The following is a 228,773-nucleotide window of genomic DNA, read 5'->3' on the forward strand; positions in this document are numbered from 1 at the left end:
ACATGCATTTTATGTCTGCGATGTGCACAAAATTCTTACATTAGACTGTATTCAGAATTGACTTTTAATGTCAGATTGTGGGGGGAAAAAAAAGATTTCCATCTATGCTGAAAATGTCTTGTAAAATTTGAAGAAGAAAGGAAGAAAGGTACGTCCTCTCTCCAACATTTTGTTCCACTTATGCACTGTGATGAATGATAGCAGTAAATAATTAAATACTACATAATTAAATACAACTTATCTACTAAAGTGTTATATATTGTAATCAATTTTAAAAGTGCTAAATATATGGTTAATTCAGATTTTTGTGCTAAATTGAAGCAGGACTGTTGGTGTCATAATAAGAGACATATTCATATTCAAGAGACAGTAATTAATAGTACTGGGGTGAGATTAATATGGCTATGCAAAGCTATCCACTCTAATCCCCTGTAAGGCACTGCTCTGACAGGCATGTGCACACTAATGTATATACTGTAATTCCTGAAAAGCTTTCTTTATTGTAAGGATTAAACTGACATACAGATGTTTAGTACTATAGTAAAATGTAACTATGATGATGTTTTCAGGTGATGCTGTATTTTCAGGTGCTGAAGCAGGTGATTGCTCTCCTGTGTTTAGGAGGGTGAGGGTTTATTGCAGATGCTGATGCAGCCTGAGAGCAGGGTGGGAGATCATCATGTGAAAATGCCAGCAGACAGCATGGACTCTAGCTCGAACAGCACTTGTGGCAGGAGGAAAGGCCACTGTCACCACAACTAGCCCACTAAGCCATTCTCACTGTCATTGCTACTGAGAGGTATGCAAACACACACAAACACACACACTGAGTAAAGCAGCCATACTTTAATACGCCACACACATCACAGTGCATAAGTGAGCTGAAGGACATGGAGTGACTGATTGCAAGGATGTTCCTTCCTTTGTCATATTTTAGATGAGAGGAAATTTTAGACATTTTCAGTGTAGATGGAAGACTGAGATGGAATGTAAAAGAAAAGTGACTCAGGGTTTTTATCACTGTAGCGTCAATATAAATTCTATTCTAAATTAAAGGTAATGTGTGTTTTGCAGGTTCTCCACGGTTCCCTCTGGTTTCTCGTTTGCTTCCTTAATGGTGCATTGACAAATTAAAAACACTTTCCTATGATACATTAAGAAACCACACAAGGAAACATGTAAATTTGTGCCTAGCATGGTTGCTTCAGTTCAGTATAGACAAAATCATCATCCCTCATTGTCAGAACTACTCTATTTTAGAACTACTTATTCTATTCTACACTTCTTGTTGTTATTTTGTTGTTTGTCTTTTGACTGCGACTACTTTGTGTTAGGGATGGGGGCAGTGTGTGTGGAGGTGGCTAGTGAGGCTAATCCAGACCTGGGCACACAACTTCTATGTCAGGGATTTTATCCTGCGATTAAATGTCCAGAATTCTGCAATCTGCAAAGCCAGCTCATGTGGAAGTGGTTAAGCTGCTTGACATGTCTGGTATAGATCCAGGTCCAGGCCTCACTGGTGCAGAGTAATGTGTTGAGACCAACCAAACAGTAGATCTTTAACATGAGACATGCTGCCCAGGTGGGTGAAGCTGTCAACTGCCTTGAAATATTTCCCACTTGACTGTAATATGTAGCTTCTGGGATGGATTGCCAAGTTTTCTGGATCTGTACAAATCCAGTGGGTTTATGGAATTAAATCAGAAATCAACATCTTTCTTCATTTTGTTTAGAAACAGCAAGAGGTTGTAAAATGATGTGTGAAATCCCTCCCTTCACTGAGACTGCTATTAGTAAACTAATGACTATAAATGAACCTGGAGGGTCTCTTATGAATGTTTGTAATTATTTTGGGGTGGTGGGGTGGGGGTGAGGGGATAGAGGGGACCTGCAATGAGTTAGAGGCAAAAAAAAAAAAAAAGACACACTGGAACAATTTATTTAAAATATATAGCCATGATTTAACCAGGTGTAATGATCAATTGAGCAGCAATATCATAAAATTGTCTAGAAGTAATCTATTAATTACATTTAATGTACTGAGAATGTGAAAGAGGCTTTCTCACCTTTTTTGTTAGTGTCAAAAAGTACATTTCATACACATTTGCTAAGCAAACTTTTTACAATTAGATTAAGGAGAGTTCTACAAACTCTTGGGTCTAGATTACAGAAGTAAAAAAAAAGATAAAGGCTCAGAAAGGCAATAGAAAAGTACTTGCACTCCAAAACCACATTAGCTGTTGGACAGGAGGATCTGCCAGCAGCAACTCAGCAGCCTGGGTCTAAGCCTATCCTCAATAATTAAACCCTGGGGGAAATCTTCTATACTGCAGCATCATAACAGCTGCTTATTTTAGGAAGGCAAGAGCAATATATTCCAGCATTTGAGCACATGAGGATGTTGACACATTTTCCTTATAAATATATATTAAACATGGATATGATTCATATTTAACAGGATGGGTGTAAGAATATATTCTAGTTCTAGACGTGACTATGGTGTCATGATGTGGCTCAACAAAATGGCCCTAAATGACAGATTAAATGACTGGTTCATTAGCAAGAGAAAGAGCATCAGTAACCATGGTGGGTGTGATTAACTATGCTAGAAAACATGTTATGAAAAAAAGAGAAAGTGAGGTCTTCTTTTGTGTTAGGCATGTAGGATGCAGGCCAGGCCAATGGCAATACCCGCATCTCATCATTTATTCACCAACACAGCTAGCTGAGACAATCCTGCCTTCTCCCACCTCAACATTTCTCCTGTGCTAGCCATATCTCATTTCTAATAGCCATCCGGTCGCCTTACAGTGTCACACTGGTCATTTTATCCCCATCAGCAGTGCTATAATGGCTATCAATTATTGCTGCGTTGTGGTTAAATGAATAATTGGATGCGATGCACAGATGTGAAATTTAACACATGCACCATGTCATTTAATAATAAAGCAACACAGATGATTGGATTCTGCTTTATTATAGGCTTTCCTAAAATATAATTAGAAATCTGTTAATAAACAAGTCACCAGATTATTGCTAGTGTTTACGTATTCATGCAGTCTTCAAAACGTGTTCTTCTCTTGAATTCAGAGTGTTTTGTAAGATCAATGATACATCATAACTCTTCTATAAGCAAGCTTTTAACCTCACTATAGATGGTTACACAATGGCAAATATGGTTAGATCATTAAGCTGTCAGTCTGAGCTTAAATTGTGAAGGTTGTGTTCCTATTCAGTGATTCAGTGGCCTCCTGGCCCTGGATGTTTATAATCCTGTTCAATCTTATCAACTTAACAATAATGCCCTTAAATAGTTGTTTGGACATTGATTTAGTAGGATGTTGAACAAGACAGCTATACTATCCAGTAATGACCTGCCGCCAGATAAGCAGTACTATCAGGGCTGAGATCTTAGCTAGCCTCATTCTCATCAAGGACAGAGGGAGCACACACTCTTGAGAATACACCAGGGTCATGGACCAGAAAGTCACCTGATCTGAAAATCTTGTTCCCTTTTATGGCTTAAATTTAAACACTAAGATAAATACGATGTTATGAAGACATGATGTTAGCTTTATCAAGCCTTCATGATGCATGGAATAACATGACAGAGAATTAGTCTAAGGCATTATGACTTCTGAATTAGTCACTGTGTATGTCTGTAGGTGCATTCATATGTTCGGATGACATTGTGTTACCATGTAGCACAAATGTAAGGACCATGTAAATGTCAAAATACTGAATCAATCTCTCTCTCTCTCTCTCTCTCTCTCCCCACCCCTTCTTGCCATAAACAATAATGGCTTTAAAAAATGTAAATGATTGTGTAGGTTTCTAATGAAGATATGAACTGATGGAAATAGAAAAATAGAATTTAAACCCTAGATTTTGGAAAGAATACAAATACGAAACTTAATGTGACCAAAACTACTAGGATAGAAAAATAAACAAATCATGTTTTGTGATAAATTTTGAATCGGTTATAAGTGGAATTCAGTTTTCCTTTCACAGTCTAAAATATGTCAATTTGGCAGCATTCTACCTTATATAGTTTCATGCAAAAAAAAAAATTCTGTTGTATCTGTTTAAATAGTAGTGTGCATTATATATTTTTTAGTATAATATGTTTTTGAATACATTTCTCAATATATTCTCAACATTATACTTGCCTTTTATTTTGCTAGGTCTTTTCTGCTGCATAACAACAAGCCTGCACCAGGCGACTGAGGAATTACACAGAAATGAGAATTTCGTTGCCTTATTGTTTCTCAGGAAAGAATAATGACTAAACCCAGTGGTTTATATTAAAGAATCTGGAAGTCAGTGTAGCCCCCTTGTGTCATAAATCAATCTAAATATTGGATTAAACAAAGAAACGGTACAGAAAATAAGTGAAAAATGGCAAGCATGCTAGATGATGTGAGTAGAATTTTAAAAGCATTTGGATAAAATAGTTCCTTTAATTAGGAAGTTCATTCAGTAGTAATGTAACTAGGAAATTAGACATGTGTAGAGTCTCAGGCCTGTGAGGAAGACACACTCCAGGAAAGTCATATGAACAAAGCTCTAGGAGTGTGTGCCAATGTGAGTTAGGTTCATTGAATTAAAGCCAGGAGACATCCCAGTGCAAGGTGACTAAGGCCAGCTACAGCTATGCTGCAGTCTGATTCAGTCACGGCTGAGCTTTTCCAAAAAGGCACAGAATCCTGGGGCCATTGGGACAGCATGATGAAGACAGGGACAGAGATGTGTCATAGCATCTGGGCATTGCGTCCTTCTTAAACTCCATCACGATGACCTTAACCCATTCCTTCAGTTCTAAAGACCAAAGATCCCATAAAGTTGACTGAAGTATCAACATGTTCCTGTGTGCTAATTTAGCGAGGTGTGATCATTCAGTCTGTGATTAGGAATGAATGGATTCTCAGCAGTGAAATCTGAGTCAACTTATACTGTAGTAGTAGGTATGAAAATTCAGAGCAGAAATTCATACATGCTTGTATATATAGGAGAAGGATTAGTTAATGTTTATACTATGGCACTGTTGAGATTCTGAGCATGCATTTTAATACAGGAAGGAATCAAGGATGGATCAGTTCGAGGTTTGAGATAAATCTGGAGTGCTGGGTTACACCATTAAAATGCACTCAGTAGAATTAAGGAAAGAAGACATTTTCTATGTATAAGGTTCTATATCGAAGATATTCTTGTGCTTCTTCAATATACCACTACGATACAGTACACTACAATGGAGTGATTATTTTAATATGTGTACTGTATAATTGCTCTGCTGAAAATCATTCAAATAAGTGATGCAATAATAAAAAATAATAATGCAAGTGTATAATAGTAATTAAACCTGAAACAATGAGTCTTAGTAAAAACCTTGGACAAAATAAACCCCTAAAAATAAATGAACATTCTAAGACTAATGCACATATGAGAAGTCATAGTAAATATTTTCTTATATATATATTCTTATATATAAAATAAGCAAGTGACTTATGCAGTAATGTATTAAATATTTATTCAGTGTGTAATACATATGCAGATCTGTAGATGAATTCCCTTAAATCGTTTTAACGTGCGGCTTCAGTGAGCAAGGACATCCATTTATCAAATCGATTTGTCATTCTGATTATAATCATTGTCCTTTTCCTCAATTTGACATTTATGCATTTGAATTTATAGGTCGCATATTAGTCTGATATGGAAATATTCATTTTTGTCTCAGACTCTGCATACTTACATCGGTATCCATGTGACACTGCATAAAACATCAAAATAAATATGCTACTTGCGCGAGAAGATGGAAATTGTGTCTATTAAATGTTGATTTCTACAACTAACTATTCTACTACTCTATAAGTGAAATCTGATCATATGTCACACATTCAGTTCTTAAAGAGAATGATATGAGCTTTAGTGTATTTTGCAGCAACACTTAATTACACCTCTTAATGATGCATTCACTCTAATCAAACCTCATTTTACAATTGTGCAACTCTGTACCAGATTACTACTTAAACATAATAGTGATGCTTATTGCCTTATTTTGTGTCTTGATCAAGGAAATATAAATCATCGTGCTTTATTATGTGGGTGTTGTGTCCCATTGTCTTTGAGGAAGCCTTGTCTCAGGCAACCTATCAGATTAGTAGGTCTTAGATTATATGGATTTAAATGCTTTCACAAGATGAATCTCTCTTCAACAGTCACTGACTGTAGCCAACCCTGGATATCTAGTGTACAGTTACATGTTCCTCACTGAGCTGTGTCTCCTCCCTGACCTTGAGCGATCAATGCCTTGGTGTGCGGCAGCAGGGCGGAAGCTCATAAATAAGAATGAAGCATGGCCCCAAGGGCTCTAGAGGAGTGGCAGTGTGAGACTAAGCTCAGACACACAGCCCAACTCCTCACCCACCTGGAGATTAATTACAACCCCTGCCACATTACCATCTGATCCTTTAGCCGCTTTGCTCCCATGCAACCCCCCGGCCACCCCCCAAAGTCTTCATTTTCTTATTTGCTTCTCCATCACTGTTCTCCTCAGAGACATGGTGGATAAAAGGCCATTTTGGCAGGGAGCGAGGGAAATATAATTCTCCCTTTCCCTTCTATAGCAGGTCTCAGCGTGGGGGTTTATAAAGGCAAATGTCAGTAAGGAGGTGTTTAATTTTACCTCAGATAAATAATTTTAGAGTGATTGTGGTTATTTGTGTTGTGAAAGTACGCCTCCATTTGACCATTAGCGGTCTGATGGCCATGCCGAGCAAATTCCATCATTTGCCATCAATTCCCCTAAAGCTAGTAGAATCATTAGATATCACTCGACACAACTGAAGGCAAGGAAAAGCATTAAAGCTGCCAAAGGCTGTACGTTAATATGTAATGACGCTTAATGTCTTTGGAGTATGGTTAGATATCAGTCTCCCAGTGGTTTTCAGTAAAGAGATTTATAAACATGTTCATTGGCTGCCTGTCTGTGTGCATGCTGCAGAGGAAGAGGGCGCAAGGCACAGGGTTGCTATAAAACACCAAGCAGATGGAGCTGTAAAACAGGGAGCCGCCATGGTGCAGTGACATGCCAGGTAACCTTGTAATAAAGTGCGACGGGATGACAGTCAAATGGCAGAACATCCATCTCCCTGTTTAATAATGAGCAGCAGTGCAGATTGCAGTGGAGACTGAGAGCAGATCAGGGTATGTTGTATCTCTAATGGCGCTGACCCCGACTGAGACCAGTACGAATAAGTGCACTGCTGTGGTTTTGTGGCATACAGAGGGAAAATATCAAACCTCTATAGAACCTTTCTGTCAGGAATATGACTCAAGGGTCAGAGAAAAACCACAAGACCTGTTTGCTTTACTTCTGCATTTCCTTTCCTTTTCTATGGAAATCACATAGAGAACAGAGATGTGAAAACATATCAAGCCACAACAGTATACAAAGTAAAAGCCACTGGGATATAGAGATATCTACAAAGTGTGCAGTGATGCACAAAGTAAGAATATATGGTTTCTGTTACCAAGACCTCTCTGTTCCTCACAGGGACATGCTTGGAAAACCATTTTTCTTTGTAGTGCTTCAAGTGTGAAGCTTCCAGCTGTGATGGAGGTTTGAATGTGCAGGGTTATTTTGGTGTGCTAGATGTCCTTCAAAATATAATCAGTCAAGGAAAATGTGTCATATTCTTCTTTATCATAGTAGTTGCAGGTCTTCTGAGTCAGTATTCAGGGACCATCATTAATGCATTGATGATAAATGTATACAGTTTGTAAAAATGGAAATATCTGCTTATGATGGTTTAGTAAATTATTAAAAAAGAAAATTCCAGAATATCATGTCTATGTCAAACTAGAGCAAATTGAAGTGTCTGGATTAGTATTTGTTATATATTATTAACATGATAGAGTATTAACATTGGATTAGTTAGCACTGGATTAAGAGAAGAAGAAAATAGCCTGTCAAACATCACCACAAGTCAGAACTCAAGTCAGATATATAATCCAGTACATCAAACTAATAATGGTGTCATTCGAAAGCTGCTATATGTGTTTTTGTCAGCTTGTAATTTGAGGTGGCTGTTTTATATGGGATCTGTGCAACGCTTGAGTGTGAATAAACTTTGTCTTTCCTGTCAAAGGAATTGAAAAAAACAAAAAAAAAACCCCTGATATAACCCCACAACAACAGCAAGTCTCTCATTCAGTGTGAGTTTCTGTACAAATTCTTTAGCCCGAGGCACTGAGGCTCTCTTCAGTATTTTACACATATTTGTCTTAAACTGCAGTAAATCCTCTGAAGTACCATATTGAGATTTTAGCTTGACACTTCCTACATTTTTTATACTTTACTGTCAACAGAGTATAAAAAGAGTGCATTCTCTTGGAAGTTTTTGCTTGTGTGCGTGTGTCATACCATCACTTCCTTAACACATAAAAACCCAGCATACTGTTTCTGTTCAGTTCCTGTTAATTATCTTTATATATATTAGTCAGCAGCTGTGTGCAGTTATGAGAGGGAATACAAGTCTTGAAGGAATTTAAAGTATTCTATTTGTATGAGGAAGCTGCGAGAAGCTCACTTCAATTCACATTCATACTTTTCTATGATTCATTCTACTTGGACTGGGAGCAAGGGAATGGTTGTTGAGTGCAGTGAGGATTGCCACTTCTTTGTTTTCTGTTTTTTTTCTTCCCGCACTGCAGTGGAAGGAGAGCATCATGTTCTTTCTGGGCATATTGATCTGGCTAAAGCTGCCATACCTGAAATAGCAAAGCAACACACACACTGCTGATTAGACATAGAGGAACTGTAGGGCTCAGAGCAACAGGAGTGCTCATAGATGTGATACCTCTCCCATGCCCTCACACAGTGGAGTACCTGAAGAGATGAATGAGCACTGCCACATACACCGGCTTTTTATTCTTTATAACAAAAGACAAAAAAAGCCTTACTGCAATGCCCTGTGATGTTCCCAATTCCAATTTTTGGCACTGTATGACTTAAATCTTTGTCTTAAGACGATGAAGCTACTTGTTTGGGTGCCGGCTGTGGCAGAGCAGTGCTTTATTAATGAAGTGTTGGATGCTGAAAAAAGCCTGAAGTGACAAAGCCAAGTGGCTATGTTATCCTCCTGCTAGAGCCGAGGAGCATGGTCTGGTGTCTGTCTAATCCTGCCCTCCCTCTTTCTAAATCATTCACTCGTTTTCATGTCTCCTAAAACCGCTGGCCTACTTCCTCTGGAAACAATGCAAATCCTATAATCCACATAGTATCATCATGGTATGATTAAATTGGGAGAATGAGCTGTACTTTAAGGAATAGGCTGTCTGAGCAGGGCAGGAGAGGACATGGCCATTTTTTTTTTCTTTTCCTTTTTTATTTTACGTGTTGTAAAGAATATTAAAGGGAATAAATGGCACATCATCCAGAATATTCATTGCAACAGTCTACATGGATGTTGTAACACCTACCTGAAACGTACTCTGTGTTGAAGTCCTCTTGCCATCAGTACATGCCACTTGGCTTGCTAGTCATGCTTATAGACTGTTTTACTCAAAATTTAAGTGACTGTGTATATTAGCTTGGTTAGCCTTTGCTCCAGCACATCCATTTCTACCCCAGTGAATTACTAATAGAAACTAGCACAAACACACAAATGAACAAAGTCAAATTTGCATTAATATGAAATGAAACCTGTTCTACTAAAGTTTTTGAATACAGTAAACTTTTGCATACAGTGAATATAAAAAGTCTACACACCCATGAAATAGTTGGTTTTTGGTTTTGTGATGTAATCATCAGACCATATCACATTCTGGAACATGGTTTCAGGTGATCTAGGTAGGCTTGCATGTTTAAACATCTGTCCAGCCACCCTAGCCCATAGCCCAGACATGTGAAGAATAAGAATGCTTGTAGTCCAGAGTGACCAGCACTTGCCAGATATTCCTGCACCTCCTTGGTAAGTTTTCTTCTTGTCCTTTCAGCAATTTTCGAGGGACATTATTCTTCTGTAAACCTCTCCTGATTGATACCTTTAGACAGTGACAACCTGTACATGCTTTGTAAGCTCTTTGAGGACCATAGCTCCAGCAGTTGGATGAAATAAAAAAGCTGCTTTTTATTTGGGATTATTCAATGAATTGCTTCATTGATGACAGATGATTGCTGCTTTTCAACTACAGTTTGTGATTGTAGGTTAATTCTAAGCACAGTCACATTGTAAAAATATTTGAAAATATTTGACAAAAGCGAGTATATAATACAGACTATACACCTCATGGTTCACACTTTCCATTAACATTTCCATTTTGTCATATAAGTAAGGCCAAAAGCCAAAGGCCTTTCTCATCAGAACCTATTACAATAATCAGAACTTATTGCATTTCACGAACACTTTCCTGGTCATATCGAGAACTTAAGACATTATTAGGTTTATATTCTTACTGCAAATTTATACTTATCCTTATCTCCTGCTGTGTTTACCCCAAAATACATCAAAGAATGAATAAAAATAGAAGCCTAACCAATTATTCAACCAACCTGGACTAAAGAAAGAATGTGGCACATAATATATTAGTGGAAAGAATCTGTCCACATGCTGTACATAAATTTACATTCAAAATCCACATTGTTCATAAGTTCCCTTCTTCTGCTTTAGCTGTTATGCTCTGATGTTTTAGCTGCTGCCACTTGGTCTTATAGTCACATTGCTACTGCTATATTCGGAGAAACATGGAAATCACTGAGTTTGTGGAAGCTGGATTATATGGAGATTTATTCACTACTTTTATTTATTCAATACTTTTCACTACTTTGTGCCCAAACTCTGCCTAGAAATGTGCACTTATTTAACTGCTTGTTTATGCTGCCATTGCACTATATCAAGCTTTCTATTTATGATTCTGTATATATGAAAGCAAATGATTAGCAGAACTGTCAAAATCTATGGAATTGAACTGCATGATGAGTTAAAACATGCACTCACTGCTCAGTTCATTAGTAATGACTGCACTTTCATAGAACTGCATGTAAGCGTTCCTATTAAAGTGGCCAGTGAGTGAAGGAAAACACCATACACGTTTTACCTTTTGCAGCATTGTTTCTAAAATCCTCGCTTTAAAACTCTTCTTACTTAATAAAAGTGTGTATCATATTTCTGCTGAACACAGCATAGTCTTTACATCTGTATGGATTAATAGCATTAACCACTTTCCCTCCTGCCATATTGGTAAATAATCAGAATGTTGGAACTAGGTAGGTGTATGTGATTTGATTTAATCCAGCATAGTGCTAGAGTAGCATATTTCAGCTGTAAATGTGTGTGTCAGTGTGTGTGTCAGGATTTTGAAGCTTCAGCCCTTTGAAAGATATGCGTCATGGTGAATGCTTTGTATTAAACAGGTGGAAGCATAGCATAGTGTCAGAGAATCATATCTGAATGTGTGTGGGTGGTGTTAAGATCATCCAGCTCTCTGACTCTCTCCCAGGTGATGATGTGCATCTTAAAGGATTTTCGCACGTCAGCAGATTTTTTATGGAATCACCCTTTTCATGCAAACATTTCATGTCAGGAATAGATGTAAAGTGTGTATTCAGTGCTGTCGCAATACTAACGTCTAAACCTCTAGCATCAGCAGCATCAGCAGGATTACCTCCTACAGCCTGCATCCTGTCTGTTAGCCTACACTCCCCAAATCGGCACATCAGCACTCATCCGGCTCTAAAGTGGCCAAGAGGTGCTTCTATAGAATGAACAGTCCTGTAGTGTTGTTTAAGCTCATCTCAAATCAAAGCAAAGTAACACAAAGATGCCATTCCTTCTATTATATATTAGTCCATATATACCATAATATATCAAAATAAACAATAGAGAAACTATGAGTCTGAAGTTTAGTAGTCTGGGCATGTGCAGTGTATGATGGTTTTTAAGTTTGTGCACTATAATAGAGTATAATGAGCTTTCAGGACAGATGTTTTTATTTTTTGGGGTTGGGAGTTTTTGAGGCTGTGTTACTTTAATTGCTGTGTCTGGGTGGGCGGGGAGCGGGGTGCTGGTGCTGGCTGATGAGATCCTCCCCCCATAGTAAATCTTGCAGACAGTATGCAGCTCATTAGTGTAGCTCATTACAGTTGGGAAACACATTAGTCCTGGGTTTTTGCTTGCAAGAATGTGCCTTTAATTATTGCAGCCATTATGGAGCCTCTTTCCTTGCGCACAGGCTTTGCTCATGGTGTGTTTCACAGTAGCAATGAAAATGAAAATGAATTAGATTGAATACATTTTATTTAAAGATGCTGACTCGAACGCAGAGGTGTTTGGGATCCTCTGTCGGCTCTTTGCTGAGAGTGCTAGTGCAGGTCAGAGCAAGTACCGGAACACTGTGCAGTGTTTGTGTGTTTCATAGAACCTTCTGCACTGCAGTGTTGGGGTGTATTATACATCACCTACGCATCCTGTCCAGATCTGCCCTAGGGATTTGGCTACTTGTCTTCAGCCCTGTTTCATTTTCTCCATACTTTTATCTTCTCCAAGACTGGTAGAAGGATGAACACAATCCTTTAAAGCACTCAGGATGGCAATTTCTAATGGCAAGGCATGTGAAAGAATGACAGCCTGAGCAAATTAGGGAGAATTGCAACACTGACACATGTTGGAGACCAGTACGATTCTGTATATCACCTTGCATCTAAGCTACTTTGTTCTCTTTTTAAGCCCCTGTTTTCTTTATGTAAAGCACTCTGTTCTTTGTTTGTACTGTATCTGCCCAGTACCTGAGCAGCCTTATGAAACCTGTTCTTATAAATAAATCAATCTGTCCTTACTTTTTTTCTAAATCTTAACATCCTGAAGTCACTCAAGTATCTCAGCATCATCAGTTGAATCTATTTATGGGACTGATAAAGGAGGATAAAATTGAACGCTGCTGTTCCTCTTTTTTTGGAGTTTGATGGGGTTTTTTCGGACCTCTCTCAATACATATTACATATGCTGGAGTTTTAATGTGAGAAGATTTCAGCAGCAGGGAAATTAATTAAAGGCATTATGAGAGCATGAATTTCCCCTACAGCTGTCAAGCCCACAGAGACCTGATCCTGTCACACTATGTTTTCCTTTTAATTAATTTCACTTTAATTGACTAACACAATGACTTTTGCTCCATATTAACTGATTCTGAACCAATATCACTTCTTAATTTGTAGACTGTTACATAACTTGCACTATATGGCCAAAGGTTTGTGGACACCTGACCATCACACCCATGTGTGGTTCTTTCCCCCAAACTGTTGTCACACAGTCAGAAGCACATAACTGATTAAGATGTCTTTGGCTACAGTTTCCTGCATGAGCAAGGTCCATGAAGGATGAATTCAAGTGTCCTGCACAGACCTGACCTCACCCCCTGAGTAAGACTTTCCTCTGTCTTTGTGGAAAGTGGTTTGTTCTGTAGGCTTAAATATAGTATTGTGGCTGATGATTGGTAATCTATAACTAGGTGCCATCAGCAATGACACTTGTGATGTATGCAAAATCAGTTGTACAAGGTTATTTGAGAACCCGTTATATTACACAGATCTTCTCATGAAAGATTTATTTTATGCACATTAAACCATAACATATTTATTTTATGAACAACTATTTAGATATTAGACGCATTACTCAAATGTGTCTGGCTGTATATTGGAGCCCTGTTTTTTTTCCCCCTGAACTTTCCAGCCACAGAATACAGTAGGTCCAAGATGATATTATTTATATAGTTACTTGTTTTTAGAGTTATTAGTTTGGATAAAACCCATTTAATTCAAGTAGCCTCCAACCAGACATCACCACATAAATTCAGTAATAAATATAATAATGTAATAATAATATAATAATAATGTCCCCCTGGCTATGAACACAATGACTATGCTTCATGAATTCCTACAAGTCTCCACCGCTTGAGAACCACTGAGTTATAGTAACTCAGTGAATATGATAAATATATATATAATGTCACTACAAGGGTATAGCAGCTTTGCACGCCAGCTAGCCTCCAGCTCAACTAGCAAAAAGTATGATGAAAAATAAATGGCTTCACCAATGATGTATAATCTTTTAAACACATTGTTTACGTCCAGTTACAGGTTTTTCATGTGTATAGAAACAAATGACTCTATTACTTCCTTGCTGAATCAGCCAGGGTTTTTCCACTGTTGTTCATGAACTTTTCACCAACTGAAATCCTTTAGCCATAGATCAGCTGTGAAATAAATGTCTGCTGTAAAATGCCCCAAACTCAAAACTGACATTTTGCTGCAATGCAAAAATTCAGAACACAATAAGTTTACATACATTTTTTACTGATATATATTATCAGTTCCCTTAAGTACCTATTAACAAGAGAAAAAGGAGAGAAATGGCATACAGAAAGAACCGGGCGATAAATGACACCGCTCTTTCCCATAACCAAAGTGAAAGCAAGTCGCTAGATAACCCAAACAAACACAGATCGTAATTTTATACCTTCTACAGAATATTAGAAGGGCATTAGCTGAGAATAGAGAAAGGGTGTGCTATGACTTTATCAGTGTCTGTGCAGTTGGATTTAATGCAGCTATGAAATTCAACGGTGTGAATAGTCTGGACTACAGTAATATATGATAGGGCTTAGCCTGCCATGTTTATGTGCATGTGGGTGATTGCTACTATAAGAAGCAGCTTTCCACACATGATGAGTACCTTCTGTCAGACACAACAGGATGAGACTGCCATCCCTGAACTCATAGATACAAGGCGATAAATCGTACCTCTTCCAGCTATTTTCTTTTCCATCCGCTTATTGATCTCAGATTTTCATCAGGCAGAGGTTGAGAGGAATCCCAAGCAGAATCCCAGTTAGTACATAAATTTCTGCACATGTCTAGCCAGGGTCATAATTCAGATGTACTCAGCTCCTCTAGGTTCTAGCCTTCCAGCAGTAAAGCATCCTGCTGATCTATAAATCCAGCAGCATGATGTGATGGATGGAATTTAATGGTGTTAATAATGCTGGACTAACCACTTAATCACCTTGTGCAGCTTATGCAATCTTCCACCTCACTCCCTTAGAAAACACAGCTCCATGCTCCATCAACTTAACCCGCACCTTTGTGAAATGATGACTACATTTATCTGTATCTGCTTAAAGACTAACTTCTATTAGGAACAAAAAAAAGCATGAGCATTGATATTACAGTTGGGTAAAATAAACCCTAATGCTGTGATCTTTGCAGCTTAGTACAGAGATATATGGACATAACTTATCTTTTGACACAGTTGAGTTTGTAAATTTCGTGCGTTCAAGTTCTGTGTGTTGATTTCGAATGTAATTAGATAGCCAAGTCCCTTTGCAGCGCTGACATATGGAACACCTAGAAGAGTTGCTTACTGAAGAAAATGTCATCCCTCATAGCCTATTATGTAAAGTGAACATGCTGAACTGACATGTATTATGCATAAGAAAAAAAGGTTATTGTCATGTTACCCTGTGCAGGGAGCTCAGTGATTTGATAAAACCATCATCCAGTTCTCTGTAGTATAAACAGACAGTTTAATGCTTTCTAATGGACATCACATTATCCACCCCCCCCTGAGAGGCAGGCAGGTAGCAGCCCATCATAGATAAGGGCAGAAACACACTCGAAAGCGGCGTTTGTGCATTAAACAATAGCCTTCAGCTTTATTTCAGCTTGATTCAGTATCTGAGACTAATCCGTGTAGACAAATCTGCAAGAGAGAATCACAGATCACAGAGGTGTGAGTTGTGAAAATCATCTCCTGGCTTCACTATGAAATCGTAATAAGTTTCTAATTAACCCACAGCCACTGGCAATGAGAAACTAATCATTGCCACAGTATCACTCCGGATAAACTGTTGAAAACAATCTATAATAACTGGCCAAGCATTCCATGCATTGTAAATACGAGACTTGCTCAAACATATAACATATAACTCACTAACAGGCCAGATATGTACCAAATTTGCGAATAACATTATCTAATGCATGTTTAAGGCAAATATTTTATCACAGACAATGTGATATGGATATCTGTGGAAATAATCTCTTAAAATTCAAATATACTTTTGCATGAAGACGTGCTGTCATTTATAAACATGCAACTTATTAAAGATATACTTTACTCCAAGCTTTGTTATGTCTTCACATTTTATGCATTTATTATATGCCTTAATCCATTTTGTCACTCATTTATATTACTTGAACCTTCCTTTACAACTCCATGCTCAATTAAATAGACAATAATACAACTGGTCCCTCTTTAGAAAGCCTTTTATGTATATATATATATATATAATCATATTAAACATATTAAAGCACATGTGCAACATGTTACTAGACACTTGATTGGATCAGTGTAACTTAGTGAATAATAAATACCTACTGCAGTGATGCTTTACTCATACTCTTATGTCTGATGTGAGCTGATTTAGTGCTTTACTTCCTCTAGGTACAATACAGTAAGAGGATAAGTGCTGTATTAGTGCAGATAAAGCACTTCTGTAGTTTGAGCACATGATGTTTTAACTCTTTAAACACAGGCGGCTTTAATTTCATGCAGACGCAAGCACAATTTGCTGACATGCCATCATGCCATGAATGTGCTACGAATTTTGTTGAGTCAAATGTTCCCACTCATTCCCAGTTGCTGCAGATGTATACAGTCCCTTTTCAAAAATATTGGAACAGCAAGGCAGATTCATTTGTGTTTGTTATACACTAAGAAAATTTGGGTTTAAGCTCAAAAGAATGAAAATGAGACAAGAGTCCAGAATTCCAGCTTTTTTTATTTATTTATTTATTTCAGCAGTGTTCCTCACCACACCTGATGTGATATATTCATTTGAACCCCACATCATAAAAATTCCAAGAATATATTTGCTAAACTCTACATCTGAATTCCTTATTTTCATACTTGCATTATGATAATAAAAAATAATGCCCAGAGAGTGTTTATTTCAGCAGCTTTTCTGATTGGTTGTACTTACTGTACAGTTGTGTGTGTACCACACAACAGAGAGTATATACACCGTATATAAGTAAGCGGTGTGGGAGTGTCTCTCATTGTATACAAGCATGAATTGTGTGAGTAAGAAAGGTGTGTTGCGCCCTTTAGTAGAAGCCTCTCCGTGGGATTTACTGACAGTGTGACAAGTATGCTGATCTGCAAACAGTCCCATGATAAATGCACACATCATTTAGGACACAAGGGATTCATCTCTCACCTACAGCATGCTGGAACATTTCAATTCACATGTCAGCAGATACCTGAGGGAGGCTGCACTTAAACACATGCACTCATACACATGATAAATACAGTATTCTGTATTTTTAGTAGATAATCCATGACCTAATCAGAGATGATTACTATAACAAGATTTGTTTTGTTGCCATTTCTGAATGTGTCATTGTGCATCCCATCAGCTGGCACATCAGCTCTCTCTCTCTCTCTCTGAAGCTCCAGTCCCGAGAGGTCAGCCTGATGGTAACCTGAACCTTTCGCTTTATAAATACATTGACATTGTGCTGTGGGAACTGCAGAGGTCAGGAGTTTTGAGCATGCTTTTTGCTTTCACAAGTGACAGGTAATACTCCACCAGGACACTGGTTCCATCCGACACACCTTTGGATGTAGATGACGGTGCGTTGTGTGGTAGTGTAACACTCAGGTCAGCTTTTTAAAGGCACTGGCAGGTGCAGTATTCACAGTGAAAGTACCAGAGCATGTCCTCCTGTCTCCTCTCCTCTCCTCTCTTCTCATTTTTTCAGGGCTTCAATCCCAAGAGAGCTGACTTTGGAGGACAGGATGTAGACAAAGTGTCTTATATACCCTCTAAGGACCTTCCTCATCTATTGTAAATTAACATTAACCCCATTAGTTGCTGGTCTGTGCTTCTTTAGTCAGAACTGGATAATACTAATCAAGGGTCATGTATGTTCCAGATAATAAAACGGACCAGAGAGCAGCTCTGTCTTCATCCTTATCTATGTCTCCTGCCTTTACAGCCTAAGTTGTATCATAGTGAAAGGGGGAAGAGTGAAGGTCAGCATTCCTCATTAACAGCCAATGAATTCTTAATAAGCCTATACCAAATGGCTCCAGAGTAATGGCTGCATCTTTCACTTGGAATGCGAGGCAGAAATTGCATGAGCTTGCAAAAAAAGGAAAGAAAAAAAGCCCCTGTACATCAGACCAGTGGTAATATCAGCCACATTTCCCTTGCTGATGCTTTGTGTTCAGTGGTGTATTGCTATGTGTCTTTGTACGAAACAAGGGACAATATCATTAAGGACAGCTTTCATGTTTAATCTCACCAAATAAATACTATCAGCATCCACATTTTCAATATCCCTTATACCCGCAGCAGAATGTGATCTTGTGTGTTTGTGTGTGCATGAATACAGATTTGAGTATGATATAAAAACATCACAAGGCTCACATGGTACTGGATCTTTTTAAGTATGAGTTAATTAAAACAAACTAGAAGACAAAAAATAGATATGAATAAGAATTGAAAAATGATTGGATGTTTACTTTCATAATCAGATACCTGTGCAAAGCAAATGCAGCTGCTATTTCATATATCTACTAATGATTTTATGTTTTTATGTATATGATTTATGTTTCGTTAAGAAACATGGCTTCTTCATTTTTTTCTCAACTCACTTCAGTTTACAATACTTTAAAAGCCTGTAAACCTTTCCTAAACCCAATATCCCAAGCTTCTATGGAGTCTTTGAATCTGCAAGGTTCATAATTTGTGTGTCTTTGTTTTGATAAATATTATTCTTTATATATATATATATAAAAAAAAAATACATTCTCTATTTCAGGTGCAGGGAATATTATTATTGGTATTATTGGAAATTTTAATGTAGTGATTTATTTAACTTTTAATTTTAATCATAAATCAGTTCTTAGAACGTAGAATTTTATTGTTACTATGAATTTACCACAACACTGCTTCATATTGTGTATGCTATTGTACCCCAAAGGATTTTTGAGAATTTTTAAAAAATTAGAATTTAGAGCTTATTTCACCATGCAACCTTTATAAATATCTAACAGATGGGAACTACTCCTTTAATTTGTGTTTAAAGGAATTTTTATACCATTAAACTATTAAAGGGAAGTCTGATAGCCTTAGCGGAAATAAGATCAGCCTGGACCATTGGCTCTCAAAACTGCCTTTTCTTCACTCATGTTTATTAAATGCACATTAATAATGAGGTCCTGGGATGGCTAAACCCTTATTTAAAGGCACAAAGCCTGTGAAGCTGTGCTTATGCTGAAGATTCCCATTTGAATCCATCTGTGATTATTTGTTTTGCTATTGCGTCAGCGAGAGGGTCATAACTTGTAAGACGTGAAATTGCAATAGCAAATGGATTTGGCTTTTCCATTTGAAAGTTCCCGTAAAAGAACTGCAAACTGTGATATGAGTTTTGCATTTTCATTTCAATCAGGTTGCAATGTATGCATAATTTATGTGTCAACAAACAGTAAACCCAATAGAAAAGAGAAGTTTGGAATTGGTTTTGAAAATGGTCAGAAAAATATTACCGTTATGAGTAATGTGAATCTTGGAACATAAAATATTCCAGATAATGAACATTTATTTTCTTTCTTATTAACTATTGCAAAATTCTAACTTCTGATTATTTCCAATTTGAAAAGAAAAAAATCAAAGATTGTCCCAGAAAATGTGGGATTATCCCAGAAAATCCCAGAATGTGGCCTCAGACCCTACTGTAGATGATGATGTTTGTGTCCAGACTCATCTCCCTAACTTAGTGTACACAGTTTATCAGTTAACTTTGATGTCAGGTGACAGACCAGACTCTGATGTGCCATTCTCTGTCCAAGAGTGTCATGAGAATTGGCTGAGCACAGCATGATGGCAAATTACAGGACAACTCCAACACAGAGACTGACATGGCTCAGTGTGTATGCATGTGTGTTTAATCATCTGGTTGATGTATACCTTTGGACTCATTCTCCTGCGGTTGGGTGATTTATATGTTGATGTTGGAGGATGGATCTGTGCATGCAGCTGTGTGTGTGTGTGTGTAGTCACTGTTTTGTCTTAGGCGCATCCTGGTAACGTGACTATACACCCAGGCAATGCTGAACACACAATCAGCCTCCATTCATAAAGAATAAGCAAAATGAATGTAATATGTCTCAGTACTTCAGCTACTCCTACCAGATGGCATGCTTTAACATTTGCTCAGAAAATCAGTGCTATGTGTGAACAGTCAATGGAACTCATGTTGTTGTCCTCTCTTCATAGTTCAGCAGGTGGATGGAACAGTAGCTAGAATAAAAGAAGATCCTCATTTGTATGCAGGGTTCAGTTTGAGGTGAATGTGGTAGGTGGTGCCAGTATGAAAGGAAGGCTTCTGATTGGTCCGAGGTGAGGCTGAACGGAGCAGGAGAATGATTGATGTCAGGTCCTGGGGATTTAACTCTTATGGTGAACAGTGTTAGATTAAAGTGTTTATTTGTTCAGGCAGCTAGAAATGAGAACAGCGTGGTTTAGGATGACATTGTCTCATTCTCCTTGTGTAACCCAGACACATGCTACAGCACATGCTGATTTATTTCTTCCAGACAGCCATGAGGATGACACTAGTTTTCTGTAGTCAGAAATTCATTAATAATTGAAGTGTCTGTACATTTTGTCCTTCAAGAAAATGGCCAAAAATGTTATTTCAGTTTAATTCTTACATCTAGCACAGTCTTTAAAATAATATGGTTTCTCTCAAAATGTTTTTCGTAAATTAATCTTTCAGTCTCTCCCTCTCTCTCTCTCTCTCTCTCTCTCTCTCTCGCTCTCTCTCTCTACAGTATCTATCTATCTGTCTGTCTGTCTGCCTGGGCATCTATCTATCTATCTATCTATCTATCTATCTATCTATCTATCTATCTATCTATCTATCTATCTATCTATCTATCTATCTATCTATCTATCTATCTATCAGTGATCTATCTGTCTATACACATCCATCTGTGTCCACCTGCTGTATCTATCTAACACCTATATGTCTGCTGTCTATCTGTCTTTCAACAAAAGAATAAAAATGAATGGTGTTAAAACAGTTTTAGGTTACCATTTAGGAATAAGATAGCTGGTTTCGTTTATTGCTGTTTTTTCTTGGCTTTAAAAACACTCCACACTCTAGCAGGCACAATTTACTGATTGAGTACAAAATGTTTCACAGCTCCTGTGGTCAAAAATGTTATGTGTCAACTCTGTATTTATGACTGACCCGCTGTGTGACTGAGTATCGTCCTTCATCTCGGTGCACATCCTCACCCACACACACGAGCTCTCTGACAGTGTGGACAGTGCTGATGAGACGGAGCACACGGTGGAGTTTAGAGAAGCTCGGGGTGTGATGGTGAGATGCTTGCAGGACAGTGATGCTGGTCTGGCTTTGATTCCCTTCCTTATTATGCATCCCCACTCTCTCATGCTGTCAGCCTCAAAGGCGCCTGCAGCGCCATAGCAACTGGCCTGAATGAGGCAAAACACAGTGTTGACTGGCAGTGGAACACAGCTGGACCACACTGAAATGGCCATCTGACTCATCCTGCATTGTTTAATCACTACAGACCAGCAGTGTGTTTGTGGATGGAGGATTCTGGGTGTGGGATCGTGTAAAACAATAGATGATGCATTTTGGCTACCATGATGGGGTGATGTTCAGAATAAAATGAAGTATTTGTAATGGGGTGTTTGTGTGTGTGTATGTGTGTGTGTGTGTGTGTGTGTGCGTGTCCATGGCTGATAATAACAGCATCCACTCTTTACAATTTGCACTTCTGAGACATTTATGCTGCACATCACTTCCTCTTCCAATTTTCACAAGCAGGCAGAGAGTGAAAGCATATGCAGCCAAACACCCTTCATATGTATCCTGTTCATCACTTTTCATTAGGAAATGTGCCATGAAGCATGTACAGTTAACTTATTTACTGAGACTGAGATTTTTAATGCTTAAAGTTTAATGCTGCTTTTGCTCTTGGTATGAACACGTGATGTATAAATGTGCTGCACATGAATGTTTAAAGAGAAAACGCTACACCTCTGTGCAAGGTCAGCAAACAGGAAGGAGGAAAAGGTCAATTGTGTGTATGTGTGTGTGCATGGAATGGTTGTGTAATTGATCATGGTTGTGGATGGACTCATGAATAAAGCAACTCTTCAGCATTTCCACTTGTCTCTGTTAAAATGGCAGCATGCTAGCGCTCAGGAGTTTGTTCTTAAACATGCCTTTATACACTAGGGAGCTATACATACTCAAGGTGTCTCTGTGCATTTATTTTTATCCCTGTGAGATACAGGAATAAAGAATTTTCAGTGGAAGATATATCATTGAAATATTCTGCATGGCTGTGCCATAATCACACATGCACTGGGAATAAAGGTGGAAACCTATTAATGTACTGAATCTGCGATATTTACCTCCATTGTGAAATTACTGCTGGTGCTGTGGCCATAGAGGAGTAGTTACTAATCTTTGGAGTTAAATCAGATTCACCATGAATGATCCTTAAAAAACAGATCCATAAAATTTAATGTTAAACTTTTCACAGCTACAAATAGACATATAGAAGATGCTCTGTGCTTTACTGGCATGTTTAGGGTTTGACTCCTCACAGCACACATTCGTGAAGGCTTATAGCTCCACCTCCAGTGATAATGTCTTTTAGAGAAATACAGCATAATTACAATACTGTCTTATTCTCCATGGTCTGGATGAACAAGCCGGGAAAAATGTGTTCCTACCCCTTCCGTGAAACTGCATTCTGGGATAGGGATCAAATTATCTGAGACAACAATCCACTAATGTGATACTTACACCATAAACAACAAGAGAAACTATAAATAACTAAAACACTACTCAAACAGGGTTGGAAAATGGATACGAGGATAATGTTAGCTAGGGATTATTATGAAAAACTTTTAAGGAAAAGCGTGAGGATAGTCATAATACTGAAGCAATTGATTCTAATTGAAAATATTATTTATAGGATTTCACTTTTCAGTCAGACAGGTGGACTTTTTTAATCCTTAATTTTATTACTTATTACTTTTTTTGTTGGTCCATCCATTATGAGCAGCTTGTATTTCCAAATGCTATAAACAATATAATTCTAGATATTATTTAAATAGTAAATCTTTAATTCAAGCACTATGGATTCAGGTTCTGGTGAATTTGATTTAACTCCATACTAATCAGCACAGAGATTAACCACAGCAAAAGCTTTGATTCTATTTTTAGCTCAGCTGAGAATGTCGTCTGACTCTAAAGTACCCTGCTTAAGCCATCAGACCAAGTGGGTCATGTCCCCGCTTTACCCCCTGCCCCCGCCCTGAAGCGCCCCACCCACACACACACATGCACACACAAACCCTTAGGTTTAATTATGTGCAGTATGAATGAGGATTGCTGTTTTGAGTAAATGTATTTTGTGGAATATTCAATTTATATCTACATAGTGTCATAGTTTATTCTGGCATTTTGTCCTGGATGTCAGTGGATCTTGTATAGCCAGTGGTCATCCCAAGGTGACATTGATTGGGCTCATTAAAAAATTATCCTCTGGTCTTTAGAACATTTTATCAAAAACAATAATAATTGTTTTTCATTGTCTTGTTCTTAGACATTAGGAGGTAGTATTTTCCCTGCAACTACTCACTTATGTAAGCTGGATGTGTATGAGATCATTTATATCAGGAGAAGCATGTTGTCATGCTTTCTTGATGATCTGACACATTCATTCATCCACTGATGGATGAAGCTGCACACTAGTGCAGTTACTGCACCCTTGATTTATTTGTCTGTACAGAATCTGAGCCAAAGTGCATGACAGAAGCTGTATCAGTCTGCTTTGCTTCCTTAGAACTGGCTCCAGAGTAACTGCGTGTCATGGTGCCACAGTGGTCATCTGCATGCATGTGATGCAGACAGTCTGAGATTGACAGACGTGGCTGAGGGCGTGTGAAGCTCAGTGAGGTCCTGGCACTTGTGCAATGAGGAGAGAGCTTCAAAGTATATCAGTCTCAGCTCTGAGACGAGCCCTACCCCAGAGCTACAGCAAGTCTTCCCATCACTGATCAACACAAGACGCAATCAAATGTCTAGTCAAGGGTCTTTACTGGGTCGCCTGCACATTTCTATGGATTTGCATGTCTTTCAATATGCAGCTGAGATTGTTTTGTTTTTTTCCATGACAATTTTTTTTGCCCATTCTGGCTGGTCTCAGCCAATTAACTGTGCTACATAAAGTTCTTAGATCGCAGACAATTCTGGGCCAAATTCATTGAGTTTCTCCCAAATGTAAGCAGACACATTGGACGTTTTCAGTTGGATTTGGAATCTGTGATTAAAATAGACCAGATGCTAATATAGCTTGTGGACTAAAGGTGGCCTAGGTGTGAGCTCTGTTTTAAGTTATGATCTCATTGAAGCTGTATTGGGAAAAGATCCTGATATTCAGATTTGGGTGGGATGCACATCATTTCACTGTGGTCTGTGGGCCAGAAGTGGTAATTGTGGAACAAAATGGTGCTACTGGTAATTTCAATTCAATTGAATTCAGTTAAATTCAAACATTTTCCATCATTGGATAAACATAGGGAAATTAGAAAAAGTACAATTAGAAATCTCAAAAATCACCTGAGTATGGATTACACACTTGAAAAAAATGCTTAGATATTAAAACCATATAAATAATTAGAAACACTCTGTGTATTACATGCAGCTTTTATTTTTTCTTTTATATGTCTTTCCAAATATCCAGAACAAGCTGCATTTCTGCAGTGCTACAGCCCTGCCTATGACAGTTTAACAGCTTGAATCTGCAAAAAATATTTACCCAAAAAATAATACATAACATGTTTGGTTTGCTTTGGGATCATTCAGTGTTGAACTGCTTTCTCACTGCAATGAAACTGTGCTAGAGTTTGCCTAGAACTGGACTGAGACCATCTCGCTCAGATGGTGTGATTGCTGTGTTCTCATTTGCCTAAGAACCTGGATATATGCAGAGTAAAGAAGATTTAGAAGCATCAAACTCACACTCATATGCTAAAAAGATCTGTAATTTAATTTTTTCTCTACAGATTAGTTTCGAGCAAGCACTTAATGCATGATATAATTACCCCATACAGGGCCTGAGTTGATGTGCAGACTGATATGAAGTGCTATTAAAACTTTCATTCTGACAAACCAGTTGGATTGCACTTGAATACACACTTAGCTCAGTTCTGTTTCTATGTTTATCACACTGAAGATTATATCTCGATTAGAGTGAAGGCCAGTGCTCGTAAACAGTGGTGATTTGACTGGTTAATGGATGGGTAAACCACTGGGAGAATTATGTGTCAGCAGTGGTGAGGCTAAAACAAAGCTCTATCCATCACTGTGCTCACCGAGGCTTCAATAATTGAGCTGCGATAAATGGGCCATGTTTTTCGAGCAAGAAAAATGAAGGAATGCTAGCCAAAGCAGAGAAGTAGAAATCCAATACTCTGGAGTAAACCCGAAGAATTCTCTCTTTTTCTGTGTGTTTCACGCTGGGCCATGATGCTAGCAGAGGACTGGGTTTCTTGTTCACTATACATGTTTAAAAACCTAGATGCATCAAATTTAAAGTATAATTATTTAGCCTAGATAAAAGTTGCTAATGGCTTAATCAATGAAAATCAATTGTATGGTACTGGTTTATGGTGTTTGTATCAGATAACAACAATTAGACCTTAGTGGTTTAAATTAATACTGGATTATTATTATAGAGCTGGTGATTTAGCACTGTGTGTGATACCTCATGCTCTGCATTCCTCTGCATTCCACATTAGCAGCCAACGCTGGCGCTTACGACTTCAGTGAGGGCTTTTCCCTTGTGTGTTGATGCAAACCTGCTGTTTGGAGGAGGCACTGATAGAAAGCTCTGCTGCAGTTACAGATACACAGGGACTGGAGAGAAGGGAGGAGGAGTGTAACGGGGCGGGCCTGCGGTACAAAACTGGAGCAATGAGATGAGTGTAGAAAAGTGAGACCCTGCAGATGATAGTGAAGCGAGAAGTGAGCCAGCTGGAGATGGCAGAGCAATATATACAGGGAATGTTTGCTGTATTACAATTAATCCATTCTCCTCCTTTCTGTAGTTCTAGCCTCTATTTGTTTCCAACTTAGGCTACAGTTTTATCATCTTGATCCCCTCCTAACACACCACTCTCTGCAGTATTACTGGCAGCCAGAACACCACAGAAGCCAAGCTGAGGTGGAGTCTCTCCACAAGAGTGTGTGCCGCAGTCATTTCAGGTACATCCAGCACTCTGCCGCAGAATCCACTGCATATGGAAGCCGGTGCCACACCCCTCTGCGTCCTTACTTATCTTTATGTGATTCATAAGTATGCATTCCTGTGGCATAACTCATGACTTTCAATTCTGTCCTAAACTACATATTAATGAGTCAGTACATAGAAAATGCTACCCAGAAATCTGACCATGTAAATCATCTCTTAAATCTAATACATTTCTGCAAGCAAAGGCATGCAGACAGCGTGGATATGACAAACAGAACCATTTCTATTGTAAGATATTTTGCAAAGATACAGAGACAGAAAGTGGGATTATGGTGTGGATCATATCCATAGATATCAGAAATGCAGCTGCACCACAGTGACCTTGTCTTTCCTGCTGGGAAAAAGAAGGCCAAATGAAAAGAAGCTCAGATTCTTTGAGGCAGTGTGTGTGTGTGGTCACACAGTCTTTTGTGTGGTTTTTGAGGTGAAAATTTTGCAAAAATGCCTCAACAAGCTGTTAGACTGTCTGATGGATACTCTCAACTGTCTATTACAGGGTTGCTCAAAAATGTACTAGACTGTAGCATATAGCAAAAGTTAATTGTAATTGCCTCTCAACTTAATTTTGATGTTTGTCATAATTAATGTCCAGTCCCACCAAAATCTGTGGTCACAAGCAACTAATTTTGATTTTCTCCAAGTAAATTCCATAATATTTTAATAATTGTAATAATATTATATTTAATAATATTATAATAATTGTTTGAATGCCATACTTTACGCTCAAGAATTCAACATTTATTCATTCATTCATTCATTCATTCATCTATCTATTTATCTATCTATTTACTTATGTTTGTTTTGTTTTTTTGTTTTGTTATGTTTTAATGACATAAAAGAATTTACATGACTGAGTTTAGATATTTTTATTGTCACTAATATTTGCATGCATAATGTGGTGCCAATTATTTACAAGAAGAGACACACTTTGGGCAGACACCAGTATCATTAACATTTATCTACATATTGAAAAGCTTTCATTGCCAATTCCACTGGTTTTGAGCAGCTGGTCAGGAGACTGATTAACTACAGGGCTCTCAGCATGACAGATAATACACACTGTGGGATGTTACCAATATATTGTCCAGTCCATTTCCTAAAACAGCATCTTTTATTGTTAGCTTACTTTAAGGATTATTGCAGAAATTTTCTATTATTTCTTTTTTTTTTGTCATTTTCCTGAGTCTGATCTGAAATGGATTAATACTAAGGATTTTGCAGTGATTTGTGTGTGTTTAATTTCCCTGAAGATATGCTTCCCCTCTGAGACAGACACACGCAGATAGAATTATTCATGAAGTCCATTTAATTGAATTTCTACTGTTACCATTTGTAAAGGATATATTTTTTATGGTGCATGAAAATTCACGAGATGTGCTGTGCTGATGTGTTAATTACAAAACTCTTCATTATATTCTTTACTCTAATTTTTGCGCTTTAATTGCCGTAGGCAGCGTGAGCTTGAAAAGCAGTCTTAAATTAAGTTCAATGAGGCTTGTGCTGTTGAGCATACCAAGTGTGGTATTAAGGATGGATGATTATAGTGGATATGTCCTCACATGCCTTTAAAAGCATTATTCAGCCCATGAAGCAAATGCAGGTTCATTGTCATGGCTGTCAGAAATTCATCTGTTGGCCAAATCTCATTTCCATATTTGTAGAGGGATTTTAGGTGGAAGATGCGTTCAGCAGAAGAAATAATATTGGGTTTTTTAGTAGAGAGAGGCAGCTAAGGCCTGCAGCATGCGAAAAAGAAATGAATAAATGTTCATTTGCTTTAATTTTATGCAGAAGGACAATCTGCCTGCTTAAAATATTCCTCTGCAGTGTGGGTGGGGTCGAGAGTTCAGCTCATGGGAAAGATGCTGAATATTCAGGGCTGTAAATGTATATAAAAATCAATTTACCTAAAATCCTAAAAAATATGTATACATCCAGCTACTATATCACATTACTCCTGTTTTCAGATAAATTCTTGTTTTGGATTTCCCACTAATAACATTATTGGTGGGAGCACATGCGTTTTTGAAATAAAAAAAGTTTCTCGTTATCTGGGCATCTGTTCCCACATCACATTAATGCTGTGGAATTGTGCCATGCTCAGTGTCTACTGACTACTAATCTTTCACACTGGCTTGTTTAATACTCATGGGTTTTGCAGTCTAGCAGTCTGGTTTAGAATCTCTGATTTAGACTTCCTGTTCACCTGATATGCGAGTGGTCTGCTGAGTGTACCAGTGCGACTGTGGGATGATGGAGGAGAGGGACGAGGTTCACAGCTGAGCTCTCTTTTGATGGAGATAAAAATAATTAGAGAGGCATAAAGGAGGGTGCTCTGAGACGTGCTGAAAAGGACACAGCCCCTTTGCTGTGGAGGTTGTCCTCATCTCCTCTGATGTTTTTACGCCTGCCACTGCAACTCTGTCAGAACAATATCACATAGTCTTAATTCAGCTGATGGACTTTTAATCTCATGTATACAAATCAGGTTGCATGAGACAAAAAAGTCCTCCAGATCTTTTCATACTTTTCTTGTCCTGTACAACTTTCATTTAATTATTCGGTTGTCCCTGAAGAGGAACTCTTAAAATCTTATGATAGGGTGTTGACAGAGTTCCTTTTAGAATCAATTTAAAAGCCCAAGAACCCGTAACTATCTAATAAACCCTTAACAAACATCTGAAGAACAAATTGTACAAGCAAATACAAAATATGGGGAAACATTAGCATTAACTTCACCAAAGATTTAAAACAAAAAAGTTTTATCATTCGGGGATATTGTTTTAGACTTTTATTCGACGTCTGTCTATTCTGGAAAGTGAAGACTACCTTTGCTTGAATAATCTACTATGATATCCTATAATTCCTAAAATCCCAAATACACACTTTCAATCCAAATTCTCCATTTTTGCATGAGTTTTGATTTGAGAGTTTTAGGCAGAGAATTCAATCAGTCAAATGTAATATAATGGCAAAACTTGGTGCCAAACACTTTTATTATTTAGTATTAGAGTCCCTGGGAAATCTATATGCAGCATGATTAGTCGGTGAAGACTAAACAATACCATAGAGCAGTGAAAAAACTATTTATTCCTCTTAATTAAGTCAGTATTAAGGCTTAAGATGGTTAAGATGTACATGCAGCTGTTTAGTACTGCAGAGTTTTACAGCCTTTACACTGATCAAAATGGTTGCAGAGTTACAGTATTTATTCCACAGCAAAATATTTTTTTAAATTATTATTTTCCAGGATTGGGTGATCAGGGCAGTGTATTGGTTTATAGTAAAATGCTGGAAACTGTAGTGTGTGGTGGGATATCTGGTAGAAGTGCTGTTGTGCTCTTTATAGTGACTTTTTTAGGTGATCACATGCAAGTTTACATTCAAGTAAAATGCTTAGTAAAGTAGTAATTTAGTGCTAGAGGTGGTTTTAGCTCCGTGGTTGAGAAGGCTGCATGGTTGGCTGCTCCCATTGCTCAGATAAATCTTATCTAAATTGTGAGTTGCTTCAGATGAAGTTTGCATTTGGCAAATATATCACATTATATTTTTTAACATTTACAGTATATTATTGGAAACCTAATAATATAAAGGTACAGGTACCTGTAAATATATTATAGTACTTTACTGGTAACTCCTCCACACTCTGTCTGATTATTACAAGGTGGGATTGATAATTTCATATAAAATGAATTCCACCCCTTAGCAAATAGTGAAGAATGACAAGAATCCACACAGGATGTTTGTATATACAACCGTTATTTAAACCTTCTAACTAAATGTAAGCAAGTCTCATTAAGTACTCACCTCTGAGCAGTATGACTACTCCTGTCTCTGTTTCACTTTTTGCCCTGAATGCTTATACCACATCTCTGATACCAAGCAACGGTAACTGAAGTGAATTTGTGGTGAAGTGAATCTCTAGTGTGTAGCATAGAAAATTGACAGTGAGAAGTCAGGACTGTGGCAGGACTTCTCAAATCTGTGTAGAAAAGGAGAAAGAGACAGCTAGAGACAGGAAAAGAGCAGGAGAGAGGAGTCTAACAGATCAACATGGTGGAATAAGAATGCAGCAAAGCCAAAATAAACTTGTTCATGTATGTAGTTAGGTATGCGTTCTTATACTACTACTACTACTACTACTACTACTACTACTACTACTACTACTACTACTACTACTACTACTAATAATAATAATAATAATAATAATAATAATAATAATAATAATAATAATAATGTACCAGTGAATGTTTTGGTTAACTTTACAGTGAATATGAACATCTGGGTTTTAATGCCCAAGCCATATCTAGACACACACACACACACACACACACACACATTACTGCAGAAGACATTTTAACTGGAGTATATATTAATAAAGACATGGCATATAAACTTTCTGATTTCAGGATATTTGAAGCTGTTTTCTCTTCTTTCCTTTCTTCTTGCCATTTCCTCAAACCCTCCTTTCTTCCTCTATCATTTTGGGAGATACTTTCACTACATTGTGTTCAACTTTTTTTTTTTCTTTTACTGCATTATTTTTCTCTGGAACAACGATCTATATGTGATATGTGGTTGAGATACTAGACTGTATATGCAATTGTTATATTGTTAAATCATATGCCTTTGTTACTTGCAAATAATTATCTTTGTCTAAAAGTCTAAGTAGTGAAAGTCTAAAATAGAGAGAGAGAGAGAGAAAGAGATGAAGAGCAATGAGGCTGAATAGTTGCAGCTCCAGCCCTGCTGCAGTCTACTACAAATGTGTAACATTTCTGTTTCCCCAGAGGAAAGTTGGGCAGGCAAGAATTAATCTTTGTGTGGAAGAAAAACATAATTAAAAAGAGTGGCCTGGCTGAGGCAATTGGAGAATAGCTGGCATTCGTATATACCACAACTGCTTAGCTGATGTAGAATATGTCGGTCCTATAGGGCAAAGACAATTGATCTTCCTTCTGCACAAATGCTTTCCTCATAAATTGTGTAGAAGCTGTGTGATAGAGATGGGTGGACTGATGGCAGATGAATCACATGTTAATGGAATGGAATGGAATCCAGTAAACAGGCAGAGATAATTCTGTCCCCTGAGACAACCCTAGGCTTCATGCTCAAGTTTTGTATCAGATACTTACTGCAGGGTGCAAGGACCCTTACAGCATTATTATTTTCCCCATCCCCCATCCTGGGATGCAGTGATTGTGGCAGATATATGGCTACGGTGAGACAGCTGGGTTCTGGGTTCATGTCCCTTGATGCCTGGCATTGATTGACAATGTGTCCACGTCCTTGGAGATTAATTAGGAGAGTCAGGGCAGGTTGTAGGCATATTTCACAGGAAACAGGGGCAGTGCATCACCTATAATGACCTGGTAGGTCATCACACTGCTGATGAATGTGGAGTATAGAAGACAAATTAATATATAAATATAAGAATTGGGTAATCAAGTAGATCATCCAAAACTAACCCAAACCTACTGCATATCTATACACAAAAACTGTACTTCTAAACTTCGACCCATGTGTGGATACAGAGGAACTCCACTTTGCTTTGGCACTTGTGTTTCTGCAGCTGTTACTTTCCACATGTGACAAAAAAAAAGCCCCAGCCTAAATCCATTTGGAACATGTGTAGCATGAGGAAAATTCCTAAACCACCCTTTATCCAATAACCTTTTAATTTTCATTCCCTCTTTCTATGCAAAATCTAGCATTAGTGTTTCCTAATATAATAAGTTTAAAAAAATCCTTCTACATGACCTCACCACTGGACAGTCCTTACACATAACTATCGTAACTGGTTTACATGTAAACTTTGGTCTTTTAAAGCAATCCAGGATGTGGCTGGTGTAAAACTTAAGACCTCTAGATTTCTATTTGTGATTAGCATCACGCAGAAAAATGTTAAGGTTTATCCACAACACGGCTCAGAAAACATCTATGTTAAATAAATAAATAAATAAATAAATAAATAAATAAAACCCTGAAGGTTTACAATAAATAACAGAGTAAGAGTGAATCAGGGTGAATTAACTTCTTTCCAAACCAAACATTTTAACCAGTATACAGTGTGTAAGGATTTCTTAAAGACAAATGTCAGAAAAACGTCATAGGATGTAACCTGTGAAGCTTATTGAGATAATATGATGCACTGTCAGAATATAAAGGTTACTAAATGCTACCATTACTTGTCACTTGAGTGGTACCATCAAGGTTATACAGAATGTTTTTAGCATTAGTGTGTAGCGTTTACCAAGAAAGGGGCATGTTGTGAAAATGTTAAGCTTTACTCTAAAAGGTATAAACGTCCAGTTATGTACATTAGATCTTTATTTAAAAGTGCACATGTCCAGGAAAAACATATATATTAAAGGTACAAATAAAAAAGAATACAAACCCTAGTGACAAGGTACTTTTTTAAGGTCTGTTACACACACATACACACACACACACACACACACACACACAAACAGACCCAAGTGAGAGTGAGAATATGTTAGATCAAAAACCTGAGAGCCCCATCTGGGAGGTGTGATTTAATCAGTTAGCTAGCGAACCTCGCAAGAACCAGGCAATTTACACAATGATGCCATGCACAAATTAGGAGAGAAAAGCACAAAGACTGTCCTCTTCTTCAGAAGCATCATGTTAAGCAAAATGAGCATCATGTTTGGATTTTTTTAAAATAGCAAAGCTCTATTCTGAGATGTTTCTCTTGCAATTGGTGTACAGATCACATCAATCGAGAAGTGGATGTGGTAAGCCCAGTATGTTGTGGACTGTTTTACTGGTTCTCTCCTGTGTGTGTCTGGTGTTGATTATACTGCAACCTCTCTGAGTGTCAGTGCTGTGCTGGTGGATAATTAAATCTCCCTGGTGTGCTCCACTTCCCTCCACCCCCCTGTTCTGCTGGGTTGGCCGTAATCCTGTCGGACAGGGAGCACCTTTGTTGCTGATTAAGGTTTGTCGTCGAGCGATTTTTATTGGCTGCCCAATGGTGCGTAGCATATACATTTATCAAGAACAATTGGCTAGCTAGCCAAGGGTGTCCACCCCTCCTGCTAACTGGAATAACAGAGAGAGAGAGAGAGAGAGAGAGAGAGAGACAGAGAGAGAGAGAGAGAGAGAGAGGATGAGGATGAGGTGGGAATACGACTGGCACAAGCAAGCAAAATATTATAGATGGTATCAAAGGAAGTAATTGAATTAAATGCATTTTGTCAGGCTCTGGAGCACAAGCGATCTAAGTGTGGGCTGCCTGCTTGACATTAGTTTCAGTGTAATGTCTTAATAACATGGTTCTGTGTAACTAGAGCTCTCAATTATACAGTGTTGTGTTCACATCTACAAGCATATCTAGCTGGATTGGATTTCAGTGATGCGTAGTGGCAGAGCTCTTTATAGTTTTAAAGTATATACACTGAGCAGCTGGTGGTAAACTGCACAAGTATTTACTCCCATACCTATGGAAAGAGTGGAAAAAGTTCTTTTATTGGAATAAATTTATCAAAATAAAATCAGGATTTTATGTATTCTCCCAGATATGTAAATTTTATATATATATATATATATATAAACCTTTGTTTACTGTAGAAAAAGAAATAAGAAATTGTTGGTTACAAAATCATGATGGAATTTTATTTTTTCTAGCTCCTCACTAGAAGAGGCTTTTGTGTGGCTGCAGTAATGAAGAATAATCAAAGAGGGGGCAGAGAGAGAGAGAGAGAGAGAGAGACAGAGACAGAGAGAGAGAGAGAGACAGAGAGACAGAGAGAGAGAATGAGTTTTTTTGTTTTTTTATTACTATGGTGCAGGTTAGGTAGGCAGTTTAGGTGAACTGAAATGACATTGCCTTAATTTCATATGAAACACTTTTCCTGTTGATGCATGTAACTTCCTTTTTAGAGGACATCTGGACAAAAATGATGAAGAAATGAGGTCACAAAATCTGTAGAATCCTGAGCTTTATTTTTTTTTTTACCGATGATAAACATACTGCAGTACTGTGCTTAGCAGATGCTGAATTTTGTCATGTGTGCCATATGTAATTTTTCATAATGCTTTCATGGTGTGACTAAACTGTAAGCAGACTCATTTTTATAACATCTGACTTCATCTGTGAATCAAAAAGAGCATTCAGCATTTTCTCCTGGCCGTATGGTTCCTTTCACTGCAGTCCTCCGAAGACGTAGATTTAAGCTTCGCCTGCTTCTGTGCATGTGCCTTCTTTTGAAATGAAAAGTTTATTCAAGGACAGATTTACAGTTTTAGCTGTATGCTTTCATGGGGCTTATTGTGTTTAAGATTTTTCAAAGATACATGAGCTTCATGTTCATGCTTTTAAAAAATTGTAAGATCTTAAAATGTCACTGTGACTGTCTTTAAGGTGGAACATCAGTTGTCCTTATAGCGTTTATTTAACGTTATCTGTGAAGTGATTAATAACCATAAACATTAATATTAATACTAATTCATAAATACCGAAACGTAAATATGTATCTGTACTCTTAATGTCTCCACTTATATTGCAGTAATATTTGACAAAAGAGCAAATGTGTATTGCTTGGAAATCTGCTACTACATGACATCCTTTTCTGCAGTTCTCTAAACAAAAATGAAAAGGGTTGAATATCAGTGTGCATGATTGTGACTTCACCATAGACTAGAAAATCCATTTCAGTTCTATTACAATGTAAATAGAATTTCAAAGTCATTGATGTAGCTGGATATATTATATATTTTTATGTTTATGATTATATTAAAGAAATCTTATATAACTGTATCATAATGCACAGTGTTTTCAGATGAGGAATGACCTTCAATGTTGCTCCAGCTGCATTTCAGGGCTTTAAAAAAAAAAAGGTAATTTTTTCAACACTCTGCCAGCCTTAAGCCTCAACATCTCATTTCAGCATGTATTATAATAATGAAAAGAACTACAATTTAGCTGTGTTGATTTAGATTAATGTGTTGATTAAGACTAGATTCATGATCGTTTCAAATATGTGGCATTGATGGACAATATTAAACATTGACTACAAATGATCCTTTAGCAGGAAGAAAGCCTTAATATGGGCATATAAAAAGGCACTTATATGTGAGCTATTATATTATTTGTATTCTTTTTGGAAACATCGACTATAACTATGCAATAAACTACTGCCATTATGTTTTAAGAATAATTTATAGTAAATGAGTAAATAAGAAGATTGTTAAGTCCACACATTTATATAAGGGTGTGGTTTTCCATAGGTATAAAAAGACTGAAGAATCGAAGCTGTGATAAATCAATAGATTGATTCTATTGATGGGTACCACATTTCTAGCATGGGTACCACATGCTCCTGTTTGCTCATCAATTCCTATTCTAAATGGGGTTCCTTTAATTTACATATTTCCACTCTGTTTTCTGCACCTAGAAAATCTAAGTAAAACTGCTTTTTGGAAAAGATCATCTTTTAAGAGGTTTATATATTATATGTATTATATGTTTTCTGAATGCCATGAACACAATTCGGTGTCTCAGTATGGATGCAGATAAACAGGGTAGCGTAATGCTATATAGATGTAGGCAGAAAGAATATTGCCGCAATCTTACCACATGCAGACACACAAAGGGAGGGAAGGGAGAGAGAGGAAAAAAGCAGAGGGAGGGAGCTAGAGAGCGAGAGGGGGGGGGGTAGAAATGCTGAGATATTTAGATATTTTCACATTCAGCAGGGAAGGTTTTTTATTAAAGCTTTTTTTTTTTCGTTTGGATTGCATACACAATCACAATGTGCTCAGTTCAGTGACATCTCGGTTTAGAGGTGTGTGGACTCCCATGACAGTTTATCAGTAAAGTCTGTGTGTATCTCACTGATTCAAGATAAATGCAGTCTTGGAATGTTGGTCATAGGACAGAAAGGGGAGGAGAGAAAAAGGCTGAGTGTTGCATTGCACTGTCCGGCCGACCAGGCACGTTACACTTTTCTTCCCTGTAGCATTGTTTATGAGTTTAGGAGTTAGTTACTGAGCTTCGGAAACCTGAAACATCTCTTCGGAGTTGAAGATTGATGTGAGAGTTACCAGCTCCTCCATCTTCAGTCTTGCATTGCAGGGTCATTATGGCAGATGCTGCAGTGAGCGAGTCCCTAGATCATCCTTGATGCTCAGATCCCACACTGCGGTCAAACTTTTTTCTTAACATTTCTATTTTCTCCTGACCTTCAGGAAGAGCGAATATCTGTAGACGCTACATTGCACTATTTCGTCCGCAACAAATAAAGACAGGAACAGAAAAAGGGGGAAAAGACCAACTCCCAAGCAATAGCAGCGGAGACCCCGCAATTCCTCGACAACATCCTAATGCTCTCTAATATGCTTTCTTAAACATGCAGCTCTTTACTTGACCTTAGAATTCAAAGGGTATAAAAAGTCCTGATAACTGGAAAATACTGTGTGAAATTTTGGATAGACTCAATCAAAATATTTCCCAGGTCACAGTTACGAAGCGCATTCAGAATAGATGGAAACAAACATTATTTAAATATATGAAATCCCTAACATTACTGACAAGGATGAGATTTCAGTCAAATCAGTTTTCATACCTCATACTGACACTTAATGCAGCACATTTCGTTCTTAGTGCCTGAGATAGACGCATGCCAGGTCACAGAGAGATGCAGAGAAAGCCTCAGGGCTCCAGACGGCTGTGGTGTAAATTTATTTCACTTGTTTGCTCTGATGAAAATATTTTTTCTCCTTATTTTCCTGGGTTACACAGACAGCTGATAGGTGGAAAAAATGTAGCACCAGAGGAAGTTCTCATTGTCCATATTTTGATTTTCCGTTATATAATATATAATTTCTTATAAAATATGTGTGCTATCATTTTGATCACTTATTATGGCGAATAAAGAGATTACTGTGTACAAAAAAGACCAGCACTTTGTTTATTTCTCGGTCATTTTTCGGTTTCCAGTTAAAAGAGAAAAATGCCGAATATCTATATATTTATATATATTTTTTTTTTTTTCATTAATTCACAACAAATAGAGTTCAAGCAAACCTGGGCGGTGTTTAGCAATTCGAGCAAGGAATCCGCTTTCATAATGTCAATAATAATAATTATTATTATTAGAGATTTTTTTATATATATATATATGTATGTATACATATGCATCTTATGTACAAGTATGGCACTTAATTACACGAAAAAATAAATAACACTTGACAAATAAAAGCCGTGGTCGTTTTGGTGGGTTTAAAATTAAGGTAAGCGTTTGCAGCAAATCCACTAAAGCTCTGGAATGGTTACATACATTAAGGTCAGCGGTGCAACACAGGCAACAAAACAGAAAATGTGTTTTATATATTCTATGAACTTTTTCCTAAGTCGTCCCACAGATTATTCGATCTCATTTTATAGGCTGAATGTGGATTCAGTCAACTGCTGTGCGTTGTACCTATAGCTAAAATGTAAGTGAGAGAAAAAGCCGATGGAAAATCGCTTAAAAACACCGTTAACGGCACAATGAGAGACGTGCGTGGCCCGGGTTTTATCGTTATTTAGTGCAAAACGCATTTACTCTCTTCAAGTACCTACAACTAAGCGGCCCACATGAGAGTAAATGCGCGGTGTACTCTGTCCTTGTGCTCCAAACGGCACGGAGAAAAGTCGCATCAGCGCAAACGTGTCAGCCATCCTCCACGCCGTCCTTAAAGGACTAGAAAACAGAAAGAAATTACCCACTCCTTTAACTGATGACACGTTATAGCGGCGAGCAGAGTCGTCCATCTCGTCCATGTGTGCTGGATACTTGGATATACTGAACTACACGTATGCAGAGTCACTGGATTGAGTGCGGCCGAAATTCGGCACGCTCAGGCGGGGCAGGTCCTTGTTTCTGATCTCGTAGATGGACTTTCTTCGGGCCTGAACTCCTCTTACGGCCGTTTTGATTTTCCTCCAGCCCAGATGATTGAGCTCGGCCAGATTAAGTATCACGCAGAAGCCGCTGACAGCAAACATGAACACCAGGAAGACCGTTTTCTCTGTGGGCCTTGACACGTAGCACTCGACCTCCTTAATGCACGGGTACCGGTCACACTCGTACACGGCGGGCACATTGAATCCGTACAAGAAGTACTGGCCCACTAGGAAGCCGATTTCCAGGGCGTTTCTGAAAACCACCTGGATGATGTAAAACCTGGAGATGCCCTCCTGGCGCCTCATTTTGGACTTGCCAGGCCGCAAACTTGCGTTGGGCATTTCTTTAACCTCCAAGCAGTCGGGTTCGGCCTCTTTATTGGAGTTCTCAGCGTTCTGCAGAACTCCGTTCCCGATGGTGTTCTTTATCTTTTTGCTGTCCTCCCGCTTCAGTGAGTCCTGGTCCTTATCCACGGTGAGATAGACGGTGGAGTAGCGGCGGTCCTTCTGTTTTGCAGACTGATGAACCGAGTAGGTGATGAAGCAAAGACTCGGGGTGCAGACCATGATGATTTGAAACACCCAGTATCTTATGTGTGAGATTGGGAAGGCCTTGTCGTAGCACGCTTGGTTACAGCCCGGCTGTAACGCGTTACACACGAACATTGTTTGCTCGTCGTCGTAAACTGTCTCTCCAACTATGGCTACGATTAGAATCCGGAAGATCACCACCACTGTTAATAGGATCCTAAAGTATACAAGCAAATAAAGAAACAGAACATGACTAAGCGTCTGACCTTAATGCTTCATTTAAAATTATGGTTATTTCTGACGATATAAAAATGATCTGAAAAAGCAAACGGGAGCATGAGGGCTGGGAGCTGTCCAGTGCTGAAAGCCAAGCGCGTTGCCTGCTGTGCGCCTAAAATTCACCGCTCAGGTGGTTAGGATGGAGTTTCTTTTTTTTTAATTCACTAAAATGCTATATAAATATTGTATAGTTTGTGCATTAAAGGTGTTATTTGGAACAAAATTATATTGATGTTTTTATTGTAAAAGAAGTAAAGTAGGCTGTAGCGCCCTTCTTTGCGCACGCCCAGTAAATGATGTACACTTATTAAACCAGCTCCAAAAACCTAGTTTAAATGAAATGATACTCATTCTCATCGACAAATATAGATGGTTTTTTGACTTACCTTCCTATCATAGTAGAGTGCTGCTGGACAGCAGCCTCTAGGAGCCTCTCGAGTATGGTCCATTCCCCCATTTCTGTTCATTCGGAGACGAGAGCGCACAACACTTCGCACTCAATCCGCGGGAAAACCCCACTTGCCTATTTCCTTTTTATTGTCCAATGGGCCCGATTTTATCTGCCGAAAACATTGATCACGGTCCTTGTTCCTGCGCCGTGGCCAGTTGCTATGCCAGGGGATCACCGGGCGATCCTACTTTTACTTGTCTTCCAGTCCGAAGTGCTGATTAATATATGAGCCCTCCTATTTTCGATCCTCAGATCAAGTTGATAGGTCGCGCGGTGTGTGACTGGTGGGAGGTTGGATTTAATGCCTCGCCTGTGCTAATCTCCCTTAAGTAGTTCTTCCTGCGTCACGGGGCGCACAGGTCTGCGAAAAGCTGTCCAAATACAAGACAATTCTTATTAGCAATAATTGTGTAGATGATGGACCGCAGGAATGGTGACTCGCGTTGAGCTTTGCAGAAGCACCGAGTAGAAGAACAGAGTTTTGCACAGTGGTGCTGAAACTAAATAGAGTCAAGGATGCAGAGGGGGTGGCCAGTGAACTGTTATTGGCTTAAACACAGGATGTGTCCTATTTTTTTCCTCTAAGTCATACTTGTTGCTATCACAGCCACGAGCGCCTTCCTTGAGGAATTCCCCGTCCTCTTGGATTGTACTTCTCTAAGCTGTTATTTTTTGTTTGCACTGCGACCATTTCTAACGCTTTTTAAGAAGCTACCGCGAGCGGCTCAACGCGAGGAGCTCTGAGACTCTAATCGCTTTATCGCCGTGCTGTGGATAAAAATAGGAACGTCATCTCCGGCCCCGCCCTTTGTTTCACCCTCAAATCCTGCACGATCACACCCAAATGTATTTACACGGCACTGTAATAAGATGCAGATAAACCTTGTATCAGAAAATCCTTTTAAAGATTGGTTTGAAGATATCTTGCCCATGATGTGCACATGCATGTTACACCCAAATAATAAGGCTACTAAACTGAATCTAGCCTTGTCGCTGGAATGGTGCTCTCGAAGGTACACATTTTTATTCTTTGAATATAATTCTTTTACCCATAAATGTGTATGTAGTTTACCTTTAACGCTTTACACTAAAACGAATTACAATCCATTTATGCACCTTATTATGCACTGGCATGCGTTTCCAGATGAAAGGTAAAAAAAGGTGTACTCTCAAGGGTGCCACCTCACTGATAAGAGAAAGACTTTAGTACACATTTGTCTAAGAAAAATGGAATGTTTATCTTAATGTTCATTAGAGAAGCCTTATAGGGTAGATAATCTGTGATTTCGTTTTGTGCCCATCTTCATTAGATCATACGGTATGCAAACATCACTGACTACACTCAGGATATGATTTAATAGAAAATACTTCTGTGTGAATCTGTTAACAGGACAGTAGGACTGTGAATGAAGACAGCTGTTTAATGGAAATTGTTTTTCCAAAATAAAAAGAATGAGATACATAATTCATTATATGACTGTATGTCTGGTATGTTTTGGTACAACCTTCCAGTGAACTCTCCGCAAGTTAGAACAGTTGTTTATTTATGAAATGTATAAAATACATATATTCATATACTCCTTGTTGGAGTAGCCCATGATGTGCCACAGGCTCCTCCATAACCCTGCAGGTTTCATTACAAACACATAATAAATCGAGATCATTGTTTAATACGGAGCCTGTACCTATAAATCCCATATAACATGAAACAGCATTTGTGTCTATAAATAATGCATTCTTGGGTAATTGTGAAGGTGACTGAGTGTTGCAGTGGAGATTTTCAATGCAACAATGCTTAAAAGCACTTTCTGTGGACAATGGAGGGTCCAGCCTCATCATATTCCTCTTTACTTATCCACATCTGCTGGAAGGTGGAGAGGGAGGCCAAGATGGAGCCTCCAATCCAAACAGAATACTTACGCTCAGGAGGAGCAATTATCTAAAACATACAGGAAAGTCAAATGTATAAAATCTATATATAATAGAATAGAATAGAATAGAATAGAATAGAATAGAAATTACCTTAATTTTCATTGTGCTAGGAGCGAGGGCTGTAATTTCCTTCTGCATGCGGTCAGCAATACCAGGATACATGGTGGTGCCACCAGAGAGGACATTGTTGGCATACAGATCCTTACGGATGTCAATATCACATTTCATAATGCTGTTGTATGTTGTTTCATGAATTCCAGCAGACTCCATACCTACAGCAATAAACAGTGAGCAATTTAGTGATTCTGAAAAAAAGAAAGCATCAGTGACCCAAGACCAGTGGGTTTTAGGCAAACAGCAATACAACCCGAAGCATATAACAGTTAAAATTCCTTACATTCTTAGGTGTGAATTTTATATTCAGTACATGTCTGATTTGAGCACTGGACCTGGCAGTGTGCTACAATATACAAATTACATACACACTTCTAGGAGCTAATTATTATCAGCAAGTCTGAGCAGAAAAATTGTGATCCAGAAAAATGTCAATCATTCTCAGATGCAATAGTTCCAGGCAATTTATATGATTACATGTCTTACCATTAGATAAAAATAACAGCAAGAAACCTGTTTCAAATATTTGGTGGCATAACTTTAAAATTGGATATATGAACCCATTGTACCTATAAAAGAAGGCTGGAAGAGAGTCTCAGGACAGCGGAACCTTTCATTTCCAATGGTGATCACCTGTCCATCAGGCAGCTCATAGCTCTTTTCCAAAGAGGAGGAGGAGGCAGCTGTAGCCATCTCATTCTCAAAGTCCAGTGCCACATAGCATAGCTTCTCCTTAATGTCCCGCACAATCTCACGTTCAGCTGCAGAATACATTGATATTTGTCGTCTCATCATGCAAAATCTGGATATTTTAAAAAGTAAGACCTGATGCAGAGATTCTTGACATAATGTGTACCTGTCGTTACAAAGGAGTAGCCACGCTCAGTGAGAATTTTCATAAGGTAGTCTGTGAGGTCCCGACCAGCCAGATCCAGTCTCATGATGGCATGAGGAAGAGCATAACCCTCATAAATGGGCACATTGTGGGTCACACCATCACCCGAGTCAAGCACGATACCTAGAAGAGCAAGTATTTTATGCACATATGCTTAGTTGAGGGCACTGTAACGGCTACGATAACTCATTCTGACCCAAATCTAACCTGTTGTACGGCCCGAAGCGTAGAGCGAGAGCACAGCTTGGATAGCCACGTACATGGCAGGCACATTAAAGGTCTCAAACATGATCTGTGTCATCTTCTCTCGGTTGGCCTTGGGGTTGAGAGGAGCCTCAGTCAGTAGGGTCGGGTGCTCCTCAGGTGCCACACGCAGCTCGTTGTAAAATGTGTGGTGCCAGATCTTTTCCATATCATCCCAGTTGGTGATGATGCCATGCTCAATGGGGTACTTCAGAGTCAGGATGCCTCTCTTACTCTGAGCCTCATCACCCACATAGGAATCTTTTTGGCCCATACCCACCATTACGCCCTAGAAAGTGATAGAATGATTCAGCTCATGCTAATTCATATAACCCTGGGCTGTCAGCTAGTATAACAATAAACTCAGCAAAGTGAATTAATGCAGTAGTGACAACAATACACTAAACTGAGACGTGATAAGTCACATAAATCTCAAGATTTTACACCAAAATGGCTTGCATTTCTGCATTGAAAAAAAAATGCTGGTTAACACAGTTTGGGTCAATTTAGAAGCCAAGCACTGCCATCAGTATAGACTGACCCGGACTGGACTGTTTTAATGTGCCAAGGTTGGGTTAGGATGCTGAACCAGCATGCATGGTGGATTTTTTTTACACCCAACTTGAGGGTAAAATGACTAAATCTGTTGTGCACTAGTTACAGTGTGTGTGTGTGTGTGTGTGTGTGTGACGATATCATTTGTGTACATTTTGCAATCGTGAGTAACAAATAACAAAACCATAATTAAAATGAACTTGATTGCAGCTGATAATCCGAGACAATGTTACAGAGAAAACCTGAGGCAGTTTTTAGCTTGCCAGAAGTAACATTAATAAATATTAAGTGCTAATGTGAACTGTAAATGCAATCTAATCTAATTTTTTTTACATTTTCTAACAAAACATACAAAATGTTCTTATCAGTTACAGTAAGCCAACTCCAGGCATGTTCTTTTCTTGTGCATTATTGCTAACATTTGCTAGCCAAACTACATGTTGAAATTAAATGATAAATTCCGATAAATGACCAAAAAAACCATGACTTTCTTGCAGTTACGGAAGTTAAAATCACTGGAAACGTTTTTCTTTGCTGGGGGATTCTCTGTTCTGACAGGCTCATGGAAAGTTCTAGAAAATGACTCTTAGACCCAAGGCGCTTGTTCTCTTTCAGGTCCGCATGCTACAGTGTAACTACACATTATCAACCTGACTCAAGTGAAACTCAGCTGTAAAAATAACTAAGCAATTTTTAAGTTTGTGGTATGTTACTAACATAACTGTGTGAGACACACATCTAAAATTGATTGCCTGTGAACAAGTTTTATAACAATAATGAGAACAAAAATGAAGAAAAACTTTACCTGATGACGTGGACGACCGACGATGGACGGGAACACCGCTCTCGGTGCGTCATCTCCGGCGAAACCGCCTTTCACCAGGCCGGAGCCGTTATCACACACAAGAGCTGTAGTCTCCTCATCATCACACATGTTGGACAGTCTAGCATGGTCAGAATCATTCATTTAATCTAAGACTTAAACTCGGTTAGATACATGACTCCATGATACATGACTCCATGTTAATGACTCCATGAATCAAAACTTTTCCATTCAAATAAAATACATAATTATGGAAAAACACTGTAGCAGTGAATCTTTTTGCTTGTATTGAATTACTTTTTCTAACCAGTTACTGTCAGTGAGTCAGGATACTACTCCACTTAACATTATTTATGTTAGTTTTAGGGTTTGTACATACTGTTGGTTTGTTAGTTTGTTTTGATAGAACTGACGGTAAAGACACACAGATGATTAAGCAAGTGTGTACTGCGCATGTACACTCACCAGATCGGCTCAGGCAGAGGGGCTGTGGGTGGGAGAGTGAAGGCTCTTCTTTATACTGGTCAGTGGGACGAGCTTCTTGGCCAATTGTCCTTATTTGGTCGACACTTGTGGCTTCAGAAGGTCACACTATGAATGGGATGGGGATGGGAGAAACACTTGTGTCCCTTTTATGGCAAGCTGTGTTAACTCCATCTGCATGTGTGGTCCAAAACAACAAAAGGGGCTCAGCCTATTGTCTGGCCACTTCAATAACACACTTATTTGTTGCGGCTTGTGTTGTCCAAGATTATTATAAGTCAATGATGTTGGGCTATTTATCACTTTATTTGCTTCAAATATCTTTGTTCGAATTTAATATTAGCATAACTAACATAAGTATATATAAGTGGTCTGCATAATTATAATTGTTGAAACTATAGGGCTGTACAGTAGTTATGTCATATCTAAAGTGCTTTTTTTCTGTATAAACTTGAGACAATACTAATTTATAGAAAGGAACACCCTTTTTGTAGTATGTAGAGAAATGCTATACCTAGTGGTATAAAGGGTTCAACTGTGTGTCATTAGGGGGAAAAGAAGATAGAACCATTAGTTATCAGGAAGTCAGGAATCCGAGTTAAAATATTTTATTTTGCATTTTGGTAGACACCCTTATCCAGAGCAACTTACATTCATCTCATTTTTTTAATACATCTGTGCAATTAAGGGTTGAGGGCATTGCTTAGGGGCCGAGAAGTGGTGGACCTAAACAATGACCTCAACCTTCCAATCAGTAGTCCAACACTAACCACGGAGCTACCCTTCAAACCTTTTGCTTTCTGTGTGTTATGTGTGGTCAACATATTAATGTTACCTATTGTGTAACCTTTAATGGTTGATTACTGGAAGCTGCTGACCCATATCTGCATGATAATATGTATTGCTCTGCTGTCACATGATTGGCTGATTATCTAATTGCATGGAGGTTTAGGTTTTCTTAATAAAGTACTCAGTGAGTGTTTCTATGTGTATATGTAGTGCGATCACTAGGAATCTTCTAGGCACAGCAGTTTAAATATGAATGTTATATGGCAATGTACACTTAGTTCCACTGTGTCCTGTCCTGTGGGTTTTCTCCAGGGCACCATGCAGGCAATGATTAACATCCTCTTATATAATATGTCGAGACAGTATGTAATGTAAACACTCTTTGCTTATACGTATATTATATAAATATAATAGCAGTGTACCATTTCTATTTGAAATCGTGTACACAGGAAGTAAATCCCATTTGAAGTCAGTTTGTTGACTCATGTATGTACTTACACTACTGTCTGGTGCTGCAGTTAGTCCTGAGATTCCCTGAGCCAGCAGTACAGGAGAGTCCACTCCCTGTCCAGTGTGTGAGAGCCAAATTAGAAAAGCGGTATGAGGTTAATTGGATGCTCAGCATTCCGTATCCTCTCTGCAAATCCCCCACATATCAGCTCAGCAAGACAGGCGGCCCTGTTTCCTCTCCCCATCTCACACTGAAATAGAATATTTCCAGCCCAGGTCCAATCTCAGCCCATGCCACACATGCATCCTCCATGTCCCACTGTGTCCTCTCGGTCATGCCTACCCACTGCCAGTTTTGCTTTACAGTCAGGGAAATGGAAAGAGAACTAGCACAAGCCTGAAACTAAACTAGCCAGTATGGATCTTTTCATGAAACATCTTTTTGAAAATATTTGCGCCAGAACGTGTATAATAATCAGGTTTTTCACTCTCATAAATATTGCATTTGAAATGATGTGAAACAGCTATATATTTTCCTCAGAGATTAGAGCTTACTGTGTCATTTCAAAGAATTATTGTCACTCGGACCATCAGTCAATAGTGAGGAAAATGAGGTTAAACAGCACTTTGGAATGATCATGAAATATTCATGAATCAAAACAAATGGTTTCATCTACAAATGTCAAGTGGTGCTCATATTTGTTGCTTCATATTCACCAATATCCTGGATACGTCAGAATGGGGATTTGGAAGCTGGGAAGCTGTAGATGTTTTTAAGATAGATGGCAAAAATGCGTCTGTCATAACAATGCGTGGTCTTTTCTTTTTAATAAATTGAGTTCAAACATATTAAACCAAAAATAAATATACTATGCATGCAAAGCATTGTTAGCAAACTTAGTTTCATTGTGCATACACTCCTGTGAGTACATCTCTACTAAAGTAATTCTGGAGAATTTATGAAAGGATTTAGATTAGATTAGATTAGATTAGATTAGATTAGGGGTAGGTCAATCGGGATTGGGTTGTCTTCTCTTTTTGAGCACATTCAGGAATCACCAAGAAATTTGTTGATGGTATACACAGCACTTACATATATATGACTGGTATGAATCTAAATTCACTTACTACTTTAGTTTAAGGGCATTTAATAAATTAAATTTATTCACATTGGAATGATGCTTTATAATAGATCAATGCAACTTCTATGAAATTTCACAGAATAATCAAATATTGCTTTCTAAAATATTTATGCAATGCTTAGCATATCTTATTAAAACCCAAATTTTGATACCACTCATGTTTATAGTCATGTAATAAAAATTAGATTAAATTAAATTAAAATATCCTGTGAGATCCTGATGCCCTCTCACTGAGCAGCTTTCTACCCTCAGCCTCTAGGGGGTGTGTGTGTGTACACTTAGCAAGACTCACATTCTTCCATAGTACCTCCAATAAGAGTAACATAAGTAGCACAGGAAATATTTAAAATGCTCTTTAGTCTGGAACCATTAAGATAAAACACATTTGGCCTAACAGGCTTTCCATCATAAACTGCTTTACAGCTGAACCTGAGGTTTTAAAGTGAGATAATGTTCCACCTTCCCTACTACTTTTTGTAAATTTAAATCCTCCGAATGGTGAAAAATGACACTTTATAAAGACTCATGTTTGTCAGAAACTTTTATGAAAACTAAAAAAAAAAAAAATCACATTTCTCAGTTTGGGATGAGATTCATGTCATATGAGTTAGGGGTAACAAGAAACCTCAGCAAATCCTGAGGTATATATCTGGTAGTTGTGCTTAAATTCAACAGAAGCTTGTAGAGGAAAGAAACAATCCTCTAGGGTTTTTTTTTTCTAGGGCTCTTAAATTACTTGAAAACTTTCCGAAAAGAAATCCCTATAGATTTCTACATATACATCTTATCTTTACAGGTTCTTTACAATTTGTTGAGCAACAAAAATGGCTTAAAATTATATTTGCTTTTGACACACACTTAAATGAAACAAACAATCTAGTTAAGTTCTGCAATTACACGTCATAATTAATCACAGTATAATATCAATTTGCTGGGCCTTTAAACAATTGTAATCATATTCTGAAAAACGAAGGCGAGTAAGAACGCTCCATCCTCAGCACAAAGGTGTGCCATGTCTTATGTTCTGGGCGCACGTCCTGCCCAGGTTGGCTCCTGCCAATAGGAGATCTGTTAGGCGGTCCAAGCCGAGGCAGGCGGTCAGGGGGGCGAAGAGACCGTACAGCCCTCCAAGGAAGATACTGAGAGGCCAACCAATCAATAGCAGCACGATCAGCCACAATACTGACCACAAACAGGAGTTTGCCATCCTAGACAGTAGAGAGCAGGAAGGTTATTATACATGTATGTGCTGATAAACATTACAGTGTAACATTCCATTTAATATTGGATTTCCCTGGTTATTTTCGATCAGCATGTACGTTGGGAATCCTATTAAGGGTCCAGTGGATTGTTTACTGAATTTTCTGAATTGTCTCCACTCAGAGATGACACTATTAGTGTCCAAAATTGGAATAACTCGCACAGCTAACTCCTTGCTTTATGCTCATTTACATATTATGACATGACATTTTGAATTGTGTTGAATGTTTCAAGCCATTTGTCCTGTTTTTCCTCTTTCACCCAAGAAAATATAAAGTGTGCCTTTTGGAATGGAAGAGAAGAGCAGAGTGAGTTAGTCCATAGTAATGTATAGTGCCTTGTGACTTGTCAAAACCTAAACGACTAGCAAACCATAAGACAACTGGCTAATACTTTAGTGACGTAGGCCATAGTCTATAATGTGTATAACAAACATTTTGAAGGTATCTGGATAAATCAGGGAAAATAAACAGAGAAATATGATCCTACTTCTCCTTTGTAACTGTGCAGATGATTAAAATGCTTTGATTACAAGGGGCTCATAACACTTTGTAACAAGACCTGAATTATTATGCTTACAGAAGCTGCTGTTCAACATGTTCCTTCAGTACCCTGGTTTAAGGATGTTGTATAGATCCAACAACACACACTAGCACAATAGCCTTCAAATAGAAGGCTGGATTAAATATAGGTTTTTCTGTGGTTTTCTCCATCACAAGCACAATAATTATATGTCCACAGCTTGGCTGGGTTATTAATATTACAGTCACTGTGCTGCCTAAGCCCTATGTGGGGGAAGAGAGCATGCATGCAGTGTTCATAATCAAATTGTGCATCAACATTGCCTGAGGGTGGTAAGACTTAGTTTTGTCCCCCTCTTCCATTCATTCATTTTTCTTCCACTTTTCCTTGTGAGGAAACAGTGGCAACAGACCCATCCCTGACCACACATTCCAACTCCTCCTAGACATTTCAAAGCCACATGATTGAAATAATCTCTCCACTACATCCAGTGGGACATGCCTCATACTGTCCCACTAACGCCCAAACCACCTTAATCAATGTCAATGTCGATTCCGAGTATGCAGAAGCTCAGAAACTCGACGGAGGAACCTAATTTCCACCATATGTATGTGTGACCTCATTTTGTCCGTCACTACTCAAAGCTCATGCCCATAGGTGTGGATAGGGAACAGGGAGCTTCATCCACAACCTGCTGCTTCACCAACACAGCCTGGTACAATGAATGTAAAACCACTCTCTTTTCCATTACTTGTGGATTCAAAAGTAAAGCAAAAAAAAAAAAACAAACAAACCAAAAAAACCTCTGACCTTTCCAAAGCACAAATGCTGTAGTGAGTAACACTGATTGAATAAACAGAATGTGGTTATCAGCTGACGTGTTGTGACATCTTGTTTTGTCAGCAGAAGTGATGTAAAAGGCGGTACTCATGCTTCTCAGTCATATGCATTGGTTAAAGAACCTCCACCCAAAAATCCACCATGTAAGGTAGATCATAAATCTATAAAATTATTAAAAGACAGCATTCATGGGTGCACTTCATGTTGTGCAAGCCTCAGTGACCTTTCATTGTAATAAACTGGCAGTATATACTCTACATACCTGACTACATTTTAACCTGCTATATGTAAATGTTAAACACTTTCAGAAAAAAAGAAATAAAGGTAATTAAGGAAAAAAATATATATAATACAAACCTCTTTGAAGGTCTTTCTCAGGTTAGAACAGTTCTCCCCTAAGAGGATTCCTTAAGTCTCTGGAGGAAAAGTACTTCCTGCAAGTGAAAGAGTGAACCCTGTCTCACCGTCTCTGCTTACAAATGATTAACTGACTGTGTGTCTGAACACTGGGAACAAATTCCGTCTGCTTAACACTAATTTCTAGAAAGCAGTGGACATGAACTTGGGGAGGAGTGAAAAGAAATGTGTACTGCATTGCGAAGGAGGAAGACATTTAAGGGAAGTTGTGCAAAGCATGCATTTATGCACAACCATATTAACGGCAAAAAAAAGTTCTAAATATACAACAAGTGGAAGTTTACAAAGAGAAGTGAGTTGCATGTGTGAGGATTCAATAAAAACACTGGGAAAAACTTTTCAGTACCAGACTCTCTCTCTCTCTCTCACACACACACCCACACATGACTTTCTGTAGATTTAATTTCTTTAATTTTTTATTACAAAATGATGTTCATTTGTTACAAATGTTTCCTTACAAAAGGCAATTATTTTTCAAGAAACCAAATCAAGGTGAAAAGTGAAGTAAAAAAGGAAAAAAATAAAAATGAACCACACCCTGGTGGATGGTGCAGTGGACCCTGGCCAACAGAGGTGTGGAGTACGGGTGGATTTGCCTTAGGGCTCGTCCTCCTCACTGTCCCCGCTGTCACTGTCTCTACCCGGGTGTTCAGGCATTTTAGCACGTTCCTCTGTATGCTCCTCTTCCGCACCGGACTCCTGCTCCATCTTCATCTCAGACTCTTCCTGCTCAGCCTTATCTCCAGTCACATCTTCCTTGTTCTCTCCTTCAGTCTGACTATCTTTTTGCTCTTCTTCTTCTTCTTCCCTCATATTCACGTCAGACTCTTCCTCTCTCGTCACCTGCTGAGGGGGTGGGAGGATCTGCTGCTGTTGCTGCACAAAGACAAAGACAAAGGGAAGGAAGTGCATCGCTATTTAGACGTTTTCTGAATACTGTAAATGAATCTAGTGCTACAGAAACGACTGTAGAAGCTCTGCTTATCTAAATAAAGGTTGCCCAGATTTTCCTCATGGTTACCCAGAGAACACTAGTGTGTATTACTATTCATAGGTATTGAGATCATTTGTAGTTTAGTGCTTTGTAAAGTGTGTCAGGCACTTACACTGCTCTCAGATCATTTGCCAAATATACTGGATTACACTCTTCATTTTGTGGATGTATTCACACATGAACATCTGTCCAACATCCACTTTTCCAAATGTGACCATATGTCACTGTTTAAATACTTTTTCAGCTGTGGACAAATAATATATATATATATTTGCCTGGAAAACTATGCTGGTAGCCTATATAATATACAAGGGTAGAGCTAGCTAGCTATAACCTTAAGTGTATTAATGCAGACTAAGAAAATAGTTCTGAACCTTAGGGTTGCATCGTTACATAACCCTACTTACTCCTTAATCTCAGATGTGGAGTGGATTTTTACCAACCATGATACATACTTCTGTGCATCATTGACTGATACATTGACTTGAACTTGACTATTTATAAAAAATTAAATCCTAGATTATTATTATTAATATTTAATTAGCCCTCATTCAATTTGGAGGTCATCTTAAGCCCATTTTACACCAAACCAACATGTCCAACATACTACTGGTATTAATAAACTGTGACCTTTTTACACCACAGTGATTTTTTTTGTTTTTAACTAGAAACATGACAAAATACAACATTTTTGACAATAATCTGTCTAACATTTCAGTCTGTAGTCTGCCATAAGAGCGCACACTCTAGTGCCAGTTAAAGTCCAAATTCTGTGCAAGAATTTCATCAGTGTTTCCACATACTAGTATGTTCCTGATTTATTTCCTGAAATAAATAAAAATCATTCAGCATCATGGAGAGTTGTGATGTCTGTCCTGGCTAGTGATTTGTCCACACTGCTATTTAAATTGTCTAATAAAATGTTATTTAAAGGCAAATTATCATATTTGGATGTTTAAGATGGAAATATGTGTGCTGATTTAGGAAAAAAGCAACAAGTTTATAATAATCTGAACATTACTATGGTCGTTTTTATCTTATATTTATATAACTGCTCCTCACTCTGCCTCTGCTGATGCATGTCTCTCTCTGCTTCTGGTGTAAAATGGCTTTAACAGGCCACATTTACTAACAGCAACAGCTCTAAACCTGACATTTTGCTCTGGTGTGGGAGTTCGAGAGCAGAGCTTGAGCTCACTCCACAATTTAGCTCAGCAGGTCTTCATTAGCAGCAATTTATCTCTCATTCAAAACACTGCATTCACGCTCGCTACTTACGTTTCAGCATGCAGAACTAAACCGAGTCTATTACAGCTGAAGTACTATTCAACTAAAAAGAAAGCAAATGGCTTTATGATGAATAGTGTGTGTGCAAAAGAAAAAGAGCTTACCTGTCTGTACTGCTGGGTTCTCTGTATCATATGCATGTACATATTGTAGGCCAGGTTGGCCATTTCAGGCATGTCCTTTATTACCTGAGCAGGCCCGGTGGACCGTTCCTCAGTCTGTAAGGAAAGACGAAGACAGAGATAGAATTTAATTTCCTCTGACATTATTGTCCAAGTGTCTTCAGCACTGTATGAACTACTTTCTGTCTATGCAGACTACTGGGCAGGACCAGACGTCTACTGCATCCATTCGAGCCACACAGGAAAAATGAATATTCTGTAAAAAAGCCAAGTGCCCTCGGAATTGTAGCGTCTGCTATTCAGCACGGCAATTTATTAACAAAATGACATGCATTTTTTGGAGGCCGCTAAAGTACATTTATGAATAATTCAAAAACTTTAGACATCTCTACACATTCATCATGAAGGTACAGAAAAACAGCATGGACATCTTTCTAAATGATTTTAGTACGCATAAATAATTTGTGTCTGCTGCATTATTGCACTATAGGTCTCGTAGAACTGACCAACTAAACTTCTGTTTAAGAGAAGTGAACAGGCTGTGTGAGGGGGTGTGTGTGTGTGTGTGTGTGTGTGTGTAGAAGACCGCCACACCCATTGCTACAGTAAATCTAAAAATTCTTATTGAAATTGCTAAGTCTATTATCATGGTGTTGATTAAATGCAACAAAATGGTTTTGTATCAAGATTCTCCCCTGACTAATTAACTATTACTATATTTTTCTATACTTGAACTTCTTTTGTTTCAGGAACACAATACAAATATCTTGATGTGCTCACACTGACCAGGCAGCGGTCATGCCTGCCGTTACAACAGCGGCCTTTCTAAGAGCCTATACTTTTAGGCTACACATTTCATTCAATATTGTGGTTGGGTAAATAGTCTGGTGAAATTTACATGTCAGTTCAATGTATTGTTTTGCATTTTAAACCAAACAGATTGTCATAAAGCAGCTTAACAGAAACTCAGGTGTAGATTTAGATCCCTGATAAGCGAGCCAGATGTGACAATGTAATGGAGATGACAAGAGGAAGAAAACTTTAGATAAACCAGACTCAAAAGGGAACTTGTCTGATTCAGTAGAGACTTGTCTGAACAGTACTCAAAGGGTGTTCATTATGAGTGTATTGTGTATACAGCCCATGATTACAGCATTGGATTTTAGTGCAAGGCTAAAATAATTCTTTGGTTATGTTGTGCTAGACTGATTAACTGGCCTTGGACGACTTGACAGCTTGACTGTCATCATAAATCTTTCTACGTGTGTACTCACGGAGTTGTAGTACTCTTGAGGTCGAATGTGCAGTTGCAGCGGCCGCGCAGTCAGCTGATTGAAGGCAGGCGTCAGCTCGAAGCAGTTCTGGAAAAGGGAGACTCGAGCAAAGATGTAGAGGCCCAGCCTGGCTCTGGACATAGCTACCACTAAACGGCGCACATCTCTGCAGACACAAGGTAAAGATGGTTGAACCAGAAGAAAAAATGCAACATACAGAACTAACAGTGAGGAGGAACAAGAGAAAAGGCACACAATTACAGGATTAGATGCATTTAATAGTAGGTAGTTAGCCCTTCCTGATAAGAGCAAGCTCAATAAAAGATGTTTTACAGGCTGGAGTGCAAGTCCTCATTAATGAAACCAATCAGGTTCAATTGGAAAAAGGCTGATAAGGCATCCGGTGGTGCAATGAGTCAGACTGCAAGCCTTTTATCACACACTGCTCTTTTCTTTAGTACCGACTTCAGTTCTGCATCTCCTCACACACACACACATACTGTACACACACAAGCAGGAATGTAGCGACTGGGAGAAAATGCAATATTATCTTCGAATGTTGTCTGCATATGAGACAATGTGAGGAGAGGAGACAGGGATCACAAACAGGGATCAACTACGGAAATAGTGTCCATAAAAAAAATAAATAAATCAATTGGGCTGTAATCTCATGCAGTTCACTAATCAGCATCACAGTTGCAAATGTTATCAATGAAAGGATGAATGGAAGAATCTGATATAGATGTAAAAGATTAACATTAAGATGTGTGTGCGCATGTCTTTAGATGACTGGAAGAAATATCAAGAATGAATTAGAACTTTCCACATAAAAGCCTCAAGCCAAACGTAGAACCTTTTATTCGTTCAAGTTGAGGAAAGGGGTCTTTCACATGGCTGCAGGTCCCATCAGTCTAAAAAGAATGAACTACCTCAGACTTTAAAAGTATCAGAGGAAAAAGTAGTGCTGAGAGGACTGACAGTAAACGGTTTTGCTTCAGCTCGGCATGTTTCTGGAGACGATTATAGTCTTCTAGTGCTTTTAAGGACATTAAGCTAGCAGAGCACAGATACAGAGCCATAACTTATTCATTAGGCTAAAACTCCATTTCCAGGCTGCAGGTTCAGTGTGCTGTGCTGAGCATGTCTCAGTGCTCAGAGTAAACACACCATAAGACAGTAATAATTCTTCCACTGAAAAAAAAAAATGCCGTGGCGCTTTTTAAATACTTCAGATGTTTATTAAATATGCAGCACATTAACATAGGAGTCACAAGTATTAAATTGCTGAATGTAAATCATAAGGCTTTTCTGTCACACACACACACACAAAGCAGCATTTATATCCAGTGCTTACAAGGCTGTGAAGCCTTCCACTGCTTGATATTTTGCCAATCATTCAGTACTTGTTCCTTATAGTCATTCTGTTCATATCAGCCCCCATAACACTTCTGACTCTGCATGGGGTAACAAGTGTAAGAAGGATCAACATATTTTTTTCCCTGCTGGAATGGGGGATAGGTGGGTGAGGAGGGTCAACATGGCAGCATTAAAACTCAGCAATTGTGTACAAAACCAAAATGCTTACCTCAAATGTCCTACAGCTTTGGTGCGCACCAGCGAGAGGATGATGTAGTCATTCTGCTGACCCTGAAACCTGTCCACTGTTGTTACCTACAAAAGAACATCCCAATTTTTTTTAAAGGCAGTCTGCTGTTCCTGCTTACCTGATTTTTCTTATTTGCTATATAGGATATATATGTGCATAAAGACACACCTAAACAGAATGAAGTAGGCAAAAACCTTAGATGCCTTAGACTGTTATTTATCTGCATGCACACCCGAGTTTTCCTGATCGGCTTTTCGACACGATCAGGAAAACATGTTTAGGGAAATGAAGGAAACAGAAAAGAACCCAAGCAGGTAAACTAATCCTCTTTTTTAAAAAAAAACCCTAAAAAATGCACATTTAAAAAACAATTCTGTACATAAATTTGTAAAGTAATGCTGCAAGCTGCTATACTGCACAGATACTATTACACACACACAACTGAGTGAAGAGAGAGAAGCTGCTGCAGGCTGATAAAATCATTGCAGGTTATCAGAGCGCAGTTGTCCTGGGTGCTTCTGTCTGATCAGGGCATGATAAACAGAAAAAAATGAGACCCCGCTAAAGTGCTCCCTGACAAATGGGCAGCACTTTTAAATAAATCTCAGGCTTGAACTATTTCCAGACATCCAGTCCACCGAGACAATCTACTGCTGGGGCCTTTTGGTTGACAAAGGAAGAGGAAAAAAATAAAAAATAAATGGAGGGGGGGCATCTATTTACAGCTCGGTGTTGCTATACAGAACAGGTGCAGCACCGCAAGCAACAATATGCCATGTTACAATAGCAAGAAGCAGTGAGATCTGTAGGTTTAGACAGGCCATTTCAGCTCCGTCTACAAACGTTCCCTCAGATGCCCTGCTTTTCTGAACCATCAACACAGATCTTGGCTGAGGCAGCCATGCCCTACCCCTGAGGACCAGCCTTCAGAAACATGATGGACTAGATATGCCATGCGGTTTTGTCCAAAATGCTTTGCCCTGCTTTTCTCCAGCTGGTACAGCATGGCAGGGCATTTTATTATTTGCCTTCCACACACTGTGGATTATATTCTGCTCAAGGGCATGGGGAATCCATGCCTAACCTCAAACTTAAGCCAGTGCACGGTAGGTCAAAGTGCAAATCCTCTGAGCCTCAGCTCAATCAAAACCTGCTGATGAGTAAAGGTGCTCCTGAAAGAGTCCATGAGAGCAGAACATACTGATAATACAAGCTTCTTCCTCTCATTAGCACCCTCAGCCTGGGATTGGAGCAGGTGATGCCTCTCAGCAGATGGTCACTGAAGTAAAAGATTTATTGGTGGGTCTCCAGCAGCGACAAAGTCTGCTTTGGCCTGTCAAATTTGCGATGTGCAAACCTAAATGAGACTCATTAAATGTTCTGTTTTAGCAAACTCTGATTTAGCAGCACCTGCAAATGTGTCCTATTCCACCCGAATACGTGTCTGTTTTCATGACCATATAAGATTCACACTTGCTTTATTGGTGATTGGTGTCCGTGTGGCTGAACTCAGAATCTATTTCACACTGCATCCACATTACCGCAATTTTTCATCAAAAGGCATCTTAACAATTTAAGAGCTTGAGTGATCATGGGAAAAGCACAGAAGATTTTAATATAAACAATCCTCCCAGCGGTAAGCAGCTGAAAGCCTTATACATATTTCTCCACACTCATGCATATGTAAATGTGGTGATGTTTTTCTTTGAAGCTGCACATAGTTTGTGCTTCTCTTTTCTCTAGAGCTTGTCTAGAGTCTAATAATAATAAAATCTGCTTTGCAAAATTATGTGTGTTTGCTACTTCCTTTCTTCTTGTCACTAATTAGGGCACTTGCAGCAGACTCCTGAAATGACATTTGTTTTGTTTTAGCAGTTCTGACACATTGTCAGTAGCGTTATGGCCAGATGCAGGCCCGGGTGACTGTTCTGCAGTTCAGCACATTCTCGTCGCTGCTCTATTTCTCTCCCTGTCACCTAAATGAATAAACCTGCATCTCCTGGAACTTGAAAGAGGTACAATCTTCCATGTACTGCTCTATCTTCACAGGCTTCCTGTTAAATACAGGACTGATTTTAGTTTTTTAAGCACTGCATTAATGTAAACTTCATACTTATAACCTCTGCAATCCCCGGGCTCATTCTTTGTGAATAACTCCTGTGATAACGCCCTCCTGAATAATGGTGTAATTGAGAGCACATGGTAATGTTATTTAGGATAGAGACACATGCCCTGCCTATTTGTCTGTCTCGCTCTCTGTCTCTCTCTCACACACACACACACACACACACACACACACTTCTGAAAGATATTTAGACAAACACTGAACTCTATATTCTCTCTATAGATGAACACCTATATTGGAACATTGAAAGACGCGTTCCATTCTTCTGTTTCCCTAAAAATGACCGTCATGCTATCTGATGTATGCATGCAAAGTATATAAGCATTCGGCAGAGACAAATGTATGTGAAAGATTGTGATTACTTTGCTGGGCTGGCCGAAGAAGGGGTTGTTGGCACACCGCTGGTTGATGACGTCTCGGATTAAGTGCTTCTGACCATTGTATGTAGTGAGGATGCTGATGCGCTCTGCTGGGTAACCCAACAGCCGCATGTACATGTACAGAGCCACCGAGTATTCTGCCTCAGCAAGGTTCTACACACAGAAAAGAAACAACGTGTTAAACACAATAGAAAATATGACAAACTGCATGAGAAACTTGCAGAGCTTTAGATACAGATGTGAGGAAAGAGTCACATTAACCTGTGGTAGTATAATGATATAAACCAAGAACAATCGTTAAACATGCACACTGTGATGTCAGTGGCAAACATAAGGTTGCTTACATGGTGGAATTATAATATGTATTATTATGTATGTATCATAAATATAAACAAATCTGGCTTTACAAATCCATGACTTTTATTCACGCACTCCGTTTTAATTTGCCAGTATGTTCATACCTGGAAACTGATTATCACTTTATAAAGCCTGTTACATATGTGCCCTTGACAAAGCTTGATGTCAGAAAGTCTTTAGCTGTTGTATAACAGTACTGTCTCTCTCACGCCTTTGGTTTTCGCTCTGCATGTGTTCACATGCAAGGTGATCTACAGAACTGTGTACTGATTGGTGCTGCTCCATGAAGCAGCGCCTATTATATTGTATTGTACTGTCTGTCATGCAATGCTTGCACTTTATGTTGTATTGTGTTAGTGTACTACCACAGCACTGTGGTTCTGTAGAAACGATGTTTCTTTTCACGGTGTACTGCATCGGCTAGATATGGTTTAAATGACATTAAAAGCTTCATTACTTGAATTGAGGAAAAATCATTTCATCATCATGATTTTATTACTTTTCGAATCAAAGGCAACTGTATGTGGCTAGACACAGTCAGAAATCATATACGTACTGTGCGTGTATGTGGGGTGTAAGTGAATGAATGAGTGAGTAAGAAAATGATGGATTATGCTTTTTAATGTTCAATGACCTGCTGCTGAGCCATGCATTGAAATATAATCATCCATTGACAAAGCAGAGTGACAAAAAAGACTAATAAGTCTCAGTGGTGGTGAATTTCACTCTCGTTCTCCCCCCCCCCCCCCCCTCACACAAGGATCATCTGGCCTCTCAATCGTGAACAGCTGCAAACAACGCCACAATTTCAATAATGCGGAACATCTGAATAAGGCGAGCGAGCAGTAACGCTATTTTTAGAAGACTGAAATACTTCATTAAAAACAGATTCAATAAAAGGACCACAGGGCAGCAATTAAAACTTCACAAAACTAGAAATAAATAGGTTATGGAATCCTGTCACAGCCTCTCTACAACCCTAAAGCCCTGAAAATGCCAACTCCCAAACACCAGTGTATTATAGATGCGTTTCCTTTACAAACACACTTTAGATATACGTGTAGATAGGAACCTACACACTAATCACCATAAAGCGACAGATAGAGGCTTACACAGATAATCTTTGATGCACTTGAAGATAAGTGGAAAAACAATCTTTCATTAATTGTCATATGAGTCTTAAACCGTGTTTCTGTACACATCGGTCAGACAATGGTACGAGAGCCACCGAAATCCATTTCCTTTTTTTTTGCACAACAAAATTACAGTGAATGCTGTGGTCATTTTTTCTTTGTGCACAAGCACAGTTGTTTCCCCAATGCTTATTTCAGCTCCAGAGCATTCACAAGCCCATATGTACAACAAAAAACACACACTGACACTCAAAGACAAGAACTCTTGTGGTTGTATACAAATGTGATCTAATGTGCTGCAAGTGAAGAAGCCTCAGTAACCATGGCAACAGCATAGCTTCAAACCGACGGCTCAGTGTGAGTGCAGTTTGAGGACAGACATGTCACTGAGAGAGAATCTTATAACACAAGTGGCATCATCTACGCACTAAAGCATTCAGTAGACACAGCAAACCAACCCACAGACACAAACCACATACACAGTGGCTACACACTCACTCTGAATAATAGCTCCAACCTCATTAACATTAACCTCAACAACCCTGTAACCAAGCAGACTCACCAATTAGCTAGCCACAGGAAAAAAAAAAATCAATATTTCACATTATTGTTGGTTAAATGGAGTCATAAGCCTTGTTTAAAAAGTGACATTTACAAGCATAGGAGTCTCCTACTGCACCCGACGTGCTAAATCTAGAGCCACTGAGGGTGAATGAGATGGAACATTAGTGTAAAAGTACTTTGACTAATGAGGTGTAACTAATGTACATTAGAATAGCGGCTGGCTCGTTGGCACAACGCTGCTGTGGTCGGAGCTCCACGGAGGCCTGATGGACGTTTGTTCAGCTGCTACAGGGACTGACTGTGCAAACACTAGCTTCGTTATTGCTCCTCAAGTGATCCCTGCCCGATTTTACAGCTGCTTGAATGTGTATACTCCATATTTGGAACAAAAGAGAACTCTCAGAATGAAACTTGTGTGACAATCATGCCACATGTATCAAGCGATTACCACTTTTCACGTGAGAACAATGAAAACCTTCATCAAACGCAGAGATGTACAAAAAAAAAAACAAAAAAAAGAGAAGTAAGACAGTGTCTCATGGGAGCAATTCACCTCACAGGCCATAGCAGCTTTCAGAGTTGTGTTAACTGGGTATTGATTAATCATAATTAAACATAACCCTATAATGAATCATGTATAATTGCTCCATGTTAATAGAAATCGGTGTGTGATGTAAACAGAGACCACCACTGACCTGGTAGAAGTAAGGATTGGGTTCAGACTCCCCGATTCCATTGAAATCCTCCACATTGATGAGCTGGAAGTCGTAGGCGAAACCTGGGTTGGGGGCCTGGAACTCAGGCTGACTCTGAACATGAGGAAGGTTCCCAAGCTGCTTATAGCGCCAGTTGTACAGATTACACAGACTGCAATAAATGAACAGAACAATTTCATTAACATTAAGGGACAACACAAATGTTGACAAATACATGGAGATGTTCAAAGAGCTAGATTATGAGGAAGGAGCTGTAACACATGCTCTTTTAATTGGTGAAAAAGAAGCAGACCTGGCACGAGCTCGGCCCTGAGCATCCAGATCCACTGTGGGCACTCCTAATCTCACAAAGCGTGTGAACAGAGATTGCTCCATGTTGGAGTATTTCTGGAAGGCCATATTCTTAATGACAGGAGGAAGCTGGTGATGATCACCAATCATGATCCAGCGCTTCAGACGACTGTAGCCATCCTCTGGATTCTGTTACAAAAAGAAACAGAAAAGAGAATGTTGGCTCCTGATGCTTAAGCTTGAAGGCATCTAATACCATGATACCACATTTACAGCAACTAAACATACAATCCAACTGTATTAAATGCTTCAGACAGGGGTGTCCAGTGTTATCCTCAAAGGGCTGCTGTGGCTGCAGGTTTTCATTCTAATCAACCATGACCACACGTGAGTCCACCCATTTAATTAGATGAACTTTAAATAGACTCAGGTGTTGCACCCACACTGACCCTTTCCAGATAAGATCGGACACCACTGCTTTAAAGCCAGATTAACACAACAGTTCTGAAAACACACTGTGCAATAGACGTGACGCCTTGACGTGATCCTTCTCCAACACCTGACTTAATAATTAACAGATATTAGAGACAGATGAATCAGGAAACCACTCAATGTCATCAAGAACAACAATCCTTAAACAGACGCTTTAAACCAACCCTTTTACTGTAATGTGCAACATTAAACTGAATCTTGTGGTCTCATGAGTATTCAGTCGGTGCAGGGACAGGTGGCAGGGTGGAGAGTACTGCCTTGTTGTGACAACACCTAGCAGTGTGGGTGAGTGTTAATGCTTTATACGTGCTGCTTTCCAACAAACAAAGCCCCCTCCAAGGGTAGTCACATGCTCCAGCAATACACCCAAAATCAACATCCTTACTGAGCAGCAACAGTGTTACAGGCTGACTCACATTTCAAACCCCTGTCAATGGCACATCTGTGTTTACTCACTGCTTTGCTACTCTGGGCTGATTTAGTAACCTTAAAATAAACTGGCTGAGTCCTTTATGGCACATGCAAGAGTGGAGCACAGAGGTCTGTTCTTATAGGGATTACAGCTGTAATAAAGGACTTGGCAGTGCAAAAGCTCTTAACTGGGAGTTAAACTCAGGAGTCAAGCATTATCCAATCAACGATCAAGAGGCAATGCAGGAAAAATTAGCAGAGGGCACATTCATCAAGAGGGAACTTAGCGAAACCATGCAAGAGACCTAACAGAAAATCAGATTTATAGCTATGTTGAGTTATGGCTAACAATACTGTCTGCGATAAAGTGAGAGAGACTGAAGGCTGAACATAGGAGAAGGTTATACCTGCAGTAGGAGTGGAATGAAAGTTTCAATCTCCAGGATCTGAGCTGCTTCTTCCATCAGGATGTTGTCATACTGGAACAAAGGAACATGCCATCAAACGTCATATATATAAATCTCTGACAGCCATGATATGGAACGAAAAATTTCCAGCTAAACTTAATCTGTGGATTCGAGATCTTATGCATTATTTCGCAGTTAGGGGAAAAAAAGATATCTTTATGTATTGATGTTTTGATGCTATTAGAAAATACAGACTCTCTTGCAACATGTTTTAACTTGTATAACTTTTATGACTTGTGTATATTTTGTGTTATATCTGTAAATTATTCATTATCACTATATTTGCCATCCATCGTTTTCGTATAATTAAGCTGTTTTGTATTTTCTATTTAAATTTTAACAATGACACAGAGTGGGGACAGATTTTTTTTTTTTGTCATATGGAACTACATAAATAATGCAGTGAATTTTCCACAAATTATGTGGAACCTGTTTTTAAAATGAAAACACCCTTCAACCCAGAAAACATCCATTCATTTCAATATAAGATCCGCATGACTGAAGTCGACATGGTGAGGGAGACCTTTAATCCAAGTTCAAATCTTCAAAGTGTGACCAGATACCAGAGTTATCATTGTGTGTGAAGAGTTACCTTGAAGCCCAGCTCCACCAGGTCATGGCGTTTGAGAGCGGCGTGCGTACAGGTCATGGCAATGATTTTAGCCTCTTTCACCAGCAGGTATTTTGATCTGTCCAGTCCACTGCGCAGCAGCTCAAAGGCCCTGAATTCCTGTACAAAAACCCACAATTCAGTCAGAACTAAAGTTTCTCGCATCTAAAACTACATAAGGATTGAGTGTGAGATATCATTAGATCTGCTGTTTATAATAGGCAGGTGCTGGCTGTTGGATATAATTTTATTTTGTTCAAAAGAATTTTGGCTTGCAGCTAATTTTTGAGATTTTTCTGGTAATACTGAGCTGCCATCACAAATTATAAGCAAACCTATGATCTATAGCCAGATGCTACACAAGCAGTTGCGACTGAGACCACTGCATCATAAATGTTTGATGTGTTACTATTTTCAGTTTAATATTAAACTGATAAAATCATGCAATATTAACGAGGATAATTTTAACCCTGGCCCATCACTAGAGGACAAACAGCAGCCGAGCTGCTTCCTGTGCTGATGCTGGAATGTGAGAAACAACATGAGACAAGCTCCGGACCAGCCCTGCTGCAGCGTGTTTTTGAAATACAAGAGTCAGACATTTATTACAGTCATGTCTTGTTGTCAGCATCTGCCTTATCAAAGACAGATAACATAACTGGCAGTGTGGACTCGCTTATTCTTCTCTGATAGAAAAGCACATCTAGAAGGAAAAAAAAACAAAAAAAACAAGCTTCTCACAAAAAAAAACATGTCAGTACAGTGCTTTGGTATCAGCTCGGGGAAATGAACACATGCAGAGGCAGAGATATTACTTCAAACCAATAAATCGGTTATTGCTTTTTTGAGGCCAGTGCTCCCATAAGAGAGTAATGCTTTTGTTATCTCTGTATAAATTCAGGCCTGTCCCTGATGGTTGAGATTGCAAGAGAACAACATATGAAAAGGGATACGCAGTGGGTAGGTGGGGATGGGAATGGCGATGGGGATAATGCTGTTCATCAGCAGACAAGAAAACTGGGCAACAGTAGGTATCACGCTAAAGAAATTTATCACATTAAAAGGGAGAGGGAAAGTCATGAAGGACTGATGGAGGGTATATGTTACAGAAATGTCACCATTCTTGTCCGTGTCAACTGTCTAGAGCGTAGTCCACCCTAACTAGAAGGAATATTTGAAATGATTACATTTTCATTTTAGACACAGTAGTTTTTGTAGTCAGCTTCTCAAGCTTACCCATTCCCAGTGAATTTAATTACTCTCAACTTAATTCAAACTAATTCATTTTGCTTCCCTTATGAATACTTCACAGACAATTTCTAACCGTTGTATGGAGACTTTCTGTCAACACTTGAAGTCACACTGAACTACGGTGCACAACTCCCCCACACACTTACTTCCAGTTGGGTGAAGATCTTGCGGATGTGACGGTAGCAGCCTTCTGCTATGTCCATGTCCTCCTGGTAGCTCTGTCCCTTAAAGACAGGCTGGGGTGCATTTGAGAAGTACTTATGGAAAGGGAAGTGTGCAGCTACGTCCTGTACACCCACCTCCCTGCTCTGTTTGGGCCTGACCTTGCTTATGTATTCCTCCCAACGTGACATAACCTGCAAAGAAAGGACAAAAAAAAGAGAAAGAAAGAGAGAGAGAGAGTGTATTTGTTTGTGAGCTGTATCACAGCCTCTGGCATTTACACACACTATTTACACATCACTGCTAAATAAGCAGAAGTCATGCTACCTTGATTAATTAGTAGCATGTATGTCTGATTGTCGTAACATGTATGTCTGACCGCAGGTTTTAGCATTGTTTAGCTCATAGCATCATTGTTATTGATATATGTATCGCATATCAGCTGATCTAAGCACCGAGAACTGAAAGACGGGAGAACACAAATTCAGTGAAAACTGAGGAGGAAAGGATCAAAAATAAATAAGCAAATAAAAGCTCTGTTTAAAGGACACAAGCATGCTGACACTGACTTCATGGATTTAAATGTCTGAAACCTGATGAGGCACATATACAGGGTTCTATAGAGACTGTATTTGCTACATTTTCTCATCCTCTCAATCCCGCATCCCTCTTTGTGCATCTCACCACGTCATTCCCTGCTAAACCTGCTTTTTTATGTTTTCGTCCATGTTGGGTCTGATTTTCACCAGCCTCTCCATAGCACTGCGTGTTGGCTTTGTTTTCTGCCCAGCAAGGAGTGACTATTTTGGGTTGTGCTGCTGATTCAAACTGAAAAGAAGGTTTGTCACTTTCTTTTTATGTTTCTGCATGCAGTCCAATTAAACAGGCACAAAGGCAGATTTGTTTTCTCTGAGTGGATGCCAATCAGTAGGGAGCATCAAGGTCTTTAGAGGTGAAGGTACCTGATAAAGGTAAAAATGGCCGGCCGTTTCACAGGTATAGGACACATCGCCCGGGACACCGAGACTCTCCTGCAAGCGAGCCACTTCTCTGAGTAGCTCCAGCCTTCGAGCCAGCACATAGTTCACTCTTCCATACCTGAGGTGAAAAACAGTATAATGTCAGAGCTCTGATGAACAGATAGTAGCACTGATAATCAGAAGGAGTTACTGAGTAATCGTCGACATGAAGACAATGAAATCAAACGACAGCTAGGAATAATCTCCTGTCTACGCACAACAATGCAGAGCAAACACCTAAAGTGCTAGTGTTTTCTTTAGGGGATCACTGATGCTTTGTAGCAGCTTAAAGGAAATGCCAATAATTTGAAGTACGACAAAACTAAAGCCACGATGTGATCTCACAGCCTGTGGACATACTGACTCTTTTATTAATCATTCAGCCTCCTCAGTACAGCTCATGGTATGACACACATCAGAGCTCACCAGAAAAACACTCCATTTATCAAACAAGTCATTCAAGTAAGCAATTGTGTGATGGTGAATTATAACGCATGGAACATTAACTTTAGGGACAAAAGTCAAAAAAGGACATTAGTAAATGGGGGAAAGTGATTTGAAAAGCTAGGCTAACACGATTACTAGGTAACACCAGGACAAGCCATGTAATCAAGGATCATGTTAATGTAATGTAGGTATTATTAGAGATCACCAAGCTTCTAAGCACATGGTTTATTAATGCATAACTACATGCATCACACTGCCTTAATTTCATGTAAAAAGTAATTTCCTGTAGTTAAATGTGGCCTGAACATTGGGAAAATGCTAATTCTGGTTATATTTTAATAATGTTAAAACAGTGAGCTTTTTATTGTTATTTGGCAATGTTTTTATAGTGCGTTAAGTTTCCATCTTTGCATTTACAAGGGCTTTTCATTTTTCATGATCTGTACTGCTGATTCAATTCCTTGCCTTCGCCTTCCTCTTGCCATTGGGTTGGAAACTCGGCGGAATATGAATGCTGTTATCCCTCGTCGTCTGCGTCTGTCTGGCTCTCACGCAATCTGCATAATGCAATCGTGCCTATCCAGAAGCAGATGCAGTCTCATTTATCATTACGGATCTTGCACCAACAGGCCCCTTTGCTTTCCATTACCATGCCAATATTCCAAATCTCAATCTTGCTTTAGTGGATGATCTCACCTGGATACTGTAGACTTGTTCCAAAGAGCTAGTACTGTAATGATAAAGGTCCTGTTCTGTGCTTATCCCAGGACAATACACTCTTACTAAATCCCCTTTCACACACACACACACAATACTGGCATAGTTTGTGGTATACGATTGTAGAAGAGTAATACAGTAATAACTGTATCCACTATCTGGGTTTCTCAGAAGAAGATAGGTTTCTTTTTGACTCCTCTCAGGTTTTCATCTCAAACAGTTCTTTCTTGATGCTGGCTTGCTCATTAGGGATCTAAACCTTTATACGGATTTCTATAAAGCTGATTTGTGACAATGACTTAAAAAAGGGCTATACAAGTGAAATGAATCAGCAAGGATCATATCCTCTGATGCAATAATAGTTCAAGTGCATTCTGACAACAAACAGAGAAATGGAAGAATAAATCAGCTCATGAAAAGTGCCCATACTGAGTATCTGTTTATTAGGTATATGATGCTACGGGTCAGATAACATCTGCAAAATCTGACTTTGAACTGAGGTGAAATTGTGCAAAACGTTGTGCACCAAATATTAATCATCCTACTGTGGAGTAACACAATGGCACAATCTGTATTGTTCTCCAAATATCAATATTAGGATTTAAACCACGGGCCAAACCAAAAGCCTCTTTTTTCTTTGTTTAACATGACAGTTATCCTAATTGTGCTTGAATACACTTGGGAAACCGCCAGCAACAGCAGTCATATGTCCCACAGGGTCATATCTGCATGTGCATCGTTTTTCTGTATTCAATGAACACCTTCAGACTCAATTATATGCCTTGTGAACATTTCTAGTGAGCCTTTGAACAACAAAAAAAAGGAAAACAAATGGTGCATCATCTATATAGCTTGCTTTCTACATGTATTTGTGAACAAGTATCTCCTCTATATATTTATGTTCTGCTCACATCCACCCACCTAGAATTAGATATACCAAAGCTGTCACATGGAACAAGGACTGCGTTGTTCAAGTTATTCAAATGAGTGACAGCAGGAGTCTGGGTTGTGTAAAAAACAGCACAGACCCCACTCAAGGCACTAATTAGGAGCTCTAATAACAACATCAAACACTCCACAAAGGGCTGCTGCCTTCATCAGGGGAGCAAAAATGAAGACAAACATAGTAGTGGGGAGACAAGGTGGTGCTGAGTGGTATCTAAGTTTATAAGCTTTGATGTGTTGTTTGGCCAGCTGGGGTTCAATATCCTGCCTCCTCATCTCACCTGCTGAAATCCTTCTCAGTCTCCAGCTCCTCCTCTCCGTGACCCAGACGCAGGAGGTGCCGCTCGTCGATGTCCAGGGCCATGATCTTCTCAAACAGTTGGTTCAGTGCCTGGGTGGGAGAAAACACAAATACACACACAAGCTAGCTTTAGTACGGTGCAATTTCAGTGAACATAATTTAGTATAATTAAATATAAGTGAAGAGCCCCTAGTGGAAAAACACATATTCTGTATCATGAAGTGTACAGAAGTGGACAAAATCAAATACAGATTACTGGGATTGCTTGAAAGGTTTCAGTTGGTTTCAGTAGATTTCAGTAGGTTGCTTGAAAGGTTTCAGACTTTCAGAATGGCCACAAACACAAAGCCTCAGATATATATAAATATTCCAGGATCAGACGGGTATTTCAGGCCATGGAATGATCATTTTTCCACAGCTGCCATTTTAAATCCAATCATGTGATGATTATAACTAAATGATGCTAAGCCCCTGGAGGCAGAGGCAGAGCTTTACCTGATTGGAGTGAGTCACGATTAGAGTCCTTTGCTCTGGGAAGTTGTGGTAAATATTGGAGATGATCTGTACGGCTACATCTGTTTTGCCTGTACCCGGGGGACCTACAACCTATAGAGAATTGGTTTCAAATAAAATACAAAAAAAGAAAGAAAGAAAAAAATATAGTTAAAGAAGAACAAATATAGAACAGAGCACAGATGTTATTTACATTTATACTTCTGGCATTTGGCAGATACCCTTATCCAGAGTGACTTACATTTTATACAACTGAGCAATTGAGGGTTAAGGGCCTTGCTGAAGGGCCCAGCAGTGGCAGCTCGATGGACCCGATGGACCTTAACCACTAAGCTACCACTTCTGCATGTTATCTAGCTTGAAAAAAGTAGTTCATGAAGAACTGCAACTATTATTAGACTAATGACCTCTTACTAAAAGAGACGGTGCATATGCAAGGTTATATAGTCTGACTAATGCACAGAGGAAATACCGTCCTTAATTACACGTAACCCTTAATTCCAGGGGAAATCGGGGTATAAATGAGAACAGTATAAAGAGAGAGCTTTGCAGCCTGGATAAGCCTTTATAGCAGTGTTACAGAATAAAACACAGACTGAATGTTACATTCAGACATCAGGCATGTCTATCCCGCATGCATCATGCCTAATTTTACGACTGTCACATTACAGCAGCCTAAGTCATGTGGTACTGAAAGCTGATACATATCAGATATGCATCAATGTGACCTCGGTCTAAACAGTCAGATCGGAATTCATGCAACTCCGAGAGAGGAAGCAGAAACACAGCTTAAATTTCACCTCTACAAACTCATGATTGGCTGTGAATTTACACACATCCTCCATAAAAAGCTAGTGTCAAAAACAACAGCTTCAGGTTAGTGATTCCTAGTGGAGCCTCCATTTTGCTTGTTTACTTTTGGATAGATCTGCTGGACAGATTGCATGAAGGGCATATCACAAGTTTGATCCGTATAGACCAAATGATAAAAACAATTTCAGTAGGAAAACATAAACTGAGCACTTGTTGTCTTCCATTGTGAACAATAAGATAGTGATATCATCATGTAGACTGCTGAAACAACTTCATCACAATACATCAACATGCAGAACATATTAAAATACACCTGACAGTTTCATTTTATATGATGCTCGATGTCCTGATTGTAACTGCAGCATAGATTCACGCAAAAAGCATTAACCAAAAACAAAATTGTGTATGCTTCCTCATGGCCCCTGTAAACATAGCTTACATAAAATACACAATGTAATACAGGGTAGGGGAACCCAAGGCCTGTTGCTTGGCTGTTAAATGAGCCCACGCATGCCAGCAGATTGTCGAGGTGGAGAGAGACAGGCATGCAGGATGACTTGGTTTATAACCCTATCGATAGCCTTCCTGCCATATTCACTTCCAGCCAACTGCACAATAAATAACAGCCAACAGTTCCTGCCAACAACCAATCAGCAGTTTGAGAAGGCCTCTCAATCAGCATCCTGTTCAGACACTCTGAAGCCAGCAAGGACAACATGGCTCATTTACTGAAGTCCTCTCACAGCCATTATTCACTTCACCCTCATTCCGCCCACATTTACATGGATGATAAGAATATCGACGAGAAATTGCCTCGAGAATGATGCAAGCTAAATAGACATGGAAATAAACATACTACAATTAACTTAACATTAATTCTGCATGAACGAGCCGAGACAGGAAGTGACTAAAAAGAAGAGTAAAATAAAGGTAAGGTTTTGCTCTTACCATGGTGAGGCCTGGCTGCATGCCTGCACGAATAGCCTCAATCTGAGTCGGGGTAAATGGGATGTTGTTCCTGTGGAAATACACAACACAAGAATCAGGAGGCGTCTTAAGCTAATACTTGCTTGGGTTGCTTTGATTTTCTATTTCAATTTCAAAGAAGAGCTGGGAGGAGTTGTGTAATATCGATATTGCATGAAGAAGAGGACCATTTTAATTCCTTTGATGAGTGAAGATTAGGGGGCAAATAAAAAGCTCTTGACATTTTGTATGTAGCTGGTGTTGCTGAGGGTACAAATGATGGAGGGTAAAAAGGGTCAGTGTACTTTACAAAATAAAACCAAACTACACAAATGTTAGTTTTAACAAACAGCTTGCATACTAGATCTTTCTATTTAACATGTGATGATATGCATCCAAGATTTATGTTGCTTGAACAGCCTACGTCTGAGGACAGTTGATCTCTCACCGTTTGGGTTGGTTGTAGGGATAGGGGCCACGGTTTGGAATCACATGGGGCTCCACTAACAGTGTGTTATCTTCCTCAGTTTTCTCATCTTCCTCATCTGCTTTTCGCTTCTTCCCCTTCACATTCTGTACGGGGAACTTGATTCTGAGCAGAAGCAAAGGTACAGATTTTATTTCAATTTTGGAATTCGAAACTGAACCTGAAGTCAAAATCTTTGGAGAGACACTTTAAGGGATATAGAAATCACACAGAGTTCTTGAAGAGCTAAGCGGTCAGATCGTAGCAGAGAGAATGTGTTCCTGACCTGAATGGAGGGACCTGTTTGGCTGGGTCTTCCTCGGTGACCTTCACTGTGTAACCAGGGAAACAGGACTTAAGATGATCAATAGACAGGAAGGTGTCATTGAAGTCCAGGGACGAGATCTGATTGGGCATTTTGGAATAATGGGCACTCCCAGGGTCACCATATCCCAGGATGATGTCATGCAGCCAATCAGGGACAACGCACTCAGTGTTCATCAAGTGGCGTATAGTCTCTAGCACAGCCTGCAAAGGTGAAAATTTAATTAAGTGACGACCAAGAGTCTTAAATAAAAGACATTTATAGGCTATGAATGGAAACAAAAAAGAAATAAAAGCAATTAATACAATTTATTTATTAATTTATTTAACAGTGAGTTATTGAAGTGAAGCTGGACTAAACCTGAGTGACTAACCTTGAAGTTGTTCTCCTTGGGTTTGCGTCTCATGATGATGTTGAAAGTCTCATAGGGATCCTCAGCACCATTCTGGATGCTGTTGGTCATATCCTGTTGGTACTGATTTGGGTCCAGCCACACACGGAACGTTCTCGTGTCACCCCTTAGTTTGGGCTTCGGATCAGGACCTTGAGTCAAACACAGAAGATTCACTGAAGGTGCACTAATCATACCCATATGTACAACTCTTTTCAACGCCGGTCCCCACTTTGAGGCTATAACACCCTTGACTCTTTTGCAAAAAGTTTTCCAATAGATTTTGGAGTGTGGCTAGAGGAATTTGTGCCCATTCAACCACAAGGGCATTAGTGAGGTTTGGCACTGCTGTAAGGTGAAAAGGCCTGTAGTGCAGTCGCTGTTCCAATCTATCCAAAAAGTGCTCAGTGGGGTTGAATTCAGGGCTCTGTGCAGGACACTCAAGTTCTTCCACAATAACCTTGGCAAATCATGTTTTTTATGGACCTTGTTTTGTACACAGGAGAAATGTCAAGAGGATTTGAGCCTTAATTCCAGTGAAGGGAAATCTTAAAGCTACAGCACACAGAGACATACTAGACAATTGTGTGCTTCCAACTTTCGGGGAACAAATCTGGGGAAGGCCCACACATAGGCGTGATAGTCAGGTGTCTAAATACTTTTGGCCATATGATGTAAATCACATAGAATGCAGACATTTCTCAGCCAGAGATATACCCCAAAACAAATGAAATTCAAATACAGTACATAAAATAAATATATTTTACATAAAGACAGACATACACCTGAAAGCAGTGTGTTATTTTATGCATATACACTATATTGCCAAAAGTATTCGCTCACCTGCCTTGACTCGCATATGAACTTTAGTGACATCCCATTCCTAATCCATAGGGTTCAATATGACGTCGGTCCACCCTTTGCAGCTATAACAGCTTCAACTCTTCTGGGAAGGCTGTCCACAAGGTTTAGGAGTGTGTTTATGGGAATTTTTGACCATTCTTCCAGAAGCGCATTTGTGAGGTCACACACTGATGTTGGACGAGAAGGCCTGGCTCTCAGTCTCCGCTCTAATTCATCCCAAAGGTGTTCTATCAGGTTGAGGTCAGGACTCTGTGCAGGCCAGTCAAGTTCATCCACACCAGACTCTGTCATCCATGTCTTTATGGACCTTGCTTTGTGCACTGGTGCACAGTCATGTTGGAAGAGGAAGGGGCCAGTTCCAAACTGTTCCCACAAAGTTGGGAGCATGGAATTGTCCAAAATGTCTTGGTATGCTGAAGCATTCAGAGTTCCTTTCACTGGAACTAAGGGGCCAAGCCCAACTCCTGAAAAACAACCCCACACCATAATCCCCCCTCCACCAAACTTTACACTTGGCACAATGCAGTCAGACAAGTACCGTTCTCCTGGCAACCGCCAAACCCAGACTCGTCCATCAGATTGCCAGATGGAGAAGCGCGATTCGTCACTCCAGAGAACGCGTCTCCACTGCTCTAGAGTCCAGTGGCGGCGTGCTTTACACCACTGCATCCGACGCTTTGCATTGCACTTGGTGATGTATGGCTTGGATGCAGCTGCTCGGCCATGGAAACCCATTCCATGAAGCTCTCTGTGCACTGTTCTTGAGCTAATCTGAAGGCCACATGAAGTTTGGAGGTCTGTAGCGATTGACTCTACAGAAAGTTGGCGACCTCTTTGCACTATGCGCCTCAGCATCCGCTGACCCCGCTCCGTCAGTTTACGTGGCCTACGACTTCGTGGCTGAGTTGCTGTCGTTCCCAAACACTTCCACGTTCTTATACAGCTGACAGTTGACTGTGGAATATTTAGGAGCGAGGAAATTTCACGACTGGATTTGTTGCACAGGTGGCATCCTATCACAGTTCCACGCTGGAATTCACTGAGCTCCTGAGAGCGACCCATTCTTTCACAAATGTTTGTAAAAACAGTCTGCATGCCTAGGTGCTTGATTTTATACACCTGTGGCCATGGAAGTGATTGGAACACCTGATTCTGATTATTTGGATGGGTGAGCGAATACTTTTGGCAATATAGTGTACCTTCAGCGAAATTTCATTTCACTACAGTGCCATCTTTCACCCAATCCAATCTAATGCATTTTCACCTCTATATTGCTGCCAACATGGTTATAAAAGTGGCTTTGGTTGATAATAAGGGGCAAAAAAAAAAAATCACAGCAGAGGCAAGATTAAACTTACCTTCCTCAATGACCCGGCCTTTATCATCCAGCATGCCTTGCACCTCACAGCCCCTCACATACACCAGGCCGGTCTGCTCCCTAAAGGGCTGGCGCCGGTCAAAGCGTGTACCGTAGGGCAGCGTGGGCCGCACCGTGATCAGAAAACAAACATCGTGCTTACGCAAACCTGAAGAGAAATAGAGAGGGTGCGGGGAAGAAAAGAACATGGAGAAGAAACGGCTCTGTCAGCACACACTGGTCTTTTATACATGGGGTCTGTAATTATACAACCTCACTGTCACTGTTCCTACCTCTTACACAAAGAGGAAGAGAGAACAGATTCGTTAAGGGAAATGTAAAAGAGCTGGGACTATGCTATAGCACACCTAGCAAAAGGGAATCACACTAAGATTATTTTTAACACACTGCAGCAGTTCTTATAATACAGATTTAGAGCTATATTATTTTAGGAAATGAGGGCTACAAGTCTGATTTATATTCATATTACATTTATTCATTCATGCAAATACCTATCAGATGGTCCCTGAAAAGCATTTGCATACTAATTCATGTCTATGGGACGTCTATCCTGTACTTAATAACCATCACACCCCCAACTTCACATACTGCATTAATTGACATGATACCTTTATTGGCTGTTCACACATCACAAACTATACAAGCCTCATTAATGTATAAGCATCATAAACAAAGCATGACTAACACTACAAACAAATAAAAAATAGATGAGGTTTTGGATGAGAACTGAGTGAAAGGCTACAGAATTAATCTGGATTAATTCATTTCAAATGCACATTCTGAAACCATGTGGAGGCTCATGTCATGATTTGGAGCAGAAACATTTAGTGTCGGCATTATTACAGCAATGAAAAGCCTGTCAAGGGCATAACAACTCGCTAACTTCTATGAGTGTTATTCTATAACGCTGCTGTCTCATTTGAACTGGGTACTTCCAAGATTAAGGATTGCAAGATCTAAGTGTTTTTCAGCTGGTATAAGTTTGTGTTCCCATCATTTGCATATAATGTCAAAAGAAGATCTAAATAAATAATAACATAAGCCTTTCAGGATTTGTACTTTCCATTAATAAACCATTACATCTGTTTAAAAAGTAGATCTGATGGATTATTAAGATGAATGAAAATGTACGTAATAAGAGAGCAGACAAACCTTCCCACTCAGATTTGATGTGGTTTTGCACATTGAGGTTCAGAGTGACATCAGCACGGACTCGAGCGGGCCAGTTCTCTCCGATGTTAGGCTTTGCCACTTCAACGATGGAGAAGGACAAAATGGTCTGTGCCATTCTGGCCCATCCACCAAACACTACGCCGCCATATTCTGACTGCCTACAACATATACAAAGCAGTCTTACTGAGCATTCCATGAAGAACTACGTAACCAGCATGAAAATGTCGGTAGTTAATTACCATGGCTTCATTCGCAACACAACGTCTTCTATGTCCTGTCTGATCTCGTACGTAGACTCCAGACGGAAGAGGTTGAAGTTTCTCAGCAGGTAATCGTGAAGAGTGAGGAACTGTAGATTGAGCTTTGGCAGAGCTAAGCAACCTGTACAACAATCACAGGAGATTTAGTATTCTTCATGCTTCACATTTCATTGTGCTTTATAAACATAGCAAAGAAAAATGTAAACCTTCGCCAGAGTAGTACTCGGTGGGGACGATGTTCTCATCCCAGACAATCTTCTCGGTTGGATAAAGAGGCATCTGGTTAAGTTGCTCAATCTGTGAAATTCTCCGCTCATGACGCGACACCTGTGTATGCAAGAGAGCAAGAGAGAGGGAGAGAAAGAAATTGGGTTAATTAAAGACCTGAGCTCAGAAATCCGGTAATGTGTTGATCCTCTCTACATGCAGACGAATGAAATTTACAACTGTGGAGAATTAGGTCAGAGCACAACATTACATCAGGTTTATTATCAGCCTTGACTCTAGACATGGCATTTCTGCAAAGGCGCCAGATGTCCCAGAACAATACATCGCATAATATCAGATCCTGTTCAGACTTGGTATTAAGACCATTCAAAGGTGATCCAATCACAAGAGAACGGCAGAGACGGCTAGCTTTTCCCGACTGGTATGTTCACGTGTCTGAAATACGTTTTCAGTGAGCACTTGTTATTCCAGGGGTATGCACACTGTGCCAAAAACAACCAGCGGTTGCATAAAAACCAGCCTCCAAAACACTAATACCAAAAGCTCCAAACAAACTGCATTGTGCTCAATAGCTATTAGCATCACACTTCCCTGATCTATAACAACATTTACTTTAATACTACCATCCGATAGCTGAATGTAAACCGCCAAACTCAAAATATACCCTTTATTAACAATTCATTCTAACCCAAAACAGTGCAAACAGTGTATATACACAGTATATAAAGTTAACGAAGGGATATTAACAACATGCCGTTTCTTTAGGTGTTGAAATGGTCCACTATTATTACTTATATAGGCATAAATAAAGAATAGTGAATGAAATAAATAATCACTAATCAGCATACATTTCTACATTAACGACCAAAACTCTGGCAAAACGGCAAGACGACATGTACATGAGAGGAGACTTTGCACAGCCAGTGTGCCTGCTTTAAAATATTACAGCATACAGCTCAAGTGTGTGAAAAACTTGTGGACCTAACAACACTGGTACCTGGTACTCTTTTGATGTTAATGACACAATGGTGTTCTTTATACACATGCAAGAGCTGAGAGTAATGAGATCACAAGATGCATTTGACCCCTTTCACACCTGTATTCTAGTGTCATCCACTCGTGATCTGTTCACCCAAGGAAGATGTTAATAACCGTCAAGTACGGCTGTTCAGTGTGACCGTTTTAGATTGATGTCTGACCTACAACTAAAAACCATTAAGACGTGACCTAAAAGGAAAATGCATGCCAGAACAATGAAGGTCCTGCTCCTCAGTCTGGTGACGCATGAAAATAAACATTCACCTGGGTGACACTAATTTCTATGGTAATTCAGGGATGGTACGTTCTGTCTCAGACAGAAAGGTGCACTGTGTACGTGTCTTCCCCACCTAGACTGGGGAGGGAAAAAAAAAACTTGTGTGAAGAGAAGTGAGAAATATGGAAGTGTGAAGCTGTCTGCTGAGTGTCATCTAAGGCATCAGGCATCTGCATTTCTCATCTGTATTCTGTGCTAAAAATGCAAACAGCTGCAGCAAGTGTAAGAACGCTCTAAATGACAACCTAATACTGATAAACCCATACAGGCAGCAGGGTCCAGGTTTAACCTAAAATAGCTGTGTGGAATTAGCACTTGACAAAGTGTATATATATGTTTGCTGTGTTAATACTTGCAACTTTTTCCTGCATTGAAACACTTGGAAAGCTATGCAGCAAACAACCAATTACTGATTTTTACAGTCTGCGCCTCAAACTTTATATACAATGAAATGAATCAATATCTCTGAGAATAATGTGTAGGAAGATCCTTTCGAAGCTTAATGATCTACTTTATCACATGCTTGACCTGCAATATAGACATAACAAAGGCCTCTTCTTTGAGATTTGTATTGCCTGGGGCAACAGAGGCCACTTAAACTAGTGGACGGACATCAGCTCCAACAATACAGCGAGTTAATTATGGCAAAGTGTCTCCTGAACCTCTGGAGGACAGCTGGAGAGCGCAATTATGGCCAAAGCAGGAAAGAGGTGCTGTGCTGACGACCGCAGTGAAAACAGCTTCTTACGCAAGTGTGTGACGAGCTGGAGAGGAAGTTTATGGGGCAATCAGAAAAGGCCTGAGAGAAACATCCAGTCATTTTCAGGCACTCTCCACACACAGCACTTAATGGCTAATTCATCCAAGAACTCTAATTGAATTTCGAAAATGAAGAGGCAAAAAAGGGAGCTTAATCTGCATCTCAAGGTCAACATCAATTAATTTCAGCATGCACATTAAAAAAATGAAAAACAAAACTTTCATACTATTATGAAGACTGTGATGTCGCCAATTTATGTCTATTTTGAAATGTGATTAGTTAATTAAAACTATGTTAAATAAAATGATTTCAAACCTACCAGGAGCTCTAAAAGCATCTCTTTGTCATAGGAGGTGTTTTTTCCTTCTGGAAGCTCAGGTAAAAGGCACAGGTATGATGCCACCTGGTGAAGGGTATTGGGACTGCAGGAAATCAGAGAGAAGAGAAGCAACTTGAAGAGTCAAATCGGTGTACAATCTTCCATAAGCACTGTGACATTTGCAAGATCAACGAAAGAGAAACTTTCTCAAATTTGGAGAATTAAGCTGAAACTGTCTCATAAGCTTTTCTACCTTATTAGCAGTAATTACTAAACAGGGCAACAGTACAAAAGTTTGGTAAACATGTATAGCATTTAAACTGGGAAATAGTTGAATAATTGCTTTGGCCATCTTGTGATCAATAAAAATCTAAATTATTTTTAAAATAATGAGAAGAAAAGGTATAGTATAGATAACGTTGTGCTTAGCTGGATCTTTTCCACCAAAGGAACATCTCAGCATCTTTTTTTCTCTGTCACCTGCTCACACACACACACTGGTAAGAGACAGCAGGCTTTACAGTGTGGCAGTGTTATTATGGTCTGACAAACGCAGCTGTTTAAAGAGTTTATTGTCAGGCTCTCACAAATCGATTAAATTAATGAGGCACAGCTTCCCATCTAGTTGCAATGAGCCTGTGCTCAATGACCCGGGTCCTGTCACTTAGCAAGCCGGTAAACAGTTGTTAATCTCGATGCAACATGGCTGTTTAACTCTCTGATCAAATACAATAGAGGGACAGGAGCAAGGTGGCTGACGTAAACTTCCACAGGTTTCTCCCGGATAAAAATATTAGACATAATAGCTTACACTGACTATAAATGATAAAGTATGAAGTCGGGGTTAGTCCTATAGGCTTTACAAATCTGTCTTAGGAGGAGCCCAAAGAGTTTTGGACACGTTTACATGGAAGCCAAGGATGCTTGGGTACTCTAGCATGGCAGTGTGCTCGAAAACCTTCTCATCCAAATGAATTTCTGAGAGCCAGTCATCTATGAGTCACCAGACGAATACCTTTCATCCTGAATGGCACCCAAGAGCTCAGCGAAAGTCAGAAAGAAAGGATATTTGTATGCTGTGTGTACGGGTCTGCGTGCTTCAGCAGAATTTGCATTTTTATGAGCCGCATGTTCAGAGCACGGATATCTAGAATCGATTGTATGACCCCTGTCTTTTTAGGGAATTACAAAAAAAAATGTAATGAATGAAAGTAAGAAGCTACACAAAATCTCATTAGACCTTGTTCTCTTGTCCATCAGCAGGAATATTACAGCTTAAAAGAAACACGCTCACTTGTCCTGAGCCAGTGAAAACAATATTCCCATAAACCTAGGTGGAGTGACAGTGAATTGCACTCTGTCGTTCTCAACACCCGCTCTGACTAACAACTAAGGACACTAGCCAAAAGCTTGATTGCTTTCTCACAGCTTTTGTTTAATACTGGGTGAATACATTTTTGGAGGCAGATGTAAACAGATGTACCTCTGGAGGAATCCTCGCCTACAGTGAAGGAAAGATTTAACACCACTAAAGCTAGAATCAGACAAGTGAATCAAGCTGTTAGCTCATGGACTGTTAAAAACAGTACATGGCTGCTCGGGGTCTAGCTAAACAGTCTGAGGGAGAACATTCTAACTAAACCAAGATGAGGTATTTGAATGAAGTGATAAAGGTGGATTGGTGTACTGACTAACAGTAACTACTAACCAAACTTTTCTTACCTGAGGTGACCAAAATGTTTGGTGAGTGACTCCCGAGTGTCCACGGCTGCTACATTAGAGAGAGCAAAATCCTGCAGCTCAGGAAAGTGTGCGAAAGCAGCTCTCTGTGAAAGAATCATGCATGATATAACATTTATATGTATTTAAAACAGCATGAGCTAGCAGTAATTAACTACACTGAACAACCCCTGAAATCTAGTCCTGAATCAGAGACCAGAACACTGACTGATGTTTGTTTGAAGCAGGTACAGGGAGAATAATCTATCAAAGCCCAGGTTATGCAAAACACCTTCTTTAATATTGCTAATTAAAATTAGAACCATTAAACCAGCTTTTAAGCATAAGGCTGGGTTTGAATAAAGTCCCTCTCTGTATGTGTTAATAAGATTTTAGAAAGACACATGATATTGCATTTTCTATTGACCAGCCATAGCATTATGACCACCTGCCTAATATTGTGTTGGTCCACCTTTGGCTGCCAAAATAGCCCTGACCTCTCGAGGCATGGACTCCATTAGATCCCTGAAGGTGTGCTGTATCATCTGGCACCAAGATGTTAGCAGCAGATCACACACGCCCCAGGCCATCCACATGATGTAAAAGAAAACGTGATTCATCAGACCAGGCCACCTACTTCCATTGCTCCGTGGTCCAGTTCTGATGCTCACCTGCCCATTGTTGGCACTTTTGGCGGTGCACAGGGGTCAGCATGGGCACCCTGACTGGTCTGTGGCTATGCAGTCCCATACGAAACTGTGATTCACTTTGTATTCTGACACCATTCTGTCAGAAACAGCATTAACTTCTTCAGCAATTTGAGCAACAGTAGCTCGCCTGTTGGATCGGATCACACGGGCCAGCCTTTGCTTTCCACATGCATCAATGAGCCTTGGCCCACTAACAGGTGCCATGATGAGGAGATAATCAGTATTATTCATGGCACCTGTCAGTGGTCATAATGTTATGGCTGATCAGTGTATGTAGGTACATGTAACCCTCAAATCCCACCAAGCTTATTTGAGATGATTTACAGTGTTCTCAAACCGGGACCTTTTTCATTTTAAAATAATGTAGACAGGTCTGTCTGGTAGATATTTTGTGAAAATAAGTGCATTATTTACCTGCAATGAAGTTATCCGGTCATAGTGAAGAGTGGTCATCTCTTTCTCTGTGAGAGCGTTGCCGGTCTGGTCGTTGATCTCAAAGCCTGTGTAGAACTTCAACATGTCCAGCAGCTACATGAAAGCAAACAGCATTATAGCAGAGCTGACCAGTTCTTCCTAAAACTATAGCATGAACTCTGAACAACTGAGGCACTAATAATCACTGCCTCAATGACAAAACTAAGATATTTGCACAATATGTGGATTGTACTGTAAGTACATACAAACTCTACTTATGCAAAAAAGTTTCCACCTGGCAGAAAAGGTGACCTTCTTTCTCTTGCTGTGCGAGACTGGACAGGTGGCAGCTGACCACCAGGTGAGAATCATCCAGCACAGTGTTGAACCAACGGCGTGTTGGGAGAAGAGCCTGCCAAAAATAATGGAGATTTAGATCCTCTTGAAAAACCCCTCAAAACTCTCAAAGCATATTTGCACTTCAAAAAGGAGATAAGAACATTACAAGCTACAGTGTACTTGTACATATAAACACACACTCAGATATGACTTATATGTAAAATATGTAGTAATAATAATAATAAATATTGGTAAAATATGTAAAATATGATATTACTTGAGAATTATGATATTTAACTCAAATTAGTTCACATCCATCACTGTGCAGCAGGGTCTATTTAACAAGTTTATATTTTATTATCAGACTTCTCAAACTCCAGTCATAGAAAGTTACAGTACACACAGTACACACTCCAGCCTGTTCGTCATCAGCTATCACCTTGAACCAGATGTGCTAGAGCACGATGTGCAGCACTCTAATCCCATAGGATTTATGTTTAAGAGCCTTGGTTTTGGGCCGAGATTGAAACGGAGCAAAGTGAAGGCAGAGCTCTAGAGGTAATATCACAGATATTCACAAATTCTAAACAACGTGCTAGAAAAGTGACGCAAAATAATGAGAAATACACAGCAAGTTCCTCTGGAATTTCCGCATCGGGACGTAACAGTGATCCGAGGTCATGCTTTAAAACAAACAAATCAAACAACTAACTAAATACAGTGGAACCTCGGCATAGGGATTTAATTTGCTCTGGAGGGGAGTTCTTAAGGCAAAAAATTTGTATTGAAAAACGATAAGAAATAATGTGAATGCAGATAATCCGTTCTAGCCACCCAAAAATATTACCAATAATACTAATTTCCAAAGGTCCTCACAGGAAGTCGTACCACAAAGCTTGGGCTAAAAATAGAACTCCGCCAATCGCAAACGCATGCTGAAGGCATTGGTATCGTTAGTCGACTCTTTCTAAACAGCTTTCACTGACAAAAAAATAAATAAATAAAAATTCTTAAACTTGCTTCGGTTGGCTTTCTTCACTGGCGCAAACAAGTTTTGAACGGCTCCCTTAGCTGGCATTCGGTTCGGTTTGTTCGGATGGCGAAAATTCTTTGTGTGCTGATGCAAATTTCTTGCAAGGTTCGAATTCTTAGGGCGAAACTTCATAAGGGAGGGCATTCATATGCTGAGGTTCCACTGTAAATAAATGACAACTAACTGAATAAATAAATTTACTAAATATTTGACAGACACCCTTATCTAGACTGACATTTATTTCATTTTACACAGGTGAGCATTTGAAGTCTATGGGCCTTCAGCAAGTTCCCAGCAGTAGCAGCTTGTTTTTGGCTGGGATTCAAGCTACAACTGATACACTACACATTATCTTTATAATCACTGCAAGGAACATAAAATGAGGTTTTTAAGTAACTAAACAAGAACTTGAACCTGATTTGCTTTTCTGCTGTATGCACCTTTCCCATTGTAGTGACCACACCCTTGTAACATATGACAGCAAACGTGGAAGAAGCTGCAGCTGTGTTGTTTTGTAATGTTTTAAAATTGTTTAATATGTTCAACGTTAATGTAGTTTTTAAACCAGCTGCACACACAATGTATATTTCCATACCTTTAGCATTTTGGCAACTGCATTGCATTTTGCTGTATATTTGAGTGACAAACATAATTGTTCCACACTTACACAGAGAGAGAATGAGATTTAATACTCATTAATTAGATAAAAAATCGAAGCTGTTCCTTTTAAACTGTAAATAGATGGGAATCTGGGTCAGATGGGTCAATTCAACAAGCTTACCAGTTCCTGTATCCAACAAATCATTCATCATGCATGTAATATCATACTTAAATAGCAATAGCATCAATAAAGCTTCTACAGCTTCAGCAGTCTGTTACCATGACAACCATCATACCTCCAAGTCAATCATGAGCTCGATGAATCTCTCGCAGTAGTGCACCTTCTCCATGGAGATTAGACCTATAACAGAAAATGGGGGAAAGAAAAAAAAAAAAAAAAAAGAGTCAGGGCGTATAAATAACACAATGTGGACGTTGGGAGAGCCCTGAAGACACAGACAAGTGTATCCCACAGCCAGCAACTCCATAAAGAGCAGAGAGACAGCGACTGACAGGAAGGATTAAGAGTGTGTATGCATGCACTGAGCAGAGCAGTGTGTCTCCATCTTGCATACCACACTGTCTGTCCTGTGGTGTCAACATGAATTAGGCAGCCAGAGAGAGCCAGCTGCACCACCTGCATCACAGAAGGGTCAGAGAATGGGAGAAAGATTTGAGGGGGATGTAAAGAAGCTCCACTCTAAAGCAATGATGAAATCAGAGGAGCCACAATGTAGAAACCAGACAGTCAGTTACAGATGGATGGTTATCATAATACTTAAATGAGAAACATGTTGTTGTTGTTGTTGTTCTTTTGGCTGCTCTCTGTTCGGGGTTGCCACAGCGGATCGTTTGGTCCGCATGTTTTGATTTGCCACAGGTTTTACGCCGCATGCCCTTCCTGACGCAACCCTTCCATTTAATCCGGGCTTGGAACCCGGCACTGAGAGTTAACTCCCTGCCCGGGAATCAAACCGGGGCCACGGCAATGAGAGTTTGGGTTTCTGCTGCTGGGGGAGTACTTACATAAGAAGCAATATTAACCCAAATTTGAATATCTGTTAAATTCAAAACTGGTTAAATATATAATACACCACTAGGAACCAGATCATGGGACTGGGCCACACAATGGGGAATTTACTTGTCCAATAGGCTAAGCAATGAACAAATCCTTTATTTGCTCCTGAATTCACATCACGGGTTGCCTGCGGACTGAAACAGAGTTTGCTGTGGAAAAGGAGGCAGTAACAGAATCACAACACTAACCTGATGATGGGATGGAAGTCAGCACGCTGAGAAACTTCTTTATGAGTGTAGAGAGAAAGGTCCGTTCCCTTTTGGCTCTGCCAAAGAAAAGTTTGTAATGAGTGTGATGAGCACTGCATTTCACTAGAACTTTACATGTGTTCATTGATAGAAGACAAGGTCAAATGAAGCTAAGACTTTGATTAGGATAAATCTAAGACGATGAGAGGAGTTTCGTACTGTTCAGCATCCTTCGACTCCATTTTCTCATAGTTCTTCTTTATGAGATTCCAGAACTTCTGCAGTTTGGGGACTTTTTTCAGTTCATGTTGGAGTCGTGACTGTAAAATATTATTTTAAGTAAAAATATTGAAGACATCATCGGAATAAAAGCACTACAAGTGAGTAACAATGATCATCACATTGAATAATGGGTATTTATACACTGATATTTATTTGGCCAAACTGTGTGTGTGTGTGTATACACATCATTATATATAGAAGAGCAGTTTATTTACAGTAGATAATGTTCAGTTCTGCTATAAAAGCATGGACTATGGGTCATTGAATGCTTAATGATGTTGAACACACTGCTATTTCTATCAGGATCATGAGTGTGCTGCTGCAGTGCTCACCGGCAGGAGGCACATCCACATGGGCAGAGAAATGAGCTGCTGCACCTGTTCTCGGATTATATCTACCTCCTGAGACAAGAAATACACCCATCAGGATTGGACAAAAGCAAAAATAGAAATATTCCCAATGTTAAAAGCTCATAGGATCATTACAGCTCTCAAAAGCTTCATTACAAATTACGATGGCTTGATAGTCACTATTATGTTAAAGCACAACACTGCCACCTAGTGGAAAAATAAGTCATTTTAACAAAGGACTGTACTGTACTGTAGGTCGTTACATGATTTTAAATAGGGATAAAAACAAACCAGACTGTTGAAGCAGTGATCAAGAAAGAGCAGCAGAACCGTTTGTTCCCGGAGCGACAGGCAGAGCTCTTCTCCGCTTAGACAGGCCTCCATTACACACTTAAAAAAGTAGGGGAAGTGAGTGGGCTCCTTTTTAAAAACCTGACAAGAGAGAAAGATGGAATGAAGCTGAACTGTGCAACAAAACTGCTTACATTAATCTCTTCATAGACTAGTAACAAAATTCTGACATTGAGAGTCTGAAGAATTGAACCAGAACAACCGACTAAGATTGCTAGTCATGGCTTTATAATAACTCTTCTACTGGAAAACAGTGGAAAACCATCAAGGCTGTACAACTACTGATCCCATAAAATTAATATTATATTAATATTAATGAATCATAATTTCTTAAAAATTGGTGTTGTTGGGAGTGTTTTGTAATTAGAGTATTTATAGTTTTGCGTACTACCACCACCATTTTTTATATTGTATCATTCTAACGGTTATTCCTTTTCACTTGTTTTATTCTATCTCGCTTGTTACAGAATTTCTATTCTATCACATTAAAATTTGGAAAAATATTTGAATTAAAAGGCAAACAGCCGAAATAATGCAAAATATGGAGAAGAATGTGGAAAGTCAAGGGGTTCAGGCTCCTGGAGACATTCCAGTGTCCTGATGGACTGATTAAATGAGCTGAGCTAGTCTGCTGCATCACTAGTCAGTTCACAAGTTAGCTAAGCATCCTCCACTAAACACCAAAAACTGCAACCCTATAAACCATCTTGCTCTCTCAGATACACTGCATCTACACAGCTAACCTGAAACGATTTCCTTCTGCATACACTACTCCTCATCCCTAAACAAACACAGTGCACATGATACTGCGGGAGATACCATCATGTGCTGTTATTCCAGTTTCCATGGTAACAGCAGCAGTGGGTTTGGCTTTAAGGATTGTGGCTTATAGTGTACCTCTCTATCATTTCAGCAATTAAACATGATTTAAAAACATAAATAAAGTTATGTTTAGTTAGGCCAACACCTTCTACAGAAGCATATACCATCATTTATCATCTTGTAGCTCATGGCGGCATTTTTACCTTCACATTCAGACTATTTAACCTGATATGCATTTAAGTCTAAAGTCTATTATTAGACACTCACCTCCCAAGCAGGAACATTTTCTCTGAACTTCTCATTAACAATACAGCAGATGGACATCAGATAGCTATTACTGGACACCTCCGGGCTGTAGTTTACCCACAAGTAATTCTCAAGGTACTGGCTAGAAAACAAACACATAATGAAAGGCATGAATAAAATATGAGCTCATTAAACAAAGGCAGGTACGCAGTTCGAAGTAACAAGGAAAAGGCAAATCTCAATCTACTTAACCTACCTAAATTCCAGCAACATGATTTTTCTGATTGCAAATCTGAAGGACAAAGAAGAGGCACGGTTTCAATTAAGTCCAAAAACAGAAACAACATAATTAATGCAAATTCATTGTTGCAGACTTACTTTGATTTGAGAATCTCATTTTGATAGACGTCTTCAACAACCTGAAGAAGAAAGCGTAATAATATATAAAGGTGATTATATAAAAAATAGTATAGAAATAGTTACACATGATCACGAGCATCATTATGAGTAATGCCTGCACTACTGAGCTATGAAAAGTTTAAGATGTGCACACGGGAACAACAGGCAGACATGGAGCATTTCAGCTTCATATACCATTTCTATCAGAAATCGATTCACATTAATCTGTAATGAGTGACAAGATGGTGCAAGATTCCTTTTACGTAAATCATACCTTAGAATCGAACGGTAGTTTATTCTTTGCGTGAGGAGCCCAATATTTATTTGAGAGCTAAAAAAGAGAAACAAGAAACAAACTATACATGTGAATACACAATCTACTGCAAAATGGAGGACACAGAAAATCAGTTCCATCATTACATCCAGATCAAACACTGACTTACAGAAGGCATGTAATAAACAGCACTCATGCTTTCTCATCAGAAAATAAAAAGCCTTTACGATCAGTTTCTTAAACAGAATTAGACGGTTTGTTCCATGACTGCTTCCACATTACCAATGTTTCATACAAGCTGAGAAGTGTACGATGTTAGTCAACTGCACAAATAGAACTATGCTAGGTTGTTGTTGCCTTTTGGCTACTCACTGTTTTTGGGCACCACAACGTTCATGATAAACCAATTTGATTGTGACACAGGTTTTACGCCAGATGCTGTTCCAGATGCAACCCATATCATTTTATCTGGGCTTGGAACCAACAGTGAGAGGGAATGTGTTGGTTCCCTGCATCAGGACCACCAGGGATAGAAACAGGACTTTAGGTAAGGTCCTTTTACACATTACACTATGTAACAAATTTTTACTCTTTTCTTGTTCTTGGGAAATAAGTGTTATTTCCCCATTCTTTGTAACCCAAATAAAGAGAAAAAACCCGTCTTAGCCATTAAAGTTTGGGTTAGTTTTGGGCAGTTAAATTAGTAAAATAGACTGATTTTGAGGTTTTCGTTCTCTTAAAAGCCCAAACCCAAACTTAAAGGGGCTTAATGGCTATTTTTTATCATTTCCCATCAAAAGTAATTGGAAAATGTCATTCACTACCCAGGAACAAAAACTGTGTTACATAGCGTTATTAAAACGTTACTGCATTCATATCACTTTTGAGACTTTTTTTTTAATCCTATCCACTTGCAAGTTATTTTTGCTGTCCTTTAAAGCTAAATAAAATCATTGCACTGAGGTATATTGAATGATCAGTGTTGTGCAATAGAGTGTGTTCTGTGCAGCAGGTTGCACTTCATGTTCTGATGTCATTCAGCTCACAAGACACTAGATATTGCATCCCACATCTGAGGAGCGACACGGGGCTCTGTTGTTCCATGCTGCGTGGTCTCTCAGCTCCACAAATCATCAATCTCAACTGAGCCACCAGGTCGTTTACATGAGCGCATCTTAAGAATGGCTCCTTCCTTAAATAAGGCTGTATAGTACAAAGATTCGGTACATTTACTGCAGTGTGTTAATTTTAGCAATTACGAGTGTAGGCTAGGAAAAGCTCTGAAGCTTGAAATGCATTTTGTAGCTGATGTGGGGCTGTTAAATGAAATGCGATTTGGTGTAATCAGTGATCGGTTTGTGCTTTAACTATGGAAAAAACTATTACTTTAAATACATTTTTAAATCACTGGTCAACTAGTATAAATGAAGGGTCATGCAGCCCCTACTCAGTTCAGCACTGATGCTGACATACTGGCATCGGACATGTGTGTGGTGTGGATGTAGTATAGTTATAGTATTATAGTGATATAGTTACAGTATTCACACACAATCTACAGTCTCTAACTATAACCACAAAGTGGCTAATTAACTGGGCAATAATTTAGCATTTAGAGGTTGGGCTGTTGCTAATTCAGTTGAATAAATGAGGTAAACATACAGTACAATGCTCTGGATGAGCATCACACACACACTGCCATGCTGGTGTCACTGCTCTGCAAGAATCCAAATAATATTTGGTCAGGAAAAGATGGTCCTGTGTTTGTCCTTTTCCACTTATGAAAATCACCTCATTGTGTGACTGCTTCTAAACATAATCCAGTGGTCAGGGGCCTTCAATTTGGTGTAGTAGCTTAGTGGTTAATGTGTTGGACTACTGATTGGGAGGTTATGAGTATAAATCCCAGGTCTACCAGGCTTCTACTGCTGGGCCCCTAAGCAAGGCCCTTAACCCTGAATTGCTCAGTTGTATAAAATGAGATAAAATGTAAGTCGTTCTGGATAAGGGCATCTGCCAACTGTAAATCTCATTAACCATAATGTTGTTTGTCTGCACTGTCTTGTCTTGTCTTCCTGTGCACTTCTGTTGTATGTCTAGTTCTTAAAGACTGCACCTTAAGTATAGTTTAATTTCTTTTATCTCTATCATAGCTCTATGTTTGTCTGTGTCACTGTACTTTGTCTGTGTTATGTGTAGCACCTTTGGTCTAGGAGGAACGTTGTTTCACTTCACTGTGTACTGTATCTGCTATATATGGTTGAAGTGATAATAAAGCTTCTTTGACTTTATCTCGTTCATTAGTTCTGTTAACCGTCTTGTTTTTGTCAAAGAACATAAGGATTGGAGTGTGGAAGATTGGAGCTATGTTCTGTGGTTGGACGAGTCAAAGTTCAACATGCTTGCATGGGATGGTGTCAGGTATGGTTGTAGGAGCATTTCAATACCAAATGCATGCATGGCACCATTAATGACAGCAGGGGGAAACATAATGGTTTGGAGATGCATGTCTGAGACAGGTGTTGGAAAGATCTACAAAGTTGCTGGCACTTCATACTTTCACATTTTGCAGAACATAATGTTGTCAAGTTTGGAGATCTTGGGAGATGATCTCAGACACACGGCAAGTGCAACAAAGGTGTTCCTTGCTGTCCAGCAGCTTGAATTCCTCAGGTGGCCTCCTCAGTCCCCTGACCTTGAATCCTACTGAAAAGCTTTGGGAAATTCTAAACCTGAATCGTGATAAGTCACACTCGTCATCCAATGAAGCTCAGCTTTGGGAAGAATGAGTGGAAGATTGGCAAAAAATTACACACAACACACACACAAAACTCACTGAGTTTTTGACTGGCTGCACAGAGAACTTGACTGGCTGCACAGAGTCCTGACCTCAACACGACAGAACACCTTTGGGATGAATTAGAGCGGAGACTTTGAGCCTTTCCAAAACTGGGACGTCTGCCTTTATATGCACATGACTTCGCAGCTATAACAGCGTCAACTCCGCTGGGAAGGCTTTCCACAAAGTTTAGGAGTGTGTTTATGGGAAATTTTGACCATTCCTCTAGAAGTGCATTTGCGCTGACGTTGGATGAGAAGGTCTGGCTCTCAGTCTTCACTCTAACTCATCCAAAAGGTGTTCTATGGTGTTGAGGTCAGGACTCTCTGCAGACCAGTCATGTTCCTCCACACCAAACTCGCTCATCCATGAACCTTGCTTTGTCCACTGGTGTGCAGTCATGTTGGAACAGGAAGGGGTCGTCCCCAAACTGTTCCCACAAAGTTAGGAGCGTGAAATTGTCCAAAATGTCTTGGTATGTTGAAGCATTAGGAGTTCCTTTCACTGGAACTAAGGGGTCAAACCCAACCCCTGAATCTAATGATTTGGAGGGGTGTCCCAAAGCTTTTGGCAATATAGTGTATATAACAGATGAGCAACAGTCAACAATTATTTAACTGCTACCCACTACTAACATCACCCACATGTTGGTGCACTTAATAAAAGTCCTGAATATCAGCTGTGTGACAAATCACGTCAATAAATAATAAAGAAATAAGCCGAGCTTTTTGGGTCACGTGGTCCAATTGATCCAATCAGATTAGAGAATTCTGGCGCACTATCAGTGATGGAGAGTAAATCCTCACCTGTGTAACATATTCAGCGTTAATCTGATCCACTGATGGCGCCGCCGTCTTCTTCACCCGCGCGTCCTTCTCCATCACTTCACCACTAATCCAACAACCTGAGGACATTTATTCAGTTCATTTACCAGCCACAACACTATCCACTTACAAAAAAGTGCACATATAAGCTCAATGCAGGACTTCAATAAGTAGTACACCGGCTCACTCCAGCTATCATTAGCTAGCAATGTTTGAATGGAATAAAGCAGACGCTAGCTTGGTTTCTCAAAGCTAATAGCTGTAATACCTATTAATAAATTACATTCAAATTTAAACTTCTGCCTTTTAATGTAACCTTTAGTTTATTAAAACTTTTAGTTGCCAAATACCTGTTTTACCAAGACGTCATTAATACGTTGTTAGCTCGTGGGCTAACATGTGTGAGCAAACAACTGCAGTAAAGCTTTCGGCGGTACGGTAGTCGTATGTCGTCAAAATAAAAGTCACATAATACGGCAACATAGAGAATAATAATAATAATAATAATAATAGAATGTTTTTGTAAGGTAAAATTGTACATTTATGGTAAAATGTATATACCCAGAAAAAATGAAAAAACAAAAAAACTTTTCACTGAGAACTTGCACTTCCTCTTCTTGTTTAGCTTTGTAGTGTTCTTAGACCATTACAGCACACTAGCGACATCTGCTGGTCAAATAATGGCAACACGAAATAATACGGGCTACGCGTTTACTGTGTATGTAAACCAGTTGGCCCTTGTCTCTGCCTGTCTGTCTGTCTGTCTGTCTGTCTGTCTGTCTGTCTGTCTGTCTGTCTATCTATCTATCTATCTATCTATCTATCTATCTATCTATCTATCTATCTATCTATCTATCTATCTATCTATCTATCTATCTATCTATCTATCTATCTATCTATCTATCTATCTATCTATCTATCTATCATTAGTCCTGACCTCAACCCGATAGAACATCTTTGGGATGAATTAGAGCAGAGACTGTGAGCCAGACCTTCTAATCCAACATCAGTGCCTGACTTCACAAATGTACTTCTAGAGGAATGGTCAAAAATTCCCATAAACACACTCCTAAACCTTGTGGAAAGCCTTCCCAGAAGAGCTGAATCAGTTAGCTGCAAAGGGCGGGCCAACTCCATATTAAAATCGTGTGCATGTAAAGGCAGACTTCCCAGTTTTGCCCTGGCTCTCAGTCTCCGCTCTAATTCATCACAAAGGTGTTCTATCGGGTTCAGGTCAGGACTCAACTCAAATCAATGATTTAGAGGGGTGTCCCAAAACATTTGGCAATATAATGTCTATTGTAATTTCACTTTGAATATCTGTATATTCTTATCTTTGAATAACTTATCTCTGAATTCTGAATTCTTATCTCTGAATATCTTTGAATAACAGTACCTGCATTTCATAAACTCTGCTGCAGCTGATGTTCGTTTCCTTAGCCTCTCTGTTGCCCCCCTCAAAGTTAGAGACCATTTACATTTTGGTGGACGAGCTTCTTTGTGGAATTGCATTTTGAAAGAATGGATTTAAATGTATACTGATTGACAGCTGAACCATTGAAACCCTGATATTTTTTTCAGAAGATTGTCCCAGACTTGATTTAACACTCTTCCCGATGCTATGTGTTTAGGTATATTTCTTTAACAAAACTCCAGGGCCTTCCAGGAACCAATTTATATTGAGTTGAGTTCAGTGACACTTTCATTGCACACAGATAGACTCCATTTAATAGCAGCTCATCCACAGGGACACAGCCACAGCATTTCTATCAGACCCTCAGCAAATATTAACCTTCATAAAGTAGTGACTCATTTTAAATTGTTCTGAAATGCCAATTACGTCACCGAAGGAAAAAAGTTAGTTGAAGCTGATTTGCTCACATTTTTAGGTCTTATGCAATCACTCACCTTTTATAGAGTTATTATTCCACCATTGGTCAAAAATGGGAATGTAAACAAGCTCTAATAGACATCCATTTGGGAGGAAATTTTTCCTGCACTCTGCTCCTTTTTTAGTGGAGGAGAGGGGGATGCAACAGTTAAGGGCTTGGTTGCCAGATTGGGGTAGTTTAAAAATACTCCCCCGCTTCCAATGTCTTGTTTTGTAGCATATAGAACAATTAGAATTAAAAATGATACATTTCTTTACAACGGCAGAGTGTAAGCATAGATGTACAGAACCATTGTATGATATATTGCAAAGATTGGAAGGGGAAAGTTTGTGACTGTGGAGTGACATTATGGAGTGGATAGCTGTTTGTATTTCAGAAATACTTTTTATTGAGCAAAGTATGAAGAAAACATCTCCATATCTTGATTTCTTTCTAATTTTGCTGAAGGTATTGTCAATGCTGGATGACTGTATCTGACCAATTCTCTACTGTGTATTATGGGCTTACTCTAAATAAAAAAGAAGGAAAAAAAAAAGCTCTATATAGCAGCCTACAGCGAGTCAAGAGTGATAACCTTAAAGCCTAAATTTGTTTGAGGATTAGTGTCTGTATTAATGGCCACCAAAACCTTTATGGTCACAAGCTTTAGCCGACTTCATCCAACTAATTGTTGTGACTTCTGATGGCAACTGGTGGCACCAAAAGTTATTTTAAACTAACTAATGGAAACATGACAGACACAAGCCCCAAATCTTTGAAGAAGAAGACGACGAAGAAGGCTTTATTTGTCACATATACACCGATCGGGTATTACATTATGACCATCTGCCTAATAACAGTGTTGTTGGATCGGACCACACGGCCTTCTATTTGCTCCCCACGTACATCAGTGAGCCTTGGCCGCCCATGACCCTGTCCTTGGACCACTTTTAATAGATACTGACCACTGCAGACCGGGAACACCCCACAAGAGCTGCAGATTTGGAGATGCTCTGATCCAGTCGTCTAGCCATCACAATTTGGCCCTTTGTCAAACTCGCTCAAATCCTTACTCTTGTCCATTTTCCCTTTTTCTAACACATCAACTTTGAGGACAAAAGGTTCCCTTGCTGCCTAATATATCCCACCCACTAACAGGTGCCATGATGAGGAGATAATCAGTGTTACTCACTTCACCTGTCAGTGCTCATAATGTTATGCCTGACCGGTGTACATTAAAGCACAGAGACAGTCTCTTCTTCGCATATCCCAGCTTGTTAGGAAGTTGGGGTCAGGGTCATGATACAGTAAACCCTGGAGCAGAGAGAGTTAAGGACCTTGTTCAAGGGCCCAAAAGCAGCAGTTTGGCAGTGCTGGGGCTTGAGCCTCAACCTACTGATCAGTAACCTTAAACTCCTGAGCCACCACTTCCCCCTTTTCAGCTGCTAAAAGGAAGACAAATCTGACAGACACCTACTTCAAATGTCATGCACATGCTCATAAGGAGGATCTCTTAAAATGAATACGGAGGCCTCACACGTGGCTCCGTAGTGGGTGGCTCCGCAGATCACCTCCATGTACACTTTCAGGATAGATGGAGACTGTCAATAATTCACAGAACTCACATCTGAGAACATAAACTCAAAGAGCACTTTATTAGGAACACCTGTACATTGACTCATTTATGTAGTTATCTAATGAGCCAATGGCATGGCAGCAGTGCAGTGCCTAAAAGCATGCAGCAGCTTCAGGTAATGTTCACATCACCTATTAGCGGAAATTGTAATCTCTATGATTTTTACTGTGGCATGATTGCTGGTACCAGATGGCAGGTTTGAGTATTTCTATATCTGCTGGGATTTTCACACACAACACTGTCTAGAGTTTCTTGGAATGATGCAATAAAGAAAGAAATCATCCAGTGAGCATCAGACCTGTGGCTGGAAACACCTTGTTGATGAGAGAGGGCAGAGGAGAATAAGCAGACTGGCTACAGTAACTCAGATAAGCATTCTGTACAATTGTGGTGAGAAGGAAAGCATTTCAGAATGCAGAACAATGATCCTTGAGCTACAAAAGACAATAGTCTGACAGACAAGAACAGGAAGCTGAGGCTGCAGTGCTCATAGACTCACCAAAACTGGACAAAAAAGTAGCCTGGTCTGATGAATCTCGATTTCTGCTGAGGCTCACAGATGGAAGGGTCCGAATGAATCAGCATGAATCCATGGACCCAACCTGCTTTATAATCATGTGGAGAAGGTTCTCTTGGCAAACTTGGGGCCTGTTAATGCCAATCAATCATCGCTTGAATGCCACAGTCTATTTGAATATTGTTGCTGACCATGTGCGTCCACGATTTTTCCCTTCTTCTAATGGCTACTTCCAGCATGATAATGCACCGTGTCACCAAACAAAAGTCGTCTCAAACTGGTTTCATGAACATGACCATGAGTTCGGTGCTCTCCAGTGGTCTTTCCAGTCAGAATCCAGTAGAACACCTCTTGGATGTACTAGAACAGGAAATTCCCAGTTTGAAAGTGCACCTGCAAAATCTGCAGGAATTACGTGATGCAATCATATCCACGTCTCAAAGGAATGTTTTCAACAACATGAAGAATTGAGGGTGCTTCGAGAGCAAAGGGAGGACCTATAGTGTCAGTATAATGTTCCTAATAAAATTTTAAACTACTCAGTTGGGGTTTGGTTGGGGATTTGCGCCGATGCACAACACCCGCAGACACAGGTGGCCTACTTGGGGAAGCCAAATCTCTGTGTCCATATGGGACAGCAGATCTGCTAAGGGAGGAAGCTGCCAGGGTGCTCAGACAAGCAGAGAAAGCAGCAGTGGAAAGAAAGGTAACCATCTCCAGGTCACACATACACAAGCTTTGTGGCCTAGTTGCTGAATCCTGCATAAAGGGGGGGAAAGATCAGCAGAAGATATAAACAGTTGGTGAGGCCAGTCATGGACCAGAGAACCCTTACCATGAAGTCTGTTCAGCTCTGACAGGAGAACCACAATCAGTGTTGCGTTAACTTGGCCACGAGACCTGATCCGTGATCATGAAGATGGAAAAGTTCTTAAAGTATATTGTATAAAACCGTATTCCGTATAGTGGATTGTATTCACCAGTAACAAATACGATCTATTACAGCCACACGAGGGCACCATACACCACTTAATACACCAATCTGCATACCCCCACCATCATCTATTCTAACTATCATCTATTAAAGGTGAGATTCCAAGGCTAGTGTTTTTTTCCCCCTATATTCCTATTCCATAATGAGGAAAGCCTACTGACGGATCTGTCTTATTATATCTTCCACCATCATTTCAACTGTGTAGTAATTGTGGATCATTATTTACCGTTGGCAAAATAATATTCATCACCAAAACAAATATTTGCATGTATTTACATTTGTTAAAAAAAAAAAGAAAGAAAAAGAAATAAAACGAATCAGTTGCAAAGAAAGGCAATAATCTCATGTGTAGGCAGATGATGTGCTGACAGAATAATAGGGATGAGACAGCAGATGTGCCATCTCTGCTCGTGTCTCACTGACTGACAGCCGGTTATTGTAGTTCTGGGTGGCACTGGACTATGCAAATTGTGGTAGATGTTGTTGACACTGAATGTGCAGGAGACACACTTTTAGAGCTTTACGTTACAACATCTGCCCCAAAATGTGCAACTGAAGAAAAGCAAGAAAGTCATACAGAACGTATGTATATGCAATCACCGTACATCCAATTCCATCTGCCTATCAATAACAGAATAACACTATTAGTGTGTGATTTTGTAGCGTAATGGATAATAGTTTGCTTTCTTGCCCAATGAATTCACCTGCTCAGATGTTAACAACAACTTTATTGTTAACTTAAATAGAAAACGTATAGAAAAGATCGATAGGTGCTAACGGGTGGCCATCTCAGGCAGGAAGAATAGCTGACCAATTGAGCACATCAATATATTTTCTGATGTTTGTGTGTGTGTGTGTGTGTGTGTGTGTGTGAGTGAAATGCAATTCAGGAGAAATTGATAATCGCTCTGTTTCATCACACAAAACAGAAGTGAGTATAGAAGAGCTAACCCTACAACCCTCTTCTATTAATCGCACCTTAAGAATCAATAGGGGCATAAAGAGATTTAATGTCTTTGGTTGCTTGCCTCTGATTGCCCATTACACAATAATAACACCTTCCTGACGTGAGGTATATAAAACAAACAATTCCCTCATTCACAAACAGAAACAGGCTGGAAATGAGAGAGAGAGAGAGAGAGAGACACAGTTGGCCACAAAGTCCTCACAATGACCCCCCCTCATACCAGTGACAGCTGCTGTTGGGCCCCAGTACAGGACACACTAGATTACTGGAACAAGCCATTACAACCAACACACACCCTGAGCATGTTCTGCTTCCGTGTACACATACACATTTACTGTGATTAGCTTAATGTTTGCTGGTGACCACCAACAGTCCAAGAATGCATAACTTTCACAAAAAAAATAGTTTTAACACACTTTGACACCTGAATTTAAGAAAACCAAAACAGCCTTACGTCATTTAAACGCATTTATCTTGCCTAATCGATTTCCCTGCAAATACTGTGGTAAGAACAGTCAGTCTGCTTTAAGATGTCTAAAACCTTGCTAGCTAAGTGTGATTTCATCATACGATGAGTGTCATGCTTTGATCAAGTTGTTGGATAGCTACTTGCCATAGGATAAACCTAATCAACTCGGTAATCAGATACCGTCTGTCAAAACGTCTGCCAGGTTCCTGCACCACAGGATGAAGGAAATCTTTCTATTCGATTTTTCTCTCTTTTCACTTTTCCCGATAATCAGACTTTAAAACGGTTTACAAAGAACTTTACTTTTTTATTTTTTTGCGGTTGAGATACATGCAAAAGAGATACAAAAGTTCAGTTCAGGAAACCTCTGTGTTTAGAACTGTATATAGTATGAAATGTGAAGCGTTTTCCCAGACCGCCACACAAACACAGATTGTTATTCAGTTCATTACTTACACTTTCAGGAACCATATCCACACCAACACCAACTCTTCCAGGTTTCTCTCCTCTAGGGTTTCTTTCTTTGTGTGTGTGTGTGTGTAAGATTCCTAATCTCTGTAGAGATCCCTTCAACTCAATCTTGTGAACTATATTAAAAACATAACCTACCACAATTACTGCTTGCACATTAATCATGCATATCAACAACTGGCTTTATTTTCATGTATAGACACGGTCTTACGGAAAAAAAACACCTATCTATTCCCAGCAATGTTGCCGACAGAGCAGAGCAGAACAGAGTGTATGGAACAGAGCTGGAGAGATGTGGATAAGGTAGAAGGTTATCCCTTATGCTGTGCAATCTTAAAAATAGGATAAGATCCATACGGTACAGGATGCTACTGTTTAGTCTTGGATTTCTTGAAGCTAAGCACTTTGCATAGTTATTCCACACAGTCTTGGTCCTCTCGTGATGTGTGTTAGTGAGTGCATATGTATTTTAAGGTGTTTAGTCAGTTTATATTAGAATAAATGGCCTGTGAGTAGTAAGACAAAGCTGTTTAACTGGACTTGGCGGATTAACTATGAAATGTCTTGGAGTTTATAAACCAGTCGTTTACCACTGGATGCTGGTGAGCTACTACCCCTACTACCAGTCCAGCTTGTGGTCATTGTCCTCCACTATGTGCTGAGCCAGCAGGAAAGGTGAAGAAGAGTGCGGTCCGGCAGCTCCAGCACAGGAACCAGCACCAGCGCCGGCCTTTTCGCACCCAGTCTGCTCTCTAAGCAACTCCGCAGCCCTGTAACACACAAACACACACACAAAACAAAGATTTAGCATGTCAACCCAAAATGCTCCTATTCAAATTCCACTCACCTCAGGGACAGGCATGGTCAAACAATAGCTGTCCCATTGGGGCTGCCCTCGAAAGGCAGGCTGCATTTAACCCTTCGACCGGGAAGCCCTAACAGTCCAAGATCATCACAGACTGTAACTAAGCTCCACACACTAGGACCCACAGACAATGTCTTCCATCTAATTCTTTTCTACATGTACTTTCTCAGATAAGTGATACAACTTCTTCAATATTACAGATGAACAGATTATACAATTTTATTCATAAGATTCTGTTCATACTACATGGCTATATATATAAACAGCCATCAGCCATTAATATTAATCTTCATTAACCGCTCTACATATTATAAATAAATTCAGCTGAAATACTAATACTTCCTTTTACTAATTAAAATTTTTTTACTGTTGGAAAGATAAAAGCCGATATTCTGTTGATTTTCTCCCCAAAGCTCCAGATTTTCTCCCCGTAGCTCCAGAGAGTTATTACTGAACCTTGGACCTAATAGTGCAAACTGCTTGAAGTGCTAATAGAGGCTCATTGTGGCAGAAATAATTGTGAAACATTGTGATTGACAGGACAGCTAAAATAACAGACTGGGCTTAGTTAAAAAATATCTTCCCAGATATTATTTTACTGCAAATTAAAATCGGATACATTTCTTCAAACAAAGGCAAAGTGTAAACACAGACAGTGTATCTATGATGTACAGAAATATTTCTACTGTAAGATATATTGCAAAGATTGGAAGAAGGAAAGAGAGATTATGAGGTGAATAATGTCTGTACATCAGAAATATGTTTTCACCACAATGATCCTGTTTCCCATACAAATTCTCCAGGAAGAAGACAAATGTGTCTCTCTTTTTGCAGTTCCTGATTTATTTTGGAATAGTTTCAAGTGCTTGGTGTGGTTTTTCAGATGTAATTGGGTTGGAAATTTCGCTGAAACCTGGCAATCTTGGTTGTGAAGACGGAGATGGGAATACATCTGCTGTGTCGACCACAGTTGAATAAATGTACATATAAAGTTGTTTAAAATGAGCTGCTGGACTGTACACTGGCTGGCTGTCAGCTCGAAGCTGCTTATTACAGGGTTACTCTAAAAATTCATTACATAGGAGCCTATAGCTTGTCAAATGTCCCACCAAAATCTATGACCCGAATGACTGAAAGCCCACATTCATCTCCCAAACTCTCACCCTCATCCAGTGGGTATTTACAACTTCAGTCTGATTACAAACTAGACTTCTAAGTGACCTCATACCATGAGGCGACAGGATGGCAATGCATATTCATGAAGTATACTTAAGTTAAATAGCTGAATGACACCATAATGTGAATAATGACCTAGACATCCAGAGGTCCTGTGACAAATGGGGGACATTGAAAGGGAAATTGAAACAGAAAGGTGAAAGCTCTTTTCAACACCACTTGATAAGCATTCTGCTCTTTCATTAAGAACAAAAGCAATGTGTCAAGCAAAGACTCAAAGAGCCCACACTGGGTAATTAACTCATATGCGCTGTGATTAAAAACAATACAGGTGACCGGGGGATTTTTTTTTTGTTTCTACGTTTGAGTGGAAAAAGTACTTTCTTATCTAAGCATGTGGTACACCCTGGGAAGTTGATTCCTTGTGAGATCAACAGTAGATTGCACCATGAACCAGGGACATCACATATACACTAATATCCACAAAAGAGTTGTGTTTGTGCCTCTTTTTTTCCCCCGACTAAAATTAGCCATTTAGTGGAACAGACAACGTGATATGCCGGGGGAAAAAAAAAGAAGAAGAAGAAGAAGAAGAAGAAGAACAGAACACCACACTTTTACTTGTATCAGTTCATTCTGTTCAATGCACTGGGATCCCAGTCGTCTCCTTTAGCCCTTAATTACCCTCTCCAGAGCCATTACACGCATCAGCACAGCCACCACATTAGCAGAGGAATAGGAGCCTAAGGCTTCTCGCGCGGGACAAAAAAAAAAAAAAAACCCTATAAGAATTCTCTTAAATCACTGCATGTTTTTTTTTTCTTACACCAATGAGTGCAAGCTCAATAACGGCAGTGAAACTGAATATTTTATTTTTTAAAATGCAACGCTGATCTTCAGTAAAATATAAAAACACAGATGGCACAGAAAGACACTGAGACTCTTTTTTTTGTGTGGAAATGCCAGCTCTGGTGGGCCTAAAGGGCTTCTAGTGGGGTTTAGCTGTGCTACAGTGCACTTCAAACTGTTTCAAATGAAGTGGTAAACGGCCGTGCAATTAGCAAGCATCGGCTCATGAAAATTGTTTAGATTGAGGTGAGTGATCATTGTGGCTGGAAGGACGAGCAATCAGCAGCTAAGCTGTATTTACGGGGTGAGAGCTGGAGCAAAGTTAAAGCTTGTGCTTAACAGAATAGAAGATTTACTTGTTCTACTTCAATCACCATAAAAGAAAGGGGCAGGTAATCGACAGCAAGGTGTGATATGTATAAGGGCGTGTTTTGTTGTTTAATTGCATTTGAATTACCAAATATTAATATAAGAAACTAAACATGCATAGATCACAATTGTACACTTAAATAAAATACAGTGTGAATATGAGTGCTGCATAGCACATAGGACTGATACTACTCTCACATGTAGTAGAGCCATCTCTCGAAACTAAAATAACTAAACAACTAAAATCTGTGACATCACATTTTTGGTTTACAAAGGTCAACCTAAATAAACAATGAAGACAGTTACCTTTTAATTCTTAACCCTTAATGAATTGTTAAAGGCTATGAATAATTAAAACTATAAGTGGTGGTTATGGTTTGTTTCGTACTAGCGCTTCCTGTCACCGCTAGCACACTGGACTCTGAACAGATGAGACACATCTGGTTTAAGTTTGACATGGGGAGAATTAAACACATGCTTCTTTGTCCATTTGGTTTTCATGGTCAACCAAACCAAACAAGGAATATAAAATGGAAAAAAAAAAAATTGTGAAAACTCTAGCTTGACTTAATGCCTCTTGCCCTGTAGCTAGTCTCTGGTCTGATTAGTTATCTTCCAATTAAATAATCTATAATAATAAAAGCATGCAATTGGATAAGCAGAAGCCAAGCTGGTTCACAGCCAGTGTTTTTCCTCATATGTTTATTTGCAGTACTCAGTCTGCGAAAATACTTAGCTGGATCTGCATCTGGACTGTAAGCCATTATAAAAGTTATGAAATAGAATTACAGACATAATGACAACATGCTTTATGATCTGTATTCATGAAATTAGTATCCTGTTCCCAATGAATCCTCGCACCAATGTTCAGACTGTGGCCACTAGCATAGATCTGATGTATCACATGGAGCCTTACACCCCGCATCACTGGTTAAAAGACACGTTTATTTACCCGCTCAGGATTTCTTACACGGGGGCTCTGACCCGTGAAGCAGGCCCGTGGCTCTCTTCTAGGGCATGAGTGTCTACAATGCAAAGAGAACTGATTCCACTTCAATGACAGGTTAATAGATGCATTCAAACATACGCTAGAGAGCAATATCCTGTATAAACATGATGATGAAGGTCACTGCCAATGAAAATGTCTATGAAGCCTTTCAGTCATTCAGGTCATTTATCTGTCTAATAGTACTAACTCAAGGTGACTTGACTTGTATAATCTTGAAAATATTTTGTATGGAACGTGCACAAGTGAATGTCTTTAATATCATCTTGACTGAACTTACAAAACCTAAACCCAGTGCCAGGTAATGATGCAATGTCAGTAGTGATGTCATACCAGTGAAGACTGTTCATGAAAATCTGTGTCTTTGTCCAAAATGCTATACAGTGGAACCTCGGCATACGAATGCCCTCCTTTACAAGGAATGATGCTGATCACTACGTGATGTAGTGATGTCATACCAGTGAAGACCAGCTTAAGAATTGAAATTTTGCAAGAAATTTGCATCGCCATACAAAGCATTTTCAGCATACGAACGAACCGAACCGAATGGCGGTTAAGTTGCTTGTACGTCTGGGAGCCGTTGAAAACTTGTTAGCGTCAGTGGAAAGCCAAGCGAAGCCAAGCGAAGTGAGTTCACGGATGTTACGAATGTTATGAAAGCTGTTTTGAGTCAACCCACGTTACCTTCGGCATGCATTCAAAAGCTATGTGATTTTTCATGTGTTTTTTGGTCACATGGGTGGTCTGTTCTATTTTTATCCCAAGCTTGATGGCACGACTTCCTGTGAGGACCTTTGACATGGAATGCTTGGCTTGGGTCAGTTCTTTGTAAGCAGCCATACAGTTTACCTACGCTAATATTTTTGAAAGGATTATCTGCATTTACATTTACGTAATACAAATTTTTTCGCCTCAAGAACTCGCCTCCAGAACGAATTCAATTCGTATTCCGAGGTTCCACTGTACTTTACCACCGGCCACTTTAAAAGAAACACCTGTACATTAATTATATAATCCAATCAGCCAATCATGTGGCAGCAAAGCATTGCATAAAATCATGCAGATAGTAGTCAAGAGCTTCTGTTAATGCTAATAACAAACATCAACAAACAAACTAAAGCTCTTGGCCTGTATTTGTACAGTTTCCACATAATTTGTTGATTGATTATTTGCATGAATGAGCATGTATTCCTTTTAAAGTGACCAGTGAATGCATGCCTTCCAGCTAAATGCAGATGGTTATATAAGAACACTAAACATCTGGGGGTGGGGGTGGGGGCACAAAAAACAAAACACACTCAGACAAGTCTGTTCTTATTTCTATTCATCATCTGTGACCATAATTTTCTTTCCCACAATAATAAGTTACAGTTAGGCATAAACGTGACAGTAAAATCTCAGCTTTGGCTTAGGTTCAAAACTCTGATTGTTTCCAAGAGAATCCAACAACTGTGCCAAATTGATGAATGTTGTTGTTGTTCTTTTCTAGGGAACACAAGAGCACTTTTGGGAGGTGAGAAAACATTTATTCTAAAGAAACATCCAGGAAGAGGATGAGAGGTGCAAAATAAATGTGAGTTGTTTTGACATAAGACCTTAGACACAATATTGTACAACTGTACAATGCACAGTGAAATGCATTTTAGTAATTTAGCTGTTCTTTCCTTGTTATTTAAAATAGCACATGATCCAGCACGTTAGGTTTATTTATTTATTTATACTGTGCACCAACCGTTACTGCAACTACAGCACTAAACTGAGGTCATGGAATTAAGTTGGTTATTCGCTCCACGGTTAACCCTGTGATCTGAAATTCAGGGCTCTGTAAGTTATGAATATGCCTCATATAGCTGCCGTATATATTGCATTTATGTGAATCACAGTGTGAAAGAAAAGACTTTCAAAGTACGTGCTATCTTAATTTGGCTGAATATTTATCATTTAAAATAGTGATTTACATATCTGCTGCATAGAGAGAGTACGCTTACCTGCAGAGAGCTCAGTGGCTAACTTATTGCTGTCCTTGTAGAAGATTCTGGTGCATAAAGGAGACAGTGTCTTCTCCATCTGCTCTAGAGCTTGTTGGAAGGAGGTGCTCACAGCCCCCAGGATGCCCTCTGTGCCCATGTACTCTGGTGTTGTGCATGACTCATGCAGGGACACACTCAGGGACAGAGTGGCATAAAGGAGGGTACTGGACTGCAGCACCTGCCAGTGGACAGAACCTCCTGGGATCTCAGAGGTCATCTGACAGGAAGTCCTCTCTGCAGGCTCGTCCTGCACGGCAATGACATGAAGTTCCACTGCTGCTCCTCTGGGCAAAGAGGGCATCACGGAAACAACCAGAAGGGGGCATTGAATCTCTTCTACTCCATAACATACGTCCTGCAACACAACATACACTGAGTAAGTGAACTGTTTGTGTGTGTGTGTGTAAACTATATAAAAGGTTTGCTTAAAGACCATGATAAAATCAGTATGTCAATCATACCAGGGTGATGCCTGAATATGCTCGCGCCTGTTTTCTTAACATTAAGCATCCACACTGAAAATCTTCTCCATTTTTAACAAGACGTCCTAGACATGCAAGGGTCCTTGTACACCACCTCGTCACACACACCTCTATTAGAAACCTGCCGTGATGGCTTTAAATGTTGTAATCTGTAGAGTTAAAATCTCCTTTCTCTCGTCTGGGTGTGGGCCATTATCGCCCCCGAAACGTCTTCTGCCTGCGCTCGCTACAATGTACCTCTCAAATAACACTGCGGCCGCCTCATCTGCTAATGGGGGAGAAATGAGCGTTTTATAAAACAGTCATTTCGTCTGGAGTCGATAGGGCAAAAACACTTAACCCCCTTTTCAATTTGCCGGATCAATTTTCATCCACTTACACCCCACTCCGTGAGTGCAGAATAATGACGGGTTACATACACTTTATTTTGAAATTCACTCAAAAACCTAAGAGAAAAGTCTTTGACAGGAGCAAGAGCAGCATTTTGAAACCATTTCAGATGCCCCCCAATATGATCCAATCCTCCGTCTGCATGAATGCAGCACTTATCTCGAGATTAAACTTTAGCAAAGGCCTAATTGTGTATCGGCAGCAAATCAACAACAAATCGCTCTGAGTGCATGACAACAAATAAATGCTAGAAGTGTGTGAGCATGTGCGAGTGTGTGTGCGTGTATGTGTGACTGAGGTGCTTTGGTTAACTCGGATGATGTGTCGGCTCTGGGCGCTGTGACGGTGTATATGTATTGTTTGTGTGTTGATAAATGTTAGGCGAGCGCTTTACGTGACTGGCTGGAGGGGTCGAGCTCGGCACTTGTCAATAGTCATTGAGTGGAGAGGGAGGGCTGAGGGTGGATGGAGGCGTTAGATGTTGGAGTGAGGCCTTGTTCACCCAGGCTTAAAGGCCAGCCCTCAGGCCCTCGCTATGCATCCTCCACCAGCTACGCCCTCACAGGTCACTACCTTCGAACACTCTAAACTTTCAGACTCTGACTTGTCTCAGGCTGTTAAATCATTGCTCCCTGTTCCCTCGCCTCCTCTTTATTTTATTATTTTTCCTCTCCACCTCTCTGTTAGACGGGAGCCTGGCTTTTTTTAGACGGCAATGCGAAAACGCTCGGCCGCCTAACACTTGTGCTTGATGACAAAACATTTATTAGATTAATCCAATAAAATAAAAAAAGGTGACAAAAGTTGATATATGGCACGTCTGAGAGCTCAGGGACGGCATGAGCGCAAGGGGCCCTTTTAATGCACTCTGTCTATTAGTTCATTACAGCTTTCCTCTCCCGCTTGTTTACTCTCTCCGGATTTCTTTCTTTAGCGTGCGCGATCGTTTTCAGGACTCTGTGATCAGAGTGGCCCTTTTTGCCTTTGTGTTTGTTTTTCCCCATTGCTTCTTCTTGTACGCCTTCTCTCTTGCTCTCTTTGCTCCTAGAGCGTGAAGTGTGTTTGAGACTGAGTGGAGGAGGGAGAGGCGTGCGAGTGGAACAATAAACACCATCATAAGGAATTGGTGTAAAGCCGTTGAACAGCGGGGAGCTGATGGGGGCTGGATGCTTAGGCAGTTCCCCTACATTTCCTGCCCAGCGGGAGGCCTTCGTCGAGTGGACTCAGTAGCTGCAGTTTGTATAATATTCCCTCCCGCTCACTTCCCTCAGAACTGGTCACTTGCTTAATACTGAGCCGCTGTCTCAGTAGTGAATAAGCCTTGAAATACACAGATAAAACAATTCCAAGTAATAGAAGCACAACAAAAAATAAAAACATGAAGCCAACACAAGAGCTGAAATCAGGCCGACATTTTAAAACATTTTTTAGTTTTATCCTTAAATCTGTAAACTATCATAGTATTTACAAGTTCAGTTCATATAAAAAAACAAATCGGTATATCCCACACTCATACACACTTCAGTATTGCAACACACACACACACAGATCAACTTCACCATGCTCCCAATTAACCCTGTGAGCTTTCTCATCCACCTGATTAGAGAAATTATGAACGCACCGCAACTACATGGCTGTCTGCGGTGACTAGAAGCGCACGTTGTCATGTTTCTATTAAAGACTCTTCCACTTGGATCACTCGGAGCGCCGTAAACTGCGCTGGAGGTGAATGCGATAACTGTTTTGTGCCGAATCCATACAGGAAAAAAAAAAGAAGACGAAGACTCGATAGTGTCACATGAGTGCACTGAATTTTCTAACAGAAGTAAAACATCTCCTTTGTGCTTACCCATCCAAACAAACAAGACAGGACATCTGGTATGTAAACAATTGTTAGTGATCAATCCAAACCAGTCACAGCACAGTAATGATCGGTTGTGCCTGAACGATGGTATTGAAAGGAAAAAAAAAACACACCACAGAGCATCAGAAAAGGTGTGATTTCGGTGTCTAACGGTGTCATTACTAAAGCATGTCTTTAAAAAAAAAAAAAAAAAGGTCAGATTGAAAAACATCTGCACTCGTGACATCTGTCAGCGTCATATCATTCGACTGTATTCTTAGATATAGCACTAGCTGATAAATAAATATGCAAAATTAATTCATTCTGTTGGAATTCACCTTGCGTAAAGAGTGTAATTAAAAGTTGCTGCTTACAAAATATATATTTGATAGCTTGGTTTTATTTTTGTCTCTTTTAAAAGCTTATTTCAATGTCCACTGAAAGTCTTCCTACCTACCTTTACATTTACAACCTAATCTACTTCAGGAAAAAAAAACATTACAGGCAAACTTGAAAGAATTTCCAACAATTTTGACTTTGATTATCAGCATCATCCCACATTAGCATCAGCATCTCATCACAGCTCTTAAACACTAGCCTCTTCACTCATTCGATTGCTGTTCAATGATCACGGCCAACATCGGTAGGGAAATAATCGCTGATTCATTCAGTCTTGTTCTGCTGACAGTTTATTAGGGTATTTAAACCTGTTAAAACCTTGTAAGTGCTTTTTGGCGAAGCAAGCGAGAGTGTAAGAGACAATTTGAGAGTCCACTGTGTGGAAAAATCTGACTAAATAAAGATTTAGAGGTGTTTAGACAAACTGAGTGTATTCTCTGGTGCTGTGGTTAAACTGGCTTGTTACCCAGTGATCTTTGCAGCAGATCAGTGAGGCAAGGTTAGAATAAATAAAAAAACATTTCCATGCCCTTTTGGTAAAATATACTGACAATTTCTTAAAGCACGGTCGGCAGAAAAACTCCGATATGGTTCCATTTAATACAATTCCGAATGTTTTCCATAAATTTAGCAATAGCAACACTGATGGGTTTTCCCAAACCGCCACATGTTGTAGTTTAACACTCGCCAAGTTCACACAAACCTTTCACACATCTAATATAACCTTCACTGCTGGCACTGGAACAAACACTGTATCACAAGTGAAAAACACCGCAAACTGTCGTGCCATTTTTGCATTAATGATCATTTCTATCCCAAGAGAATTGACTAGAGAATGGCTAAACAGTAGACAGGTGGCTGATTGAACACCTTAGATGGCTCACTTGATGTCCCACTAACTCAAAGTCTCTTCCTGTCAATCCTCCTTTCCACTGAGCTACCTGATGGGACGTGCCTCTTTCCCCTCAGCACTCAGGCCTGTCATCGTTTCAAACTTGTGCGTTGAGGTCAGCACGGAGGCCAGGAGAGGGCTAAACGTGGTGACAGTGCATCCTTTATTTAAAGCTCTCTTTCCTGCTCCCTCAGCTCCACTGATTACCAGAGGAGGAGCAGCCGAGAGCGCGAGCCTGCAGCCTTTATTAGCCATGTGGAGGTGGAGATCGCAGAGGGAGCAGGCAGGGGGGGGCTGGGGGTGGGGGAGATAAGCTGCTCTGAGGTTTCAGCGACGCTCCAAAAAAGGGACTGGGGATTAAGCAGGCTCTAAGGAAGACATCTGTCTTGGAGCCAGACTCTGTATTATCAAAGACGTCAGCGTTTCCCACAGCATCAACTTTTCATGAGCGTTCATTCTGGTAAATATGAGCAACTTCTGCCTCCTTTTCCAGCGGGGTGGCACAGAGGGATGGTGAATTCCATCAGAGAGATATATTTAACCATTTTACTCCACAATAAAGTGTGTGAAGGCTTAAGCATTTCTGATTTATAATATGATCTGTGGTTGCCAGTTTATTAGGTACAGCAAATGCTGGTGTGCTTTATACACTCACTATACTAAAGCTGAAAACAGTCCACTAATCAAATAACATCTGGACTGTAGTGGACCTGTGGTGGTCTATTAAATAATGGAAACATATACAAAGTGTACCTTATAAATTGGTCAGTGAGTGTAGACACCTGCTCTATCAATTACACTCCTAATTGTTTTTAACCTTCTGTGGTAAGTAACCAAAAAATACTATTATACTGGACAACTTAACTAAACTCAGCTAATTGGTAGATAGCTTGTATTGATTCTTGTGCATTAAATCACAAGGTTCATTAAATGTCTGACCAATCAGAAAGTGCGCTAAAAATCTTTGTTTCCGAAACACACATCATGATCCTCTGGATAAGACGTGCGATACCGTTATGCATATTCCCGCTATAAATACGTTTGATATTATGTAAAATTATGATTCCCTTAACGAACATTATTTACTCGATTAGTTAACATGAAACTACTTAAATTGGCAAACGCACACGATTCTTCTTAAACTCCTACCAGTGAAGACGTATGTAATTACTTTCTATGACAGCTGTACCCATGTTTGATGCACATGAATCGTTGAGTGCTTTGACTGATTGCACATTTTGATGTCACATAATGCGTCTAAGCCCAGATCTGTAAACAAAAACTGTTCATTTTGAAAAATTGCAAGCTCCTCTGAAGATCGTGGAGTTTGCATGATTTTGCATTCATTTCTGCAATAGCAAAATTGTGAAATCCTGGCAAGATTGATTAATACACCACAAGTTATGTTAACACATGCATTAATTTATGTTTCTTTAAAATACATGCATTAACGTTTGGCCTATAACTAAAAATAAGTCCAAATAAATGAGCAAAACATTAATTATAACACATTCCTCATTATTGATAACTTTGCTGGACTCGAGTGTAAATACTGGAGCTTGTTTTTCAGCCTCATTTCCCAAATTTAACAAACAACCACAAACATGTTAATGAAGGTGTTGGTTCTCTTTGGTCACTGTCATTGTGCACAGCATCCCATGACTATAGCTAATTATTTTTAAACCAAAATCACATCCATGAAGAGTTATAGTATTAAATAAATATTACTGAAGACCAATTAACAAGTTTAAATGATAGCAATTGTTTTGAAAAATGTTTCATGACTCATTGAGGGAACTGCAATAAAATGAGTGGATAATAAGAATGATCAATTAGAATGAGTGGAGAAATGTCACGTTGAGTAAACATCACCCTACAGGGCATGGCTAATGATGCTCACCTGGTCTTGAGGGTCCTGTATCTTATCTTGCCACACCTTCCTGACAGCTGGTATGTGTGTAAGGTCTGTGACATAGCAGTGTGCCTGCAGTGTGTGTCCCAATGTGAGACTAGCACTCATGGCACGCAGCACTTTCTCCATGTGGCTGTAACACAGCTGGGCCTGGGAGCCTGGGCCCGCCCTCAGCAGCTGCATGGTGCAGGGGACCAGAGCGATCTGACCTGCACAGAACACGGCCTCATCCACCTACAACACACACCATTTGCAAAATCACTCAGCTTATGGAACATCTACTTAATACAACATTTACACACAATACAAGAATCCATTAGATAAAGCAAACCAAAGGAGACCTGTCTGAGGCTTAGTATCATCTACTAGTTTCATGAAAAAGTGGTTTCACAAGTTAAAGAAAATATAAGTGCACTGTTATTGTGTATTCTTGTGTTGAACAAAGATAACAAAATTTTCCACCTGGATAATCATTTTTTTCCCCTGAACTGTTTATAGTTCTGTATTATACCACACTTCTGATTAATTCTATAATCTGTATATATTGTGCATTTTGTGTATCTGTCCTGTACTGTTTCCTATTGTCTGTTTCCACTGTCTTTTTGTCTTGCACTGTTTGTACCAGGTTGCACTTTATGTAGCTAGGACAACTTACTTTCTGTCCTTAGCTCTGTGGTGTTTTGTAGCTCTATGTTATGATGTTTTTATGTAGCACCAGGGTCCTGGAGAAACGTCTCATTTCACTCTGTACTGCGTCAGCTAGATATGGTTAAAATGACAATAAAGCTTCTTGACATGACTTTTGAGGTGACTTCCAGCAAGATTTATACTAATATGATAAATCAGTTTTATGTTCTATAGTAACTTGCACATGGACCTGTATGGCAGTTCCTCCACACAAACAGAATTAAAAACAACTGTTGTTACGGTGATGGTGTAAAGAGACATTTTTGAATGGACATTCTGATGTCAGTACTTTAAAACCATCAGAGGTAAAGCTGTAAGTTTTCAGATATGGGATATGAGGATAGAAGAGTTTGCCTAATATTGTGGATGTTCCCCCTGTTCTGCCAAAACAGCGCTGAACCACTGAGGCATGGACTCCACATGACCTCTGAAGGTGTGCTGTGGTATCTGGCACCAAGACATTAACAGCAAATACTTTAAGTCCTGTAAGTTGTGAGGTGGGGCCTCCATGGATCAGACTTGTTTGTTCAGGATATTCCACAGATGCAAATGGCAGGGTGTATTATCCTGCTGTAAGGGGCCACAGCTATTAGGGAATACTGTTGGCATGAAGCGCAGTCCTTGATTTGCAGCAATGTTTAGGTAGGTGATGTCTGTCAAAGCGACATCCACTTAAATGCCAGAACCCAAGGTTTCCCAGCAGTACATTGGCAGAACATCACACAGCATTCTTCCCATAGTGCATCCCGGTGCCATCTCTTCCCTGGGTAAGTGACGCACATGCACTTGGACAAACACATGATATAAAAGGAAATGTGATTCATCAGACCAGGTCACCTTCTTCCAGTGCTCTGTGGTCCAGTTCTGATTGCCCATTGTAGGTGCTTTCGGCTGTGGTCAGGGGTCAGCATGGGCACTCTGATCACTCAGTGGTTATGCAGTCCCATACACAACAAGCTGTAATGCACTGTGTGCTCTGACACCTTTCTATTATAGCCAACATTAACACATCACTGAGCCTTTAGGTATCCATGACCATGTTGCTGGTTCACGGGTTGTTCATCCTTGTACCACTTTTGGTAAGTACTAACCATTGCATACTGGGAACATCACACAAGAACTGCTGTTTGGAGATGCTCTGACCCAGTCGTCTAGCCATCTCAAATCGGCCCTTATTAAACTCACTCAGATTCTTACACTGGCTCACACATCCACTTTGAGAACTAACTGTTCACTTGCTGCCTATTTTATCACTTTATAGGTGCCACAATAACAAGATAATTGATATTATTCAGTGGTTTTAATGGTATGGCTGATTGGTGTTTGCCGTCTTACTAAACCAATTACTTTCTAACCACATCTGAACCTTTTAGAGCTGAAGTGTTTCAGATTAAACCTGAATGCTAAAAAAAGAAATAAGAATACAACGCATTGGTAAAAAAAGTGTGTTGGAATAGCACAACATCAATTACCACGTCACACCCTGAATGCTACTTTAACACCAATAATTCACGTTTCACACCATCAAAACATCAGCCTATCTGTGTGTACACTTGATAAACGCAATTAGAAGAACGATAATTAGCCAAGAAGCCGAGGGAAACTTCGACAAAGGAAGTTCCTTGGATCAGTAATCCTGGCTGTAAAAATCCATCTGATCAATGCTATCAGGTATGCAAGACCAGTGGGGAGGTCAGGTCCTGAGAGACATATAGGATGAACAAATGAAACTCAGGCCTGAGCATAATGGTCAGAGTAAATAGCTGTAGGTGACACAGTGTTAATTGGAGCTTGGGGAAAGTATTTATCAGCATGTGGGAGTGCGAAGAGAATGGTGACCTCTGAAGGGATCATAGAAGACCAAATCAATTGATGCATCTGGTGAAACAAGGTCTTTAGCCGATTAGCATAGGTGCATGGGTGCATTGCATTTCCAAAACAGATTACTAGCCTAAATCCAGGGATCCTGTATTAGTAAAAGCTTAGACACCCCATTCATTTGGTTTAGAATACGACATGTTAAATAATAAAGTAAATATTTCTCAGGTACAGAGAAGTCTAAGAAACATTAAATCTAAATTTTAAAGTCAGTCATAACGTCGTATGTAACTTAACCTTTCAGCTGTCTGTTGCAAATGCTACTGTTAACAAGTGGGTGCGTGTAATAAAATCAAAGGTGGAAATCTAATTTGAAAACAACAGATCAACAAAAAAAGTGCTGTGCCAGAGGGGGGAAATAGTCACATCAATTTCCATAGAGTGAAATGGGTTTCCCAAGATTCCTAGCTCCTGGGTTCACCTGTCAACTTTGATGAATCTTCAGCATCTGCCTCTGCTGCTCCAAATTACCGAGGCAGTGCTGGAGACGGGGTTGGGAGGGGGAGAGCGGTGGTGGTGGTGGTGCTGGAGAGGGCACAGCACTGCTTACGAGCGGCAGGATCAATCATCGGATCATTTACCTGCGAGCATTATTTGGCAAAACCGCGAGAGCAATAGATCTACACCAGCGTAACCTAGAAGCACGTCACAGAGACATCAAGAACAAATCGTCATTGGCATTCCATTTATGAGCCATCAAGTGGAATCAGATGGCACAGAGTGCTGGATCAGTTTGGACATGCAGTGAGGAGCTTTCAGCAGAACCGGCGCTCGGAAGAATTTCCGGGATTGTGTTTGGAAAAAAACCCCTGTTATTTGTTGATTTGAATATCAAAAGAAGGTTAGAGCAAGACTTCTTGACTGTTCGAAAAACAAAAACCCTCCCATAGGTTTGCAGGCAGGTGTGTAATGATCAATTATTAAGGGCCTAAGCTCAGGTTACTCCGGGCTGAGCGGGTGGGGCACGGCTTTTTAGAACCAACCTGCGAGTGAGAAAGAGTGAGAGAACAAGCGGGAATACTATTTACATAAAATTAACAGTTCAAAAGAATGAGTTCACACACCAATCAAACTTGTTAATTGACTGCCAATGGTGTGTCGCTGGATATACAACACAACTACATTATTCATCTTCCCCGTTGACAAGAAAGACAGTCCAATTTGCATTGGCGTCCAAAACCTGATCAGCAGTCACAACGGCCCATGCATTTTTAATAGAGCACGGGGAGGCTATTAATATTCATAGGGGTCAAACAATTGCATATTTCATTTAACTTTCTATAACCACCGGTGGTTTTCAAAATGATCAACTTCTGATGCGTTGGACCACATGGTGCTGAAAGAATGGGAAGGATTTAAGTAGTTGAAGCTCTGAGCACTAAAGTAATCAGGCTGCATTTACAAGTATAATTTTCTCCCCTTGTCTGAAAGTTTGCGCACTTAACTGATGCTTTCTGTATTTGCAATACTGACACTATTATCTAAAAATCATGGTTGCAAATGCATCAAGCAACTCAATGAAGCAACAGCAATCATTTACCCCGTGCTTGAGAGTAATTCCCCATCCTGGTGCACGCTGGCCTCTTTAGCATTAATCAAATGGGTGGTTTGGCTTCATGCTTTATCGACCTTTATTCCTTGGCTTGAACACCATCACTTCTCATAATGCCAATGACATGTCAAAAGGTCAGGCAGCCCCAAGGTCTCTGTTGGGATGCAGGCAGTAACACATATGTAAATGTTCTCTCGGAGGCAGCACCCAGACCTCGCGTGACATCTCCCAGCACTCCACCACACTCAGAGCATTTTAATTGTTGGCTCCTGAAATCTCCGAGGCACAACAACTTTACATATTTGTGTTTGCGGCATGTGAAAAGGCAGCGGAGGTGACCTTAAAGATTTTGCTGAGCGTGTTGATTTTGGCAGACAACAGCCTGGACCATACTGGCTAAAGTGACCTGCTATTGATGATCAGTCAACTTACTCTCTCAAGCCAAGGGCACGGTGAGGAAAAAACACATCAGTGCACTGTAAGATATGCTAATGGTTTCATTTTGCCACTGAAACCTCATGCATAATTAAACCCAAGCAACAGGGGCATAAAACTGTGTGCACACTGACTGACCACTCCAAAGCATGTGATACTGCCGTATTAGGAACGTAACCCGATACGAATACGTTACACAGATGTGCTGTAAACGAACAGAAATACAGATACGAATAGGGGATGAACTATTTGTTCACATGGTGTCTGGTTGAGACAGGAGAGGTGTGCATTGGGACAGCGCTACAAAAAAGGAGGCTTTTACAGTCTGATATGAAGCTCACTGTACAAACAAAGCCTGTATTCATGAACCTGCGGTGCTCTGTGATGCATTTACAGCACCCTTAGTAGCTTAGAGTTACAATGGTGTAAATTGTATATTAACAGAAAATATTATTTTTCACACACCATGCTGAGTGTACATAGTATTTATTCCTGGTGCAGAGTGGTAGGTGTTTGGTCTTACAGCTTTACTCACACCACCTTTGGGTTTAAATCAGAATACAGATAGAGATAAGTGTCAAACAGACAGAGATACAGCGACATTATGTTACACAGCTTGTGTGAGCTTTTCAATGGCAAGGAGAGGACAAGAAGTTAAAATGCAGTTCGATCAGAGAGCTGAAATCCTCTGCATCTTGATTAGTCCATCTCGACTAGTGTCTATCTGCTCCTTCAGTAGTAATGCATTCAAACTGAATCCTGTTTAAAGATGGGAAATGAGCACTGATGGGCTCATGGTGAGTTATGCCCTTAGGAAATCTGCATCCTCCGACACCTAATTTTAAACAAATACAAAACAGTCGAGGTTCAAACTCTTCTTTTTGAACCTGCATCTGAAAACAATCCAAGCTTCCTTTAAAAGTCTTCTCTTGTTCTGTTCTGTTATTTCCTGTGTAGCTTGTGCTCTCCAGCAAGCATAACCCGTATATGCTCAACTGTCACACAATATCAGTGTTAAACAACAACATAAATAACAGCGCAAAATGCACAAAGAGTGGCCGCCACGAGGAACGTCGTTTCCTGATATATATATATATATATATATATATTTTTTAATATCGGGATAAAGCAACTGCAAATGTAGTGGTGTGATAAAAATACACTTATGTGAAATTTAGGAAGGAGATGTGAGGTATGATTGTAGACGAGCTGGTAGTCTGAGAAAGCTGGGGCGTTTGTGATGACACTGGCCTCTTTTTCTCTGCTCGCTGCATGTAGTTGTAAATACCCAGCTTCCCCGGCTGTCTGACCTCGACATGCCCACTTCCAGAGATGCCAGCTCGGATAAGTAACACTGTCATGTCGGTTTTTGTCAACTTTATGCTGATTGCTCTCCTTTATCTATGGGCTGTTTGGAGTATAACAAGGTCAGATGAAGAAGATAAAGCTTATTTGACACATCTTATACAAGAGCGATGTTTTCGTCTCGTTTTATTCTACGTGATCTACGTTTTCTTCTAGTTTAGGTATATTAACATTATCATTCATGTAAAAATTGCTGGTCTAACTCCACAGCTAATAAAAATTTTAAAATAAAAAAGATTAGTCAATAAAAATGGATAACAAGACAACCTCTGAGGCAGTGTGTCTGAGTGAGAACGAGGGCATGTTTCCTTTTTGTGTTAAGGCAAAACGCTGCCATCGAACTGTCTCGACCTCTGCGTTTTTGACAAATTGGTTGTGAGGCTTTTACGACTGATGCACAGATCGCAAAAATCATTTCTGCCAAGATTCCTCTATGACCTGCCCGTGGGACATGACACGCTCCTCAATGCGCCGCTCTATCAAACCTGATCTTTCCAGGACAATGCAAATGATGACAAATTCCATCATCCTGCATTATGCGCTTTGCCTCTAATCTCCCTAATTCAAGAGTGCGGGGAGGGTTCTGCACTATCAGCTGAGGGGCATGTTGTCTGACTGAATGATGCTGAAGCAGCAGCGTTTAGCCCCTTGTTCAGACACAAACTCGCTGGCTCATCTCCAGTTAAATTATTCAAAGAAATAAATGGTCAGTGTAATATTGTAATCATGAAGTCGGTGAAAGAAAAAAAAAAATGTCGTTTCTCTCTAGTGTCTAGTGTAAAGGGAACTCTGCAGGACAGAACTGACTCTAAAATGCTGGCGCAGGCTTTTTTTTTTTTTTACACTCTCATGAAGACAGGAATTTAAATATCTACACCATGAGTAATGGTCACGCGGTCCATCAACCTGACCAGTGGACGTTCCCAGCACCATGAGGAAATCCTTTAGTGCACTCAAGGTTCCTTAGAACGCACTGCTCACAGCATGAGGACGACCTCAACAATATTACAAGCAAACACAATGGAAGTCAGGGAAACGATATAAAACACATAGATGTTCCCTTTGAAGCAGCCTGCAGTTCTGCATCATTTCAATAGATGGCAGTATGGCTGCATGAAAGCGAGGCACAAGCTTCCTGCACGTGTTCTCTCTCTCTCTCTCTCTCTCTCTCTCTCTCTCCTTCTCAACAGATCCCAGATCACTTAAACCTTTACAAAACGTTTTTTTGCCTACATAAAATCATTACTGCACAAATTAATATTTACTCATAATAAAAGTAATCTGGTCACTGAGGGTGATGATCTAATCTTTATTGGTTTCATATTAACAGTTCCTGCTGACTTTTGCGATGCTTCGTAAATCAGCAACTTTCCTGGGTTCAATAACTCTGGATACTGCTTTATTTAAAATTCATGGACATGCATAAAGTTGTGTCTGGCTTGTACACTGATTTTAAAAAAAATAATTTGCCTCATTATATATAATACCCCCCCCCCCCTATATTTTTTATTTCTCCAATATAACAATTCAAATCCTGTGTTCTGTCATTTTTTTATTGGTAATTATACATTAATTACCTATTTAGTTATTACATATGGCTGAATATATATGGCTCAGTACATTTAAAGTTTATTTGGCAGAATGTCAACAGTGACGTTCCTATCGCCCGGAACTTATATGAATAATAAATGTCTGTAAAATTTAACGTTGTGCTCCTTAAAACGAGACATTGTCTATTACTCATCCACAACACTTTTATATCTGTAGAATGGGCCGAAATGACAATGGATAATGAAAAATGAATGGCCGAGGTTCAAAGTTACAACTCAAACGAAGCCCTCAATGAGAAATTAATGACAACACGAGTGGCCAAAAGTAAATGGAACATAAATGTTAATATCATTGAGCCATCAGTTTTAGCTACTGCCATTAAAAACTAACATCTCCTTAATAAATTAAGACAAAACTGCAATGCTCGGCCACTGTTGCATGAAGACCCAATGATCATGTTTCACTGAAGGCACTTACTGTCAGCCGCCACATAAAGGAATGGTGAGATTACAGCGTTTAAAGGAGCAGAGAAAATGGCCTAAAAATAGATTGCAAAGATAAAAGAGTCAAACGGCAACGGTACGAGACAAATTTTCTAATTCCAAAAAGCACTATGGAGACCAATCCACCTGTGTTTTGACCATTCACTAGAGTAACCTTTCATGTCTCACCATATTTGTCCAACACTGAACTCGAGCCTCTCTCTGGTGGTGCGTCTGCGTGTCTCTCGCCCATGTGTTCTGTCAGCTTCTCATCACTGGACACAAGCAGTGACGTACGGGGAAAGATGTCCTCGTTTCCATAGTAATAGGATGGTCATAGGAGTCCTCTTTTGAATGGCGATCAGACTGGACAGTGCATGCTGCTTTTTGTGTATGTTAAAATCCATCCATTCACCCATAAACCTATCCATCCTTTCATCAGTCCATTCACCTATCCACCCACCCATGCATTTATCATTCCATCCATCCATCCATCCACCAATCTATTCATTGATCCATCCACCCATCCTTCCTTCCATACATCCATCCACTCATCCATCCATCCATCCATCCATCCACCCACCCACCAATCTATTCATAGATCCATCCACCCATCCTTCCTTCCATCCATCCATCCATCCATCCATCCAACCTGAATGTGAATATTCTCTGTTTAAATCACGTCTTCAAAATTGCGCTTGTCTCCAGAAACCCTGAATATGAAAATTTGTCACTGGCCTGTGATGGGTGGAACCTGTTTTGCAGTGGCACTGCCATGCATCTCGCTTTAGATGTGTGTTACCGCCGTGTGACAGTCCTCCGAGACCTGTCAACCGAACGGAAGTGTAAACACATTCATCCACATTAAAGCCTCCATTACTGCCACGGAATTTTAAATGCACAAATCAATCTGTCTGTGTATATTCCGAGCCGAGGCTTTTTACTGATGAAAACAGTATTTAGAGTAGTACAGCGCCAAGGGGGAGTGGAGAGGGAATAAGCTTGAGGGAGCACACCTGAAAGGAAAACGTCCTCTTTGCCAGGTTCAGGGGTTGCTGATGGTCACTGTCCTGACACACTCCAACGTGTGTGTATGTGTATGTATGCGTGTGTGTGTGTGTGTGGGCATGAACCAAGATAGTCAAGCACCCATAATACATGAAGAGGTGCTCAGAGGCAATTAGGCTCAGTTGTCAAGGCAGTTCCATTAATGAAGGTGTGTACGGCAAGAGCAGGCGATCTTCTCTGACAGGTTCGGTCCTTCCTGTGTCCATGCCTGTTACAAGCTAATACCAGCCCTATCGATGGCGTGTGTCGGAAGCTAATGCACGTAACACGGTTTATGATTCCACACGACTGCTGCTGTTGAGCTTCACCTTCAACGGTGTCACAGAAGTGCATAAATAATTACCCGTCCTCTCGTAATCCAGTCCACTGCCCTGCTACAAAACATACCAGGATCCACAGACTAACACGTCGTCAAAACCTGGTTCAGCATGTTAATAGATTTTCACACATTAAAGGTGCAGTCAGTTTTCCCATTAGTTTGCTATAGCTACCTATATATATATATATATATATATATATATATATATATATATATATATATACATATACATATATATATATATATATATATATATATATATATATATATATATATATATATATATATATATATATATATATATATATATATATATATATATATATATATATATATATATATATAAACAAATACAACTCCTCCATTCTGTGCTCTTTCAAAAGCCACGCCCAAACAGCACATGACCAGGCTAGAATGCCTGAAAGCGAAAGAAAAAAAACTTTCTGGATTGACAGGTAACATGATTGACACCTAAAGAGAGCAGCTCAGTGATTGATTGGATGTTTTTGGTCCTGGGGCGTTGAACAGACTGAAGATTTATCTCTAAGCAGGAAATTTACTAAAGCGGTTGGAATGCAAGGAATAATGCAACCTGTGCTCTAACTTCACTGATCTTATATTTAATCTGCTCACAATTAAAAAAAAAAAGAAACTACATTTAGTGTCTGTGTCTGCATTCATTTTTTTCTGACAAAATAAAAAAATAAAACAAAGGAACAAACAAACAAATAAATAAATAAATAATAATAATATGCTAAAAGGCCTCATACTGCTTAATTTTGTATCATGTTAGATTCACTGTAGGGCTAAACTGAAATTAATATATATAATCTATATTTATATTTAACCCAAATTTATTTCTGCACATTTTTTAAATATTTTATAAAAGCAGAATAAATGGCGAATAGCTCAATAATAGATTGGAGGAAAGATTAAAAAAAAATAATAAAAATTAAAAGTCCTTCTTTTCATTTTGAAATGGAAAATAAACAAATGCAATCTACACACACAGTGTAGGGTTAAATCCAGGGGAATAAGTATGATCCTCTGATCCCAGTGCAGGGAGAAACAGATCAGACATCGTCGTCAGGATGCGTGGAACGAAGACAAGAGCAGATTCAGTGCTGTCGTGGAGCATACACAACTCTCCATCTGAGTGGATCAGCCAGGCTCAGGTGAGTCAGTGTGCTCAAGCACGGTGGTCAAGTTAATGGGAGTCTGGATCCAGGCCCAGGGCCAGGAAATGGGGCGGTGTTGGGTGTGTATTTCCATTCCTTAGGCTACTGTCCCACTGCATTCCACTCAGTTACAACTTCTTAAAGTGTCAGTGAGCATGAGTGACGAGCTCAGCTGTATTTTAAGGTGAAGGGTGACTAAGGTATATGAACATGATGCGCTTCCCATCCAGGTGATGAGTAAGGGGACATTTGTGAATGACGACGTTCTTCGACTGTCAAAACACAGACCTCTCCCGTTCAGTCTAAACTAACAACGTGGAAAGAGAAGAGCTACAATAGCTACAATAGCTAGTGATGAAATACATGTATACAGGTGAGACAAGAGTAGGTCTAGCTTTTGTATACGCTGCAGTAAATCTGCAAAAAAATAAAAAGGAAAGAAAGAAAGAAAGAAAGCTCATATTTCCTCAACCCAACAACACCACAACTGTTTCCTCCTCCTCCTTTTTCCAGTGATGGCTTGTTCTTTTTATCTGAGCTGATAGCATCCTTGCGTTGTTTCGTCTTGATCGCTGAAGAGCCATCCTACTGTTCTAGCCTCCAGCAGTTCATATTATTGGTGCATTATTTCACGCATGCCTGCCTCTTTTATCAACTGCTTCTGAAGTAATGTTAATAGACTAGAAAATTGAGACATTTATGAAGTATAGGCCGTGTTTATGAAAAAATCTATAAAATCTGACAGGGATGAGGTGAGATAAAAGCACTGTTTTAATAGATTATGTCTACGGGAGATCGTCAGGGGCTGATGAGCACCTCCTCTGGGATTGCTCGCTTTTATGGGATTAATTTTGTTGTATTAAAAATGAAGGTAAATGTCTTAATTAATCTGTACACACCACACTTCTGTGTTCGAACCCTCCGGACCTGGTGAGGCTTTTAGATGTCTTGTTGTTTGGAAAATCTCTTTGTGGATGTGCTTCGAGTATGTGTGGAAGGGACAAACTGGAGTATTCCCACTGAAGATTACCCGAAACCCTTAGATAAGATCTCTGCACTGCTGGTCTCACGGGTTTTCACATTGCCGTTACACAAAGTGATTGTACACGAGCCCTTAGCACGGCTTTGTTCACCCTGTTCTCTGTAAATGGAGATAGATTTCATCATCCCAGACCGCTTTATTCATTTCTACCATACAGGAGATTTTTCTAGATGTTGTACGTTTTCATGGCTGCTGAACATGACCCCTGATCTTCCTAACAAGCAGGTCAGACAGCCCACCTCATTGTTTTAATATGTTTAACCCCCATAAGGAGATTATTCAAATTGTATCACCGCAGAGGCCACTTCCTCCCTTTGACACTAATTGCGGACGTCAGATCCACTGTTCCCAACTGTGCAGCGGTCCACTTTGACACTTTCCAAAATCCAATGCAAATCCAATTGTTGGTCCACATGAGGTTTGCGTGGAATAAGCTGTCACTCCTAATGGAGAAAGAGAGCACACGTATTCCCCAAACAGGGACTAGCGCAGCTACGTCTCCTCCTAGACTTTAAATTGGATTAGTAAATAGAATTTCAAGGGTTCAGTCCCTTGGTATGGCATTCATCATGATTTTCACTCTGCTACGTTTCAGCAGCTGCACCTTCAGCACAAACCTGCTTTTGTTTGGGCTTCTGTTGATAGGATGCTGAAGAAAATTTGAATCCGTAGATTGAGTTCATGATGAGGTTCTAGAGAACATCAAGCAATATAAAGGTGTGCCTCAGTGGGCAATTTGGGACTCATGCTGTTAACTAAGACTTTGGTTAATGAAGGGTCAACTTGAACCATCTGTCAACATGCAAGCTTAATCGTGTGTTATGAGGGAAAATTGATTTTTTCCCCCCTTTATTTTCCCACAGAAATATCCTGCTTTTGCACTGTTGATCAAGCAGCCCTACATAATACTACATAAGTGTTGATTCATATTCGTAAACTCCCTGATCACGTGTGAAATTTGTAGCCGTATCATCTCATGTATACACGTCTAAAATAAAACATGTTACGTATTCCTTACATATGAATAAAATTAGCCAAGAATTTTCAACTGCTTCATTACTGACTCGTCAACAAAACATTCTCATCTACTATAAACCGAGTTATGAACCACTAGCTGGAAGCACTGACCTCTGAGTTCTATCTCCGAGCAGAACGATGACGATAATAAAATCGTGTTATGCACTCAAAATCTCTCATTAACATTATCGTCACTATTATGCAAAACCTGACCTGAAACGAGAACCTAATCAACAGAATAACTGATAGCAAAAAGCATAAACAAACAGCTGATTTTTTTTTTTCTTCTCCGCCTCAGAGTTGTCGCCTAAATGATCTCAAAACATATTGAGAGCCTAGAGCGATTGAAAATAACAATATAAAGGTTAACTGATTCCCTAAATCAAAGCTGATAAGAATCTGTCACACGGCCAAACATGACTGTACTCCTAGCGATCAGAATAAAGGTTCGGCACAAAATATATCTAGGGTTTGAACAGTCTCTCTCTTAGGAATCTCCAGCATGAGGCTTAACATTCAGAAGAATACTAGTCCTAACTCATAATGATCTCCGCGACAGAGGACAGTGCCGTGGACATTCATAATAAAGCCAATTAGTGCAAACTCTTAATATCCTTTTTTTTTTTTTAAAATAATGCAATTAAAAAAAGTCTTGCTTTTGGCTGACGAAATATCTTAACATGACAGAACAATGGAGAAAATATGACATTTTCCGGGAAATAATTGCAACGCTGAAAAGCACTCAAGCTAAGCTAAGCTATTCTCCTCTCCTTTAAATGGGATTTAACAATTAATCACTAATTATTTCTGGGCAGAGGAGGAGGGCTGCGAGTGCAATTCCCTCAGCGACTCTGCAGCATAAAAGCTGTCTGTAAAAAAACCGTGCTTGCACCATCAGCACCAAAACACTCTTTCTCATTAAGACTGCGACGTGGGGGGCATCGCATCTGCATGGGCACAGCGAGGGGGTAATTGTATCAATATGGGAAACTGTCTACTGCATTAGGACATTGTTAATATAGTTTTCCAATTTAGCAAATGTAACACGGAGCATCGGATGTTACCCGCGACGGGGTGCAGAATGCACATTTACCCATGATTGAGCTGTTGAATCGCTCGATTATGCTAGCTGTCCGTGATCGCGTGAACAGAAATGAATAGATGAGAAAGACAAGACATTGACTTCTGCAGTGATTACAGACTTCCACACACTGATCAATTTTGTTTATATGAAATGGGTAAAGATTTACAGTAACAGAGCCCAAACCTACTGATAACATCGGTGTCCTTCTTGTGTGGCTTTATTATGCGCCAACACTGACCGTGTCATTAGTGTGTGTGAGAAACCGGATCTGGTTGTGGGGGAGAAAGTGGTGCACATGTTCTCACTCATGGGAGAATGTTGAAGAGAGATGAAGGCTGTGGCGATGAGATGGACACTTGTGTTGTTGACAGTAACTTGACAAGTTTAATCCTGTTCCCTGAATGGGTAAACACTAGTGCCAGCCATGCGTGCAACCACACTAACACTTCCTGCATCAGCCTTTGGAGTTCCATTAACTATTTGGTTTTGCATGCAAGGGCAAGGTCAAATAAAGCCTAACACACAATATGGCAAAGCTCATATTAGACAACAAATGTAGCGCACACACACAGACGCACAGGAAAATGAACACAAACAGTTTGGGACTAAATAGGCTTTATAAATATATTTTATATTTTCCTCAAGTTCTTATATTTTGTGATATTTTACCCAACTGTGTCTTTATTCTGCTTTGTCCGTATCTGTATTCTGGCTTCTAGCTGAAAGTGGGCATGGCCTAAAGAAATGATTTCCAGGTCTGGCTGAAAAAGAAGTCATTTCCCATTCACAAAATATGTAACAACAAATTAATTACAGTGCCCATGTGATTTCCCCCCGTTTTGATCACCTGCCAATTCCCATCCCAGAGCCAGCGCTCCCCATCACACAACAGCTACCAACTGGAGTAATTCCACTTACATGAGCTCACAGACACCCACGACTGCCTAGAGTCGCTTTGATTGACCACAGGGAGAGAGTAATGCTATCCCTCCCACCCAGCGAGCAGAGCCCATGTTGATGCCTAGACTCCCGGCTACAGACGGCTGGCATAAGGATACGAGCTCATAATCTCATGATGATGATGATGAGGGGAATGCTTTCCTGTTGTGCTACTCGATGACTGACTTGAAATATTGATAAGATTTTCTAGTCTGATATTTCATTAAATAATACAGGAATAAAGAAAAAAAAAAAGAAAGTTTATTTAAATAATTAAATAATGTTTTCGAAGAGCACAGAGATCACTCAGAACGATGGCACCGATCAAAACAAGCTAAGAGTTGAAGCAGCAGAGCAGATCAAACTTTCCTGTCATTGCACTCTATCTACAGCCTGAAGACTTGTGGACAACATAGTGCATAGAAGATGAAGGCTAGAGGAAATCTGCTGTTCAACTTGGGTCAACCAGCAGACTGAAAAAAAAAAACTAAGTGCACATCCTATTTGTATCTATATTTGTATGAATCAAGAACACATCTGTTCACATCTGTTCAATCCAAATAATGTATTCATTATTCAGATTTAGTTACCTCCCTATCTTAAGTGCATCATTAGGGCAATATATATACGGTATAACTAGTTTAAGTAGCTCATGAGGAGATTAATGAACATGCAGAGTGTTACCTGCACAGCCTGGCTGTAGGGCCCGATGTTAGCCGGTGCCCAGTGAGATATGCTTTGCACATGCAGGGTGTCTCTGCGCTGGAAGCTGTCTTCTTCAGGAGCCGTGGACCAGTTGTGAAGCAGCACATCCATCTGCAAGAGATGACCCATGGGCAACCGAGCCTGCACACACACCCTGCAGAAGGGATGAATCGGACAGGCTGGGTGAATGGACAGATAGACATTTGGAAGTGAAATATAGTATGCAAAATGTTTACACCAGCATTAATAACATGCATAAGAAGTGAAATTGGCTTTACCTGGCTGGAGGACTGTGGCTGAAGAAAAGGCGGTACACTGCGTTCACTTTCCCAAAATCCTCCATGTTTCTCACATATAAGTGAACCAGCACGATGTGCTTCAATTGCCACCCGTTCTTCTGTAATTCACCTGCCAACAAACACACGTCCTAATAACTCAACATTCATTCACCGTCAGTAATTAGTGCACGGAAACACTGGACACGGGGCTGGGATTGAATGCCAGTCCATAGTGCACCTTGCACATCCATATCCACACACTTATTTCACACCCTGGGCAATTTAGAGTCGCCAGTCCAATAATAAGCATGTGTTTGGATGGTAGGAAAAACCGGACAAGCCTTGGGAAGCCCACATGGACATGAGGAGAACATGCAGACCACTAATCTGAGCTCAGAAAGGAATCGGTGGCCATGAAGCTGTGAGGCGGCGACACTACCGGTTGTGCCCCAACGCTGCCACCATACGGAGAAATGTTAGATTTGTGCTGCAAATAATAATCATTGCATGTCCAAATCTGATTTAATTCATATAAAACATAGGAGGTGAGAAGAAAAAAAATATATATTGAGATCTAAAATATTGATTTTTGTTGCACAATAGTACAGAGAGGAAGGCTGTAACTGGGTCTTGAGGCAAGGCCTAGATCGCTGTAATAATTTCATAGAGCATCCAGTTTGTTTTCCCTTTGCAGCCCCTCTCTGTACTTCACACAGAGAGCTCACACAAAGACAGTCATTAAATATTAACCTGTTTAATATTGTCTCAATACTGTGAAGGCTGTTTGGAATGTACGACGATAAACATTAAATATGCTTTTCATGTTATGCCTCTCTTAGGGAAAAATGTTTTCTTTTCTTTTTTTTTGTATGAAAGCCTGCACTTTAAAAGTTCTGCAGGCAAAAAAAAAAAATAAAAATCCAAGCACTCTTTGCCCGTATGTGTGAGCATGTGTGTGTGTGTGTGTGTGTGTGTGTGTGTTTTGAAGCGGCGGTTTCATTCTTTCAGTTTAATTTGAAGTGTCTGTCCTCGTTTGGCGAATTCGCGATCGTTGTACAGTGATGGACAGGGTCCCTGACACACGCTGTGCTCGCACCCTCGCTTAAAAGGCATGAGTGAATAAAAAGCAGCCACTTATGGCCAGACGCACCTCTTAAAAGTGCATTTTGCTAACACAACAAGGGGAAAAATGTATGAAAGTGACTTTGGAACAAAGGATTATTTGCTGTCTGCACTGTGAAATTGTTTCGAGTCGGGTTGAGCTTTAAAACCAAAAAAAAAAAAAAAAAAGCTAGAAACTCCAGCAACATGCCCAGAAGCAGAAAATACTCTGTCTTTTTGCCTTCATTTATTCTCCACTTCACCTCTGCTAAGACAAATCCCAACCCCTCTGCTCCTGATGCTACTCCAACAGTGCCAGGCTGGATTTACTGAGAAAGGAGCGTGCTTGCTTGTGCCATGTTGATACTAAAACAGAGAGTGATTGTACGCTGAAGCCTAAAAACCCCACACTAGGCCATCTTTCATGACTTTTGGATCCGTGAGCCGGAAGCTAGTTACCTTGCAGCACAGTGAAGGCATGCTGGGTCTGGCTCTGGATATCTGTGTGCTCAGAGGAATGGCCGCTGATTCCAGAGATCCACTGATAACCTGAAGAACTTCTGGCTGAGCTCATAAACTGACAATCTGCAAAAAAAAATACATAAATTAACAAAACATCCATGGGTAGAGCTATCATTTGAAACCAATTCTGACAGAAAAATATTTAATACAATCACACAATGTGGAAGATGAATATTTAGCTGACTTTCATGTGCCAGACCCCGAGTTCTTCAAACTTGCATCCATAGTGTGTTTACCCTGAATGATATCATCTCTTACACCACTTTGCTGCTGAATTCTCAAATCTGATTGGTCAGGAGGTCTTGATTATTTTTCTATAACAGCGTCTCTGACTGTAGTGCCAGCTGTAACACAGCTGTTTTATCCAGAAAGGATCGGCTCGGATGCAGGTTTTCATTCCAACCAAGCAGAAGCCACACCCGAGTCGACTGAAAGCCGAGATCAGCTGAACAGGTGGAATCATGTGTGGCTTCTGTGTGAGTGGAATGAAAACCTGCACCTATAAAGAGCCTTTGTGGATCAGACTGGACACCACTGTTGTACCTAATCTAAGACTTGTAAGAAAAAAGATATAATCGTTGATATGTTAATGAGACGTTAATTTAACAGTCTTATATATATTTAGTATATATAAGGTCTATAAGATTTCCATGAGAGTCTTTGTGTTTTCTGGTTTCTCTGTATGTCGTCTTATTACAGTCCATCCTGGAGTATTTTATGACTCGACTTTGCTGCAGCTTTATCAAAATTTGTCATGCAACTTGATTTTTTTGTGCTTTTGCTGAAATTGCAAGCACAAGAATCTAGCGAAAACACATATCTAATTACTTCCTGTGATATCTGTACTCATGTTCCACACGGAAATTGAAGAGAAGGTCTGTTGCGATGAATCAGCAGAAAGTCATTCATTTAGAATTTTTTGAAAAAGATGCAAGCTCCTGTGAATAGCACAGAGATTGCTTGATTTTGTGTTCACATATGGGATCACAAGTCAGGAAATCCTGGATAGACTCTTATTAAATGCAAGAGAGAGGAAAAAGCTAGGCTATATAGAGGGAACGACTGTTTATAGCTGCTATAACATAAGTTATAACAGGAACTAACTTGTCTCATTGATGTTCCACAACATGATTTAACTATAAACAGTTTGTTTCGTATTCCGATAAATAAAAATTGTATGACAAATTGATGTGGTATACATGAAAGAAAAGAAAAAAAGATCATGATGGGGCATGCTGTTCTGGGAAAATAATCAGCATTTATTATCACATATACATTACTGCACAGTGAAATTCTTTTTTTTTGCATATCCCTTCCTTGGAGGGTTGGGGTCAGAGGTCAGGGTCACCCCTGGAGCATGGGGATTGGGGGCATTGCTCAACAATGGTAGCGTGGCAATGCTGGGGCTTGAACCACGACCAACAACCCAGAGCCTTAACCACTTGAGCCTCCACTGATTACAGTGTTATGAATGCAGCCCAACATGAAGCACATTGTTGATCATTTTCCCAGACCAGCATGCAGCATTGTGTTTCAATTTGTCAGTGATTACATTTTATTATTTCACTTATGTCTCAGTACTACGAATAATTAATATAAAACATATACTTACAGCCTTATGGCTGTTTTTAAACTCAATAATCACTTAAACTACTCGACTATATGTTTAATTAATTATCTGTTATCTTGTCAAAGGATGAGACAGTCATCAAAGAATATTTCTGCAGATCCAATTACTATTTCCTCTGAAGTGTTGTGACATCTATGTGCGATTGGGAGAAACTGATACACCTCTGTGTCCGTGACATGTTTATTAATAAGACTTTCTTTGTAAGTGAGTTTTACGTTTTTTCGCTCTCGGTACAAAAAAAAAAAAAAAACGTGAGGAAAGTTGTGTCTATGGTAACCGTACATGTTGTACTGATCGTGCGGCTAGAGACGAGGCTGAAAAAATGCAGGAGTGCATCCTATTAATGAATTAGACTAATGAGTTACAAATCCTGGATAAATACTAACAGACTAATTCATTTCAAGACATTATCCTCTAAGGGAACCTGCAGTGAAACCCCTGGTAAAATATATTCCGGCTTCCGGATCGAACCTATGATTAGTGTGATTAAGATTTGAGACTGTATTATTCACGGAACACTGAATAACATAGTCAAGAAAAGATGTGCAGTTCAGATAATCATAAAACACTTGTTATATGGAAAAGCAAAGAAATAACTGTAATGAAACATGATGCACATTAAACCAGATCCGAACCCGTGTCTGTACCCTGAAGCACATGACACACACAACATGCACACGTCTCAGAGTGACAGCTAAGGTCACCGTTTGATGCAAATTCTTCCTGTACGTCTTGGGTTTTATCAGCACAGGCCGTCTCCTCAGTCATCATGTCAATGGCACTCTGGCAAGGACAGCTAGTGAGGGGCAGTGCGCTCTCTGTGGAGCCCTGAAACACAGACCAAATAGGAATAAATCAGGCAGAAAGCAGGCAAACACACCTAACCTCCAAGCCTATGTAATTAGTTTTTCAATAACCCTGCATGTGCGCTGTGTGTGTCACTCTTTTTTTTTTTTTTTTTTTTGATGTGCCAAGACACAAATAACCGGAAGGTGAATGAACATGAATCTGGAATATGAAAAACATGCTTAAAAAATGAGCTTATTCAGGAGGAATAGGTGACAGCTTGCTCTTTTGATGCCTTAAATGCACTTCAGCTGTCACTCGAAAGCTCTGACTTGTGCTGGAGAAAAAAAAAAGAAAAGAAATCCACTTACTTTCAGACATCAGCATTCTTTTCTTTTAGACTGCAAACAAGAGGAGAAAACGTTCGACCCTCCCTTTGTGTAATGCTTGACGAAAGTCTACTAAACGTAGAGCAATAAATATTTCATCTCTCTGTAATCCCCTGCTGTCACCTGCAGTTGGCCATATGATAATCGAATTAATTGTACTCCAGCCTCTCTGAGCCGCTGAGAGCTGCAGAGAAGAGCTTGACTAGTATTAACCGAGGGCACACGCTGCACCCCCCCCCAGCATCCTTCCTCCTCCTCCTCCTCCTCCCGGGCCGCTGTTCTTTCCTCCAGAGCGCGGTGTCAGTGTGAATCTGTCAGGCTGATGCAGAGTGTTTCCGACTCTTCTGGACCCGGCCTGCAATCTCCCAGCTCTACGCTGCAGGAGCCACCCTTGAAGGCTAGCTTTTTTTTCTTTTTTTTTAAAATCTGAAACTAGCCTCCAAGATTTCCCTTCTCAATCCCTACAACCCTCAAAAACACAAAAAGCCTCAGGGCTGGCGTTTTGTCACCCCGTGACCTAATACACACACACACACACTCTCTCTTTCTCTCACTTTTATACACTTGAATATGAAATTCACACCTGTCATATATTTAGGAATTCCAAAATAAAATAATAAAAAAACACACACACACACACTGAAGCCCCAGACAGTGTTATTCCATAACGCTATTTTGAGACAATCGATCTCACCATGGAGTATCGCTGCTAATCAGGTCAGCTCCCTATAGAGGGCTTTATGGAGTGTGTAACACGACTAAACTCACTTGTTTACACCACCTACAGTCCCTGGAGCAGGACATGAGACAGGATGGCAAAAGAAAGCACAAGCCTGGATTTAGTTTTTGGATAATCCTTAGTGCTTTTGTTTGCTGGAAAGCTTTATAACCCTTAAACTTTATAACCCTCCATCAGTTCCAGCCTGAGCATCATGCAAAGAATAAAACACAAAGTGCTGCACTGTTACAGCAAAATAATCAATGATGCACTGGCGGTACACTATGGCTGATTATTCTTCTCAAAATAGTTTTTATAATCTTTATTTATGAAAGAACGACACATCGTACATTTTTATCCATTTACATTTCATCCACATGGTGTGCAGGACAAAACAAAAAATCAAAAAGATTATTTTTTTTTTTTGTATATTAAATTCATCTTAAAGCATGTTGCTTTCGTTAAGAGTACATATAGAATTGCAATATTATATTTAAATTATATTTAATATATTATCATATTTATTTTAATATTCTATAATATCATATTAAAATTAATATTTTATATAATATTCACTATTCCTGTTTCTAGTGTATGGGACATGAAGATCCAAGGAATATTTAGCTTTCATATTTAAGGAAAATTATTACGTTTCTCGTCAAAACCTGATTTTATATTTTTATATTAAACTTCATTTAAATTAGTTTCTAATGGCTAGGGTGAATGATGTAGAGTGAGTGTTATCAATTCATGTAGTATTAATGTAAACAGGTTACATTGTGAAATCTCAGGAGGATCTTGGCTCTGACAGGAAATATAAGTGTGGTGTGGGTTCGAGTCTCAGCTCAGGTGTAGGATTTTATTCACTGCTTTGAATCAGATCGAGTTGGATGTACAAAAACTAATTTCACTCAGATCACATGGACCTGATGGACGCATTTGAATTAAGTACAACCAACACTAAACACTCAAACATCGAGTAAGAAAATCAAACCACAAATCGGAAATCCCCAAATCCACCAAGATACCGCTGCAGAAACTGTTCCATGTTACGGTTCTATGTGTACGTCCTATTTCCTCTCTGCCTCGCTTAGCTTCCTTATAACAGCAAGCTAGATGTAGCCACTGAGCTTTCACAGGCCCATGTCAGTGTCTTCATCTGAGCAGACGTGTGTGTTGCACCAGTCTAATTTTAGGCTGCAGTGAATATTGCATATGTCAAAGTAGGCAGTTTCAGAGACATGGAAGAGAAGGCATGAAAGAAAAATAAAAGCGCATGTGCCACTGGAGTTAGTTCTCATTAGTGCCTCAAAGTCATTCCCTCTTTTCTACCTGGATGGCTTTGAACATCATCCCACACGGGTGGATTTTTAACAGGTTTCCTGCAGGTTTAAAAGTAAAACAACATGCAAATATGATTACTGTAATGCTTACATTATCTTCAAAAGGAAAAATATTAAGGCGTAAGTAAAATAATAGATTTTAGAAAGAAAAGTTTTCGTTATCTGAAAACTAAACATCTGACACGATTGAGCAGAATGTGTATTTGTATATATTGTACTAACTCTATACTTAAATTCCAATTCCAAGGGCCTCACACTCACATCTAACTATATAGACATTAGGAGCATTATTTAAACATACACTACCGCTCAAAAGTTTGGGATCACTTGCATATTTCAGCTTGATTTCAGCTACGGAGGAAGACTCCATCAAGCCAATCCATCTTGTGGGAGATGCTCCAGGAAGCATGGGGTGAAATCACATCAGATTATCTAGAAAAATTGACAGCTAGAATGCCCAGGCTGTAACTGCTGCAAAAGGTGTGGGGTTTTTTTCATGAAGGCAAAGTTTGAAGAAAAACATTCATCATTTCCATCAAAATCATTATTTCTAACTCTGACATTTCAGCATGTCCTGTTCTTTTGCTATATTTTCTATTCAGACTAATTTTGTGTGTGTTTCCTTGGAAAACAATACAAATTTTTGAGTGATCCCAAACTTTTGAGCGGTAGTGTATATACAATAAGATTTGGGCTCTTTATTGAAGCCAAAGAGTTTTTATTCCAGATATCTTTGAATCTTTTAATCCATAAAGCTTTAAGGCAATGCACATTGTTAAAAGATCTATTACAAATAAAACTGAATTGAATTTAAATTTTCTTGCAAAAGAACCAAAAATCCAGGACGATAGAATTTATTTCTCCGATACGTCAAACCTTAACCCCTGCAAAGCTCTACGGTACAGAACAACACCCTTGACACCGCCCTTATCTAACCTGAAGCACACAGACTGTACACTCTTCAGCCTTATTTTATGTATTTGTCATGTAGAGTATTGTACTGTCTGTTTGCACTGTCTGTTGTCTTGTACTGTTTGCACAAGGTTGTACACATGCACTTTCTGCGTATAGGTTTATTTTACTTTTCAGCACTTAGTTCTGTGTCGTTGTATGTAGTTCTGTGTCGTTGTATGTAGTTCTGTGTCTTTAGAAGAAGAAGAAAAAGAAGAACTGAAGCCTTTATTATCGCCACACATGCATTACAGCACAGTGGAATTCTTTTCTTCGCGTATACCAGCTGAGGAAGTTGAGGTCAGAGCACAGGGGCAGCTATGATACAGCACCCCTGGAGGAGGAAGGGTTAAAGGCCTTGCTCAATTGCCCTACAGTGGAGCTTGGTGGTTCTGGGGCTTGAACCCTGATCCTCCGATCAACGACCCAGAGCCTTAACCACTTGAAAAAACCACTGCCCCAAACAGCACAGAATACTACAAAATGCATGTAGCACCAGGGGTTCCTAGAGGAACGGTATTACATTTCAGTATGTACTGCATCAGCTATGTTTGGTCCAAATGACAATAAAAAGCATTCTTGATTGACTTCTGATTCGACTCCTAGGTAGAAGGAGCTGCATCCACCACATGAGTTTTGGATTTTTTGGGTGAAGATGTTTTAGATGAAATCCAAGTGCCCAGTCAAATAGACTATTGAAAGAAAATTTGCTGTATGGATCCTACTTTAAGGAAATTCTCATGTAAGGCATCACTCACTGTAGTTTTGTCTTCTGTGTGCATCTGTGTAAATCTCAGGTATGCGACTGGGGCAAAGGCGTCGTTTGAATGGATAATCGTCTCCACTGCATCACTGCAAGAACATAAACATTATCACAAAGCTGAATACACATTTTTTGTAATTTAAAGCCGTGTGTGTGTGTGTGTGTGACTCACATGACTATCCTTTTCTTGAATAGGGGACAGTCAGTGGTGAAGGTCTCATACTCGCCGCCTTCGCCACAGATATGCACGCCGTACTTCTTCGAAAGCTGTTTAAAACAAATCGTACAATAAAACCACATTATCTCAGGACTTCAAATGACAAAATCAACAAGGATTAAAAAAAATACTGATAAAAATCAATGTGAAGTGAGTGTGACCAGCGCATGGCATCCAGATAAAGGGATGATAAACATCATTTGTGGACGGTTATGTAAATATCTTTTTGTGTGTGTGTGTGTGTGTGTAAAGGCGCTGACCTGATGCAGATAGGGTTCCATCTCAGCCAGAGTCTTTGCTAAATGTGTTCCAGGATCCAGACCTGCCAACATATAAATCACAGACAAAGCACAGTGATTGAAAATGACAGCAAGAAAACGCTTGCGTTGACTCTGTCTGTCTCTCACTCTCCCAGCTTCTCTCTACAACACTCTCTCATACACAAAGCACACATACACACACACACACACACACACACACACACACACACAACTTGGCTCCAGCTACTATTTATTTGACTTTGCAAATTGTGTACACAGATCTCTCTGGGTAAGGTTAACGGCTTTCAATCTCGCTGAGAAGTGCATTTGCTGCCTGGTTCCACTGAGAGCCTAATCGGGGAGAGATCCTGTTTATTTGTATTCCCCCCCTTTAAATATGGCACAGGCAAATGAGTCAGGGATCACACATGTGCTCAATAAACAGCAGAATAGCAGAGAGAGAGAGAGAGAGAGAGAGAGAGAGAGTGAGAGAGAATGATCAATGCATGGAGCGACTGAAATACCTCTGAAATGAAATCATGACTGTTCCATGTTCATCTATTGTGCAGTTTCATCAGCGGCTCTTTATCCAGCAGGCCCATAAAGCATCTGAGTGTTAACTTGATGCTGTTGTGTTAAATTAGAACCATAATAATCTGTTCTTAAAACTGAGATGTTCTGTCCAGCTCATGTGCTCAGCGTGCAACCATCCTGCCTGGTTCTCATCTCCCTTTTGTTGTAAACAAGTCGTCCGGACTGATAAACAAACACATGTGCGCTTCACGCCAGTATCTACTGCCCGGGAAAGCGCAAGCCAGCTACAGCACTTCCATCAAAGCACAAACAGATATCTGACATCTATACACACAAACACACACACACCACAGAGACACAAAGACACACAGAACACACACATACACACCGTGAACACACTCCACAGACACACACACACACACACACACAATGACACCCTAAGACACACACACAAAATGTTTCGTCTTGTCCTTACAACTTACAAAGAAAGCTTAGCATACGTATAGTACACTTTTGCCTCTGACACCTTGTGTTTCATTTAGCAATCTTTTAGTAAAACTGGGTGTAAATATTTTCATAGGCCACACCAAACTAGAAAACAGATTTTGAACTCCACTATAAAGGTTGCATTCCATCAGAGTAAACTGAAGTGCAGAGAGAGAAAAAGATGACGATAATGACGATAATGATGATGATGCCTCCTTGCTGTGAGATCAGACTCAGACTCTACGCTCTGGGGGGAAATGCTTGCATTAGGCAGGGTACTACCAAAGTCGAAACTTCTAGCACTCTGCAGCGCTGCAGGAAAACCAGCAGAGCGCCAACAGGGGAAAAGGAGCAGGGTCCTCTAACGTACCCCTGAGGCACTCCGCTCGTAATTAGTATGAGAATATCTAATCTCCTCTTCCTCTCTCATCTTAACCCCGCACAAAGGTAATAAGGGGAACACCATTAAAATTCAATAACCTTTTTAATTAGACATGCCCTTTTAACAAGTTTTGATGATTGGCTTCATTTTGCTACGCGGGGTGGCTTTTTTTAATATGTTCATTAGGATCGTTCCCTTAAATAAAACATGATGCGAGATTCACTGATATTCACTGCTACTAATGTGATTTAAAAGCCACTTAAATACGGGGTGAAGTAATTGACAGTAATGCAGTTGAACAGATAACACAACCACCATGATTTTCCCAAGAGGGGTCCAATTCCCAATATCCTCACCCAGTAGTCTTAAACTCAACTAATTTTCCACTTTTTTATTTTATTTTTTTTTCACAGCGTTTATCTGTTAACACAACCTCCTGCATGATGCCATCAAGCTAACTGTAATTTGCTCAACAGCTGCAAATCGCTTTATGTTCATGAAGTCTAATGCTGAGTTCATGCCAAAGTGAGAACTGGGGAGCTCTGGGGACTTTTCTGCTAAGAAACAATAATTTGAACAATTATCCAAACCAGTACCTTCCATTTAAAAAGCCAGACTTTTTCAAAAGACTTCTTTGTTTGTGAATGTTGTGATCTCATCACCCATGGTACAAAGCATGAACAAGAAACAGTTCACTTCTGTGCTATAAAAAACGCACTATAACGGCACACCCATCGCACTTAACAGTATCGTATTCATATTCAGTTTATTCTTATCAACATTTCAGTCACTGTACTAACGTGCCATACTTTCCCATATTTTACCTTGTGCAGATTCCCACTTTATTATACAGCGGATTTCATTTCTTTATTATTCTCTTTACATTTGATCTTATTTTATTTTCAATTCAATTTTAATACTCTTTTGAATCATGACATTATCTCGATTTTACATAAAAAGCATTTCACTCCATGTCATAAATAAAATTCCAATTTGATTTGATTAAAAATAGTACTGCTTTAAGAATTTAACAAAGACCTGCGATTGTGATTAACGGTACATAAAAAACACAAGAACAGTCGGATCAGCATTAAGTTACGTATCGGCAATTACAAAAACGGTTACAGCAAAGCTGATCAGTGAATAAAAAACAGGCAAGAAGTCCAAGTTCTAAACCAACTGGACTCCTGTAGCAGATCCTCGGCCACTGCTTCCCCAATCACATGCATTTACGACAGTAATTTAGCTGAAGACAGCTCACCAGACCAAACGTTAGCTACATGAGGAGACATGGGTACAGAAAGAGAAGGATTTCACAGACTTTATTTACCCTCTCTCTCCTAAACCACTTATTCACAGGAGGGTTGTTTTTTACTGTTGTGGCCAAAATGCTTGATTTTGTGCGGCTTGTTTTTGTAAAATGCTTGCGAAGGACTCTTCTATTAAACTTCCACCAGTGAATAGACATTCTGTGATAGCTGTACTCATGAATGTAAGAGGGCTGAATGTCTGTTATGATGATGTCAACAGGCTCAAATCTGTGTCATTTTCCAAAACCCCAAGCTCCTTTGAATATCGCTTGATTTTGTGTTCATTTCTTGCGACTTACTGGAGGGACTGGCAGATTAGCAGAGCGATGTCTCAAACTCGAGAATGTGTTCGAGAATGCTAAAGTGTTTCCTGGTGTAAAATTCAAATCAGCTGTGAATCCATGTCCATGGCGCTAATCATAACTTGTATCATGAACTGTCAGTCTGAAACAAACCACAACTTAATGATTACTGTTCAAACGTGTAAAGGTGGATGTTGTCATTGTTCAGTCATGTAATCAGTTATATGGACCTTTATCATGTTGCCATTTAGGGATTTTAGCCGTGTACCATTGTTTCAAGGTGAGCATCTAGTTGCGGCAGTTCTTAGATCTCAAGGAGGGCAAGAACTGACCAACACAAAAAGTTTTAAAAAATAAAAAATTCTGACCGAGTGCTGTATCGTTAAAGTTCACTGAACACAACATAACTGCCAATCGGAGAAAGTCAGGCTAATGTGCTCGGTGATCTACTGTATACATCTCCATTCTCCTGTTCCTTTCATGTGAGGTTCGCACTGCTTTGCTCTTTCTCCTCTGTACCTGTTATTACCTGACCTGAAGCCAATTACCTCAGCCCATTATGCCACATTAAACGCAAATAAGCCCACTTCAATTCATCTGCCAGCAGCGCAGCCTCGGTGCACTTCAGACAGACAGCACTCCAGTGAAACCCAAAAGAAACGGCCTGGCTCTAAAAGGCTTTCAGCCAGGAGCCTATAAAACAGCAATTAAAGTCAGTGAACTTTCAAACCAGCATATTGAGCTGCACTGAAATGGACTCTAAAGCGTCGCTGTTTGCAGAACTCTAGTGAAAGAGGTTCCAATTTGACTTTTATGGTGCGAATTTGAGTGTAGACAATAGTAGGTTGTAGCAAATGGAATTTAGGAAGGGGAAAAAAAAAGATTTAACATTGATGGCAGCACTCAAGGTTACATTTAGCTTCACTTTCCAGACTTACAAACATTAAATATCACTATTCATTTGCATTGGATACTAATTTATAAGAAAACATAAAGAATATAGATAGAAATACTAGAGACTACAAATGAACCCTGTTGCAAAATAAAATAAAATAACAAATGTAATAAAATAAATAGTAAAATAAAATAAAATAAAATAAAATAAAATATTTCCAAAAGAAGAATAAAGAATAAAGAAGTCCAGGCTTAGGTCCACAGCAATAATTTCTATCACTTCAGATCATTTTCTTATTTTCTTGGATTGCAAACAAATACACACAGCTATAATTAACCCTCTTCACAAAGGCCCTTCTTTGGCGACATTTTTTTAATTGAATCTAAATCTGCTAAGAATCTGCTCCGCTGCTATAGTGCACCAAATGAAAGCCTGCGAGATTCCAGATAGCGTCGGAGCGGTGAGTATCAGCCTCACGCAGATCTGTAGGCTGACAGCTCAGATTTAATCCCTACTTTCAGAGAGAAAAGCAAGGAAAATTGGATTCATGATGTGTAACACTTTAGCTTTTTAAATGTGTTTTTAAAAAAAATTGGAGCTGAGCTTGTTCATTCTTAGTATAATGCTCTCAAAGACTAGTGAAAACAATAACTCTTTATCATCAGCCCATCTCATAAAGAGAGAGAGAGAGAGAGAGAGACTGACTAGGTAAGAGGGGAGACAGCAGGTAGAGACACAAGATGAAGATTAAGGTATATCTGAAAATTTGCCCGAGCTCTTATCTGAAATTCAAAGGCTCTTCGCAGAATCACAGACACATAATGACTACAATTCCGACACATCAAGGATATAATCTTTTTTTATCCAATGAATGAAATAAAGAACACGCATGCAATTATAACCTCATCTGATGCTTATCTTGCTGAACTAAAAGGACGTAATCCCTGCTGGTTAAGTCTAATTCAAACCTCTAAAAAAACACTGAAAACATAGAGCAAACAGTAACAATAAAAGTGGTGCATTTAGAAATTAAAGCTTGCAGCTTAAAATCCAAAATCTGTCTGAATGCAGATTCTTAGCTCAGAAAGGCTATACGGCAATTTCCAAAAGATTACCGGACAAGTCCGGCTAGTGACTAATCCCCCGCTTCTGTTGTGGCACTGAGCTGAGAATCTTAGCAGGACCTGCGGCTGGTTTGACCCAGGTCAAGGTTAACTTGAACAACCTGAGGGCGCACTTCTCCATTTACTGTCATTTTGCTCAGCTAATGCTACTTTAATTGTTCCCATCACTGCTTTTTACTGTTGCTTGTCCCACAAACGTCAACAGCAAATTATGATCCTTTTCTTCAGAGTAATTTGGCTGGATCCACTCACACATCAATGACAGTGTGAAAGTCCTCTCGCTGATTAGAAAGCGGCTGGCATCAGCTTTTAGGAAGCTCTGCGCTCCCAGAAAGACGCTTTTCCTTTGCTGTGGTCGTACCAGAACCAGGGAACTGTAGTGTGTATTTTTTAATCTGTAAAGGCATTTTAATTACGTAAACATACACTATACACACATTTTTGTGTAAAAGATACTATATATTGCCAAAAGTATGCGAACACTGGGCCATCACACCCATATGTGGTTCTTCTCTAAACTGCTGCCATATAGTTGGAAAGCACAAAATTGTATAGGGATGCGTCTCAATCACCTCCTTAGCTCAGTAGTCAGAGCCCTGATCAGAGAGTCAGACATTTTAAGGTGCACTGGAATGTTCGCTCTCTAAAAAATCATCCCAGAATTCACTGCAAAAAAACAGGGAGGGCAAATTTTCCACTACTGGAAAAAATGGCGGACGAATTCTTAGACAGCTTCGTTTACAATTAAGTAGCTTGTTATTTTAGCTCTCAAATGATTACTTACATGAACAATATATATATATTTACCTTACTTGCCATTCTATATATGATTTGTTTGAGTGTAATGACATTTAAGGTGCTTAATGATTTAAAAAAATTCACTAGCTAGCCTATGATCCTGCTTGAAGTATCATGACAGAAATGCATGATATAAGCTTAGTGGTTAAGGTGTTGGACTGATCAGAAGGTTTGAACCCCAGGTCCGCCAAGCTGCCACTGCTGGGCCCCTGAGCAAGGCCCTTAACCCTCAGTTGCTCAGTAATGCAAATAAGATAAATTTTAAGTTGCTCTGGATAAGGGTGTCTGCCAAATGCTGTAAATGTAAATAAAACCTATATGTTTGGGTTGACTGATGAGGAAATTAGAATGTCACCAGTCATCAGTGCCCCAACTTGTGTACATGATATACTGTAGCATTAAGATTTCTCTCCATTGGAGCTAAGAGACCCAAACCTCTCCAAGCACGATAATGTCCCTGGGTACAAAAAGTGAGCTCCATGCAAACAAGGTTTGCCGAGGATGGACTGGAAGAGCTGAAGTGTCCTGAGCCCTGACCTCAACTCCACTGAACACTTTATGGATGAACAAGAACACAGACTGTATCCTAGACCTGCACCTAATGCTCTTGTAGCTGAACGAGCAAACTCTCCAAAATCTAGAAAGAACCCTTCCCAAAAGAGTGCAGGTTACTATAAACACAAAGGGTGGACTAGATCTGAAATAGGACGTCCAGCGATAACACATGGGTTTGATAGTGTGTCCACAAACTTTTGGTCCCTTGATGGTACCACCACAGCCATCTGGAAAGCTACAGAGTGGTATGTGTAGTGTAGAGTGTACCTCAGTTTTATTTTAGGTCTCAAGTATATAATCATTTTCTAATATAAGTTGATAGGCTGAAATGTGTTTTGTTCTGCGCTAACTGTTTAATAAAAAAAAATAAAAAAAATCAATGCAGCATCAATTGAGATCATGTCAAAATCAGGAGGCAGAAAAAAAAGTGAAGGGAAATCTTTCTCTTGCACACAGCCAATTAACTACCAGAGACAACGCAGCATCTGGGAATCTTCACCTCCACAAACCTAGCAATTAACTAATTACATGATGGGTTTGATGCTGCCAGTTTGTCAAGCCAATTACCGGCGTTTTTTTTTCAAGCACGGGGACTGTGAGTGAAAATGTACGAAGGCCGCCCAGGTTATCTGCATGGCTGCGGATAAAAAGCACTGATGAGGCTTTGACGCACTGACAGGTTTCCTGATCGCATGCTGACGACGCGTGTGGGCAGCTGTCTCAGAAAGACGGCGTATCAGCCGAGTCTGTCTTCCTACAGCACGCCAACGCCTCTTCTTAATTTGTGTTATGACTTGCACGTAACCTGCGTCCACCGGCTGCTTTCACAGACAAGCCTCCGGTCGACATCGGCGTCGAGCGCATAGCTGGCGTTTGTCATGTCACATCCCACCCTCACTCCTGAAACGAGAAAGGAGGATTCTTTATTTCTACCTGTGGTCTGGGCGCACTGCAGAAACGCCTTTCTGTCACCTGATATCCGCACACAACACGCCTAGCTGCTTCAGCACGCTCTGTTGAAGGCTACAATTATAGCAGCAGGGCCTGATGGCCCCGCGGCACTGTGAGACCATTCCACTCTCTCTCATTTGTAATTACAGACGCCCAGAGGCCAGGTGAGGAGTCAGCGCTGAAAACATCTCACTCATCTACCTGTAGTCGACGTGAGAACTCACACAAAGTCAGTTCTGCTAGTTTTCCTTTCTAATTATGAGCTTCCAGAAATGCAGGGAATCTGCTTTTAGGAGCCTGTTTTGTCAGAGAGTGAGGTGAGGAGGGCATGTGTGTGGCTTGGGGCAGAATTGGAAAGCTTCTCGTGTTGGGTGATTTCGACATTCCCGCAAACACACACACTCACGCACGCACACACACACATACACATACTCACAAAGAGCCTTTGTGCTCAGGAGCAAAACCAAAACAATCTCATCAGCATAATTACCCCTCTTCTGCTCCTACTTTGAGTTCACGCCGGAAGGTTGAAACACGGCACAGTGCCATCACACATATCAAAGCACAGAGTTATCCACTTTAACAGATGTAAAAAAAAAAAAAAGGCTCTCAAAGCACTAGAATGGAACAAAACGGATCCACCTCGGAGAACTTGGGAGAGGGATTAGGGACAGGTGAATGCCATTCTTTACTCTTAACAGTAAACAGGCATTAGATCTCTGCTACATATATACATAAAAACCTACCTGAGCTGAAGAAAAGCTCTGAATAGTGTCCTCTTTCTTACAGCTAGTCTTTTGTCACAAATTTTAAATGTGGATCCTGTAGGTCAAGAACAAATTAAATATCTGATTTAGGGGGAAAAAAAAAAAGATTGACAATCTGCTTGTTTGCCTTTTCAATTTGTGACTAACTGACAACAGACTCATAAGAGCACATAAATACTGTTGTGATCGTGATTTATGGCTACAAGTAGCTCAAAAATAAAAGAACTATTTGCAACCTAATTATCATCCATCATTTCCCCTGTCAAGCGATACACATAATACCCTCAAACCAAGAACTAGCCGCAACAGAAAAGTTTTTTTTCTCTCTCTCTCTCTCTCTCTCTCTCTCACACCAGTTCTGAGCAAGCAACCTGATATGGATCTGGCCTAAAGGCAGAGCATGGAGCAAGAGAACAGGTGACAAGACACTAACCTCGCCTCCATCACCCTGTCATTTAACGGCTTAAATGAGACATACAAGATTTTAATCTGATCTACACGCCCTGCGAGCTCTGAGGTATGCACCAACTCTTCTCAAGAAAAAAAAAAAAAAAAAGAAGCACACACCTCAGCTTCCAAACAATAAAGAAGCGTGAAATTACTAAGGGCTTTCATTAATGTGCAAGCACTCATCTATGATCATGCATCAACTGCCAAGAATTCGCGTCTTATCTCCTCCCATTGTGTTTCACTTCACTGCTTTGCTCCCTGGCTAACACGTCAACGCTTCTGCTGAGCTCTGATTGATTATTTGAGCAGACTCAGGACCGGCTCCACACTTCTACAGCCCTGCAGTTTGAATCTGGAACTCATCACCCACCGTACGCCGCCACCTTGATGACGAAGGCCTGAAGGCCAGAGGAGATCATCTCACTGAGCAGATCAGCTTGCTCACGGCGCCACAAATACGCCAGAGGCTGGAGTTGCAACCTGGAGCACCTGCATCACGACAGAAACAGAAACAGAAAACAACAGGGAGACAAACAGAGAGAGAGAGAGGGAGAGGGAGAGAGAGAGAGAGAGAGAGAAAAAAAAAAACAACAACAAAGAATAATCAGTGGAGACAGGACGGCGGAGACAGAAAAGTGAGCTGTATTCAGGGAGGAACCTATGACAAACTAAACTACTTCAAAGGCGATTAGCACTTTTTCTTCACCCGGGCAGCGCGCCACTGCCATGCTCATGTAGCACATACGCGGACGCCCCTTGAATGGCAGCGAGGCCTGAGTGAGAGTTAAGAGTGCAATTAGAACGACACAGCCGCCCTCATGGCGTCCTTCCTCTCAGGAATGGAGACAGGTTAGGTAACCTGAGCTCACAGCTACAGAGCTGTCTGTTTACCCTGAGGAAGTAAGCGCAGAAACAATGGCTGACTGACAGAACTATGAGCTGATACAAAGAGAGAGAGCGCACGCGAGAGAGAGAGAGAGAGAGAGAGAGAGAGAGAGAGGAAGGGAGGTAGAAGAAGAGAGAATAAGAGTGAGAGAGAGAGAGAGACAGTGGGGGGGGTGAGACCGAGGGGGGGAGTGAGAGAGAGAGAGAGAGAGAGAGAGAGAGAGAGAGAGAGAACAGAGTGACAGGTCTTGCTGTGGTTGTAAGGTAAAGCTAGGAGACATGTATGTTGAGGCTGATTATCATGCAGAGGTGATCTCTCATCAGATTTCACATGCAGAGTCATTTGCTTAATTCACTAATGTGAGTCCACATGATGCTGCAGGTTCAAGAGCGAAAAGGGTGAAATAAGATGCGGTTTACTTACACATTTTCCACTCGAACTCTCTGGTAGTCAGACAGAATGGCTCCTACTGATACGGCTTCGACACCCTCCTTTTCCTGAGCAGCAAACACACACAGGAAAAATACTGCATATTTAAAGGAGGCATACATGATAGCAGTTATATCTGTGGTGTTTGGCAGACTCTCAGATCCAGAGGGACTGACGCTTAGTCGTCGACTTGGGATCATTTTTAAAATATTTAATATTTATTCTTTTTTTGTTGCTGAACAAAAATGGGACTGAATAAAAATCCCACATATACTACTGTACTTTATTTCCTACTCTTTGGGTAACATGGATACGTCCAGCAACAAGGCAATAATTCAAAACACAATCACCAGAGGATTCTTGGGCCAAGAACAAAAACAGTAAGCAGTAAAAGGTTGTGCAAAAAGGTGCAGTATAGAATCAGAGGTCTGTACAGTCTGAGAATTCTACAGTATCTGCTCTATGAAATACAGAGTTAGTCCAGATCTATCAAGTAATAACTGTTTATAAGCAAGACAAAGGTTGTTATAAAGATGTTATAAGAGAATGTTTGTATCACATTCAGACACAGAGATGCAATTTGACCTTTGTTATTTTTGACAATGAAGAAACATATAGGTTAATTTAAAGGGAAAAGGTTTTGCACTTAACAACAACCAAATAAAAAAATCCCAAACTCTAAAGATTAAAGAAAAATTCTTTGCTTAAGAAGGCAAAACAGTTTCATTACACCCAGTTTATGGGAGACAAAGGCAAATTGTAATGCTACCGCTAATGCACAAAGGTATCTGAATGCATGAAAATAATAAATCTGTTAAGTAAAAATGAATACTATTAAAATTTAGGTTAATATGGATGCCTTTCTGTTCCTTTCGGGCTCTGATAATGACTGCAGTATTCACAGACGCTACACACTGAACCGGCTGTCAATCACAAAAGCAGGAAGTATGACATCAAAAGCAGACAGTAGCAATAGAGGTAAAGCAATATTTACTCTCCTTCCTTTGCACAATGATACCCGGTTTTAAACCAGAGATAACAGAGCTCAATAGCAGGTCTCTTCCTCTGTCAGATAGGCAGGAGGGATGTTTATATATGGAAGGGGTAGCGGGGTTTTCCTGACTCCGTTCACGTCCCCTGCAGGGTGGGGAGACTCGGCCTACGTCCTGTCCTCTCAGAGCTGCAGTGTTCTTATCAACAGTCTGAAAGAAGCACTGACCCTCAGCAGAAAGCCGGCCTTCTGCGTTGCTTCCACTAAACGTTACACACCGGCAATGCAAGGAGTATTCTGAGCGGTGACCGTCTTCCCCAAACGCCCTTTCCCCTTAGTGCTGCCTGTAACGGACAACGCGTCAGCTCTCTGCTGCTGTACACGGCTGGAGCTTGGAGGATTTAAGCCATGGAGACAGCAGCTGCATTCCTATAGAAGCCTAGACTCTGCGCTAGTGCGCAATTAACATTTCCACAATGATTAAACGTTTTATTCGAGCCGGACCATAAATTCTGAGCCACCACACACTCCGGCGGGACGATGAGATTTCCACCGAGCGCCGAGATGAGTTCATTTTCAGCTGCAAAAAGAGGACAGTTTACAGGAACATCGAGGCACACACAAACACAAACACACACACACACATACACACACACACCACCCCGCAGCTTCATTAGGACATTACATGTGCTGTAATTAGAATGGGGGGCAGCCCCACGCGCAGGGATGCACAAGTTGGCAGTAAATTACCTTGTAGCCATTATCAATTTCCCAGGCTACTGGTGCTTAAGATAACCCTCCCCTCTCCCTGTGGTCCTTCCTGCAATTTTTCTCTGCCTGATAAACATGCTGATTAAAAAGAGCAACGTGTAAACCTTTGATACTTTTTTAAATGAAATCCATGCCCTGCCCGAGGCTGACGCTTGCCTTCCACACAAACACGCCAGCTAATCAGATAAAGAATATATATGTATGCTTGTGTATGTGTGTGTCAGGGACATGGAGACATTACAGCCTCGGGCCTGGCTACAACACGGGCAAGTGAATGTTTGGCGAGATCCACGGGTTTACAGACACGCACTCCTAATAGGCAGTATTTTAAGCCATGAAAAAATAAAAGAGTACTGTCTATCTAGTAGTGATGAGGAGTGGATTCATATATTTCAACGCCTTACACAGTAACAGAGAGTAAAATTTACAGGTCAGGGAGTGAGCAGTGCTAAACTTAATATATATAATAAAAGGGCACTTCTGGGTGAAGCACTGGATTTGGGACACAGCAAACTGTAACCGTACTGTAAGGCAGCAAGGTTACGACTCTTAAAGTCATACTGATGTATTCCAGTGGGAAAGTAGCAATGATTTATGTCAGTGTGGGCTCACGATGGATGTAATGTTCCCATTTTTAACCAAAAAAGACCCGATTTCATTCCCTTCCTGTACATAGTTCAAATGATGAAACCCTACTGTATACTGGCACACAGTCAAAAGTGATTAACAAGCAAAAAGTTTCCCACCGAGACCAAAAAAAGCTTTACAGGGAATGCAGATGAGCCCGCGTTAAGGACTAGCAATCACAACTGCCACAAACACACAAACACCATGTGACCTGTGAGATTTCGGATATTCACTAGAAAGTGGATATGAATAGAAATTGAATATCGCTTGATAACAATAGCGCTTCTCTGCTCGCTCCTGAAACGTTCTCACACCCATTTCTTTCCACTCTTGAGTTCGAAGAGACCTAGACCATTTATAAACAAACCAGAGTATGATGGAGCTCGAGCAAGAGGTTATTTTTGGAGACCTCTTTGTTTTCATCCCGTCCGAATCATCGCTGCGAGACTGACAAGAATGAAGGAGGCTAGGGTTACTTATTTTACCATAACGGCGCACAATCTCAGCCTCTTAAATTTCACAAATTTTACACATACTTTCCCGACCGTTATGGAGGAAAGACGGAGGAACTGCAGTGCGCGAGCATAAATCAGCCTGGATTGATACTGCAGAAGCGTTCTCTGTATTCATGGCACTGTTCGAACATAAACTTTGATTCCCTACAGTTGGAAATCTCGATCGACCTATATTATTTTTGACAGTATAAGTTCTACAGAAGAAGAAAAAAAGGGGGAAAAAAAAAATGATGTCAGACTCCTAAAAGCTATTACAGCATCTAATCACAGTGTTTAAATTTAGTTCTGGCCAGTGCGTCGTTTCTTTTCCCCTGTCCCTATATTACCATAGCGCAGCACAGCTACTCTATAATGAAGTGGCAGGAACTAGCACTCTAAAGCAAGCCATCCTTTAATCTTTCGTCCTCTCTTCTCTCCAGCTCATTTTTCAAGCTTTGGGCAGGAGAAGCAGAAATGAAGCATTGCAGCTGGGAGCAGCGGAGCTCTGAGGCCCAGAGCCCTGTCAATGAAGCTCCTTAGCCCCTAACACTCATTAACACGACTCGCTAATTGTCAAATTCATTAAATCAAAGCCCCAAACGTCTTTCATAAAAATGAACGCACTGAGCTGGATGATAAAGATGTTAAGTGATTAAAGCTTGCACGTGTTCCAAAAAGAGAAATAATTACCCAAAGCAATGAGGGAAAAGTGACAATTTACACGCAGGCCAATTTGTTGCGCAGGATTTATAGGCTATACAAGCCGACGTGGGAGCAACACATTTTTACCCAGACTTGTTAATCTGAAATTATTCAAGTAATAAAATGATTATTTTACACAACATTTCAATCAGAAATGTTTATTACACCTATTTAACCAATTGAGGGATAAATCATGATAATTACATTTTACCATTTTGAATAAACAGGAATCTTATTCACATTGTACTTAATAAACTTCTAATAAATATTTATAAACCTCTAAATCACAATGAGTATCATTTGTTTTTAAATACTCAATATAAACCCAATTTACACTCAAATAAATGATGCTAATGATGCAGCACGCAAATAAGCAGTTCAAATGTAAGAACGAGGAACTTAATGATGTAACACACTATAAACACTCATATCTAACATCAGCCATTCAGACAATGTTATCTAAAGCCTGGAGCCAAACTACAAGATTTCTAGCATCTTAGCCTTTGGATATATCAAAAACTCCACATATGATGGCAGATTTCACAGATTTGTGAGAATTACAGAGAATGATACAGGAGGTCATTCGTACCCTTTGCAGTAACACTGTATAATAGTCCACCTGTGTGTGACAGGTCATAACACTCTCACACTGCACTACAACCATTAACACTGTTTTCTAGACTCTCAAGGTACTTCATATTCTTTATCTACTGCCAGTTTGCACGTGTACTGTAAATACTGATATAAATATGGTTAAATTCACAACTGTGTTTCATATCTGCATTGCTACATATAATTTAACGTATCGTATTCTATATTTAAGGTTTTCTTAGTCTTATAATTTTCAATTTTATATTTTCGTGTGTGTGTGTGTGTGTGTTGTATCTTGTAACTGACTATGCCACTGTAACACAAGAATTTCCCTCATCTATCTATCTATCTATCTATCTATCTATCTATCTATCTATCTATCTATCTATCTATCTATCTATCTATCTATCTATCTATCTATCTATCGTCATCAAACATTCTTACTAAACTACACTGAGCTACTAGTTCCTCAAGTTCCTCAAGTACTAGTTGATAATACAGTATCAACATTTACAATATTTACTGTCCAGTGTCACCCAAATGAAGATGGGTTCCCTTTCCTAGCCTGAGCCTCTCAAAGTTTCTTCCTCATATCATCTCCGGGAGTTTTTCCTTTACACCATCGCCTCAGGCTTGCTCCTTAAGGATAAAGTAGTAACTTAAGTATAAATTTTATAATTTTTTCCTATGCTTCTATACTTCTGTAAAGCGGCTTTGAGACAATATCCATTCTTCCGAACAAAAATAATAAACAAATAAACACTTTCGCTCACAATTATTCTTGAATAATATTGAATGAGTCCAAAAATATTGAATATATATTGAATCAGGAGGTCAGGACTAGAGAACGATTTGTGAGTAGGATTAAGGATTAAGATTCGATTTTCTACGCTCCATATCACCAGATAATCTTGGAAGATTTCAATTAAGACTAGGCTAAAATTGGGTCAGCGTTTATGACTGGCCTCAAAACCGTCCTGATTATCCCCCAGTAGCCTAGACATAGGAACATAAGCCAAACTAATGGTCGTGATTAATAAAATATCTGCAACAACTCGAATTAATACCAAGAAACATTCAGACCCAGTCAGCCTCACTTAGCAAACTAGATCAAAAAATTTTGCCATTGGGGTGAGTAAACCGCCAGAATATAAATACATAAATAGCTTTTTAAATAAAACATAACCCCAGCCCACCACACCACCCCATTCTCCTAAACACCCAGAATTTCTATTGCTAAATCTCATTAATTTCTAAATATCACTGATTTCTAAATATCACCGATTGATCTCAAGTTGTTTTTAATGGTTTGATTTTATTTCTCACTACAGTTTTTTGTTATTTATAACATTTGGAAAGTAGCACCATTTCTGTTATCGGGGATAGTAACATGCCTTTTCCTCTGGGTCTCTGAGAAATGATGTTTTCCCCTCGTGTAAACTTGCAACACCACAGGTATGTCTATGCTAGGTTAGGACCCTAAAGCAGAGGAATGTTCTTGAAGATTATAAAATTGGTGGTTATAGTGACCTCAATATTATCCAAAACACCCAGAATAATGTATTTTTAGTTTTATACAGCCTGGGGTCGAACTGACCCCAAGGAACACTGACACCACAAAATGTGTACAGGACACTGAAAATATGATATGATCATAATAATAATGATAATAATAATAATATTAATAATAATGATAATTTTATGTTTACCTGGTAAACTCTATTAAATTAGGAAAAGTCTTTAAATACACAGCAAAAATAAAAATCAAACATATTTAGAGTTTAAATTGAATTAAATTGACCCCAAGGATAATAAGAGGGTTATGGAATTTGCTATTCATGTAAATCTGTTAAATTCAGCTCCTTCTTATGTTTCTAAGCGAGTTCATTTACACCCCAAGACGACTAATTAATATAAACCTCTACTGACCGGCTTCAAATCATATAATCTGTAAAGAGTTACTCCACTTTTATATACAGATTGCACTGTCGAGCTTAAACAGCTCGTGTATTTCAAACACACATACAAATGTAATGATTTTGAGAATTAAAACTCTATAAATTATTTTATATTAAATGCATTAACTAAAGAAATATTACATTTGAAGGAAAAAAAGCAATTCATCATAAGTCCATAAATTAAGACAAATAAGTCATTCAATTAAGAAGAAACTCAACTTTTTTTTCTCATTTGGCTTTGGTTTTGGACCTTTTTAATAGCAGATTTTTTATTTGCATATAAAATTGCATAAAATATTATTTAAAAAAAAAAAATAAATAAATAATAATAATAATAATTGCAAATCCAGTAAAAATGTTTTAGTTCAGTTTAGCTTGTGCAAACCCTTACAAACAACTCCACACCAAGCCTAATTAATTGAAAATAATTATTAATATTAACAACAAGCAAAAACTGTTGTAATAATAATATTTGTCCATAAATGTTATACTTTTAAGCTAGTCCTTCTCTATACCGTGATCGTTCACTAATTAACAGTAGGTCTGCTTCTACCGTTTCTAAATATATTGAATCACGGCAGATTATCAAATATCGAATCGTTGCTTAATAAATCAAAATCGTATCGTGTGGACAGCTGTAGATTGTCATGTACACTCAGCCAGGCTTAAGCTCCACGTAGCATCCTGTTAATGCTGTTACACACACTGCCCCTTTCACTGAGCATGACTAGGCAGGAAGAAGCAGGAAATTAATTAAAGTGCCTTGAATGACAGTATGCTCAAGGGCACATAAGACCATCATACTCTCACCGTGCCTCACACACACACACACACACTTTAACCCCACCCTCTTCTGTATCCACTGCATCCATCAATGAATGAGTAGGCGAGACATGGTTTTAATGGGTCCTTCCATTATATCAGCTCAGGCCGTGTGTGTAATGGGATTGGTTCCCTGCGTGCACAGAACCGCCTGGATAGAAGGACCTCTGTGACAATACATGTAAGGTCAAACAAATTGTGTTTCATAAAATTTCCCAAACACCTTCAGGGCCTGACACACACGCGCACACACACACACACATACTCTTAATACAGCAGTGCTGTCTGAAGTACACAGAGAGGCATTGTTGGATGCATGAGGACCCTCTTGTTTTTTTTTTTCCCCAATGCCCTTTACTTAACAGGACTGAATCCTCCCATGACAAGGTGACACACTACAGCACAGACTACACAAGCTGAGAATCATGGGTCAGTGTTCAGGGTCAAATACCAACTATGAATGACTTTTAGTAAAGATCCTACAGTTAAAAAGTCACACTGGTATTCTACTGGTCTACACCAGCCAGTATTAGACCGATTGTGCGGCAGACAAGGTCAAAATCCAACGCTTTTACCACAGGGCTTGCAATAATACATTTCAAACCTGTAAGTAATTGTGCACTCGTTATGTAAGCACCTAATAAATTAGTAAAGTAGCCCTGAAATTCTATGGATCCCTGGTGGGGCTGTTGCTTGTCTGCCTCATTAAGCAGTTATTTAAAATGACACTGAATGAGTTTGTACAGGAATGGTGGCAGGCAGACCCAAGCAAAGCCACATGTGTCAACTATTGCAACTATTCTAGTGAGATTAGACACACACAAAAAGTACATACTTTTTCAGACCATTTGCAGCTCTTGCTTATGTTTAACAAGACAATGCTAACATGAACCTGCCACATCTGTACAAGATTATAGAGAATATTAAATTTAATGCTTTTTTTTTTTTCCTAGAATCTCAAATGGTTTTAAATTGAGGCATATATCGCACTGCGTAGGTCGTAACCTCTTATAAACACACAGCGGAACCCAAAAGTCTCAGACCGGTGGAAATCTCCATCAGTGAAAAATCAGGAGATAGACGTCATATCCATTTTCCTGGTTATACAACTGCACCTTTTAACCACTTTTTGTAGACAGATAAAGAAAGGAAATTATTTATGATCACACTTTCCCGGTGTCACCCAGATGAGGATGGTTTCCCTATTCAGTCTGGATCCTCTCAAGGTTTCTTCCTAATGTTGTTTCAGGAAATTTTCCCTCACCAACGTCACCTCTGGTTTGCTCATTAGGGATGCATTTGAAAATGTAAAATTTATTTCCCGAATTTATATATATATATATATATATATATATATATATATATATATATATATATATATATATATATATATATGTGTGTATATCTGTTAAGCTTTGTCAAAATGTCTGTTAAAATACACTTTTTCGAGACAAATTAGATCATCACCGTCATCTTCAGTGAAAAACAGAATCTTCGAAAATATTTCTTAATACGTCCCTCTTTAATGACAGTGTGCACTCCAGCTGGCATGGACTCCACAAGTTTGTGTAAAACCTGATGATCCATGTTAGCTCAAATCCATTAGGGTGCCGTCTGAACATGTGCTGCAGTGGAAGAGATGAAACTCAAGAAAAATCTGACCTTTTGTCCAAATGTTAATGACATACTTATAATATTACATTTAAATAGTGACCTACAAATAGTACAGATTCTTGAATATGGAACAGAGAAGATATTAAACATTTCTTGTCTTTTTATTTTACTTTTTTTCCCTGAACTGTAAAACCTTTGTTCCAGGTTTATTTATCATTTATTATTTTTTTAATTTTTAAATGGAAAAAAAAAAAAAAAAAATATATATATATATATATATATATATATATATATATATATATATATATATATACATATATATATATATTTATTTCTATATTTTTATCTAATTATATATATATATATATATATATATATATATATATATATATATATATAAATAAATAATATATATATATTTATATATATATATATAAAATCATTTTCGTAATTAATTATTTCTTTCCTAAATATATAATATAATTTAATTTCACTAAGTAAATTAAATATTAGATGCTTTTTTTTTTCTTCTTTCTCGACTACAAATGGCCATCACTAGTGACCATATCACACCTTTATTCCACACTTGTGTTTATTTCTCGTCAATGATATTGCGGTCCCATATATTAAGATGCTCTTTTCCTGGTGAAATCACTGTAAAATGTCTGTACACTTCCCCAGTGATGTGCACATCTCAGATTGAAGTCACTATTACACAAGCCAGGCAGGTTCTGTGTGTTATGGAATGTGATATACAGCAATAGCTTACACTGACCATTGTGTTCTAGCCATAACAGTTTACTTTGTGGTCGCGCAAGCCACAAAACAATGATGACCTCTCTGAGAAAGTTACAGCACTGTGGGAGGAACAGAGGAACCTTTCAACACCTTACATCGCACAAAACTGTTGCTTCCCTCCTTTTTTTTTTTTTCTTTTTTAGAAATGAAGACATGTGAGCTGAGAGGTCTGAGGTCTCCTAGCCTGCAGTGCACACATGAGGCTAGCCGTGATTCATTTACACTGACAGGGCCGTTTTCACAGATAGGCTCGAGCATAAATATGCCATGCCGCACAGCTGGAAAATGTAGAAAATCATCAGGGTTAAAAAGTGTAGAGATTAACGTTTCACGAGTTTCCTCTTAAATGTATATTATTACGTAAACACGGGGCAGACGTGAGGTGGGTTGAACCTGTGCATGGCCAAAGCAAGCACAAAGCCAGGGTTTCACCGTGCTCCCGTAGCCGGGAAAAAAAAAAGTATTTCCAGACTAACATGCATGGAAAAGTGTGAGCTGAGGGAATGGAGTCCTATAGCAACAAATGCTTTCATAGTTCAGAAGTGAGTTATCTGGACTTCTCTATTAAATGCTAACGGTCGTTAGATAACATCTCCTCAGAAAGAGAAAAATAATCATCCCATGTCCTGACATGACTTAAAGCAAAGTCATAAACAAGTAGGAACCGGCATGTATCTTTCTCACACTTCTTACAGAGGAAGAATATGAAAATGAATCCATCTCTGTCTGAACACTCACCACAACAATACTGCTTAACTTTGGTCTGGCCAAATGCTTTCCTGATTAATACTCATCACTCATTATACCGAAGGGAAGAAAAAAAAAAACAGCACAAAGATCCATCTTCAGAATCCCTGTCAACAGCTCCGGCAGCTCAGAAGTCTTCCTCCCCCCCTTCTCTTCTTAAGCAGACAGAAAAAAAAGCAAGGCCTCAGGTTTGACACACTGTCCAGACTCCAGACTCTGTTTTTGTAAGGCTGCTTATGGCTTCAGCAGCAGGAGGTGTAGGGTCTGCCACAAATATTTCTCCCAGGGAATGCTTTCCAAAACAAAACACTGAAAGTCATCAGTGCCTTTTTCTTTCTTTTTTTTTTGGGCAGGAGAAGTCGGTGGGAGCTGATTGAGAGCTATCGCTCACACTCCATGTGAGGAGAGAAGAGCAGATCGAGCCAAGAACTAATGAAGGAAGCGAATGTCTCTGTGATCTGAAGCTCTCGGAGCTTCACAGCCTCTTTATTTCTGCCTTAGTAAAACTATGCTGTTGTTGGACGGGCTCCAGGTCTGAGCGTTTTATTGGTAAGCCCACATTCCCGCAAAGTGCACTGGCTGCTCTTGCTATGTGCACTCAAACTTGTTTATCTATGTTTCAATAATTACACAAAACTCGAGATTTTTTTTTTTCATAACGTGAAGAGAGCCTCTGAGGGCAATTTCTATTAACTCAAAATTCAACGATATTTCGGAAGGTCTTTCAGATTACTTTATCCCGACTTCCACATTTCCCCTGCATATTGATTGTAGTGTATCAGCCTGAAAGCTGCAGTGGCTCAATCACAATCGCCTAATGGTGCAAAAAAAAAAAAAAAAAAAAAAAGTCTAAACCTGGCTTACAGAGATCTGATGCAAATAACTCCGAGCTATGTCTACAACTCATCTTAATAGCCGAGCGCAACTGATAAAAAGGGGCTAAAAAAAATCTGTTTCAACAGTGTTCAAGCGGTGTTGGCTGCTCATGCCGTCAGCAAACCGAGATAAGGCCTATCTCTCTCCATCATCACTAAACAAGATTGAGCAGAAAAATACAAATTACAAAGGCTGTAGGCAAAGCTCTTTATCTACTGTTTGGGGGAGTTTGATCATGGCTAAGGAAATGGCTCTGTGTGTCGAACAGATCCTGTCCCACCACTTCCACTTGGGTATGAAACAATGCGAGCGGCTACTATCTGAGCCACACCGCTATCCTTCCGCATGTGGAAAACAAGCAGAAACCTCACCCATTCCTAACACTACAGAAACAACTCTGTCTGTTGAAACATGATAAATTCAGAAAACAACAGCATGCGCAGGAGATGATGGCTATAAACGCATGTTCATATCGTGGGAGGATCTGGGCTTTACTCTGCTTCACAGGCTGTCCGATTGACACATATCCATTCATTCGTTTTCATTTACGTATTACGGATCGCATTTTATTCAGCTTTTAAACAGCTTGTTTTTGTATCCAATGCATCCTCCTTAACAGGTCCTCCTTTTTGTTTCGAGCTCAGCACCATTTCAGCAATAATGTGACAGTAATCACAAAGAGTTTAGATTTGGATTTTTTCCACACTAGCGCACAGCACACGGGACACCTCGGTGCAGGCGTACAATCGATCAGCGTGGCTCAACAGCTCGCTGGCCTGCGGCCTCACAGCGGGAGAGCTCCACCAGCGCCAACCTTCTGAAGGCTCCGGATAAAAGTTAGCCCCTAGCGCCGAGGCCCAGACACGAACAGACGAGTAAAAGGAGGAAAAACAAACGCGTGTTTTGGGTCGGCCTGATGGACCCTGCTCTCAGGAGGCCCAGTGCTCGTCTGATGATGTCGATAATGGAGGCCGCTCGGGCCCAGGAGTGCACTTAAACACCAGGATTAGCTCAGCCAAAACGCCTGTGTTTTTAATACACACAGACGGAAGGAAGTGTTCGCCTACAAAGCGACGGAGCGCTGCTCTTCTGTGGCTTTTCATGACAGGTCAGATGGTGGAGGGGGAAGAGGAACAGAAAAAAGACACAGGTACATCCTGGCTCTGGAAATCAACTAGCAAAATAATCATCCTCTTTTCTTAAAAAACAAAAAAAGAAATATGGCCGAGAGAGGGATATGAATTTTCTAGAATGTCTAGTAGTATGAGTCTAAATCAGATTTATAGAAGTCAAAATGGAGACCAAGTCATTAATTCATGTTTTACATAGAAGACAGCGAGCACGCTAAACCACACATAAACCACAAAGTTCCAGGCTTTTTTTTTTAATTTTTTATAGAATTAAATAACTTAAAATGCTGGAGCTGACATGGAGTACGTTTCACTGCATTTTTTGTACCTAAAAACATGTTGAACGGCCTTGACGTGACATGAACCTACAAAAAAAAATATCCTTTACCTTTTATTGGCAAACCGCAAAAACGTATGCTATTATATATCAAAGATCAACATGTTCTTTATCCCACCATGTTATTTGTAGCCTCACTTAAATCCCTGGAAGTGCTGAGGGTGAAATGTTCAACCTGATTAAAATCCTAAAGAGTTTCCAGCACCAGTATGTGATATACCAAGTTAAAGCGGTAAGCGATGCTAACAAATCATATGACAGAGAACCTCTGACCTGACCTTTGACCTACAGATACACACACACACACACACACACACACACAGGCATGAGGATGTGCACACACAAGCAGAGGATTTGGGATGGCCACATGTAATGTTGTGAAGCTCCTGCAGTGATGTGTTGACTTTTGATCACTGGGAAGAAACTTTATTCACTCTTACGGTATCAATATCGCTGCTTCTCAAAAAAAAAAAAAAAAAACGTTAAACATCATCTTTTATTTCCGTTCTTGTATCTCCTGCTCGAGAGTTTTTAATCCTTTTACGAGGATCACGAGGCACGGTGGACGTTTAATTCGGCCGCTGATTTATTAGACACGCACTTAAAGCAAAGAGTACATCAATCTTGGGCATATCCCTGAAATCAGCGCGCACATAAAGAAATGAAAGATCTCTCCACTGACAAAACTGTTATCTCTCTGTCTAAAAGCTAGGTTCAGAGATCAGGCTCGTCGGTGCACGGCCCGGCTGCGTGGTGTCTCTCAGATTACACACATCAAAAGCCTGAGAGCCACCGAGAGGAGGAGGGACGAGAGCAAGGCCACATTGTCACCACACGATTAACATCACTGCTGAAAAAGATGCTGCCCCCCCCCATTAACAATACTGCCAAAGAAAATGATACCTTCTTTTGATTTCTGAAAAGGACAAGCAATTCTTTAGGAAAAAAGGAGGGGGGAAAATAAAAGAGCAACGCTGCATGTAGCGCGGGTCGGACGCAGCTATAGGTGGCACTGTTGCATCACAGTTCACGCGAGTCTTCCTCACACACTTCACCCACTACACCGAGCGAAAGGGGTGTTTCAGTACACCACCTAAAAATATTCTTTCATCTATGTTCAAGTGTCATTTCCCCAAAAGATTTTAATAACATCTAATTATTTCAAACTGCTAGGATGGATCTTTCAAAATATCACACTTCCCAAACAGAACACATTTTTGATGCTAAAACTGCTCTTTTCCTGGGAGAGTGATTCAACAGTTAATTATCGTAGAGGCTGGGGTTTTTTTTTTTGTTTTTTTTTTCATCCCCTCTGCCACAAATCAAACTCCAACTCGCGAACGCTGAGTGGAAAACATCTTGAAATGCAGCACACAGGCAAACATAGTGGGAGCAAACTCACTGATGTTAAACGAGCGTACATAAAACTAAAGTAACTCGTTTGTACGTGAAAAAAAATTATTTTTTGGTAGTCCATCTGACCGTCTTAGTTTGGATATAAGGAGAGGGTGATATAATCCAACCTCACACCTTATTAACAGGGAAGCGAAGTTTTGTGTTGTGTCTTATAGTGAAAGTGAAATTGCTCTACAGCAACTGATAGAACTCGCTATGAGAAAGACAATTTCCTATTTTCTTTCCTTCAACTATTTGTCTTGAAATAAAAATCCTAAACAGAACGGGTGAACAGAGACTCGTGTGTTGTTCCTCTAAACGCAGAGAGGAAATTAGTGTTTATCATATGCAGGCAGAAGTCCACAGATCATCCAAAGTGTGGAAAAAGTATAAAGACGACAGGTCGAATGGCCCTCAGTGGCCTAAAAACAACAACAACAACAACCACCTGTGGGACATCCAGTAATGAGATGGGTTAGAAGCATGCTGGAAGAATACTATGGTGGCTCACACTGACCAAAATAATGCAGAACTCAGCTAAAAACAGCAACGGTGAAAAACATAGACCTTCTGTGGAGTGTTAAAGCAAAAAAAAAAAAAAAAGCCCGAGAGGGGAAAAAAGGAAGATGTGGCCCTGAGGCAGGATCATGAGCTCTGGCCTTTGCGTTCTGGTCATGTCCAATGAGAGAGTGACGGTGAACGAACATGTTTGCCCAAAAACGTACAGAAAGAGCATTTCCCCTTCCTGTTTACATCGTGTCAGGCCGTCTATCCCCCTATTCCAAAATAACAAGCGGTAAAAATTTGATGGCGCTCAGGTTGAAGGCGCACTAAAGGCGCAGGATGATCTGCAGTGTCCAGTGCAGGTAGGAGAGGATGTTCACTCTGTCAGGAAGAGAACTTTTTAACTCTGATTAACTCTCTCATGGCCGAAAGAAGCATGGTGAAGTGAACAAAGTACATCAGGCAAGAGACCTGACAGACATCTCATAACACAACCTGGTCATGTCATATTAGACCCTCAAAATTAATATCCTCTAACTCCACATGAAGAAAAAAAAATTCTCCATTCCACAACATCCTTATCTAAGTATGATTTCTGTGAAAAACTATATATATATATATATATATATATATATATATATATAAATTATATTATATATTTTTTAAATTCTTCTGTCGAACCACAATTCAAAAGCAGTGTCTGATTTTCATTAGTCAATTTCCTGTAAAATTTTATTTATTATTACTTTTGTCAGTTTCAAGTTATTTCACTAACCATTGTGGGTTTTTCTTTCTTTAATGGAAGGGTACCAACAATTTTGTCCGTGTGTGTGTGTGTGTGTGTATATATATATATATATATATATATATATATATATATATATATATATATATATATAAGGACACTGTCGCATGGTTGGACATGCAATGACATGCCATGCATAGCACCAGGTGTGTTAAAACGAGTTCATCATGTGTGTGAGGTGAGAGAGACAACTCCATGTGTGCACAAAGTAATGGAATGAATCATATAGAAATGTTCTGTAAATAAAGTTACATTATTTTGCTAAAAACTTTTTCCATATGTATAGAGACTTTGGGGATATCATGTGCATTTCACATCAAATTTTGCATAAATCTACACTCTGTACACCCACCGAAAGCACTGTGGCCTCCATGATACTTTAATGGAGCTACCAGGACTCCTACTTCCTATAACCGGCTGTTCAGCCAAACTAGGAATCAGGGGAGAAGGGTCTTGATACAAGAGGTGACCAAAAACCTGATGGTCAATCATTTGTGGAGCTGGGCGAAAACTTTGCTGCAACGCTCTGATCTGGGCAGTATGGCAGAGTGGCCAGATGGAAGCCTCTCCTCTGTGAGGAGGCAGATGAAAGCCTGCTTGGAATTTGCAAACAAGCAGCTAAAGGACGAGATCCTCTGGTCTGATGAAACAAAGACTGAACTGTTTGGCCTCGATTCCAAGCGTCATGTCTGAATGAAACCAAGCACTGCTCATCACCTGTGCAATACCATCCCCTTGCTGAAGCATAGTGTTAGTAGCATCATGTTATGGGGGTGGGGATGGAGCTTTTAGCAGAAAGAACTGGGCACTGGTCAGGGTAGAAGAAAAGCTAAACACAGCAAAATACAGAGATATCCCTCTTGTTGCAGAGCACTCAAGACCTCAGACTAGGCTTGACAGGATAATGACTCTAAGCACAAAGCCAAAACAATGTAAGAGTGGCTTAGGGACAGTTCTGTGAATGTTCTTGAGACGCCAAGCCAGAGCCCAGATTTGAAAAAAAACATTACTAGAGATATTTGAAAACGGCTGTCCACCGACGGTCCTAACAGAGCTTGAGAGGATCTGTAGAGAAGGACGGCAGAAAATCCACAAATCCAGGTGTGCAAACCTGTTGCATTGTACACAAATAGAGCTGAGGCTGTAGTCGCTGCCAAAAGAGCTTCAACTAAGCAATGAGTTAGGGGTCTGAATACATACACTACTAACAAAACGTTAAGGATATTTGGCTTTTGGGTAAAATTTATGGAAAATGTAAAAAGGTTCATGCTACAGTGATATTATATCATGAAAGTAGGGCATTTAAGTAGAAGCATGCAATGGTGATTTCCTCATCTCAAACAATTTATTGAAACAAAATCCAACAACAGTGGTGGGTATACCACAACAAAAAATGTCAATGTCTCAATAATTTGTCATGTGCCCTTGACCATCAATTACACCTTGACAGCGACGTCTCATGCTGTTCATGAGTCGACTTATTGTCTGCTGAGGCATGGTATTCCACTCTTCTTGAAGGGTGGCCCTCAGGTCATTGAGGTTCTGGGGTGCAGGGTTACGAGCCTCTACATGGCGACTCAGATGTCTGATGCATAGCGCTCTCCTTGACGTCTCCAACATTGTTGGCGGCCATCATTTCTGCACAACGTAATCGACTTTCATCAGAGAACAGCATTGAGGCCCACTGGTCCCTCGTCCAGCGTAAATGCTCCCTGGCCTGGTGGTGTGGTCAGGTACCCTTGCAGGTCGTCTAGCACGCAGACCACGCTGATGTAATGATTTCGAATGGTCTGACGAAACACTTGGGTGTCTCTCACCTCCCTTAAATGTGCCTGGAGTTGAGTGGCATTCATCATCCGGTTCCGCAGGGCACTGTTCACAATGAAGCGGTCATCAACGTGGGATGTGGACAAAGGACGTCCACTTCTATGCCTTTCTGTGACTCTTCCAGTCTCTCTGTATCTCTGTCACAACCTGCTGATGACACTCTGTGACACTCTAAGCTCAGTGGCCACTTCCCTTTGAGAACATCCTGTTTGAAGCCTCGCAATGGTGAGGTACTGTTGATCAATAGTGTCGTCTTGGTCTCATGATGTCAAAATGTGAACAGCATGATGAAGAGCACTGTTTAAATACCAATTCTAATTGAACCAGAAAATTTATTGGTCGATTCATGGATCAAACACCAGTTGTGAATTTTGCCGTTAAGCACCTTGTTAGAGAACAGCAAGTTATGCAAAAAGTACTGAAACACTGAACAGTTGGACATGTGCATTCAAAAGTGTAGAGAAGGTCAAATTAAGTTCACCTGTAAAGGTTATAGTGCATTTTAGGTGCATCCTGAAATTTCACCCGAAAGCCGAATATCCTTAACTTTTTGTGAGTAGTGTGTGTATATATACACACGTCACACCACAGATTTGTACCTAAGCCAGTAATCAGGTCATTCATTAAGAGACTGTTATGCTGCATTACAAGAAAACTATTGTCAACTTTTGTCAGAACTAGATCCTGGAACGTTAATGCAAGTGTGGTTAAATAATGAATTATGACAGAGCTTTGTCTTTGACTTAGCTGATATAAACTTTCTCAATGAAATTAAATAAAAAGTTACATTCATGCAGCAGATAGCTGATGAAACCATATTCAGTACATTGTCCTGGAGGCAGATTCTGCAAGTCACCACAGCTGAAGACTCAAATCAAATGACCGGACTTGTGTAACCACAATCACAATGTTCATAACTTAGGACAAAAATACTTGTCGTGCTTCAACATGCTGTTCACACATCAGTAACCTGAGACCTGCCTTATTTTAACATGCATGTACTTGACAGGGTTGTCTCTTGAGCCTAAAGAAAAAAAAATCATGTCATAGAGAACAGGACTTTCTCTATTGTTAATTATTAAGTGCTGTGTATTAGCAGCCACTTTATTAGGAACACCTGCATCAGCCACTAATGCAATGCATAAAATCATGCCGATACAGGGTATAAGCTTAATAAGTTAATGTTCACATCAGACTATAGAATCGGGGAAAAAATGTGTCTGTGGCATAGTTGTTAGTCCCAAATGACTTGTTTGGAGAGTTGATGTCCTGGGAATTTTTCACACAAAGCAGCCTGTTGATTTTACAATGAATGATGCAAGCAACAAAAAACATCCAAGGTAGAAACACCTTGTTGGTGAAAGTGGTCAGAGCTGAAATGAAGACTAGGGTAACTAAAAAAAACAAAAAAAACCCACACTCTTTACAACCGTGGTGATTAGGACAGCATCACAGAACACACGGCATGTTGAACCTTGAGGCAGAAGAGCAGGCCGGTTTCTGCTCCCGTCTGCCAAGAACAGGAATCTGAGGCTACAGTAGGCTAGAGTCTCACCTAAACTAGACAGAAGATTGGAAAAGGACCAGGTGATATTTCATTTTTACAAGTTCTAATTGCAAACAAAATGATTTCATCCCCCTGTGACCTGAATCCCACAGTCTGGGAGCACTTGCAGATCCTGTTTTTTTTTTTTTTTAATTATCAGTAACAAATACTGTAATGTGAGAGCCAGAGTGAAGCATTAACAGCATCCATGAGCAACAAGCAATAAAAGTACAAAAGGAGACTCTGGGGAGATGAGACAAGAACAAAGAGATCAAACCACTGGCAGAAAAAATTTCACCGGATATTCTTACTGCATTTTGTGTATGTGCTTATACAACAGCAAGGCTAAGTTACATGGCAAAAAAATATATTTCTATAAAAAATAAAAAATAAAAAAAATAAAAAATACTTGACCTTTTCACAATGCATTCAATTCACAATAAATTTGTAAAGCTTTATTATTAAAAACTACACTGTTTCAAAAAAAGAGAAAAGTATTGCACAAGTAAATGGCATGGAAGGTGAAACGTTTGAGAACTGAGCAAAAGTTAAAATGTCGTGTTGCAGATGAAAAAAATCAGCCCGATTTTCTCTTTATATAATAGGAAAGACAAGAATCATTGCAAATCATTAAACTTTTATCCAGATTTTATACAGAAAAATGTTTTATCCAGATAGGTGGGAACTTCCAGGAAGACCCCGCCCCCATCCAAATGGCTCACTGAATGGTTTTATTGACATAAAAATGATGTCATATTGTTATGGCATCAGATCACAACCCAATTTTGGAGCAGCGTGTTAGACATCACTCCACTACCATTATCACAACACTGATAAAATAAGTGGGAAGCTTGGTGTTTGTCCCTTTCATACAGTTCCTGACACTTCTACAGAAAATGAAGCTGTTCTAGCTGGTTGTGGTGACCTGACACCTTCTTAACACACTTTAAGATGGATTTTCCTTTAACTTGTCACTCATGGCTTCATACGGCTCCTTAACACTCCACTGTAGCGTTCTCATAGTTGGTTATTTCCTGTATTAGTTCATATGTTACGTATGCCATAAAAAAAGTGTGTTTAATGCACAGTCATTATCAGATAAATCTGATTTCCACAGAATTAGTAATTAATCATGTAAACAACACACTATAGCCTTTTTAACTGGATTAGGGGAATTGGAGCAATCAAGTAAAGCTGTTTTTAGCCTGGTAATCAGATTAATCATTGCATGTAATCCTTCATTTTTTAACTTTTGTGCCTGTGTACAGATATAACAAGATACTACAGTACATCCTGAAAGGCTGGAAAAAGAACAAGTGTCCAGTTTCCATGAGTCTGTGCCCATGATGGCTCAGGTTCCTTTTCTTGGCTGACTACACTGGATTGAGAACCCAGTGTTGTCTTCTGCTGTTGTAGCTCATACACTACAATGTGTTTTAAAGAATGATCATTTATTTTTAGCTATTATATCCTTCCTGGCAGCTCCAATCAATCTTGCTATTTTTCTTTTATCGCTCTTTTTACCAAGGCATTGCCACCCAAACTGTCACTGACTCAGTGTTTTTGGTTTTTCACAACATTCTTCGTAAACTGTAGAAAGACAGACCAACAGTATCTGAAATACTTTTGATCCAATAAGCATGCCGTGATTAAAATCAGAGATCACGCTTTATTAATGATGTTTCATGTGAAAAGAAACTGAAGCTCACGATCTGTACCTGCATGAGTCTGTGCACTGTGATGCTGCCACATGTTCGGGTTGGTTGTGTAACTGCATTAACAACCAAGGTACAGGTACAGGTCAGGGTACAGGTGATCCTATTAAAGTGGACGTTGAGTGCTGATGTGAATAAGGTATGTATTTAAAAAGAAATCATAAAGATACCCATTTCCTGCATTCACATTACTTGTGGAGGTCTGCGTGTCTAAACAGACCGATATTTATAGTTATCAGCATGTTTTGTAGGTGTAAAGATAGCATACAAGGAAACTTGATGCATGCATATATGAATGAACACGTGGAAGATATCTGCAAAAACAACTTCTTTACTTTTGCTGACTGTCTGCTTGTAAATCTGAAACACTTGGGATTTGCTTGATGCTTTTGGCTGAAAGTTGTTTTTACTCGCAAACCACCTTCACGAGGATTACCTTGACAAGTCGAAGCAGCTGGTACAGGTCTTCCACCTCATCAGCATCGTTCGGACTGTATTCTCTGCTCGTGTCCACACTCGAGCCTTCTATGGTCCTCCTGTACAGGGGCAGGTCCATGGCTTCTGCATACAGCTCAATAGCCTGATGCCCAACCGTTTGATACATGTAGCTGTCAAGCTCATCTGGGTAGCACAGAGTGAGGAGGAAGCTTTATTATTAATATTTTGGGAGCAGTTATTTAAGGATTTCAGATTTATGATCTTACCTGTGTGAGCTGGTCGGAGGTTGGCCAGTGCTACTATAGTGTGTCCTGCAGCAACACACTGCATCATGTTATAACAGCTGTCTTTGCCACCACTGTGAATAGCACAAGAGAATTAGATGAATATATATTTTTGCTTTATATGGCAGGGCTGCATGAATATGGAACTGCTGTGCTCCATTTGTAAACACATGCACTTTTATGGGGAAATATACTGATAAATTAGAACCATGGATGAAAAATGAATAAGAGTTAGCAGACAAAGCGACACCTCGTTACCTTATCAGTGCAACAACTTTCATTTTCATTATTTATTCATTCACACAACACTAAAACAATGTTTCTTTTTTATTAAAGGAGTCTGTCACGCTGTCAACATATGTTACTCCGGAGGCTCACGCCGCTTCGCTCACGCTAAAGCCCAAACCACTCCCTGCTCCCTACATAGCTGCACTACATACTACTTCAAACAGCAGGTTATTCTCCCTACGCAAGTGTACTACATGACCAATAAGAAGTCGTTTGGGATTCAACCCAATTTGTAAACACGAGCCGACAACGTGCAAGCAGTTTCTTCCGGGAGAGGCGAGGACCCCTAAAAGGGAAAAAAGGCTGGCTTTTGCAGTGCCTGTTTAAAGAAAGAAAAACGATCGCAATGACATTTTAATAACGAGAAAAATATGAAATGTGTTGGGGACGTGTGAGGGTAAATAATTGAGGAAAATACGTTTATATCAAACAAATACAAAGAGAGAGAGAGAGATTAATAATTGAATCATAAAGTCTTCTTCTTCTTCTTCTTCTTCTTCTTCTTCTTCTTCTTCTTCTTCTTATTATTAACTTAAGTCAGGAAAACCAATATTCATCCAAGCATTAATAACGACTGTAATAATGACTGCAAATGCATAATAATAATAATAATAATAATAATAATATGCATTATTATTATTATTATTATTATTATTATTATTATTATTATTATTATTATTAAGTCAGGAAAACCAATATTCATCCAAGCATTAATAACGACTGTAATAATGACTGCAAATGCATAATAATAATAATAATAATAATAATAATAATATGTATTATTATTATTATTATTATTATTATTATTATTATTATTATTATTATTATTATTATTTTAAGTCAGGAAAACCAATATTCATCCAAGCATTAATAATGACTGTAAATGCATAATAATAATAATAATAATAATAATAATAATAATAATAATATTAATAATAACAATAATAATATGCCTTATTATTAATATTATTATTAATAATATTATTATTATTATTCCTGTAATTCTCAAATGTCTCTAAATTATGCACATACACAAATCTCAGCAGTAGTATACTGTGGGGAATGATGCAGAGTTTGGACAGCGTTGTGGAGTTATGGCACGAATGAGCCTATGAGCAGCAGCAGCAGCCGCCTCTCCAGTGCTATTCACACAGGCAGTGTTTTCCTCAGAGGGAGTGCTGTGGCTGAGAGGAAAACCTTTGATGCTCCTTTTGCTCTCAGTTGTTGTGCCAGAGCAGAATAATTGCAGTGCCTTCGTGTGCTTTCTTCACCTTGTGCCCCTGAGCAGGCCAAAGGCAACCGATTTTGTCGGAGAGTACAAAATTGAAAAAGACATCTTCACAGTCCTCTGTATTTTTTCTTTTTCTTAATGTAACCTGCTCTCGGTCGTTCTTATTTCTGTGTTCTTATTTATTTACTGAGCACGCTTTGAAAACTTTGCAAAGATGATGATCAGAGTTTATTGATTAGCGGGATCAATGCTGCTGCAAAACTTTTCTACGTCTTTGTGTCTCTATACCAGTTGTACGGTGTCGGATTATGATTTCTTTATTTTATTTTTTTTTATCCAGGATATGTGTTCAGGTGTTGCCTTGCATGTAATTAACTTACATTACTCCGACACCCAGTTTGCATTTTATACAATGTGCACTTTATGCTGCATGGTTTGTTGTCACTGAAAACGCTCCAAATTTCCGAGCTCTTGGCATTATTCTTATTTTATAAATCCGTTCATATTGCAAGTCCACTTGTAAAGAATTTTGTTTTTATTTGTGGCAGTATTCCTGCGATTTACAATAGAGTGTTACGTCGTCTTGTAGACGCACAGGGAATAAAAACCCTTGATGGATAGCGCATCCGAGGCACAGGCAATGAACTGAATATGAGGCGCATAAATATGGAGGCAAGGCACAGGGAATCGAATGGCACTCTTAAAGGAGCATACGCATACAACAGTTGATTTACACAGATACACAAACTAATTTTTGTCAGACAAGGACACAAAAACTTTGGGTGTAATGACAAAGTGAGGCCTGAAATCATGGTGCAGACATATTGAGCAGCAGGGCAGGCCAGTCAAGGTTGAACACAGAGGCAGGAAAGAGTCGTCACCCACCGGCTTTCTATTTATCTTCCTTTTAGAGGACAGCCGATACAAATTCTATTAAAAAGCGACACTGTGTGACATAGTGTGCTGTTTCTTTCTGCAGCAGTTTTGCACTTTTTGGTTTTTGCTCCATTTCATGTTAATGGAAAGTGAAACATTGTTGGCTGTCTGTGAACAAACATGCTTATTTATTGTCTTATATTGGAACGTCTCTAAATCCTGAATGTTCTCATTTAAACGTGGAAGACGTGTCAGTAACACTTATAAATTCTGCTCAGCTACTTTCATACAACTATCCAGTGAAATATTGATGGATTAGCATTGGCAACACAGCACAGTGCCGGGTGCTGAACTTCCTTCAGTTAAACTCTCCCCTAAAATTGCAGTAAGACTTACTCATAACTCCTGGAAGCATATTTACATCATTAGGCAGCTATTTCCTCTACACTAAGGTTGCATTTGTAGCTCTACCTAAACACAAAAATGCTTGCAGAATCCAGATCCTGACTTTCCACTGCACAGTGCGCTCTAACTCTTCATGTGGTCACTAACACTGAGCAGACCTGTAAGGTAATTTGCAGCCTGTTCAGATGCTTTTCGTTACAGTATTGATGTGGCCGATGGTGACCTGGCAACCTCCGGCTTCCTGCTCCATGACTTCTCAGCAAACAGCAGCATGCAGCAGGCAGTGATGGATTCAACTGTACATTATCCTCAACAGGCCATGCATGCTGAAATACCAGATGTCTCTCAAGTCCAGCTAATGGCACTGAATAGTTCAGGCAAAGTTTGAAATTTAGTCGGAAATAATCGCTTGTATTTTGATTGGGCGTTTACTGGTCATTGCTGAGAGCCAGACTTTTCTCCTGTAATTCAGCAGATGATAAATCATGAGGTTTTGTAATGCCTTTATAAGGTGATGTAGTATTTGGATCCTGCAAGTTCTCCAATAGAGAAAGAAACATTAAGCGCAGAAATGTAGCAAAGAAATGATCAGCATATTAAAAAATAGTAATTTAGCTGTTAAAACTGTAATTGCCTAGCTAGTTTGACAACTAAATACGCTAAAATTATATATATATATATATTAGCAAACTACGTTAGTAATGTTAGCTAACATTGTGAGAGGAGATTGTGTAAAAGACAGTGAGTGAGTACTTTTTTTCATGTGGAAAATTCAGCGAGGTAAAATGAGCTATCATTGTGTAGCTAAGTTGCTAAATGTGCAATGTTCCCTGAAGTAAGTTTAGCTAGCTTTGTGGGAAAAAAGAGCGAGGTAACTTTAGCTAGCGGTATGGAGAGAAAAAAAAACTGCTATCATTGCGGAAAAGAAAGTATGATAGATTTAGCTAGCATTAACACTGACTAATGTTCACTGAGATAAGTTTAGCTAGTATTGTGGAAAAAAACAGGTAAATTTAGCTAGCATTGTGGAAAAAAAAGTAAGATAGATTTATCTAGCATTAACACTGTCCATTGTTCACTGAGGTAAGTTTAGTTAGCGTTGTGGAAAAAAGTGAGGTAACTTTAGCTAGCGGTATGGAGAAAAAAAGACAATTTTTAAAGAATATTTAACTAACCTTTGTGGAAAAGAAAGCAGGATAAATTTAGCTAGCACTGTGAAAAAGAAAGCAAGATAAATTTAGCTAGCACTGTGAAAAAGAAAGCAAGATAAATTTAACTAGCATTGTGGAAAAGAAAGCAAGATAAATTTTGCTAACAGTAACACTGTCACTGTCTGTAGTTCACTTTAACACTGTCCATAGTTAAATTTGGATAGCACTGTGAAAGAAAAGAGTAAATTTTGCTAGCATTAACATTGACTAATGTTCACTGAGGTAAGTTTAGATCGCGTTGTGGAAAAGACAGTGAGGAAAATTTAGCTAGCATTAACTCTGACTAATATTCACTGAGGTAAATTTACATAGCATTGTGAGGAAAAAAAGTGAGGTAAATTTAGCTAGCATTAACACTGACTAATGTTCACTGAGGTAAGTTTAGATAGCGTTAAGGAAAAGAGAGTGAGCTAAATTTAGCTAGTCGTATGGAAAAAAGACTGAGGTAAATTTAGCTAGCATTGTGGAAAAGAAAGCAAGATAAATTTAGCTAGCATTGTGGAAAAGATAGTAAGATAAATGTAGACTCAAATAGCCTTTTCAGTTAAGCTTGCATTATAAATGAGAGTGAGGTAAGGTTAGCAAGCATTAGGGAAAATTGTGAGATAACGTTAGCTAGCGAGGTTGGCAAATCTGACCTACAATATATACACTAGCATTAGTTAGATAAATTAGCTAATTAGGTAGCTATCTATGTGTAATGTTAGCTAACAATGTGGAAGAGAGTGAGGGTAAGCGGCTAGGTTTTCAACTTTGACCGTTATATCCTACAATAAGCTAACTATATACGTTAAATAACTATTCAGCTATGTGTGATGTTAGCATTACATTACAAAAAGAGTTCTATGATGCATCGGGTAAAAGACAGTAAACATTTTTTATTGCGCAAAAAAGAGTAAGAGAATTAGCTAGCAAGGTTGCTAACACTGATCAGTATAATTAGCTAAATTTAACGGATCAGAAAATGTATTTAGTCAAACTGACAGTCCAGGAACAGATAGTGTATGCCTAGGACAAACTTATTTTTATTGTAACAAACAACCAGAGGACTTTGTAAATGAAACAAAAAACTAAATATAAAGTTATTGTTAGCTGGTTAAATAGCAGTTTGATTTTTAGCTAATGAAGTAGTGTGGGAAATTGATATAAAACACATAAGAAACATAAGAAATGATCGTGTATTTTGAGTGGGCACACTGTGCACTCAGTGGTGCAGAGGGTAGTGTTGCCACCTCACAGCTGCAGGGTTTGTGGTTCAGTCCTGAGTTCAGGTTACTGTCTATGTGGAGTTTCACATGTTCTCCTTGTGTCCTCATGGGTTTCCTCTGGGTTCTCTGTTTTCCTCCCACCTCCCAAAAACATCCCAGTAGGTGGGTTGGCTACTCTAAAGTGCCCCCAGGTGTGAATTAGTGTGTGAGTGTGTGTGCGTGTGTGTGTGTGTGTGTGTGTGTGGTGCCCAGTGCTGGACTGGCGTGTCTGTGTGTGTGGTGCCCGGTGCTGGACTGGCGTGTGTGTGTGGTTCCTGAAGATGAATGAAACACTATGTTACTAAAACTTGGCTTGACTTTGCTCCCACTTTCAAAAATGCCAAATAAAACATATTGGGTGTGTGTGTTGATTTTACATTTCATATTAAACTACTACACTAATAACTTAGGTTAATAGTATAGTTGATCTAAAAGCCTATGGAAGTACCTCAGTCAGAATTCAACCAGCTGACCCTCGAGGCTAATGTTCTGTGGCCGGATACGTATAATGAGGCCTTTATATGTTTCACCCACATCAAAAGACCTTTGTGAACAACACAACCAGGAATCTGTACACATTTTTACAGACAATTAACAATTGGCTTGGGTAAATTGAGTACTATGTCCTTAATGTCTCAAGCTAACTGAATCTTGATTAGAAATTTGAGGAAATATGTTAACAATGGGACTGGCGTTGGTTCAGAATGCGCTCCATTTCAGTGGCTTGCACTCAGCAGCTGCTAATGACGGAAAATAATAAGCCTGCGTACAGAGCCTGGTCGTTTAACGTCATTTACTACAAAACCAGCAAAGATGATACGCTGATACACCGCTGAGCAGAAATGTACACGAAAGCCTCCTTTGTGTATGTGTGTGTGTTTAAACACAGCATTTGTCTTCCATCTCCACTATAAAGGTGATCCAGACACTCACATGGGCTTACATACGTCTTCACTAATATCAAGTCTGCGATACTTTATTATTATTTATTATTAACAAAGGAGATGCTCAGTCGCAGCATCAAAGTGTCCACAATGCTTTCATTACCCAGAAATTGGGCAGCCTCTCAAACAGCTACTCTTCTCAGTAAATGTGATTTTCCGAATATTGTCTTGATTTGAAAGTGTTTTGTTTTGCTTGCAAAATCCCAGAATCAAATTATGGCTTCTTTTCCCGCTCTGTGAAGTCACAGCCAAAGGGATGTGGTCCATTAACGTACAAGATCCTTTAATTTCCAAACAGCTTGAGAAAAGCACACACACTCCATGCCAGCCGTCACCTGACCCAGCTGCCAAATACAATTCCATATGTAGCGCCTGAATGTTTCACAGAGACGCACTCTTCCATTTAATCCAGGTCTTATCTTAATCATCGATGGAAGCCTGGAAAGGCAAACAAGTTCCTCTGATTAACATTTAAAGTTCTGTTCAGCCTTCCACTGGCAAAAAAAAAAAAAAACGCCCCTCTATTCTTTTAAGGCCCAAGTGTATTCAAGAATGTAGGATTGTGTTACATTTTTTCTGTGGTGTATAAAAGTGATGTAGTAGAGTTTCAAAGAGTCATATAGAAAAGTTGGATACAGCGAATGGATAATGATTTAAAAGGAATACAGGGTTCATTATGATGATTAGGGTCGAAGTGAATTATTTTCCTATAACGGCACACAATGAAGTGTTTTATTTCTCTGTTTTTTTTATTAATTAAACAACTGCACGTCATCGTTTTTCATCCAAATTGAAATACATTTTAATCAAGTCTGTGAAACACATTAGTTTCTGTAATAACAGCTATAGAAACAGCCTGGTTTCCTCACCAGACCTTCTCTTTGATGGGAAAAAAAACATCTATCATGAAGACTTTCCCTTGGTGGAAAATGTACTGACTGTTTAAAAATCACATACACAAGAGACTCCGTCCAAGAAAAGAGTAAAAAAAAGTAAAGTCTCTTAAAAAAAAACATCTTTGTTTTTACATTCATTTATTATTTGTCAGATTTGTCTTTCATATTAAGACTTACTGGCTATACAGTTATGTGGCTGCTTACTTGACTTTCATAATAAATCTTTCCTTTTTTTTTATCTAATCCATCTCTTTCATAAACTACTATACACATAATCAATTTTCTCCTTTCCTGACTTCTTCCAGTATTACCTGTTTGGCCAGGTCTGTCTCTCCTTTGCCTATGAAGTGAAGTATGATGCTGTAATTAGGACGTCTGCTCTGTGATACACAATACGCGGACGGTTTAACTCACACCCGACAAACACAATTTTAATCTGGAAAGTAGCACGCAATCAGAATATTGGATCTGACATCAGACGTAGCCACAGAGGCTATCCCCACACACCCTCCTCGAGCTTCAAAGCTCTTCCTGGGCCTGTTATAGCTTTCCCTCGTGATGAAGTGTGACAGTCCACAAACACAAAAGCCCCGGCCCTCTCGTGGGCCGCTCTGCTTTTCTTGGAGCACCTCGACCAGCGCGATGCCAAGCCAGCTTGTCTGTTGTCAGAATGGACCCCCCGTATCCAGGTCCGTGTGTGTGTCAGTGTTTGTGCGTGTCTGGGTTGCCTGGGATGATGTAATCGGTATTTGGTGGGGGGGTGTGGACTAATGCCCACTTCCCCTCGCTGCTGTCTCCATCTGCAGCTCGGTTTTTCTAGCGATGACTCTAATGTGCTCCAGATCCAACCAGAAAACCACCTGTACAGCCCCTGAAATAGTCACATTTAGGATCCTCCTAAAATGAGAGTAAAACCTAGCTGAGTGGAACAGAGAGCTGCACTGCATTTTACCAAATACTGGGATTTACTGAATATAGGAAACACAATACACGAAATAATGTCCGTTATAGAAAGCGATTAAAGCATGTGTACCATAAAACTGTATGGAAAAAAACTGTTATTAGTGAGGTGTAGTTGTGTTTACTGCTGTTTCTCAAAAATGTTCTTACAGTAATCTTCAGTAATCTCTTGTTTGGCATCTCTATGGATATGAAAAGCCCTCAAATAGCTTTTGAACAATACCCAGGAGTGCTGCTTGGTATATTTATTTTAAAAATAGAGGTGACATTTACTATAGTAATTCATCATTAATAGCACTGAAAGTCTACTATAGTAGAAACCGAAAAGTCTGCTTTAAAGGATTATAACGCACTATTATAACCACTTCTTGTGCTACTTTGTTGAAAGGCCATCACAGAAAAGTTAAAGCTCTTAAGAAACTACTACTACTTTCGGAGTGGAAACTACTTTGGAGGGCCATTCATTTTTTTTTTTTTTTAAAAACATTTACTCAGAGCTTGGAAAAACTTCTCAGTACCCACATGAATGTAGCATATGTGTCTTCTGTTATAGCACTCCCATAAGTCTCTTTTATTCCAGACCTTTAGCACTCAGAAAAGTAAACATGGGGGATGCTGTTAAATTAAAAATAATAATCATAATAGTAATAAAAAAAAGTTTGAGAACTTGGAAAAGACTGGTTGATTGTAAATGGGATGAATTTTCGCTACATACCTCCTGGATGGGTAATATGATCAGCAAATTAATTCAGCCAGCTAGCAGAACAAAGTGAAGCCTTTATTGCTCGGGTACTATGCAGTGTAACGTAGCTAACAGTACTCATAAGCTATTGATTAGTTCATAAGCTAACAAATGGCTTGTTGCTAATATAGCATGCTGAGTTAACCGTTATTTACACAAGATAAATAATCAACAGTTCTTGTGAGCTAGCTTAGATGCCAGGTTATCTAATAGTTCCATTACCCACCCAAGCTGTGACTTTGAAGGCTATGAAAATGAGTGTCATTTTGCTGTGCTTTGAATTTTGCCGCTGAGTTTGTTTTTCTTTTGGCTCGCTTTTGGGTGAGATTTGGATTTGATCTTTTCTTTCCCTCTGTGGTCCAAGTTGGAGGAAAGAGATGGAAGGTTCTTCTTAATGTGTTTGGCTAATCAGACGCTCTACGTCCTATCCAGACAGCAGTGAGATGTCACCTGCGTCCTTCACTAGGCCAGGCCTGTCAGTACAACAGCAGCAAGCAATGCCGCCATTTGTCTTGTGGTTTTGAGTCACGGCTATTTCTCCACATGCCGTCCAATATCAACATAGGACCTATAAATATCTTGCATGAAGTGCGCCTCCACTGGGAAAAGCATAAGTGAATCTGTGGAAGACAGGGAAAAGAGAGAGAGAGAGCTCTTGATCTGTTTGCTGACTGACTTCTTAGACACATCTGGGCTCTGTCGTGGAAATGAGGAGCAGCACACTTATAGTAGACTTGGAAACCACCAAAGTCACATGGAAAGCATTATTTCCTCCAATCAAAGTTATTATCCATCTGAATCACCAGCCCAAGTGCTTTGAAGATATGCTCTAGAAAGCTCATCCTAGCACAGGCAGACAAACTTTAATCCATTTCAGGGTTCAACTTGGCCATGTAGAATTACCATTGTAAGTTTATGCTGGATGTGTCATCATGGAAAGCTGCCATGTTTTCCATGGGCTCAATAGGTTACCAAAACACTTCCCCACACCCTAAATCTAACTCAAACACTGAGCTTAAACCCAACATTAAACACAAAAATTCAGCCCCAGCGTGTGACGAAAAACTTTCGATGCAGTAGATCCTGCTAATGAATGCACTCATGGGGAACAAATACTTCTCAGTACTTCTATTTATAGTGCTATACTAAAATTATACTATGAAATTTCATATATGAATTTAAATACTCCAGCTATGATCAACTGCAGTTTTGTAGTTGGAGCAGCTTTCTCTGTTACGGCTTATCCAATCACGTGAATTTATATGAATTATGTTGTTGAAAAATGTTCATCAGACCAGAAAGTCATTACCGTGTTGGAGACATTATGTCAGAAATGGAAGAAGATTTCACACACTTTTAGATTACATACAAACATTTTTCATTTGATTTACTCTCGCTGATCTGATTAAGGAAGTGAGGCTTGTTTAAAAAAAAAAGTCAATGACAAAAACAGTGTTTAAAGGTGAATGGAAGACTTTTACTGTGTGTAAAACTTGAAAAGTTACAGTTCTCCTTGAAATTGTACTTGGAACCCTTCCACAAGACCTGAACCCCCTATCCTTTATTTTTTTTACTTACTTACTTTAAAAGTTAACTGTGGTCACTGTTCAGTTTTTTCTGCTGCTTGTAATGTCCTTAGTAAACAAGGAATTTACCCAAATATGTAATAAATGTGGGAATGTGGTAGCTTAGTGGTTAATGTGTTGGCCTCCTGCTCAGAAAGTTGTGAGTTTGAATCCCAGGTCCACCAAACTTCTGGACCCCAGGCCCTTAACCCTCAGTTGTATTGTATTTACAGTGGTACTGTAAATCTCAGTCCCATTCAGAAAGTGTAGTGTACTCAAGATATACAACAATTCTCTTTTTACTAAGTTTTCAGCAAATGCAGTTGTAAAAATTTCAGTTTTTAAACCATTATCTAAATCAGTGTAAATAAATCCCACATATAATCAGTTTAATGAATCTGTAACCATAGTCTCAACAAACTGTCACCAAGAAGAGTAACTAAATGTGATCCAGTGCAAAAGTGCTTCACTAATCTTGGAAAACTCACAAACATCAACAATATTTTCTACTAAAATGAAAGCAATGGAAATAAAAAGGAATCACCAATTCAGTCCATAATATGGAATTTCATTTGTTTTATTCCAGTAACTGTTGGCTTTTATTCGAGTCTTTTCACTCTTTTTGCGGCCGTGCTGAAAGGGCGAACAGTTTTTAAAGCTGTAGTGATATTTGGTAAAAGATGGCCTCCGATCATTCCAATCCGCATTGAAGCTGTGAGTAACCGTTAATAAAAAACAAAGGCCAAGGTCTTGTCTGCGAATCCTACCGACGTGTTCATCTTCTCATTCCAGATGAGAAACTGTATACGAGTCTGGATATGACCTCAAGTTTATAGCCTGGACCTGTTGCTCCTGAGCGATTGATTGTCACTGAGTGAAAACAGCATGGCCCCGTTGGAGCACTGTCTCAGCAAGAAGCTAACGAGTTTCTATCGGCCGCTCTGCTTCGAGAAGCACATCAGCGTCTACGTACTCCCTCTTCTGTTTTTTATAGGTGAATTCCATACACTGGACCAATCTTCCTTGCGGCAGGAGTTCTGTGATTAAAGTGTATAAAAAAGCAGGCAGGTCCACTAAAGTGGCGTGATTTACTGAGCTGTCACCCTGGTTCAGGCAGGGCAAGAAGTTCAGACCTCAGCAGGAGAGTCCTAATGAAAATGAAACAAGGAGAGCAATAGAAACCTGTGTGTGTATATATATGTGTGTGTGTGTGTGTTTGTGTGAGTGGGGAGGGGTTAAGGGTGGTTGATATGGCTTTTTGTGTTGAGCTCCCTGTGGCCAGTAAGTCACCTTTCCATGACCTTTCCAAGCCCTGACCCTGGTTTCCCGTCAAGCAGGATTCATCTGGATGCTAAAACTCTTAAGGATGCTGATATCTTAAGAATGGACTGGCTGCAAATGACACATCCTGGTGGAACACGCTTTACCTCACATGTATTATTCACAAATTCACACACTCACACAACACCCACTCTATCCCTGATATAACCTCTCTCACACTGAGTTCACAGTCAGGCCATGTGGATATGTGCCCAAAGAAAGAGTTTGGGGGCAAAGGCATGAGACTGAAGGCCTGTAAAGTTCTCAAGAGCTTCCAAGTGGGAGGATCCAGACTTTGTTTAGGCAAACCGTGCGAGGGGGAAGGGTGATCAGACATGTATGCAGATGTCCCATATTTAAGCTACACTGTTATTTCTGTCATTGCAGTCAAAGGCCATGCTGTGAGGGAGCGCAGCTGGAGAGAAAAAAAATGAAAGAAAGAAAGCCAGAGCGGAAAAGCGAGAGAGAAAACGGAGGCGGGGCTTAAACATGTCCTAATATCCATAATAGGAATGGTGGCCGTGCTATGTATCTAGAGAGAGAAGCGATTCTTCCTTTTCCCTGGCTGGGAATGTTAAGGTTTATAGAAAGTCCCTCCTGTAGCAGCAGTGAGAGGGGAGGATGTGTGTAGCACAGCCAGGCCAGATGCGCTCCAGACAGGCCGCAACGCTCTACGCTGGCCTCTTGAGGGAAGCGATGTTGGCCTGGAGATAGCTGATTCAAGAGCTCGGTATCCACCACATCCTGCAGCAGGCACGCACAGGGAACCAGCGCTTACAGACTTTGTACCAGCCAGACCCCTCCAGAGCTTTCACCACACACACACACACACACACACATGCCAAACCCTAACATCGCCATACCAGTTTTCATGTTTGTCCAGCTCTGTGATGCTGTTTCCCATCAGCACTTCTCAACCCTTTCCTTTTTCACTCGTCTCCCAAGCCCAGCAATGCTACACTTCCACTATTTGTAATCATAACAGTTTCCTGCACTGGATATGACAACTATAAATATACAAAGCACATGAAAAGGAAAAGATTGAAGGAAACTATGATGGCATTTTACAGTGAGATCCACACACTAATGCTGCCTGCTTAACCCTCTGCAGGGCTCATTTTTCACCCTAAGTAACCCACTAATTTTTACTGCTACATCGTCCTCCACTCACACCACACTGCTGTTTCATATTCATGTTGCTCAAGCCTTGATATATGAGCTAGGACTGTGATGTCAGCGAAAACACTTTCAATAATTGCTATGAGAAATATCCTCAACCTTCTAACACCTTTCCACGTCTAGCCCCACTCCCATCTCCTGAATCTTCATCTATCAGCTCAGCCGCAACACTTTAAGTGATACGAGTGATGTATGGCTCAGTGCCATCCTTGTGTTCCACTCCTAACTATTTACATTCTATCAAGTGAGCGGGCCACCAGCCTGTGGTGCATAAGATTATCATAAATTAAAAAAGAAAAAAAAATACAGCCCATGAGCTAAGCATATCAAAGAGCTTAAACGATGAGCCTGAAGATGTGTTTTAGTTTAATGAATAAAATATTTGGCACCTATATACGAGCTCAGATACTGATACAACACTGCCTGATTGCCATGTCATGTACTTAGGAGAGAGAAACAACACGTTCATGTTAGGACATGTTAAAACCAGTCGCGCAAGATGTTAGTTTAAAGATGAAAAATGTGTGGAGATAAAACTGATGTATCGAGACACCATCGAAACTAAAAGTGTTTGGAGGGCAAGTTGCAGTCTCAGTGTCATGGTCTCTCTGGTTTCGGTCCTTTCCATACTCCTCGCCTCTCAGAAAAGGAAATGTTCCTTCCTGGCATGGAATTGTTCGAGTTAAGATGAAGCGGATGCGTGCCGTAAATAGGAGAAGAGGCATCCAGCGGCCAAGCTGGGACAGTTGTGGCCTTGTCCTGCTCAGCATGTGCAGAATGTGGCATCGGATGAAATAAACTCTCTTGTCTGCACCAATGGTGGACATACAGTACAGGTCACACACACACACAACAGGTCAGCCACTTCACCTGCCGTTGCTTCACATAATACGAGAACTGATGTCTTAATTTAATTTCCCTCCACTGGCAGGCAGATTCCATAAACGCTTGACACCAAAACTGTCCCAAAAGAGCAGGAACAGGCTGAGACACTCCGAAAGAAGTCAATTAAACGTCTATCATTAACCTCCTATGGCTTACTGTCAATTATCTGTCCCATTAACTCGGTAATACAGTAGTGGGTATGCGCTTAACACTGAGAGGAAGCAGCATGGATATTGCTCAATAAAATGAGAACAGAAATGATGACTTTTAAATAAATTCAGTTCAATTATATTGAAGTACTCATTTAAGGCCATTTGCACCTCTGGTCCCAGCTTTTAGATGATTCATGCTCATAATAAGGTATATTACTGCTGCCTTTATATAGATTAGTCATAAATTTGCCATGCTTATATGACTGTTTAAAACCCAGCGTGCAGGAAGGCTCTTTATATCACAATTATCATATTAATGATGTTTCACTTTCATACTGAACTGGAAATACTGTATCTGATGAGAAATTAATGATGGCTTTGAACTGAGTAAACCATGTAAATTCCACTACAAAATGATAGCATGGACGTCATCATCAGTAATTAATATGTCCTATCTCATGAGTACTAATAGTGAAACTGCAGAAGCTTGGAAATAGTTTTGGTACTCAGGAATTTAGCCATGGGGCAATAGCCATGCTTTTGTGCTAGTCGTAAGACACTGCAACTTCAAACCTCGGAGCAGTCAGAGAAAGAAAAACCTCTAATGCAAAACTTTCACAAACAGAAATATGATTTGCAATCTCAAACTGTTTCATTCACGCATATTTCCACTGACTGAGTCTAAACAACTTTTTTTTTTATTGTTTCCATGTTTGGCTTATGTTTTCGTTTAAGAATCATATTTGAAAAGAGAAGGAAAGCTTTATCCTGAACCTCCCGGATACAGTGTTTATATCGTAACTCACCACAGACATAATGCAACCTAAACACACATTCAGTACTGTGTGTGGAGAGCTGTATTTCCCATTCTAAAGGGCTGTTATCTGTTTCCTGTACTAACAGGAATGTTTTTTTAACTTCCTCCTGTCCTCTTGACCTCTTTGAGAAGGAAAGGTATGGTCAAGACCACGTTCCATCATCGCCTTCTGCTAATGTGTTCTGAAACCATGGAACCTGCTTTGGCTTTAGTTTTAAGATGATTTGGCATAGATCACCACACATACTTACCATGGCTCATTAACTTCAAGTGTTTTTCCTATCCCGATGATAATTCAGCTTGCCAAGCCGTCCATTACCGAGTTGAAGATTCAAGTAAATAACCATGAGCTGATGGCACAAACAATCACGTAAATGTGTATTTTGGGTAAACCAGACCTTCACAAATGTGAGCCAAATATAAATAGCCGAGCCTTTATTTTCTTTTAGGCATTTAAACCATTCCTGTGTCAAATTAAATGAACATTCTGCTCGTACAATGCTGCTTGCTTACAAAAGAAACCTCAAGTACTTCAGATGCGATGTTCGGTTGAAAGAAGTTTTCTTCTACACATTTCCCAGAGCTGCCCATCACAGTTACAGGCCTGCTGCTGGATACAAACTGCTTTCTCAAACTGTATGTGAGAGCTAACGGCTTCTGAATGATGGCTATGTTTGCAAAAAGTTAAGTTTACTGCCTTATTTATTTATTTATTTATTTATTTATTTATTTATTACATATAAGTCAGTAACCTAAATGCGACCCTCGAAGTCCAAATACTTTTTTGTGATATTTTCCAACGTTCTCCACCAGTCAGTTAACCTGCTCAAAGTTAAAAAGAGGTCTGCCTCAGGTTTTTAAATGAATTACATGCACTAATGATCTGGACCATCAACGTCCAAGCCAGTAGTGTCCGTTCTTATCCAGAAAGGATCATTATGGGTGCAAGTTTTCATTCCAGCCAAGCAGAAGCCACACCTGAGTCTACACCTAAGAGCCAAGATCAGCTCAGTAAACAGGTGGCATCAGGTGTAGCTCCTGCTTGACTTGACTGGAATGGAAACCTGCACTGACTCTTTCTGGATAAGATCGGACACCCTTGGATTTGTTGTCACTCAAAATATTTTATTTTATATATGGAAACTTGATTTGAATGCTTTTAAATGAGGCTTTAGAGGTTAGATGAAGAGGCTTTAGAGGTTAGATGAGCTCAAGAGTAAGAATCTGATTCTTCCCAGGAAACAGTATATATATATATATATATATATTAAAACATTGAGGAAATAATATTGAGGAAATGTCAGATAAAGAAACCTTAGACTAATGGATAGTTTTGTTTTAGTTATTCACTTAAACACCCATGATAAGATGATGCTTTCACATTCATAACTACAAACGTTTCCTGTTTAATTGCCCTGACATTACTGAATAATTAACAGTGATGTAGTGCGCTGTTACAGAAAAATAATCTATAACTCTGTGCTGAGATTTTACCTGATGCCAAGTGGAGTTGCTCTTACCAATCCGAAGTGGATTCATTTCCTAATAAAATACTTCATACATCCAGAAGTATTTTCTCTTATTCCACAGCAATTTGTCAATGATTACATTTTCTACATGACTTAGTGAACATGTCGTACTCTTTAATCATTCATAATTACGTTTAATGTTGTGGATCGTCCATGAGCCAATTTAGTTCCTGTTATTACATATGTTCGACAGTCATTGCTTCAACAGTCTGATTTTTTTTTGAAATAAGACAAGAAAGCTTGTCATATTACAGATAGAAATCATAAGGCTCGATGTCCTGAAAACTTACTGACCCAAGTGCTGACACTGAAGACTCCTTCCATGAATGTTAAATAAATGTCTCCTTAAAGAAAACTTCAGCATGTCAACAATGATATACTTTTCCTTATGGAATAAAAACATGTTTTTAATCAGGCTTAAGTAAGGTGGAGTTTGACCAATCATACAGTGGTATAACTAAACTTATATACTAAGCAGTGATGTTTATTTTAGCGACATGTTTATTCAGAAAAGATAATGCCCAGTGTGCAAAAGTTCTCGATCCACATTAATATTATGCGCTACGTGACTCGTGTACATGTGTAGACCTTTGTAGAGGCGGTTAGAAATATGCAGACTGTGCTGACAGAAATATGTTTGTGTCCTTTTTGGCTGCACTTCTTTGGTCAGGAAGACAAAGAGGAAGCATTTGTACACTTGCTCTCTGAGTCAGACAGGAGGGGAAGAGGTTGTGGGAAACACAGGACGACTGTTCTATGAAAGACGGATGTAAAACTTCTTTCTGAAGAAAACAAGAATATAACCGTAAAATGTTGCCAGCAGAATTTGGACTGGTTTTCTGAAGAGGGCTGCAGTGAATTCATGCAGGATTTGTCTTAATAGTCTACAGAAAACTGCAGCTAGACCCAGAAAGCTTCATGTTTCTCCCATCTGTCAGAAATAACTCATTCTTCATATACTTTCAAAACATTTTCTACACACACACACACATTTTCATTTCTAATGTTTATTTAAGTGATTTCTGAAAAATAATTGATTCATTTTTATTGTGCCCTGTTAATTAATAATGTAATGTAATTACTACTAAAAAAATAAATGAACCCAATTAATTATTTTCCATAAATCATTTAAATCAACTTATTGGTTTTGCATCGTGCAAATTAGGGACCACTATTTTCCCCCCAGAATGACTGGTGTTTTCATTCTGCTAAAAAGAATTTTCAGCTGATGCATAAAGGAGCAGCGGTTAGTGCAATCAATCAGCGATTACGATCTTGTTTGCAAGTTTTCCATACCTTCTCATTAGTGTACAGCATTTCTGCAGTAATTTGGAGCAGCAGAGTAATCCTGCGAGCGCTTTCGGCTGGAGCTCTGTTTCCTGTGGCCCGCGTGTATCGTGGCAGATGCCCATCTGTAGGCGAGTGGCCCGTGGAGGCCCACATTAGTGGCTGTTGGCCACGGCCCCAAGTCCATTCCGCCTCGGAAACTGTGATTATGGAGCGTGATTGCAGTGTCTGCAAGGATGATAAGAGGCCGGTTTAGTGTGCCAAGCAATTTAATCGTTAAAGGGGAAAAAACGAACACAAAGAAAATTAATGGTGCTTCAAATGCTGCCTGAGTTTTTTTCATATCGATAATATCCATCCAGAGCAATTTCCCACAATTGGTGGCATATGGCCTTGTCCTACACTCTGCATTATGCCAGAAAGAATCAAATCTGTGTGAGTGAAGGTCAGCAAATTAAATGTACACATAAATGAGTAATGCACATGGGTAATGAGGCGCATAAGTAAACATATATAATGAGCTGGATAAATGATAAAAACAGGCAGTAAAGGTGTAGCTTTGGCCTGGAGCTGATGGGAATATTAAAGTACAATGGTTAAAAGATGGCGTTCTTGAGATGTAAGGTGAGAGCTGAGAGCATCTATGTCCGGCACATGCAGTATGAAAGAGCCTGCTGGGCAAAGTCCTGCGGGGAAACGTGCCTATGGTGGTCCCTCCTGCACCAATGTTTTGAGGAATGCTTTTTGCCTCAGCAATTGCTTTAGGCAAATCCCCATCTCTCTGTCTCAGACCTCTCAGCGCTCGCTCCCTTACCCCTTCACTCCATCTCTCGTTCTTTCTACCTCCTTCTATCTTCCTCCACCTCTAGATCTCCTCTGAAGGTTAGGGCTGCAGCTTGGGCCTGAAGTCTATTGCTGCAATAAGAGCAGATAAGCTTTTTGCCAGACAGAGACACCACATGGGGCTGCACCTTGCCTGAGGATAAGGGCAGTGTTGCCCAGGGCCGTGAGACCCACGGCCGGGCCAGATGAGGCTTTAGTGACCCCGGCCAGAGTGGAGCTGACAGGTGAGAGGCCACTGCTGCGTCTAATGATGGCCGCCGCAGGGCAGGGTGGGGGATGGACCAGACCAGATGAGACCAGAAGAGACGAACAGAGAGAGGAGTGACGCAAGCAACGATAAAAATCTATAACCGTGGCTATGTGCCAAGAGGCTGTCCATCCAGTCAGCAGAGAATCTGGCCTTCATCTCCGCTTCCTGACCACGTGACTGCAGGACAGAGGATACACTCACTCTGCTTGAGGGGTTTTCAAAATCTAGGCATGGTGCAAAAGTCATTTTGTGCTTACAGCGGTTGAATAAAGGGTCCGAGTATCAGTTTCATTGTAATATTCTGTACTTTGAAAGTTTTAGATAAAAAAAAATTTATTCCAATTATGGCGATTACATAATACTAATATATATATATATTGTCAGAAAAATCTGAATAAATCCGAGGAGAATCACACATGCAGATGTTTCTAGACAGGTGTATTGTATGATATAATTAAGCAATTAACATCCTACCATGCTTTGTGGTATATATAAAAATGCTGAAAGCTAACCTTAATTTTGGATGGCAAGAGTGAAGACCTAAGTGACTATAAGAGGGTTTATTAATGGGGCTGGGTGGCAGGAGTTTCAGTCAAAAAGACTGCATGACTGGCTGTGTTTCAATACGAGCAGTGAGAAAAGTGCCATCTGCATTTATATCTATGGGAAAGACATCATTTTATAGGATTGGAAATTGTGGTCGAAACCAGGGATGGATTACTGACAGGGCATACTGGGCAAGTGTCCAAGGGTCCTGGCCATTAGGGGGTCCTTAATGAGCAAAGATCTAAAGTGAATGATTAGGCCATTACGCTGTCAAACAGAAGACAATACGTAAAACACAGGTCGATGAATGTAAAGTCATAGAATGTGAAAGAAATTCAGAAATGTTTTTAGTGGGACTGTTTTTAACTGGAGCTAGATAAGTGAATGAAAACATGGATAACTGTAATAAACGTTGATTATAATGTTCATATTCTCTAATGGATCATATTAATAACAAACTCTGAACTAAAATGGGCCAGTGAAAACATACTGTCATAGTTGGTCACTGAGTTGGAGCTTGATAAAGAGCTAGACTCTGACAATTTGGTGGACGAGTCTTACCCTTTTTTCAAGGGTTAGGCTTCTTTCTATCACAAATGCTACTCAAATACTCATAATGGACCTGTAATGTAGTACAGTGCATGTTATTTTGAATGCTTTGGGAGGGGCATTCAGGGCTCTATGCATTGATTAATGCGTGGCTATGTGGAGCGAGCAGCACGGCTTAGGTTCAGAGTTCAGAGTTGCTAATGCATCCCTGGTTGAATCACACATTAAACAATGTAACTTGACTGAAAATGTCACAAGCTCTCTGAAACTCCAGGTTTTAGTGATCGTGTGCCATCTGTAGATTTCTGCTCTCGGCTAAGAGGAGCAGAACCCGTTGTGGCCTTCTGCTATTGTAGCCCATCCACCTCAAGGTCTCACATGTTGCACATTTGCTTTTCTGCTCATCATGGATGTAAATAGTAGTTATTTGAGTTACTGTAGCCTTGCTTTCAGCTTAAACCCATTCTTCTCTGACCTTTCTCATCAAAAAGGCCTTACCTCCTGCCTGACCACTATTTGCTGCATGTTTTGTTTTTTGCACCATTTGTACAAATCCCAGGAGATCAGCAGTTTCTGAAATGCTCAACCAGTCCATCTGGCACCAACAACCTTGCCATGGTCCAAGTCGCTGACATTCTGATGTTAGTGTAAACATTAACTAAAGCTCTTGACCTGGATCTGAATGATTTTATGCATTAAGTAATTGCATTATTGTATGAATGAGAACATGTGTTCCTATTAAAGTGGCTAATGGATGTATTTAGATACATGTACATTCACATGTTTCATATTTAGATCACGGGTACAGAGCCTTTGTGTCTTGTGGCAGTTCATCTGTGTATGCAAGTCCATGCAACGAGTCAAGGTGGTCCAGCGTCATCGACACTGTCTGTTCTGTCCCCCGAACAGGGACCCAGGAGTGTACACAAGCAGCCACTCTACATCTGCCAGCTGATTAATCAAGGCGATTCAGCGGTAACTGCAGCATACCAACTCCTTCCTGGCGAGTCCCTGTGTATTTATTTAGAGTAACCCATAGCCAGTCATGCTTGACCCAAAACTATCAGGAGCAACCATGGCTGCACCCGAGCATAAACAAAAAAAATGCGTAATGAAGTAAGGAGAAGGGGGAGCGAGGGTAGGTGGGGTAGGAAGGGGGGGGTTCTTGGAGATAGGGATCTGCAACTCTTGAACTCAGACACAGAACAGAATATAGCTCTCCATGTCCTGCTGTTTATTTCTCCTCTGACATGGGAAGGGAAATCATTGACCTCTAAAGGATGGGGGGGGGTTGCTCCATCCATCTTCTCCACTGAAGTCTTTTAGCTTGAGGGCATCAAGTCACTGTTTGTCCTGGAAACCTCCCTTCAATACATATTCCACTAATTAGAACAAGGGATAAATCATTGAAGCAGCTTAACGAGTGATGTCATCTTGACAAAGGAAGATTAAGAAATTGTTCCTGGACATCAGAGTAATAAATACGTCATGGAAGAAGTGAAGCCAACATTAAATTAACATTCCCATTTATAGACAGGCATTCTTTTTTTCTTTATTAATTAGCATCCGGTAAAGCTTAGCATCTTAACCTATTTGCAATTTAAAGTAGCTCGCTATTTGAAACAATAACACACTCCATTGTGTAAAAAAATGTGAATTCAGGTTCCCTGATGATCCAAGTTCTTTTATAACCCCCAATTATCTGCTCATGCTTGCTAGTCAAGTGCAACTACACTGATCAAATGCAGGGTCTGAACAACACTCTAAGTGGTCCTGCAAGAGTGAAAAACATAAAGAGTAAAGATGAGGCCTCTGAAAAGGCTTATTGATCGCACATGAAGGTTAGGCAACAGTGAGAGTGTTGGGGCTCTTAGGAGGCACTCCCATGTGGCGGAGGCCAGGTCCATCATTAAAACTAAACTGACGAGAAAAAAAGGGAAAGAAACAGAATAACCTACGTAAACAAAGAGCCCAGTCTTGCTCAAGCCAGGAATACAGAGCTGATTTCTTATAACCCTTAATAGCACCTCTTATCATTTTGACGAAGATTTGGGAATACTGTAAACAAATACATAAATCTTGTCAGTATATAAATGCTTAGTGAATTGGACTGAAGTGAGATGACCTCTAAAGCACAAAAGTTTTTAATAATTCCTAGCTTAAATTTCTAGTAAAACTTTTCCTCAGGCTGATTGCATTATATCTTTATATAAGAATGTACTTGTGTCAAAATTTTTCTGAGAGATTGTGTAAGAGAGAAAGAGAGAGAGAGAGAGAGAGAGAGAGAGAGAGAGAGAGCAAGAGGGGGAAAAAAGAGAGGGAGAGAGATGTGCTATTTGAACATCACAGCTGGCTGCTTGGCTGTTTATTCATAAACCTGCAGGACCATGTCAGAACTATTCAAAGGCATTTTAAAGGCACGTCCTGAGTGAAGTTTATTTGCCTGTGTCAGTGTGTATATGTGTGTAGATATATATGTGTGTGAGAGTTTGTGTGTGTGTGTGTGTGGCTCATCTACATGAGTCAGTGAGCAGGGTGGCAGGCGTACCACCTGGGCTGAATGCGCGTCCTGCTCAGCAGGCGTGAGCTCCTCTCTGGGCACAGCTTGTTGGGTTTTGACCCTTTCTCTAACCCTGTGCACCCTGCAGATCACTGGCAGCGCTGACTGAGGAGCAGAGGGAGTCTGGCTCAGCAGGAGCACAGCAGCCACAGACAGAGGAGGAACGCAAACACAACGGTAAACAACAGCACCTTTGAGTTGGGCTGCTGTCTGGCCTGGGAGCCCCGGAGTGTGACGGACAGACCGGTGTGAAGTCATGGCATCCCTGAACAAGGAGGATTCAACATCCTCACAAGTGTTAAGGACAGCTGTTACTAACTGAGGCCCAAACTTTTAAGTAGAGTGGAATAAAGTTTAAGGCTCTTGGTGCATTGAAAAAATAATGAAATAATAACATTGTACATTGACTTTTTTATGAACGTCAACCAGAAGTAAAGTTCAAATCTTAAAACAACATTTTTAAAGCTGGTAATCCCCAAAGGTGCAAAGGAAACAAAACTGCCTTTAAATGACCAAAGCTGTGGCACAGGAACACCATGGATACCTGATTACAAACTGAACTCATTAGGCTTATATCTATTTCTCTACAGCATGTACATAATCAACAGCTTCATCAAAGCTGTGTGAGGAAATCACACTCCTGTAGCGGTCATCCCTAAACACACTGACTATTTCACCACTGCATTTCCTAAACTGCTCAATGTCTGGTTTCTCAGAAATCTCCTGTCCATTTGGAGTTTACCCCAAACGTTTGGGAAATCCTGTGTTAGAAGCTTCAAGATGTTTTTTTTTATTAGCAGCGCTAATATATCTTCCCCACAAAATAAAGACAGTGTTGTGCATAAGAACTATATCAAACATTTCTCCGCAATATTGGCCATCCAATATTTTGAAGGGAGTCATATTTAAATGCAGATCATATGGTGTAATATGTGTTTTTGGTTCTTATGCTAATCTAGAAAATCCACATCGGCGAAGGAATTTCGAAAACAGATTACGGCTGCTTTTTAAACGTCCTGATGATACTAAGTCTACTGAGAAATCACCAAAATGTTAATACTAGGAGACAGCTTCTGCTAACAAAAATAAAATAAATGCAGGTCTTTTGACGTTAGGGTTTCTACTGATTTTGAGGTCGACATGTCAGTTGCATCAGGATTCTCTATTTTTTTTTAGACTTGGCAAACCTACAGAAATGCATTATTAATCTCACAACGCCTAGAGAGGTATTATTATGTTAACCTTGAGGCATCAGCACTTGATATTTTAACAAATCCAAAGTTTTTTTTTTCTGAAGAGTGGATTGTCAGCGGTGGTGTCAAAGAAGAGAATGAGGAAAGGCAACATTAAGAAAGGACACAGCTTTCAGTAGGCAGAGACAGAAGGGAGACTTCATGAAGTCACTCGATGAGCTGCTGTCAGTGGTAAGTAGACAGGTGCTTACAGTTAACACCAACCTAATATATCTATGCATATTTATGACTTTCTATGATTTCTTTTTAATGTCAGAACTGACATATTTTGGAAGCCTATGACTTTCAGATTTTCTTTCTTTCAATCTTTAGTTTCTTTCTTTCTTTCAAAAGAGATTAATGAATTTTTCCATTATAAATTCCTTAGTCAAAATAAAAAAGATTTTATTTGTTTTATATATTTATTTATTTATTATTTATTTATTAATTTAAAAAAAAATTTAAACACTTTTTTTTTTGTTGCTCTGCTGCCCCTGTATGTGTGTTATTATTACAAAAAGTCTAGTCAGAAATTGTTCCATGCTTTCATAATGGGAAAGCTCAGGGGTAGTGAGTGAAGAAAGCTGCTGCATCTCATCACAGAGGAGGAGGGAAATGACTTTATAGTCTCTACAGACTGAAACACTGATTACTCCCTAAGTCTGCCTCTTGCTTTGGCGACCAGCTCCTCACTTCCCATGGAATCTTGGCCCAGGGTCGAGAGTCAAAAAAAAGAGAAGAAGACGGAGGTGAGTGAGAGGGGGTTGAGATGTGAAATGGATGAACTGAGGCAAGTTTCTTTAACATATAAGCACATTCCTGAAGTTCTGAATCTGAAGTCTTAGTTAAGGCAATCTCAGCGGGTCTGAAAAGCCAGTGAATAAATGAAGTGCTAAAAGCATTCAGTATGTCCATTCATTTGTCATCGCCTTCGGATGCTTTAATGTGAACTACAGAAAAATGGACAGGGGAAATAAAATACAACAAACAAATCGAAAAGGAAGAACAATAATCTGACTCTAAAGTAGAATGAAACATCAACTTATAATGTAAATAAATATTAAATAACTTCATTGGTTTAACTGAAATGGCCTTTCCACTGTGCTCTTTCTCGATACTAAAAGTTTCAGATCTGCAGCACTTTCTAAGACTCAACACATTCTTCATTAGTGCCTCTTATTGTTCTTTTGGTCCAGTCCGGTTTTCTATATTTTGTATTTTACTGGGCAAAACTTTTGAAGCCTGTGTATTTTGAAAGAATCGATAGCTTCTTATGTACAGACCTGTCAGTCATGAAAGCATCAACTGTGCTGAGGGTTATGGAAGTGATTGGCATGAATAAACCAGAGGATCCAGAAACCATAACCTTCAGATGAGTTACAGTATGCTATAAAAATTTCTGCACACCGACTTTTAAAAATCCAGCACTATGGGGAAAAAACCCTGTAAAATGATCTACAGATATGTGCCTTAGCAATGCTGCGTTATACTTGTAAGTAATGAGTGTCATCATGTAGTTAAGGTCATCAAAAGATTTTCGTTAAGTATTGGCAGGTTGTTATTGTTGAACAAGTCAAACGTGTTAAATTACCCTCTGAAGTGAAAACTAAGGAGAGCCACAAGCCGATGCCCTTCATTTATGCTCCTATCTTAATTAGATTCTGGCTGTGTTTCTGTTTACCTCTTGCGCTCTGTCTCCCCTGACTCCCGGAGCATAGCCATTAGCAGCGGGAGAGTGTGTGGAGGTGAGAGGTGGACATGAGGGTGGGGAGCGGCTGTGTGTGACAGGCCCAAGCCTTTTGGACTCATCGCTCAGGGAACAGATGTTGGTGGAGACGGCGTGATTATGGCAGCGGCTGTGGCGGAACAGGGACGTGGCGGTACGGTGCACACTGAGTGCGGGGTTGGTGGATGGATGCTGTTAATTACACGCCTTCCCCAAGGAGGAAGATGACATGAGCCCGCCACTCTGCACATTCGCAGGGGTATAATTAAAGCTCCAGTAACAGTTGTTAATAGGCCAGAAGATAGAAGTGTTAGCACAAGGAGGGGGATGTTGTTAGAGGAGGGGGAATATTCGTCCCTCTCCACTGTCTGCTTTCCTCACTGCCAGGACCTTCCCGAAAGGCATTGGGAACATTCAGAGAAAATTTTAATGGGCTGGACCAGGGGAAGGACAGCGTATTTGAGTGGTTAAGTTGGGTCACTGGGGATGAAAACAGGAGGAGGTCCTGCAGGACTTGTACTATTAGAATGACCTTGATGGTATATCTATGTTCTAACTGCCTGCTGACTTGGCTTTTTAAACTCTGCACTGTAATATAAAATCAAACTTAGCCTCCCTGTCTATTTAGAAAATGGTAAAAATTCTCCCTGATACTTTTTGGAGGTGGCATAACTGTATCTTTAGAGCAATATAGCTTTGGACACATAACAATTCCAAAGTGTATTTCAGGCCTGATGTGGAGCACTAAGTGCAGTATTCTAGCCAGGTGACAGGCACTTTCTTGTCCCTCTGATCAACTAGTGATGGAGAGTGCCCATGGGCAGCGTTTAAAAGCCCCCACACAGCCTCCTGTGTCAGCACACATCACAGCAGCCTTTTTAGCAGCACAAAGCCCTCCGACAACCCCTCAAGCGCATCCTGATGCTCTCTTTGTGCTACTGGTATTATCAGAAAACGCACATGTCTGACTCTCAATCTCCCCTCGCCCACCTTATGCATTTTTCTGGGTGAATACATGGAGGATGGGTAAAAATTCCCAGACCACAAAAGAAACTGTTGGCAGGCTTTCTAAGAGTTTCAAAGCACCAGGAGTGTGCTCTGTTCCCCTCATTAACACTTACGTCTGCTCGACTGATTTCTAAAACTAACTGCGTTTTTGCACTAAGAGCTGGTGCGAAAAAAATCAAAGTGCAGCCTCGGCAGTCTTTTGACTTTAATGGAACATACAAGTGAGCATGATGGGCTGCACAGGTTGCCCGCATAAAATGTCATTAGGATCCATGGCAAACTGGAGGAAAAGGGCAAAGCAGATCCCGGCTGGCTGTAAGTGTGGGGTATGTCACATTGGCCTTCTAATTACTGCTGGAGTCGTTACAGTGTGCAGTGAGACGGAGAGACAGAGGACTATCACAGCAGAGATAATGTCTAACTTTGCCACTCAGTCCTGTCTTCCACTGCAGAGGGGAGTCCCACTGAGAATTACCCACGCTGAGTGTGACACTGAATACCCACCCAGATAAATGGAGGGGTTTTGGCAGGACATATTTTTAGCATTAACTCACTGACCCAAAAAATGATGTCCACAAAATGAGATCCCTCTGGATATTTAAGGAGAAGTGATTGTTTCCTTGGATCTTTTTTTTTGCTGGGTATATCACAGAAAAAGATTCAGAAAAGATCTGTCAATGGCTCTATTTCAGTTTTCTGAAGACTGGGATGTTATTTCTCAGGATAGATTTTGCGTATATAATTGCACCATGTAACAGGAAAGAGGGCTGAGCTTTACTGTTTCAGCTGTGATCATTCATCGCCATCAATTACTTTCTACTCAGCTCAAGAAATTCATTGCAGGTCATATGAGCTTTTCTCCGATGACCATCATAATGTTTAATTTGAAGGCTCTCCAATCACCATTTATCACCATTAATTCCTGGGAAAGCAGTGCTTTATCTTCATATCTTTAGAGCACTTCCTTAGTAGAGAAGAGAGCTGCTGAGTATTCATCTTTTCTCATGAAAAAAAAAATTATAATTGTTTTTTTTCTAAACGTGGAGCATTAAAATTTTGTAAAGATGTTCTCTCCCGTCCCGTTGCACCTTTTTTGTGTGTTGTTTTTTATGTTTACTTTTTCATGACTTATTTACTCATTTCTCGAAGCAACGTTATTTATATTTGATGAAGAGGAAAGAGAGTTTTCCCAGGTTCTTACCAAAGGCTGAAGTGCAAGCAAGGGTAGGAAGTACTGGACCTAATAACCTTTCATTGGCATGAGGGAATGCAGGTTCAGATTGCAATGAACTCAAGAGATGAAGCAGTCAATAGGCCAGTAAAAAAACAGAAACATAAATGTGTTGTTTATTCTCCCAGGATCAGCAGGAGCAGACAGCTACGTCCAGAGAACTGCTTTGATTAAAAAATCTGTGTAAACTTTCATGCTATATATGGGGGTCTATCTCTTAGTCACAACATATACTCCGGTTGCACCATAGTCACCCGATTATGAGCTAGACAAATAGTATTGATAGCATGCTAGGTGTATCAATTACTGCCCAGATGTCTGCTGAATGAAAATAAGGAGTGAGTCCTGTTAAAACATGTCGCCATATTCCTTTTGACACCATGCACCTAAACTAATTTGACCTCATTTATATTTGCACTAATTTGGTCAAATCAATAGCAGATCCCTTCGTGAGCTGTCACACGTTTGCTCAGTCGATAGGAATAATGATCAATAAGAGTTCTCTAATGCGTCGGATTTGACCTGAAGATCCATGCTGAATGAGGCTAATCAGTTTACGTTGCAGGGGTGAGGTGTGAAGGGACTGAAGACGCCTTGCTGTGGTTACGGACAGCATGTTAGAGACAGAGGTCCCACAGGCTCACTGGAGTTCCTGCATGAAGACTCATTTTGGTGGTGGTGGTGGTGGTGTTGGGGGGATGGTGTGTGTGTGTAGGGGAAGGGGTGGGTTTGGGTGTTGGGTGGAGGGGGGCTCAGAGCCTACTCAGTGCTGCACGTTCTCTATTCAAGGACAATGCCACTATTCACAGTTATTTACACTGAGCTCCAGGCTTGTTCTGACCCACTGATCCACTATAATGTGCCTACTTTTCTTTTTGCTCTGCACACTGGTTAACAGTTTGATGTTTTATGTACCATATGGTGACTTATTCCTGAACCCTTCCAGGAACTACATATGTGTCTTTGAGTACTTGGACACTTAAATAAATGATTTGCATTGCACACACAACTCTGGAGCTATTAGTTACTTACTTAACTTGCTTCTAAATCACTGTCATAAAATCAAAAACAAAATGCAAACAAATGATATTTTAATTGCTTTCAGTCTCCGTCAACTCAACGGTTGTTGTCTTTGACCATCTCCTGTTCTAAACCTGAGAGTGCAACATGTGTAAAATCCCTCTGTCACTCATCCCCATGGGGAAAACCAATGACATTTAAATTCAAAAGAGACAGATGGTTGTTGAGCTTCATAGCTTAGGTAACAGGTCTTAAAATGTACATAATACTTTTAAAAACAATAGCATCACTACCTCCATCTCCTTCGGTACTGTGTGGAAGTTCTCTGCCTGTGTGGAGGATTTCCTCTGGATTCTCCGTTTTCTTGCCCATGCTTAAAATCTCACCTGAGATAAATTTCCCCTGGGTGTGAATGAGTGTATGAACGTGTGTGTGTTTATGGTTCCCTGTGATGGACTAGTGTTCCAGACAGGATATATTCCTAGCTAACGCTCAGCATCCACAGTGACCCTTACCAGGATACTGTTCCAAAGGATCTTGTGAAGATTGACAGCAGCCACTAAGCAGCAGGATATTTTACTTCAAAACCGGTCACCTCTGCCCGGAGGTTAGAACATAAATAAAGATGGATCTTTCCACAAGATATTGCTCACAATCATACATCTACGTCAGCACAGGAATAGTGGCAGGATAAAACAGAAGCCATGTCAGTCTTTGAGGTGTCTGTGGCCTGAAGTAAGAAGAGGGAATCCACACATACGGATATGAAGTATAGGAAGTAGCTGGAAATGTTTTGCATGGAGAAATGGATAAATATCCCTCATAGACATTCTCGTCAGACATTCCAGGAAGTGACTCAGTGCTGATATTCTGTCCAGGAAAGTTTTTAGCAATATTTTACCAACTGATAACACAATAAGATAAAATTGCTAGAAAACATTTTAGGGTTCGAAAACTTTTGTGTTAAAAGTATATAATACATAACTAGGGCATTGAAGCTGCAACACGGTTATTAGAGTACAACAGCAATATTCTGAAACTTCCACATGGCATGGTTTTTTATATTAGCTGGGAACAGTTAACCCTCATTAATTATCACAATGCAAAGTTGACCTCACTTTGTTAACAGTGTACAACACCTCCAATTAAACATGACAGCATCACTTCAACCACCCACGTTCGTGAACCTCCACCCAACGTGTCCAACAGATAAAAAAAGAAAGAAAGCTGAATGCCATGCAAAGAATAGAATCCAACCCTGCCATATGGACAGGTGGAATATAGGGTCTGTGTGGCAAATAAACCTGAGGGACGAGAGAGAGAGAGAGAGAGAGAGAGAGAGAAGAATGACCTTTTCAAAGAGCTTGATCTAGGGCCAAGGTAGACTTTATTTATAGAAGGTATTTATAGGAACGATTTTCCCGAGGTTAGGCTGAACGAGATGCCACTTCTCATTACCAGCAGGTTCCTGCATGCACCTCATTTTACAGCTGGCTGAGCTCAGGCAGGAGGAGCCAGAGCAGCTGGGCCTGGGTCACCAGCAAAATCTTGCAGGCCAGTTCTTAACACGGTGTGTGTGTCAGATCTCTAGAGGTTTAAAACTCTGGGTTATAGGTCTCTCCCTTTGAAGAACTGCTTGACTGTACATGTACAGCTCCTGGCTGAGCCTCAGCACGACCACTATCTCACCCCGGGCCAATATGCATTGTCCTTCACATGCGTCAGACTTGTGCTAGCTACCGTTGTTACTACTGACCGTGAAGGTGTGTAATACTATGAGATACACACACACACACACTGCTCCCTCTTTACCTCCCAGGCCCTGTGTGTTGCTCCATCACTGAAGCAATAAGTCACCCTGGCAAAGCACCTCAGGCCCTTGCACAGGCCTTGCAGCCTCAGCATGGAGTCATCACAGCCCAGGGACACCGGGAGAGAATGTCAAATCAAAGACAAAGCCAGACAAAGCTGCAGCTAAGTGCTAACAGCTCTGTCGTCATACAAAGCCAGCAATCTACAGCACACTTTAGAGTGCAGACTAGAACCTTAAAAGGCTGTAATGCTTATACATACATATAGATTTATACCTCTAGAAAATGTCCTGTATTTTATGCAGAGTTCAGTTTAATTATTTCAGCATCAAGTAGTTCCCTCTTACCAAAGTCCCTATGGATATTTTTTTTTCTAGCAAGCCACAGTCCTCATTTAAAATCCCCAAATGGCATCAGATAGTAAAAAAAGCTGTCCTCCATCATTCGGATGAGACCCTGATTATTTCACCATTTTTCCATCTGCATGTATTCATCAGCAGGGCAAATTGACAGACAGCGAGATCACAAATTTCAAATTCAGCCAGCAGCGTGGACATCCCTCATGTCCTGCACCGAGTGGTAATCCGGTCTACGTCCAATCCCACTGGAACCTTTGTCTTCCGAAGGGATTTGGAGGGTTTGATGCTGCCAGATCTACTGAGTGCGACGAACAAATCACTCCGAGGTAGGTGTCAGATACGTATGTCTTCCCTTCCATAATTGCCTTGCCCCCCCCCCACACTTTTTTTTTATGAGCGCTCAGTCTGTACAACACTAGCTATTGCCTGGACTTGGTCATGTGACACTTTTAGCTCAGGTTGGAGAAGAGAGGCACAAATTCAATACATTATATTCAATATATGTCCAGATTTTCACCAGTAATTCAGAGGGCTGTCGCGTCAATTGGAAACACTAAGACGAGTTTGGTATCAAATGCATTTTTAGCAACTCCTCATTTTTCTGATTGAGCGTGCTCGCCTGTCAGGTGAGACCCCATTAGATGAGAGAACTGACAGTGCAGTAGTAATGACCAGAGATAGAAGTTGGGGGCCACAAAAGTTTTGCAAATGCACCGGAAGTGGTCACAAGGGAACATCTGACCTTTCGTAGGACAAAGACGGATCCAATCACCCATCCTGCCTTTACCACCGGGTCTGAATGAGAGGAATAAGCCCTGTCTTCCATCAACATCCCACATGGGAACTACTGAATTACTAATGCGAGAGTTACATTAATAAAATTTGTTTCAGTCCTGTCCTGAGGCTGACTGCTCCGCTCTGTTTTGCGGTTGGCTCCAAGCCCGTATCCATCTTAGAGGTTTTGAAATATTACAGTAGAATTGTGGCTCAACTGTCTGTAGCAATTTCCCCCAGGTTTTCTACAATCTAATTCTATGGGAGAACATGTCCAAATCTTCCATAAGCACCGAGCTCATTTTTATCATCTGCGAAGGCCCCATCATCTCCTCAGCGTGAGCGGTACAGCAGCTGTCAGAGCGGCCTGCTCTCAATCCTCATCATTAACTACTTGCTGGCTTTCTGATTGGCTCCTTTGTTCTCCAGTAAGGATTTAATTCCCTCCAGTCTGCAAGGCTTAATGACATTACAGACAAACTTTTTTTTCCCCCCCGTTAATAAAAATCTTGGCAAACACATAGGATGTGATTTAGTTTGAAAATGTGATATAATCAAGAAAGTGGTAAGCTGTGTCTGAAACCGGAGATTTGAAAATGCTGCATATGAGCACGTCACTTAGTATCGGTAAGAACAGCGCATAGGCATGCGTTGTCCACGGCGGTCATAATGCCTCTCATAGGTAAGTGTTTCCTCCACCAAACCTCCAAACCTCCAGCATCACTAACTCCCTGCAGCAATGTTTCAGTCTACTTGACTGTCTGTCTGCTTGTCTGTCTGTCTGACATCATGCATGCTCTGATCTCCATGCACGGTGAAAGGATATGACAGCTTCATTTTAGCCTGTCAGGCCTCTGAAAAGCATTTTCCCCCTCGCACTGACAGCAATCTAGCATTTCCAAATTAGCAGAAACATTAACCTTTAGCGTGAGTCTAATGTGTTCTGAATGGAGTGTATTAACTTTTATTTGATAATGTCAATTTTTTTTTTTCTGTTGGTGTTTGCCACTAAAAAAAAAAAAAAAACAACCCACTGTTTTCCTTCCATTGGATTTCATTTTAATATTTCATTCTATCGACAAAACGCATTTAAACTCGTCAGCGTATTTATTGAGTTTGCTCTGAAGCATTTTCCGGTGTTCTCTCAATGAGTCACTATTAACCTCGACACGTATTAAGGAAGAACACAGAGGTTTGCACTTTTTAAATGTCATTTTATCACTCCGCAGTTACGACATGGAAAATAACAGTATTAGTAGTAGCACACACACACACACACACATCAACACAACAAATACGAGTTAGGAGTCAGGAGTGTATCCCAGTACGAGATCTGAAGTGTGCATCTACGCAAAGGAGAAGAAGAGCCTTGACACATATGTGCAAAGCAGCTTGTCATGTGAAAACAGTTGCTTTAATATTTGCGGCCATTACGCTAATTAGGCAAAAGCACACAGATGGTGCTGTTTCACAAACTCTCAGACTGAGAATCAAAATGTCATCACTGCCAACATTAGACATGCAGGAAAAAAAAAATCCTGACAAATCTTTCCTCACTCCCATCAGTTTTACTTTTTCTTCTTCTTCTCCTTTTTTTTTTTCTTTAATGGAAACCAACATGAAAAGGCGGCATGCCGTTGATGAAAACGAGGGGTATTTAGCAGTGAAACAATGGTACTTGGGTACCATATGCCGCTCTTTAAATGCTGTAAGACAGCTGCAAAAGCCAAGTGTTCCTGGAGATTGGCCAGGTCCCAGAAGAAGATTTCCACTCAGTTGAAAATGTTTCCAGCTATCAGGAAGAAGCCACTTTTCATAGACTTGCTTCCAGATGCAGGCTGGTTCACTCTGTGAAGAAGAGAGCAGTGTCTGTGCTAGTTGGGGTTGAATGTGACACAGACAACAAACCACAACACATACACACACCCACACACACACAAGGTAATATAAAAATGTGTGGTAAATATGTGACTAGAAGGTTCTACCAGTTAAGTTCAAGCCTTTGCTAGTTTACCCTTCACTAATCACACCTTCAAGCACTCAGCTCTTCCCCTCACTAAACACTTTATTTCCTTCAGCTGGACAAACCCTCTATGATTATTGCACTCTTCAGCAGGCTATTAGGACTAGCAGTTACCGAGCCTCTTGCCTGCTTTCAAGTCAAGATGAAACAAAGTCGTTTCTGTGTCTGTCGTCATCACCGCCAGGGCTTTAAGAGGGAGAAAATATTTCTCCGATATACATATAAAAACAGTATAAAAATAAAAAACAACTGCAAATTAGCAGACAGATTATGAGCTCGTTCCTTTACCCAGAATTACTTTAATAACTTGGCACTCACTGAGGTCTCTTACTGATTACACGTTCTGTATTATTTGCTCTTTAAACCTGTCAACAGTGCTGCACGCTGCTGGAATATTTAAGATTCAATATAAGAACCGAAACTGTATCCTGAGCTCTGATGGATGATTATTTTCTAGTCTTTCTATTTTTTTTTTTATTTTTTTTGGTAACACTAATATGAGCTTATGCATGTTGTCAGAGCCTTTCCGGAGAAGTGAGACATTTTCAATAACTGTGTTTTGCCCGTGGTAGGGATTAGCAATAAGCTGGGAACTATTTGTGGATGTTAGACAGCAAACCTGGCCATGTCTGCAGGGCTTCAACTCACCTGAGTGTGTGTGTGTGTTTGCACATGTATAATCCTTCTATGCAACAGCCTTGTCGTCATGGTACGTAAATTTGTGGTTTACCGTAAGGCACTGCACGTTAATAAAATGATAAGTTAATAGATGTGAACTCCTTCCCGCAAATTGCCAGAGAAATTCCCTGGCAATAAGAACTGAGAAAATAATGCTCACAAAGTAATGGAGGATTAATGCTGCTAATAAAACACAACACCACCTGGATTATCAGAGTAATAATCCTATTTTAGCTCTCGGAAGACGTGAGAGCATGCCTTTGCGTGTCACGCCACAGGCATTTCAGTCGAGGCAGGTATTTTGTTTGTTGCCGAAATTCTTGCGGTGAGAAATTTGATAGTGTCAAAGCCCCGTTCAAAGATCTGAAAATTTCAGAAATATACATCGAGTAGGAAATGTGATCGTCCAGAAACCTAAAAAAGAAAAAAGCGTTGTTAAGTTTTTGTTTCTTCATTCATTAGAATGTTTTCTTTGAAGAAGAAGAAGAAGAAGAAGAAGAAGAAGAAGAAGAAGAAGAAGGAACATAACTGATATCATGGATAGTTGGTGAAAATTCTTTACAGTACACAATCTCTTGAGATTTATTTTGCTTAGCTTAAAGCTGGTAAAGAACACACATGCAATTATAAAATATCTGTATCTACTGTACACCTACATATTCAAATGATTCATATTATATATTGTTCAAAACCAAGAAGAAAACAAAACAAAAAATATTCTGCATATTAATGCAGTCAGTGTTTTCACTGTAATGACTATAATTATGATTTCTGTCACATTGTTGTTGTTATTGTCATATTGCGCATCTTGAACTGATGCATAAATACATAAACCCATTCACATTATTTTACCGTTTTTTTTAGCTTTAATGATGTTATATATCAGTTAATTTATATTCCATTGTATTTGTATAGCCTGATAACAATAGACAATAGTCACAAAGAAATAATAAAAGTTGTATTGAACTTCATCTTAGATGATGTGCCCACTTCAAAGAGCTGGTTATTAAATAAGAAGCTGAATGATTACTGCCGTCAAACTCACACATCTCTAAAATGATTACCCCTGTGTACCTGTGCATCGTGTTGCCTGCCCCAGCTATTTCATTTATAATTCCTGTTTGTTTGGAAACAAGCAGAAGATGATGCAGTAGGGATGCAGTAGTGCTGCTGGCCACTCTGAACTGTGCTCTCTGTTCTTACGCCCAGAGAATGCGTTTCCTTTCAAAGGGAATCAGGCCCGTATCAGATTTGTTCCTCTGAGCTTTAATGAAAGGGCTCAGTTAGCCTGCGCTCATGATTATCCTATGAGTATTGACTTTGGCCTACAGTCATGAACAGATAAAATGGTGTGAGGCCTTGTCCTAAGTGATTACTCAGAATTACAAATCACTTCGCACGTAACTTTACCCAGCCTGTCTTCCTGGCACCCTGGACTCGTACGGCTGCCAAACGCCTGCTGCACACATCGACACTCACAGGCCGCTGATGCAAAACATCCACAAAAGCATGTATGTGTGTGTGTGTGAGTGTGTGTGTGTGTGTGTGTGTGTGTGTAGAGGGGGACGTCACACAACAAGCTACAAATAGCACAAGCACATCTCCACATGCACACTTGCGAAAACAATATTTGCACATTCAAAAGCACACATTCGTAATCTCAAATAATGGGCTGAGAGTGTTCATGGTGCACATGTATACACCCACACACTTATGCAGCTACACAGAGAGAGAGAGAGAGAGCTATAATATTCCTCTCTGACAGCTGAGTTTTAATTGGGCAGACGGGTGTAGCGGGCCGCTGTCACACGCCTGGCGGTTTGAGGCTTTGTGGGACAGGCCCCACGGTGGGCGCTGTCATGTGGCCCTGGCTCTCTGCGGGTCCCCCTCCGTGGGTGTCCCAACTCATTTAGGAGTGCACAGACAAAGCGCCAATTAAAAAAGGGGGCTTTAAACAATCGAACCAAGCCCCCTGGGGCTTAGCAGACAGCCTGCAGGCCAGGAGATGGGGCAAAAAGACACTGACTACATATTCCACATCTATAAATATAGTGCTAATTCATACAGCCATATATTACTGTCTGTTTAAATGAGAGAGGAATGAGATTTCCTGTCCTGTGCAAACAAGTTGACACCTAGAAAAATTACGAAATAAATTAAAAAAAGTTTAAAAAGATAACCCATAATGTGTGAATATGATAATTTAATATTTCATTATAAAAGCTTCTTCTAATTCTGTGCATTAATGATGAAGATTAAGCAAGAGAGATCTAAATTTACATTCAAGGCAAAGATTACCTTTCCCTGCTAACCAATTAGAGGAAGGCAAGCAGGAAAGTGTTGGGATGTTAGAGGAGACAGGAAAACAACTCGCAGTGTCACAGCAGAAGGCCCAGGCTGTGCATCTGCTCCTGTCTCGGTGCCTGGTGTGGCGTGGAGGAATCGCTGAATGATATTTCGTGCCAAACTGATGAACCTTGCATTTTTAAGAGCAGGAAATGTTTTTAATGTATATCTCTGTCACTCCCCCTCACTAGTCCTATCATATACATGAGGTCCATATGCCAGTTCCATATGGGCCGCCACCCTCTCCTGCCAGTCTGACGGAGAACTCCCATCCATCACGCCGAGAGCAGAGCGTTCACTTGTTATCAGCCCAGACCAGGGAGAAGAACTTACACACACACACACACACACACACACACACACACAAACACTCCTTTCCACTCCTCACATAGCTCAGCCATATGCGAGTTGTCCTGGAGGGGGAGATGCAGTCTTGCAGTTCCAGCCCAGTCCCTTCTCCCATCCACAGGAAAACACACATCCCTAAAAACTGCACTTAACATTTATCATGTAAGGACTTATTGCTGAAGAATGTGCTTGTCTACAACACAAAAATGTCAAAATGAAAAGAGCATTGTCTCAGTTCTGCTCCAACGGCATGTCCTCCTATGAAACACGCTTCTTGTTACACAGAAATGTAAAATAATAATCACAATAATAATAAAAAAGTTTGCTTGATTTAACTTCACTAAAATACTCAGCTGTTGTTTATTATATTGCACAACATCTATTGCCTAGATGTGGTTTCCGATTTTTTTTTTTTTCCCCAACATCCAGATGTGTGCATGCTGGGATATTTCTTGCTGTATAGTAAGGAATTAAATCTGATTGCAGTAAATTGATGTTCTCACTAAAAAAATACCACCGTTTTCTCTCCAAGTTACACACAGAATCAAAGAGAAAGTATTCGGGAGGGATAAGAGATGAACTCAGCCCTAATGGAAAGAGGAAGACGGCATTGATTACAGAATATATATATATATATATATAAATATATAAATATATATATATATATATATATATATATATATATATATATATATAAAGGGTTGGGCAATCTGATATGAAGGGAGAAAAAACAACTCATTGGAAAACAGTCAAATATAAAGGCAAAAGTAAATAAACACACACAGACACACACAAAGAAAATGATTTATCCTTTTCTAAAAGGTCTAATGATTGCTGGGATCATGAGGGCTGGATTTAGCCTCGGAGAGACACTTGGGCTTCAGTGCTCTTGTATGTCATGACGGTCACATAAGAAGGCGGCTGGGGAATATGAGGATGAGTAACCTTACACCCCATTAAGAATAATCATATTTATTTCGCTGGCCTGGCAGGAAGGCAATGGTGTGCACGTCCTTAAGTAAATTGAATCAGGGGGACAGATGATCCTGTCTGTGGCAGAGAGAGACAGAGTCCCCACTTCCTTGTAGACTCTGATAACATGAATTATTAAGTGAGTGTAAGGAGAGCAGGCGACTTAAATGTAATATGTGGCCTTGTTATTTGCTACTACCTTTTGTAACCTTTCAGGTTTAATTAAGGCTCGGGGACGGGGAGTGGGGGGTGGAGATTACAGCCTCTGAGTGCTAGTTAAACTTCCTGCAGCATCATAGAATGGACTTATCTTACACACACTCACACACACACACACACACACCAACTGTGCACTGATTTCGTTTTAATAAAAAATAAAGGGTCATGCTGTTTCAGTAAAATAATCAACGACTGGTATTTTATTATTATTATTATTATTATTATTATTATTATTATTATTATTATTATTATTATTATTATTATTATTATTATCATCATCATTATTATTATTATTCTATCATTCATTCCTATTATACCACAGCAATTCACCAACAAGTGCAATTTTTGATTTAGAAACAACCAACACGTTTTTTATTGTCTTTTACTTTTATCCATTTATTGTTCCATTTATTATTGTGGAACATCTGCGAGACGAGTTTAATTTCTGTTATCATTTATATTAAAGCAGCTATACACAGTAGTTTACTTTACTTTGCTTCACCCTCTCTCTTTCTCTCTCTCTCTTGTTACTAAATAAACAAACAATATTAATGCAGCTTGTTAATCCATGATATAGCCTGACATACCCTGATACAAGGTACTGAAGCTGGAGATTCCTTCCATCAATGTTAAATAAACATCTCCTTACACTTCACATAGCTGTGATTGTCTGGGGTTTTTTTTTTTAAGATGATATATATTTTTTCATAATCTGTTTATAAATATAGCTTGCTGTCTTTACAATGAAGGAGCAGTTACTATAGAAACCATGAGTGTATTAATATATATCTATTAGTAAACCTGCAATTTGAATTAGTAATGTCAGAGCTGCTAATTAAAAGAAAATGAATTCTGACAAATCAGATTTGAGAATTCGACAACAGTGTGGTGTAATAATACCAAACCCCACTCATCCATCATAGTGTAAAGAAAAATCAGACCACTCACTGATCAGAGATAGTGATTGAATAATGCAGTGATTCTCTGATATATTATTTAACACAAATGCAGATTAGGAATAATGGACATATGTATGTTTGCTGTGCATAAACAATCCCATAACACTCTGACTGCACCTTCATAGTACGACAAGTTTGCACCAACATCCCCAAAAAATCCTGACAACAGCCTCCCAGGATGATATAATCCACCAGTGTGACTCTCCGACACCATCAAAGGCAATGTGCTGCACGAATGATGGACAGGCTTGTATAAATACACACTTCAGGATGGGTTCATCAAAGGGAGTCTGCCATTGCTGTGGTCAGTGTTGTCCAACAAAGTGTCAGGAAAGATGAGGGCAAATAGCACACTCTGTGATTTGATTCATAGAGAGTCTTCATATGACCTCTTAAGCGGTGATGGCCGACGGGTGTCAGTTCGACCACAAAAACGAGGGCTCTATTGATCAAAGAGTAATGTCAAAACAGCCCACTGGCTAATGGCAGATCATAACAGCTCGCTTTAAACAATCAGAGAAGATCCGCTGATGTGAAGGGCCAAGGGCCGGCTCAGCCTCGCTGGAGCAATGTTGACATGTTCAATTTATTTCCTACCAAACCCTGAGTAATTATCTAAACATCCTAGCATGCCATTCACTGAATTCAAAATAAGAAAAAGACATCAGAGGTTTTTTGCTTCTATGTGTTCTGGCACTTACAGTAGAGCAAATCCATTATGAGGTTAATATCAACCATAGTTTGGGAACGTGAACTCCATGGAGGATATGTTTTACAAAAGGGAAAGCTTTGTATGCTGTGCTCAGCACTGTGGTGGTTTTCAAGGGCTTTGTGTTGTAAGCACTTTCATTCGCGGTATGCTTGTGGTTTGGTCTGCCGCCGGCTCCAGTATATTAACACACCTTTTTTTATGTTCTCTTCACACTAACACTCCATCACTTGCCCTTGTATATACGTCTTCAAAAAAGATTTTTCTTTTCGCCCATCAGTTTTTTTCTGCAGCGGTAAGCTGGACCTGCGGTAAAGCTGGCGCACCGTCCAGCTGTTTTATCCAGAGGGCAGGTGTGCGCCTGTGAAAAGGATGAAAGATAAAGGTGTATATCCTCCCTCAGAGGCCAGGATTGTGTTTGCGAGAGGAGAAATCTCCTACTTAAGAGAAAGAGAGAGAGGATGAGCGAGAGACTGAAGGCATTCCCATAGCAGGTGGTCTGCCTCATGAAACATCTGGAGGCTGTGATGGCCAGATAAGCTCTGCTATTTACAAATCCGAAACTTTGTTTAGACAAAGCCTCTAAAAGCCATTCGGCTTCCAAAAGCAACTCCGTTTTCCCTCTCATTCCTGAACTTCCAGACCTGGGAAACTGGCAAGCCGAGCCGAAACTTCCCCAAATGAAGTATGAGAACAGGCCAGCTTTATTAGAGGACTGTAAATAAACAGCACGTTTCAATAAAATTACACGCCCAAGCTCATTTGCATTCCAAACTAATGTCCAAAGTAAAGTTACGAATTTCATGGGATTGCATTTTCGAGTAGCACAAGTGTGCTGCCTAAGGATTGTAAACAAATACTTGATATAGAATTATAGAGACATTGTTTGAGATCTAGTGCTACATGTCAGAGGAAGTCCAGCCAGCCATATAACCACATCTCCATGCTGCATGTTTATTCAGTTCACATGAAGATTCAGCTGAATTTAAATGAATGTGGTCCCTATATGCAGTCCACAACATTTTGTGGAAAAACAACTCTTCTCCTTATGTGGAAGGAAAACATCCCCGAGTTCAGTTTGTTTTTTAGACGTGTCTGAACATCTCTCCTCCTGTTCGTTCTTAAAGCTCCATTATTGGAAGTGTAATCCACTATGACTCATTAAAACTATTTCCACTTAGTGAAACATGTCCCATCACAGAGGCCTCATCCATTATTCATCCATTTAGACACATCTTCTTGTATACAAGCTCTCTCTCTCTCTCTCTCTCTCTCTCTCTCTCTCACACACACACACACACTCTCACTGACACACACACACTCACACCTGCGAATGGCTCATAGGTTTGATGTTGATGTAATGCGGTGAGGATTAATTGTGTATGTTATTAACCTTTCCCACTGAGAGGTGCCATCTTGCAGAAAGGATCCCAGAGGAAGTTGTGAGCGTATTGCTTTGCAGGAATGGAGCTGATTTTTTTTTTTGCCTTGCAGATGCAGACGCTCTCTGCTCACATCATGCCTTTCCTAAGTTCAAAGCAGGGCGTGTGCGGTTTCAACTGTCCTGTGAGTAATTATGAATGGTACAATCCAATAGCTCTGATATTGCCATAACGCTTTAAGCTCACAGACGATGACTTCCAGATGTTCCTGATGCACTAATGATTTGTTAGAGATAAAAATACTTAGTTTCAGAGGGCATCGTTGACAAAAAAAATTCTGACAGCTTCAGCTATCACTGCGATGAGAACAAAAGATTATGAAAAGTGAAAGCACAGTCATGATCACAGAGAGAGAGAGAGAGAGAGAGAGAGTGAGAGAGAGAGAGAGAGAGAAAGATGGGGCTCCAGATGTGATCCAAGACAAATGGCTCTATTGATAGAAACTATAGGACAGAGCGAGCGAACGAATCGAGTGCTCTGAAATTTATCAGCTCACTGCAGCGAGTGTAGGGAAATTAAGTGATAAGAAAATCAATTGCTTATTCCTGCATCCATATAAATGTAGCTAATGTTTAAAATTCCCTGCAAATCTGCAGAGAATGCAGAGAGGGGAGGCGTGCGGGGGGGGGAGGACAGGGAGAAGGCGGGGAAGAGGAGGTCATCAATCATGGCTCGGTGACACACAATGAAACCTGACCGGGGCCCAAGATGTTTTAATACGGCATCCATTAAAGCCCTCAAATAAATTGCAATTTGGAAAACAGAACATAATACCGGCCAAGTTTTCCTCATCCATCTTGCGGCGTGTCATGTAATGTAATTGCGTTGTTAATTTATCCAAGAATTTCCTTGGTACACCATTTCATCCACATTGGTTAATTTCCCTGTAGAGTATATTTTTCTCTCTGCGCCGCACCCCTCCCTTTCCCATCGCTAGCGGGGGCAGAGTAATGTTTCTGCTTAGCATGGCATTAGTGGAAGGGCTAATCAAACGGCTGAAGTCTCTGACACTTTATCAATGACTAGCTGTGCTGGCTGCGTGCCGTCTGGCTACGAGCGGCCCGAGATTCAATCACCCCCTCCACGCTCTGTCATTAGTCCCCCCCAACAGCAGGATCACTCAAAAATGCCCACGCATTACATCAATATTATCGACAGAAGGCTTTGGAGGCATTTAAGGCTGGCCAGCAGCACTGGTCTGAGAGCAAGACACTTCCTGTTGCAGAATCGGGCAGCACTGAGCATGCTCAATATCGCAGGAGACTTGTGAAGTAAAACAAGGCTCTGAAGCAAGACTTCTTTAATTGGTGGTGTGGTGTTTACCCAAATATTGAAAAGATTTTCAAAGACAATTATGCTGGAATTAGATTAGATTGTAGAGCAAGTTGGCAGAGTGAGGCGCCTCGATTTTTGCATATTCTGCACATCTGTCTAAATTAAGCAGTGATCCTGTGGCAGAAACAACAGCGAACAGGAGGGGTCACCCATTCTGACATGTCTTTGAGGAGCAGTGGTTTTCAGCGACTGAGCTGACCCCTAGCTCACTTATCAGGTGAGTATCACTAGCCTGTGCAGGGGAATATGTGGGCCCATTGTAGACAGGTCTCATCCAGTCTCTCGTCTGATAACACGGCTATTTTCTCACCTGCTGTCACCTGGCCGGGGCAGGAAGGATTCCACGCGGGGCGGGAGAGCTGCTGTCGTCCGTCTGAGTGGAGAACAGAGAGTCTCGCCATGATCAAAGGCTGACAGCAGAGCCGGAGGAGAGAGAGACCTCTGCCAAAACAAAGGCTTTATTGTGATGAAATATCCAGGGAGAAGCGGCACGCTCTACCGCACTCCTCCCCTACCCCCAAAACGCAACGCAAGCCCAAAGCCAAGCCGGCATTGCAAACTGATTACAGAACACTGTCTCCATAATTACATTCAACTACATCAGTGTTTGATAGCGAGTAGAAAACCAAAAAGAAATGAAATTAAAGGGGGAGAAAACGGAAAGCAAAGAAACACACAGAGTACACACTGTGCGGTTAAAGAAAGTAAAACGGGCCAAGATCACTATAGGCTGAACTGGATGTGGTGAACATAGGAAATCCCGTCTTACAGCACTTACGGAAAGTAAAATCAGCCGCTTGTCTCTGCGTTTACTGCGAGACGCCTCCAGATGGTAGACAGCTCCAGATTGTTAGGATGATGCTTTGAGTTGAAGAACATCAGCTTGGGTGCAATTTAGTGTACAGATTTCTGATGGGTCTTTATCTGGTTTAATCATTAGGCATGCTTTTCAATGAAGACAATTATACCTTCAGAAAATCAGCTTCTTATTTTTATAGTTTAACCGAGCCATCAACAGTTTATCATGAAATTCAATTAAACATCTTGCTTTAATTAAACAACAACAACAACAACACTGACAATGTAGATAGATTTGCTATATTTAAACCACATGGTCTGACTCGCTCGAATTTTCTCCAAATATCAAATTTCTGCAATTTAGATAAATCCTGAACCTGAACGACTAAACATGTCACAGATTTCAGCAGCGTACGTCGGCCGATATTACGGCTTCCCTCTTCTTTTGTCTCTCTGTTAGATTTGATTCATAGGTGTAAATGACGTCTCTTGAGGTGTGTGTGTGTGTGTGTGCGTGCGTACAGAATAGAGACCTACTGTAGCAGGAGGCGAAGTGCGCTGCTCCGGAGGCCTGCGCCTGTCAGGACACGCAAGAGAAGACCACAGGAAGGGCAAACAAGTGCTTGTACGTCAGTCACCGCGCTGACAGGTGAAATGAAGGCTTGACAGCACTGACATCCAGTGTGTTCTCCCAGCCGCGCTCTTCTCCGTGCTTAGCCAGCACTAAGAGGAGAGAGATAAATTAGTAATAGTGCTTTACCTGTCAGCAGAGGCATTCCACACTCGCTCTTCCTACACTGTTTTCTTTTCTTTTCCAAACCTCCCATTTTTAGTCGAAAGTAAGCAGGAGGATGACTTTGAGCCCCGGCCTGACTATCAAACTTCAGACAAAGGGCGCTTTTTTATGACGCACTACGCGGACTGATGGTTGCGCATGCTAAAAAGGAAGCATGCACTGTATGATCTCTGTCTGTAAATTACTTTAAGATGTGAGAGGTCTGCTCAGAAGATTCAACAAGATTAAAAGTAGAAAAAAGCATAGAGCAGGTCTTTGTGTTAGTGTGTGTGCGTGTGTGTGTGTGTGTGTGTGTGTAGTTGTACTCACGTGAAATAGGCAGAAATCTACTTCAGAATTTATCACTAAGACAATCATGGCTTTGCAGTGTGTACTTTAATTTCTAAAGCCTGTGTTTCATCAGGTTTGAGCCAAGACTTAGCACTCATGCAGGCCCTGTAATCCAGGGTTCTTATCTTAAGGAAAAATCTCGGAGGTTGAAAGTGTATCAGATATCCACCTTACGTCTCAAATGAATTCAGAGACACGGTAATTGAATTTTTAATCAGTTTGGTTTGCCGTGCTGTCTTGTTGCATTTACCCCACAGAGTAGCGTAGAGCACATACCCAAACAATAACGGGGGGGAGAGGAGAACGCTCAGACATAACATGCTCGCTGATGTTAATTTCTCAGCCATATTTTCATGAATGGTACATAAGTGGAGAGGACATCGGGTTAAACTTTAATGTCCCTTTCACCTTTTCGCCATGAAAAATGAATCAGATGCAAAACGCAAAGGATTCAGGCTCTGGATAAATAGAAACATGATCGACAGGAGAACTTTTTATTTTACATATTGCTTTCTAGTGAATAATTCTCCCGTCTTCTCAAGACAGCAGCATCACCACCAGTTTACAATACTGTAACTTTTTTTACGTTGTATAGTTAACAGCCTAAAAAGCCGAAATGCACATAGACCTGATTAAGAGCGTGTCAGTGACCCTAGATCATAGATCTAAAACGCCAGAGCTCACTTTACCACTAATAAGCGAGTTGACTGGGTGTGCCACTTTACTGCCTTATAACTCACACGTTTCCGAAACCTGCCCGAGAATAGACATTTCTGTGATGTGATCACATCATTGCGATACATTTACCCCACAGAACAGGGCGAAAAAGTGCTGACAATATGTTCAATTACGGTTCCGGACAAACTAATGAACGTGCTCTTTAGTCTTCAACACATTCAGTGAAGAGGGACTGGTCATTATCGAGCTCTGCTTACACTCCGCTTAACCTCTCTACAGGGCCTCCTAGGCTGATAAAATGTTTATATGCACATCAAGTACTTTATGGACTGCACTTGCTTTTCAGCTGCACAGAATCGGTGGCTTTTGTTCGCCAGCACACAGTTGCACTTCTCGGCCTTTCTTTTCCCACGTAACCTCCAACCATCTATTCCTTGTTGTTTTGTAATTCTGTACACACTATATAAACCCCTGCTGAGTAACAAATTGGAAGCAGTAGAGTTAGCCATGGCTGCTGACACTTTCATGTTTGCCTTCTTTAAAACGAAACCCTGCACGTCATCACTGTATTTCATAAACCTAGTCAGCCTGATTATTTCAACATAAGATGACCGGGCTTATCAAAGGAAATAGAAAGAATGCTTTTTGTTCTCACATCAATGCAAAGCCAACATCGATCATTTGGTAATGAAAGCATCATCGTCCTAGAGTCTGTCTTTCTCAGCTAGGTTCTGCACCGTCTAATGATGCACACATTGACATCCCACTGCAGCCCCTCCTCTCTGACCATCTGTGTGAAATATTCCAGAGGATGACAATAGAGCTTGTTTCGTTAGATGTGCCTCCCAGCCTGGAAGAATAAAGGATTAATGAGATAGATTTATCTTTCATCGTACAGCGTTGGCCATTATTGTTCTCGCATGTCTTCTCTGTGTTGCAGAGAGCCTGGGGAGATGCTAGCTGGATGCAGTACCACATATCACAGCGCTCTACTGTACGTGGTCATCCATTGCTCTAGATTTGCAGCTGCTTCAGTTACATTAGGGAAATACAATGCTTGGTATTTGTTCTTGTTTTTGCCTTCAAATAGCAAACCAAAAAATACAATTTCGCTACATTATATAGTTAAGTTTGCAACCTGTCAATAAACGATGTAGTGAACCAGATCAGAAGGACAATTTCTGATCTGATACTTGATCATGGTTGGTAGGGGTGCAGCACAATGACACTCTGTACCTGTATATTACTGCTATTAATAAATCCAGTGTGGACATGGCCTGATGTTTTGTATGCTCTACAATTCTATTTCACAAGACTTTAGAACTGGGCTCTATGTGGTATATGTGTAAAAGTTTTTTATTTATTCATTTTTTATTCATATTTTCAAACACTTTTTCCCAAATCAAGCAAACTAGTAGCCTAATTTAAACTATTCTGACCAGGCGCTTACTAAGGTTTGCTATGTTTTTGGACTTCGTCCCATAGGTTTCTTGATCAGTCTTGATGAAGACTTCTTGTAAGCCATGTGATCCTTTCTAGCAACCATCTAAACAAAAACAAAAAAGTATATGCATATTTGTAGTGTTTTAGACCCCATGAACTGCTTATTTCAAATAACGCCTTTGCTGTTACATCTCAAATGGCTATAAATATTAATCAGAGAATATTTTGTGTCTTGTGATAAGCAGCACAACAACATATCAGCCTTTTGTATACTTTTGTATACTTTCGTTGCCTATAATTGGTCATGGAGATCTTACTTAAAATTCTCTACTTATGACTCCCGCCCAGGCAGAACAAAGCTGATAATGTATCAGGGCCACAAATTAGAAAAGAAAACATGTTTGAGAGATTGAAACATCAGTTATGAAAATGCTAGAGGCCAGCTCATTTATAAATTCCCGCCTTATATATCTTAATGCAACTTTACATATGCATGGGATACTTCATGCCAGATAGAGGACAACCAATTAAGAGGAGTCGTCCTCGACAACGGCAGGTTACATTGCCCAGGGACCAGACAATTTCTGTGTTCTGACACTAATGATTAAAAATGTCAAGAGTCAATTATGACTTGTGTTTTCTTATTTGGCTTCCTTAAATGGCTTTTCTCTCTGTGGAATGTTATTTAGCCGCATAGCCCCAAGCCTCGAGTAAATTAGTAATGGACTTTACAGGAAAGTGGCTTAGACATTAAATCAGCTGATGGAAAGATATAAGGGGCATTCAAAATCCCCAAAAAAGTGGAATGTAAATAAAATTTTAGAATGAACAAATATTTTATATATTAACTATATATAATGTGAGTGAAATAATCATTGTCTAGTTAGAATGCAAATTTGACCTAAATACGTTATAAATCTCTGTCTGGGAAAGGCCATCATAGGCCAGCTACTAGCACTTAAACCAGTGAAGTCCACACACCCGGCTAGATAAGCTAGATAAAATAAAGACTAACCTGCGGTCGGACGAGTGAAAGTCCCAGCTTTCACCATGGCGGAGATCGAGTTACTGCCAGAGACCGAGGGGCCTGAGCGGCCATTGATGACTGTTAATGGCATACTTTGCGAGCGTGTTGTAATAGTTCTGGCTCGGGAGTGAATTGGCCACATCAAACCCCACAGTCTCTGACCTCCCAGCAGGATAGCCAGGCGTCAGGGAAATTTACAGCAGACATGATTAGCTCATATTTAAATGGTGCTTAAAAGCTGGCTTCCTGAGAATTTTCGCAGCTTAATTTAGCCAGAAGTGTTTAGGTATATGAAAGACTCATCTCCATAAGTATGTTAGCAGTGAGCCTGTAAAAATAACCTCGACTAGGGAATCGTTTTTCTTGGCAGGACGAAGGCAGCAAGGACAAGCGGATTTCAGCGGAATGGGCTGATTGTTCACCAGCTAGTGATTGTGCAACGCTAACTCCATCCTGTCATAGCATTCCAGCTGGATTGTGAATTCTGTCCACAGGGGCCTGATCAGTTCCAGCAGAAAGCCCTTATTTGGAAGGAATCCTCGCTATGGATTGTCAGGCTCGGGATGCGATGCTGATACACTTGCGTGCAAGAGATTTCCAGGCTTCCTGTTGCACTTTTCCTCATCTGGAAAGGTGAAGAGAGAGAAAAGCGGGAGGATGGCATAATGCAGGCCCTGGATGGGAACTACATCCTGACTGGTGTCACACCCACGGTGCCGCTGTCCCGACTAGCAGGACTGATGTAACTCGACTTGTTTGCCTGTGATCTGGCAGACACTTCCCCTGTTTGTAAGAACACCCATCAGCAACTTAATTAGCTGTGAAGGCTCTTCACTTGAAACCTGAAATCATTCATTCAGCACTTTGTCAAGGGGTGGCAGGCTTGGGCGTGCTGATGAGGACTTCGAGACTGTTTCCCAAACAGCAGAAAGGAGATGGACGATCAGTGTGGGGTGGAGGTATAGTCCCATATCTGCCTAGGCTATTTTCACACATCTGAGAAAAATAAGACTATAAAAGATTGCAGTTTGACGGCAAACACGTGCTTAGTACATTTCTGCCTTCTAGATTTTTCTTTCTTTCCTTCTTTCTTTCTTTCTTTCTTTCTTTCTTTCTTTCTTTCTTTCTTTCTTTCTTTCTTTCTTTCTTGCTAGATGACATTGCAACGTGTTGAAAGACACATCTTAAAGTTACACAGTCTCTTGGTCAACCATCACGGTTCCTACCAGCATTCACCAGCATTATTATTTCCTCTTGTCTGTCAGGTAGCCCAGGCTGGAGAGGGAATTCCCCTCATACCTCTATGGAAAGAGCGTGGCGATGGTGTGTAGAGGCAGGCGTCAGACGACACCAGCTGAGATTCATACAGACCCGCAGGGCTTGTATTATTTTTGCATGCATAGGTCATCAATAATGGCTCAATGTGTGTTTGCATAGGGACAGCCATGACTTTTGCATGTTTTTGCCCATTTGTCAAAGGCTCACATGGGATAAGCCTCTCTTTCAGTGTGGAGGCAGCAGAGGCCCCTGTTCATTACTTCTCTCAACAGGTTGGACATCTTGGAGCGCGGCTTTCATTTCCTTCTCACTATGGGTGTATTCAGTGGTAATGAGACCCCAGAGAATGGCATGTTTAAGGCATCTCAGTAATACAATTATTATTATTATTATTATTATTATTATTATTATTAGTGTCTCGCAGAACACAACCATTCAAATTATTTATTTTAATGCACACTTAAACACATACAGCCATTTATATTTTCATCTATTGTACCCACAAAGGAGCACGGGTCTTTATTGGTTTTTTTCAGAAGCACATGACTGCATATTGTATCAATAAGTCAGTCAAAAAGCACATTCTGGGCCCTCTCGTAAACTTTTACAGCATTATTCACACTCTTCATCATGATTCTTTGTTTAACATTTATGTTTATTGATAAACGAAGATGCACTTAAATAATTCAGAGCAAACATTAGCTGTGAGCCGAGATATTAATAATTGATGGTCTGTGCAAAGGGCCGTGGCACTCGGGGAATAGATAATATTAGCTTAATGCAGGGCTGCAGGAGCAGAAGACGTGTAATGGATCTGCCGGCTTTAACTGATGATGGTTATTGTGGCCTCAAAGTTGCTACAAAAGGAGGAAAAAAAACGGCAGCGAGCTGAGAGCTTTGGGGGGCTGCTGCAGATTCGGCTCATAGGAGCTGACAGTGCAAATTGTGGTTTTAATAGCAGGGGTTTACACATTCTGTAGAGGGCCCTTAATGGGTCCTGCCATGCTTAGTGCAAGGGGAGAAAAATCGGACCGTGCCATTATAATGAAACCAGAGAGCACTTTGTTTCTTGCACCTCCATCCTTCTCATGTCCATCTTTTCAGTGGGGTTTTCTAAGTCCCTGTGCTCTTGAACGTTTCACATTAACATACCTGTGACCTGTCCAGTGCATTCTTAAGGACACTAGGTTCTTATATTAGATACATAGATCATCCTGGGTAAAAACACTGCTAGTCCTGACTAGAGGGTTTGAAGTGGTGGGTGTATGTCTACTTATTGAAATTAAATTATTATTCTTTTTAAAATAATAATAATAATAAAGATTTTTTTTCCTGAACCACACAAATATGAAGCTTATGCTAACAATTTGTAAGCTCCTACATGCCAATGCTCTTTAATGCCTTGAGGTCAGTATATCTGGCAAGCTTTGCTTTCAAAGTGTGTGTGTGTGTGTGTGTGTAGTCTGACTGATCTCCAGTGGAAGGAGATGCACAGATAGTGGGCATCAAAGGCACAGTGATACATTAGCATCTAAACAAAAGAGCTATTCTTCCCTGTAGCATCTTCTCCTCACAAGTGGTCATTCTCTCCAGCCTGATTTATTTCTTTACCTGTGGCTTTTATGCTGAGCAGAGTGTTTCAGCATGTCCAAATACTCATCGTTTCAGCACATAACTGGGCTCAGGGATAGGATTAGCTGCTTCCCCTCTTTCTGCCTGCCTATTTCCTTTTGGAATATCACAGAGATATGACAGCTGTCATCACCCCTCACAGCTCCTCTGATCTGAGTTTCAAGGTCTGGAGGTTCTTCCAGTTCTGCCTCCAGAAAGCACGGTTAAATTGCAGCCGGAGCGGGGATCAGCGCAAATGTGCCTGCTATTTGTGATAATGAATTAGAAAAAAGAATTAAAAATCCAGTTTTCAGTACACGAGTTTCTGAATTCTGCTGATGATACAAATATTTTAGTTATGTATAGTTTTGTTAAGTAATATTGTGCTGCAAGCAACTGACACTTCAGTTAACAATGAACACGAATGAACAAATAAAATAATTTATAAAATAAAATAAAAATATATCATTATATTATATATTATATATCAATATAACTGCTTAATTCATAATAATTAGATGAACATTAATTCAATATATTATATAGGTTTAGATTTCCCCCATTTTTAAAAGCATACAAAGCTAAATAAATTATCACCATCATTTAAAATGACAAAAAGATAATTAATAATAATATCCAGTATTTGGTCTATCTATCTATCTATCTATCTATCTATCTATCTATCTATCTATCTATCTATCTATCTATCTATCTATCTATCTATCTATCTATCTATCTATCTATCTATCTATCTATCTTTATTCTTTAAATCCTTTTTTGAAGGTTTGCATTAAATCACTCAGTGTTGTGTACTGTGTTGTGGTCCCCCCCCTTTTCTGTTATGCAGAATAGCTCTGCATTGTTATTATTAAACAGACAGACAGTACTGAAGTGTTAGCATATTGTTTATTCTATGACCAAATCCAGTGCAACAGTATATTGTGTTCACTGTTTGAACCCTGAAGATCAATGTTCTTGTCCAATTATAGATCACAGCTCTACTTCATGGAGTGAAGGGAAAATCACTGCATCTACACAATCTGCTTTCATTTCGACATCCATGTGTGGACTTTCTGCAGCTTACGGATAAAATGAATGTCTCTGAGTACTTTAAAGAGAATTTTTTTTTTGCCAAGGTTTTATTGCAAACTGGAAAAGGCTAAACTCTCACTAATGAGTATGTGTAGCTGTTCATCGGCGGGATTTCTCGTGAAAAGAAATCATTTATTTTTGTAACGGAATATCTTCAGCAGTTTATTGAATAGTGGAAGGAGAAATGAAACAAGACCAACTTTAAGCAAAGGCTGATCAGATGTTTTCTGTAAATAATACATATAAGCAAGTTTGGATACAGTCTCCCACAAGTCACTGAGCTCCAGGAAGACGGGTTCATCTCTCTCTCTCTCTCTCTAATAATTTGAGAACCAGCATCGTACTGCCCTCTCTATGATTGACTGACGTTGGTGCAGGTCTGACCCTGAGATGCTGTCAGGCCTGCCTGTTGTAAGCGATCCTCCCTTATCTCCTCAATCACAGCAGGCGCAACAAACAGCACAGCAGAGGCAGCGTGCTGCAGGCCTCCTTCCAGCAGCATACTAAAACAGATCAATAATCACCTATTGTGGGCCACTCCAACCTGACTTTTCATCCTGTGCAGCGGAAGGAGCACAACCATCCTGTACCCTGTATGGGGAGAAAAAAAAAGGAGCGAAGGGCAAAGACAGCTTCTTTGCTTCACATAATACAGGTGAAGTAATCGAGCTAAAGGTTATTTTTATTTCTTAATTGAACTCAGATCTGCCAAGCCATTTAAACAAGACCTACTGCTTAGCTGATGATGGATCTTTGTGGAATGAATGCATCAAGAAAACTGATAGATAATTTAATGCATGTGTTGTGGGTGGTTTGCACAAAGACAACAGCATCAGTGATGTATAATGTAGAAGAAGGAAGCAATATGTATATAAGGTTGTTGTGTGTAATATTCGTTCTTGAATTTATTGATAAGTTTGGATCTAAAAGACACTTGTGTTTATGGAGGATTAGATAACTTCGAGTAAAGGTGAAATTTCTTTGTCGTATACATTACAGCACAGTGAAATGATTTCTTTGCATATCCCAGCTTGTTAGGAAGCTGGGGTCAGAGCACAGGTCATACATACAGAATCCCTGGAGCCGAGAAGGATAAGGGGCTTGATCAAGGGCCCCAGTGGCATCATGGTGGTGCTGGTGCTTTAACCCCCAACCTTCTGATCAGTAACTACACCACTGCACAGGTGGTAATATGTGTAGATATGTTTAAAAAAAAATAAATATTTAATTATATAATAAATAAATAAATAAATAAATAAATAAATAAATAAATAAATAAATAAATAAATAAATAAATAAATAAAAATAAAATAACACTCCACTGTTATAATAACTATGTTAAGTATTAAAACTAACACCAATTTTAATTCATTCTTTAACCTGATTTGCCAGAATGTGTTTATTTTAATATTAAATATTTTTAATATTAATGTATATATATGAATGTTCTATAACAGCAGCTCTGACAGCAATGCTAGGTGTAATTTAAATCATAGATCTATATTAAAGCACTAAATATTAAAATTAAATGCAACTATATATGGTTTAAAATGTATTGTTTATTAATATATTAAAAATCGCTAGAGGAAGAGGAATAAAACACTTTGGGACATGATGTCATAAAAAAAAAAAAATAATCCAGCTCTGTTTGAGAACAGTGACTCCACTTCTCTTCATATCACCCTGTTGTTGATTATTTTCCTATAACAGCACACCCTGTCATGGCTTACTCCTTAATTAGCAAATAGTATTGTTTTTAGCTTCAGGAGTGTTCATTTGTACACCCAATCTCTGTTCCACTGATTTTCAGGCTTAGTAAATAACACTATGCATGCAAATTCAGTTAATTTACACGAACACACTGCACATTCATTAAGCAAACATACAAAATGGACAACACATGCTAGTATTTTTCCTCATGTGAAAGATGAAAACCTCCTTAGGCCCTGCTATTATTGAGCTTGCACATTTTTCATTCATGGGTGTTATCAAATTTGTACCAGTAAATCATGGCAAATAGTTTACTCGCTGCTACAATCAGGGAAAAAGTTAACTGTTTGCCCCAACAATAAGCTGAAGCTTGGGCTGGAGCATGCGAGTGTTATACAGCTCTACAGATCTGTCTTATTGAAGTCTCTTTGTTCATGGTCACAGACTCGGGTATGTACCATGCTTACTGCAGCAGGGTGTATATAGCCTGTGCATATGTACAGTGACCCGGCTAATTTACACAGCGCCCCAGGGCAAGTGCTCTCTTTCAATAATTTACGGGGCTGCTCTCATTTGAACCTTTTCCCCTCTTAAGAAACGGCTTTGTCTTGCCCGTGCTCAAATGCAGCGCCAGGCTTACAGAATAGCTAGAGGCCTTGGCGGGGAGAGATAACAGAAAAAAAGGAGCATTATTAGGCCAGAGGAATATCAGAACACACACCGGAGGAAACCATGGGGTCATTAAGGCTAAAAAGAGACGCTCTGCTCTCTGATGTGTCTTTTATGAGATCCATGTAACACTGTCTATGTCCTGCACCTCACACCCTGCATCATCATCATCATCATCATCATCATCCAACTCTGTGAATGCATTAACACCCAAGACAACACAGACATAAGGAACATCCTGATCTCTGTTTCTTTTTGCTTCTAAGCATACAGATGTCTCACAGTGATGCAATGCCCAAATTTATCATGGGGTCAGTTGTTTTAGTATGAAAAAAAGGCCCTTTAAGGATCAACCATATGCGACTTATAGTACATTTCCCATGCTCTTATTTATCATAGTCCACTACAGGCATGTATAAAAAAGAATCATGTGGCTGTGAACTAACAATAATACAGCTCTTATATAAGTTTCTGCTGATATCAGATCGAGGTTCAGAACGTCCGGATTTACATCACTGTGCTATTTAAACCACCTCTTTATTTACTTTGGACATGAGGAGCACAAAAGTGCTTTGTGAACATGCGCAAGGCTTTGCAAGACTTCAAAACAATAATACTGCCACATCTCAGCACTGGGACATGCAGCCTGATCTCCTTCATCCTCTCGCAAAGTGTTAGAGCTCTGAACATCACAGCTCTCAGAGTCGCTTTACAGAACCACAACAATGAATCTTTTTTTTTTTTTTTCATCCAGAGAGACTGCTTTCAGAGTTACTTTACAAACAGGACCCACATTTTGAAGCAGATACCTGCAACAGAAATGAGTGCACCTTTACCCTGATGAATTTATGTCCACAAAATAATAGTCACACAGGTTTTTAAATCGTTTAATTATATTATTAATTGCAGTTTAAATCCATATCCTAAATAACATACTTGAGTCTGAGTTACTCATGAAGCTTGCTGGATTTATTATTCATACTAATACAGTCGAATCTCGGCATACGAATTTAATTCATTCTGGAGGCGAGTTCTTAAGGCGAGAATTTGTATTGCGATATAAATTTTCCCATCAGAAATAATGGAAATGCAGGTAATACGTAATACCAGCCACCCAAAAATATTACCAATAATACCAATTTCCAAGGGTCAAGGGTTCTTACAGGAAGTCGTGCCACCAAGCTTGGGCTAAAAATACCCACTCCACCAATCTGTCAACAAAAAAAATCACATAGCTTCTGAACGCATCCCGAAGGCAACGTAGGTATCATGGGTTGACTTTTTCGAAACAGCTTTCATCTGAATGAAAAACATTCATAAAATTCATAAACTAGCTTCAGTTGGCTTCACTTGGCTTTCCACTGATGCAAACAAGGTTTAATCGGCTCCAGGACGTATATGCAACTTGAACGAAGCCAGTGTTCGGTTTGGTTTGTTCGTATGATGAAAATGCTTCGTATGCTGATGCAAATTTCAATTCTTCAGGCAAAAATTGGTAAGGGAGGGCATTTGTACGCCGAGGTTCCACTGTACATTGGAGAAACAGCTACATTTTCAGAAGAAAACCAAACAAACAATACTTTCAGAAACTCCACACTCCGCAATAAAACTGCTGAAAATACAGACAAATTAAAAGCCCCAAACAGCAAGAACTGGATTTTCACTTTTCATATTTTACCTTTTACTTAAACACTCAAGAGTCAAAAAAATGAGAATAAAGCCGAAAAAGTGAAACTAAAGAAACCTTATAGCATAAATACTATTGACACTATTGACAAGTCTAATGTCAAAACAAACTTCTCATGAGTTGCACAGTGAGTTTAGCGCGAGTAAAGCACACAGAGTTCACATTTCAGCTCCATCACATCCTCTCTGCTCAATACACAAAAGCCAACTCACTTATAATGGGGGAATAAACTGTACAATTAGTTCTCAGTTACTTCGTAAGAAGAAGCCCAGGGATCGTTCTAGCTAATAACCTTAGCTGACAGTTGCAATGTTTGAAACTCGAGTCACTTTTTACCAAAGGAATTCAGTTTATGCCTCACTGCTACTTTTTCCTTTTCTTCTATTTTCTTAATGTCATAAAGCTAACATTTTTAAATTTAGACGAACTGTTAAATTTACAAAACTACAGTTCTACACAAAATGTTGAAGATAATTTTAAAATAAAACAATAAAGGTTTTAACAGGGGAAGGGGAATCTGGGGATTAGTGGCTAGCACATCTGCCTCGTAACTCCAGGATTAGGGGCTTGATTCCTTCATCCACTCTGCATGATCTCCTTGTGTTTCAGAGGTTTCCTCCAGGTACTCAGGTTTCCTCTCCTAGTCCACAGACATGCCTTGTCGTCTGACCAGAATCTCTAAACAGTCCATACTGTGAGAGAGTGTGTAATTGTGCCCTGTGATAGGTTGCCACCCTGCCCAGTGTGTCCCCTGACTCATGCCCTATGTCCCCTGGGATAAACTCCAGGCTCTCTGTGACCGGATAAACAGAACAGAAAACGAATAAATGAACAAAAGAAATGTTTGAAGTGAATCACCCTGCTGACTAAACAACTCTTCACCAACGTATTCCATTCACAGAGGTTTGGATGCTGGTGATTTGTCCTAGCCATTCACAACATGCAAAATACACGCAGTGCTCATTTAATTCTAATGGATTAAATACTATTAAACACGCCCCATTCACTGTAATGTTAAGTGTTTATTCAGACATATTCAATGACAGCATTAATTACACAGTGTAACAAAGATATATTCATGTGTTATAATCAGTACAGCATCCTAGTTCTTACACTTAAATTATGTCAGTGATATGAATAGAGTAAAGAAATCACACACTGTTCACTCTTCCTCAGTGCAGTACTGCTAATAAAAAGTTATTATATACTTAAAGAGGTTAAGGTGTTGGACTACTGCTAGGAAGGTTGTGAGTTCGAATCCCAGGTCCACCAAGCTGTCACTACTGGGCCCAAGCCATTAACCTTTAATTGCTCAAATAAAATTAGATAAACTGTAAGTCTCTCTAGAGAAGAGTGTCTGCCAAATGCCAGAAATGTAAATGGTATTGAAGCTCTATTATTCATATTAGGAACTAGATTTAAATAGATCATTCCTTTTTCTTGTATTTAATTTTTATTTCTTTTGGGCTCTTAAAACATTAAAACATTCTCTGGTTTACTAGAAACATTTCTTTTCATATACCTTTATATTTTTCTATATTATATATTTTTCTTCAGCTCATCTTATGCACTATATTTTATTATTTTCTTTTTGCATACATATCACTTCTATCTATACTAACCCCCCCTGTCCTGGCAACACTATTTCCCCATGTTTTAAGCCTGTTATTCATGCTGAGGTTGTTGTTCAAGGCTTTACAGTAAGCGTTTATTGCGAGATCATTAGCATTACTATCAGTTTAACAGCAAGAATCATTAGTTACAGCAATCATTCAACAAAAGTATAAGTACACTCTTGTTTAGCTCGAAAAGTAATTCAGGTTTTATTTGTAGTTCGGATTTTACACCGTTATATACGGCATTTCTGGCGAGAAAATAATAAATTCAGTTGACTTTTAAAGGCTGTTTAATAATGCATTGCACGCTGGCTTGACAGCAGCATCATTTCCTGAAGGTTAAGCACCTCTGTGTTGAAAAGCCAAAAAAGAATGTGTTTGTTTGTTTGTTTGTTTGTTTATTTATTTATCGAATTTCGTAAGAAACTGTATTTACTGAAAGAACCTTATTCCTGCATGTTAATTTCTGTGAACCAATTGTAGCGGATATTTACTCATGGTAATGGCAGTTACATGATGAAATGCTTAACTAAAATGATAATAAATATAAAATAAAATAAAATGTGCAGTGTGTGACTTAACCCACACCATTAAGAATTAAATAAATAGATTAATAATAATAATAATAATAATAATAATAATAGTAGTAGTAGTAATAATAATAATAATAATAATAATAATAATAATAATAATAATAATAATAATAATAATAATAATAATAATAATAATAATAATAATAATAATAATAATAAAATATTAAAAACAAATCCTATGTAAATCCAGCCTTACTCCTCGGATGAGGTCACACAAATGAAAAGGAAATGGAAACTCTGTGCATTAAGCAAGTAAGCCTCCTTTACAGTGTCAGGCAAACAGAGCAGTGATGTGGAATAATCTTTCATTGGTTTTTGTGGCTGTCAGCACTAAAACATGATGCTCCATTCCATTTCCCTTCAAATGCCTGTGGACTTCTTAATGTGTTAACCAAAGACCCTGCAGGATTGATGATAATGGATAAGGCAAAACAAGCTAAATCCAACTCACATAAATTGATTGGATCTCAGATGAGAGGCAAAAGGGATATAATATTAACAGCTGAGACATCAATAAAGCCTGAAACACTCAAAAAGCTTTCGAAATAACAGTCAGCCTGAAAGACAATCTGAGGTATTTGGAGAAGAAATTAGCCACCAAATTACTGCAACACTAACGCGCAGATAAAAATATTGATTACAGATTTCCTTTGTAAGGAGTATCCTGATTTAAAAAAAAAAAAAGTTTTATTTTATAAACATCTGCAATGCCGTACTGATTTAAACTATATTTATATCATCAACATAGCAATCAAGATCGAAATTGGCACTAATCCATTCTATCTCTAAAACATTCCTTGCATCAGACTTGGCTCATAAATTAAGTACTGAATTAAGTGGTCAGATTACATTAAAAGCTTTTCTTTTTTTTTCTTCTTCTTCTTCTTTTTTTTTTTTTTTTGCATCTGCAGTCCCCTGCTATAAATTAAAACCACGTGGAAGGGACCGGAGAGTGCATTTCATTTTGCGTTGATTCATGAGCAGTAATACAACCTCTCTCCTCTCCTGCCTCAGTGTGCGCAGAGCAGTCAAAGAAAGGGCCGAGATTAAAACCGAGCGAGAGCGAGATTGAAAACGGGATGGAGGCATCAGATAATGTAGTAGAGATATAATGAAAGTGTAAACAAAAACCTGGTGCAAGAGAAATGGCTGCTCATAAAAAAAAAGCCCTCCGCCTTTTCCCCTCACAAAAGAGATTTCACAAGGCTGCTGCCACCAAAGTTATTAACTGTTGACCAAATTATGTTCTGTTCAAAAGTTGAATTGATTTGATTTTTTTTCCCCTCCTTCCTCTGCCTTTCATAGACTGGGGAAAAAAAAAAGCTTGATGTGAGGATGAGAAGGCCTTTATTCATATTATCTGTCACAATGTTCCTCTGGGGTGAAATGACAAAGGAATGACTGTGAGGCACAGCTAAGAAAACACACCTAGAATCCAGGCCTTGTGTTACGATACAGATTCTAGTGATAATGTCTGTTATTTATACACTAGCGAGACTGTTACACGTTGGAAATGGCTCCAACAGCTGGATTAGTACAGATCAAATAATAAACACTACAGTATCCCATTAAAACCATGAAGCTGAAATGAAGGTATGTGATTAGCACTTTGCTCTGGCACCAGACAGCATAAATAAGAAATGAGAAATCAATACAAGTCATTTTACAACCGTGCAAGGTGAAATATTAAGAGGTTCTGAAACTGACCTGAGAATTTTATCTGATGTACGGTGGTTCAGGGTGCTGGTAATACATACCTTCGGTGAAGCCACAAGGAGGAACATATTACACACTCCAAACAACACAGGAAGAGGAGACACAAATGAACGTCCTTTGTCCTTTCATAATCCAAAAAAAAAAAAAAAAACATGTACAATAGGCTCTGATTTATCTGAAGTGGTAATTTCATAAATTTACATTTACAAAAAAATAACAAATTAAATGCCAAAGTGTTCAAAGAACGTGAAGAGCAACTTTTATACTTGTTTTTTGGTGCGCTGTTTGCTCTAATAATAATAATGGTGAGTTCAGATCTCAAGATCTCTATAGAAGTAATCTTAACTAAGTAAAATCAAGTAATCAGCAATTAAATGCTGGGGTGGTGTGATGTGGACTTTATTGTCAACACAACAGAGGCTTTAGCCATTTGAGGCACAATTTTAATGATAACATCCATGACAAAGTCTCCTATGCCCGTGTTATCACATATGTTATAGCACCTATAAACATCCTGACCAAATTCTTAAGGTAATTAAACAACACAAAAAAATGCAGCTTGTCATGATCGAGAGAAACCACAAAAGCACAAAGCCTGCAACGGAAAAAGTAACAACTTTAATAGCTTTAACAAACCAACACTGACACTGGAGACTCCTTCCAAAAAACAAACAAACAAATGTCTCTTCATATAAACAATCCATTCATGTGGAGTGTCTTCAAGCAAAATGCATTAGAATCAGCAGAAGTAATAGAAACCTGCAGCCTGACCTCGCATCAGTATTTGTGTGCAAGCCGCTGTTACAGAAAATGAATCTCATGACCAATCAGGATCAAGAATTAATCAGTGATGTGGTTTAACCTAAATGAATCTATACAGGCATCACCCTGCGTTCTGCACCTTCAGTACTATACTCAGTGCATGTCAAGATCTACACATAAGCAGATATGCATCAGTAATAATAATGAACAACTGTTTATTAACACAACTTATCAGCACACACTGGACTGATTATTCGGATGACGTTGTTAAGCCTTACATTTTTCCTGTAAACAAATCAGTAGCTTTTTGCACACGTGACGCTCTTCCTTTCAGTTCACTTAAGCAGATTTCTCCATGATTTTGTGCATCGATTCTTCACAACAGAATGGACAAGGATTTCACAAACAATTTAATGTAAATTGCAGGAAAATTGTCTACAGAGGTTACAGGAGGCAAAAAAAAGCCTGGGTTAAGATGATCTTGGTATTTATTCACAGAGGCTCTCATGACTGTTCCACAGGGTTCTCCCATTTCAAAATAACCCATGACTCCCCTCGCAAGCCTGCCAGCCCCCTTTCATTTGCCGTTTCAAATGTATTAATGGTCCAGAACCTTCCTGTATGAGCTTGGACCTCTCCCTAATGAAAACACTCTGTGGCTGAGTCCCAGTGCGGTAATCAGTCTGGGCCTCTAGAGCAAGAGGGCTGCAACTGCAGTGCACAAAAAGCCCTGCCATGACCTCTGGCTCAGGCCCTCTCACCCCGAGAGCTGCTGTGCCTCTCAGCACCAATACCATGCATCCAAACTATGCAGTGTTGAGTTTGTCTCAGTCCAACAACTGACTAACTTTTATTTCTGTCAAATTTTCTTTGCTTTTTCTGCACTGTAATTTGATAACCCAAACTCTGAGTTGTTGAGCATCATCTGTGAAATTAATCTGAAATCACTTCAATGGTCCCATAACATTTACAGGATCTCTGTCTGACAGCATGAGACACGGAGTATGTGTGACTCAAAGCGTTTCTCCAAATTTCCAAGCAGTCACTGAAGCCTGGACCGATCATATATGATGGAGTGTGGCACCTTATTTTTTTTGTGTTTTTTAGGAACTGTATAGCTCTGTGTTTGGGCACACAGCTCTCCTACTGTCTGAAGTCCTATTCCAGAGCTTCCAGGTGAGAGTGGCCAGATGTGCAGACCCAGGAAGCACTGCAGCTGCACGCAACCCTGTGCCCTGGCTTGCTTCATCTGTTTTAGCTTGTCCATCTTCCCTGACAGACCTGCTGAGTTGCTGCTTTCATTGCCAGGAGATAATATCTTTTACAGTTTTGCCAAACTGTCAGTGTACCGCAGGCGAAAAAGCACCTGACAGTAATCAAGCCCTTCACTGCTAATTACTAGTGGAGAGAAAAGGACCTTGGCATACTGAGAAATTTGTATTAGGATGATTATGGTGATCAGGAATTATAATAAAAAATAATTATAAAATGATAATAATAAAACTACGTAAGTATAGCATTCAGGTCTAATTGAACCCAAACACACATAGAATACTACACAATTCCCAAAATTACTGTGTGTTAAATATAGACCTACTTGATGTACCTTAGGTCTACATCTTTACTGATTTTGCCAGTTTGCATTTGTTTAAAGGAGGACTTGATATTCTGCTTGTACTAGAGAGCTCCTAGCTGCTAGACTACACCACACATTTTCCTTCCATACAATAACTCTAAATTTGACAATACTGTAAAGCTGTAGCCCTGTTTTTAAAAGAGCCACCTCCTCAGTTACTATGTGGCAAAACAAAAACAAAATAGCAGGCCTCACCCAGCATCGTTAAAACCCAGCGCCACATCTATCCGATCTGTGGTGCTGCATTGTCAGTGCTCAGTTAAGCATAGAGCATCTCACTCATTTGCTTTCTCAGAAGCTGTGGTTCAGTCTTCCCACGTAATCATTGCCTGGGAATGACAGAATGGAAAGCTTTTCCACTTTTCATTCCAAGCACCCCACCATCTCCTTGTACCCCCATCTGAAACGCTCTTCTCAGATTGCTCAGTAATGTTCAGCAGTCCGGCTCAGAGTAAAGAATCAAATTTGGTATGTGGCAGCCGGGAATGAATCTCCAAGTCAGCCTGAACCACAGAAAAAAAAAAAAAAAAAAAGTCCAGCCGCCTCCATTATTCCGGGCGCGGTGTTGTATGTTTGGAGGGAGCTGGGCCCACACTGCACATGCAGCCCACATTGCTTGACAGCTTGATGGACTCTTTAATAGTGATTCACAGGCTGTATCTTGGGAGATAAAAATGGAATTCAAAGAGAGAGAGAGAGAGAGAGAGAGAGAGCGAGAGAGAGAGAGAGAGAGCGAGAGAGAGAGAGAGAGAATTTAATAACAAAATAAAGCATTTAAAAGGTACCAAGGTCTTGAAATAGACACAAAGAGTCAGGTGTAGTTACTCATGTCTGACTCGAAAAATCAGAGGCATCTTTAGATTTAATGATGGTTAGTGCTTCCAATTATTAATGAAAATGTCTTGTGTTTTTGTAGAATCGATGGCAAAGTGGTAAATTCCACCTACATTTCATCAAAACTGATGTTTCTGTATCTGTACCTTAGTGCTATTGTGTTCATCCAATTAAAAGCGCTCTAAAATATATGAAAGACATCCCACCAGTTGGAATGAGTCTTGCTCTACAGTAGCAGCTCGTCAGCAGTAATCAGGGTTTATCAGTGTCTTTCTGGCTGTGCATCTTTCTGCATACTCTTCCCTTTTCCAAACATCTCTCGATCAAGTAAAATGTGGTTCGGATTTATTCGTTTTGAATGGGGACAGAATAAGGATTTTGCGCAAGCATTTACATGGCAGGCAGTTACTTTTTTTTTTACTACCTCAGACTGACCATGAACTTCACCATTACAGCTAGTCTATTTGTAAAGGAAATGACGTTATTTTTCTACTATTCAGACAGATCTGATGTCTTCCAGTGATGACCCTGTGGCTCTCTTACACCATCACTGCCACTGATGATCAGTGGCTCAAGCATGTATGACACAACTCCAAAAACACACAGCATCTCAGCGTCTAGGATCGACGATCCTCCTCGTTGTAGCCGACAGGCATGGACAAATGAGGCGGCGTGAAATTTAGCAAAAAGACTCAAGTTAAACTTTTCACTGCTCTCCATATTTAGCTTCTTTGCTAAGCTACTGTCAAAATTGTTTCGATTTGACAGTATGGTATAGCTTGAAAACCACTGTCTGTTGTGTAAATCTGTCTAGTATAGCACAACTTCATGGAGACTTTAAACGCCTGCATGAGCAGAGGCTTTACCTGATCTTCTCTAGCCCGAGATGTAGAGAGTAGCTAGACACTAAATTGAATGTTGAACAGTGTGTAGCCATTAAAGCTTCAGTACGGAGTGTGAGGATCTAACCCAGAGCCCTCATTGATTTCTAGTTTCATATATCTTTAATGAAGGGATTAAATACGTGTTTAGGAAGCACAAGGCTGGGCTTAAGTGGTGTTTGTCAGAGCGGCTCGTAACAGAGAGAACCCTGGCAAAAATCTCCCCAAGGTGAGGATGCTCATTTAGAGAGAAACCATTAGTGGAGTGATGTCATGGGTTCTCACATCATCCAACCTGCCATCGACCGAGCGATCAGGCCACCAGGCACTGCCAACTCAGCCACTGCCAATGCAAAGCGTAACACGCTACGATGCAGGCTAATCTCAAATCTCCAGCTGTGCTGATGACAGATAGGGAATCTATCATCATTTATGTTTTATGTCAGATCACATGCAACAGAATCTAATCTGCTGAGAAGTGGAAACTGTAGAGGTATAAAAGTGCAAATATGCCATAGAGTATAGTATAAGCAGGTCGAGCAGGGTGGATACTTAGCGAAAAGTATGCATAATGCACATCAGTGGTATTGATCAGTCTAAAATCTGCCCTGCACATCTCACCCGCGGGTTATCATAGCATCGTTACCATCCGGAGTTTAGGGATGTGGCAATGATACGGCAAATGGAGCCGCTATTGATTTTGCATAGCCGGGCAAATGGCAGATGGAGAGGGGAAGACGAGCGTGCGGAGTGTGCGGAGCAGGAGTGGAAGGGGCCGAGGGCAAGCTGGCTCCCTACTGTCAGATGATACAGAGCCGCAGTCCTCAGGGCCACTGCCCCAAACTGACAGATCACTCACATTTCACTTCTACAAGAGGAAATCCCTCCGTAGTCAGTCAAAATGGACATGAGACCACGTAAATGATCACT

At 39.8% G+C, this 228,773-nt stretch overlaps 4 protein-coding genes across 6 annotated transcripts; all 4 read right to left on the reverse strand.

The window, feature by feature from the left end:
• Positions 1 to 34,049: 34,049 nt before the first annotated feature.
• gjd2b (gap junction protein delta 2b) lies at positions 34,050 to 40,353 on the reverse strand. Its single transcript, XM_058399539.1, has 2 exons — positions 39,537 to 40,353; positions 34,050 to 39,088 (listed from the first exon to the last, which is right to left on the reverse strand). The coding sequence occupies exons 1-2, from the start codon at positions 39,605 to 39,607 to the stop codon at positions 38,245 to 38,247; spliced, it is 915 nt and encodes a 304-aa protein (XP_058255522.1). The 5' UTR covers positions 39,608 to 40,353; the 3' UTR covers positions 34,050 to 38,244.
• Positions 40,354 to 40,997: 644 nt separating this feature from the next.
• Positions 40,998 to 44,682, reverse strand: LOC131359576 (actin, alpha cardiac muscle 1-like). The gene is made up of 7 exons (XM_058399538.1): positions 44,629 to 44,682; positions 44,146 to 44,284; positions 42,750 to 43,074; positions 42,504 to 42,665; positions 42,217 to 42,408; positions 41,624 to 41,805; positions 40,998 to 41,540 (listed from the first exon to the last, which is right to left on the reverse strand). The coding sequence occupies exons 2-7, from the start codon at positions 44,272 to 44,274 to the stop codon at positions 41,397 to 41,399; spliced, it is 1,134 nt and encodes a 377-aa protein (XP_058255521.1). The 5' UTR covers positions 44,275 to 44,284; positions 44,629 to 44,682; the 3' UTR covers positions 40,998 to 41,396.
• Positions 44,683 to 47,555: 2,873 nt separating this feature from the next.
• Positions 47,556 to 90,464, reverse strand: aqr (aquarius intron-binding spliceosomal factor). The gene is made up of 37 exons (XM_058398380.1): positions 90,324 to 90,464; positions 89,956 to 90,053; positions 86,314 to 86,370; positions 86,019 to 86,059; positions 85,897 to 85,932; positions 85,662 to 85,782; positions 84,513 to 84,653; positions 84,204 to 84,272; positions 83,809 to 83,909; positions 83,590 to 83,666; positions 82,620 to 82,684; positions 80,647 to 80,763; positions 80,352 to 80,465; positions 79,231 to 79,334; positions 77,509 to 77,611; positions 75,093 to 75,213; positions 74,866 to 75,007; positions 74,606 to 74,784; positions 73,434 to 73,601; positions 71,194 to 71,363; positions 70,782 to 71,023; positions 70,478 to 70,621; positions 70,012 to 70,081; positions 68,233 to 68,343; positions 67,718 to 67,827; positions 65,271 to 65,406; positions 64,293 to 64,502; positions 62,878 to 63,015; positions 62,226 to 62,297; positions 60,917 to 61,104; positions 60,604 to 60,775; positions 57,837 to 58,007; positions 55,329 to 55,414; positions 53,744 to 53,909; positions 52,452 to 52,565; positions 50,007 to 50,942; positions 47,556 to 48,235 (listed from the first exon to the last, which is right to left on the reverse strand). Exons 2-36 carry the CDS (start codon positions 90,028 to 90,030, stop codon positions 50,664 to 50,666), a joined length of 4,410 nt encoding a protein of 1,469 aa, XP_058254363.1. The 5' UTR covers positions 90,031 to 90,053; positions 90,324 to 90,464; the 3' UTR covers positions 47,556 to 48,235; positions 50,007 to 50,663.
• Positions 90,465 to 96,713: 6,249 nt separating this feature from the next.
• dph6 (diphthamine biosynthesis 6) lies at positions 96,714 to 208,287 on the reverse strand. 3 transcript variants are annotated; one of them, XM_058398381.1, is made up of 17 exons: positions 208,022 to 208,287; positions 206,997 to 207,127; positions 181,756 to 181,974; positions 164,195 to 164,286; positions 163,927 to 164,111; positions 143,235 to 143,308; positions 142,296 to 142,414; positions 133,372 to 133,433; positions 133,067 to 133,161; positions 132,890 to 132,983; positions 128,649 to 128,772; positions 126,252 to 126,377; positions 124,692 to 124,821; positions 124,393 to 124,567; positions 109,100 to 109,345; positions 103,152 to 103,548; positions 96,714 to 97,668 (listed from the first exon to the last, which is right to left on the reverse strand). In XM_058398381.1, the coding sequence occupies exons 3-17, from the start codon at positions 181,869 to 181,871 to the stop codon at positions 97,550 to 97,552; spliced, it is 2,154 nt and encodes a 717-aa protein (XP_058254364.1). In that variant the 5' UTR covers positions 181,872 to 181,974; positions 206,997 to 207,127; positions 208,022 to 208,287; the 3' UTR covers positions 96,714 to 97,549. The 3 variants fall into 3 exon arrangements, with proteins under 3 accessions (XP_058254364.1, XP_058254365.1, XP_058254366.1); XM_058398382.1 differs by lacking the exon at positions 206,997 to 207,127; XM_058398383.1 differs by lacking the exons at positions 181,756 to 181,974; positions 206,997 to 207,127; positions 208,022 to 208,287 and adding an exon at positions 164,471 to 164,642.
• Positions 208,288 to 228,773: the final 20,486 nt, after the last annotated feature.

Source organism: Hemibagrus wyckioides, linkage group LG09, assembly GCF_019097595.1.
Source record: "Hemibagrus wyckioides isolate EC202008001 linkage group LG09, SWU_Hwy_1.0, whole genome shotgun sequence".
NCBI classification, from domain to species: domain Eukaryota; kingdom Metazoa; phylum Chordata; class Actinopteri; order Siluriformes; family Bagridae; genus Hemibagrus; species Hemibagrus wyckioides.

Excerpts from the sequence above, each read along its gene's own strand:
- gjd2b (XM_058399539.1), bottom strand. The coding sequence starts at position 39,607 with ATGGGGGAATGGACCATACTCGAGAGGCTCCTAGAGGCTGCTGTCCAG. Across the intron at positions 39,089-39,536 it reads CACTCTACTATGATAGGAAG|GATCCTATTAACAGTGGTGG; the intron begins GTAAGTCAAAAA and ends TGTATACTTTAG.
- LOC131359576 (XM_058399538.1), bottom strand. The coding sequence starts at position 44,274 with ATGTGTGATGATGAGGAGACTACAGCTCTTGTGTGTGATAACGGCTCC. Across the intron at positions 42,409-42,503 it reads CTACTCCTTTGTAACGACAG|CTGAACGTGAGATTGTGCGG; the intron begins GTACACATTATG and ends TGTATTCTGCAG. Across the intron at positions 41,541-41,623 it reads CTAGCACAATGAAAATTAAG|ATAATTGCTCCTCCTGAGCG; the intron begins GTAATTTCTATT and ends TGTATGTTTTAG.
- aqr (XM_058398380.1), bottom strand. The coding sequence starts at position 90,030 with ATGGAGAAGGACGCGCGGGTGAAGAAGACGGCGGCGCCATCAGTGGAT. Across the intron at positions 75,214-77,508 it reads AGATGCTTTTAGAGCTCCTG|GTGTCGCGTCATGAGCGGAG; the intron begins GTAGGTTTGAAA and ends TTGCATACACAG. Across the intron at positions 62,298-62,877 it reads TGGTGGAGCTGGGCTTCAAG|TATGACAACATCCTGATGGA; the intron begins GTAACTCTTCAC and ends CCTTTGTTCCAG.
- dph6 (XM_058398382.1), bottom strand. The coding sequence starts at position 181,871 with ATGGGCATCTGCCACGATACACGCGGGCCACAGGAAACAGAGCTCCAG. Across the intron at positions 124,822-126,251 it reads TGCCTTCACTGTGCTGCAAG|GTGAATTACAGAAGAACGGG; the intron begins GTAACTAGCTTC and ends GTTTGTTGGCAG. Across the intron at positions 109,346-124,392 it reads CCTACAGCCAGGCTGTGCAG|GTGGATGAGGCCGTGTTCTG; the intron begins GTAACACTCTGC and ends TGTGTGTTGTAG.